This window comes from Stegostoma tigrinum, chromosome 21, assembly GCF_030684315.1.
Source record: "Stegostoma tigrinum isolate sSteTig4 chromosome 21, sSteTig4.hap1, whole genome shotgun sequence".
Taxonomy (NCBI): domain Eukaryota; kingdom Metazoa; phylum Chordata; class Chondrichthyes; order Orectolobiformes; family Stegostomatidae; genus Stegostoma; species Stegostoma tigrinum.
This window is the reverse complement of record NC_081374.1, coordinates 11,833,437-12,093,611: the sequence shown is the minus strand read 5'-3', so window position 1 is coordinate 12,093,611 and position 260,175 is coordinate 11,833,437. Positions and strand designations below refer to the sequence as shown.

Genomic DNA, 260,175 nt, shown 5'->3' with positions numbered 1-260,175 from the left:
GGCTACAGGAGCAGGTCAGAGGTTAGGAATATTCTGGTGAGTAACTCAACTCCTGGCTCCCCAAAGCCTGTCCACCAACAACAAGGCACAAGTCAGGAATGTTACGGAACACTCCTTACCTGCCTGCAGCTACGACAGCACTCGAGAAGCTTAACAACATCCAAGGCAAGTTGACCAGCTTGATTGCTCCACATGTACAAGCCTCTACCACTGACGTGCAGTAGCAGCAGGGTGTACTATCTACAAGATCAACTGCAGAAATTCACCAAAAATCCTATACAGCAACATCCACGCTAATGATTCTAAGCAGTTCCTCCCAAACCAACAATCACTTGCAATTAGAAAGGCAAAGCAGCAGATACAGGGAACAATACCATCTGCAAGTTCCCCTCCAAGCAACTCGCCATCCTGGCTTAGAAATACATCGCTGTTCCTTCACTGTCACTGGGTTAAATCCTGGAATTCCCTCCCTAATGGCATTGTGGGTCAGCCTGCAGCACGTGGACTACAGCGGTTTAAGAAGGCAACTGAGCACCACCTTCACAAGGGGGAAACTAGGAACGGGCAATAAATGCTGGCCCAGCGAGCCACACCCATGTGCCATAAGTGAATAAAAAATAGGCCCTCTTTCACCCGATGATTTGTCCAAAGTCGTCAGCGTTTAACAGTCATTTTTGTTTCCTCAGTGATTTTGTTTTGGTAACTGTGTGCAACAAATTATTTCCTTTATGTGCAGGAGCTTTGAAACCACAATGTCACAGATGGCTCTGTGGAATCTAATTTAACTTGTTTCAAAAGGTGGAAGTACTTTCTGAAATCCGTTAAGTGGCTTGTATTACTTCATATGAGATTAATATACTCTATTAACACATTTAGAATTATTGTTATGACAATAACAACTCCCATCAAAACTGCTGACAAAATCATGTGTATTACAGTGATCTGCACTGAAAAACAGTTTACCTTGTAAAATAGTTCACTCAAGGTCTAGCAATATGTTAAATTTAGCATTCACATGTTGTCACCAAGTACCATTGTATCCCTTGTCTGTCCTTAGCCTTCCTTTCTCTATAATCTCATCCGATCCTACAGCTCTCTGTGAATTCTCTGTTCCTTTTATTCATCTCCCTTTATTGTAACATCAGTGGTAGTATCCTCAGCGTTTTAGGTCCTCAGCTCCAGATTTCCTTCCTAAATCTGTTCACTCCCTCTTCTGTCCCCTGTCACGAATCTCCACAATACCTCAGCTTTAATCATGCTTTCAGATTGCCAGTGCTAATATCTCTTTGTGTGGTCCAGCATCAGGCTTTGCCTTCCTGTACTTCTATCAAACATCTGGGAAGGCTTTGCAATATCAAAGAAGTTACAGGAATCCAACTTGTTGCTGCCAGAAATATGACAAATAATGAAAGTTAACACTTCACTATTTCTTTCTTTTCTGGTAATAAGTTACAGCTTTTGCTGACACTGATTTCTCCCTGGGATCACAACAAACTTTAGCTGCTATTACGCTGCGATCAACTATTTTGACAAAATAACCCAGCAATTTGTTCAGATTAAATAAATTTAAATAGAAACCTTAATTGTATTCAATGAAAAACAAGTTCAACAGCTTTTTCTCAAGGAATTTTTGCCCTTGATTTTTTTCTTTGTTAACCATTCATGGATATGATCAGAGCTGACTTGGCCAATATTTATAGCCCAACTCTTATTGCCCAGGAGCAGCTGGTGTTTGATGTGATTTGATATCCAGCAGGTTATTTTACCTGATACTCACATTATCCCTTACTACACAAGACACTGGAGATGGATGTTGTGGTAATGAAAGATCAAACAGATATTAATTGCAGTAACTATTATGTACAGATACTCAAGAGCATGACCTTGAAGCATTAGTTTGGGTTGCTCTATAATCTAGCTCAGAGTGAGTGAGGTTGTGTATTATAGATTGAAGTTTAAAGTATCCAAATGTGACAACTTTTTGTTGAAAATACAGTTAATATCTGAATGGTTACACCTATTGTCCATCCCTACTTCTTCTGAACAGATGCCAGACTCCTTTCAAAAAACTGATATGTGTGTGTGTGTGTGTGTGTGTGTGTGTGTGTGTGTGTGTGTGTGTGTGTGTGTGTGTGTGTGTGTGCGCGCGCGCACGTGTATCATTCAGGGTCCCAGTGTCCCTAAATCATAAGGTTCCAGTTAAAATGTTATGAAGCTGCTGCACTGCTGGAGGTGACAACTTTTACATAAAATGAAGCACCCAACTGCCTACTTTGGTGAGTGAAAAAGAAGGTTCCAATACCCTCTTGTGTGGAAGAATAGGGTCTATCTCTGTGCTCCATCATCTCTCGCAGGGTACCCATGTCATTCTATGGCCCTCCATATACTGCCAGAGCCAGTCACTCTGTACGTACCAGGTCAGATGTCACACGACACTGTTATAGTCCAACAGATTTACTTGAAATCACAAGCTGTCTGAGTGCAGCCCCTTCGTCAGGTGCAGTTGGGGTGTAGAGCACACAGACACAGAGTTGATAGACAGAGAGATCAAAAGATCATACAGCTGGTGTGAGTGGAGTGTCAGACAACAAGTCTCTGCAGGTGACTAAGAGAGTTAGACAGTGAGGAAAGTGTCAACAGCTGAATAACCAGCGAGGGGATGACCTATAATCGGATTAAATGAGGCAGAGAGATAATGACAAAAACTTGAAACAAGGTGGTGCTGGACACAAACTAAATGGCTGGGATAACACAACAGGAATAAGAGTCACACACCAAGGGTCTAAGCAAAATAATAAGTAATTTAAAACTGTACAAGCTAATTAAGGTATAGAGATCATAATGATTTATCAAGACGACACTGTCAAATCAGGAAGTGAGGAAGATTCTACAGATACAGAAGTGTAGTGGGGTCACGCGGAACGTGACATGAACCCAATGTCATGGGAACCCTGACCAACACTGGCACCTCCACACCACTGTATATGCTGGGTACTCTCCCCAGATTCCTGCAATTCAGCCAAATGAGAAAACACTTCACAATAATACTGTATAATTTTGTTAGATTATGTTCACAAGCCAGAAATTTCATCAAGTAATAATCTGGGGTACCCACTGTGCAGAAATTTATTAAGACTTGAAACTTATTTAGGCATCAATAATGGTTTCAGCTGCCCAAATAACAGACTGCTCTCTGGTAAAGAAACAGAAAGTGCTCAGTTCAGTTGCAAAATAGTGATCCTGTCGATCAGTGTAAGGTAATCAATGATATCAGAGATAACTCTCTGATGAAGGGTCTAGGCCCGAAACGTCAGCTTTTGTGCTCCTGAGATGATGCTGGGCCTGCTGTGTTCATCCAGCTCCACACTTTGTTAACAAGGTAATCGATGGTCAGCTTTCTCTCAAGTGAGAACACCACTTTTTGTTTTAGATCACAGAGCGATTTATGTCCCAGCAGAAAGAATGACAGCATCGGCTGACGGGAAGTTATGTAACATTTTGCAATGCATCATGGTGCTTTCTCCATTGGAAAAACATTGCAATGTCTGCAACAAATGCACAAGTTGGAAGGTTCAATTCACCTTTAAAGGAGAGATTCTTATGGTGATTTACTCCATGAAAAACACATTCATATTACAATACTCACTTTATCCTTACATTTTGGAAAATTCCTGACTTCTCACCAGATTTTCCAGTTTCTACACAAATCCCTGTGCCTGGTGTGCTTTGAATATATTTTCAAACTCCTGGGCCTCCAGACAAAGCAGTGTGGAGGAGGAAATCTGATTTTCATCCTTGATTTAAAATGGGAAAACCAGTCTCATCACAATTTGCATACTAAACATTCCTGATCTGTAGAAATGCTAAAGAAAAATGGCATGGGTCAGAAATGCTGCAGAAAACAATCGGATCTCTCAAACTTGAGAATTCCAACTTCTAGAGGGTAAAATTCATAGGAATGCTCTGTCTTTATGTTCCACTCCAGGTCACATAATGAGTACATGAGTTGTTGTCCCTTCATTGGCCCTTGGTCAATGATCTGGAAACTCCCTCCCTTCAGGAATAAGGTCAACTGTGGACTTGTCAAATACAACTAAGATGATTAATAAGTGCTGTCCTGGCTAGTAACAACAGTATGCAGAGAATTAGTTAATGTAAGGAATATTAAACTTCTTAAAACAATTGTTCTTAATTGCTATGAAAGTGGGATTGGTTAGCTCAGTTGGCTGGAAGGCTGGTTTAAGATTTAGTGTGATACCCAGCAGGATGAGCTCAATTCCTGCACAATGAGGTAACCATGAAAGACTCTCCTTCTCAACTTCTCTCCTTGCCTGAGGAATTGTGGCCTCTGGTTAACCCATCGGCAGCTATCAGTCTTCAGTGAGCAAACAGCCCTGTGATCTGGTTAGTCTGTGCCATCTTTATCTTTTCAGTATGAAGGCAATCATGTTGCAAATACATCAGTAATAATTTGAGAAGACACACCATCTGTTCTTGCTGTAAAAAGGAATGATAAAAATGTCAGTTTTTAGAATTTAGAAAAAAAAAGTTGCTTGATCCAACATGATAGGAAGGTTTTAAATCAAATGAGAAGTTAATGAAAAGTAAAGATTGTGAAACTTGTAAAATAAAAGAGACACTGTATTCGAGGACTAAGCAATAAAGTGTTTGCAGAAGTTTAATTATCAACCAGTGCTTTATGCAACTGATGTTTCATAATACAATGGGTAATGGACACACAACAGATCCGAAGGAAAATCAACCCAAATATGGAAGACCAAACATGGTTAAAATAATGGAAATAGTCCGAGTGTATCAGTGAGCTTCTGTGATTACTTACATGACCTGCCTTATTCAGGAAGAAGTGTGGGAAGAAAGGATGGGCACTTGAGGTCCCTTCAGGAAAGCAAAATCAGAGATGTCCAACATAAAACAAATTCTACAGGGTCGCAAAAGGTGATTCAGCCCATCTAGTTTCTGCTAGTTCCAGTGGATTTCACATCTCTGATTTTTCACCTAGCCCCACAATTATTTTCCTCCTTCAAACATTTTCTAGATTAGATTCCCTACAGTGTAGAGATAGGCCCTTTGGCCCAACAAGTCCACACTGCCCCTTGAAGCATCCCACCCAGACCCATCCCACTATAACCCACACACCCCTGAACACTACGGGCAATTTAGCATGGCCAATCCACCTAACCTGCACATCTTTGGACTGTGGGAGGAAACTGGAGCACCCGGAGGAAACCCACACAGACACAGGGAGAATGTGCAAACTCCACACAGGCAGCCGCCGGAGGCTGGAATTGAACCCGGGTCCCTGGTGCTGTGAGGCTGCAGTGCTAACCACTGAGCCACCGTGCCGCCCCATTTATTGAATTCTCTTTTGAAAACTACTTTTGTATTGTACCCATTAGCTCAATAGGCAGTGCATTTCAAAATCTGGCCATTTTTAGCAACTGACGCCATTACATTACAGTATAATCTATGTTTATTGCAACATTACTGATGTTCTTTACTTTTGTCTTTACTATTATTTTTGGAAATGTCTGCTTACTACTTGTTTAAATCAATCTTGTGCATATTGCTCCTCATCCTAAATTGGTTAGGAGAGGAGAAAACAATTTTGCTTAAAGCAAATGGTTAAATACATGAAGAATGGTATTGTTAAATAATAATACAAATGGGGAGAAAGTGGCAGAGGAAATTTTAAGGAATCTTCCAAATGGAAAGTTTCTATTTATTAACTTTTGGATGTACCAAAGCCCTTTTATAGACAGTGGAGTGTAGTCACTGTTGGAAAGTAAGGGAAATGGAATTACTATGTAATTTGAAAACTGCTATGAAAAACAAAGCTATGAAATAATCACCAGTTAATTTGTATTATTTCTGTGTGATGCTGAGGGACAAATATTGACAAGGATTCTGGAGATAACTCCCCTAAGTTTCTGCCAACAAGACCTTTCCCACACACCTGACTGGGAAGATGGGGCTTTGGTTTAATGTCTCAGTGGAAAGATGGGGCCTCGAACAGTGCAGCTCACCCTCAGCACTGCACTGGGGTGTCAGGCCTGACTTCTGTCCTGAAGCCCTGAAGTGGAACTTGGAGCCCTGAACGGGGTTGTAAAATCAAAATATTTAAAGTTTTTTTTAGATTAGATTCCCTACAGTGTGGGAACAGGCCCTTTGGCCCAACGAGCCCACACTGCCCCTTGAAGCATCCCACCCAGACCCATCTCCCTATAACCCACACACCCCTAAACACTACAGGCAATTTAACATGGCCTATCCACCTAGTCTGCACATCTTTGGACTGTGGGAGGAAACCGGAACACCCGGAGGAAACCCACGCAGACACGGGGAGATTGTGCAAACTCCACACAGACAACCACGCGAGGCTGGATTCGAACCCGGGTCCCTGGTGCTGTGAGGCTGAAGTGCTCACCACTGAGCCACCGTGCCTCCCTATAAATGGGTTCTTTATGCATTCCAAAGTGGGAGTTCCGTTATGGGCTTGGGGACATCCTCTTGATGATACTAGTTGGCACTTTCTCCAGGGTAGTGATAGCTCGCAATGAAATCTGATCAGGGCATGGGCAAATGTTGGTCTGAATTGTGTCCTTGCAGTCTATGAAATGGACAAATTGTGCCAACTTTCCTGCTCAGATCAAGAATGCAAGTTACAGCTAATTTCCTCTCTCAGCTTTGAAGGAAGCAATTGACTAGATATCCAATCTTGGCATCACATGATCGCCTCCTCCTGTGTGTTATAAAGTAAAAGTTGACTCCCCTCCTCGAGAACGAAAACTGAAACACATAAAGAGGAGCACCATGTCCTATAATGTGTAAAAGAAGTGTGAAAAGTGGTGTAATTTGCTTTACAGTAACATCTAGTGGTTAAAGAAAACAGATCCCTGACACTCAACTCACATTCAAACAAGTAACAATTTATTTATCTAACTTGAACAGTGCACAAATTAAATTAACAATTAACAACCAAATAAACCCCTTCTAACTATTAACTGTTCCTGAATAAAACAAGATTCTGATGGTATACTGTTCTAATAAATACAAGTTCCACTTATATAGAATAAAAAGAGCAGAATTTAGTCTGTCAAAATTACAGCCAGGTGAAGGGTCTTCTGGAAAGTTCTATGCCTTCTCCGTTGGTTCTTCTGTCAGGAATATTACCTTGTTGTGTCGTAGGTACCTTCGTTGATTAGATGGTACTTTCTCTAAGACAGAGAGGAGGCTGGGAGATCCAGCGATTTTCTCTTGAAAACTGAGGGCTGTTAGCTCTGGTGGATGGCAGTTAGTTCCCTGGGGTTTTGTCCAACTGCCCCCTTCTTTTATACACTTCATGACATATAAATATTTCTTTCACTGGGATTGTTCCAATGCTGTCAAAATGTCAAATTTAAATTCAATTGGTTTCTGGGATCTAAGTGCCTAGTTCAAATTTATTGGCTAAATTCAAAAATTGTTGTCTTGGTAAAAACTACTTCTTGGCCTGCTAAATGTGCAGGCCTTTGAGAAAAAATGTTTCAATTCAGGTGCTCTCTGTAACTTGCAAATCTTCAAGCTGCTGCTCACAGACATCCATTTTAAATCTCGAAGCATAGAAAAAGCACATCATCTTTTAAATGGACTACACCATGGTTTCCCCAGCATTTTACAAGTAACAAATTTTAATTACCTGACTCCCAATCCACAAGTACTCTTCCCAAATTTGCAACACTGTGATACAAAAACTGTTATTGTAAGAAAATGCTAGCAGTAAATTTTTCACTAACCGATAATAAATAGTGAAAGAAGTAACTAGCCTAATAATCCAGAGACCCATGCAATATCCTAAGGTTCCCAGTTTCGAATACCACCATAGCAGGTGGTGGAACTTGAAATTAATTAAAAAACCTGGAATTTGGAGTCTAATGATGATGATGAATCCATTGCCGATTGTTGGGAAAATCCATTTGGCTCATTAATGTCCTTAAGGACGTAAATTGCTGTCCTTACCTAATCTGGCCTACATGTGACTTCAGACCCACAGCAATGTGGTAGACTCTTAACCTGTCCTTGGGAAAAATAGGGATGGACAGTAAATGCTGCCTAGCCAGTGATTCCCTCATAGGCTGTTACAGCACAGAAATAGACCCTTTGGTCTAACCAGTCCATGCTGATCATAATCCCAAACTAAACCAGTCCTACCTGCCTGCTCCACTCATATTCCCTCCTAACCTTTCCTATTCATGTACTTATCCAAGTATCTTTTAAACATTTTAATAGCACCCACATCTACCATTTCTTCAGGAAGTTCACTCCACACGTGAACCATCCTTTATGTGAAACATTTGCCTCCCATGTCTTTTTTAAATCGATCTCCTCTCACCTGAGAAATATGCCCCCTAGTTTTGGAATCTCCCATTCTAGGGAAAATAATTAACCCTATCTATACCCCTCATGATTTTATCAACCTCTATCATACTTTTCCACCCTCTCACAGGTAGCAGTTCATCAATTATATTGGCCTGGTAAATTAAGTGGCATGTCATCGGACTGGGACAGTGCAGTGCATTCTGATGGATGTAAGTGTCCTCGACCTGGTGCACATGGGGAGCTCCATTTTGAAACTGTGACAATAGATGGTTGGGAGTGGAATGTTGACCCTGTGATGTTTATTTTAACATCACAGTTTCGAATACCATCTGAGCAGATGGTGGAACTTGAATTCAATTCAAAATTGCAACCATTTCCTGTTGACCTGTAAATGGATCTTTAACTTCTCTCATTGCTTCAGGCGACACACAGAAAAATAAAACCAAAGAAAATATACAAAATAATTTCAAAACTTCCTTTCCACTAAACTATATTTCATCCTTATAGATTATAGGCAGTTTCATATGAACTGATTGCATTTGACAGAAAAGGAAAGATTGCAATAATTTCTACTTAAAATATTATTATCTTTGATTTAACAGCTAATCAGTTTTATTTTGGAAAATGCCATAAATCTCCTTGGGCCTTTCTATTCTACAGTAAGCACAATGTGTTATCCATGTCCTTTTGAGAGCCTGAGCCATACTCGATCTCATGATCTTCCATCAGTGTGTTTAAAGACCTTCTGCCTATTACAAAAATAATGAGCAATAGGAAACACAAATAGACGTAATAGAAGATACAAATACCACATAAACATCCGATCATAAGAACAAAGAGCAGGAATCGGCAATTCAGTCCCTCGAACCTGCTCCACCATTTGACTGTGGTTAATGGTTGATCTCACCTCAGCCTGTGCTTCATAACCTTGTTGGCCATTACTAATGAAAGATTAGTTTCTCTTCCTTAAATTTGTTCAGTGTCCCAGTATCCATCGCTCTCTGTGGTAGTGAATTCAACAAATTCATGACCCTTTGAGGGAAGTAATTCTTCTTTGTCTCTGTTTTATATAAATCACCCCTCAGCCTAAAACTGTTCCAGATCGCCCCACAAGGGAGAAAATCCGTTTTTAGTCCACTTTGTCAATTTCCTTTTGCATCCTATGTACCTCAATTAGACCTCCTCTCATTCCTCTCAACTTTAGCAAGGATAGGCTAACACTGCTCAATCTCTCTTCATAAGAAATGCCTACCATTTCCTGGATTAATTAAATGAACCTTCCCTGAATTGACTCCAATGCAATTACTTCCTTCCACAAGCCAATGGGACAAAACCTGCATGTGGTCTCATTAATGCATTGTGAAACTTTGCAAGCAACACTTTCCTGCTCATATGCTCCATTCTTTCAGCAATAAATACCGAAGCACTATTGATGTACCTGAATAATATCTTTCTCTGATTCATGCTTGCCAATACCCATCCCTCTGCACTGAGGCATTTTGAAGGAAAGATTTCTCATTTTAACTGTACAGTGGTGCAGAATTTCAATGTATTGGAAATTCTGTCCCCTTAGGCCTGACCTGGTGTGAATGCTATCCGCCCCATCTCCCTGCAGCTTGGTTGTCCTCCTCACTCAGATGGTCAGGAAAGGGTGAGTAGGTGGTTCCTAATGGTGGTATAGAGAGGCCATGGATTATGTAAAGCAATTCTCTTTTCATTTTCTGACTTTTAGATTTCTTTCTCCATCATCAAATATAGTTGTTGAAGCGACGGGTCACAAGTCAAAGCCTCTTGTGCAATTATATTGGGGCACATGTGTTGTACGTCTGTAACTGCTTTGGACAGGAGATATCTGGGTTTGGATGAATTAAAGGGAGGCGGAGGGTACATGCTGAAGTTCCATCAGAAATGTTCTTTCCCTGCTTGCACATCTTTCGCTAAATTATAGCAGAAGAAATTTGCCAATCAAATGTTTCAAGTTGAGTGAAAGTTGTGGCTAGTTAAGATAGAAGCTGCTTTTACTTTTGAGGGATTATAGGATTCCTGTTTGCTTTCTGATTCATTTAGCAGTAAGTTAACAGATTGCATATTATACCAGCGGCTGGATCAAGCGGCCAAATTTGGGAAATCATTCAAAGAACAGGCAAGACCTCAATATTCACTTGAAACAGGAACACAGGCCATGGGCTTCCTTATAAATAATACCACAGAAGATCTGCAGGTCATTTTAACAAAATGGAAATAATTAGGAGCAATGATGTTGAGGTAACTTTAGAAATGGAGGTTCTGTTTATTATGTTTGACATTTCCTTCCTGAGACAGCAGGTCCGTGAGGAGGAATGGAGGGATAAATGTACAGTTCAGTCTGATTCATGCCAATAATGAGGAAATTTAAATAAAACTGCCTGGGATGAAGTTACTTGACATTTGAGAGGAAAGATGTGGATTAATAAATAAAGACTAGCATGTGTTTGTTAAGGGGAAATCATATTTGATTAGCTTGATTGAATTCTGTTGGTGAATTAACAGAAATGGGAGACTGGAGTTAATGCTGTGCCTGTGGTCATTCAAAAGACTTTTGGTAAATCGTAGAATCCCTACAGTGTGGAAACAGGCCGTTCAGCCCAACAAGCCCACACCAATCCTCGGAGCATTCCACCCAGACCCATCCCCCTATAACCCATTGAATCTACACATCCCTGAATGCTACAAGCAATTTAGCATGGCCAATCCACCTAGCCTGCACATCTTTGGACTGTGGGAGGAAACCAGAGTACCTGTGGGAAACCCACGCAGACACAGGGAGAATGTGCAAACTCCACACAGACAGTTGCCTGAGGGTGGAATCAAACCCGGGTCCCTGGCGCTGTGAGGCGCCAGTGCTAACCACTGAGCCACCGTGCCTCCCCAAAGTACCACAGAACTGACTTACTTGAATATTCGGAGCAAATGGAAATAAAGGAACAATGGCAACATGGATGTAAATTAGTACAAAGGAAAGGGAGAGTAATGGTGAATGAAAAAAGACACATTTTGTCGAAGATTTTTAGTGTTGCACTTATCTGGACAATTTGCAAGAAATACCGATTTAAAGGGAAATAGCATTTTATACTCTCTATTCTAGCCACTCTCTACTATTGAGTAAAAATGCTTCTCCCTGTTAAATCAGAAATTTTTGCAAATTGCCCAGGTGAATGTAAATGAAAATCTTGAACAAATTACGCCTCCTTTCAGCGGCACTCAAGTAATGGAGCTTGGTCAATTTTTAGACTGACGAGAAGTATTTGATAATATTCTTTATAAATGACCTTGACATGGGTACGTAGGACAAAACCTCAAAATTTGCAGATGGTAACATGTTACAAAATACATATAATGAGGAATTGGGACGTCATGTTGAGGTTGTATAAGACATTGGTGAGATCTCTTCTGAAGTACTGTGTGCAGTTCTGGCCGTCCTGACATAGGGAAGATATTATTAAACTGGAGAGGGCTCGGAAAAGATTGACCAGGATGTTGCTGCGAACGGAGAGTTTGTAATATCAAAATAGACCGGAAAGTCTGGGACTTTTTACAGCCTCTAGAGGGCACATTTGTTTCACTAAAGGTTTCGGACCTTTCCATCCTGCTCACAGCACTCAGAGACCGTAAGAAGTGCTGTTGCTGGAGGCTGGGATATCAGAGTGTGGAGCTGGAGGAACACAACAGGCCAGGCACCATCAGAGGAGCAGGAAAACTGATCTTTTGGGTTGGGACCCTTGTTTACTCACAGTACTGCTTTCTTTACTAATTCTACACTATTTTCCCTCAAAATCATTCAACTGTGAGCACTTGTGCAAAATAGAAATTGTTCGACAAATGTGTTTGCAAGTAGAAAACACTGCAGTACATGCTGCAGCACGGAGGGTATGGGGAAGAAATCCCCCATTGGATGTGTAGTGCGAAAATTAACATATAAAATTAAAACGCATGGGATTGGGAGTAGTGTATTGAGACACATGCAACATTAGTTAACAGATAGGAAACAAAGGGTAGGAATAAGTGAGTCTCTTTCGAAGTGTCAGGCAGGACTAGTGGATGCTGTAGGGATTCGTATTCGGACCCCAGCTACTCACAATAGATGTTAACGATTTTGTTAAAGAAGTTGAATGTAATATCTCAAAATTTGCAGATGACAAAAGCTTGGTCGAAGGGAGGATGCAGCAGTTTTGCAGAGTTATTTGGGCAGATAGAGTGAATGGGCAATTTTTTTTGATTCACTTGTGGGTCATGGATGTCGTTCGCTTGGCCAGCGTTTATGTTCTGGCCCTAGTAGCCCTTGAGAAAGTGGTTGCCAGCTGCCAACGTGAACCACTGCAGCCCATGTGCCATGGGTTGACCCGCAATGCCCTTAGGGACGGAATTGCAGGGCTTTTCCCCAGCGATAGTGATTGAATGGTGATATATTTCCAAGTCAGGATGGTGAGTGGCTTGGAGGGGAACTTGCAGGTGGCGGTGTTCCCAGGTATCTGCTGCCTTTGTCCTTCGAGATGGAAGTGGTCTTGGGTTTGGAAGGTGCTATCGAAGCAATTTTGGTGAATTTCCACACGCATCTTGGGGATAGGTCACTGCTGCAACACTGTGTCAGTGATGGAGGGAGTGGAGTTTTGTGGATGTGGTGCCAATCAACTGAGCTGCTTTGTTCTGGGTGGTGTTAAGTTCTTGGCCATTATTGGAGCTACACTCATCCAGGCAAATGGGGAGTATTTCATCACACTCCTGACTTGTGCCTTGTTGATGGTGGATAGGCTCTGGGGAGTCAGGAGGTGAATTACTCCCTGCGGCATTGCTAGTCTCTGACCTGTTCCTGAAGCTATTGTGTTTGTGTGGCAAGTCCACTTGAATTACTGGTGGATGGTAATGGATGGCAGATGCAGTATAATGTGGATAAATGTGAGATTATCCACTTTGCTAGCTAAAACAGATTATTCTGAGGGGTCTTTTAATGACCATAGGTTCCCCAGCAATCTTTGAGGTATCACGTAGCTTAAACACTTATTGGGGACATTTTGACAAAATCCCTTACTTATGTTCATCCCCATCCTACACATTTCCAGGGTCATAAGCTGCCATTTCTGCCACCTCCAGTGGGATGCCACCACCAGGCACATATTCCCACCCCCTCCCTTGTCTGCATTTCATGACGGTTATTCCCTCCAGGACACCCTTGTCCATCCTTCCTCCACTTCCAACATGTCCCCACACCTCCACGGCAACTTCCGCTGCAATCATAGAAGGTGTAATACCGACCCATATACTTGCTCCCTCCTCACCAACCAAGTGCCGAAATGGTCTTTTGAATGAATCAGTGATACACATGCACTTCACACAATCCAGTCTACTGCATTTGCTGCTCACAAAGTGGTCTCCTCTGGGAGACAAAATGCGGAGGGAGAGACCGCTTTGCATAGTGGCGTACTTAGTATACATTAAGTGGCCTTGAGTTGCCTGCCACTTCAACATTCCACCATGTTCTCCAGCCAATATGTCTCTCTTAAGCTTGCCTCAGTGCTCCACTAAAGCTCAGTGCAAGATTGAAGAATCTTATCTCATTTTCCACTGGCTAACGATGCAGCCTTCAGGATTCAGTAGTGAGTTTCAATAATTTTAGAGCCTGAATACCTTCTCTCATGCCCTTTACCCAAACCCCACCCTACACCAGGCCCTGGCATGACACAGTCAGCTTTCAACACAGCCAGCAAATTTTCACTGACTTGTGGTTCCATATATCAGTTTTTCTTTCTCCCTGGCATATTACCATGCATCCCCCTGTCTCCCTAAATACCATTTTCTCTCTCTCTCTCTGCCACTCTCTGAGCACCATCTTCACCTATCGCACTCACTCCTTTCCCCACCCATCTCTCCCATCTTTAGCATACAGATGACATCTTCCCAGCTGCTGTCAATTTCGAAGAAGGGTCACTGGGCTCAAAACATTAATTCTGCTTTCTCTCTGCAGATGCTGGCAGACCTACTGAGTCTCTCCACTAATTTCTGTTTTTGTTTCTAATTCCTAGGGCTGTTGTGCCTATCTCTGTGTTTTTATCTTCCTTTCAATGTGATACAGAGGTTGCAGACAGCTAAATATACATTGTGGCTGTCCTCATTTGCTTATTCGTCATTCAGGAGAGAACGGGCTATAATTGTTACAGCTGCAATTTTGAGGAAAGCTTCCCTTTGACTCAACTGTAAGCTTATGTAGGCCAGTTAGCACAAGGGTGATGGTTAAATGAAACTTTGTGCAAATTAGGACAAGGCCAGAACCTTGGAGATTGGCTGCATTGGAATAGTCAAGCCTGGAAATAAAAAAAGCTTGAATGAGCTCGTCACACTTTTATAAAATACAGTTGTCACTTGTGTTTCACAAAAGCCATTGGAGATATTTAAATTGATTCAAAAATAACCGCAAAGGCGCAGGAATTGAGGTTGGCCTTTCAGCTTCTTAGTTCTGCAAAGTGATGCAGGAATTTCTGCTTTTCCTGTGCAAATGTATGTTTCTTCCTATTTTAGCTAAAAATAAGCAAGCAGTAAAACAACTGTACATAACTTCTTCTATGTGGAGCAGGGTATCAGAAACTTTTGTTGTACTTTACTAAGCTCTTGAGGTCGCTCATGTCTCTAAGCAATTTGGAGGTTGATCCACACAAGTGTCTGGGGACCCTGTAAGTGGAATTATTTCAATTTTTTCTAGATATAACAATCTCAGAGCTCCAGAGTTACTGCAAAGTTCAGCATCAGCCAGTGCAGAATAAAATTCAAAATTTCTGCTCGCAGACAAGAGAATAAATGAAGGATTTCATTTGCAAAATACCGAATTGGGAGAAAAATTCACATTGGAAGTACAGGGCAATGTACATTCACCTTGGAAGGTTCTTGTAGCATTTAAAAAGTCGCGAGGAAGGGCCATTTCGGTCCCTTGATTCTACACTGGTGGTGGTACCCGCCTGGAAACTGTTTCTGGTGACAACTGCTGTGTACACTCAGAGCAGCCACCAACCTCCCTTCCCATCATTTAAATAAATAAAACAATTGGCCCAAATTACATTGAAACAACTCAAACTCAAATGGACAAGTCCAAATCCTCTTTTCTAAAAAGGAAAGCACTTCTTAACAACTTGTCCAGGCACATGTCTGAAGATGAACTTTCTATCCCAGAGGTAGGGACACTACCAAAAGAGCCTTTAAACTTGATGCCCATGACAGACCTGTCCTGTTACCAGTGATGGAGGATGAGCCACCAGCTCCAATGAGGATTTATCAAAGGAGGCATTACAGTCACGCCTAACGGTCAAATGAAACAAAGAAGCTGATGATGGTGATCTGAAACTTAAACAGAAATTGCTGCTGAATCTCAGCAGATCTGGAAGTTTCTTTGGGAAAAAAGCAGACTGAATATTTCACATCCAGTGACTCTTCAGCTGAACTGAGAGCAGATTGGAAAAAGTGGTAGCTATGCTGTAGGCAAGGTGGGGAGGTGGCGGAGCTGGGTGGAGGTAGAAGTCTGTGACAAAAATGTTGGCCAGAGAACACGGAAATGTGTTGAAGTGGTGGGCAACGGAAGCTTGGAGTCATTGTCAGACATAGCATAGACATTCTGAAAAGTGTTTGCCCAGTACGTGTTTCATCTCCCCAGTATAAAGGAGACCAAGTTATGAGCAGCGAACACAGTAAACCAGACTGTGTGAAGTGCAGGTACATCGCTGCTTCACCTAGATTAGTGAGGAGGGAGGAAATAAACGGGCAGGTATTACACCTTCTGTGATTACATGGGAAGGTGCTGTGGGGGTGTTGGGAGTGGAGGAGGAGTGGACCAGGCTGCCCTGGAGGGAATGGTCCCTGTGAAAAGCTGACAATGGAGTGGAGGGGAATATGTGTCTGGTGGTGGCATCCCATTGCAGATGAAAGAAATGGTGACTTATGATCCTTTGGATGTGGATGCTGGAGGGATGGTTGGTGAGGATGAGGGGGACGCTACTGTTGCTGTAGGAGGAAAGAGAATGAGCGAGGGCAGAAGTGTGGAAGTTGGGTAGGACATGGGTTGGGGGCGTTATCAACCATGGTGCTGGGAAATCCTTGGGCTGATGAAAGAATGTGGGTATTTCTTGCATCCTGTTCTAGAACAGGCATCGTTGAGACAGAGACGGAGACAGAAATACAGGGAGAAGGGAATAAAGTCTGTACAGGAAGCAGTGTGTGAGAATGCATAGTTGAGGTAACTGTGGGAGTCAGTGAGTTTATAAAGGATATTGGTGACCAGGTTATCCACAGAAACAGAAAGAGAGATGTTGAGGAAGGGGAGGGAGGAGTCCTAAGTAGATCAGATGAAGATGAGAGCAGGATGAAAATTGGAAATGAAATTGATCAAGTTGTCAAATTCTGGATGAGAGAGAGAAGCAACACCAATGATATCATTGACATACCGGGGAAAGGGCTGTGATGGGAGTAGGATTGTACAAGGAATGTTCCACGTTCCCCACAAAGAGACCAACATACCTGCTGCCTGTGTGAGTAGCCATATCCACACCTTTGACCTGAAGAGTCAGACAGTCACAGAGTCGTAGAGGTCTACAGCACAGAAACAGGCTCCTTGGTCCAAGTTGTCCATGCCACCCAGTTTTCACAATTAATTTAGTCCCATTTGCCTGCATTGGTTCTCCATACCTAACCCATCCAAGTACCTGTCCAAACGTTTGTTAAAATTGTACTTGCCTCTGGCAGCAAGTAAATGAGAGGAGTTGAAGGAGAAGTTGTTCAAAGTGAGGATTAGCTCAACCAGGTGGAGGAGGTTGATGGTGGAATGGGGATGCTCTGCCTCTCCTCTTTCATATCTCTGTCTCAAGGCTCCATCTCCACCTATCCCCTCCCCTCTCCCTGCCCCACCAACCACGCCCTCAGCAGAAATACAACTTATTCCCAGCTGTTATCTAACGATATCATACTCCTTTCTGAAATCTTTCAATGTTTTGAACTCAGCTGCTTTCTGTCGCAGAGAATTCCAAAAGTTCAGCATTTTCTGAGTGAAGTCATTTCTCCTCATCTGCCTACAAAATGGCGTAGTCTTATCCTTCGGCTGCTGCCTGTTTGCGGATGCTCTGATCATTGGGAACATCTTTTTTGCATTTACCATGTCTAGTCCTGACACAGAATAAATTTTCTTTTATTAAAAGCCATGTTAAAGTCGACATTAAAAATCTCTAATATTTGACAATGAATGGATTAATTTCCTGAGTTAATTCTGCTCCCATGTGACTCCTTGAGACAAAGTTCAGAATTTTTTAAAGAAACTGCTTCATTGACACCCCACAAAGACAAGTTTCAAATCTAATTGTAGAAAATAACAGAACCTACTGTAACCATGAAAGTTGGGAAATATGTGGTAAAGAGGCAGGAAAGTCTCAGTTTCAAATTAAGTTCATGTTTAATAGGAGCATTTACAGGAGAGAATGCTACATTCTGTAAGAGTGCGAAATCCTTTTGAGTTATCTAGTTTTTAGAGGGCTGATTGGCTCCTGGTGGGCTTTCTGCTGAAATTCGGAACCAGGGTAAGAATGTCCCAGCTGTGGAGAGCTCCTGGCCAATCAGAAGCTGGCAGTGTCATGGGGAAGGTCAAGTCTGTTGACAGGACAATGACACACCCCAGGCCTCCCAGAATGAAGGATCATCCAGGGAGAGGTCGGCTCTTTCAGGTTGAAGGTAATGGAGAGAGGGAGTACGGAGCACTGGGAATGTGATGTGTGCTATAATTCTCAGTGGATCAAGAGACCTTACCCATTATCAGTAAAACTAACAGCTTTCCTCAATAGTTAATCTTGTATTTGGGCCTGAATGGGGTTGAAGGGCTCAGTACTTGATTGAACACAATGTGCACCACACACCTTGATGGTGCCTTGAGGTGAGAGAGTTGAGTGTCTCAGACCTCAGGTTTGTTCGTCCCAACAGTGTTTGTTGTAATGTTGAGCTTATTTATGAAATCTGTAAATAATTGCAGGAATGAAAGAAACGACAACTCGTTTCCTCCTTAGACCAGTAGTAGGCTATGTTCACACACACACACACGCACACACACGCACTCACACGCACACGCACATGTGCACACTCATACGCACACACACGCACTCACACGCACACGCACGCACTCACGCACTCACACGCACACACACACACTCACACGCACACACGCACACACACACACACGCACACACACACTCACACGCACATACACGCACACACACACACACACACTCACACGCACATGCACGCACTCACACACACGCACACGCGCACACACAGACGCGCGCACACACACACACACACACACACACACTCACAGGCACACGCACGCACACGCACACACATGCACTCACACGTGCACACACACGCACACACACGTGCACACATACGCACACACTCACACGCACACACACATGCACACACACACGCGCACACACACACACTCACTCGCACACACACATGCACACACACGCACACTCACACACACACACTCACACACACTCACACGCACACACACACGCGCGCACACACACATACACACACATACACTCACACACACTACCACACATACACAAACACGCACACACACAAACACACACATACTCACACACACACACACTCACATACAGACACACACACACACACACATGCACACACACACACACACACACATGCACACACGCACACATGCACACACACAAACACACACTCACACACACATACACTCACACACACAAACACTCACACACACACTCACACACACAAACACACACTCACACACACACGCACACACAACACACACACACACACACAAGACGATATAAATCTCGGTAGAACCCACACATATATGAGATATGATGTCCACAGCTGGAGTATTTTGTGCAGTTCTGGAATCCACATTTTTGGAGGAATGAGGCAGTACTGGAAAGGGGATTTACCAGCATGCCTGGGTTGGAGAGTTTCAGTTACAAAGAGAGATTGCCTAGACTGGCGATAACAAAGTGTGGAGCTGGATAAACACAGTAGGCCAAGCAGCATCTCAGGAGCACAAAAGCTGATGTTTCGGGCCTAGACCCTTCATCAGAAAATGTTATCTTTGTTATCTTTGTTATTTGTATCTTTGTTATCTCGGATTCTCCAGCATTTGGAGTTCCCATTATCTTTGAATAGACTGGTGCTGTCTTCCTTTCTTTTTCAGAAGTTGCTTCATGCTTATGAATAGCAAATAACAACCTCAAAAGCAACTGAATTTGAGAAATCAAACATTCTGGAGGGAGCTGGGTAGTGATAAATGTAATTACAAACAAATATATAACAATAATACACAAAAAATAACTTGCAGGAGATGTTGGACACATGCATGTAAGGGCATGAAAGGGTTAATATTTAGTTGAATGCCGTTAGCATCACTGGCTGAAATAATGTTATAATGACTCAGTGTGAAGGTAAATTAGGAACTAAGGCTGTGTTATCTCCCAGCAGGCTTTAAAGAAATGTGGACCCCATTGTTATAACCTTTAAACAGCTGCAGAAATGCAATAAATTACATTTTGCTTATTCTATAAGATACATCTCATTGGAGTGCACACACACACTCACATGTGCACACACACGTGCACACACACACACACACACACACACACACACACACACACATATGTAGGTGGCAGATGACAGAAGAGATAACCCCAGTCTGTTAGGCTGGTTCTTTCTTGCCCTGCCTGGAGCTGAAAGAGCTCGTGAAGCTTGAATGAGCACTTAGGGGTCTCAACGGGCAGTGGACAATTGGAGTTGGAGCTTGGACTTTCCTGCTGAGATCCAAATCCAAACAAGGGTGGGGAAGGCACTGGCTTAGGGGCACCACCATCTTGTCTAATAAAGTTCACTTCCCATCTCCAGCCCTACTGCCTCTGGGCAGAGAATACTGTACCTCTCGGTTTCAGAACACTCCTCCTTTGTCAGGTGCCTTCACCTGATGAAGGAGCAATGCTCTGAAAGCTTGTGATTTGGAATAAACCAGTCCAGTCCATCACTAGAACATGCCCATCATGACCCATGTGCCGGGCAGTGGAGCCTCTTACCTCAGCAACTTTTGTTACAATTCTGATGGGAAAATGTACAGTTAATAAAATCCCACTGTGCCACAAACAATACCAGAAGGTTTAAATATTTCATATAGTCACCAAAATGGTTTAGGCGTTCCTATTTATTATAGTTATTATAAACAAAAGAGACTTCCCCTTAATTTCTTCGACATACAAATAAATTGTTTATTAAAACAAATCTTTTCTTTTATCAATTGGCAGAGCAGCGAGCAACTAAACTGCATCCTCCTAATCTCAAACACAAATTCACACACAGAGAGCATAAGATACCACAGCTGAGCAGAGGTTTTTTGGATAGGATGAATCAGGACAACAGCATAGGCCTGAGGATTTCTCTTTAAGTTTGTTAAATCATTTAGGCCATAAGTACAATATTTTACCTCTTTTAAAAGCTTTTGCCTACTTCGCAAAATTATTAACTTTTCCAGTACACAGTAAAAAAAAGTTTGGCTTGATTTTTGACATTTTTCAAGAAATCACGTTAGATCCTTCTTCAGTCCAATAATGCCCAAACAGTTCAATCTCACAATTCTCATAATCCAGTAATATTGTGGAATGTTACCTTCCAGTTCGGTGTGATGCCAAGTGTATGGGTTGTACATCTGAGCATTTGGCTGACGATATCAGAAAACACTGCGGGTCAGTAGTGAGCCAGGCACATTAACTGGCCCATACCATATTCCCAGACTGCCACATCCAACATTAGACATGATTCTGCTACTGAACCATTGTTACAGAAGAGTTCCATTTGTGCTAAGAAACACACTGGGAACCAATTTCAGATCATCCATTGGGTTTGCAGTGTGATTAATTTGTGCATGCAAGAAGTCACACACATTCCCACACTGGGCCCTTTCTGGGCAAAATGAATATATCCTGATATCTCACATTTGTAACTGAGAGAGGATCATGCAAATTGGTCTTCAATGTAGCCTTAATTAGCCAGAGCATGCTTGCCAGGTCTGAGTTTAATCAGCTAAGATTGATGGTTAAAAGTTGCTGTTGCCTCTCCATGTCAAACACACTCGAAACAATTAGCACACTCTTCTTATGCTGTAAAAATTGATATTCCCTTTTCAAGTTTGTTTTTTTTGTGGCTCAGTCCAAATGAAGTGAAAGAAAAACTTTGACATTCTGCCTCTTTTTAGCAATGCACAAGTTCTGTATCACACCATTATTAATATCCCACAGAACCATGTTGGGTCTGAAGCTTGATTTTTGAACTTAGTCCCAGGAGCGGGGTTTGAACCTGGAATCTGTGATCCAGAAGGTGGAGTTAGGGGAAAAGGGGAAATGGGGACTGATTGTGTTGCCAAACACCTTGGTATTCTACTCTTCCTAATTTATGCAAATGGCCTGGACTCAGGAACTGAAGGTAAATTGATTCCATTTGCTGAGGAAAACAAACTGGAAGGAGTATGGAATTGTACGGAGCAAATCTGAAGGAGCTGGACAAACTAAATTTGCGGGAAGCTGACAATAGATGAAATTTAAAATAACTGCATTGCAAAGTAAGAAGAAACAATGAGCAGTACAAACATCTCATCATGTTTTTCCTAAATTCCAATATCAGCATAAACTACCGTTTCAGATCCCTGAGCAGGAATGAGTCGTGGGGCTTTCTTATTCCCCTTTAGTGGCTGGTTTGGTAAATTGAGGTCACTGTAGATGATACCTGATCTGGCTGACATGTGACTTCAGACCCACAGCAATGTGGTTGACTCTTAACTGCCCTCTGGGCAATTAGGGATGGGCAATAATTGCTGTCTAGACAGCGATGCCTTCATCCTGTGAATGAATAAAAATGAACATTCAATTTTCCAGGGAATTCCTTCAGTATCTGCTACAATGGAGAATCTTCAGAGTCTCCACATACAGCTCCTGACTGAACTGGAATGTCAGCTGTCTAGGCATCAGAATGTCCAATCCTGATACACTCTTTATATCCAACTGCAAGTTTTTGAGATATAATGAAAAGATTGAAGGGAAATCAAAACTCACCCTTGTCCATTTGCCTCAGGTACAAAAGTAGAGACACAGCAAAAACAACCAGAATGGCCCCCAGCACACCGAGTACAATGTAAATCAGACTGTGATAGAGAGAATAGAAAAGGGACAGTGTTTGTTCACAATTCTTGGCCATTTGATGCAAGAAACATATGAAGAAAGACTTTTATGACCTCAGGGCATCCAAAAGTACTGCAGGGAGTGTAATACTTATATTAAATGTCGCAATAGCAAGCATGGTATTCAATTTGCTCACAGCGTGCTTCAATAAACGGCAATGAGATGCATGAAGACGTAATTTGGAATTGGTAAAGGAAAGGCATTGCCCAGGTCTCCACGGAGAATGGCCCAGCTCTTCTATGAATTTCGCCAAGAGATCTGCCAGATTCCCCTGAGAGGGGCAGCTGGGGCCTGGATTGATCACAGAGGGAAGGCAGTGCCACCACATTGTGGCACTCTCTCAGTACTGCACTGGAGGCTCAGCATTGATAACGTGCCCAAGTCTCTGAAGGAGAAGTGACCTCACAACCGTTGGTGTAGAAGATAAATGTACCAACACTTAAACTTTTTTTAAATGTGGTAAATTTGACTGAGTAAAAATGGAATAAAACAGCATCAGATTGCCACTGAAAATCAGTAACAATAGTTTCAACAATGGATATTAGATTCAGATGATCCTCATTTACATAAATTTACACAAGTGACATACAGATCATAGAATAACAGAATCTCAAATGTTGAGAAACAGGCCATTTGGCTGATAAATTCACCACTCGAATAATTTTAGAGCCTGAATACCTTCTCCCATGCCCTTTAACAAACCCCACTCTACACTTTCCATTTCTCAGCTTTTCTTTCTCCCTGGCATATTACCATGCGTTCCTCTGTCTCCCTAAATGCCATTTCTCTTTCTCTCTCTCTCTCTCTGAGCACCATCACCAGCTATCGACTCATTCCTTTCCCCACCCATCTCTCCCATCTTCAGCATATAGATGACATCTTCCCAGCTGCTTTCAGTTTCGAAGAAGGGTCACTGGACTCAAAACATTAATTCTGCTTTCTCTCCACAGATGTTGCCAGACCTACTGGACTAATTCTTGTTTTTGTTTCCTATTTCTAGGGCTGTTGTGCCTTTGTGTTTTTATCTTCCTTTGAATGTGTTACAGACAGCTAAATATACATTGTGGGTGTCCTCATTTGCTTGTTCATCATTCAGGAAAGAACAGGTTATAATTGTTCCATTGCAATTTTTAGGAAAGCGTCCCCTTGACTCAACGGTCTGGGGTTTTATTGTGAACTCTGGTGTCATGTCAGGAATGAAAGTTAATGGTTGAAGAATGTGATCCAATTTATTGCTTCATTGTGATGCCGAACCACTCAGATTTGTTTTTTTTTGTTCAAATTCATTTGCAGACTACTTAGTCTGCACAATAATTTAGAAATTGATGTTTTAATCGTCAGTTTTCCATTAAATATCTAATTAGATCAGTGATATAGTTCAAAGCTAATTAGAGGGCTGTTGTTTGATTTTAATAGCTAAAAAAAACTTCCTCCCAGTCCCAAATGCTTTGCAGCCAATGAGCTAACGTGGGAAATACTGCAACCATTTGTGAACAGTAATCTCTCCCCAACATTTAAATGATCAGATCACCTGCTGTTTTTTAGCTGTTGATTTAGGGAGAACTCCTGCCAGTTTTTTGAAAAGCATCACGGGGCATTTTCATGTTCCATTGAGATTCTCAGTCGGGGCTTCATCCTGTTTTAATTAGTTCATTGGAAACGTGCTGTGCTGCCTGGGTCAGCATTTATTGCTCATCCTTAGTTGTATTTGAGAAGGTATTGGTGAGCTGCCTTCTTGAAATGCTGCAGTCCATGTGGTGTAAGTAGACCCAGACTCTTGTTGGGGAGGGTGTTCCAGGACTTTGTCCCAGCCATTGAATGTCAAAGGGTCCAATTTCTGGATGATAACTTGAATTGATAAACTTCTTGATTCAGAGGTGAAACTGCTACCTACTGAGCCAAGATGATAGATTTTAGTTTTCACTGTCAACGTTTCTATTCTGCACATGGCAAATGCGATAGATTGTGCCTTTATGACCCAGAGTGAAATTACCAGCTGTTGAACTGTCAGGAATTGTTTACTTACAGATGGACCGCTCTGAGCATTATTTTACCCATTTGTTCAAAGTGTGAAGGATGGCAGCCTGGGCCTCACTAACGACTGCTTTCATTCGGTAGTAAGTTGTCGCAGTTTACTTGTGACACGTGCAGTGTCTTTGTACATATGTGGCTGGCACGTGCTGCGGGGGTAACATTGATGTAACACAGTGCCAGAGAACAACATTCCCTCCCCAACCCCCTTGGGTAATGACTGCTGACAACCAGTTGCGTGTTTGTACCGAAGTACAACGCAAGCCGGAAGTGAGCCCAAAGGACTTAAAAGCTGATGGACCAAAGTGCAAAAAGGCATCGCAAAGCAAGGATGCTGTGCGCATTGAGGTAGGAGCAACGTGAGAGAGTGATGAAGGAGGGAGTGAGCAATCAGCCTTGAGATGCAGCATTGTCCAATCACAGGGTACCTTTCCCTGTGCACAAAGTGTCCTCACAGCAGCTTTGTGATGAGAGACACTGGTGCACTCCAAAGGGCAGCACTGAAGTGCAGAAGTGCCCTTAAGTGGATTGGAGATGTGCCATGAAGATGCAGAGAGGTTGGTAGGTGTGATATGTCAACATCCTTTGCTGCTCACTGCCCGAGGAGAATGCCCTGAGATACTGACAACTGTATATCCGAGACAGAGGTCTGGAGGAGTAAGTGGCAATCAGATTAGCACACTGACAGTCATGTGAGAAATTCTCAGGGTCTAGTTTCTATCCTGCAAGTGGGAGAATTGGAGACGATATTTTGTGAAGCAAGATTAAGTCATAATAAGGAGATAATATATCTCTCACCAAGTCACTACTGGGAATCTCTTGTCACCATCCTACACTTATTTAGGAAATGCAGCTTTTTGGTCTTGATGTTGAGAAGGGCCTCATTGGACATCTCACCCAAATTTCCCAAAATTTTAGCCATAGCCTGGGACATTCAGGCCCTGGGATGATTCAGCGCTATTGTTTCCAATTAGAAAATCATCTCATGCCCTGGCTGTCTCAGTTGAACATTCCACCAACACACAACTAGGCAGTGCATTCCACACCCCATCTTCGAGCTGAGTGAAAAACTTCCTTCTTACATGGCAATTGCTTCTTTTGGAAACTTTTCAAAAGTGGGCCCTCTGGTTTTCAATCCATTTATGAGCACTGACAATTTCTCCTTGGCTTTTCTGTCCTGACTCCACCTTGACAATTTTAGAAACCTCTACCAAATTTCTCTTCAGATCAAAGGTGTTGACTTGGGTCCCTGTATAAGCCCCAGTTGTGCCAGTCTCTTTGTGGGATACCTAGAATATTCCTTGTTCTAGTCCTACCCTGGACTCCAGCCACAACTCTTTCCCTGGTTCATCAATGACATCATCAGTGCACTCTCACTATCTCATTCAAAATTGGGAAACTTGGCCAATTTTGCTCCTAATTTCCAGCCTGCTCTCAACTTACCTGGTACACTTCAGGCTCCTCTCTTCCCTCCCTTGACATCTTTGTTTCCATTTCTGGGAATAGGTTGACCACCAATATCTCCATCAACCCACTGACTCCCACAGTTACCTGCCAATACATCCTCAAACCTTGCTTCCAGTAAAGACACAAACCTGTTCTCTCAGTTTCTCCATCTCTCTCATATCTATCCTGAGGAGGCCAACTTTGTCAAATGGTGCCTCTGAAATGTTCACTTTCTTCCTCAACACAGGGAAATGTTCACTTTCTTCCTCAACACAGGATTCCCCATCATTGTAGTGACAGGGTCCTCAGCTGAATCCAAACCATCTCCTGCATTTCAGCCCTCAGCCCCTATCTTCCCTCCCACAGCAGCGATAGTGTCCCAATTTTCCTCACCTACCATCCCACCAACATCCAGAGGATCATGAGTCATCATTTCTGCCACCTCCTATGGAATGCCATCACCAGACACATATTCCCCTCCCCTCACTTGTCAGCATTCTGCACGACACTCTGGTCCACTTCTTCCATTCCTACCACTCCCACGCACTCACTTACCGCTGCAATCACAGAAGGTGTAACACCTGCCTGTTTACTTCCTCCATCCTCATTATCCAACGCCCCAGACACACCTTCCAGGTAAAGCAGAAATTTAGCTGCACTCCACTCAATCTAGTTTCAGTATTCCCTGCTCATTTCCTCAACGTTGGTGAAATGGAGTGCAGACTGGGTGATCACTTTGCAGAACACCTACATTCAAAAATGGCTCTGCGCTACTGGTTGCCTGACACTTCAACACACCAATGGTCAACATGTCTGCCTAAGGCCTGCTCCAGTGAGGGTCAGTGCAAATTGGGAGAGCAGCATCTCATTTTCCACTTGGGAATCCTGTAGCCTTTAGGATTAAATATCAAATTCAGTAATTTTAGGCCCTGAGCACCTTCTTCCATGTCCTTTACCCATCTCCTCAGCACTCAGCACATGGTCTGCCCTCAATACAGACACCCCATGTTCACCCATTAATAGCTCCTATTGGCAGCTTTTCTTTCTACCTGACTCGCCTTTATCCATTCCTTTGTCTGCCCAGCTGTTTCTCTCTCTGGGTTCCATATGCATCGATTGTTTACTCTTCTCCCCTGTCTTCATATATATTAACCCTTTCTTAGCCATTAATTCTGAAGATAGGACACTGAACCCAAAATGCTAACTCTGCTTCTCTCCACAGATGTTGCCAGACCCATTGAGTTTCCCCAGCTTTTTTCTGTTTCTCCTCCATTTATTCTTCCCTCGTCCAAGCCCTCCTTATCCAAACTATCTCCATTTCTCAAGCATCTCATCCCTGGAAAAATTCTCAGAAACCTCTTCTGCATTCTTTAAAATACATTGACATACTTCCTAAGGTACAGGGCCCTGAACAGTACACAATGCTCCAGCTGAGGTTCAAATCGTGTTCTATATCAATTCAATATAACTGTGCAACATTTTGCACATCAGTGTGACACACTGATATGGTTGTCATTTGTGTTTCACAAAAGCCATTGGAGATATTTAATTTGATTCAAAAATAGCCTCATAGATGCAAGAATTGAGGTTGGCCTTTCAGCTTCTTAGTTCTGCAAAATGATGCAGTAATTTCTGCTTTTCCTCGACAAATATAAATTCCTTCCTATTTTAGCTAAAAATAAGCAAGCAGTAAACCAACTTCTTCTATGTGGAGCAGGGTATCAGAAACTTTTGTTGTACTTTAGTAAGCTGTTGAGGTCGCTCATGCCTCTAAGCAATTTGGAGGTTGATCCACACAAGTGTCTGGGGACCCCGTAAGTGGAATTATTTCAATTTTTTCTAGATATAACAATCTCAGAGCTCCAGAGTTACTGCGAAGTTCAGCATCAGCCAGTGCAAAATAAAATTCAAAATTTCTGCTCGCAGACAAGAGAATAAATGAAGGATTTCATTTGCAAAATACCGAATTGGGAGAAAATTTCACATTGGAAGGACAGGGCAATGTACATTCACCTTGGAAGGATCTTGTGGAATTTAAAAAGTCGTGAGGAAGGGCCATTTCGGTCCCTTGATCCTACACTGGTGGTGGTACCTGCCTGGAAGCTGTTTCTGGAGACAACTGCTGTGTACACTCAGAGCAGCCACCAACGCTCCTTTCTATCATTTAAATAAATAAAACAATTGATCCAAATTAGATGGAACCAACTCAAACTCGAATTGACAGGCCCAAATCCTCTTTTCTAAAAAGGAAAATATTTCTTAACAACTTATCTAGATACATCGCTGAAGATGAACTTTCTATCCCAGAGGTAGGGGCACCAGCAAAAAAGCCTTTAAACTTGATGCCCATGACAGACCAGTGCTGTTATCAGTGATAGAGGACGAGCCACCAGCTGCCAAAATTGCTGCCGAATCGAGGCGGGTCTGGAAGTTTCTTTGGGAAAAAAGCAGACTGAATATTTCACATCCAGTGACTCTTCAGCTGAACTGATAGCAGCTTGGAAAAAGTGGTAGCTATGCTGTAGGCAAGGTGGGGAGGGTGGCGGAGGTGGGTGGAGGTAGAAGTCTATGACGGAAATGTTGGCCAGAGAACACGGAAATGTGTTGAAGTGGTGGGCAACGGAAGCTTGGAGTCATTGTCAGACATAGCATAGACATTGTGAAAAGTGCTTGCCCAGTATGCGTTTCATCTCCCCAGTGTAAAGGAGTCCACATAGTGAGCAGAGAACACAGTAAACTAGTTTGTGTGAAGTGCAGGTACATTGCTGCTTCACCTTGAGTAGTGAGGAGGGAGGAAATAAACGGGCAGGTATTACATCTTCTGTGATTACGTAGGAAGGTGCTGTGGGGGTGTTGGAAGTGGAGGAGGAGTGGACCAGGCTGCCCTGGAGGGAATGGTCCCTGTGAAAAGCTGACAATGGAGTGGAGGGGAATATGTGTCTGGTGGTGGTATCCCATTGGAGATGAAAGAAATGGTGACTTATGATCCTTTGGATGTGGATGCTGGAGGGATGGTTGGTTAGGATGAGGGGGACGCTATTGTTGCTGTAGGAGGGAAGAGAATGAGCGAGGGCAGAAGTGTGGAAGTTGGGTAGGACATGGGTTGGCGGGCATTATCAACCATGGTGCTGGGAAATCCTTGGGCTGATGAAAGAATGTGGATATTTCTTGCATCCTGTTCTAGAACAGGCATCGTTGAGACAGAGACGGAGACAGAAATACAGGGAGAAGGGAATAAAGTCTGTACAAGAAGCAGTGTGTGAGAATGCATAGTTGAGATAACTGTGGGAGTCAGTGAGTTTATAAAGGATATTGGTGACCAGGCTATCCACAGAAACAGAAAGAGAGATGTTGAGGAAGGGAAGGGAGGAGTCCTAAGTAGATCAGATGAAGGTGAGAGCAGGATGAAAATTGGAAATGAAATTGATCAAGTTGTCAAATTCTGGATGAGAGAGGGAAGCAACACTGATGATATCATTGACATAACGGGGAAAGGGCTGTGATGGGAGTAGGATTGTACAAGGAATGTTCCACGTACCCCACAAAGAGACCAACATACCTGCTGCCTATGTGAGTAGCCATATCCACACCTTTGACCTGAAGAGTCAGACAGTCACAGAGTCGTAGAGGTCTACAGCACAGAAACAGGCTCCTTGGTCCAAGTTGTCCATGCCACCCAGATTTCACAATTAATTTAGTCCCATTTGCCTGAATTGAGTCTCTATACCTAACCCATTCATGTACCTGTCCAAATGTTTGTTAAAACTGTACTTGCCTCCGGCAGCAAGTAACTGAGAGGAGTTGAAGGAGAAGTTGTTCAAAGTGAGGATTATCTCAACCAGGTGGAGGAGGTTGATGGTGGAATGGGGATGCTCTGCCTCTCCTCTTTCATATCTCTGTCTCAAGGCTCCATCTCCACCTATCCCCTCCCCTCTCCCTGCCCCACCAACCACGTCCTCAGCAGAAATACAACTTATTCCCAGCTGTTATCAGTTCTGATGAAGAGTCACTGGACTTGAACCTTTGACTCTGCTTTCTTTCCACAGATGTTGCCAGACCTGCTGAAATTTGCCAGCAACTTCTGTTTGCAACCCAAACAGTTAATGCCAAGCCACATCCACGCACCTGATGGGCTTGGCATTCAGGGTTCTTGGACCGCTGCCAAGATCATCCTCTCACCTAAATTGCCACCTTCCCAGCCTTTGTACCTTTCTGTCCCCAAATGAGAATGTTATGTTATTTTTAATTTCACCTTCAAATGAAATATCTGTTTAGAAATGTAGAATATAGGGGTGGGAATAGGCCATTAAGCCCCTCAAGCCTGCTCCTTCATTCAATGCAATCGTGGCCGATTATCCAACTCAGTCCCCGTTCCTACTTTCTCGTCATGCCCTTCGATCCCTTTAACCATTAGAACGATACCTAACTCCTTCCTGAAATCTTCAATGTTTTGATCTGAGCTGCTTTCTGTAGCAGAAAATTCCAAAAGTTCGGCATTGTCTGAGTGAAGTCATTTCTCCTCATCTCCCTACAAAATGGCCTAGTCCTATCCTTAGGCTGCAGCCTGTTTGTGGATGCTCTGATCGTTGGGAACATCTTTTTTGCGCTTACCCTGTCTAGTCCTGACACAGAATGAAGTTTCTTTTGTTCAGAACCATGTTAAAATCAACATAAAAAACCTCTAATATTTGACAATGAATGGATTAATTTTCTGAGTTAATTCTGCTCCCATGTGACTCACTGAGACAGAGTTCAGATTTTTTTTAAGAAACTGCTTCATTGACTCTCCACAAACACAAGTTTCAAATCTAATCATAGAAAATAACAGAACCCATTGGAATAATTAAAGTTGAGAAATATGTGGTAAAGAGGCAGGAAAGTCTCAGTTTCAAATTAAGTTCATGTTTAATAGGAGCATTTACAGGAGAGAATGCCACATTCTGTAAGAGTGCGAAATCCTTTTGAGTTATCTGGTTTTCAGACGGCTGATTGGCTCCTGGTGGGCTTTCTGCTGGAATTCGGAACCAGGGTAAGAATGTCCCAGCTGTTGAGAGCTCCTGGCCAATCAGAAGCTGGCAGTGTCATGGGGAAGGTCTTGTCTGTTGACAGGACAATGACACCCCCCAGCCCTCTCAGTACAAAGGATCATCCAGGGAGAGGTCGGGTCTTTTAGGTTGAAGGTAATGGAGAGAGGGAGTACGGAGCACTGGGAATGTGATGTGTGCTATAATTCTCAGTGGATCAAGAGACCTTACCCATTATCAGTAAAACTAACAGCTTTCCTCAATAGTTAATCTTGTATTTGGGCCTGAATGGGGTTGAAGGGCTCAGTACTTGATTGAATACAATAAGCACCACACACCTTGATGGTGCCTTGAGCTGAGAGAGTAAAGCAGGATCTAGTGTGTCTCAGACCTCAGGTTTTTCCATCCCAACAATGTTTGTTATAATGTTGAGCCTATTAATCGAATCTGTAAATAATTGCAGGAATGAAATAAACTACAACTTGTTTACTCCTTAGACCAGAAATAGGTTATGCTCACACACACACACACACACACACACACACACACACACATGCAGGTGGCAGATGACAGAAGAGATAACCCCAGTCTGATAGGCTGGTTCTTTCTTGTCCTGCCTGGAGCTGAAAGAGCACTTGAAACTTGAATGAGCACTTAGGGGTCTCAATGGGCGGTGGACTGTTGGAGTTGGACGTTGGACTTTCCTGCTGAGATCCAAATCCAAACAAGGGTGGGGAAGGCACTGGGTTAGGGGCACCACCATCCTTTCTAATAAAGTTCACTTCCCATCTCCAGCCCTACTGCCTCTGGGCAGTGAAGACTGTACCTCTCGGTTTCAGAACACTCCTCCTTTGTCAGGTGCCTTCACCTGATGAAGGAGCAGTACTGTGAAAGCTTGTGATTTGGAATAAACCAGTTGGACTATTATCTGGTGTCATGTGCCTTCTGATTTTGACCACTCCAGTCCATCACTAGAACCTGTCCATCATGACCCATGTGCCTGGCAGTGGGGCCTCTTACCTCAGCAACATTTGTTACAATTCTGATGGGAAAATGTACAGTTAATAAAATCCCACTGTGCCACAAACAATACCAGAAGGTTTAAATATTTCATATAGTCACCAAAATGGTTTAGGCGTTCCTATTTATAAAAGTTATTATAAACAAAACAGACTTCCCCTTAATTTCTTCAACATACAAATAAATTGTTTATTAAAACAAATCTTTTCTTTTATCAGTTGCCAGAACAGTGAGCAACTAAACTACATCCTCCTAATCTCAAACACAAATTCACACACAGAGAGCATAAGATACCACAGCTGAGCAGAGGTTTTTTGGATAGGATGAATCAGGACAACAGCATAGGCCTGAGGATTTCTCTTTAAGTTTGTTAAATCATTTAGGCCATAAGTACAATATTTTACCTCTTTTAAAAGCTTTAAGTTGTATATTTCGCAAAATTATTAACTTTTCCAGTACACAGTAAAAAAAAGTTTGCCTTGACTTTTCATATTTTTCAAGAAATCACTTCTAAGATCCCTCTTCACTCCAATAATGTCCAAACAGTTCAATTTCCCAATTCTCATAATCCTGTAATACTGTGGAATATTATCTTTAATGTCGGTGTGATGCCGAGTGTATGGACTGTACATCTGAACATTTGGCTGATGATATCAGACAACACTGCAGGTCAGGAGTGAGCCAATCACGTTAACTGGCCCATACTGTAATCCCAGACTGCCACATCCAACATCAGACATGATTCTGCTATTGAACAATGTTTATTGAAGAGTTCTGTTTGTGCTCAGAAACCAATGTCAGATGATCCATTGGGCTTGCAGGGTAATTCATTTGTGCATGCTAGAAGCCACACACATTCCCACACTGGGCCCCTTCTGCATTAAATGAATATATCCTGACATCTCAGAGAGAGGATCTTGCAAACTGCTATTCATTAATTAATTCACTTAATTAGTCAGAGCATGCTTGCCTGGTCTGAGTTTAATCAGCTAAATTGATGGTTAACAGTCCCTGCTGCATCTCCATGTCAGCCACGATCCAAACAAATTGGCACCCCCTTCTTGTGCTGTAAAAATTGATGTTCCCTTTTCAAGTTTGGTTTTTTACACACGATTATTAGTATCCAACCGAACCATGTTGGGTCTGAAGCTTGGTTTTTGAACTGAGCTCTAGGAGCGGGGTTTGAACCTGGAATCTGTGATCAGAAGGTGGAGTTAGGGGAAAAGGGGAAATGGGGACTGATTGTGTTGCCAAACACCTTGGTATTCTACTCTTCCTAATTTATATGAGTGACCTGGACTCAGGAACTGAAGGTAAATTGATTCCATTTGCTGAGGAAAACAAACTGGAAGGAGTATGGAATTGTAGGGAACAAATCTGAAGGAGCTGGACAAACTAAATTTGCGGGAAGCTGACAATAGATGAAATTTAAAATAACTGCATTGCAAAGTAAGAAGAAACAATGAGCAGTACAAACATCTCATCATGTTTTTCCTAAATTCCAATATCAGCATAAACTGCCGTTTCAGATCCCTGAGCAGGAATGAGTCGTGGGGCTTTCTTATTCCCCTTTAGTGGCTGGTTTGGTAAATTGAGGTCACTGTAGATGACACTGTTTGAGTTGTCAACTGTGTGCCTTGCCAGCCCACCTCTCACTGATGAAGATTTCTTTTGAAATTCCAATGCTGAATACATGATTTCATCATTTTTCAGATTGTCCCTTCTCTCTCTCTGTCTGTTTGCTGTGTTCGTTTGAATGTGGTTTATGTTTGCGTATACCATGTTCTTTTCCACTGATGCCAATTCCTAAAATTGAAAAAAAATGTATTTTTGATTCACTTCAATCATGATTTGTGCTTTTACAAAGAGAAAGTGATTTCATGATTATTACTAATCTATATACAGTGTCAGAAGATATTAAAAATTATTTACAGTGCAAAATAGACAATTCAAACCTGTACTGTAGTAATTCTCCTACTGAGCCTCCTCCTCCCATTTTCATCCAATCTCATCAACAAATGGTATTCATTTCACACTCATGTGCTTATCCAGCTGCCCTTCTACATGGAATTATTCTATTTGCCTCATGGACCCCTCATGGTAATAGGTTCCACATTTTGACACTTTTCAGATAACAAGCTTTCTCCTGAATTCTCTACTTCTTTCCAATGGAAGAGTTGAGTCAAGTTGTATTGTTTTATTTAAGAGATAACTTAATAAACATGTAAAGAAGACTGGAGTTGGACGTTGATGAAGAGGAGTGGGAGAAGTCTTGTGTGGAGCATAAGAGCAACAGCTGGACTGAATTACTAATTTCTGTGCTGTAAATCCCTTTTCTGCAACTTTCTAACCTGTATTCAGCAAGTTAATATTCATTATCCTTACCAGGTCATCATTAAAAGTCTTATCTCTTTGTTGATGCATGATGCAGAATATACCTGAAACATCAAAATACAATCATTCAAGCAAATTTAACAAGAGTGTTCAATGTTTAAAATCTTTAAGCTGAACATGAATTGCAGTGTGTATGAATATGTACTGGAATACATTCATCACCATTGCACCCATGATTCCCAACAAGGGAGTGAGGGCTGTAAGGAGTCTTGCGAAAGTATAGTTCAGACCATATGATGTAAGTCCGGGGTCAGCTGAATAGTTACTCAGAAGTTAGGCCATGTACTTATTCACTTTACTTTCACTGAATAACAATTTTACTTAATTTCATTGGCATTCTCTGAAATAAATGGATGGCCCAAGTGTTGAGGAATTGTCTATTGGGAAGGTGATGGCCTAGTGGTATGGCCACTGGACTGTAAACCTAGAGACCCACATAATATTCTGGATATCCCAGGTTCAAATCCTGCCGTAGCAGATGGTGGAATTTGAATTCAATAAATATCTGGAATTATGAATCTAATAATGATCATGAATCGATTGTCAGGAAAAACCCATCAGATTTACCAATGTCCTTCAGGGAATGAAACTGCTATCCTTACCTGGTCTGGCCTACATGTGACTCCAGTCCCACAGCAATGTGGTTGACTCTTAACTGCTCTCTGGGAAATTAGGGATGGGCAATAAATGCCAGTGATGCCCTCATCCCGTGAATGAATAAAAATAAACATTCAATCTTCTGGGGAATTCCTTCAGTATCTGCTACAATGGAGAATCTTCAGAGTCTCCACATGCAGCTCCTGACTGTACTGGAATGTCAGCTGTCTAGCCATCAGAAGATCTAATTCTGATACACTATTTATATCCAATTGCAAGCTATTGGGATACAATGAAATGATTGAAGAGAAATCAAAACTCACCCTTGTCCATTTGCCTCAGGTACAAAAATAGAGACACAGCAAAAACAACCAGAATGGCCCCCAGCACACCGAGTACAATGTAAATCAGACTGTGATAGAGAGAATAGAAAAGTGTTTGTTCACAATTGATTCTTGGCCATTTAATGCAAGAAATATATTAAGAAAGACTTTCATCACCTCAGGACGTCTGAAAGTACTGCAGGGAGTGTAATACTTATATTAAATGTTGCAATGGCAAACATGGTATTCAATTTGCTCATAGCATGCTCCCAGAAACAATAATTAGATGTATGAAGATGTAATTTGGAATTGGTAAAGGGAACACATTGCCCAGGTCTCCACGGAGAATGGCCCTGCTCTTCTATGAATTTCGCCAAGAGATCTACCACATTCCCCTGAGAGGGGCAGCTGGGGCCTGGATTGATCACAGAGGGAAGGCAGTGCCACCACATTGTGGCACTCTCTCAGTACTGCACTGGGGGCTCAGCATTGATAACGTGCCCAAGTCTCTGAAGGAGAAGTGAGCTCACAACCGTTGGGAAAGAAGGTAAACGTACCACCACTGAACCTTTTTAAAGTTAGTAAATTTGACTGAGTAAAAATGGAATAAAACAGCACCAGATGCCCATTGAAACTCAGCAACAACAGTTTCAAAAATGGATATTAGATTCTGATGATCTTTATTTACATAAATTTTCACAACTGACATATAGATCATAGAATCACAGAATCTCTACAGTGTGGAAACAGACCATTCGGCCCATCAAGACTTCATGGACCGTCCAAAGAGCATCCAAAGAGACGCAACACTCCTCCCCAATGTCCCATGGCTAATCCAAATAGCCGACAAATACATGTACAATCAGAAGTATTTGCCAAGGCCAATCCACCTAAAGTGCACATCTTTGGACTGTGGAATGAAAACCCGAGCACACAGAGGAAACACACACGCGCAAGGGGAGAATGTGCAAACTACATACACACAATTACGCAGGTGTAAAATTGAACCCGGGTCCCTGGCGCTGTGGGCCACCACGCGAAATTGGAGTTGATGCGAAAGACTTACACTGAAAGCTCCCTGTCACTGTGCAGATATATCACCTCAAATCTTTCTTTTCACCAGCAGGAATGAACCTGCCCTGATATCACACTCCAGGACACACAGCAGCAAGGTAGGTTTGGCAAGCACAGTGCATCACACTCCATGTGGTTTAATGGTGAAGTAATGAAGATGAGCAATGCAGTCTGAACGTCAGCAAAATAGAAAGTATGTTCTCCAATTGTACTTTTCAAAAACAATTGGACCTTCAATGAAAACTAACATAGCAGCCTGATATAAACCCAGCACCATTTTCATTTCCAAAATAACAGATGACTTTCACTCGTTTGGCCAAAATTGTTGAACAAGTTGTTAATTTCGAACATGGATTCAAAACAAAGAACATCATACCTTTCAGACAGATTGTCTGCTGAGGTTGGAGTTTGACTGGGAGAAGAAATTCGATTTGCATTTGGGGAATATGTAGTCGTTGGTGGTATTGTTGAAGAAATGTTACAAATATATCTCTGTTCTGTTGAAAGAAGGGAATGATGTTCAAATTCACCTCATTTTCACTTGTAATTATCCAAGAGAACATCATGAACAAATGGAAGCTCATTACTTGTACAAAAAGCCTGTGTGATATCATTATTTCCCCTTCTCTGATCACAATGACACCTGTAAATGACCTAATTCTACCGATAATTTTACAGAGTCATTGAGTCATACAGCACGGAAACAGACCCTTTGGTTCAACACGTCAATGTTGCCTAAGTTTCTCAAATTGAACTAGTCCCACTCGTCTGCATTTGGCCCATTTCCTACCAAACCTTTCCTTTTCATCTTTTAATTGTTGTAACTGTCCATTCATTAGTTGTGCCCCTGTCCCCACATGAAATAACCCCTGTGTGAATAGTTGTCCCTCAGGTCCCTTTTAAATCTTTCTTCTCTCATCTTAAAAACATTCCCTCTCAATTGAACTCCCCCATCCTCGGGAAAAAGACCTTTGCTATTCATCTCATGTATGCCCCTCATGACTTTATAAGCCTTTATAAATTTACAACTCAACCTACACTCTGGGAGAGGCAATTCCCTTGTGGTATTATTGCTGGATTGTTAATCCAGGGACCCAGATTATGATCTAGGGACGAGGCTTCAAATCCTGCCATTGCAAATGGTGGAATTTGAATTGAATAAATATCTGGAATTAAGAGTCTAATGATGACTCTGAATCCATTGTCGATTGTCAGGAAAAACCCATCTGGTTCAGTAACGTCCTTTAGGGAAGCAAACTGCCATCCTTATCTGTTCAGGCCGACATGTGACTCCAGACCCACAGCAACGTGGTTGACTCTGAACTGCCCTCGGAGCATTTAGAGATGGGTAATAAATGCTTCCTGGTCAGCGACACCCTCATCCAATAAATGAATTATAAAAAAGCCTTGTGGAAAAAGCCCCAGCCTTTCTCATCTATTCTTATAACTGAAACCATCCAGTTCTAGTAACATTCTGTTAAATCTCTTCTGAAGCTGCTTCAACATAACATTTACCTTCCTACAGCAGGGTGACTAGAACTGTACACAGGACACCAAAAGTAACCTCACCAAAATCCTGTACAAGCTCAACACGATGTTCCAAATCCTGTACTCAATGGTCTGAGCAATGAAGGCAAAACAGTTAAATACCATCTCAACCACCATGTCTACTTGTGATGCAAATTTTAAAGAATTATCAAACGGAACTTCTAGATCTCTCATTTCGACAACACTACCCAGGCCACTATCAAGAATTACGTAAGTCCTGCCCTTATTTGTTTTACCAAAATGTAATATCGTACATTTTTCAAAATTAAAAACTGTGTGCCACTCCTCAGCTCATTGGCCCAATTGATCAAGATCCCTTTGTAATCTTAGATGTTCTTCTTAATGGTCGACTTTACCACCAATTTTGGTGTCACCTGAAAATTTTCTAACCCTGCCTCCTAAATTCTCATCCAAATCGTTGACCTAAATTATACTGATGCATGTGCAACTTCGCTGGTCACAGGCCTCCCGTCCAAAATAAACCCTCCAGCACCACACCCTGTCTCCTGCTGTCAAACCAATTTTGTTCCATTTGGCAAGATCACCCTCAATCCAATGAGATCTAACTTTACTAATTAGTTGACCATGAGGAACCTTGTTACTAAAGCCCATGTAGACAACATCTACTACTCTGTCCTCATCAATCTTGTTGGTTTCATTCTCAAAAATCTCAAACAAGTTTGTAAGGTACACTTCACACACACAAAGTGATACTGATTCACCCTAAACAGCCCTTCCCGCTTCAATTGCATATAAATCCTATCTCTCAGAATCCGCTCCAGCAACTTACCCGTCACTGATGCCAGGCTCACAGGCCTATAGTTCCCACGCTTCCCATTATAGCCTTGCTTAAATAAAGGCTCATCATTAGCCAGCCTCCAGTCCTCAGGCACTGCACCTGTGACTGTGGATGAGACACATATCTCCACAAGGGATCCCTCAATTTCTTCACTAACTTCCCACAATATCCTGGGACATGCTTAATCAGGGACCACCAATTTATTCACCTTTGTGTTTTTTAAGACCTTCAGCACTTCCTCTTTTGTAATGTGGACAGTTATCAAGCCATCAATATTTATATCCCCAAGTTCCCCAACAACCGTGTGTTTCGAGAACATAGTACATAGAACTGTACAGCACAGTACAGGGCCATTGGCCCACAGTGCTGTGTCTAACTTTTACCCTAAACCTCAGGCCCATCTAACCTCGACCCCTGCCTTATACTATCATACATATGCCTATCCAATTGCCGCTTAAATGCTCCAAATGAGGCTGACTCCACTACCCTCTCCAGCAATGCATTGTAGGCCCCCACCACACTCTGAGTAAAGGGCCTTCCTCTGTCGTCTCCCCTATATCTACCTCCACTCACTTTAAAAAAATGGCCCCTCGTAATAGCTGCCTTCACCCGAGGAAAAAGTCTCTGGCTGTTCACTCTTTCTATACCTCTGATCATTTCATACACTTTCATCAAGTCACCTCTCATTCTTCGTCTTTTGAAAGAGAAAAGCCCTAGCTCTCTCAACTTTTCCTCATAAGACCTTCCCTTCATTCCAGGTCACATCCTGGTAAATCTCCTCTGCACCTTTTCCAAATCTTCCACATCTTTCCTGTAATGAGGCGACCAGAACTGGACACAATACTCCAAATGTAGCTGAAAGAGGGTTTTGTACAGGTGGAGCCCAGCTTAATGGCTCTTGAACTCTTGAATCCCTCTATGAATGAAAGCGAACATACCATACGCCTTCTTAACAACTCTACCCACCTGGGTGGCAGCTTTACGGGAACTGTGGACCTGAAGCCTGAGATCTCTCTGCTCCTCCACATTGCCAAGAATCTTTCCGTTAACCCTGTATTCTGATTTCAAATTTGTCCTTTCAAAATGAATCACCTCACACTTGTCAGGGTTAAAATCCATCTGCCACTTCTCAGCCCAGCTCTGCATCCTATCAAAGTCCCTTTGGAACCTGGAAGATCCCTCCACATTATCTACAACCCAAACCACCATTACATCGTTCGTGAATTTACTCATCCACCCTTCCACTCCAACATCCAAATCATTTACCAAAATCACAAATAGAAGAGGACTCAGAACAGATTGTTGAAGTACACCTCTTGTAACTGAGCACTACTTTGAATATCATGATCAGACATAATGGGAACTGCAGATGCTGGAGAATCCAAGACACCAAAGTGTGGAGCTGGATGAACACAGCAGGCCAAGCAGCATCTCAGGAGCTTAAAAACTGACGTTTCGGGCCTAGACCCTTCATCAGAGAGGAGGATGGGGTGAGGGTTCTGAAATAAATAGGGAGAGAGGGGGAGGCAGACCGAAGATGGAGAGAAAAGAAGATAGGTGGAGAGGAGAGTATATGTGGGGAGATAGGGAGGGTATAGGTCAGTCCAGGGAAGATGGACAGGTCAAGGGGGGCGGGGTGAGGTTCGTAGGTAGGAAATGGTGGTGCGGCTTGAGGTGGGAGGAGGGGATAGGTGAGAGGAAGAACAGGTTAGGCAGGCGGGGATGAGCTGGGCTGGTTTTGGGATGCAGTGGGGGGGCAGGGGACGAGCTGGGCTTTGGAATGCAGTGGGGGGGAGGGCACGAGCTGGGCTTCGGGATGCAGTCGGGGGAGGGGAAGTCCCCTGAGGCTGCTCACTGCTCTCCCCTACAGTTAGGTCCCTCTCAGTTGTGAATACCAAAGAAATGTATTCATTAAGTACCTCTCCTGTCTCTTCAGGCTCCGCACACAAATTCCCTTTACAATCCTTGATCGGCCTGATCTTACTCTGGTCATTCTCTTATTCCTCACATACGTGTAAAAATCTTTGGAGTTTGTTTGATCCTAACTGCTGAGGTTTCCTCATGCCCCCTTATAGCTCTCCCGTGCTCTTTCTTCAGCTCCTTCCTGGATAACTTGTATCCCTCCTGAGCCTTTTTCGTTCCTCTTTTCCTAAACCTTACATAAGCATCCTTCTTCCTCTTAACCAGTCATTCGACCTCTCTTGAGAACCAAGGCTCCCTCACTCACCGCAGCTTCCCTGCCTGAGAGGGACAAACATATTGAGTGCACACAGTCTGCATTTCTTGACCAATCTCCACATTTCAGTCGTGTTCTTCCCTCACAACATCTGTTCCCATTTTATGTTACCCAGCTCTGCTTTATGTGCCTATCCTTTTTCATGACTACTATAAAAGTAACAGAGTTATGTTCGCTTATGCCAAAATGCCCCGACCAACAGGTCTGACACTTGGCCCGGTTCATTGCCAAGCACTCCACAGTAAAAACTGATGTGAAAGCTTTGGATCAGTATCTCTCCCATGTTCTGTGGTTGCACACACAGACAATCTTGTTGACTTTCTTTCTCAAATCTGAGAGTTGATGTGTTAGAAATGGGTTTGTTAAAGGGTTTGGGCTGGAAACTACAACACAGGTATCGGAATTGTTTAAAACCATGAGTTTCACATGGAGCTGCCATTTGCTGATGTTGGCTTTGGTTAATTCCACTCTCTTAGTGTCAGTTTTCTGAACTGTCAGGAATAAAGTGAACCCCCCACAGACACATAACCTGCCAGTGATTTCCCATTGGCTGAAGTATTAGGGTCCATGAGGCAGACAAATGAGGTTCCCCATCTCCCTGGAGTACAGACACAACATGGCTTAAGTGTATTTTAAGTGAGCCATTTCTGCAAGAGCTAAATTGTTAAATTTTTTATTGTTTATACTTTATTGGAAAGTGTTTGCTGCCCATTCTGAATTACCCCTGACTGATTGGCTGTCAGGCCTTTTAAAGAGGGCAGTTAAGAAGCAAGCACATTGCTGGAGTCACATGCAGACCAGAGCTGGAAAGAGCAGCATGTTTCCTTCCTGAAAGGACATTAATGAACTAAATAGTGCCTTACAGGATCTGAGGAGACCCCAAAACAATTCACATTTGATGAAGTGCTTTGTTGAAACAAGCATACCATTGTAATGCAGCAATGTGTCGAAGTTAATTTAAATGCAGCGAAAAGCTTTGAAGTAATTCTGACAAAAATCTGGCTGTTTTTAGCAATATTGTTTGAGGAATGAATGCTTGCTTCGACATCAGGAAAACCCCCATTCTGCAAACAGTTTACAAATGATGCCATACCCAAAGGGTGAACAGGTTCTCAGTTTATTAGCTCATGGACACTGTCTCAGCTGCAAGAGCACAGCATTCCCTCTCTCTGCTGGGCAGTGGTATCCACTTGCATTTTAGCCCCGAAGGGGAACATGAACACACAGCATGTTTGAGACCAATGTTAGAGAGCAGCCACATGAGCCGCTGCTGATAGTTACAAATACAGTTTATGTGTATCATTGCTACTTGATGCTGACCTGCTCCTTCTCTGACAGCTCAAACACGAGAGTATATCAGGAAATGCCTGCAGTCAATACTTTCATATATTTCATTTGTACAACTCATCTCCAATCCATACCCGAAGTGTGTCCAAAATCTGGACACAACTGTCATGCACTGAGTTTGATAATTGCATCTGATAGAAAAATTCAAATTGTTCATCAATCTAAAACTATTTTAATTTTTGTGGATTACTGGAGATTGCACAGTGTTTATGCATGATGTGGGGAATATTTTATGTACCTGCTCATTTTTGAAGGACAATGCGGATCGATGGTTTTGTTCAGAACTGGCAATGAAAAAAAATAGTGTGAGTTTTAATAATTACAGCCTTAGAGAGTGAGACAAAAAGACTCTAGTTTGAACGGACATTCAGCAAAAAAAATCACATTGTTTGCTTCACACTTACCGGTGCTCTTGATTTTCACAGTGTAACTGCAGTTCTTCTCTGTTACATTGTTGACTGACACATGAACAATTTCACTGGATTTTGTTCCCTGAGTATTTGAGGCTGTGCAGTAATACTGATGATGTTGCTGTGTGAAGGATTGACAATGTAGATCCAGTTTATTGGTGCCAGAGATCTTTGAGTTTTGAGATGAGCTCTCATACCATGTGTAATGAATGGGGAGGGATCCCCGGGCAGATTCACAGGAGATGGTGACCGAGCCCCCAGAACATGAGACATTTGGTTGTGACAAAAACTGAAGTTTAGGAGTAGAGACAGCTTCTGTGGGAAAGAAACAATTGTTGAGAAATCGGCTGCCATCAAAAAATCAAATACCCTCCAACACTATGTTATCTTGTCTCCTGGATAAAGATTTGATCAGAGATATCAGCAGAATTAAAAATTGAAATAATATCAGTGAGACATATGTACCTTCTGAGATGTGCAGCTGTACATAAAACATTGGGTCAAGTCCTGGAGCGTCAATCCCACAGCTGTACCATCCTGCATCTCCCCATTGAAGGTTCTTCATTGTAACAAGAAATATTCCTTGTGCTTTGTTATCAGTGATTGATATTCTCCCATTTGCCCAGTTTGTTGCTGCTATAACATTACACTGACGAGTCCATCCGTGACACCAATATTTAATGTGTGACTGGTACCACTGTGCTTCATAGTGGCAATGTATTGTGATCGCTCTTCCCAAAATTCCCGTCAAGGATCTCTCTGCCCATAAAGCATCTGAAACTGAGGAGAAAATATTTCAGAGATTTGGAAATTTCTAAAGAAGTGCTTTTCATTTTCAGTTACATTGTAATCAGTTCCATTCTATCCAATTTATGATGAAGGTAATCATTAATATAAACCTTTATCAGGCCCTCAGGGTTTTCCAGATTCACAGGGAATAATTTAAACAGCGTTTCCCCATTGGTCGAGTTTTGGATCAATCTTGAAATTGGCCTTCTGTTACACGCTGTGGGCTTGAACTCTATTGTGTGTGGCATCATCGAGATCTTGCCGTCCTGGAGAGCAGTCTGAGTGACAGGCCTGGATTGGAGTCAGCTGGGGATGAGTGTGAAGGAAGCTACAGGGTCTGGAGTGTCCTTGTTCTGACCAGAGAGTGAGGCTTTCAGCCAGGGAGGGATGGGGGGGCTGGTGTGTCGGCTCATGGTGGGCACAGGGGCTGAATTTTCAGGTTGTGAGGGGCAGATCCAACAGGTGACACAGGAAGGTTATGAAAGCCCTCAAGGACATAATGAAGAGATTTGAAGTTGCGCAACAAACGGTTCACCAGTGTGAAGCTTGATCACTGGTGACACAGTGGCTCAGTGGTTTGCACTGATGCCTCACAGCGCCAGGGACTCTGTTCCTTTTCCAATCTTGGATGATCACGAATGTGTGTGAAGCTTGCACATTCCCTCCATGTCTGCATGGGTTTCCATTGGTCCCTCCTGTTTCAACCACCAGTCCAAAAAGGTGCAAGTTCAGCGGATTAGTCATGTTAATGTGTCCATAATATTCAAGGATGAGGAGGTTAGATGCATGAGCCATGGGAAACACCGGCCTACAGTAATAGGGTCAGGTAATGGGTCTGGGTGGGATGGTCTTCAGAGGATTGTAGTGACTTCTTGTTGGGCTGAATGGCCAGTTTCCGCACTGTATGAGGAACGTGCAGAAACTTGAGGGCAGGAAAGTCAGGATTATCTGTAATGAAACATTGTTGTCATTTTAAAGCAGAGTGAAATAACAGAAGCAATTTACTGATTGTCCCGGAGAGATACTTCATGAGAAAATGTTTGAATTGCTGTCACATTGTGTCCTGGAGTGGAACGGGAACAGCCTGTTGATGACTGGGTAGAGTTTACTTCAAAAGACACGAGGCGATCAGTCTTTTTGGGAGATAGGTTCTTTCTGTGGGGAACAGTTCTCGACTGAAATGATAGAAAAGATTTTAAAATAAATGAGGCAGTTGAAAGGAAATGCAAAAGGTAGAAAATGCATAAATGGTTAAAGCTGATGGAAGTCATGGATTAGAGTTCTTATTGGAAAGAGGAAGCCTCGAAACAAAGAGGATTTCTGAACACACAGAGGCACGCTTCAGTTTACTGTCCGTCAGGTATTCTGCATGAAATTGATGAGGTTGAGTCTCAAACTGTTGCAGAAGGTTTTCCTCTAACACTTCATTGAGCTCCATCCCTTGGAATTTTAATATTTTGTGTTTCAAATTTGCTTGATCATCAATGAAGGGGAAGTGGCAATACTGAACAATAATTTTATTGCAGTGATAGATTTTAAAGTTGTAAGTGAAGGGCAAAATATACCATCAGCAACTCAGTTAAAGTTAATGACTGAAAGGAAAAAAGCTTTTTATGGGAAGATATATAATCCAACCACCTACTTTTGTGACAGCACCTTGCAAAACAGTATTTAATGAATTGTCATAAGAGTAAAAAAAGAATGAAATCAAAACCCAAGATCTTTTGTTTGAAGGCTGACTTCCACACCAGTTTTCAGTGTATATTGAAAATGAAAAATTTTGGATGAGTTCAATTGTTTATGCTGTTTGAATCACGATAAAAAAATGTTCTGCTCTCCTTTTTCATTTTATTGATAATGACTAATGCAGCTGTAAAGTATTTGTTAACTATGTCCCATGACATTATCATATATTCAGAAGAAGATATAATATTTCCTGACGTTGTTCATGTATTTTTACATTTTTCATTTGAACTTCAAAGGCTTTCGTAAAGCACATGGTGCATCAGATTTCTGCAGTTTGTTCTTCCTGGAAAAGGTTACTGTCCTGAGACAGTATTTGAGAGGAAACACACTGCGCTGGATAAATCTGACCTGGAATTTCATCCACACTTGCTCCCCGCCATGAGCACATTGAAAGAATTTGCAGGTTGATGATGAACCTGTTTGGGTTTGTGAGAATGTGCTGGAGAATGAATCAAATTCTCAGGCATTTGTCACAGCAATAAAGATGTTACCTGCTGTGTCAACATGATGTTCCTTTGTTTTTTTACATGTCTCCAAATATGTAAACACCTCTATACTGTATAAACCAGACGGGAGACTTTAATAAGTATTAGTTATTGAAATTAACAACTCAGATGGTCACTCACCGGGAATGGAACAAATCAGAAGAATCAAAGTCCACATTGTTTTATTCACAAAGATCAGCTCTTGATGTCAGTCACACAGCTCTTGTTTCTCACACTGAAGTAAATGAGTAATACAATGTCTACAAGAATGTAAATGAGGAAGAGGATATAGGAAGCCAACTTCTGAAACTACAGTCTGTCACTTGATGCAAATTAACCCTGAAGAAATTTTTGTGCTGTCAGCTATGCTTAACAGAAGAACTCAACTAATTTTCAATGAATGAATAAAAAATTTCTGAAATCACGACATTTCAAGAGTCAGTTGTACAGATAGCAGTGACTGAAGCTCAGTATTTAGACTGAATTCTCAGGTGAATGAAAACTGTCTAATTCTCCCATGTTAGAAAATTCCAACAAACAGTTTATGACAAATGCAGATTTATGTGTGAAAATTCATCGTGCAGTTAAACATTGATTTGTTTTGAATTTTTGTTTGCAGAATGTGCCTCCTATTGAGAGTGCAGAATAATTATTGTGTCAATTATTGTGAACTCCTGGATTGCAAGAGATCGGCACTCTCTGCTCCATTTCTATAAGAGTCAAGTAAGCAAGTAATGAGGCTGATTTCAGGCAGAAAAAGGTCTCTGCTGACAGAGAGACAATTCTGGGAGAAGTGAGCTGTGATTGAGTAACTGGGGGGTGAGTTCAATTCCAAGGTGAGGTTCCCTCTGGTGAACTGCCTGACATGGGGCTTTGTGGTTCCCAGGACGTGGTTGATGATGAGTGAGCCTGGTGAATCATATTGGGTTTCACCTTTGAGAAGGTCAAAGGGGCTGACACCCTGCACCAACTCTGCTAACCCCCACCCACAATGCTGAAGGCAGTGCTCCCACCTTAATGTTTAATATAGAAGGAGAGTCACTGGAGTTGTTACCCAGAGACTGAACCAGTGAGGACCATCGCAATGCTCTGTCTGGGAAACAGAAACAGTACATCGGGTAATCTCCTGTAGAACAGTTGGAAACATTTGGGGGTTATTACATCATTGTGGATGAAACCCTCTGACATTAGGTTGTCAGTGTCTGAGGGTCAGAAATAGAGAGCAGGGAACTGCCAGACCCTGAATGACATGGGCATTGTAGAAACAACTGGAAAAATATAATGAGACTTATCATTAGACTGTGATGAAACAGGGAATGCAGCTCTTTTTAACAAAGTGTAGAATGTCTGACCAAATTGCCAGAGATCCTCTGAAGTGACTTGCTCAGTGTTAATGCCACGCTCTGGTCGATGGGCAGCCGGCACTTTTTAAAAGCCACTCAGTATTAAAACATGCTCAGATTCAAAGCCATATCCCGTGAGATGGGCACTTGGCAGTTGACAAAAGCCTGCTTTTCTGAGACAAACCATTGTATGAACTGAACCTGCCTCAAAACCCCTCCGTCATCAGTACACACATTCCATTTGCTCTGGAATTGTGCAGTGATACACCACAATGTGTGCACGAACCTGTCCCAGGAGGTTACCCTCTCAGAGACGGTGAGCAAAGGGCTCGTTCTGAAAACTCTCAGAACAGCCTTGAATGACACAAGAGTGCTCCACCCACAATGTCCAGCTTATTAACAGTGATGTGGGCTCTAAGAAAACTGTCCCCTCCCTGTCTTTCCAGAATGTGTCTCCACGGAACATTTTTGTCAGTAGCTGCAGACATATTGCTGCAGGTGACCCAGTTCTATCTCTTTAATGAGCTGTAGGCAATGGCTGCCCGCACAGCGTTACAATGCCTGTAGGTATGGTTTGTGGTTTGCCAAAGGGCTTTCTCCACAGGCTCGGGGCTTTTACCAGTGATAGAGGAGGCCAATCCCAGGTGTCTAGCAGGCCCTGATTAAAACCGGTGGATTGGTTTTCGGGTCGGGGAGGATGTTGAGATGAGGCCTGAAATGTGTGGAAAATTCTTAACCCAGAAGCATTGAGCGGATACAATACTCTGTCATAGACATGTTCTGAGCTGTAAGACCTATGGCTCCAGTTGAGAGCACAGTTTAAACGATAATTCCTCTTCCAGCCCTTGAGAATAAAGTTCTATATTCATAGACGAAGGCAGCATGGAAACTGGCCCTTCAGCACAAACTGGTCCATACTGACCATGGTGCATCCCCAGCTCGTTCCAATTCCTGGCATTTCGTCCATATCCCTCTAAACCTCTCCCATCCATGTATCTATCGGAATGATTTTTAAATGTTACTGTTCAACCTGCCTGAATCATTTCTCTCTGTCATTCCATTGACACACCAAACTCCAATGTGCAGATGGAAATAATTAACACTTTGTCTCTTTGTACATTCATGGATTTCTGTCACACGTCCCCCTTGAAAATATTCACATATTTTTCTTACAGTGTCAATTCACAATGAACATCAAAGCATGCAACAAATGTAGAAGCATTTTTTTCACATCTCAACTTCACAAGTATGGACAGCCCAGTGTCTCAATGGTTAACACTGTTGCCTCACAGACTCAGTGACCTGGGTTCAACTGAAGCCTTGTCAGACACTGTGCAGTTTGCACATTCTGCCCGTGTCTGCATGGGTTTCCAGAAGGTGCTTCAGGTTCCTCTGATGCTGCATTGATGTGCAGGTTTGTGAATTGATCATGCCAAATTTCCGAGAGCTCAGAGGCTGTGTAGTGCAGGTGGGTTAGTCATTAGATATGTAGGGTTAAGGGAATAGAGCGGAATTCTACCACCTCCCTCATGCTCATCCCAGGCCCCAAGATGACATTCCACATCAAGCATATGTTCACATGCACATCCGCCAATATAGTATACTGGATCTGCTGTGCCCGGTGTGGCTTCTTCTACATTGGGGAAACCAAGTGGAGGCTTGGGGACCGCTTTGCAGAACACCCTCGCTCGGTTCGCAGTAAACAACTGCACCTCCCAGTCGCGAACCGTTTTAACTCCCCCTCCCATTCCTTCGACGACATGTCCATCCTGGGCCTCCTGCAGTGCCATAATGATGCCACCCGGAGGTTGCAGGAACAGCAACTCATATTCCACTTGGGAACCCTGCAGCCCAATGGTATCAATGTCGACTTCACCAGCTTCAAAATCTCCCCTCCTCCCACTGCATCTCAAAACCAGCACAGCTCGCCCCTGTCTGCCTGACCTGTTCTTCCTCTCACTTATCCCCTACTGCCACCTCAAGCCACACCTCCATTTCCCACCTACTAACCTCATTCCGTCCCCTTGACCTGTCCGTTCTCCGTGTACTGACCTATCCCCTCCCTACCTCCCGACCCATACTCTCCTCTCCACCTATCTTCTCCTCAGTCCATCTTAGATCTGCCTCCCTCTCTCTCCCTATTTATTTCAGAATCCTCTCCCCATCCCCCTTTTCTGATGAAGGGTCTAGGCCCGAAATGTCAGCTTTGGTGCTCCTGAGGTGCTGCTTGGCCTGCTGTGTTCATCCAGCTCCACACTTTGTTATCTTGAGTGGAATTCTCAGTCTGGTGGGATGCTCTTGACAGAGATAGTGAAGCCCTGATGGGCCCAATGGCCTCTTTCTGCACTGTAGGAATTGTGTAATTCTCATTCACACTTCTCAATGACCATGATTCTAGTTGAGGATTTAATGGACTGGGCCCAAACTGAATGCGGTTTCAATGAGAATGAGCCATTTACACGTAGCTTGCTGTAGACAGAAGCATTTTTATAAATAATGTAATGTTGGAATGAAAGCTATTTTAAAAATGTCAGGTTTTAATTTGAATTTCAATCTGTTCATTTCAATTCAAATTAATTTGAATTTTAATGTCTGGGACAATATTTCAATTTGTTCTTCCGCGCAGTATGGATTCACATCTTTCTAGATCCAGTAGGCTGGTTTGCACATTAAAAAAAATCTTGCCCTATCAATGTTTGCAAACAAGGTAACTTGCATTTCTATCGTACCTTTAAAGATGTAAAGTTGGAGGAAAGATTTGGATGAGATTAAGTTGATGTATGGTGGAAGGTTTAAGTCCAGCTTGGATGGTATGGGAATGACTGAGTGTGGAACTCAAAACATGTCGGATGAGGGCTCTGTTGAACAGGGAGATGGATGGAGTCAGTGGCTAAGGAAAGGTGATTGAATACAGAGGCATGGGATTGAGGGTGATTTAGCGGTTTGAATCAGAAATTGGCTAGCTGCAAGAAGACATGGAAAAGGAAAGGAGCAGTTACCAGGGGAAGATATTTAACTGGGGAAAAGGAAATTATGACGCTATCAGGCAGGAGTTGGGAAGTACAGATTGGGAGCAGTTGTTCCACAGAAGGGGCACAACAGACATGCGGAGACTGTTTAAGGAGCAGTTGTTGCGAGTGATGTATAAATTTGTTCTTCTGAGACAGGTAAGAAGGGGTAAGATTAAGGAGCCTTGGATGACGGGTACAGAAGTGCTTCTCGTCAAAAAGTAAAAGGCAGTTTACATAAGGTGGAGGAAGTAAGGGTCTAGCACAGCTTTGGAGGATTACAGGCTTGCTCGGAAGGAGCTCAAAAGTGGAATGAGGAGGGCCAGGAGGGGACACGAAAAAGGCTTGGCAGGAAGGATGAGGGAGAACCCGAAGGCATTTTACTCATACGTGAGGAATAAGAGAATGATCAGGGAGAAGGTAGGGCCAATCAGGGATAGCATAGGGAACTTGAGCATGGAGTCTGAGCAGATAGGGGAAGCCCTAAATGAATTATTTTCTTTGGTTTTCACGAAGGAAAGGGACCTTGTTGTGAATGAGAACTTTGAGGAGCAGGAAGACAGGCTTGAACAGATCATGACTGAGGAAGGTGATGTGCTGGAAATTTTAGTGAACATTAAGATTGATGAGTCCCCAGGGCTAGACCAGATTTATCCTAGGTTTCTCCAGGAAGCAAGAAAAGAGTTTGCTCAGCCACTGCCAAAGATCTTTGCTTCCTCACTCTCCACGGGAGTCATACCAGAAGATTGGAGGGAGGCAAACGTTGTTCCTCTTTTCAAGAGAGGGAATAGGGAAATCCCTGGAAATTACAGACCAGTCAGCCTAGTTGCCACCCAGGTGGATAAGGTTGTTAAGAAAGCAGACGGTGTTTTGAATTTCATTGACAAGGGGATCAAGTTTAAGAGCCGCGTGTTTATGCTGCAGCTCTACAAAATCTGTTGAGACCACACTTGGAATATTGTGTCCAGTTCTGGTCGCCCTATTACAGGAAAGATGTGGAGGCTATGGAGAGGGTGCAAAAGAGGTTTACCAGGAGGCTGCCTGGACTGGAGGGCTTGTCTTACGAGGAGAGGTTGACTGAGCTCGGACTTTTCTCTCTGCAGAGAAGGAGGAAGAGAGGTGACCTGATCGAGGTGTACGAGGTAATGAGAGGCATGGATAGAGTTGATAGCCAGAGACTTTTCCCCGGGGCAGGATTGACTGCCATGAGGGGTCATAGTGTTAAGGTATTAGTTGGAAGGTATAGAAGAGATGTCAGAGGGAGGTTCTTCACCCAGAGTGTTGTGAGCGCATGGAATAGTTTGCCAGTGGTAGTCATGGAAGCGGAGTCATTAGTGACATTTCAGCGACTGCTGGACATGCACATGGACTGCAGTGAATTGAGGGGAATGTAGGTGAGGTTATTTTACTTTTGGATTAGGATTATTCCACGGCACAACATCGTGGGCCAAAGGGCCTGTACTGTGCTGTACTTTTCTATGTTCTATGTTCTAAGTCAGAGGGTAGTGGTTGATGGGAAATGTTCATCCTGGAGTTCAGTTTCTGGTATACCACAAGGATCTGTTTTGGGGCCACTGCTGTTTGTCATTTTTATAAATGACCTGGATGAGGGTGTAGAAGGATGGGTTAGTAAATTTGCGGATGATACTAAAGTCAGTGGAGTTGTGGATAGTGTGGAAGGACGTTGCAGATGACAGAGAGATGTAGATAAGCTGCAGAGCTGGGCTGAGAGGTGGCAAATGGAGTTGAATGCAGAAAAGTGTGAGGTGATTCACTTTGGAAGGAGTAACAGGAATACAGAGTCCTGGGCTAATGGTAAGATTCTTGGTAGTGCAGATGAGCAGAGAGATCTTGGTGTCCATGTGCATAGATCCCTGAAAGTTGCCACCCTGGTTGATCGGGTGGTTAGGAAGGTGTATGATGTACTAAGTTTTATTGGTAGAGGGATTGAGTTTCTGAGCCATGAGGTAATGTTGCAGCTGCATAAAACTCTGATGCGGCTACACTGGAATATTGCTTACAGTTCTGGTCGCCGCATTATAGGAAGGATGTGGAAGCATTGGAAAGGGTGCAGAGGATGTTGCTTGGTATGGAGTGAATGTCCTATGAGGAAAGGTTGAGGGGCTTGAGGTTGTTTTCATTGGAGAGAAGAAGGTTAAGCGGAGACTTAATAGAGATATATAAGATGATCAGAGGATTAGATAGGGGGACAGTGAGTGGCTTTTTCCTCTGATGGTGATGTCTAGCACAAGGGGACATAGCTTTGAATTGAGGGGTGGTAGCTACAGGACTGATGTCAGAGGTAGGTTCTTTGCTCAGAAAGAAGTAAGGGCGTGTAATGCCCAGCCTGCAACTGTAATAGACTCGCCAACTTTAAGGGCATCTAAATGGTCATTGGATAAATATATGGATAATAATGGAATAGTGTAGGCTAGTTCGGCTTCAGATTGGTTTCATAGGCCGGTGAAACATTGAGAGCCGAATGACCTGTACTGCGCTGTTACGTTCTATGTTCTATGTGGTGTGACCAAAGACAATGGTTTCAATCTTCAGAATTGTCAGCTTTAATCTTACTGACTTTGTGAACATGCACTGACGGGCACAAGCACAGCAGGTAGGTATGTCAGGGGCAGCTGTTAAACTGGAACAAAGAATGGAGGAATAAGCCAACACTATCAGTCCCAGGCGATGTGTCTGACCATCCCCTTGGAGAGGTGGGCGGGTGTCTCTCAGACTCAGGTCCAGTCCACTCAGTGTCTGCTGGATATGAACACGGACCGACACTCCATTGCTGAGGCCGTGGGTGTTCAGCGTCACTGAGGAGGTGAGAGTGTGACGTGGCTATTGACATCACTCCAGGTTCCCCTTCCTCTCAAAGTGACAGGATGGTGTCAGGAGGCACCCATAGAGAGGAGGACCCTCACAGAAAATCCCTCGATGTTTCTCCTCAGGACACTCCAGTGATGTCTGGTCTCTCCATTTCCTTCCTGCCTGGGATGCAGAGCCACTGCAGAAGTTCCAGTCAGTGACAGTGAGCCCGAATATGACCCCCACCCCATTTCACCTGGATGTGGGACATCCCACTGCCCCCCTCCAACAATCTTTGTCAGCTCCATCTGTGAGGGCCCCAGCAGCCATACTGATGGGGGAGACATTCTGGGCAAAGCTGCAAGGTCACGCTGAAGAATTCTAGGCATCAAAACCCCATCTTAACGAGCCCTATGGTCTGTTCCACAGTGGCCCTGGTGGAAGCAGGAGCAGCATTATATCTTCATACTGTATCAGTCTATGGGTTTGATAAAAATGCCATCAGCCAAGTTTCAGGAGGGCTCTTCCTGTCTCCCAGCAGCCATTCCTGTATGTCCTGAGAATATTGGGAAGAAGCAGGACCCAGTGACCGCTCGACTATCTGCACATTGTGGGAGCCCCCAGGATATCAATGACCCACCTCCAAAACCTGGCATCGATGGTTACACCCAACGTGTGCCTTGATGGAGGTGGAGTCTTTCCTGTTGTTGAGATTTGCAAGTTAGTGCTGGGGACATTCTGAAAGCAGTGTGGGTGCAGCTTATAGTATCCTGTCCCTGGGGGAAGCCAGTGGTGGTGGAATATTCCCCTTCCTGGACGGAGATACTATCTGTGTCACAGCTCGGGGAAACATATGAGCAGATGTGATCTGGAGAAAACGGCAGCAGAGACAGCTGGTCTGCATTTGTGTGTCAGAGTTGGAGGTGCCATACAGCTGTCCAGTTGGTCCTTGAAAATTGGCAAGAAAATTCAGGGCAACTGTTGTCGCTGTCATAACACCGTGAGAATGTCCGAGCTGTATAACCTCATCCAAATGTAATCTGCACAACCAAAGACATTGAGATTTATTGGGGGTGTAGAATTCTGGCAGTAAGTCACTATGATAGGCATCTCCTTCGCAATGAAGAGGATCCCTTGCACATTGCAGACTATCCCCTCTCAGGCCTACAATTCAGTGTCCTTATTGGCCCTGAACCCACACCAAGTACAGGCTAAAGTGACAGTGACCTGGGAAAACCTCACCTCCTGCTGCTCTCTGGCACTTCCGATGTTCTATGAGAGCCCCCCAAAAGGGTGATCTTATGTGGAATTTCCTCTTTGGACAGGAGCAGAGTCAGGTTTCTTTGTTTAAATATTTACTAATGCAGGCATTGAAGCTGTATATATGAAAAAATGACAAGCAGATCACATCTTTCAAATGGCAACAAGACTTTATCTGATTCATACAACTAACGAGCTTCCGTACAATGCTTTCTGTAAATAATAATATCCAAAACAAACTGTTAGATATGAGCTCACCCGTACCGGTACCCAACAGTATTCACATTGTCTACATTCCACATTATTACACATGTCTATCGGAAATAAACTAATTGAAATGAGGGCTTGGACAGGCTGAATAGCCCGGGTCTTTTTCCCTGATGTGGGAGTCCACAAACAAAGGGCAGCGGTCAAAGGTGAATGGGAAAAGATTTAACAAAATAACTGAGGAGTAACCTTTTCACACAGTGGGTAGTGCATTTAAGCAATGAGCTGCCAGACAAAGTGGTGAATGCTGATACAATTACAGCATATAAAAGGCATCTGGATGGGTATGTGAGTAGGAGAGGTTTGGAGGTATGTGGGGCCAAAGCTGACAAATGGGACCAGGTCAGATTGGGATGTGTGTTTGAGGGGGACGAGTTGGACTGGAGGATCTAACTTTGCATTTTATGACTATATGACTTGATGGACATGATTTTATTACCCAAACATACAATGTACATCCTGTCTAATACTGTAAGATTTTCATGTCTTCAAGCTGGAAGAACATCTTCTGACTGTAGGCATGTAATTGTGATGACCGGAAATCCTACTCTGTCTATTTTACACTTGTAATACTCTTTTAACTTGAACTGCCTTTACTCACTGTCATCATTCTCTCAATGACACAGTCCAATCGAGCCTAGCCCAGACTTGATTTGATCATTTCCCTCTGGCTTCCATAGACTTGGCCCTGATAAATCCATTCCCAATTAAGTCATCGCCTACTCCCACAACAATGTGGACTGACTCGGCAGGAGAGTTCCAATAAAAGTGGCCCAGTACAGTAACTTATATCTCCAAGCTCCCAAACTGAGCCCTCTGTAATCCCTGGGCTGGATACACTTGCATTAGTGAGGCCCAGTGCCTGGAACACAAGGCCCTAGATCCCCAGAGTCTGGCCAGAGCTGGCACAGACTGATCATGGACTGGAATTGAATGAGCATCTGGACTGATTGTGGCGTCAGCCCCAGATTCCCCATAGTCCCCAATCACCCCACTCGGCACTACTCCACTTTCACTTTAAGACATGGCAATTTCATTGAAACACATCACTGTCTTTGCCACATGACGTACTGACCAGTATTGTCAGAGTGACACTGACTTGGCATTGTGCCATAGAGTGAGATGCCCACTCCCTTCCTGCTCAGTGCCTCCCACCGTGACAAGTTGCCAACTTTGAACTCTGTGGTACAATGCAATGCAGCTCCCAGAGTCTGGCAGGCCGCGGCTTCCAATGACAGGGCTCTGTGTTTAAAAGCAATGTAAAGCACTGAGGCTGGCAGCCTGCAAACAATTGTCCGTGAGCTCCAAATTCAAGTGGTGGGAGCGCTGGAGCGAGGGGAGTTCTGATGCTGCAAGGAAGGCTGATGCTGTGCTCATGATGACTTGAGTGGATATAGAGTGGAGGAGGATTGTCTCCAGGGAGTGTGCAGGGACGTTGTGGTGAAGACAGAAGAAGTCTTGGCGAGGTTTGGGACAAGCAATCAGTGAGTAGTACCTGCCAGTAAGCTGCTGTGAATAACATATTGGGAATTTGCACTGTGTATTTCCCGGGTGGAAGAGAACAATTGGAAATGGTGAAAACGTGGTGAGGGTTGGGCTCATAACGAAGCACAAATACATGGAAATAAGATGGTCTCAACTCAGTAGCGAGATTCTGAAGACGCCATTCATACACCTGAGGAGAAAATTGTAAAATATTTTCTTGATGAGAAGTTCTGATTCTTTCATGATTGGCATATTTTCCCAACTTCTAGTAATTTCCCTGATTGTTCCAGGGAGGTTTAAATTCCACCCACTTTCCTCTTTCTTTGTGATAGTCTCCCATTCTCAAAAATATACATTGATCTATCCTGTATAAAAGTGAAACACATCATGTGAAATAACAAGGATGAACACAGCAGGCCAAGCAGCATCTCAGGAGTAGGAAAGCTGATGGTTCGGGGCTCGACCTCGCTTTCCTGCTCCTAAGATGCTGCTTGTCCTGCAGTGCTCATTCAGCTCTGCACCTTGTTATCTTGGAGTCTCCAGTGTCTGCAGTTCTCATCTCTGATTACAATTTGTGATTACAGCGATCATTTCAGGTTTTTGTTCTTTTTCAACTACATTAATCCAAAATCATCTTATGACAAGATTTCTTTTCTCATACAGGATTGACGAAACAAATATCCGATGTGAGATAGTTAGTCAATATTTTCTCAAGATGTAAACTTCCAGCCAGTGGCACAGGTGCAGAAAATCTTTACTTTCCCAATTGGTCGAGCTGAGAGTATCACATTCAATGAGGAACTGGAAAGAAACATCAGAAACACTGAGACAGAGTCTGATGCCTTCGTTTTCTCGTTAGTTTTGAATTGAATTCTGGACATGGCAATGAACTGAAGATAACTTGAAATGAACTGGAGCTATGTCCAGATCACACTCCTCCTTCCCCATTGGCTGTTACACATGTTCTGGAAAACTAATACATATCAATGCTGCTTGTACACATCGAAGATCATTGGATCACAGAGAGTTAATGTATCCCTGTAGTTGTGCTGGTGATCAGGTGACAGCAGAAATAGGTGAAGACATAAGACATTGGAACAAATCTGCGCCATTCAATAAATGAGGCAGTTGAAAGGAAATGCAAAAGGTAGAAAATGCATAAATGGTTAAAGCTGATGGAAGTCATGGATTAGAGTTCTTATTGGAAAGAGGAAGCCTCGAAACAAAGAGGATTTCTGAACACACAGAGGCACGCTTCAGTTTACTGTCCGTCAGGTATTCTGCATGAAATTGATGAGGTTGAGTCTCAAACTGTTGCAGAAGGTTCTCCTCTAACACTTCATTGAGCTCCATCCCTTGGAATTTTAATATTTTGTGTTTCAAATTTGCTTGATCATCAATGAAGGGGAAGTGACAATACTGAACAATAATTTTATTGCAGTGATAGATTTTAAAGTTATAAGTGAAGGGCAAAAAACACCATCAGCAACTCAGTTAAAGTTAATGACTGAAAGGAAAAAAGCTTTTTATGGGAAGATATATAATCCAACCACCTACTTTTGTGACAGCACCTTGCAAAACAGTATTTAATGAATTGTCATAAGAGTAAAAAAAGAATGAAATCAAAACCCAAGATCTTTTGTTTGAAGGCTGACTTCCACACCAGCTTTCAGTGTACATTGAAAATGAAAAATTTTGGACGAGTTCAATTGTTTATGCTGTTTGAATCACTATAAAAAAATGTTCTGCTCTCCTTTTTCATTTTATTGATAATGACTAATGCAGCTGTAAAGTATTTGGTAACTATGTCCCATGACATTATCATATATTCAGAAGAAGATATAATATTTCCTGACGTTGTTCATGTATTTTTACATTTTTCATTTGAACTTCAAAGGCTTTCGTAAAGCACATGGTGCATCAGATTTCTGCAGTTTGTTCTTCCTGGAAAAGATTACTGTCCTGAGACAGTATTTGAGAGGAAACACACTGCGCTGGATAAATCTGACCTGGAATTTCATCCACACTTGCTCCCCGCCATGAGCACATTGAAAGAATTTGCAGGTTGATGATGAACCTGTTTGGGTTTGTGAGAATGTGCTGGAGAATGAATCAAATTCTCAGGCATTTGTCACAGCAATAAAGATGTTACCTGCTGTGTCAACATGATGTTCCTTTGTTTTTTTACATATCTCCAAATATGTAAACACCTCTATACTGTATAAACCAGACGGGAGACTTTAATAAGTATTAGTTATTGAAATTAACAACTCAGATGGTCACTCACCGGGAATGGAACAAATCAGAAGAATCAAAGTCCACATTGTTTTATTCACAAAGATCAGCTCTTGATGTCAGTCACACAGCTCTTGTTTCTCACACTGAAATAAACGAGTAATACAATGTCTACAAGAATGTAAATGAGGAAGAGGATATAGGAAGCCAACTTCTGAAACTACAGTCTGCCACTTGATGCAAATTAACCCTGAAGAAATGTTTGTCCTGTCAGCTATGCTTAACAGAAGTACTCAACTAATTTTCAATGAATGAATAAAAAATTTCTGAAATCACGACATTTCAAGAGTCAGTTGTACAGATAGCAGTGACTGAAGCTCAGTATTTAGACTGAATTCTCAGGTGAATGAAAACTGTCTAATTCTCCCATGTTAGAAAATTCCAACAAACAGTTCATGACAAATGCAGATTTATGTGTGAAAATTCATCGTGCAGTTAAACATTGATTTGTTTTGAATTTTTGTTTGCAGAATGTGCCTCCTATTGAGAGTGCAGAATAATTATTGTGTCAATTATTGTGAACTCCTGGATTGCAGGAGATCGGCACTCTCTGCTCCATTTCTATAAGAGTCAAGTAAGCAAGTAATGATGCTGATTTCAGGCAGAAAAAGGTCTCTGCTGACAGAGAGACAATTCTGGGAGAAGTGAGCTGTGATTGAGTAACTGGGGGGTGAGTTCAATTCCAAGGTGAGGTTCCCTCTGGTGAACTGCCTGACATGGGGCTTTGTGGTTCCCAGGACGTGGTTGATGATGAGTGAGCCTGGTGAATCATACTGGGTTTCACCTTTGAGAAGGTCAAAGGGGCTGACACCCTGCACCAACTCTGCTAACCCCCACCCACAATGCTGAAGGCAGTGTTCCCACCTTAATGCTTAATATAGAAGGAGAGTCACTGGAGTTGTTACCCAGAGACTGAACCAGTGAGGACCATCGCAATGCTCTGTCTGGGAAACAGAAACAGTACGTTGGGTAAAGTCCTGTAGAACAGTTGGATACATTTGGGGTTTATTACATCAATGTGGATGAAACCCTCTGACATTAGGTTGTCAGTGTCTGAGGGTCAGAAATAGAGAGCAGGGAACTGCCAGACCCTGAATGACATGGGCATTGTAGAAACAGCTGGAAAAATATAATGAGACTTATCATTAGACTGTGATGAAACAGGGAATGCAGTTCTTTTTAACAAAGTGTAGAATGTCTGACCAAATTGCCAGAGATCCTCTGAAGTGACTTGCTTAGTGTTAATGCCACGCTCTGGTTGATGGGCAGCCAGCACTTTTTAAAAGCCACTCAGTATTAAAACATGCTCAGATTCAAAGCCATATCCCGTGAGATGGGCACTTGGCAGTTGACAAAAGCCTGCTTTTCTGAGACAAACCATTGTATGAACTGAACCTGCCTCAAAACCCCTCCGTCATCAGTACACACATTCCATTTGCTCTGGAATTGTGCAGTGATACACCACAATGTGTACACGAACCTGTCCCAGGAGGTTACCCTCTCAGAGACGGTGAGCAAAGGGCTCGTTCTGAAAACTCTCAGAACAGCCTTGAATGACACAAGAGTTCTCCACCCACAATGTCCAGTTTATTAACAGTGATGTGGGCTCTAAGAAAACTGTCCCCTCCCTGTCTTTCCAGAATGTGTCTCCACGGAACATTTCTGTCAGTAGCTGCAGACATATTGCTGCAGGTGACCCAGTTCTATCTCTTTAATGAGCTGTAGGCAATGGCTGCCCGCACAGCGTTACAATGCCTGTAGGTATGGTTTGTGGTTTGCCAAAGGGCTTTCTCCACAGGCTCGGGGCTTTTACCAGTGATAGAGGAGGCCAATCCCAGGTGTCTAGCAGGCCCTGATTAAAACCGGTGGATTGGTTTTCGGGTCGGGGAGGATGTTGAGATGAGGCCTGAGATGTGCGGATAATTCTTAACCCAGAAGCTTTGAGCGGATACAATACTCTGTCATAGACATGTTCTGAGCTGTAAGAGCTATGGCTCCAGTTGAGAGCACAGTTTAAACGATAATTCCTCTTCCAGCCCTTGAGAATAAAGTAATATATTCATAGACTAAGGCAGCATGGAAACTGGCCCTTCAGCACAAACTGGTCCATACTGACCATGGTGCATCCCCAGCTCGTTCCAATTCCTGGCATTTCGTCCATATCCCTCTAAACCTCTCCCATCCATGTATCTATCGGAATGATTTTGAAATGTTACTGTTCAACCTGCCTGAATCATTTCTATCTGTCATTCCATTGACACACCAAACTCCAATGTGCAGATGGAAATAATTAACACTTTGTCTCTTTGTACATTCATGGATTTCTGTCACACGTCCCCCTTGAAAATATTCACATATTTTTCTTACAGTGTCAATTCACAATGAACATCAAAGCGTGCAACAAATGTAGAAGCATTTTTTTCACATCTCAACTTCACAAGTATGGACAGCCCAGTGTCTCAGTGGTTAACACTGTTGCCTCACAGACTCAGCGACCTGGGTTCAACTGAAGCCTTGTCAGACACTGTGCAGTTTGCACATTCTGCCCGTGTCTGCATGGGTTTCCAGAAGGTGCTTCAGGTTCCTCTGATGCTGCATTGATGTGCAGGTTTGTGAATTGATCATGCCAAATTTCCGAGAGCTCAGAGGCTATGTAGTGCAGGTGGGTTAGTCATTAGATATGTAGGGTTAAGGGAATAGAGTGGAATTCTACCACCTCCCTCATGCTCATCCCAGGCCCCAAGATGACATTCCACATCAAGCATATGTTCACCTGCACATCCGCCAATATAGTATACTGGATCTGCTGTGCCCGGTGTGGCTTCTTCTGCATTGGGGAAACCAAGTGGAGGCTTGGGGACTGCTTTGCAGAACACCCTCGTTCGGTTCGCAGTAAACAACTGCACCTCCCAGTCGCGAACCGTTTTAACTCCCCCTCCCATTCCTTCGACGACATGCCCATCCTGGGCCTCCTGCAGTGCCATAATGATGCCACCCGTAGGTTGCAGGAACAGCAACTCATATTCCACTTGGGAACCCTGCAGCCCAATGTTATCAATGTGGACTTCACCAGCTTCAAAATCTCCCCTCCTCCCACTGCATCTCAAAACCAGCACAGCTCGCCCCTGTCTGCCTGACCTGTTCTTCCTCTCACTTATCCCCTACTGCCACCTCAAGCCACACCTCCATTTCCCACCTACTAACCTCATTCCGTCACCTTGACCTGTCCGTTCTCCGTGTACTGACCTATCCCTTCCCTACCTCCCGACCCATACTCTCCTCTCCACCTATCTTCTCCTCAGTCCATCTTAGATCTGCCTCCCTCTCTCTCCCTATTTATTTCAGAATCCTCTCCCCATCCCCCTTTTCTGATGAAGGGTCTAGGCCCGAAATGTCAGCTTTGGTGCTCCTGAGGTGCTGCTTGGCCTGCTGTGTTCATCCAGCTCCACACTTTGTTATCTTGAGTGGAATTTCCAGTCTGGTGGGATGTTCTTGACAGAGATAGTGTAACCCTGATGGGCCCAATGGCCTCTTTCTGCACTGTAGGAATTGTGTAATTCTCATTCACACTTCTCAATGACCATGATTCTAGTTGAGGATTTAATGGACTGGGCCCAAACTGAATGCGGTTTCATTGAGAATGAGCCATTTACACGTAGCTTGCTGTAGACAGAAGCATTTTTATAAATAATGTAATGTTGGAATGAAAGCTATTTTAAAAATGTCAGGTTTTAATTTGAATTTCATTCTGTTCATTTCAATTCAAATTAATTTGAATTTTAATGTCTGGGACAATATTTCAATTTGTTCTTCCGCGCAGTATGGATTCACATCTTTCTAGATCCAGTAGGCTGGTTTGCACATTTAAAAAAAAATCTTGCCCTATCAATGTTTGCAAACAAGGTAACTTGCATTTCTATCGTACCTTTAAAGATGTAAAGTTGGAGCAAAGATTTGGATGAGATTAAGTTGATGTATGGTGGAAGGTTCAAGTCCAATTGGGATGGTTTGGGAATGGCTGAGTGTGGAACTCAAAACATGTTGGATGAGGGCTCTGTTGAACAGGGTGATGGATGGAGTCAGTGGCTAAGGAAAGGTGATTGAATACGGAGGCATGGGATTGAGGGTGATTTAGCGGTTTGGATCAGAAATTGGCTAGCTGCAAGAAGACATGGAAAAGGAAAGGAGCAGTTACCAGGGGAAGATATTTAACTGGGGAAAAGGAAATTATGACGCTATCAGGCAGGAGTTGGGAAGTACAGATTGGGAGCAGTTGTTCCACAGAAGGGGCACAACAGACATGCGGAGACTGTTTAAGGAGCAGTTGTTGCGAGTGATGTGTAAATTTGTTCTTCTGAGACAGGTAAGAAGGGGTAAGATTAAGGAGCCTTGGATGACGGGTACAGAAGTGCTTCTTGTCAAAAAGAAAAAGGCAGTTTACGTAAGGTGGAGGAAGCAAGGGTCTAGCACAGCTTTAGAGGATTACAGGCTTGCTCGGAAGGAGCTCAAAAGTGGACTGAGGAGGGCCAGGAGGGTGCACGAAAAAGGCTTGGCAGGAAGGATGAGGGAGAACCCGAAGGCATTTTACTCATACGTGAGGAATAAGAGAATGATCAGGGAGAAGGTAGGGCCAATCAGGGATAGCATAGGGAACTTGTGCATGGAGTCTGAGCAGATAGGGGAAGCACTAAATGAGTTATTTTCTTTGGTTTTCACTAAGGAAAGGGACCTTGTTGTGAATGAGAACTTTGAGGAGCAGGAAGGCAGGCTTGAACAGATCATGACTGAGGAAGGTGATGTGCTGGAAATTTTAGTGAACAGTAAGATTGATGAGTCCCCAGGGCTAGACCAGATTTATCCTAGGTTTCTCCGGGAAGCAAGAAAAGAGTTTGCTAAGACATTGCCAAAGATCTTTGCTTCCTCACTCTCCACGGGAGTCATACCGGAAGATTGGAGGGAGGCAAACGTTGTTCCTCTTTTCAAGAGAGGGAATAGGGAAATCCCTGGAAATTACAGACCAGTCAGCCTAGTTGCCACCCAGGTGGATAAGGTTGTTAAGAAAGCAGACGGTGTTTTGAATTTCATTGACAAGGGGATCAAGTTTAAGAGCCGCGTGTTTATGCTGCAGCTCTACAAAATCTGTTGAGACCACACTTGGAATATTGTGTCCAGTTCTGGTCGCCCTATTACAGGAAAGATGTGGAGGCTATGGAGAGGGTGCAAAAGAGGTTTACCAGGAGGCTGCCTGGACTGGAGGGCTTGTCTTACGAGGAGAGGTTGACTGAGCTCGGACTTTTCTCTCTGGAGAGAAGGAGGAAGAGAGGTGACCTGATCGAGGTGTACGAGGTAATGAGAGGCATGGATAGAGTTGATAGCCAGAGACTTTTCCCCGGGGCAGGATTGACTGCCATGAGGGGTCATAGTGTTAAGGTATTAGTTGGAAGGTATAGAAGAGATGTCAGAGGGAGGTTCTTCACCCAGAGTGTTGTGAGCGCATGGAATAGTTTGCCAGTGGTAGTCATGGAAGCGGAGTCATTAGTGACATTTCAGCGACTGCTGGACATGCACATGGACTGCAGTGAATTGAGGGGAATGTAGGTGAGGTTATTTTACTTTTGGATTAGGATTATTCCACGGCACAACATCGTGGGCCAAAGGGCCTGTACTGTGCTGTACTTTTCTATGTTCTATGTTCTAAGTCAGAGGGTAGTGGTTGATGGGAAATGTTCATCCTGGAGTTCAGTTTCTGGTATACCACAAGGATCTGTTTTGGGGCCACTGCTGTTTGTCATTTTTATAAATGACCTGGATGAGGGTGTAGAAGGATGGGTTAGTAAATTTGCGGATGATACTAAAGTCAGTGGAGTTGTGGATAGTGTGGAAGGACGTTGCAGATGACAGAGAGATGTAGATAAGCTGCAGAGCTGGGCTGAGAGGTGGCAAATGGAGTTGAATGCAGAAAAGTGTGAGGTGATTCACTTTGGAAGGAGTAACAGGAATACAGAGTCCTGGGCTAATGGTAAGATTCTTGGTAGTGCAGATGAGCAGAGAGATCTTGGTGTCCATGTGCATAGATCCCTGAAAGTTGCCACCCTGGTTGATAGGGTGGTTAGGAAGGTGTATGATGTACTAAGTTTTATTGGTAGAGGGATTGAGTTTCTGAGCCATGAGGTAATGTTGCAGCTGCATAAAACTCTGATGCGGCTACACTGGAATATTGCTTACAGTTCTGGTCGCCGCATTCTCGGAAGGATGTGGAAGCATTGGAAAGGGTGCAGAGGATGTTGCTTGGTATGGAGTGAATGTCCTATGAGGAAAGGTTGAGGGGCTTGAGGTTGTTTTCATTGGAGAGAAGAAGGTTAAGCGGCGACTTAATAGAGATATATAAGATGATCAGAGGATTAGATAGGGGGACAGTGAGAGGCTTTTTCCTCTGATGGTGATGGCTAGCGCAAGGGGACATAGCTTTAAATTGAGGGGTGGTAGCTACAGGACTGATGTCAGAGGTAGGTTCTTTACTCAGAAAGAAGTAAGGGCGTGTAATGCCCAGCCTGCAACTGTAATAGACTCGCCAACTTTAAGGGCATCTAAATGGTCATTGGATAAATATATGGATAATAATGGAATAGTGTAGGCTAGTTCGGCTTCAGATTGGTTTCATAGGCCGGTGAAACATTGAGAGCTGAATGACCTGTACTGTGCTGTTACGTTCTATGTTCTATGTGGTGTGACCAAAGACAATGGTTTCAATCTTCAGAATTGTCAGCTTTAATCTTACTGACTTTGTGAACATGCACTGACGGGCACAAGCACAGCAGGTAGGTATGTCAGGGGCAGCTGTTAAACTGGATCAAAGAATGGAGGAATAAGCCAACACTATCAGTCCCAGGCGATGTGTCTGACCATCCCCTTGGAGAGGTGGGCGGGTGTCTCTCAGACTCAGGTCCAGTCCACTCAGTGTCTGCTGGATATGAACACGGACCGACACTCCATTGCTGAGGCCGTGGGTGTTCAGCGTCACTGAGGAGGTGAGAGTGTGACGTGGCTATTGACATCACTCCAGGTTCCCCTTCCTCTCAAAGTGACAGGATGGTGTCAGGAGGCACCCATAGAGAGGAGGACCCTCACAGAAAATCCCTCAATGTTTCCCCTCAGGACACTCCAGTGATGTCTGGTCTCTCCATTTCCTTCCTGCCTGGGATGCAGAGCCACTGCAGAAGTTCCAGTCAGTGACAGTGAGCCCGAATATGACCCCCACCCCATTTCACCTGGATGTGGGACATCCCACTGCCCCCCTCCAACAATCTTTGTCAGCTCCATCTGTGAGGGCCCCAGCAGCCATACTGATGGGGGAGACATTCTGGGCAAAGCTGCAAGGTCACGCTGAAGAATTCTAGGCATCAAAACCCCATCTTAATGAGCCCTATGGTCTGTTCCACAGTGGCCCTGGTGGAAGCAGGAGCAGCATTGTATCTTCATACTGTATCAGTCTATGGGTTTGATAAAAATGCCATCAGCCAAGTTTCAGGAGGGCTCTTCCTGTCTCCCAGCAGCCATTCCTGTATGTCCTGAGAATATTGGGAAGAAGCAGGACCCAGTGACCGCTCGACTATCTGCACATTGTGGGAGCCCCCAGGATATCAATGACCCACCTCCAAAACCTGGCATCGATGGTTACACCCAACGTGTGCCTTGATGGAGGTGGAGTCTTTCCTGTTGTTGAGATTTGCAAGTTAGTGCGGGGGACATTCTGAAAGCAGTGTGGGTGCAGCTTATAGCATCCTGTCCCTGGGGGAAGCCAGTGGTGGTGGAATATTCCCCTTCCTGGACGGAGATACTATCTGTGTCACAGCTCGGGGAAACATATGAACAGATGCGATCTGGAGAAAACGGCAGCAGAGACAGCTGGTCTGCATTTGTGTGTCAGAGTTGGAGGTGCCATACAGCTGTCCAGTTGGTCCTTGAAAATTGGCAAGAAAATTCAGGGCAACTGTGGTCGCTGTCATAACACCGTGAGAATGTCCGAGCTGTATAACCTCATCCAAATGTAATCTGCACAACCAAAGACATTGAGATTTATTGGGGGTGTAGAATTCTGGCAGTAAGTCACTATGATAGGCATCTCCTTCGCAATGAAGAGGATCCCTTGCACATTGCAGACTATCCCCTCTCAGGCCTACAATTCAGTGTCCTTATTGGCCCTGAACCCACACCAAGTACAGGCTAAAGTGACAGTGACCTGGGAAAACCTCACCTCCTGCTGCTCTCTGGCACTTCCGATGTTCTATGAGAGCCCCCCAAAAGGGTGATCTTATGTGGTATTTCCTCTTTGGACAGGAGCAGAGTCAGGTTTCTTTGTTTAAATATTTACTAATGCAGGCATTGAAGCTGTATATATGAAAAAATGACAAGCAGATCACATCTTTCAAATGGCAACAAGACTTTATCTGATTCATACAACTAACGAGCTTCCGTACAATGCTTTCTGTAAATAATAATATCCAAAACAAACTGTTAGATATGAGCTCACCCATACCGGTACCCAACAGTATTCACATTGTCTACATTCCACATTATTACACATGTCTATCGGAAATAAACTAATTGAAATGAGGGCTTGGACAGGCTGAATAGCCCGGGTCTTTTTCCCTGGTGTGGGAGTCCACAAACAAAGGGCAGCGGTCAAAGGTGAATGGGAAAAGATTTAACAAAATAACTGAGGAGTAACCTTTTCACACAGAGGGTAGTGCATTTAAGCAATGAGCTGCCAGACAAAGTGGTGAATGCTGATACAATTACAGCATATAAAAGGCATCTGGATGGGTATATGAGTAGGAGAGGTTTGGAGGTATGTGGGGCCAAAGCTGACAAATGGGACCAGGTCAGATTGGGATGTGTGTTTGAGGGGGACGAGTTGGACTGGAGGATCTAACTTTGCATTTTATGACTATATGACTTGATGGACATGATTTTATTACCCAAACATACAATGTACATCCTGTCTAATACTGTAAGATTTTCATGTCTTCAAGCTGGAAGAACATCTTCTGACTGTAGGCATGTAATTGTGATGACCGGAAATCCTACTCTGTCTATTTTACACTTGTAATACTCTTTTAACTTGAATTGCCTTTACTCACTGTCATCATTCTCTCAGTGACACAGTCCAATCGAGCCTAGCCCAGACTTGATTTGATCATTTCCCTCTGGCTTCCATAGACTTGGCCCTGATAAATCCATTCCCAATTAAGTCATCGCCTACTCCCACAACAATGTGGACTGACTCGGCAGCAGAGTTCCAATAAAAGTGGCCCAGTACAGTAACTGATATCTCCAAGCTCCCAAACTGAGCCCTCTATAATCCCTGGGCTGGATACACTTGCATTAGTGAGGCCCAGTGCCTGGAACACAAGGCCCTAGATCCCCAGAGTCTGGTCAGAGCTGGCACAGACTGATCATGGACTGGAATTGAATGAGCATCTGGACTGATTGTGGAGTCAGCCCCAGATTCCCCACAGTCCCCAATCACCCCACTCGGCACTACTCCACTTTCACTTTAAGACATGGCAATTTCATTGAAACACATCACTGTATTTGCCACATGACGTACTGACCAGTATTGTCAGAGTGACACTGACTAGGCATTGTGCCATAGAGTGAGATGCCCACTCCCTTCCTGCTCAGTGCCTCCCACCGTGACAAGTTGCCAACTTTGAACTCTGTGGTACAATGCAATGCAGCTCCCAGAGTCTGGCAGGCTGCGGCTTACAATGACAGGGCTCTGTGTTTAAAAGCAATGTAAAGCACTGAGGCTGGCAGCCTGCAAACAATTGTCCGTGAGCTCCAAATTCAAGTGGTGGTAGCGCTGGAGCGAGGGGAGTTCTGATGCTGCAAGGAAGGCTGATGCTGTGCTCATGATGACTTGAGTGGATATAGAGTGGAGGAGGATTGTCTCCAGGGAGTGTGCAGGGACGTTGTGGTGAAGACAGAAGAAGTCTTGGCGAGGTTTGGGACAAGCAATCAGTGAGTAGTACCTGCCAGTAAGCTGCTGTGAATAACATATTGGGAATTTGCACTGTGTATTTCCCGGGTGGAAGAGAACAATTGGAAATGGTGAAAACGTGGTGAGAGTTGGGCTCATAACGAAGCACAAATACATGGAAATAAGATGGTCTCAACTCAGTAGCGAGATTCTGAAGATGCCATTCATACACCTGAGGAGAAAATTGTAAAATATTTTCTTGATGAGAAGTTCTGATTCTTTCATGATTGGCATATTTTCCCAACTTCTTGTAATTTCCCTGATTGTTCCAGGGAGGGAAAAATTCCACCAATTTCCTCTTTCTTTGTGATATTCTCCCATTCTCAAAAATATACATTGATCTATCCCGTATAAAAGTGAAACACATCATGTGAAATAACAAGGATGAACACAGCAGGCCAAGCAGCATCTCAGGAGTAGGAAAGCTGATGGTTCGGGGCTCGACCTCGCTTTCCTGCTCCTAAGATGCTGCTTGTCCTGCAGTGCTCATTCAGCTCTGCACCTTGTGTTCTTGGAATCTCCAGTGTCTGCAGTTCTCATCTCTGATTACAATTTGTGATTACAGCGATCATTTCAGGTTTTTGTTCTTTTTCAACTACATTAATCCAAAATCATCTTATGACAAGATTTCTTTTCTCATACAGGATTGACGAAACAAATATCCGATGTGAGATAGTTAGTCAATATTTTCTCAAGATGTAAACTTCCAGCCAGTGGCACAGGTGCAGAAAATCTTTACTTTCCCAATTGGTCGAGCTGAGAGTATCACATTCAATGAGGAACTGGAAAGAAACATCAGAAACACTGAGACAGAGTCTGATGCCTTCGTTTTCTCGTTAGTTTTGAATTGAATTCTGGACATGGCAATGAACTGAAGATAACTTGAAATGAACTGGAGCTATGTCCAGATCACACTCCTCCTTCCCCATTGGCTGTTACACATGTTCTGGAAAACTAATACATATCAATGCTGCTTGTACACATCGAAGATCATTGGATCACAGAGAGTTAATGTATCCCTGTAGTTGTGCTGGTGATCAGGTGACAGCAGAAATAGGTGAAGACATAAGACATTGGAACAAATCTGCGCCATTCAATAAATGAGGCAGTTGAAAGGAAATGCAAAAGGTAGAAAATGCATAAATGGTTAAAGCTGATGGAAGTCATGGATTAGAGTTCTTATTGGAAAGAGGAAGCCTCGAAACAAAGAGGATTTCTGAACACACAGAGGCACGCTTCAGTTTACTGTCCGTCAGGTATTCTGCATGAAATTGATGAGGTTGAGTCTCAAACTGTTGCAGAAGGTTCTCCTCTAACACTTCATTGAGCTCCATCCCTTGGAATTTTAATATTTTGTGTTTCAAATTTGCTTGATCATCAATGAAGGGGAAGTGACAATACTGAACAATAATTTTATTGCAGTGATAGATTTTAAAGTTATAAGTGAAGGGCAAAAAACACCATCAGCAACTCAGTTAAAGTTAATGACTGAAAGGAAAAAAGCTTTTTATGGGAAGATATATAATCCAACCACCTACTTTTGTGACAGCACCTTGCAAAACAGTATTTAATGAATTGTCATAAGAGTAAAAAAAGAATGAAATCAAAACCCAAGATCTTTTGTTTGAAGGCTGACTTCCACACCAGCTTTCAGTGTACATTGAAAATGAAAAATTTTGGACGAGTTCAATTGTTTATGCTGTTTGAATCACTATAAAAAAATGTTCTGCTCTCCTTTTTCATTTTATTGATAATGACTAATGCAGCTGTAAAGTATTTGGTAACTATGTCCCATGACATTATCATATATTCAGAAGAAGATATAATATTTCCTGACGTTGTTCATGTATTTTTACATTTTTCATTTGAACTTCAAAGGCTTTCGTAAAGCACATGGTGCATCAGATTTCTGCAGTTTGTTCTTCCTGGAAAAGATTACTGTCCTGAGACAGTATTTGAGAGGAAACACACTGCGCTGGATAAATCTGACCTGGAATTTCATCCACACTTGCTCCCCGCCATGAGCACATTGAAAGAATTTGCAGGTTGATGATGAACCTGTTTGGGTTTGTGAGAATGTGCTGGAGAATGAATCAAATTCTCAGGCATTTGTCACAGCAATAAAGATGTTACCTGCTGTGTCAACATGATGTTCCTTTGTTTTTTTACATATCTCCAAATATGTAAACACCTCTATACTGTATAAACCAGACGGGAGACTTTAATAAGTATTAGTTATTGAAATTAACAACTCAGATGGTCACTCACCGGGAATGGAACAAATCAGAAGAATCAAAGTCCACATTGTTTTATTCACAAAGATCAGCTCTTGATGTCAGTCACACAGCTCTTGTTTCTCACACTGAAATAAACGAGTAATACAATGTCTACAAGAATGTAAATGAGGAAGAGGATATAGGAAGCCAACTTCTGAAACTACAGTCTGCCACTTGATGCAAATTAACCCTGAAGAAATGTTTGTCCTGTCAGCTATGCTTAACAGAAGTACTCAACTAATTTTCAATGAATGAATAAAAAATTTCTGAAATCACGACATTTCAAGAGTCAGTTGTACAGATAGCAGTGACTGAAGCTCAGTATTTAGACTGAATTCTCAGGTGAATGAAAACTGTCTAATTCTCCCATGTTAGAAAATTCCAACAAACAGTTCATGACAAATGCAGATTTATGTGTGAAAATTCATCGTGCAGTTAAACATTGATTTGTTTTGAATTTTTGTTTGCAGAATGTGCCTCCTATTGAGAGTGCAGAATAATTATTGTGTCAATTATTGTGAACTCCTGGATTGCAGGAGATCGGCACTCTCTGCTCCATTTCTATAAGAGTCAAGTAAGCAAGTAATGATGCTGATTTCAGGCAGAAAAAGGTCTCTGCTGACAGAGAGACAATTCTGGGAGAAGTGAGCTGTGATTGAGTAACTGGGGGGTGAGTTCAATTCCAAGGTGAGGTTCCCTCTGGTGAACTGCCTGACATGGGGCTTTGTGGTTCCCAGGACGTGGTTGATGATGAGTGAGCCTGGTGAATCATACTGGGTTTCACCTTTGAGAAGGTCAAAGGGGCTGACACCCTGCACCAACTCTGCTAACCCCCACCCACAATGCTGAAGGCAGTGTTCCCACCTTAATGCTTAATATAGAAGGAGAGTCACTGGAGTTGTTACCCAGAGACTGAACCAGTGAGGACCATCGCAATGCTCTGTCTGGGAAACAGAAACAGTACGTTGGGTAAAGTCCTGTAGAACAGTTGGATACATTTGGGGTTTATTACATCAATGTGGATGAAACCCTCTGACATTAGGTTGTCAGTGTCTGAGGGTCAGAAATAGAGAGCAGGGAACTGCCAGACCCTGAATGACATGGGCATTGTAGAAACAGCTGGAAAAATATAATGAGACTTATCATTAGACTGTGATGAAACAGGGAATGCAGTTCTTTTTAACAAAGTGTAGAATGTCTGACCAAATTGCCAGAGATCCTCTGAAGTGACTTGCTTAGTGTTAATGCCACGCTCTGGTCGATGGGCAGCCAGCACTTTTTAAAAGCCACTCAGTATTAAAACATGCTCAGATTCAAAGCCATATCCCGTGAGATGGGCACTTGGCAGTTGACAAAAGCCTGCTTTTCTGAGACAAACCATTGTATGAACTGAACCTGCCTCAAAACCCCTCCGTCATCAGTACACACATTCCATTTGCTCTGGAATTGTGCAGTGATACACCACAATGTGTACACGAACCTGTCCCAGGAGGTTACCCTCTCAGAGACGGTGAGCAAAGGGCTCGTTCTGAAAACTCTCAGAACAGCCTTGAATGACACAAGAGTTCTCCACCCACAATGTCCAGTTTATTAACAGTGATGTGGGCTCTAAGAAAACTGTCCCCTCCCTGTCTTTCCAGAATGTGTCTCCACGGAACATTTCTGTCAGTAGCTGCAGACATATTGCTGCAGGTGACCCAGTTCTATCTCTTTAATGAGCTGTAGGCAATGGCTGCCCGCACAGCGTTACAATGCCTGTAGGTATGGTTTGTGGTTTGCCAAAGGGCTTTCTCCACAGGCTCGGGGCTTTTACCAGTGATAGAGGAGGCCAATCCCAGGTGTCTAGCAGGCCCTGATTAAAACCGGTGGATTGGTTTTCGGGTCGGGGAGGATGTTGAGATGAGGCCTGAGATGTGCGGATAATTCTTAACCCAGAAGCTTTGAGCGGATACAATACTCTGTCATAGACATGTTCTGAGCTGTAAGAGCTATGGCTCCAGTTGAGAGCACAGTTTAAACGATAATTCCTCTTCCAGCCCTTGAGAATAAAGTAATATATTCATAGACTAAGGCAGCATGGAAACTGGCCCTTCAGCACAAACTGGTCCATACTGACCATGGTGCATCCCCAGCTCGTTCCAATTCCTGGCATTTCGTCCATATCCCTCTAAACCTCTCCCATCCATGTATCTATCGGAATGATTTTGAAATGTTACTGTTCAACCTGCCTGAATCATTTCTATCTGTCATTCCATTGACACACCAAACTCCAATGTGCAGATGGAAATAATTAACACTTTGTCTCTTTGTACATTCATGGATTTCTGTCACACGTCCCCCTTGAAAATATTCACATATTTTTCTTACAGTGTCAATTCACAATGAACATCAAAGCGTGCAACAAATGTAGAAGCATTTTTTTCACATCTCAACTTCACAAGTATGGACAGCCCAGTGTCTCAGTGGTTAACACTGTTGCCTCACAGACTCAGCGACCTGGGTTCAACTGAAGCCTTGTCAGACACTGTGCAGTTTGCACATTCTGCCCGTGTCTGCATGGGTTTCCAGAAGGTGCTTCAGGTTCCTCTGATGCTGCATTGATGTGCAGGTTTGTGAATTGATCATGCCAAATTTCCGAGAGCTCAGAGGCTATGTAGTGCAGGTGGGTTAGTCATTAGATATGTAGGGTTAAGGGAATAGAGTGGAATTCTACCACCTCCCTCATGCTCATCCCAGGCCCCAAGATGACATTCCACATCAAGCATATGTTCACCTGCACATCCGCCAATATAGTATACTGGATCTGCTGTGCCCGGTGTGGCTTCTTCTGCATTGGGGAAACCAAGTGGAGGCTTGGGGACTGCTTTGCAGAACACCCTCGTTCGGTTCGCAGTAAACAACTGCACCTCCCAGTCGCGAACCGTTTTAACTCCCCCTCCCATTCCTTCGACGACATGCCCATCCTGGGCCTCCTGCAGTGCCATAATGATGCCACCCGTAGGTTGCAGGAACAGCAACTCATATTCCACTTGGGAACCCTGCAGCCCAATGTTATCAATGTGGACTTCACCAGCTTCAAAATCTCCCCTCCTCCCACTGCATCTCAAAACCAGCACAGCTCGCCCCTGTCTGCCTGACCTGTTCTTCCTCTCACTTATCCCCTACTGCCACCTCAAGCCACACCTCCATTTCCCACCTACTAACCTCATTCCGTCACCTTGACCTGTCCGTTCTCCGTGTACTGACCTATCCCTTCCCTACCTCCCGACCCATACTCTCCTCTCCACCTATCTTCTCCTCAGTCCATCTTAGATCTGCCTCCCTCTCTCTCCCTATTTATTTCAGAATCCTCTCCCCATCCCCCTTTTCTGATGAAGGGTCTAGGCCCGAAATGTCAGCTTTGGTGCTCCTGAGGTGCTGCTTGGCCTGCTGTGTTCATCCAGCTCCACACTTTGTTATCTTGAGTGGAATTTCCAGTCTGGTGGGATGTTCTTGACAGAGATAGTGTAACCCTGATGGGCCCAATGGCCTCTTTCTGCACTGTAGGAATTGTGTAATTCTCATTCACACTTCTCAATGACCATGATTCTAGTTGAGGATTTAATGGACTGGGCCCAAACTGAATGCGGTTTCATTGAGAATGAGCCATTTACACGTAGCTTGCTGTAGACAGAAGCATTTTTATAAATAATGTAATGTTGGAATGAAAGCTATTTTAAAAATGTCAGGTTTTAATTTGAATTTCATTCTGTTCATTTCAATTCAAATTAATTTGAATTTTAATGTCTGGGACAATATTTCAATTTGTTCTTCCGCGCAGTATGGATTCACATCTTTCTAGATCCAGTAGGCTGGTTTGCACATTTAAAAAAAAATCTTGCCCTATCAATGTTTGCAAACAAGGTAACTTGCATTTCTATCGTACCTTTAAAGATGTAAAGTTGGAGCAAAGATTTGGATGAGATTAAGTTGATGTATGGTGGAAGGTTCAAGTCCAATTGGGATGGTTTGGGAATGGCTGAGTGTGGAACTCAAAACATGTTGGATGAGGGCTCTGTTGAACAGGGTGATGGATGGAGTCAGTGGCTAAGGAAAGGTGATTGAATACGGAGGCATGGGATTGAGGGTGATTTAGCGGTTTGGATCAGAAATTGGCTAGCTGCAAGAAGACATGGAAAAGGAAAGGAGCAGTTACCAGGGGAAGATATTTAACTGGGGAAAAGGAAATTATGACGCTATCAGGCAGGAGTTGGGAAGTACAGATTGGGAGCAGTTGTTCCACAGAAGGGGCACAACAGACATGCGGAGACTGTTTAAGGAGCAGTTGTTGCGAGTGATGTGTAAATTTGTTCTTCTGAGACAGGTAAGAAGGGGTAAGATTAAGGAGCCTTGGATGACGGGTACAGAAGTGCTTCTTGTCAAAAAGAAAAAGGCAGTTTACGTAAGGTGGAGGAAGCAAGGGTCTAGCACAGCTTTAGAGGATTACAGGCTTGCTCGGAAGGAGCTCAAAAGTGGACTGAGGAGGGCCAGGAGGGTGCACGAAAAAGGCTTGGCAGGAAGGATGAGGGAGAACCCGAAGGCATTTTACTCATACGTGAGGAATAAGAGAATGATCAGGGAGAAGGTAGGGCCAATCAGGGATAGCATAGGGAACTTGTGCATGGAGTCTGAGCAGATAGGGGAAGCACTAAATGAGTTATTTTCTTTGGTTTTCACTAAGGAAAGGGACCTTGTTGTGAATGAGAACTTTGAGGAGCAGGAAGGCAGGCTTGAACAGATCATGACTGAGGAAGGTGATGTGCTGGAAATTTTAGTGAACAGTAAGATTGATGAGTCCCCAGGGCTAGACCAGATTTATCCTAGGTTTCTCCGGGAAGCAAGAAAAGAGTTTGCTAAGACATTGCCAAAGATCTTTGCTTCCTCACTCTCCACGGGAGTCATACCGGAAGATTGGAGGGAGGCAAACGTTGTTCCTCTTTTCAAGAGAGGGAATAGGGAAATCCCTGGAAATTACAGACCAGTCAGCCTAGTTGCCACCCAGGTGGATAAGGTTGTTAAGAAAGCAGACGGTGTTTTGAATTTCATTGACAAGGGGATCAAGTTTAAGAGCCGCGTGTTTATGCTGCAGCTCTACAAAATCTGTTGAGACCACACTTGGAATATTGTGTCCAGTTCTGGTCGCCCTATTACAGGAAAGATGTGGAGGCTATGGAGAGGGTGCAAAAGAGGTTTACCAGGAGGCTGCCTGGACTGGAGGGCTTGTCTTACGAGGAGAGGTTGACTGAGCTCGGACTTTTCTCTCTGGAGAGAAGGAGGAAGAGAGGTGACCTGATCGAGGTGTACGAGGTAATGAGAGGCATGGATAGAGTTGATAGCCAGAGACTTTTCCCCGGGGCAGGATTGACTGCCATGAGGGGTCATAGTGTTAAGGTATTAGTTGGAAGGTATAGAAGAGATGTCAGAGGGAGGTTCTTCACCCAGAGTGTTGTGAGCGCATGGAATAGTTTGCCAGTGGTAGTCATGGAAGCGGAGTCATTAGTGACATTTCAGCGACTGCTGGACATGCACATGGACTGCAGTGAATTGAGGGGAATGTAGGTGAGGTTATTTTACTTTTGGATTAGGATTATTCCACGGCACAACATCGTGGGCCAAAGGGCCTGTACTGTGCTGTACTTTTCTATGTTCTATGTTCTAAGTCAGAGGGTAGTGGTTGATGGGAAATGTTCATCCTGGAGTTCAGTTTCTGGTATACCACAAGGATCTGTTTTGGGGCCACTGCTGTTTGTCATTTTTATAAATGACCTGGATGAGGGTGTAGAAGGATGGGTTAGTAAATTTGCGGATGATACTAAAGTCAGTGGAGTTGTGGATAGTGTGGAAGGACGTTGCAGATGACAGAGAGATGTAGATAAGCTGCAGAGCTGGGCTGAGAGGTGGCAAATGGAGTTGAATGCAGAAAAGTGTGAGGTGATTCACTTTGGAAGGAGTAACAGGAATACAGAGTCCTGGGCTAATGGTAAGATTCTTGGTAGTGCAGATGAGCAGAGAGATCTTGGTGTCCATGTGCATAGATCCCTGAAAGTTGCCACCCTGGTTGATAGGGTGGTTAGGAAGGTGTATGATGTACTAAGTTTTATTGGTAGAGGGATTGAGTTTCTGAGCCATGAGGTAATGTTGCAGCTGCATAAAACTCTGATGCGGCTACACTGGAATATTGCTTACAGTTCTGGTCGCCGCATTCTCGGAAGGATGTGGAAGCATTGGAAAGGGTGCAGAGGATGTTGCTTGGTATGGAGTGAATGTCCTATGAGGAAAGGTTGAGGGGCTTGAGGTTGTTTTCATTGGAGAGAAGAAGGTTAAGCGGCGACTTAATAGAGATATATAAGATGATCAGAGGATTAGATAGGGGGACAGTGAGAGGCTTTTTCCTCTGATGGTGATGGCTAGCGCAAGGGGACATAGCTTTAAATTGAGGGGTGGTAGCTACAGGACTGATGTCAGAGGTAGGTTCTTTACTCAGAAAGAAGTAAGGGCGTGTAATGCCCAGCCTGCAACTGTAATAGACTCGCCAACTTTAAGGGCATCTAAATGGTCATTGGATAAATATATGGATAATAATGGAATAGTGTAGGCTAGTTCGGCTTCAGATTGGTTTCATAGGCCGGTGAAACATTGAGAGCTGAATGACCTGTACTGTGCTGTTACGTTCTATGTTCTATGTGGTGTGACCAAAGACAATGGTTTCAATCTTCAGAATTGTCAGCTTTAATCTTACTGACTTTGTGAACATGCACTGACGGGCACAAGCACAGCAGGTAGGTATGTCAGGGGCAGCTGTTAAACTGGATCAAAGAATGGAGGAATAAGCCAACACTATCAGTCCCAGGCGATGTGTCTGACCATCCCCTTGGAGAGGTGGGCGGGTGTCTCTCAGACTCAGGTCCAGTCCACTCAGTGTCTGCTGGATATGAACACGGACCGACACTCCATTGCTGAGGCCGTGGGTGTTCAGCGTCACTGAGGAGGTGAGAGTGTGACGTGGCTATTGACATCACTCCAGGTTCCCCTTCCTCTCAAAGTGACAGGATGGTGTCAGGAGGCACCCATAGAGAGGAGGACCCTCACAGAAAATCCCTCAATGTTTCCCCTCAGGACACTCCAGTGATGTCTGGTCTCTCCATTTCCTTCCTGCCTGGGATGCAGAGCCACTGCAGAAGTTCCAGTCAGTGACAGTGAGCCCGAATATGACCCCCACCCCATTTCACCTGGATGTGGGACATCCCACTGCCCCCCTCCAACAATCTTTGTCAGCTCCATCTGTGAGGGCCCCAGCAGCCATACTGATGGGGGAGACATTCTGGGCAAAGCTGCAAGGTCACGCTGAAGAATTCTAGGCATCAAAACCCCATCTTAATGAGCCCTATGGTCTGTTCCACAGTGGCCCTGGTGGAAGCAGGAGCAGCATTGTATCTTCATACTGTATCAGTCTATGGGTTTGATAAAAATGCCATCAGCCAAGTTTCAGGAGGGCTCTTCCTGTCTCCCAGCAGCCATTCCTGTATGTCCTGAGAATATTGGGAAGAAGCAGGACCCAGTGACCGCTCGACTATCTGCACATTGTGGGAGCCCCCAGGATATCAATGACCCACCTCCAAAACCTGGCATCGATGGTTACACCCAACGTGTGCCTTGATGGAGGTGGAGTCTTTCCTGTTGTTGAGATTTGCAAGTTAGTGCGGGGGACATTCTGAAAGCAGTGTGGGTGCAGCTTATAGCATCCTGTCCCTGGGGGAAGCCAGTGGTGGTGGAATATTCCCCTTCCTGGACGGAGATACTATCTGTGTCACAGCTCGGGGAAACATATGAACAGATGCGATCTGGAGAAAACGGCAGCAGAGACAGCTGGTCTGCATTTGTGTGTCAGAGTTGGAGGTGCCATACAGCTGTCCAGTTGGTCCTTGAAAATTGGCAAGAAAATTCAGGGCAACTGTGGTCGCTGTCATAACACCGTGAGAATGTCCGAGCTGTATAACCTCATCCAAATGTAATCTGCACAACCAAAGACATTGAGATTTATTGGGGGTGTAGAATTCTGGCAGTAAGTCACTATGATAGGCATCTCCTTCGCAATGAAGAGGATCCCTTGCACATTGCAGACTATCCCCTCTCAGGCCTACAATTCAGTGTCCTTATTGGCCCTGAACCCACACCAAGTACAGGCTAAAGTGACAGTGACCTGGGAAAACCTCACCTCCTGCTGCTCTCTGGCACTTCCGATGTTCTATGAGAGCCCCCCAAAAGGGTGATCTTATGTGGTATTTCCTCTTTGGACAGGAGCAGAGTCAGGTTTCTTTGTTTAAATATTTACTAATGCAGGCATTGAAGCTGTATATATGAAAAAATGACAAGCAGATCACATCTTTCAAATGGCAACAAGACTTTATCTGATTCATACAACTAACGAGCTTCCGTACAATGCTTTCTGTAAATAATAATATCCAAAACAAACTGTTAGATATGAGCTCACCCATACCGGTACCCAACAGTATTCACATTGTCTACATTCCACATTATTACACATGTCTATCGGAAATAAACTAATTGAAATGAGGGCTTGGACAGGCTGAATAGCCCGGGTCTTTTTCCCTGGTGTGGGAGTCCACAAACAAAGGGCAGCGGTCAAAGGTGAATGGGAAAAGATTTAACAAAATAACTGAGGAGTAACCTTTTCACACAGAGGGTAGTGCATTTAAGCAATGAGCTGCCAGACAAAGTGGTGAATGCTGATACAATTACAGCATATAAAAGGCATCTGGATGGGTATATGAGTAGGAGAGGTTTGGAGGTATGTGGGGCCAAAGCTGACAAATGGGACCAGGTCAGATTGGGATGTGTGTTTGAGGGGGACGAGTTGGACTGGAGGATCTAACTTTGCATTTTATGACTATATGACTTGATGGACATGATTTTATTACCCAAACATACAATGTACATCCTGTCTAATACTGTAAGATTTTCATGTCTTCAAGCTGGAAGAACATCTTCTGACTGTAGGCATGTAATTGTGATGACCGGAAATCCTACTCTGTCTATTTTACACTTGTAATACTCTTTTAACTTGAATTGCCTTTACTCACTGTCATCATTCTCTCAGTGACACAGTCCAATCGAGCCTAGCCCAGACTTGATTTGATCATTTCCCTCTGGCTTCCATAGACTTGGCCCTGATAAATCCATTCCCAATTAAGTCATCGCCTACTCCCACAACAATGTGGACTGACTCGGCAGCAGAGTTCCAATAAAAGTGGCCCAGTACAGTAACTGATATCTCCAAGCTCCCAAACTGAGCCCTCTATAATCCCTGGGCTGGATACACTTGCATTAGTGAGGCCCAGTGCCTGGAACACAAGGCCCTAGATCCCCAGAGTCTGGTCAGAGCTGGCACAGACTGATCATGGACTGGAATTGAATGAGCATCTGGACTGATTGTGGAGTCAGCCCCAGATTCCCCACAGTCCCCAATCACCCCACTCGGCACTACTCCACTTTCACTTTAAGACATGGCAATTTCATTGAAACACATCACTGTATTTGCCACATGACGTACTGACCAGTATTGTCAGAGTGACACTGACTTGGCATTGTGCCATAGAGTGAGATGCCCACTCCCTTCCTGCTCAGTGCCTCCCACCGTGACAAGTTGCCAACTTTGAACTCTGTGGTACAATGCAATGCAGCTCCCAGAGTCTGGCAGGCTGCGGCTTACAATGACAGGGCTCTGTGTTTAAAAGCAATGTAAAGCACTGAGGCTGGCAGCCTGCAAACAATTGTCCGTGAGCTCCAAATTCAAGTGGTGGTAGCGCTGGAGCGAGGGGAGTTCTGATGCTGCAAGGAAGGCTGATGCTGTGCTCATGATGACTTGAGTGGATATAGAGTGGAGGAGGATTGTCTCCAGGGAGTGTGCAGGGACGTTGTGGTGAAGACAGAAGAAGTCTTGGCGAGGTTTGGGACAAGCAATCAGTGAGTAGTACCTGCCAGTAAGCTGCTGTGAATAACATATTGGGAATTTGCACTGTGTATTTCCCGGGTGGAAGAGAACAATTGGAAATGGTGAAAACGTGGTGAGAGTTGGGCTCATAACGAAGCACAAATACATGGAAATAAGATGGTCTCAACTCAGTAGCGAGATTCTGAAGATGCCATTCATACACCTGAGGAGAAAATTGTAAAATATTTTCTTGATGAGAAGTTCTGATTCTTTCATGATTGGCATATTTTCCCAACTTCTTGTAATTTCCCTGATTGTTCCAGGGAGGGAAAAATTCCACCAATTTCCTCTTTCTTTGTGATATTCTCCCATTCTCAAAAATATACATTGATCTATCCCGTATAAAAGTGAAACACATCATGTGAAATAACAAGGATGAACACAGCAGGCCAAGCAGCATCTCAGGAGTAGGAAAGCTGATGGTTCGGGGCTCGACCTCGCTTTCCTGCTCCTAAGATGCTGCTTGTCCTGCAGTGCTCATTCAGCTCTGCACCTTGTGTTCTTGGAATCTCCAGTGTCTGCAGTTCTCATCTCTGATTACAATTTGTGATTACAGCGATCATTTCAGGTTTTTGTTCTTTTTCAACTACATTAATCCAAAATCATCTTATGACAAGATCTCTTTTCCCACACAGGATTGACGAAACAAATATCCGATGTGAGATAGTTAGTCAATATTTTCTCAAGATGTAAACTTCCAGCCAGTGGCACAGGTGCAGAAAATCTTTACTTTCCCAATTGGTCGAGCTGAGAGTGTCAGATTCAATGAGGAACTGGAAAGAAACATCAGAAAAACTGAGACAGAGTCTGATGCCTTCGTTTTCACGTTAGTTTTGAATTGAATTCTGGACATGGCAATGAACTGAAGATAACTTGAAATGAACTGGAGCTATGTCCAGATCACACTCCTCCTTCCCCATTGGCTGTTACACATGTTCTGGAAAACTAATACATATCAATGCTGCTTGTACACATCGAAGATCATTGGATCACAGAGAGTTAATGTATCCCTGTAGTTGTGCTGGTGATCAGGTGACAGCAGAAATAGGTGAAGACATAAGACATTGGAACAAAACTGCGCCATTCAGCCCATTGTGTCTGCTCTGCCATTCAACTGGATCATGGCTGATCTCATCATCCTCAACCCCACTTTCCGACCTTTTCCCGTAACTCTTGATTCACTGACTGATTAAAAACCTGTCTATCCCAGCCTTGAGTGTAGAGCACTCATGGCAGAGCCTCATCAATCCTCCTTGTCAACTAATTCTACAGGTTCACAGCCACCTCAGAGATAAAAACAAATTCTCCTCATCTGCAATTTAAACATATGTACCATCTGTGATGATATGCTGTGATCTACATCTCCACCACAAGTGGAAACATACAACCTGCATTTACCGCATCATGTCCTGGAAGTAGCTAGAATGTTTCTAGAAGCCAACTTCTCATTCTTCTAGATTCGAATGAGGACAGCACCAATCCTATGCAAACTCTCCTCATAAGATAATCCCTCCATACCTGGGACCAGCCTAATGTTTAGCCTTGGTTCTACCTGAAGGCATGAATGGATTTAGCATGGTTGTGCAATAGCATTATACAATTCCTTTGGAATATGGATACGGAGACTTCTGAGGAACGAGCAGAGGACACCATTCAGCCCCTGAAGGCTCCTTCAGCATTCACCTGGATCATGTCAGATCTTCTCCCTGAAAGCCATTTTTGTGTTGCATTATTCCCATGACCCTTGATATCTCTATTACCCAGAAATTTATTGATCTCTGTTTAGACTATACTCAAAGCTGGAGCCTCCAGAGCTCTCTGGGGAAGAGAATTCCAAATATTCCTCTCCTCTGAGTAAAAATTCCTGTTTATCTCAGTCTCAAATGGCCAACCCATTCTTCTCAAACAGTGTCTCGTGCTTCAGAAACATCTCCAACCAGGAACATCTCATTGATGGAGAGCTTAGAGCGCACAGAATTATTTTTGTAAAGTCCATGATACCCACCTAATGTTTTCTCACATTCTTTGTGACAGAAACAGAACAAATCACCAGGAGAGCGAAGACCATCCAGCGTATCACATTCCAGACAACGTAACTGAGCAAAATGTAAGAAATACAAAATCATTTGACAAAAGTGAGTCCGCTTCAGGTTTCAAACATTTATCCACTATTTAACCTGCAATCTTAATATATTGTAGCAAATTAAAGTAGCACAGCTCAGGGGCGGCAGCGGGAAAACTGAACTACATCTTAATTCTTGAATGACATGAACAAATAGGTAACCGTCAAATTCAACAAGTTTCAGTAGCATGTCCTGTAATGCTCAGGACAAAGTTATACATGAGGATTAAAAGTTTAAATGGTTGGACATTTGCAGGAGGCACTGCAGTCTGGTATAATATTACAACAGTGAGGTGTCTGATCACTGAGTGAGAAACTCACAATAGCATTAACCCACACAACCAGCCCAGCTCTTCCCCCCCACCCACTGCATCCCAAAACCAGTCCAACCTGTCCCTGCCTCCCTAACCGGTTAGTCCTCTCACCCATCCCTTCCTCCCACCCCAAGCCGCACCCCCAGCTACCTATTAACCTCATCCCACCTCCTTGACCTGTCCGTCTTCCCTGGACTGACCTATCCCCTCCCTACCTCCCCACCTACACTCTCTCCACCTATCTTCTTTACTCTCCATCTTTGGTCCGCCTCCCCCTCTCTCCCTATTTATTCCAGTTCCCTCTCCCCATCCCCCTCTCTGATGAAGGTTCTAGGCCTGAAACGTCAGCTTTTGTGCTCCTGAGATGCTGCTTGGCCTGCTGTGTTCATCCAGCCTCACAGTTTGTTATCATGGCATTAACCCACATTGCTCCTTGCACTTTCTAACAGGCAAGTCTTAACCATCTGGAACCAGACAGTCTTTCACCCTATCAGTTTGTACCTCTGCGGATCTGAGGAAGAGAAGATGGTGGAGAATGTAATGACCCTGTTGATGATACCGCTGAATGCCCTGAGTTTTCAAAAGCTGCCATTTCTTTACTTTGAAAACTACAACACCCTGAGCTGAGATGAGTAATAACACATTTTATTTTATCTAATTTGATGTGTTCAGCCTCTAATGGACAAAGTCATCATTTCAGGGTGCGTGCTAAAACTGAGCTCTTCTATTACATACAGTGGAACACTTCCATCAGCATGTTATGCTTGAAGTGACCCAAACTGAGATGGAGCCTGCCACCATTATCCCCTTAGGTCACATGCTCTGATACAGTGATGAATTTGTCTATTCAAGGCATAACACCTGCAAGCTGGGAGATGTAAAACAAAACTGGAGTGCAACATTCGTGCATTTTCTGGAGATATCTTACACTTGCATTCATTTTCAAAAATGATTCATCGAATTTTTCAAATTTGTTCAAATATCAAAGTGATGAAATGTAATGAGGTGCAGTTGTTCATGTGACTGAAGAAACTAAACGAATGAACATCTTGAATTGTCATGAAATGAATGAATCAACATCAGAGTCCGTTTCAAAATTATAGATGCTGCTGATTTATGTCATCTCACTGCAGCTTCTCTCTGCTCCCCTGGCAACTGACACAGCATAGATCCAGTTTATTGATGTCAAAGTTCTCTCTGAATCTTGAGGTGGGGTCGTAAAAGAATTATTGCAAAACTCACTAGAAGTGAAAAATTGAAAATCCCCGAATACTTTGACCTTCAGTCTCCCATTTCGTGAAGTAAGGTGATGGAACACGGAAATAGGCAATTTGGCATGGCCAATCCACCGAACCTACACATCTTTGGGCTGTGGGATTAAAACCAGAGCACACAGAGGAATCCCACACCCACAAGGGGAGAATATGCAAACTACAGACATGCAATTCCCCAAGTGCGGAATCGAACCCGGGTCGCTGGCGCTGTGAGCCACCACGCGATTGGAGTTGATGCGAAAGACTTACACTGAAAGCTCCCAGTCACTGTGCAGATATATCACCTCAAATCTTTCTTTTCACCAGCAGGAATGAACCTGCCCTGATATCACACTCCAGGACACACAGCAGCAAGGTAGGTTTGGCAAGCACAGTGCATCACACTCCATGTGGTTTAATGGTGAAGTAATGAAGATGAGCAATGCAGTCTGAAGGTCAGCAAAATAGAAAGTATGTTCTCCAATTGTACTTTTCAAAAACAATTGGACCTTCAATGTGAAACTGACACAGCAGCCTGATATCAACCCAGCACCATTTTCATTTCCAAAATAATAAGCGGCTTTCACTCGTTTGGCCAAAATTGTTGAACAAGTTGTTAATTTCGAACATGGATACAAAACAAAGAGTATCATACCTTTCAGACAGATTGTCTGCTGAGTTTGGAGTTTGACTGGGAGAAGAAATTCGATTTGTATTTGGGGAATATGTAGTCGTTGGTGGTATTGTTGAAGAACTGTTACAAATATATCTCTGTCCTGTTGAAAGAAGGGAATGATGTTCAGATTCACCTCATTTTCACTTGTAATTATCCAAGAGAACATCATGAACAAATGGAAGCTCATTACTTGCACAAAAAGTCTGTGTGATATCATTATTTCCCCTTCTCTGATCACAATGACACCTGTAAATGACCTAATTCTACCGATAATTTTACAGAGTCAATGAGTCATACAGCACGGAAACAGACCCTTTGGTTCAACACGTCAATGTTGCCTAAGTTTCTCAAATTGAACTAGTCCCACTCGTCTGCATTTGGCCCATTTCCCACCAAACCTTTCCTTTTCATCTTTTATTTGTTGTAACTGTCCATTCATTAGTTGTGCCCCTGTCCCCACATGAAATAACCCCTGTGTGAATAGTTGTCCCTCAGGTCCCTTTTAAATCTTTCTTCTCTCATCTTAAAAACATTCCCTCTCAATTGAACTCCCCCATCCTCGGGAAAAAGACCTTTGCTATTCATCTCATGTCTGCCCCTCATGACTTTATAAGCCTTTATAAATTTACAACTCAACCTACACTCTGGGAGAGGCAATTCCCTTGTGGTATTATTGCTGGATTGTTAATCCAGGGACCCAGATTATGATCTAGGGACGAGGCTTCAAATCCTGCCATTGCAAATGGTGGAATTTGAATTGAATAAATATCTGGAATTAAGAGTCTAATGATGACTCTGAATCCATTGTCGATTGTCAGGAAAAACCCATCTGGTTCAGTAACGTCCTTCAGGGAAGCAAACTGCCATCCTTATCTGTTCAGGCCGACATGTGACTCCAGACCCACAGCAACGTGGTTGACTCTGAACTGCCCTCGGAGCATTTAGAGATGGGTAATAAATGCTGCCTGGTCAGCGACACCCTCATCCAATAAATGAATTATAAAAAAGCCTTGTGGAAAAAGCCCCAGCCTTTCTCACCTATTCTTATAACTGAAACCATCCAGTTCCAGTAACATTCCGTTAAATCTCTTCTGAAGCTGCTTCAATATAACATTTACCTTCCTACAGCAGGGTGACTAGAACTGTACACAGGACAACAAAAGTAACCTCACCAAAATCCTGTACAAGCTCAACACGACGTTCCAAATCCTGTACTCAATGGTCTGAGCAATGAAGGAAAAAATGTTGAACAGCATCTCAACCACCATGTCGACTTGTGATGCAAATTTTAAAGAATTATCAAACTGAACTTCTAGATCTCTCATTTCGACAACACTCCCCAGGCCACTATCAAGAATTATGTAAGTCCTGCCCTTATTTGTTTTACCAAAATGTAATATCGTACATTTTTCCAAATTAAAAACTATGTGCTCATTGGCCCAATTGATCAAGATCCCTTTGTCATCTTAGATGTTCTTCTTAATGGTCGACTTTACCACCAATTTTGGTGTCACCTGAAAATTTTCTAACCCTGCCTCCTAAATTCTCATCCAAATCGTTGACATAAATTATACTGATGCATGTGCAACTTCGCTGGTCACAGGCCTCCCATCCAAAATAAACCCTCCAGCACCACACCCTGTCTCCTGCTGTCAAAACAATTTTGTTCCATTTGGCAAGATGACCTTCAATCCAATGAGATCTAACTTTACTAATCAGTTGACCATGAGGAACCTTGTTACTAAAGCCCATGTAGACAACATCTACTACTCTGTCCTCATCAATCTTGTTGGTTTCATTCTCAAAAATCTCAAACAAGTTTGTAAGGTACACTTCACACACACAAAGTGATACTGATTCACCCTAAACAGTCCTTCCCGCTTCAATTGCATATAAATCCTATCTCTCAGAATCCGCTCCAGCAACTTACCCGTCACTGATGCCAGGCTCACAGGCCTATAGTTCCCACGCTTCCCATTATAGCCTTGCTTAAATAAAGGCTCATCATTAGCCAGCCTCCAGTCCTCAGGCACTGCACCTGTGACTGTGGATGAGACACATATCTCCACAAGGGATCCCTCAATTTCTTCACTAACTTCCCACAATATCCTGGGACATGCTTAATCAGGGACCACCAATTTATTCACCTTTGTGTTTTTTAAGACCTTCAGCACTTCCTCTTTTGTAATGTGGACAGTTATCAAGCCATCAATATTTATATCCCCAAGTTCCCCAACAACCGTGTGTTTCGAGAACATAGTACATAGAACTGTAGAGCACAGTACAGGGCCATGGGCCCACAGTGCTGTGTCTAACTTTTACCTTAAACCTCAGGCCCATCTAACCTCGACCCCTGCCTTATACTATCATACATATGCCTATCCAATTGCCGCTTAAATGCTCCAAATGAGGCTGACTCCACTACCCTCTCCAGCAATGCATTGTAGGCCCCCACCACACTCTGAGTAAAGGACCTTCCTCTGTCGTCTCCCCTATATCTACCTCCACTCACTTTAAAAAAATGGCCCCTCGTAATAGGTGCCTTCACCCGAGGAAAAAGTCTCTGGCTGTTCACTCTTTCTATACCTCTGATCATTTCATACACTTTCATCAAGTCACCTCTCATTCTTCGTCTTTTGAAAGAGAAAAGCCCTAGCTCTCTCAACGTTTCCTCATAAGACCTTCCCTTCATTCCAGGTCACATCCTGGTAAATCTCCTCTGCACCTTTTCCAAATCTTCCACATCTTTCCTGTAATGAGGCGACCAGAACTGGACACAATACTCCAAATGTAGCTGAAAGAGGGTTTTGTACAGGTGGAGCCCAGCTTAATGGCTCTTGAACTCTTGAATCCCTCTATGAATGAAAGCGAACATACCATACGCCTTCTTAACAACTCTACCCACCTGGGTGGCAGCTTTACGGGAACTGTGGACCTGAAGCCTGAGATCTCTCTGCTCCTCCACATTGCCAAGAATCTTTCCGTTAACCCTGTATTCTGATTTCAAATTTGTCCTTTCAAAATGAATCACCTCACACTTTTCAGGGTTAAAATCCATCTGCCACTTCTCAGCCCAGCTCTGCATCCTATCAAAGTCCCTTTGGAACCTGGAAGATCCCTCCACATTATCTACAACCCAAACCACCATTACATCGTTCGTGAACTTACTCATCCACCCTTCCACTCCAACATCCAAATCATTTACCAAAATCACAAATAGAAGAGGACTCAGAACAGATTGTTGAAGTACACCTCTTGTAACTGAGCACTACTTTGAATATCATGATCAGACATAATGGGAACTGCAGATGCTGGAGAATCCAAGACACCAAAGTGTGGAGCTGGATGAACACAACAGGCCAAGCAGCATCTCAGGAGCACAAAAGCTGACGTTTCGGGCCTAGACCCTTCATCAGAGAGGAGGATGGGGTGAGGGTTCTGAAATAAATAGGGAGAGAGGGGGAGGCAGACCGAAGATGGAGAGAAAAGAAGATAGGTGGAGAGGAGAGTATATGTGGGGAGATAGGGAGGGTATAGGTCAGTCCAGGGAAGATGGACAGGTCAAGGGGGGCGGGGTGAGGTTCGTAGGTAGGAAATGGTGGTGCGGCTTGAGGTGGGAGGAGGGGATAGGTGAGAGGAAGAACAGGTTAGGCAGGCGGGGATGAGCTGGGCTGGTTTTGGGATGCAGTGGGGGTGCAGGGGACGAGCAGGGCTTCGGGATGCAGTCGGGGGAGGGGAAGTCCCCTGAGGCTGCTTACTGCTCTCCCCTACAGTTAGGTCCCTCTCAGTTGTGAATACCAAAGAAATGTATTCATTAAGTACCTCTCCTGTCTCTTCAGGCTCCGCACACAAATTCCCTTTATAATCCTTGATCGGCCTGATCTTACTCTGGTCATTCTCTTATTCCTCACATACGTGTAAAAAGGTTTGGAGTTTGTTTGATCCTAACTGCTGAGGTTTCCTCATGCCCCCTTATAGCTCTCCTGTGCTCTTTCTTCAGCTCCTTCCTGGATAACTTGTATCCCTCTTGAGCCTTTTTCGTTCCTCTTTTCCTCAGCCTTACATAAGCATCCTTCTTCCTCTTAACCAGTCATTCGACCTCTCTTGAGAACCAAGGCTCCCTCACTCACCGCAGCTTCCCTGCCTGAGAGGGACAAACATATTGAGTGCACACAGTCTGCATTTCTTGACCAATCTCCACATTTCAGTCGTGTTCTTCCCTCACAGCATCTGTTCCCATTTTATGTTACCCAGCTCTGCTGTATGTGCCTATCCTTTTTCATGACTACTATAAAAGTAACAGAGTTATGCTCGCTTATGCCAAAATGCCCCGACCAACAGGTCTGACACTTGGCCCGGTTCATTGCCAAGCACTCCACAGTAAAAACTGATGTGAAAGCTTTGGATCAGTATCTCTCCCATGTTCTGTGGTTGCACACACAGACAATCTTGTTGACTTTCTTTCTCAAATCTGAGAGTTGATGTGTTAGAAATGGGTTTGTTAAAGGGTTTGGGCTGGAAACTACAACACAGGTATCGGACTTGTTTAAAACCATGAGTTTCACATGGAGCTGCCATTTGCTGATGTTGGCTTTGGTTAATTCCACTCTCTTAGTGTCAGTTTTCTGAACTGTCAGGAATAAAGTGAACCCCCAACAGACACATAACCTGCCAGTGATTTCCCATTGGCTGAGGTATTAGGGTCCATGAGGCAGACAAATGAGGTTCCCCATCTCCCTGGAGTACAGACACAACATGGCTTAAGTGTATTTTAAGTGAGTCATTTCTGCAAGAGCTAAATTGTTAAATTTTTTATTGTTTATACTTTATTGGAAAGTGTTTGCTGCCCATTCTGAATTACCCCTGACTGATTGGCTGTCAGGCCTTTTAAAGAGGGCAGTTAAGAATCAAGCACATTGCTGGAGTCACATGCAGACCAGAGCTGGAAAGAGCAGCATGTTTCCTTCCTGAAAGGACATTAATGAACTAAATAGTGCCTTACAGGATCTGAGGAGACCCCAAAACAATTCACATTTGATGAAGTGCTTTGTTGAAACAAGCATACTATTGTAATGCAGCAATGTGTCGAAGTTAATTTAAATGCAGCGAAAAGCTTTGAAGTAATTCTGACAAAAATCTGGCTGTTTTTAGCAATATTGTTTGAGGAATGAATGCTTGCTTCGACATCAGGAAAACCCCCATTCTGCAAACAGTTTACAAATGATGCCATACCCAAAGGGTGAACAGGTTCTCAGTTTATTAGCTCATGGACACTGTCTCAGCTGCAAGAGCACAGCAGTCCCTAAATCTGCTGGGCAGTGGTATCCACTTGCGTTTTAGCCCTGAAGGGGAATATGAACACACAGCATGTTTGAGACCAATGTTAGAGAGCAGCCACATGAGCCGCTGCTGATAGTTACAAATACAGTTTATGTGTATCATTGCTACTTGATGCTGACCTGCTCCTTCTCTGACAGCTCAAACACGAGAGTATATCAGGAAATGCCTGCAGTCAATACTTTCATACATTTCATTTGTACAACTCATCTCCAATCCATACCCGAAGTGTGTCCAAAATCTGGACACAACTGTCATGCACTGAGTTTGATAATTGCATCTGATAGAAAAATTCAAATTGTTCATCAATCTAAAACTATTTTAATTTTTGGGGATTACTGGAGATTGCACAGTGTTTATGCATGATGTGGGGAATATTTTATGTACCTGCTCATTTTTGAAGGACAATGCAGATCGATGGTTTTGTTCAGAACTGGCAATGAAAAAAAATAGTGTGAGTTTTAATAATTACAGCCTTAGAGAGTGACACAAAAAGACTCTAGTTTGAACGGACATTCAGCAAAAAAAATCACATTGTTTGCTCCACACTTACCGGTGCTCTTGATTTTCACAGTGTAACTGCAGTTCTTCTCTGTTACATTGTTGACTGACACACGAACAATTTCACTGGATTTTGTTCCCTGAGTATTTGAGGCTGTGCAGTAATACTGATGATGTTGCTGTGTGAAGGATTGACAATGTAGATCCAGTTTATTGGTGCCAGAGATCTTTGAGTTTTGAGATGAGCTCTCATACCATGTGTAATGAATGGGGAGGGATCCCCGGGCAGATTCACAGGAGATGGTGACCGAGCCCTCAGAACATGAGACATTTGGTTGTGACAAAAACTGAAGTTTGGGAGTAGAGACAGCTTCTGTGGGAAAGAAACAATTGTTGAGAAATCGACTGCCATCAAAAAATCAAATACCCTCCAACACTATGTTATCTTGTCTCCTGGATAAAGATTTGATCAGAGATATCAGCAGAATTAAAAATTGAAATAATATCAGTGAGACATATGTACCTTCTGAGATGTGCAGCTGTACATAAAACATTGGGTCAAGTCCTGGAGCGTCAATCCCACAGCTGTACCATCCTGCATCTCCCCATTGAAGGTTCTTCATTGTAACAAGAAATATTCCTTGTGCTTTGTTATCAGTGATTGATATTCTCCCATTTGCCCAGTTTGTTGCTGCTATAACATTACACTGACGAGTCCATCCGTGACACCAATATTTAATGTGTGACTGGTACCACTGTGCTTCATAGTGGCAATGTATTGTGATCGCTCTTCCCAAAATTCCCGTCAAGGATCTCTCTGCCCATAAAGCATCTGAAACTGAGGAGAAAATATTTCAGAGATTTGGAAATTTCTAAAGAAGTCCATTTCATTTTCAGTTACATTGTAATCAGTTCCATTCTATCCAATTTATGATGAAGGTAGTCATTAATATAAACCTTTATCAGGCCCTCAGGGTTTTCCAGATTCACAGGGAATAATTTGAACAGCGTTTCCCCATTGGTCGAGTTTTGGATCAATCTTGAAATTGGCCTTCTGTTACACGCTGTGGGCTCGAACTCTATTGTGTGTGGCATCATCGAGATCTTGCCGTCCTGGAGAGCAACCTGAGTGACAGGCCTGGATTGGAGTCAGCTGGGGATGAGTGTGAAGGAAGCTACAGGGTCTGGAGTGTCTTTGTTCTGACCAGAGAGTGAGGCTTTCAGCCAGGGAGGGATGGAGGTGCTGGTGTGTCGGCTCATGGTGGGCACAGGGGCTGAATTTTCAGGTTGTGAGGGGCAGATCCAACAGGTGACACAGGATGGTTATGAAAGCCCTCAAGGACATAATGAAGAGATTTGAAGTTGCGCAACAAACGGTTCACCAGTGTGAAGCTTGATCACTGGTGGCACAGTGGCTCAGTGGTTTGCACTGATGCCTCACAGCGCCAGGGACTCTGTTCCTTTTCCAATCTTGGATGATCACGAATGTGTGTGAAGCTTGCACATTCCCTCCATGTCTGCATGGGTTTCCATTGGTCCCTCCTGTTTCAACCACCAGTCCAAAAAGGTGCAAGTTCATCGGATTAGTCATGTTAATGTGTCCATAATATTCAAGGATGAGGAGGTTAGATGCATGAGCCATGGGAAACACCGGCCTACAGTAATAGGGTCAGGTAATGGGTCTGGGTGGGATGGTCTTCAGAGGATTGTAGTGACTTCTTGTTGGGCTGAATGGCCAGTTTCCGCACTGTTTGAGGAATGTGCAGAAACTTGAGGGCAGGAAAGTCAGGATTATCTGTAATGAAACATTGTTGTCATTTTAAAGCAGAGTGAAATAACAGAAGTAATTTACTGATTGTTCCAGAGGGATACTTCATGAGAAAATGTTTGAATTGCTGTCACATTGTGTCCTGGAGTGGAACGGGAACAGCCTGTTGATGACTGGGTAGTGTTTACTACAAAAGACACGAGGCGATCAGTCTTTTTGGGAGATAGGCTCTTTCTGTGGGGAACAGTTCTCGACTGAAATGATAGAAAAGATTTAAAAATAAATGAGGCAGTTGAAAGGAAATGCAAAAGGTAGAAAATGCATAAATGGTTAAAGCTGATGGAAGTCATGGATTAGAGTTCTTATTGGAAAGAGGAAGCCTCGAAACGAAGAGGATTTCTGAACACACAGAGGCACGCTTCAGTTTACTGTCCGTCAGGTATTCTGCATGAAATTGATGAGGTTGAGTCTCAAACTGTTGCAGAAGGTTTTCCTCTAACACATCATTGAGCTCCATCCCTTGGAATTTTAATATTTTGTGTTTCAAATTTGCTTGATCATCAATGAAGGGGAAGTGGCAATACTGAACAATAATTTTATTGCAGTGATAGATTTTAATGTTATAAGTGAAGGGCAAAAAATACCATCAGCAACTCAGTTAAAGTTAATGACTGAAAGGAAAAAAGCTTTTTATGGGAAGATATATAATCCAACCACCTACTTTTGTGACAGCACCTTGCAAAACAGTATTTAATGAATTGTCATAAGAGTAAAAAAAGAATGAAATCAAAACCCAAGATCTTTTGTTTGAAGGCTGACTTCCACACCAGTTTTCAGTGTATATTGAAAATGGAAAATTTTGGACGAGTTCAATTGTTTATGCTGTTTGAATCACTATAAAAAAATGTTCTGCTCTCCTTTTTCATTTTATTGATAATGACTAATGCAGCTGTAAAGTATTTGTTAACTGTGTCCCATGACATTATCATATATTCAGAAGAAGATATAATATTTCCTGATGTTGTTCATGTATTTTTACATTTTTCATTTGATCTTCAAAGGCTTTCGTAAAGCAGATGGTGCATCAGATTTCTGCAGTTTGTTCTTCCTGGAAAAGATTACTGTCCTGAGACAGTATTTGAGAGGAAACACACTGCGCTGGATAAATCTGACGTGGAATTTCATCCACACTTGCTCCCCGCCATGAGCACATTGAAAGAATTTGCAGGTTGATGATGAACCTGTTTGGGTTTGTGAGAATGTGCTGGAGAATGAATCAAATTCTCAGGCATTTGTCACAGCAATAAAGATGTTACCTGCTGTGTCAACATGATGTTCCTTTGTTTTTTTACATATCTCCAAATATGTAAACACCTCTATACTGTATAAACCAGACGGTAGACTTTAATAAGTATTAGTTATTGAAATTAACAACTCAGATGGTCACTCACCGGGAATGGAACAAATCAGAAGAATCAAAGTCCACATTGTTTTATTCACAAAGATCAGCTCTTGATGTCAGTCACACAGCTCTTGTTTCTCACACTGAAATAAACGAGTAATACAATGTCTACAAGAATGTAAATGAGGAAGAGGATATAGGAAGCCAACTTCTGAAACTACAGTCTGCCACTTGATGCAAATTAACCCTGAAGAAATGTTTGTCCTGTCAGCTATGCTTAACAGAAGTACTCAACTAATTTTCAATGAATGAATAAAAAATTTCTGAAATCACGACATTTCAAGAGTCAGTTGTACAGATAGCAGTGACTGAAGCTCAGTATTTAGACTGAATTCTCAGGTGAATGAAAACTGTCTAATTCTCCCATGTTAGAAAATTCCAACAAACAGTTCATGACAAATGCAGATTTATGTGTGAAAATTCATCGTGCAGTTAAACATTGATTTGTTTTGAATTTTTGTTTGCAGAATGTGCCTCCTATTGAGAGTGCAGAATAATTATTGTGTCAATTATTGTGAACTCCTGGATTGCAGGAGATCGGCACTCTCTGCTCCATTTCTATAAGAGTCAAGTAAGCAAGTAATGATGCTGATTTCAGGCAGAAAAAGGTCTCTGCTGACAGAGAGACAATTCTGGGAGACGTGAGCTGTGATTGAGTAACTGGGGGGTGAGTTCAATTCCAAGGTGAGGTTCCCTCTGGTGAACTGCCTGACATGGGGCTTTGTGGTTCCCAGGACGTGGTTGATGATGAGTGAGCCTGGTGAATCATATTGGGTTTCACCTTTGAGAAGGTCAAAGGGGCTGACACCCTGCACCAACTCTGCTAACCCCCACCCACAATGCTGAAGGCAGTGTTCCCACCTTAATGCTTAATATAGAAGGAGAGTCACTGGAGTTGTTACCCAGAGACTGAACCAGTGAGGACCATCGCAATGCTCTGTCTGGGAAATAGAAACAATACATCGGGTAATCTCCTGTAGAACAGTTGGATACATTTGGGGTTTATTACATCAATGTGGATGAAACCCTCTGACATTAGGTTGTCAGTGTCTGAGGGTCAGAAATAGAGAGCAGGGAACTGCCAGACCCTGAATGACATGGGCATTGTAGAAACAGCTGGAAAAATATAATGAGACTTATCATTAGACTGTGATGAAACAGGGAATGCAGTTCTTTTTAACAAAGTGTAGAATGTCTGACCAAATTGCCAGAGATCCTCTGAAGTGACTTGCTCAGTGTTAATGCCACGCTCTGGTCGATGGGCAGCCAGCACTTTTTAAAAGCCACTCAGTATTAAAACATGCTCAGATTCAAAGCCATATCCCGTGAGATGGGCACTTGGCAGTTGACAAAAGCCTGCTTTTCTGAGACAAACCATTGTATGAACTGAACCTGCCACAAAACCCCTCCGTCATCAGTACACACATTCCATTTGCTCTGGAATTGTGCAGTGATACACCACAATGTGTACACAAACCTGTCCCAGGAGGTTACCCTCTCAGAGACGGTAAGCAAAGGGCTCGTTCTGAAAACTCTCAGAACAGCCTTGAATGGCACAAGAGTTCTCCACCCACAATATCCAGTTTATTAACAGTGATGTGGGCTCTAAGAAAACTGTCCCCTCCCTGTCTTTCCAGAATGTGTCTCCACTGAACATTTCTGTCAGTAGCTGCAGACATATTGCTGCAGGTGACCCAGTTCTATCTCTTGAATGAGCTGTAGGCAATGGCTGCCCGCACAGCGTTACAATGCCTGTAGGTATGGTTTGTGGTTTGCCAAAGGGCTTTCTCCACAGGCTCGAGGCTTTTACCAGTGATAGAGGAGGCCAATCCCAGGTGTCTAGCAGGCCCTGATTAAAACCGGTGGATTGGTTTTCGGGTCGGTGAGGATGTTGAGATGAGGCCTGAGATGTGCGGATAATTCTTAACCCAGAAGCTTTGAGCGGATACAATACTCTGTCATAGACATGTTCTGAGCTGTAAGAGCTATGGCTCCAGTTGAGAGCACAGTTTAAACGATAATTCCTCTTCCAGCCCTTGAGAATAAAGTAATATATTCATAGACTAAGGCAGCATGGAAACTGGCCCTTCAGCACAAACTGGTCCATACTGACCATGGTGCATCCCCAGCTCGTTCCAATTCCTGGCATTTGGCCCATATCCCTCTAAACCTCTCCCATCCATATATCTATCGGAATGATTTTTAAATGTTACTGTTCAACCTGCCTGAATCATTTCTCTCTGTCATTCCATTGACACACCAAACTCCAATGTGCAGATGGAAATAATTAACACTTTGTCTCTTTGTACATTCATGGATTTCTGTCACACGTCCCCCTTGAAAATATTCACATATTTTTCTTACAGTGTCAATTCACAATGAACATCAAAGCGTGCAACAAATGTAGAAGCATTTTTTTCACATCTCAACTTCACAAGTATGGACAGCCCAGTGTCTCAGTGGTTAACACTGTTGCCTCACAGACTCAGCGACCTGGGTTCAACTGAAGCCTTGTCAGACACTGTGCAGTTTGCACATTCTGCCCGTGTCTGCATGGGTTTCCAGAAGGTGCTTCAGGTTCCTCTGATGCTGCATTGATGTGCAGGTTTGTGAATTGATCATGCCAAATTTCCGAGAGCTCAGAGGCTGTGTAGTGCAGGTGGGTTAGTCATTAGATATGTAGGGTTAAGGGAATAGAGCGGAATTCTACCACCTCCCTCATGCTCATCCCAGGCCCCAAGATGACATTCCACATCAAGCATATGTTCACATGCACATCCGCCAATATAGTATACTGGATCTGCTGTGCCCGGTGTGGCTTCTTCTACATTGGGGAAACCAAGTGGAGGCTTGGGGACTGCTTTGCAGAACACCCTCGCTCGGTTCGCAGTAAACAACTGCACCTCCCAGTCGCGAACCGTTTTAACTCCCCCTCCCATTCCTTCGACGACATGCCCATCCTGGGCCTCCTGCAGTGCCATAATGATGCCACCCGTAGGTTGCAGGAACAGCAACTCATATTCCACTTGGGAACCCTGCAGCCCAATGGTATCAATGTGGACTTCACCAGCTTCAAAATCTCCCCTCCTCCCACTGCGTCTCAAAACCAGCACAGCTTGCCCCTGTCTGCCTGACCTGTTCTTCCTCTCACTTATCCCCTACTGCCACCTCAAGCCACACCTCCATTTCCCACCTACTAACCTCATTCCGTCACCTTGACCTGTTCGTTCTCCGTGTACTGACCTATCCCCTCCCTACCTCCCGACCCATACTCTCCTCTCCACCTATCTTCTCCTCAGTCCATCTTAGATCTGCCTCCCTCTCTCTCCCTATTTATTTCAGAATCCTCTCCCCATTCCCCTTTTCTGATGAAGGGTCAAGGCCCGAAATGTCAGCTTTGGTGCTCCTGTGGTGCTGCTTGGCCTGCTGTGTTCATCCAGCTCCACACTTTGTTATCTTGAGTGGAATTTCCAGTCTGGTGGGATGTTCTTGACAGAGATAGTGTAACCCTGATGGGCCCAATGGCCTCTTTCTGCACTGTAGGAATTGTGTAATTCTCATTCACACTTCTCAATGACCATGATTCTAGTTGAGGATTTAATGGACTGGGCCCAAACTGAATGCGGTTTCATTGAGAATGAGCCATTTACACGTAGCTTGCTGTAGACAGAAGCATTTTTATAAATAATGTAATGTTGGAATGAAAGCTATTTTAAAAATGTCAGGTTTTAATTTGAATTTCATTCTGTTCATTTCAATTCAAATTAATTTGAATTTTAATGTCTGGGACAATATTTCAATTTGTTCTTCCGCGCAGTATGGATTCACATCTTTCTAGATCCAGTAGGCTGGTTTGCACATTTAAAAAAAATCTTGCCCTATCAATGTTTGCAAACAAGGTAACTTGCATTTCTATCGTACCTTTAAAGATGTAAAGTTGGAGGAAAGATTTGGATGAGATTAAGTTGATGTATGGTGGAAGGTTCAAGTCCAGCTGGGATGGTATGGGAATGGCTGAATGTGGAACTCAAAACATGTTGGATGAGGGCTCTGTTGAACAGGGAGATGGATGGAGTCAGTGGCTAAGGAAAGGTGATTGAATACGGAGGCATGGGATTGAGGGTGATTTAGCGGTTTGGATCAGAAATTGGCTAGCTGCAAGAAGACATGGAAAAGGAAAGGAGCAGTTACCAGGGGAAGATATTTAACTGGGGAAAAGGAAATTATGACGCTATCAGGCAGGAGTTGGGAAGTACAGATTGGGAGCAGTTGTTCCACAGAAGGGGCACAACAGACATGCGGAGACTGTTTAAGGAGCAGTTGTTGCGAATGATGTGTAAATTTGTTCTTCTGAGACAGGTAAGAAGGGGTAAGATTAAGGAGCCTTGGATGACGGGTACAGAAGTGCTTCTTGTCAAAATGTAAAAGGCAGTTTACGTAAGGTGGAGGAAGCAAGGGTCTAGCACAGCTTTAGAGGATTACAGGCTTGCTCGGAAGGAGCTCAAAAGTGGACTGAGGAGGGCCAGGAGGGTGCACGAAAAAGGCTTGGCAGGAAGGATGAGGGAGAACCCGAAGGCATTTTACTCATACGTGAGGAATAAGAGAATGATCAGGGAGAAGGTAGGGCCAATCAGGGATAGCATAGGGAACTTGTGCATGGATTCTGAGCAGATAGGGGAAGCCCTAAATGAGTTATTTTCTTTGGTTTTCACAAAGGAAAGGGACCTTGTTGTGAATGAGAACTTTGAGGAGCAGGAAGACAGGCTTGAACAGATCATGACTGAGGAAGGTGATGTGCTGGAAATTTTAGTGAACATTAAGATTGATGAGTCCCCAGGGCTAGACCAGATTTATCCTAGGTTTCTTCGGGAAGCAAGAAAAGAGTTTGCTCAGCCACTGCCAAAGATCTTTGCTTCCTCACTCTCCACGGGAGTCATACCAGAAGATTGGAGGGAGGCAAACGTTGTTTCTCTTTTCAAGAGAGGGAATAGGGAAATCCCTGGAAATTACAGACCAGTCAGCCTAGTTGCCACCCAGGTGGATAAGGTTGTTAAGAAAGCAGATGGTGTTTTGAATTTCATTGACAAGGGGATCAAGTTTAAGAGCCGCGTGTTTATGCTGCAGCTCTACAAAATCTGTTGAGACCACACTTGGAATATTGTGTCCAGTTCTGTTCGCCCTATTACAGGAAAGATGTGGAGGCTATGGAGAGGGTGCAAAAGAGGTTTACCAGGAGGCTGCCTGGACTGGAGGGCTTGTCTTACGAGGAGAGGTTGACTGAGCTCGAACTTTTCTCTCTGGAGAGAAGGAGGAAGAGAGGTGACCTGATCGAGGTGTACGAGGTAATGAGAGGCATGGATAGAGTTGATAGCCAGAGACTTTTCCCCGGGGCAGGATTGACTGCCATGTGGGGTCATAGTGTTAAGGTATTAGTTGGAAGGTATAGAAGAGATGTCAGAGGGAGGTTCTTCACCCAGAGAGTTGTGAGCGCATGGAATAGTTTGTCAGTGGTAGTCATGGAAGCGGAGTCATTAGTGACATTTCAGCGACTGCTGGACATGCACATGGACTGCAGTGAATTGAGGGGAATGTAGGTGAGGTTATTTTACTTTTGGATTAGGATTATTCCACGGCACAACATCGTGGGCCAAAGGGCCTGTACTGTGCTGTACTTTTCTATGTTCTATGTTCTAAGTCAGAGGGTAGTGGTTGATGGGAAATGTTCATCCTGGAGTCCAGTTTCTGGTATAACACAAGGATCTGTTTTGGGGCCACTGCTGTTTGTCATTTTTATAAATGACCTGGATGAGCGTGTAGAAGGATGGGTTAGTAAATTTGCGGATGATACTAAAGTCAGTGGAGTTGTGGATCGTGTGGAAGGACGTTGCAGATGACAGAGAGATGTAGATAAGCTGCAGAGCTGGGCTGAGAGGTGGCAAATGGAGTTGAATGCAGAAAAGTGTGAGGTGATTCACTTTGGAAGGAGTAACAGGAATACAGAGTCCTGGGCTAATGGTAAGATTCTTGGTAGTGCAGATGAGCAGAGAGATCTTGGTGTCCATGTGCATAGATCCCTGAAAGTTGCCACCCTGGTTGATAGGGTGGTTAGGAAGGTGTATGATGTACTAAGTTTTATTGGTAGAGGGATTGAGTTTCTGAGCCATGAGGTAATGTTGCAGCTGCATAAAACTCTGATGCGGCTACACTGGAATATTGCTTACAGTTCTGGTCGCCGCATTATAGGAAGGATGTGGAAGCATTGGAAAGGGTGCAGAGGATGTTGCTTGGTATGGAGTGAATGTCCTATGAGGAAAGGTTGAGGGGCTTGAGGTTGTTTTCATTGGAGAGAAGAAGGTTAAGCGGCGACTTAATAGAGATATATAAGATGATCAGAGGATTAGATAGGGGGACAGTGAGAGGCTTTTTCCTCTGATGGTGATGGCTAGCGCAAGGGGACATAGCTTTAAATTGAGGGGTGGTAGCTACAGGACTGATGTCAGAGGTAGGTTCTTTGCTCAGAAAGAAGTAAGGGCGTGTAATGCCCAGCCTGCAACTGTAATAGACTCGCCAACTTTAAGGGCATCTAAATGGTCATTGGATAAATAGATGGATAATAATGGGATAGTGTAGGCTAGTTCGGCTTCAGATTGGTTTCATAGGCCGGTGAAACATTGAGAGCTGAATGACCTGTACTGCGCTGTTACGTTCTATGTTCTATGTGGTGTGACCAAAGACAATGGTTTCAATCTTCAGAATTGTCAGCTGTAATCTTACTGACTTTGTGAACATGCACTGACGGGCACAAGCACAGCAGGTAGGTATGTCAGGGGCAGCTGTTAAACTGGATCAAAGAATGGAGGAATAAGCCAACACTATCAGTCCCAGGCGATGTGTCTGACCATCCCCTTGGAGAGGTGGGCGGGTGTCTCTCAGACTCAGGTCCAGTCCACTCAGTGTCTGCTGGATATGAACACGGACCGACACTCCATTGCTGAGGCCGTGGGTGTTCAGCGTCACTGAGGAGGTGAGAGTGTGACGTGGCTATTGACATCACTCCAGGTTCCCCTTCCTCTCAAAGTGACAGGATGGTGTCAGGAGGCACCCATAGAGAGGAGGACCCTCACAGAAAATCCCTCAATGTTTCCCCTCATGACACTCCAGTGATGTCTGGTCTCTCCATTTCCTTCCTGCCTGGGATGCAGAGCCACTGCAGAAGTTCCAGTCAGTGACAGTGAGCCCGAATATGACCCCCACCCCATTTCACCTGGATGTGGGACATCCCACTGCCCCCCTCCAACAATCTTTGTCAGCTCCATCTGTGAGGGCCCCAGCAGCCATACTGATGGGGGAGACATTCTGGGCAAAGCTGCAAGGTCACGCTGAAGAATTCTAGGCATCAAAACCCCATCTTAACGAGCCCTATGGTCTGTTCCACAGTGGCCCTGGTGGAAGCAGGAGCAGCATTGTATCTTCATACTGTATCAGTCTATGGGTTTGATAAAAATGCCATCAGCCAAGTTTCAGGAGGGCTCTTCCTGTCTCCCAGCAGCCATTCCTGTATGTCCTGAGAATATTGGGAAGAAGCGGGACCCAGTGACCGCTCGACTATCTGCACATTGTGGGAGCCCCCAGGATATCAATGACCCACCTCCAAAACCTGGCATCGATGGTTACACCCAACGTGTGCCTTGATGGAGGTGGAGTCTTTCCTGTTGTTGAGATTTCCAAGTTAGTGCTGGGGACATTCTGAAAGCAGTGTGGGTGCAGCTTATAGCATCCTGTCCCTGGGGGAAGCCAGTGGTGGTGGAATATTCCCCTTCCTGGACGGAGATACTATCTGTGTCACAGCTCGGGGAAACATATGAACAGATGCGATCTGGAGAAAACGGCAGCAGAGACAGCTGGTCTGCATTTGTGTGTCAGAGTTGGAGGTGCCATACAGCTGTCCAGTTGGTCCTTGAAAATTGGCAAGAAAATTCAGGGCAACTGTTGTCGCTGTCATAACACCGTGAGAATGTCCGAGCTGTATAACCTCATCCAAATGTAATCTGCACAACCAAAGACATTGAGATTTATTGGGGGTGTAGAATTCTGGCAGTAAGTCACTATGATAGGCATCTCCTTCGCAATGAAGAGGATCCCTTGCACATTGCAGACTATCCCCTCTCAGGCCTACAATTCAGTGTCCTTATTGGCCCTGAACCCACACCAAGTACAGGCTAAAGTGACAGTGACCTGGGAAAACCTCACCTCCTGCTGCTCTCTGGCACTTCCGATGTTCTATGAGAGCCCCCCAAAAGGGTGATCTTATGTGGTATTTCCTCTTTGGACAGGAGCAGAGTCAGGTTTCTTTGTTTAAATATTTACTAATGCAGGCATTGAAGCTGTATATATGAAAAAATGACAAGCAGATCACATCTTTCAAATGGCAACAAGACTTTATCTGATTCATACAACTAACGAGCTTCCGTACAATGCTTTCTGTAAATAATAATATCCAAAACAAACTGTTAGATATGAGCTCACCCATACCGGTACCCAACAGTATTCACATTGTCTACATTCCACATTATTACACATGTCTATAGGAAATAAACTAATTGAAATGAGGGCTTGGACAGGCTGAATAGCCCGGGTCTTTTTCCCTGGTGTGGGAGTCCACAAACAAAGGGCAGCGGTCAAAGGTGAATGGGAAAAGATTTAACAAAATAACTGAGGAGTAACCTTTTCACACAGAGGGTAGTGCATTTAAGCAATGAGCTGCCAGACAAAGTGGTGAATGCTGATACAATTACAGCATATAAAAGGCATCTGGATGGGTATGTGAGTAGGAGAGGTTTGGAGGTATGTGGGGCCAAAGCTGACAAATGGGACCAGGTCAGATTGGGATGTGTGTTTGAGGGGGACGAGTTGGACTGGAGTATCTAACTTTGCATTTTGTGACTATATGACTTGATGGACATGATTTTATTACCCAAACATACAATGTACATCCTGTCTAATACTGTAAGATTTTCATGTCTTCAAGCTGGAAGAAAATCTTCTGACTGTAGGTATGTAATTGTGATGACCGGAAATCCTACTCTGTCTATTTTACACTTGTAATACTCTTTTAACTTGAACTGCCTTTACTCACTGTCATCATTCTCTCAGTGACACAGTCCAATCGAGCCTAGCCCAGACTTGATTTGATCATTTCCCTCTGGCTTCCATGGACTTGGCCCTGATAAATCCATTCCCAATTAAGTCATCGCCTACTCCCACAACAATGTGGACTGACTCGGCAGCAGAGTTCCAATAAAAGTGGCCCAGTACAGTAACTTATATCTCCAAGCTCCCAAACTGAGCCCTCTGTAATCCCTGGGCTGGATACACTTGCATTAGTGAGGCCCAGTGCCTGGAACACAAGGCCCTAGATCCCCAGAGTCTGGTCAGAGCTGGCACAGACTGATCATGGACTGGAATTGAATGAGCATCTGGACTGATTGTGACGTCAGCCCCAGATTCCCCATAGTCCCCAATCACCCCACTCGGCACTACTCCACTTTCACTTTAAGACATGGCAATTTCATTGAAACACATCACTGTATTTGCCACATGACGTACTGACCAGTATTGTCAGAGTGACACTGACTTGGCATTGTGCCATAGAGTGAGATGCCCACTCCCTTCCTGCTCAGTGCCTCCCACCGTGACAAGTTGCCAACTTTGAACTCTGTGGTACAATGCAATGCAGCTCCCAGAGTCCGGCAGGCCGCGGCTTCCAATGACAGGGCTCTGTGTTTAAAAGCAATGTAAAGCACTGAGGCTGGCAGCCTGCAAACAATTGTCCGTGAGCTCCAAATTCAAGTGGTGGGAGCGCTGGAGCGAGGGGAGTTCTGATGCTGCAAGGAAGGCTGATGCTGTGCTCATGATGACTTGAGTGGATATAGAGTGGAGGAGGATTGTCTCCAGGGAGTGTGCAGGGACGTTGTGGTGAAGACAGAAGAAGTCTTGGCGAGGTTTGGGACAAGCAATCAGTGAGTAGTACCTGCCAGTAAGCTGCTGTGAATAACATATTGGGAATTTGCACTGTGTATTTCCCGGGTGGAAGAGAACAATTGGAAATGGTGAAAACGTGGTGAGGGTTGGGCTCATAACGAAGCACAAATACATGGAAATAAGATGGTCTCAACTCAGTAGCGAGATTCTGAAGACGCCATTCATACACCTGAGGAGAAAATTGGAAAATATTTTCTTGATGAGAAGTTCTGATTCTTTCATGATTGGCATATTTTCCCAACTTCTTGTAATTTCCCTGATTGTTCCAGGGAGGTTTAAATTCCACCCACTTTCCTCTTTCTTTGTGATATTCTCCCATTCTCAAAAATATACATTGATCTATCCCGTATAAAAGTGAAACACATCATGTGAAATAACAAGGATGAACACAGCAGGCCAAGCAGCATCTCAGGAGTAGGAAAGCTGATGGTTCGGGGCTCGACCTCGCTTTCCTGCTCCTAAGATGCTGCTTGTCCTGCAGTGCTCATTCAGCTCTGCACCTTGTTATCTTGGAGTCTCCAGTGTCTGCAGTTCTCATCTCTGATTACAATTTGTGATTACAGCGATCATTTCAGGTTTTTGTTCTTTTTCAACTACATTAATCCAAAATCATCTTATGACAAGATCTCTTTTCTCATACAGGATTGATGAAACAAATATCCGATGTGAGATAGTTAGTCAATATTTTCTCAAGATGTAAACTTCCAGCCAGTGGCACAGGTGCAGAAAATCTTTACTTTCCCAATTGGTCGAGCTGAGAGTATCACATTCAATGAGGAACTGGAAAGAAACATCAGAAACACTGAGACAGAGTCTGATGCCTTCGTTTTCACGTTAGTTTTGAATTGAATTCTGGACATGGCAATGAACTGAAGATAACTTGAAATGAACTGGAGCTATGTCCAGATCACACTCCTCCTTCCCCATTGGCTGTTACACATGTTCTGGAAAACTAATACATATCAATGCTGCTTGTACACATCGAAGATCATTGGATCACAGAGAGTTAATGTGTCCCTGTAGTTGTGCTGGTGATCAGGTGACAGCAGAAATAGGTGAAGACATAAGACATTGGAACAAATCTGCGCCATTCAGCCCATTGTGTCTGCTCTGCCATTCAACTGGATCATGGCTGATCTCATCATCCTCAACCCCACTTTCCAACCTTTTCCCGTAACTCTTGATTCACTGACTGATTAAAAACCTGTCTATCCCAGCCTTGAGTGTAGAGCACTCATGGCAGAGCCTCATCAATCCTCCTTGTCAACTAATTCTACAGGTTCACAGCCACCTCAGAGATAAAAACAAATTCTCCTCATCTGCAATTTAAACATATGTACCATCTGTGATGATATGCTGTCATCTACATCTCCACCACAAGTGGAAACATACAACCTGCATTTACCGCATCATGTCCTGGAAGTAGCTAGAATGTTTCTAGAAGCCAACTTCTCATTCTTCTAGATTCGAATGAGGACAGCACCAATCCTATGCAAACTCTCCTCATAAGATAATCCCTCCATACCTGGGACCAGCCTAATGTTTAGCCTTGATTCTACCTGAAGACATGAATGGATTTAGCATGGTTGTGCAATAGCATTATACAATTCCTTTGGAATATGGATACGGAGACTTCTGAGGCACGAGCAGAGGACACCATTCAGCCCCTGAAGGCTCCTTCAGCATTCACCTGGATCATGTCAGATCTTCTCCCTGAAAGCCATTTTTGTGTTGCATTATTCCCATGTCCCTCGATATCTCTATTACCCAGAAATTTATTGATCTCTGTTTAGACTATACTCAAAGCTGGAGCCTCCAGAGCTCTCTGGGGAAGAGAATTCCAAATATTCCTCTCCTCTGAGTAAAAATTCCTGTTTATCTCAGTCTCAAATGGCCAACCCATTCTTCTCAAACAGTGTCTCCTGCTTCAGAAACATCTCCAAACAGGAACATCTCATTGATGGAGAGCTTAGAGCGCACAGAATTATTTTTGTAAAGTCCATGATACTCACCTAATGTTTTCTCACATTCTTTGTGACAGAAACAGAACAAATCACCAGGAGAGCGAAGACCATCCAGCGTATCACATTCCAGACAACGTAACTGAGCAAAATGTAAGAAATACAAAATCATTTGACAAAAGTGAGTCCGCTTCAGGTTTCAAACATTTATCCACTATTTAACCTGCAATCTTAATATATTGTAGCAAATTAAAGTAGCACAGCTCATGGGCGGCAGCGGGAAAACTGAACTACATCTTAATTCTTGAATGACATGAACAAATAGGTAACCGTCAAATTCAACAAGTTTCAGTAGCATGTCCTGTAATGCTCAGGACAAAGTTATACATGAGGATTAAAAGTTTAAATGGTTGGACATTTGCAGGAGGCACTGCAGTCTGGTATAATATTACAACAGTGAGGTGTCTGATCACTGAGTGAGAAACTCACAATAGCATTAACCCACACAACCAGCCCAGCTCTTCCCCCCCACCCACTGCATCCCAAAACCAGTCCAACCTGTCCCTGCCTCCCTAACCGGTTCTTCCTCTCACCCATCCCTTCCTCCCACCCCAAGCCGCACCCCCAGCTACCTACTAACCTCATCCCACCTCCTTGACCTGTCCGTCTTCCCTGGACTGACCTATCCCCTCCCTACCTCCCCACCTACACTCTCTCCACCTATCTTCTTTACTCTCCATCTTTGGTCCGCCTCCCCCTCTCTCCCTATTTATTCCAGTTCCCTCTCCCCATCCCCCTCTCTGATGAAGGTTCTAGGCCCGAAACGTCAGCTTTTGTGCTCCTGAGATGCTGCTTGGCCTGCTGTGTTCATCCAGCCTCACAGTTTGTTATCATAGCATTAACCCACATTGCTCCTTGCACTTTCTAACAGGCAAGTCTTAACCATCTGGAACCAGACAGTCTTTCACCCTCTCAGTTTGTACCTCTGCGGATCTGAGGAAGAGAAGATGGTGGAGAATGTAATGACCCTGTTGATGATACCGCTGAATGCCCTGAGTTTTCAAAAGCTGCCATTTCTTTACTTTGAAAACTACAACACCCTGAGCTGAGATGAGTAATAACACATTTTATTTTATCTAATTTGATGTGTTCAGCCTCTAATGGACAAAGTCATCATTTCAGGGTGCGTGCTAAAACTGAGCTCTTCTATTACATACAGTGGAACACTTCCATCAGCATGTTATGCTTGAAGTGACCCAAACTGAGATGGAGTCTGCCACCATTATCCCCTTAGGTCACATGCTCTGATACAGTGATGAATTTGTCTATTCAAGGCATAACACCTGCAAGCTGGGAGATGTAAAACAAAACTGGAGTGCAACATTCGTGCATTTTCTGGAGATATCTTACACTTGCATTCATTTTCAAAAATGATTCATTGAATTTTTCAAATTTGTTCAAATATCAAAGTGATGAAATGTGATGAGGTGCAGTTGTTCATGTGACTGAAGAAACTAAACGAATGAACATCTTGAATTGTCATGAAATGAATGAATCAACATCAGAGTCCATTTCAAAATTATAGATGCTGCTGATTTTTGTCATCTCACTACAGCTTCTCTCTGCTCCCCTGGCAACTGACAAAGCATAGATCCAGTTTATTGATGTCAAAGTTCTCTCTGAATCTTGAGGTGGGGTCGTAAAAGAATTACTGCAAAACTCACTAGAAGTGAAAAATTGAAAATCCCCGAATACTTTGGCCTTCAGTCTCCCATTTCGTGAAGTAAGGTGATGGAACACGGATATAGGCAATTTGGCATGGCCAATCCACCAAACCTACACATCTTTGGGCTGTGGGATTAAAACCAGAGCACACAGAGGAATCCCACACCCACAAGGGGAGAATATACAAACTACAGACATGCAATTCCCCAAGTGCGGAATCGAACCCGGGTCCCTGGCGCTGTGTGAGCCACCAGGCCGCTGATTAAATGTGGCCTAAAATAAAATTTATAGTCTGACAATGCTTTTTCTATCACAGAACACTATCTGGCTAAAAACAAATGAAATGCACCTGCTGGAGACCTGAATAAGAAACAGAATTTGTGAGGAAGATATGATCAGACTGACTTTTTCGATCAACTTCTGCACAGATGTGGACTAAACCGCTGTGCGTTTCCGATATTCTCTGTTTGTCACTGGCACTTAATTCGCATTTTCTCTTCATCATCTTTGTAACTTCAAAGAATTATTTACTCAGTGTTTATATCACACTCTCAGTTCCTGCTGCTTATTTCCGACAGCTCAGGCGAGTAAGGTGATGCGAAAGGCTAACGCTGAAAGCTCCCTGTCACTGTGCAGATATATCACCTCAAATATTCCTTTTCACCAGCAGGAATGAAACTGCCCTGAAAAGTCACTCCAGAACACACAGCAGCAAGGTAGGTTTGGCAAGCACAGTGCATCACACTCCATGCGGTTTAATTGTGAAGTAATGAAGAAGAGCAATGCAGCCTGAAGGTCAGCAAAGTAGAAACATTGCTCTCCATTTGTACTTTTCAAAAACAATTGGACCTTCAATGTGAAACTGACACAGCAGCCTGATATAAAGCCAGCACCATTTTCATTTCCAAAATAATAAGCGGCTTTCACTCATTTGGTCAAAATTGTTAAACAATATTGTTAATCTCGCACATGGAATCAAAACAATGAAGATCATACCTTTCAGAGTTTTTGTCATAGGAATGTGCAGTAGTCGGTGATATTGTAGATGAAATGTCACAAATATATCTTTGACCTGTTAAAACAAGGGAATGATGCTCAGATTCACTTCATTTTCACTTGTAATTATCCAAGAGGACATCATGAACAAATGGAGGTTCATTACTCGTAGAAAAGCCTGTGTAATATTGTTACTTCCCCTTTCCTGGTCACAGTGAGACCTATAAATGACCTCGCTCTACCGATAATTTTATAGAGTCATTGAGTCATACAGCACAGAAACAGACCCTTCCGTTCAACATGTCAATGTTGACCAAGTTTCTCAAACTAAACCAGTTCAACTCATCTGCATTTGGCCCATATCCTTCCAAACCTTTCCTTTTTATCACCTTATTCAAATATCTTTTAAACATTGTAACTGCCCACTTGTTAGATGTGCCCCTGTCCACATACAAAATAACCTCTGTGTGAACAGTTGTCCCTCAGGTCCCTTTTAAATCTTTCTTCTCTCATCTTAAAAATATTCCCTCGCATTTGAACACTCCCATCCTACGGAAAAAGATGTTTTCTATTCATCTCATCTATGCCCCTCAGGAGTTTGCAAGCCATTATAAGTTTACACCTCAACTTCCAACACTCCAGGAGAGGCAATGGCCTCATGATATTATTGCTGGATTGTTAATCCAGGGACCCAGATTGTGATCTGTGGAACAGGATTCAAATCCTGCCATGGCAGTTGGTGGAATTTGAATTTGATAAATATCTGGAATTACGAGTCTAATGATGACCCAGAATCCATTGTCGATTGTCAGGAAAACCCAATTGTTCGCTAATGTCCTTCATGGAAGGAAATATCCATCCTTACCAGTTCTGGCCTGCATGTGGCTCCAGACCCACAGCAATGTGGTTGATACTTCCCTGCCCTCTGAACAGTTAGGAATGGGCAATAAATGCCGCCTGGCCAGCGACACCCACATCCTGTGAATGAATTATAAAAAACTCCAGTGGAAAAGGTCCCGGCTTTTCTCGCCTGTTGTTATAACCCTCCAGTTCTGGCAACATCCTGGTAAATCAGTTCTGTGATGTGAGTGGTGATCTGATACAATACTTTAACATCGACATGTTCTGAGCTGTAGGAACTATGGCTCCAGTTCGGAGCACAGTTTAAACGATAATTCCTCTTCCAGCCCTCGAGAATGAAGTAATATTCTCTAAGAGTGAGGCAGCATGGAAACTGGCCCTTCAGCGCAAACTGGTCCATACTGACCATAGTACACCGTCGGCTAGTTCCAATTGCTGGCATTTGGTCCATATCCCTCTAAACCTCTCCCATCCATGTACCTATCCGAATGATTTTTAAATGTTGCTGTTCAACCTGCCTGAACCTTTTCTCTGCCATCCCACTTACACACCAAACTCCAATGTGCAGATGGGAATATTTAGCACTTTGTCTCTTTGTACATTCATGGGTTTCTGTCGCACGTCCCCCTTGAAAATACTCACACATTTTTCATACAGTGTCAAACCACAATAAACACCAAAGCGTGCAACAAATATAGAAGCATTTTTTTCAGATCTCAACTTCACAAGTATGGACAGCCCAGTGTCTCAGTGGTTAACACTGCTGTCTGACAGACTCAGTGACCTGGGTTCAACTGAAGCCTTGTCAGACATTGTGCAGTTTGTACATTCTCCCCGTGTCTGCATGGGTTTCCAGAAGGTGCTTCAAGCTCCTCTGATTGTGCATTTATGTGCACGTTAGGTGAATTGATCATGCTCAGTTTCCGAGAGCTCACAGGCTGTGCAGTCCAGGTGGGCTAGACATTAGATGTGTGGCTTAACGGAATAGAATGGAATTCTCAGTCTGATGGGATGCTCTTGACAGAGATGGTGAGCCCTGATGGGCCAAATGGCCTCTTTTTGCACTGTAGGGATTCTATGATTCTTATTCATGTTCCTCATTGACCATGGTTCAAGTTGAGGATTTAAGGGACTGGGCCCAAACTGAATGTGTGTTCATTGAGAATAAGCCATTCACACGTAGCTTGCTGCAGACAGAAACATTTTTATGAAGAAAGTAATTTTGGAATGAAAGTTATTCTGAAAACTTTAAATTTTAATTTGAAAAAAATTTCATTGTGCTCATTGCAATTCAAAGTAATTTGAATTTTAATGTTTGGGACAAAATTTCAATTTGCTCTTCAGTGCAGTATGGATCTACAGCTTTGTAGACAGAGTGAGCTGAGTTGCATATTATATTTTTTTAAAATCTTGCCCCATCACTGTTTGCAAACAAGGTAACTTGCATTTCTATCATACCTTTAAAGGTGTAAAGTTGGAGCAAAGATTTGGATGAGATTTAGTTGATGTATGGTGGAAAGTTCAAGTCCGGCTGGGATGGTATGGGAATGGCTGAGTGTGGAACTCACAACATGGTGGTTGAGGGCTGTGTTAGACAGGGAGATGGATGGAGACAATGGCTAAGGAAACGTGACTGTGTGGCATCAAAGACAATGGTTTCAATCTTCAGAATTGTCAGCTGTAATTTTACTGACATTGTGAAAATGCACTGACAGGCACAAGCACAGCAGGTAGGTATGTCAGAGGAGGTCATTAAACCAGATCAAAGGCTGGAGGAATCAACCAACACTATCAGTCCCAGGCGATGTGTTTGGCCCTCCCCTTGGAGGGGTGGGCAGCTGTCACTCAGACTCAGGTCCAGCCCACTCAGTGACCAGAGAGTTTTGAGAAGATTTGTAGCTCATGTTGAGGTTCTGGACGAGCGAGAAAGCGAACTCACTGCTTGCAGATACCAATACTTACCAACAGGTGGCGATAGACCCGACCCCACAAACGAATCACAACCTTACTCAAAAAACAAAAATCTGGAGAATTAGACAAGAGAGACTTCCAAAAAATGAAACCAGATGGATCCAACACACCACGCTTCTACGGATTGCCAAAAATTAACAAACCAGGAGCCCCCACTCAGACCCATAGTGTCGCTACCTGGAACACCAACCTACAGGTTAGCCAAGGAACTACACCAAAGACTAAAACACCTAGTAGAAGACTCCCACCACTCCATTTGCTCCACCCAAGAATTCCTGAACACCATCAAAGACACCAAGATAGAAGAGGATGAAATAAGGGTCTCCTTTGACGTAACAGCCCTGTTCACATCCATCAACATCAACCTGGCCAAAGAAACACTGACTACACCATTAGAAGAACCGAAGACACATACACCAGACGCCACCAACCTCATCAGCAAGGACAACATCATCAAGCTAGTGGACCTATGCCTCACCACCCACTTCACTTTCAATAACAAAACCTACAGACAAACCATGGTAGACCCATGGGATCTCCGATAACAGGGTTCTTAGCAGAGGCAGTAATGCAGAGACTCGAACAAACAGCTCTGCCAATCATCCAACCCAAACTTTGGGTCTGGTACGTGGATGACACCTTAGTCATCACTAAACAAAACAAACGAGAGGAAACCTTCAAGATCATCAATAATACCCTTTACTGGCATAACATTCACAAAAGAGGAGGAAAATAACAACAAACTGCCATTCCTAGATGTCACAGTAGAGCGAACAGTCAATGGGGAACTTCAAACCAGCGTCTACAGGACATCCAGAACCACTCAGTGACCGCTGGACATGAACATGGGCCGACATTCCATCGCTGAGGCCGTTGGTGCTCAGTGTCACTGAGGAGGTGAGAGTGGGATGTGGCTATTGACATCACTCCAGGTTCCCCTCCATCTCAGGGAGACAGGATGGTGTCAGGAGGCACCCATAGAGAGGAGGAGCATCAAAGAAAATCCCTCGATGTTTCCCCTCAGGACACTCCAGTGATGTCTGGTCTCTCCATTTCCTTCCTGCCTGGGATGCAGAGCCACTGCAGTAGTTCCTGTTGGTGACAGTGAGCCCGAATATGACACCCACCACATTTCATCTGTATGTGGGACATCCCACTGCCGCCCTCCAAAATCCTTTGTCAGCTCCAGCTGTGTGGGCCCCAGCAGCCATACTGACGGCAAAGATATTCTGGGCAAAGCTGCAAGATCACACTGAAGCATTCTCGGCATCAAAACCTCATCTTAACACGGTCTATGGCCTGTTCCACAATGGCCCTGGCGGAAGCAGGAGCAGCAATGTATCTTCATTCTGTATCAGTCTATGGGTTTGATAAAAATGCCATTGGCCATGTTTCAGGAGCGCTCTCCTTGTTTCCCAGCAGCCATTCCTGTATGTCCTGAGAACATTGGGAAGAAGCAGGGCCCAGTGACTTCTCGACTATCTGAGCATTGTGGGAGCTCCCAGGATATCAATGAGCCACCTCCAAAAGCTGGCATCAACGGACATTCTGAAAGCAATGTGGGTGCAGCTTATAGCATCCTGTCCCTGGCGGAAGCCAGTGATGGTGGAATATTTCCCTTCCTGGACTGAGAGGGTCTCTGTGTCACAGCTCAGGGAAACATATGAACAGCTGTGATCTGGAGAAAACGGCAACAGAGACAGCTGGTCTGCATTTGTGTGTCAGAGAGTCGGGGGTGCCATACAGCTGTCCAGTTGGTCCTTGAAACTTGGTAAGAAAATTCAGGGCAACTGTTGTCTATGTGATAACACCATGAGAATGTCCGAGGTGTATAACCTCATCCAAATGTAATCTGCACAACCAAAGACATCGAGATTTATTGGGGGTGTAGAATTCTGGCAGTAAGTCACTGTGATAGACATTTCCCTCCCAATGAAGAGGCTTCCTTGCACATTGCAGACGATCTCCTCTCTGGTGTACAATTCAGTGTCTTTATTGGCCCTGAACCCACACCATGTACAGGCTAAAGCGATTGTGACCTGGGAAAACCTTTCTCTCTGGCACTTCCGATGTTCAATGAGAGCCCCCCAAAAGGGTGATCTTATGTGGTGTTTCCTCTTTTGACCAGAACAGAGTCAGTTTTCTTTGTTTAAATATTTATTAATGCATGCATTGAAGCTGTATATATGAAAATGTGGCAAACAGATCACATCATTCAAATGACAACAAGGCTTTTATCTGATTCATACAGCTAACAAGCTTCCGTACAATGCCTTCTGTAAGTAATAATATCCAAAACAAACTGTTAGATATGAACTCACCCGTACCTGTACCCAACAGTATTCACATTGTCTACATTCCACATTATTACACATGTCTATAGGAAATAAACTAATTGAAATGAGGGCTTGGACAGGCTGAATAGCCCTGGTCTTTTTCCCTGGTGTGGGAGTTCACAACCAAAGGGCAGCGGTCAAAGGTGAAAGGGAAAAGATTTGACAAACTAACTGAGGAGCAACTTTCTTATGCAGAGGGCAGTGCAGGTATGCAATGAGTTGCCAGAGGAAGTGGTGAATGCTGGTACAGTTACTGCATATAAAAGGCATCTGGATGGGTATGTGAATAGGAGAGGTTTAGTGGGGCCAAAACTGACAAATGGACCACGTCAGATTGGGATGTGTGTTCGAGGGGGACGAACTGGACTGAAGGATTTAATTCTGCATTTTATGACTATATGACTTGATGAATATGATTTTATTACCCAAAAATATAATGTACATCCTGTCAAATACTGTAAGATTTTCACGTCTTCAAGCTGGAAGTACATCTTCTGACTGTAGGTGTGTAATTGTGATGACCGGAAATCCTACTCTGTTTATTTTCCTCTTTTAATACTCTTTCATCTTGAACTGTCTTTACTCACTGTCAGCATTCTCAGTCCAATCGAGCCTATTCCAGATTTGATTTGATCATTTCCCTCTGGCTTCCAGAGACTCGGCCTTGACGAACCCACAAAACATTCCTGATCAAACCATCTCCTACACCAACCCGAATGTGGACTGACTCGGCAGGGGAGCTCCAATGAAAGTGGCCCAGTGCACGAGCTAATTTCTCTAAGCTTCCAGACTGCGCTCTCGGTAATCCCTGGACTGGATACACTTCAATTATGGGACTGAATGAGGCCCAGGAAAGACAAGGAACCAGATCCCCAAAGTCTGGTTAGATCAGGCACTGAGTGACCATGGACTGGAATTGAATGAGCATCTGAACTGATTGAGGTGTCAGCCTCAGGGTCCCGATAATCCCCAGTCACCCCGTGAGGCAATGGTCTCCATCAATTCACTTTCAGACATGGCAATTTCACTGAAGTAGATCACTATATTTGCCACATGCGGTATTGGCCAGTAATATCAGAGTGACATTGACATGGTATGGTGCCATACAATGACATGCTCACTCCCTTTTCTGCTCAGTGCCTCCCACTGTGACAAGTTGCCAACTTTGAACTCTGTGGTACAATGCAATGCAGCTCACAGAGTCTGGCAGGCTGCAGTTCACAATGACAATGCTCTGTGTTTAAAAACAATGTAAAGCACTGAGGCTGGCAGCCTGCAAACAAGTGTCCCCGAGCTGCAAATTCAAGTGGTGTGAGAGCTGGAGCGAGGGGAGTTCTGATGCTGCAGGGAAAGCTGATGGTTTGCTCACGATGACTTGAGCGGATAAAGAGTGGGTGGAGGATTGTCTGCAGGGTGGGTGCAGGGATGTCGTGGTGAAGACAGATGAAGCCTTGGTGAGGTTTGGGACAAGCAATCAGTGAGTAGTGTTCACAATTGGAAATGGTGAAAAAGAGGTGAGAGTTGGGCTCATAACGAGGCACAAATATACATGGAAATAAGATAGTCACAACTCAGTAGTGAGATTCTGAAGATGCCATTCATTCACCTGAGGAGAAAATTGGAAAATCTTTCCTTGATGAGAAGTTCTGATTCTTTCATGATTGGCATATTTTCCCAACTTCTTGTAATTTCTGTGATTGTTCCAGGGAGGGAAATATTCCACCCACTTTCCTCTTTCGCTATGATAGTCTCCCTCTCTCCTTAAAAATATACATTGATCTATCCCGTATCAAAGTGAAACACATCACGGGAGATAACAAGGTGTAGATCTGGATGATCTCAGCAGGCCAAGCCCATCTTAGGAGCAGGAAAGCTCATGTTTCGGGCCTAAACCTTTCATCAGAAATGGCCATTGTTGTCGTAAATTTACAACGCATACTACACTCCGGGAGAGGCAATGGCTTCATGGTATTATCGCTGGATTGTTAATCCAGGGACCCAGATTATGATCTGAGGACCAGGGTTCAAATCCCGCCATGGCAGATGGTGGAATTTGAATTCAATAAATATTTGGAAATACAAGTCAAATGATGAGTCTGAATCCATTGTGGGTTGTCCATAAATGCCCATCTGGTTCATGAACGTTCTTTTGGGAAGCAAACTGCTGTCCCTTCCTGTTCTGGACTACATGTGACTCCAGACCAACAGCAATGTGGTTGACTCTGAACTGCCCTCTGGGTATTTAGGGATGGGCAATAAATGCTGCGTAGCCAGCAACACTCTCATCCAATAAATGAATTATAAAAACGTCTTGTGGAAAACTTTCCAGCCTTTCTCGCCTGTTCCCATAACTGAAACCCTCCAGTTCCGGTAACATCCTGGTAAATCATTGTCGATTGTCAGGAAAAACCCATCTGGTTCACTAATGTCCTTGAGGGAGGGAAACTGCCATCCTTTCCTGTTCTGGCCTACATGTGGCTCCAGACCCACAGCAATGTGGTTGACTCTGAACTGCCCTCAACTTTACCACCAATTTTGGTGTCATCTGAAAACTTTCGAACCATGTCTCCAAAGTTCTTATCCAGATTGTTTACATAAATTATACTGATTCATGAGCAACTTCACTGGTCACAGGCCTCTCGTCCAAAAAACAGTCCTCCAGCACCACACCCTGTCTCCTGCTGTCAAGCCAATTTTGTTCCATTTTGCAAGATCACCCTCAATCCCAGGAGACCTAACTTTACTAATTAATCTACCATGAGGAACCGTATTACTAAAGCCTGTGCAGACACTATCTACTTCTCTGTCCGCAAAAATCCTTTTGGTTTCATTCTCAAAAAACTCAAACAAGTTTGTAAGGTACACTTCACACACACAAAGCGATACTGATTCACCCTAAACTGTCCTTCCCGCTTCAATTGCATATAAATCCAATCTTTCAGAATCCCCTCTGTCAACTTACCCATCACTGATATCAGGCTCACAGGCCTATAGTTCCCAGGCTTCCCATTATAGCCTTGCTTAAATAAAGGCTTATCATTAGCCAGCCTCCAGCCCTCAAGCATGTCACAAGTGACTATGGATGACACAAATATCTCCACTTGGGATCCCTCAATTTCTTCACTAACTTCCCACAATGTCCCGGGACATGCTTAATCAGGTCCCACCGATTTATCCACCTTTGTGTTTTTTAAGACTTTCAGCATTTCTTCTTCTGTAATATGGACTGTAATCCGGCCATCAATATTTATATTCCCGAGTTCCCCAGCTTCCGTGTGTTTCAAGAACATAGAACCTAGAACTGTACAGGACAGTACAGGGCCTTTGGCCCACAATGTTATGTTGAACTTTGACCCTAAACCTAAAGTCTATCTAATCTCCACCCCAACCTTAAACAAGTATCCATTTGCCTATCTAATTGTCACATAAATGATTCAAATGAGGCTGACTCCACTACCCACTCCTGCAATGTATTCCAGGCCCTTAACATACTCTGAGTAAAGTACCTGCCTCTGTCGCCTCCCCTTTATCTACCTCAACTCACTTTACAAAAATGGCCCCTCATGATAGCTACCTCTACTCGAGGAAAACGTCCCTGGCAGTTCACTCTTTCTATACCTCTGATCGTTTCATACACCTCCATCAAGGCATCTCTCATCCTTCAAAAGAGAAAAGAGCTAACTCTCTCAACCTTTCCTCATAAGACCTTCCCTCCATTCCAGGCAACATACTACGAAATCTTCTCTGCACCTTTTCCAAATCTTCCACATCTTTTCTGTAATGAGGCGACCAGAACTGGATACAATACGCCAGATGTGGCTGAACCAGGGTTTTGTACAGCTGGAGCACAGCCTTATGGCTCTTGAACTCAATCCCTCTATGAATGAAAGCAAACAGACCATACGCCTTCTTAACAACTCTACCCACCTGGGTGGCAGCGTTAAGCGAACTGTGGACCTGAAGTGTGAGATCCCTCTGCTCTTCCACACTGTCAAGAATCTTTCCGTTAACCCTGTATTCTGCTTTTAAATTTGTCCTTCCAAGATGAATCACCTCACACTTTTCAGGGTTAAAATCCATCTGCGACTTCTCAGCCCAGCTCTGCATCCCATCAAAGTCCCTTTGGAACCTGGAAGAGCCCTTTGCACTATCGACAACCCGAACCACCACCATATCATTCATGAACTTACTAATCCACCCTTCCACTCCTACATCCAAATCATTTACCAAAATCACAAATAGAGGAGGATCCAGGACAGATCCTTGTGTTATGCCACTCGTAACTGAGCACTACTTTGAATATCATGATCAGAGATAATGGGAGCTGCAGATGCTGGAGAATGCGAGATAACAAAGTGTGGAGCTGGGTGAACACAGTCGGCCAAGCAGCATCTCAGGAGCACAGAAGCTGACGTTTCAGGCCTAGACCCTTCATCAGAGAGGGGGATGGGGAGAGGGTACTGGAATAAATAGGGAGAGAGGGGGAGGCGGACCGAAGATGGAGAGAAAAGAAGATAGGTGGAGAGGAGAGTATAGGTGGGGAGGTAGGGAGGGGATAGGTCAGCCCAGGGAAGATGGACAGGTCAAGGAGGTGGGATGAGGTGGTAGGTAGGAAATGGAGGTGCGGCTTGGGGTGGGAGGGAGGGATGGGTGAGAGGAAGAACTGGTTAGGGAAGCAGAGACAGGCTGGGCTACTTTTGGGATGCAGTGGGGGGAGGGGACGAACTGGGCTGGTTTTAGGATGCGGTGGGGGAAGGGAAGATTTTGAAGCTGGTTTAGTTCACATTGATATCATTGGGCTGCAGGGTTCCCAAGCGGAATATGAGTTGCGGTTACTGCAACCTTCGGGTGGCATCATTGTGGCACTGCAGGAGAGAGTGGTCTCTCTGGAGAGCAGACAAGAGTGGGGACGGAAAAATGTCTTGGGTAGTGGTGTCGGATTGTAGATGGCGGAAGCGTTGGAGGATGATGCGTTGTATCTGGAGGTTGGTGGGGTGGTGTGTGAGAAGGAGGGGGATCCTCTTTGGGCGGTTGTGGCGGGGGCGGGGTGTGAGGGATGTGTTGTGGGAAATGTGGGAGACGCGGTCAAGGGCATTCTCGACCACTGAAGGGGGAAAGTTGCGGTCCTTGAAGAACTTGGACATCTGGGATGTGCGGTAGTGGAATGCCTCATCCTGGGAGCAGATTCGGTGGAGGCGGAGGAATTGGGAATAGGGGACAGAATTTTTGCAGGAGGGTGGGTGGGAGGAGGTGTATTCTAGGTAGCTGTGGGAGTCGGTGGGCTTGAAATGGACATCAGTTACAAGCTGGTTGCCTGAGATGGAGACTGAGAGGTCCAGGAAGGTGAGGGATGTGTTGGAGATGGCCCAGGTGAACTTGATGTTGGGGTGGAAGGTGTTGGTGAAGTGGATGAACTGTTCGAGCTCCTCTGGGGAGCAAGAGGCGGCGCCGATACAGTCATCAATGTAATGGAGGAAGAGGTGGGGTTTGGGGCCTGTGTAGGTGCGGACGAGGGACTGTTCCATGTAACCTGCAAAGAGGCAGGCATAGCTGGGGCCCATGTGGGTGCCCATGGCCACCCACTTTGTCTGTAGGAAGTGGGAGGATTCGAAAGAGAAGTTGTTGAGGGTGAGGACGAGTTCGGATTGGCGGATGAGGGTGTCGGTGGAGGGGGACTGGTCAGGCCTGCGGGACAGGAAGAAGCGGAGGGCCTTGAGGCCATCTGCATGCGGAATACAGGTGTATAGGCACTGGACGTCCATGGTGAAAATGAGGTTTTGGGGACCAGGGAATTGGAGGTTCTGGAGGAGGTGGAGGGTGTGGGTGGTGTCACGGATGTAGGTAGGGAGATCCTGGACCAAAGGGGAGAAAATGGAGTCCAGATAGGTGGAGATGAGTTCGGTGGGGCAGGAGCAGGCTGAGACAATGGGTCAACCAGGGCAGGCAGGTTTGTGGATTTTGGGAAGGAGTTAGAAACGGGCCGTGCGGGGTTGGGGAATAATAAGGTTGGAGGCTGTGGGTGGGAGGTCTCCTGAGGTGATGAGGTCATGAATGGTCCTCCGGCACTTCCGCCATCTACAATTCGACCCCACCACCCAAGACATTTTTCCATCCCCACCCTTGTCTGCTTTCCGGAGAGACCAATCTCTCCGTGACTCCCTTGTTCACTCCACACTGCCCTCCAATGACACCACACCTGGCACCTTCCCCTGCAACTGCAGGAAGTGCTACACTTGCCCCCACACCTCCTCCCTCACCCCTATCCCAGGCCCCAAGATGACTTTCCATATTAAGCAGAGGTTCACCTGCACATCTGCCAATGTGATATACTGTATCAATTGTATCCGGTGTGGCTTCCGCTACATTGGGGAAACCAAGCGAAGGCTTGGGGACCGCTTTGCAGAACACCCTCGCTTGGTTCGCAATAAACAACTGCACCTCCCAGTCGCGAATCATTTCAACTCCCTCTCCCATTCTTTAGATCACATGTCCATCATGGGCCTCCTGCAGTGCCACAATGACGCCACCCGAAGGTTGAAGGAACAGCAACTCATATTCCGCTTGGGAACCCTGCAGCCCAATGGTATCAATGTGGACTTCACCAGCTTCAAAATCTCTCCTTCCCCTACTGCATCCCAAAACCAGCCCAGTTCGCCCCCTCCCCCCACTGCATCCCAAAAGTAGCCCAGTCTGTCTCTGCCTCCCTAACCTGTTCTTCCTCTCACCCATCCCTTCCTCCCACCCCAAGCCGCACCTCCATTTCCTACCTACTAACCTCATCCCACGTCCTTGACCTGTCCGTCTTCACTGGACTGACCTATCCCCTCCCTACCTCCCCACTTAAACTCTCCTCTCCACCTATCTTCTTTTCTCTCCATCTTCGTTCCGGCTCCCCCTCTGTCCCTGTTTATTCCAGAACCCTCACCCCATCCCCCTCTCTGATGAAGGGTCTAGGCATGAAACGTCAGCTTCTGTGCTCCTGAGATGCTGCTGGGCCTGCTGTGTTCATCCAGCTTCACACTTTATTACCACTTTGAATATCATGATCTGAGATAATGGGAACTGCAGATGCTGGAGAATCCGAGATAACAAAGTGTGGAGCTGGATGTACACAGCTGGCCAAGCAGCACCTTAGGAGCAGAAAAGCTGACGTTTCGGGCCTAGGCCCTTCATCAGAAAAGGGGTATGGGGTGAGGGCTCTGAAATAAATGAGGAGAGAGTGGGAGGTGGACCGAAGATGGATAGAGGAGAAGACAGGTGGAGAGGAGAGTATAGGTGGGGATGTAGGGAGGGAATAGGTCAATCCGGTGAGGGCGGACAGGTCAAGGAGGCAGGATGAGGTTAGTAGGTAGGAAATGGAGATGCGGCTTGAGGTGGGAGGAGCGGTTAGGTGAGAAGAAGAACAGGTTAGGGAGGAGGGGACAAGCTGGGCTGGTTTTAGGATTCAGTTGGGGCTGCAGGGGATGAGCTGGGCTTTGTGACACAGTGGTGGGGGAGGGGACGAGCTGAGTTTTGGAATGCAGTGGGGGCGAGCTGGGCTTTGGGATGCACTGGGTGGGGGGAGAATTACCCCTGATTGGTTGGCTGTCTGGCCTTTTAAAGAGAGCACTTAAGAATCAAGCTCATTGCTGGAGTCACATGTAGCCCAGAGCTGGAAAGGACTGCATGTTTCCTTCCCAAAAGGGCATTAATGAATCAAATAATGCCTTACAGGATCTCAGGAGTCCCTAAAATACCTCACATTTGAAGAAGTGCTTCTATGAAACAAGCAAACCGTTGTAATGCAGCAATATGTAGAAGTTAATTTAAATGCAGCAAAAAGCTTTGATATAATTCTGACAAAAATCTCGCTGTTTTTAGCAATATTGTTTGAGGAATGAATGCTTGCTTTTAAGCAGGAATTCTCCATTCTGCAAACAGTTTACAAATGATGCCATACCCAAAGGGTGAACACGTTCTCAGTTTATTACCTCATGGACACTGTCTCAGCTGCAAGACCACAGCATTCCCTCTCTCTGCTGGGCAGTGATATCCAGCTGCATTTTAACCACAAAGGGGAACTTGAACACACAGCATATTTGTGACCAATGATAGAGAGCAGCCACATGAGCCGCTGCTGATAGTTCCAAATACAGTTTATGTGTATCACCGCTACTTGTTGCTGAGCTGCTCCTTCTCTGACAGCTCAAACACAAGAGTATATCAGGAAATGCCTGCAGTCAATACTTTCATATATTTCATTTGTACAACTCATCTCCAATCCATACCCAACATCTGTCTAAAATCTGGACAGAACTGTCATGCACTGAGTTTGATAATTCCATCTGATAGAAAAATTCAAATTGTTCATCAATCTAAAACTATTTTAATTTTTGTGGATTACTGGAGATTGTACAGTGTTTATGCATGCTGTGGGGAATATTTTATGTACCTGCTCATTTTTGAAGGACAATGCAGACCGATGGTTTTGTTCAGAACTGGCAATGAAACAAATGGTGTGAGTTTTATCAATTACAGCCTTAGAGAGTGAGACAAAAAGCATCTAGTTTGAACGGACATTCAGCAAAAAAAATCACATTGTTTGCTTCACACTTACCAATCCTGCTGATTTTCACTGTGTAACTGCAGTTCTTCTCTGTTACATTGTTGACTGACACACGAACAATTTCACTGGATTTTGTTCCCTGAGTATTTGAGGCTGTGCAGTAATACTGATGATGTTGCTGTGTGAAGGATTGACAATGTAGATCCAGTTTATTGGTGCCAGAGATCTTTGAGTTTTGAGATGAGCTCTCATACCATGTGTAAAGAATGGGGAGGGATCCCCGGGCAGATTCACAGGAGATGGTGACCGAGCCCCCAGAACATGAGACATTTGGTTGTGACAAAAACTGAAGTTTGGGAGTAGAGACAGCTTCTGTGGGAAAGAAACAATTGTTGAGAAATCGACTGCCATCAAAAAATCAAATATCCTCCAACACTATGTTATCTTGTTTCCTGGATAAAGATTTGATCAGAGATATCAGCAGAATTGAAAATTGAAATAATATCAGTGAGACATATGTACCTTCTGAGATGTGCAGCTGTACATTAAACAGTGGGTCAAGTCCTGGAGCGTCAATCCCACAGCTGTACCATCCTGCATCTCCCCATTGAAGGTTCTTCATTGTAACAAGAAATAATCCTTGTGCTTTGTTATCAGTGATTGATATTCTCCCATTTGCCCAGTTTGTTGCTGCTATAACATTACACTGACGAGTCCATCCGTGACACCAATATTTAATGTGTGACTGGTACCGCTGTGCTTCGTAGCGGCAATGTATTATGATCGCTCTTCCCAAAATTCCCGTCAAGGATCTCTCTGCCCATAAAGCACCTGAAACTGAGCAGAAAATATTTCAGAGACTTGGAAATTTCCAAAGAAGTGCTTTTCATTTTCAGTTACATTGTAATCAGTTCCATTCTATCCAATTTATGATGAAGGTAATCATTAATATAAACCCTTATCAGGTCCTCAGAGTGTTCCAGATTCACGGGGAATAACTTAAACAGTGTTACCTCACTGGTCGGGTTTTGGCCAAACTTGAAATTGTGCTTGTGCTACACGCTGTGGTCTCGAACTCCACTGTGTGCGGCATCATCGAGATCTTGCCGTCCTGGAGAGCAACCTGAGTGACAGGCCTGGATTGGAGTCAGCTGGGGATGAGTGTGAAGGAAGCTACAGGGGCTGGAGTGTCCTTGTTCTGACCAGAGAGTGAGGCTTTCAGCCAGGGAGGGATAGGGGGCTTGTGTGTCAGCTCAAGGTGGGCACAGGGGCTGAATTTTCTGATTGTGAGGTGGAGATCCAATAGGTGACACAGGAAGATTATGAGATTCCTCAGGGACATAATGAAGTGATTTGAAGTTTAGCAAGGGACAGTTCACAAATGTGAAGCCTAATCACGGGTGGTAAAGTGGCTCAGAGGTTTGCATCGATGCCTCACAGCACAAGGGACCCTGTTCCTTTTCCAATTATGGACGACCACGACAAGCTTCAGTTTTCCGTCTGTAAGATATTCCACATGAAATTGATGAGCTTGATTCTCAAACTGTTGCAGAAAGGTTCCTTGAGCTCCGAGCCTTGGAATTTTAATATTTTGTTTCAAATTTGCTTGATCATCAATGAAGGAGAAGAGACAATACTGAACAATCATTTTACTGCAGTGTTAGATTTTAATGTTATAATTGATGGGCAAAAAAAACCATAAGCAGCTTAGTTAAAGTTAATGACTGAAAGGAAAATACCACCTTATGGGAAGAAATAGCTTCCAACCATTTACTTTTGTGACAGCACCTTGCAAAACGATATTTAATGAATTGTTCCATAAGAGTTAAAAATATGAAAGCAAACCCCAAGATCTTTTGTTTGAGGGATGTCTTGCACACCAGTTTTCAGTGCATATTAAACATTAAAAACTTTGGACGAGCTCAATTGCTTATCCTGTTTGAATCACTATAAAAAAATGTTCTGCTGTCCTTTTTCATTGTACTGATAATTACTAATGCAGGTGTAAAGTATTTGGTAATTATGTCCCATGACATTATCATATATTCAGAAGAAGATGTAACATTTCCTGATGTTGTTCATGTATTTTTACATTTTTCATTTGAACTTCAAAGGCTTCCTTAAAGCACATGGAGCATCAGATAACAAAGTGTGAAACTGGATGAACACAGCAGGCCAAGCAGCATCTTAGCAGCACAAAAGCTGGCGTTTCAGAGTGCATCAGATTTCTGGAGTTTGTTCTTCCTGGAAAAGTTTACCCTCCTGAGACCAGTTTGTGTAATTTGAGGGATATCACACTGCGCTGGATAAATCTGACCTGGAATCTCATTCACGCTTGCTCCCTGCCATGAGCACATTGGACGAATTTACAGGATGATGATGAACCTGTTTGGGTTTGTGAGAATGCGCATTCCTTTGCAAAATGTGCTCAAGAATGAATCAAACTCTCAGGCATTTGCCACAGCAATAAAGATATTACCTGCTGTGTCAACATGATGTTCCTTTGTGTTTTTGCATGTCTCCAAATCTGTAAACACCTCTATACAGTATAAACCAGATGGGAGGCTTTAATAAGTATTAATTAGTGAAATAAACATCTCGGACGGTCACTCATTGAGAAAGGAACAAATGAGGAGAATCACAATCCACATCGTTTTATTCACAAAGATCAGTTCTTGATGTCAGTCTCACAGCTCTTGTTGCTCACACTGAAATAAATGAGTAATACAAAGTTTACAAGAATGTAAATGAGGAAGAGGATACAGGAAGCCAACTTCTGAAACTACAGTCTGCCAGATGACGCAAATTAACCCTGAAGAAATTTTTGTCCTATCAGCTATGCTTAACAGAAAAACTAAACTAATTTTCATCAAATGAAAAAATAATTTCTGAAATCAAGACAGTTCAAAAGTCAGGTGTAAGGATAGCAGTGACTGAAGCTCAGTATTTAGACTGAATTCTCAGATGAATGAAAACTGTCTCATTCTCCCATGTAGGAAAATTCCTGCAAACAGTTCATGACAAATGCAGATTTATTGTGTGAAAATTCATCCTGCAGTTAAAAATTGATTTGTTTTGAATATTTTATCTTTTTCTGCACAATGTGCCTCCTGTTGTGAGTGCTGAATAATTATTATGCCAGGATCTAAACTCTTGGATGTGCAGGATAATTACACTCTCTGCTCTGCCTCCAAAAGATCCAAGTAAACAAGTACTGAGGCTTATTTCAGGCAGAAAAAGGAGCTCAACTGACGGAGGGACAATTCTGGGAGAAGTGAGCTGTGATTGAGGAACTGGGAGTGAGTTTCAATGCCAAGGCGAGGGTCCCTCTGGTGAACTGCCTGACATGGGGCTTTGTATTTGCCAGGACATGGTTGATGAAGAGTGAGCCTGGTGAATCATGTTGGGTTTTACCTTTGAGAAAGTCAAAGGGGTTGACACCCTTCATCAACCCTGCTAACCCCCACCCACAATGCTGAAGGCAGTGCTCCCACCTTATTGCTTAATATAGAAGGAGAGTCACTGGAATTGTTACCCAGAGACTGAACCAGTGAGGACCATCGCATTGCTCTGTCTGGGAAACAGAAACAGTACATCGGGTAATCTCTTGTAGAACACTTGGAAACATTTGTGGGTTATTACCGCAATGTGGATGAAACCCCTCTGACAATAGGTCATCAGTGTCTGAGGGCCAGAAATAGAGAGCAGGGAACTGCCAGGCACTGAATGACATGGGCACTGCAGAAACAGCTGGAAAAATATAACGAGATTGTACAATTAGACTGGAATGAAGCAGGAAATGCAGCTCTTTTTAACAAAGTGTAGAATATCTGATCAAATTATCAGCGATCTTCTGAAGTGACTTACTCAGTGTTAATGCCACGTTCAGGTCGATGGGCAGCCAGCACTTCTAAAAATCTGTTGAGTTTTAAAACATGCTCAGTTTCAAAGCCATGGCCCTTTAGATGGGCACTTGGCAGTTGGCAAAAGACTGTTTTTCTGAGACAAGTCATTGCATGAACTGGATCTGCCGCAAAACCCCTCCCTCATCGGGATAGACGTCCCATTTGATCTGGAATGGTGCAGTGATCCACCACAACGTGTACATGAGCCTGTCCCAGGAGGTTACCTTCACAGAGACGGTAATCAAAGGGCTCGCTCTGAAAACTCTCAGAACAGCCTTGAATGACACATAGTGCCCTACCCACAATGTCCAGTTTATTAACAGTGATGTGGGCTCTAAGAAAACTGTCCCCTCCCTGTCTTTCAAGAATGTGTCTCCACTGAACATTTCTGTCAGTAGCTGCAGACATATTGCTGCAGGTGACCCAGTTCTATCTCTTTAATGAGCTGTAGACAATGGCTGCCCGCACAGCGTTACAATGCCTGTAGGTATGGTTTGTGGTTTGCCAAAGGGCTTTCTCCACAGGCTCGGGGCTTTTACCAGTGATAGAGGAGGCCAATCCCAGGTGTCTAGCAGGCCCTGATTAAAACCGGTGGATTGGTTTTCGGGTCGGTGAGGACGTTGAGATGAGGCCTGAGATGTGAGTGGTGATCTGATATAATACTTTAACATCGACATGTTCTGAGCTGTAGGAACTATGGCTCCAGTTGGGAGCACAGTTTAGACGATAATTCCTCTTCCAGCCCTCGAGAATGAAGTAATATTCTCTTAGAGTGAGGCAGCATGGAAACTGGCCCTTCAGCGCAAACTGGTCCATACTGACCATAGTACACCGTCGGCTAGTTCCAATTGCTGGCATTTGGCCCATATCCCTCTAAACCTCTCCCATCCATGTACCTATCTGAATGATTTTTAAATGTTGCTGTTCAACCTGCCTGAACCTTTTCTCTGCCATCCCACTTACACACCAAACTCCAATGTGCAGATGGGAATATTTAGCACTTTGTCTCTTTGTACATTCATGGGTTTCTGTCACACGTCCCCCTTGAAATTATTCACACATTTTTCTTACAGTGTCAAACCACAATAAACACCAAAGCGTGCAACAAATGTAGAAGCATTTTTTTCAGATCTCAACTTCACAAGTATGGACAGCCCAGTGTCTCAGTGTTGAACACTGCTGTCTCACAGCCTCAGTGACCTGGGTTCAACTGAAGCCTTGTCAGACACTGTGCAGTTTGTACATTCTCCCCGTGTCTGCATGGGTTTCCAGAAGGTGCTTCAAGCTCCTCTGATTGTGCATTTATGTGCACGTTAGGTGAATTGATCATGCTCAGTTTCCGAGAGCTCACAGGCTGTGCAGTCCAGGTGGGCTAGACATTAGATGTGTGGCTTAACGGAATAGAATGGAATTCTCAGTCTGGTGGGATGCTCTTGACAGAGATGGTGAGCCCTGATGGGCCAAATGGCCTCTTTTTGCACTGTAGGGATTCTATGATTCTTATTCATGTTCCTCATTGACCATGGTTCAAGTTGAGGATTTAAGGGACTGGGCCCAAACTGAATGTGTGTTCATTGAGAATAAGTCATTCACACGTAGCTTGCTGCAGACAGAAACATTTTTATGAAGAAAGTAATTTTGGAATGAAAGTTATTCTGAAAACTTTAAATTTTAATTTGAAAAAAATTTCATTGTGCTCATTGCAATTCAAAGTAATTTGAATTTTAATGTTTGGGACAAAATTTCAATTTGCTCTTCAGTGCAGTATGGATCTACAGCTTTGTAGACAGAGTGAGCTGAGTTGCATATTATATTTTTTTAAAATCTTGCCCCATCACTGTTTGCAAACAAGGTAACTTGCATTTCTATCGTACCTTTAAAGGTGTAAAGTTGGAGCAAAGATTTGGATGAGATTTAGTTGATGTATGGTGGAAAGTTCAAGTCCGGCTGGGATGGTATGGGAATGGCTGAGTGTGGAACTCACAACATGGTGGTTGAGGGCTGTGTTAGACAGGGAGATGGATGGAGACAATGGCTAAGGAAACGTGACTGTGTGGCATCAAAGACAATGGTTTCAATCTTCAGAATTGTCAGCTGTAATTTTACTGACATTGTGAAAATGCACTGACAGGCACAAGCACAGCAGGTAGGTATGTCAGAGGAGGTTATCAGGCCAGATCAAAGGCTGGAGGAATCAACCAACACTATCAGTCCCAGGCGATGTGTCTGGACCTCCCCTTGGAGGGGTGGGCAGCTGTCACTCAGACTCAGGTCCAGCCCACTCAGTGACCAGAGAGTTTTGAGAAGATTTGTAGCTCATGTTGAGGTTCTGGACGAGCGAGAAAGCGAACTCACTGCTTGCAGATACCAATACTTACCAACAGGTGGCGATAGACCCGACCCCACAAACGAATCACAACCTTACTCAAAAAACAAAAATCTGGAGAATTAGACAAGAGAGACTTCCAAAAAATGAAACCAGATGGATCCAACACACCACGCTTCTACGGACTACCAAAAATTCACAAACCAGGAGCACCCCCCCTCAGACCCATAGTGTCGCTACCTGGAACACCAACCTACAGATTAGCCAAGGAACTACACCAAAGACTAAAACACCTAGTAGAAGACTCCCGCCACTCTATTCGCTCCACCCAAGAATTCCTGAACACCATCAAAGACACCAAGATAGAAGAGGATGAAATAATGATCTCCTTTGACGTAACAGCCCTGTTCACATCCATCAACATCAACCTGGCCAAAGAAACACTGACTACACCATTAGAAGAACCGAAGACACATACACCAGACACCACCAACCTCATCAGCAAGGACAACATCATCAAGCTAGTGGACCTATGCCTCACCACCCACTTCACTTTCAATAACAAAACCTACAGACAAACCAACGGTAGACCCATGGGATCTCCGATATCAGGGTTCTTAGCAGAGGCAGTAATGCAGAGACTGGAACAAACAGCTCTGCCAATCATCCAACCCAAACTTTGGGTCCGCTACGTGGATGACACCTTTGTCATCACTAAACAAAACAAATGAGAGGAAACCTTCAAGACCATCAATAATACCCTTTACTGGCATAACATTCACAAAAGAGGAGGAAAACAACAACAAACTGCCATTCCTAGATGTCACAGGAGAGCGAACAGTCAATGGGGAACTTCAAACCAGCGTCTACAGGACATCCAGAACCACTCAGTGTCTGCTGGACATGAACATGGGCCGACATTCCATCGCTGAGGCCGTTGGTGCTCAGTGTCACTGAGGAGGTGAGAGTGGGATGTGGCTATTGACATCACTCCAGGTTCCCCTCCATCTCAGGGAGACAGGATGGTGTCAGGAGGCACCCATAGAGAGGAGGAGCATCAAAGAAAATCCCTCGATGTTTCCCCTCAGGACACTCCAGTGATGTCTGGTCTCTCCATTTCCTTCCTGCCTGGGATGCAGAGCCACTGCAGTAGTTCCTGTTGGTGACAGTGAGCCTGAATATGACCCCCACCACATTTCATCTGTATGTGGGACATCCCACTGCCCCCCACCAAAATCCTTTGTCAACTCCAGCTGTGTGGGCCCCAGCAGCCATACTGACGGCAAAGATATTCTGGGCAAAGCTGCAAGATCACACTGAAGCATCAAAATCTCATTTTAACAAGGTCTGTGGCCTGTTCCACAGTGGCCCTGGTGGAAGCAGGAGCAGCAATGTATCTTCATTCTGTATCAGTCTATGGGTTTGATAAAAATGCCATTGGCCATGTTTCAGGAGCGCTCTCCTTGTTTCCCAGCAGCCATTCCTGTATGTCCTGAGAACATTGGGAAGAAGCAGGACCCAGTGACCTCTCGACTATCTGAGCATTGTGAGAGCTCCCAGGATATCAATGAGCCACCTCCAAAAGCTGGCATCAACGGACATTCTGAAAGCAATGTGGGTGCAGCTTATAGCATCCTGTCCCTGGCGGAAGCCAGTGATGGTGGAATATTTCCCTTCCTGGACTGAGAGGGTCTCTGTGTCACAGCTCAGGGAAACATATGAATAGCTGTGATCTGGAGAAAACGGCAACAGAGACAGCTAGTCTGCATTTGTGTGTCAGAGAGTCGGGGGTGCCATACAGCTGTCCAGTTGGTCCTTGAAAATTGGCAAGAAAATTCAGGGCAACTGTTGTCTATGTGATAACACCATGAGAATGTCCGAGGTGTATAACGTCATGCAAATGTAATCTGCACAACCAAAGACATCGAGATTTATTGGGGGTGTAGAATTCTGGCAGTAAGTCACTGTGATAGACATTTCCCTCCCAATGAAGAGGCTCCCTTGCACATTGCAGACTATCTCCTCTCTGATATACAATTCAGTGTCTTTATTGGCCCTGAACCCACACCATGTACAGGCTAAAGTGATTGTGACCTGGGAAAACCTTTCTCTCTGGCACTTCCGATGTTCGATGAGAGCCCCCCAAAAGCGTGATCTTTTGTGGTGTTTCCTCTTTTGACCAGAACAGAGTCAGTTTTCTTTGTTTAAATATTTATTAATGCATGCATTGAAGCTGTATATATGAAAATGTGGCAAACAGATCACATCTTTCAAATGACAACAAGGCTTTTATCTGATTCATACAGCTAACAAGCTTCCGTACAATGCCTTCTGTAAGTAATAATATCCAAAACAAACTGTTAGATATGAACTCACCCATACCTGTACCCAACAGTATTCACATTGTCTACATTCCACATTATTACACATGTCTATAGGAAATAAACTAATTGAAATGAGGGCTTGGACAGGCTGAATAGCCCTGGTCTTTTTCCCTGGTGTGGGAGTTCACAACCAAAGGGCAGCGGTCAAAGGTGAAAGGGAAAAGATTTGACAAACTAACTGAGGAGCAACTTTCTTATGCAGAGGGCAGTGCAGGTATGCAATGAGTTGCCAGAGGAAGTGGTGAATGCTGGTACAGTTACTGCATATAAAAGGCATCTGGATGGGTATGTGAATAGGAGAGGTTTAGTGGGGCCAAAACTGACAAATGGACCACGTCAGATTGGGATGTGTGTTCGAGGGGGACGAACTGGACTGAAGGATTTAATTCTGCATTTTATGACCATATGACTTGATGAATATGATTTTATTACCCAAAAATATAATGTACATCCTGTCAAATACTGTAAGATTTTCACGTCTTCAAGCTGGAAGTACATCTTCTGACTGTAGGTGTGTAATTGTGATGACCAGAAATCCTACTCTGTTTATTTTCCTCTTTTAATACTCTTTCATCTTGAACTGTCTTTACTCACTGTCATCATTCTCAGTCCAATCGAGCCTATTCCAGATTTGATTTGATCATTTCCCTCTGGCTTCCATAGACTTCGCCCTGACAAACCCACAAAACATTCCTGATCAAACCATCACCTACTCCAACCCGAATGTGGACTGACTCGGCAGGAGAGCTCCAATGAAAGTGGCCCAGTGCACGAGCTAATTTCTCTAAGCTTCCAGACTGCGCTCTCGGTAATCCCTGGACTGGATACACTTCAATTATGGGACTGAATGAGGCCCAGGAAAGACAAGGAACCAGATCCCCAAAGTCTGGTTAGATCAGGCACTGAGTGACCATGGACTGGAATTGAATGAGCATCTGAACTGATTGAGGTGTCAGCCTCAGGGTCCCGATAGTCCCCAGTCACCCCGTGAGGCAATGGTCTCCATCAATTCACTTTCAGACATGGCAATTTCACTGAAGTAGATCACTATATTTGCCACATGCGGTATTGGCCAGTAATATCAGAGTGACATTGACATGGTATGGTGCCATACAATGACATGCTCACTCCCTTTTCTGCTCAGTGCCTCCCACTGTGACAAGTTGCCAACTTTGAACTCTGTGGTACAATGCAATGCAGCTCACAGAGTCTGGCAGGCTGCAGTTCACAATGACAATGCTCTGTGTTTAAAAACAATGTAAAGCACTGAGGCTGGCAGCCTGCAAACAAGTGTCCCCGAGCTGCAAATTCAAATGGTGTGAGAGCTGGAGCGAGGGGAGTTCTGATGCTGCAGGGAAGGCTGATGGTTTGCTCATGATGACTTGAGCGGATAAAAAGTGGTTTAGGATTGTCTGCACGGTGGGTGCAGGGATGTCGTGGTGAAGACAGATGAAGCCTTGGTGAGGTTTGGGACAAGCAATCAGTGAGTAGTGTTCACAATTGGAAATGGTGAAAAAGAGGTGAGAGTTGGGCTCATAACGAGGCACAAATATACATGGAAATAAGATAGTCACAACTCAGTAGTGAGATTCTGAAGATGCCATTCATACACCTGAGGAGAAAATTGGAAAATCTTTCCTTGATGAGAAGTTCTGATTCTTTCATGATTGGCATATTTTCCCAACTTCTTGTAATTTCCCTGATTGTTCCAGGGAGGGAAATATTCCACCCACTTTCCTCTTTCGCTATGATAGTCTCCCTCTCTCCTTAAAAATATACATTGATCTATCCCGTATCAAAGTGAAACACATCACGGGAGATAACAAGGTGTAGATCTGGATGATCTCAGCAGGCCAAGCCCATCTTAGGAGCAGGAAAGCTCATGTTTCGGGCCTAAACCTTTCATCAGAAATGGCCATTGTTGTCGTAAATTTACAACGCATACTACACTCCGGGAGAGGCAATGGCTTCATGGTATTATCGCTGGATTGTTAATCCAGGGACCCAGATTATGATCTGAGGACCAGGGTTCAAATCCCGCCATGGCAGATGGTGGAATTGGAATTCAATAAATATCTGGAATTGCCAGTCAAATGATGACTCTGAATCCATTGTTGATTGTCAATAAAAGCCCATCTGGTTCATGAACGTTCTTTTAGGAAGCAAACTGCTGTCCTTTCCTGTTCTGGCCTACATGTGGCTCCAGACCAACAGCAATGTGGTTGACTCTGAACTGCCCTCTGGGCATTTAGGGATGGGCAATAAATGCTGCGTAGCCAGCAACACTCTCATCCAATAAATGAATTATAAAAACGTCTTGTGGAAAACTTCCCAGCCTTTCTCGCCTGTTCTCATAACTGAAACTCTCCAGTTCCGGTAACATCCTGGTAAATCATTGTCGATTTTCAGGAAAAACCCATCTGGTTCACTAATGTCCTTGAGGGAGGGAAACTGCCATCCTTTCCTGTTCTGGCCTACATGTGGCTCCAGACCCACAGCAATGTGGTTGACTCTGAACTGCCCTCAACTTTACCACCAATTTTGGTGTCAGCTGAAAACTTTCCAACCATGCTTCCAAAATTCTTATCCAGATTGTTTACATAAATTATACTGACTCATGAGAAACTTCACTGGTCACAGGGCTCCCGTCCAAAAAACAGTCCTCTATCACCACACCCTGTCTCCTGCTGTCAAGCCAATTTTGTTCCATTTGGCAAGATCATCCTCAATCCCAGGAGAGCTAACTTTACTAATTAGCCTACCATGAGGAACCTTATTACTAAAGCCTATGTAGACACTACCTACTTCTCTGTCCGCATCAATCCTTTTGGTTTCATTTTCAAAAAACTCAAACAAGTTTGAGAGGAAGGGTGAGAGGAAGAACAGGTTATGGAAGCAGAGACAGGCTGGGCTGGTTTTGGGATATGGTGGGGGGAGGGGATGAACTGGGCTGGTTTTGGGATGCGGTGGGGGAAGGGAAGATTTTGAAGCTGGTGAAGTTCACATTGATACCATTGGGCGGCAGGGTTCCCAAGCGGAATATGAGTTGCGGTTACTGCAACCTTCGGGTGGCATCATTGTGGCACTGCAGGAGAGAGTGGTCTCTCTGGAGAGCAGGCAAGGGTGGGGATGGAAAAATGTCTTGGGTGGTGGGGTCGCATTGTAGATGGCGGAAGCGTTGGAGGATGATGCGTTGTATCCGGAGGTTGGTGGGGTGGTGTGTGAGAAGGAGGGGGATCCTCTTTGGGCGGTTGTGGCGGGGGCGGGGTGTGAGGGATGTGTTGTGGGAAATGCGGGAGACGCGGTCAAGGGCATTCTCGACCACTGAAGGGGGAAAGTTGCGGTCCTAGAAGAACTTGGACATCTGGGATGTGCGGTAGTGGAATGCCTCATCCTGGGAGCAGATTCGATGGATGCGGAGGTATTGGGAATAGGGGATAGAATTTTTGCAGGAAGGTGGGTGGGAGGAGGTGTATTCTAGGTAGCTGTGGGAGTCGGTGGGCTTGAAATGGACATCAGTTACAAGCTGGTTGCCTGAGATGGAGACTGAGAGGTCCAGGAAGGTGAGGGATGTGTTGGAGATAGCCCAGGTGAACTTGAGGTTGGGGTGGAAGGTGTTGGTGAAGTGGATGAACTATTCGAGCTCCTCTGGGGAGAAAGAGGCGGCGCCGATACAGTAATCAATGTAATGGAGGAGGAGGTGGGGTTTGGGGCCTGTGTAGGTGCGGAAGAGGGACTGTTCCATGTAACCTACAAAGAGGCAGGCATAGCTGGATCCCATGTGGGTGCCCATGGCCACCCTCTTTGTCTGTAGGAAGTGGGAGGATTCGAAAGAGAAGTTGTTGAGGGTGAGTACGAGTTCGGATTGGCGGATGAGGGTGTCGGTGGAGGGGGACTGGTCAGGCCTGCGGGACAGGAAGAAGCAGAGGGCCTTGAGGCCATCTGCATGCGGAATACAGGTGTATAGGGACTGGACGTCCATGGTGAAAATGTGGTTTTGGAGGCCAGGGAATTGGAAGTCCTGGAGGAGGTGGAGGGTGTGGGTGGTGTCACGGACGTAAGTGCGGAGTTCCTGGACCAAAGGGGAGAAAATGGAGTCCAGATAGGTGGAGATGAGTTCGGTGGGGCAGGAACAGGCTGAGACAATGGGTCGACCAGGGCAGGCAGGTTTGTGGATTTTGGGAAAGAGATAGAAATGGGCCGTGCGGGGTTGGGGAATAATAAGGTTGGAGGCTGTGGGTGGGAGGTCTCCTGAGGTGATGAGGTCATGAATGGTCCTCCGACACTTCCGCCATCTACAATCCGACCTCACCACCCAAGACATTTTTCCATCCCCACCCTTGTATGCTTTCCGGAGAGACCACTCTCTCCGTGACTCCGTTGTTCACTCCACACTGCCCTCCAACCCCACCACACCCGGCACCTTCCCCTGCAACTGCAGGAAGTGCTACACTTGCCCCCACACATCCTCCCTCACCCCTATCCCAGGCCTCAAGATGACATTCCATATTAAGCAGAGGTTCACCTGCACATCTGCCAATGTGATATACTGCATCAATTGTATCCGGTGTGGCTTCCGCTACATTGGAGAAACCAAGCGGAGGCTTGGGGACCACTTTGCAGAACACCTCTGCTCGGTTCGCAATAAACAACTGCACCTCCCAGTCGCGAATCATTTCAACTCCCCCTCCCATTCTTTAGATGACATGTCCATCATGGGCCTCCTGCAGTGCCACAATGATGCCACCAGAAGGTTGAAGGAACAGCAACTCATATTCCACTTGGGAACCCTGCAGCCCAATGGTATCAATGTGGACTTCACCAGCTTCAAAATCTCCCCTTCCCCCACCGCATCCCAAAACCAGCCCAGCCTGTCTCTGCCTCCCTAACCTGTTCTTCCTCTCACCCATCCCTTCCTCCCACCCCAAGCCGCACCTCCATGTCCTACCTAATAACCTCATCCCACGTCCTTGACCTGTCCGTCTTCCCTGGTCTGATCTATCCCCTCCCTACCTCCCCACCTATACTCTCCTCTCCACCTATCTTCTTTTCGCTCCATCTTCGGTCCGGCTCCCCCTCTGTCCCTGTTTATTCCAGAACCCTCACCACATCCCCCTCTCTGATGAAGGGTCTAGGCCTGAAACGTCAGTTTCTGTGCTCCTGAGATGCTGCTGGGCGTGCTGTCTTCATCCAGCTTCACACTTTATTCCCACTTTGAATATCATGATCTGAGATAATGGGAACTGCAGATGCTGGAGAATCCGAGATAAGAAAGTGTGGAGCTGGATGTACACAGCTGGCCAAGCAGCATCTTAGGAGCAGAAAAGCTGACGCTTCTGGCCTAGACCCTTCATCAGAAAAGGGGTATGGGGTGAGGGCTCTGAAATAAATAAGGAGAGAGTGGGAGGTGGACCGAAGATGGATAGAGGAGAAGACAGGTGGAGAGGAGAGTATAGGTGGGGATGTAGGGAGGGAATAGGTCAATCCGGTGAGGGCGGACAGGTCAAGGAGGCAGGATGAGGTTAGTAGGTAGGAAATGGAGATGCGGCTTGAGGTGGGAGGAGCGGTTAGGTGAGAAGAAGAACAGGTTAGGGAGGAGGGGACAAGCTGGGCTGGTTTTAGGATTCAGTTGGGGCTGCAGGGGATGAGCTGGGCTTTGTGACACAGTGGTGGGGGAGGGGACGAGCTGAATTTTGGGATGCAGTGGGGGCGAGCTGGGCTTTGGGATGCACTGGGTGGGGGGAGAATTACCTCAGCCTGCTCCTGCCCCACCGAACTCATCTCCACCTATCTGGACTCCATTTTCTCCCCTTTGGTCCAGGAACTCCCCACCTACGTCCGTGACACCACCCACGCCCTCCACCTCCTCCAGGACTTCCAATTCCCTGGCCCCCAACACCTCATATTCACCATGGACGTCCAGTCCCTGTACACCTGCATTCCGCATGGAGATGGCCTCAAGGCCCTCCGCTTCTTCCTGTCCCGCAGGCCCGACCAGGCCCCCTCCACCGACACTCTCATCCGCCTAGCTGAACTCGTCCTCACACTCAACAACTTCTCTTTTGACTCCTCCCACTTCCTACAGACTAAGAGGGTGGCCATGGGCACCTGCATGGGCCCCAGCTATGCCTGCCTCTTTGTAGGTTACGTGGAACAGTCCCTCTTCCGCACCTACACAGGCCCCAAACCGCACCTCTTCCTCCGGTACATTGATGACTGTATCGGCGCCGCCTCTTGCTCCCCAGAGGAGCTCGAACAGTTCATCCACTTCACCAACACCTTCCACCCCAACCTTCAGTTCACCTGGGCCATCTCCAGCACATCCCTCACCTTCCTGGACCTCTCAGTCTCCATCTCAGGCAACCAGGTTGTAACTGATGTCCATTTCAAGCCCACCGACTCCCACAGCTACCTAGAATACACCTCCTCCCACCCACCCTCCTGCAAAAATTCCATCCCCTATTCCCAATTCCCCCGCCTCCGCCGCATCTGCTCCCACGACAAGACATTCCACTCCCGCACATCCCAGATGTCCAAGTTCTTTAAGGACCGCAACTTTCCCCCCACGGTGATCGAGAACGCCCTTGACCGCGTCTCCCGCATTTCCCGCGACACATCCCTCACACCCCGCCCCCGCCACAACCGCCCCAAGAGGATCCCCCTCGTTCTCACACACCACCCTACCAACCTCCGGATACAACGCATTATCCTCCGACACTTCCGCCATTTACAATCCGACCCCACCACCCAAGACATTTTTCCATCCCCTCCCCTGTCTGCTTTCCGGAGAGACCACTCTCTCCGTGACTCCTTTGTTCGCTCCACACTGCCCTCCAACCCTACCACACCCGGCACCTTCCCCTGCAACCGCAGGAAATGCTACACTTGTCCCCACACCTCCTCCCTCACCCCCATCCCAGGCCCCAAGATGACATTCCACATCAAGCAGAGGTTCACCTGCACATCTGCCAATGTGGTATACTGCATCCACTGTACCCGGTGCGGCTTCCTCTACATTGGGGAAACCAAGCGGAGGCTTGGGGACCGCTTTGCAGAACACCTCCGCTCAGTTCGCAAAAAACAACTGCACCTCCCAGTCGCAAACCATTTCCACTCCCCCTCCCATTCTCTTGATGACATGTCCATCATGGGCCTCCTGCACTGCCACAATGATGCCACCCGAAGGTTGCAGGAACAGCAACTCATATTCCGCCTGGGAACCCTGCAGCCATATGGTATCAATGTGGACTTCACCAGTTTCAAAATCTCCCCTTCCCCTACTGCATCCCTCAACCAGCCCAGTTCACCCCCTCCCCCCACTGCACCACACAACCAGCCCAGCTCTTCCCCCCCACCCACTGCATCCCAAAACCAGTCCAACCTGTCTCTGCCTCCCTAACCGGTTCTTCCTCTCACCCATCCCTTCCACCCACCCCAAGCCGCACCCCCCGCTACCTACTAACCTCATCCCACCTCCTTGACCTGTCCGTCTTCCCTGGACTGACCTATCCCCTCCCTACCTCCCCACCTACACTCTCTCCACCTATCTTCTTTACTCTCCATCTTCGGTCCGCCTCCCCCTCTCTCCCTATTTATTCCAGTTCCCTCCCCCCATCCCCCTCTCTGATGAAGGGTCTAGGCCCGAAACGTCAGCTTTTGTGCTCCTGAGATGCTGCTTGGCCTGCTGTGTTCGTCCAGCCTCACATTTTATTATCGGAGAATTACCCCTGATTGGTTGGCTGTCTGGCCTTTTAAAGAGGGCACTTAAGAATCAAGCTCATTGCTGGAGTCACGTGTAGCCCAGAGCTGGAAAGGACTGCATGTTTCCTTCCCAAAAGGGCATTAATGAATCAAATAATGCCTTACAGGATCTCAGGAGACCCCAAAAAACCTCACATTTGAAGAAGTGCTTCGTTGAAACAAGCAAACCGTTGTAATGCAGCAATATGTAGAAGTTAATTTAAATGCAACAAAAAGCTTTGATATAATTCTGACCAAAATCTGGCTGTTTTTAGCAATATTGTTTGAGGAATGAATGCTTGCTTTTAAGCAGGAAAACCTCCATTCTGCAAATAGTTTACAAATGATGCCATACCCAAAGGGTGAACAGGTTCTCAGTTTATTACCTCATGGACACTGTCTCAACTGCAAGAGTACAGCATTCCCTCTCTGTGCTGGGCAGTGATAGCCAGCTGCATTTTAACCACAAAGGGGAACTTGAACACACAGCATATTTGTGATAAATGTTAGAGAGCAGCCACATGAGCTGCTGATAGTTACAAATACAGTTTATGTGTATCATCGCTACTTGTTGCTGAGCTGCTCCTTCTCTGACAGCTCTAACACGACAGTATATCAGGAAATGCCTGCAGTCAATACTTTCATATATTTCATTTGTACAACTCATCTCCAATCCATACCCAACATCTGTCTAAAATCTGGACAGGACTGTCATGCACTGAGTTTGATAATTCCATCTGATAGAAAAATTCAAATTGTTCATCAATCTAAAACTATTTTAACTTTTGGAGATTACTGGAGATTGTACAGTGTTTATGCATGATGTGGGGAATATTTCATGTACCTGCTCATTTTTGAAGGACAATGCAGACCGATGGTTTTGTTCAGAACTGGCAATGAAAAAAATAGTGTGAGTTTTATCAATTACAGCCTTAGAGAGTGAGACAAAAAGCATCTAGTTTGAATGGACATTCAGCAAAAAAAAATCACATTGTTTGCTTCACACTTACCAATCCTGTTGATTTTCACTGTGTAACTGCAGTTCTTCTCTGTTACATTGTTGACTGACACACGAACAATTTCACTGGATTTTGTTCCCTGAGTATTTGAGGCTGTGCAGTAATACTGATGATGTTGCTGTGTGAAAGATTGACAATGTAGATCCAGTTTATTGGTGCCAGAGATCTTTGAGTTTTGAGATGAGCTCTCATACCATGTGTAATGAATGGGGAGGGATCCCCGGGCAGATTCACAGGAGATGGTGACCGAGCCCCCAGAACATGAGACATTTGGTTGTGACAAAAACTGAAGTTTGGGAGTAGAGACAGCTTCTGTGGGAAAGAAACAATTGTTGAGAAATCGACTGCCATCAAAAAATCAAATACCCTCCAACACTATGTTATCTTGTTTCCTGGATAAAGATTTGATCAGAGATATCAGCAGAATTGAAAATTGAAATAATATCAGTGAGACATATGTACCTTCTGAGATGTGCAGCTGTACATTAAACAGTGGGTCAAGTCCTGGAGCGTCAATCCCACAGCTGTACCATCCTGCTTCACCCCATTGAAGGTTCTTCATTGTAACAAGAAATATTCCTTGTGCTTTGTTATCAGTGATTGATATTCTCCCATTTGCCCAGTTTGTTGCTGCTAAAACATTACACTGACGAGTCCATCCATGACACCAATATTTAATGTGTGACTGGTACCACTGTGCTTCATAGTGGCAATGTATTATGATCGCTCTTCCCAAAATTCCCGTCAAGGATGTCTCTGCCCATAAAGCACCTGAAACTGAGCAGAAAATATTTCAGAGATTTGGAAATTTCTAAAGAAGTGCTTTTCATTTTCAGTTACATTGTAATCAGTTCCATTCTATCCAATTTATGATGAAGGTAATCATTAATATAAACCCTTATCAGGCCCTCAGAGTTTTCCAGATTCACAGGGAATAATTTAAACAGCGTTTCCCCATTGATCGAGTTTTGGATCAATCTTGAAATTGGCCTTCTGTTACACGCTGTGGGCTCGAACTCCACTGCGTGTGGCATCATCGAGATCTTGCCGTCCTGGAGAGCAGTCTGAGTGACAGGCCTGGATTGGAGTCAGCTGGGGATGAGTGTGAAGGAAGCTACAGGGGGTGGAGGGTCCTTGTTCTGACCAGAGAGTGAGGCTTTCAGCCAGGGAGTGATGGGGGGCTGGTGTGTCGGCTCATTGCTGTCACATTGTGTCCTGGAGTGGAGCGGGAACAGCCTGTTGATGAATGGGTAGAGTTTACTTCAAAAGACACGAGACGATCAGTCTTTTTGGGAGATAGGCTCTTTCTGTGGGGAACAGTTCTCGACTGAAATGATAGAAAGATTTTAAAATAAATGAGGCTGTTGAAAGGAAATGCAAAAGGTAGAAAATGCATAAATGGTTAAAGCTGATGGAAGTCATGGATTAGAGTTCTTATTGGAAAGAGGAAGCCTCGAAACGAAGAGGATTTCTGAACACACAGAAGCACGCTTCAGTTAACTGTCCGTAAGGTATTCTGCATGAAATTGATGAGGTTGAGTCTCAAACTGTTGTAGAAGGTTCTCCTCGAACACTTCATTGAGCTCCACCCCTTGGAATTTTAATATTTTGTGTTTCAAATTTGCTTGATCATCAATGAAGGGGAAGTGGCAATACTGAACAATAAGTTTATTGCAGTGATAGATTTTAAAGTTATAAGTGAAGGGCAAAAAATACCATCAGCAACTCAGTTAAACTTAATGACTGAAAGGAAAAAAGCTTTTTATGGGAAGATATATAATCTAACCACCTACTTTTGTGACAGCACCTTGCAAAACAGTATTTAATGAATTGTCATAAGAGTTAAAAAAGAATGAAATCAAAACACAAGATCTTTTGTTTGAAGGCTGACTTCCACTCCAGTTTTCAGTGTATATTGAAAATGAAAAATTTTGGACGAGTTCAATTGTTTATGCTGTTTGAATCACTATAAAAATGTCTCCTTTTTCATTTTATTGATAATTACTAATGCAGCAGTAAAGTATTTTGTAACTATGTCCCATGACATTATCATATATTCAGAAGAAGATATAATATTTCCTGATGTTGTTCATGTATTTTTACATTTTTCATTTGAACTTCAAAGGCTTTCGTAAAGCACATGGTGCATCAGATTTCTGCAGTTTGTTCTTCCTGGAAAAGGTTACTGTCCTGAGACAGTATTTGAGAGGAAACACACTGCGCTGGATAAATCTGACCTGGAATTTCATCCACACTTGCTCCCCGCCATGAGCACATTGAAAGAATTTGCAGGTTGATGGTGAACCTGTTTGGGTTTGTGAGAATGCGCTGGAGAATGAATCAAATTCTCAGGCATTTGTCACAGCAATAAAGATGTTACCTGCTGTGTCAACATGATGTTCCTTTGTTTTTTTACGTGTCTCCAAATATGTAAACACCTCTAGACTGTATAAACCAGACGGGAGACTTTAATAAGTATTAGTTATTGAAATAAACACCTCAGATGGTCACTCACCGGGAATGGAACAAATCAGAAGAATCAAAGTCCACATTGTTTTATTCACAAAGATCAGCTCTTGATGTCAGTCACACAGCTCTTGTTTCTCACGCTGAAATAAATGAGTAATACAACGTCTACAAGAATGTAAATGAGGAAGAGGATATAGGAAGCCAACTTCTGAAACTACAGTCTGCCACATGATGCGAATTAACCCTGAAGAAATGTTTGTCCTGTCAGCTATGCTTAACAGAAGAACTCAACTAAATTTCAATGAATGAATAAAAAATTTCTGAAATCACAACATTTCAAGAGTCAGTTGTACAGATAGCAGTGACTGAAGCTCAGTATTTAGACTGAATTCTCAAGTGAATGAAAACTGTCTAATTCTCCCATGTCAGAAAATTCCAAACACCAGTTTATGACAAATGCAGATTTATGTGTGAAAATTCATCGTGCAGTTAAACATTGATTTGTTTTGAATTTTTGTTTGCAGAATGTGCCTCCTGTTGAGAGTGCAGAATAATTATTGTGTCAATTATTGTGAACTCCTGGATTGCAGGAGAAGGACACTCTCTGCTCCATTTTTATAAGAGTCAAGTTAAGCAAGTAATGAGGCTGATTTCAGGCAGAAAAAGGTCTCTGCTGACAGAGAGACAATTCTGGGAGACGTGAGCTGTGATTGAGTAACTGGGGGGTGAGTTCAATTCCAAGGTGAGGGTCCCTCTGGTGAACTGCCTGACATGGGGCTTTGTGGTTCCCAGGACGTGGTTGATGATGAGTGAGCCTGGTGAATCAAATTGGGTTTCACCTTTGAGAAGGTCAAAGGGGCTGACACCCTGCACCAACTCTGCTAACCCCCACCCACAATGCTGAAGGCAGTGTTCCCACCTTAATGCTTAATATAGAAGGAGAGTCACTGGAGTTGTTACCCAGAGACTGAACCAGTGAGGACCATCGCAATGCTCTGTCTGGGAAACAGAAACAGTACATCGGGTAATCTCCTGTAGAACAGTTGGATACATTTGGGGTTTATTACATCAATGTGGATGAAACCCTCTGACATTAGGGTGTCAGTGTCTGAGGGTCAGAAATAGAGAGCAGGGAACTGCCAGACCCTGAATGACATGGGCATTGTAGAAACAGCTGGAAAAATATAATGAGACTTATCATTAGACTGTGATGAAACAGGGAATGCAGTTCTTTTTAACAAAGTGTAGAATGTCTGACCAAATTGCCAGAGATCCTCTGAAGTGTCTTGCTTAGTGTTAATGCCACGCTCTGGTCGATGGGCAGCCAGCACTTTTTAAAAGCCACTCAGTTTTAAAACATGCTCAGTTTCAAAACCATATCCCGTGAGATGGGCACTTGGCAGTTGACAAAAGCCTGCTTTTCTGAGACAAACCATTGTATGAACTGAACCTGCCACAAAACCCCTCTGTCATCAGGACAGACATCCCATTTGCTCTGGAATTGTGCAGTGATACACCACAATGTGCACACGAACCTGTCCCAGGAGGTTACCCTCTTAGAGACGGTAAGCAAAGGGCTCGTTCTGAAAACTCTCAGAACAGCCTTGAATGACACAAGAGTGCTCCACCCACAATGTCCAGTTTATTGACAGTGATGTGGGCTCTAAGAAAACTGTCCCCTCCCTGTCTTTCCAGAATGTGTCTTCACTGAACATTTCTGTCAGTAGCTGCAGACATATTGCTGCAGGTGACCCAGTTCTATCTCTTTAATGAGCTGTAGACAATGGCTGCCCGCACAGTGTTACAATGCCTGTAGGTATGGTTTGTGGTTTGCCAAAGGGCTTTCTCCACAGGCTCGGGGCTTTTACCAGTGATAGAGGAGGCCAATCCCAGGTGTCTAGCAGGCCCTCATTAAAACCGGTGGATTTGTTTTCGGGTCGGTGAGGACGTTGAGATGAGGCCTGAGATGTGTGGATAATTCTTCACCCCGAAGCTTTGAGCGGATACAATACTCTGTCATAGACATGTTCTGAGCTGTAAGAGCTATGGCTCCAGTTGAGAGCACAGTTTAAATGATACTATTATTCCAGCCCTTGAGAATAAAGTAATATACTCATAGAGGAAGGCAGCGTGGAAACTGGCCCTTCAGCACAAACTGGTCCATACTGACCATGGTGCATCCCCAGCTCGTTCCAATTCCTGGCATTTGGCCCATATCCCTCTAAACCTCTCCCATCCATGTATCTATCGGAATGATTTTTAAATGTTACTGTTCAACCTGCCTGAATCATTTCTCTCTGTCATTCCATTGACACACCAAACTCCAATGTGCAGATGGAAATAGTTAACACTTTGTCTCTTTGTACATTCATGGATTTCTGTCACACGTCCCCCTTGAAAAAATTCACATATTTTTCATACAGTGTCAATTCACAACGAACATCAAAGCATGCAACAAATGTAGAAGCATTTTTTTCACATCTCAACTTCACAAGTATGGACAGCCCAGTGTCTCAGTGGTTAACACTGTTGCCTCACAGACTCAGTGACCTGGGTTCAACTGAAGCCTTGTCAGACACTGTGCAGTTTGCACATTATGCGCGTGTCTGAATGGGTTTCCAGAAGGTGCTTCAGGTTCCTCTGATGCTGCATTGATGTGCAGGTTTGTGAATTGATCATGCCAAATTTCCAAGAGCTCGCAGGCTGTGTAGTGCAGGTGGGTTAGTCATTAGATATGTAGGGTTTAGGGAATAGAGCGGAATTCTACCACCTCCCTCATGCTCATCCCAGGCCCCAAGATGACATTCCACATCAAGCATATGTTCACCTGCACATCCGCCAATATAGTATACTGTATCTGCTGTACCCGGTGTGGCTTCCTCTACATTGGGGAAACCAACTGGAGGCTTGTGGACCGCTTTGCAGAACACCCTCGCTCGGTTCGCAGTAAACAACTGCACCTCCCAGTCGCGAACCGTTTTAACTCCCCCTCCCATTCCTTCGACGACATGTCCATCCTGGGCCTCCTGCAGTGCCATAATGATGTCACCCGTAGGTTGCAGGAACAGCAACTCATATTCCACTTGGGAACCCTGCAGCCCAATGGTATCAATGTGGACTTCACCAGCTTCAAAATCTCCCCTCCCCCCACTGCAGCCCAAATCCAGCACAGCTCGTCCCTGTTTGCCTGACCTGTACTTCCTCTCACTTATCCCCTACTGCCACCTCAAGCCACACCTCCATTTCCCACCTACTAACCCCATTCCATCCCCTTGACCTGTCCGTTCTCCGTGTACTGACCTATCTCCTCCCTACCTCCCGACCCATACTCTCCTCTCCACCTATCTTCTCCTCTGTCCATCTTCGATCCGCCTCCCTCTCTCTCCCTATTTATTTCAGAATCCTCTCCCCATCCCCCTTTTCTGATGAAGGGTCTAGGCCCGAAACGTCAACTTTGGTCCTCCTGAGGTGCTGCTTGGCCTGCTGTGTTCATCCAGCTCCACGCTTTGTTATCTTGAGCGGAATTCTCAGTCTGGTGGGATGCTCTTGACAGAGATAGTGAAGCCCTGATAGGCCCAATGGCCTCTTTCTGCACTGTAGGGATTGTGTAATTCTCATTCACACTTCTCAATGACCATGATTCTAGTTGAGGATTTAATGGACTGGGCCCAAACTGAATGCGGCTTCATTGAGAATGAGCCATTTACACGTAGCTTGCTGTAGACAGAAGCATTTTTATAAATAATGTAATGTTGGAATGAAAGCTATTTTAAAAATGTTAGGTTTTAATTTGAATTTCATTCTGTTCATTTCAATTGAAATTAATTTGAATTTTAATGCTTGGGACAATATTTCAATTTGTTCTTCCGCGCAGTATGGATTCACATCTTTCTAGATCCAGTAGGCTGGTTTGCACATTTTTAAAAAAATCTTGCCCTATCAATGTTTGCAAACAAGGTAACTTGCATTTCTATCGTACCTTTAAAGATGTAAAGTTGGAGCAAAGATTTGGATGAGATTAAGTTGATGTATGGTGGAAGGTTCAAGTCCAGCTGGGATGGTATGGGAATGGCTGAGTGTGGAACTCAAAACATGTTGGATGAGGGCTCTGTTGAACAGGGAGATGGATGGAGTCAGTGGCTAAGGAAAGGTGATTGAATACGGAGGCATGGGATTGAGGGTGATTTAGCGGTTTGGATCAGAAATTGGCTAGCTGCAAGAAGGCATGGAAAGGGAAAGGGGCAGTTACCAGGGGAAGATATTTAACTGGGGAAAAGGAAATTATGATGCTATTAGGCAGGAGTTGGGAAGTACAGATTGGGAGCAATTGTTCCACAGAAGGGGCACAACAGACATGCAGAGACTGTTTAAGGAGCAGTTGTTGCGAGTGATGTATAAATTTGTTCCTCTGAGACAGGTAAGAAGGGGTAAGATTAAGGAGCCTTGGATGACGGGTACAGAAGTGCTTCTCGTCAAAAAGAAAAAGGCAGTTTACGTAAGGTGGAGGAAGCAAGGGTCTAGCACAGCTTTAGAGGAATACAGGCTTGCTCGGAAGGAGCTCAGAAGTGGACTGAGGAGGGCCAGGAGGGTGCACAAAAAAGGCTTGGCAGGAAGGATGAGGGAGAACCCGAAGGCATTTTACTCATACGTGAGGAATAAGAGAATGATCAGGGAGAAGATAGGGCCAATCAGGGATAGCGTAGGGAACTTGTGCATGGAGTCTGAGCAGATAGGATGAAGCCCTAAATGAGTTATTTTCTTCGGTTTTCTCTAAGGAATCTACAGGCATCACACTTACCAATGTTATTGGTTTGAACCGTGCAACTGCAGTTCTTCTCTGTTACATTATTGACTGGCACATGAACAATTTCACTGGATTTTTTCCCTGAGTATTTGGGGCTGTGCAATAATATTGCTGATGTTGCTGTGTGAAGGAATGAAAATGTAGATCCAGTTTATTTGTGTGAAGCGTTTAACTCTTGAGATGGGATTTTCTTAGGCCATGTGTAGTGAATTGGGAGGGATCCCTGGGCAGATTCACAAGAGACTGTCACTGAGCCTGGAGAGCATGAGACATTTTGTTGTGATGTCAATCTAACTGAAGGAACACAGATGGAAAGAAACAATTGTTCTGAAGTTCATTGCAATTGAATAATCAAATATCCTCAAAACCTTTGTCACCAAACTTCCAGGATTAAACATCGATCAGATCTATCAGTGGAGAGTATAAGAAAATCACTGAGACGCATTCCATTAGAAATGCTGAGATTTACATTAAACGTTGGATAAAGGCCAAGAGCCTCAATCCCACAGCTGTACCATCCTGCTTCTGCCCTTTGAAGATTCTTCATTGTAACAAGAAATATTCCTTGTGCTTTGTTATCAGTGATTGATATTCTCCCATTTGCCCAGTTTGTTGTTGCTATAACATTACACTGACGAGACCATCCGTGACACCAATATTTCACGTGTGACTGATACCACCGTGCTTAGCAGTGGCAATGTATTGTGATCACTCTTCCCAAAATTCCTGTTACATGGTTCTCTGTCCATAAAGCACCTGAAACTGAAGAGAAAACATCTCAGAAATTTGACTGGAAAGTTCAGCTTGATACAAACAGATGCATTTTAATCGGACACATTCTATTAAGTTTGTGATGAGGATAATCATGAATAAAAACCCTGATCAGAGCCTCAGGGTGTTCAAAATTCACAGGAAATCATTTATACAGTTGGGATATTTTCTTACTCTACTGCTCAAGCTCTGGAGTAATCTTGAAACTGGAACTGTGCTGTACGCTTTGGGCTCTAACTCCACTGTGTGTGGCATCATTGAAATGTTGCCCTCCTGGAGACCAGACTGAGTGACAGGTCTGGATTGGAGTCGACTGGGGATTAGTGCGAAGGTGGCTATGGACGCTGAAGGTGTTTTCTCCAAAAAAAAGGAAGGTTTCATCCAGGGAAGAGAGAGGATGTGTAGATACATAATGGGCTCAGGGGTTGAATTTTCAGGTCTTGAGGGCCATATACAAGAGCTGACCCAGCAGAATGATGAGAAGCCTCAAGTAGGAAAAGATGACAATTGAAGTTCAGCAAGCGACAGTTCACAAAATTGGAGATAGATTGACGTGCAGAACATTGAGGCAGGATTATTTGTTATCACACATTGTTGTCAGTGTAAAATATTGTAAAATAACAGAAGTAATTTACTGATTACTTCTGGAGAGATGCTTCAAGAGAAAATATTGGAATTGCTGTGGCATTGTGCAGGTGTGGAAGAGGATCAGCCTGTTGATGACTGGGTAGACTTTACTTCAATAAATATGAGACTTGGTGTCTTTGGAAGATTAGCCCTTTGTGTGGGGAACAATTCTTGACTAAAATAGTAGGAAGGAATTTGAGTGTAAGACGTGCAAGATGAGCTGGCTATGTGGATTTGCCATGGTAAATGCCCCAAAGTGTGCAGGCTAGGAGGATTGGTCATGGTGAGTACAAGGTTATATGGATAGGGTGGGTGGCTAGGCCTGGTTGGGATGCTCTTCGGAGTGCCAGTGAAGATCTGATAAGCCAAACGGCCCATTTTCACACTGTAGGGATTCTATGAATCTAAAATTGATGAGAATGAAAGTGCAGAAGCAACTTTGTGAAAGTTTGGCATGAGAAGACTTCACAGGGGAGAGAATTTTTTCCCCTAGGGGAGGGTTTTTAGAGACAAGGGGCCATATTTTTAAGGTGAGAGGTAAAAAGACATGAGAGTCAATTTTTTTGTTTACACACAGAGTGATTTGTGTGTTGAATGAACTCCAGAGGAAATGCTGGGTACTTGTCAGGTAAGTTATGGTGGTGGGTAGAGCATTTATGAATTGGAAGTCAAAATGTTAGAATTTGTTTGTAAAAATGATAGGGGTAAAAGTGCATGGTCCCTTTAAAAAGGGGATGTGCTTTTCTCAACTTGGATATAAAGCAAACTTCTTGCGAGCAGCTAGAGATGCACAGATAGTTCTGAAACTGAAACATATGTAGCAATTGACTGCGTCATTGGCAAGCTGGTCTTGTTTTCAAGTTAAGGCAACCAACTTGAATATCAGCCAATCAATTTAAGCCAGGTACTTTGTGACTGATAACCAATTGAATTTAAATCTGATTGGTGTTGACCAATCATTTTGTAAGAAATTAACAGGTCATCAAGGGTATAAAAGAACAGATCGTTTGAAAATTGGTGTGAGAGTCAACTGCTATCAGAAGAGTGAAACTCTGGCTTTCGCAGAAATAGGCAAACTGCCTGATTAAACACTGTCTAAAAGGTACCACAGCACTCTTAGCTTGTATTCCTCACACAAAGATTCAATGAAAGAAGAATTGCTGACTGAAGAATAGTGGAAGAGGCACAGAACATTCCAGAAGATGCATTCTGACTGTAGTTTTGAGAGTCTAAGTTTTAATTGATTTTTCTTCTATTTTGGTTTATATAAGTAGGAGTTATAATTTATTGGCACAGTATAACATCAGAATTTTGTTTTATTCACAAATAGCTAATAGTTTGGGGGGAGGTGAGGAATTGTCCAGTTTGTTAGTTCTGTTAATTTGATTACTATTAGAGCTAGATAAACAAATCATTGCTTGTTACTTTTTGCTTCTAAAGTGAGTATCAGGGAGTTCATTTCACTTAATCATCTCCTCTGAAATAGTTGCAACACTTAAAAGGCATTTAGATAAGTATGTAAATAGGAAATGTTTGAAAAAATGTTGACCAGGTATGGGCAGGTTGAACTAGTTTAGTTTGGGATTATGTTCAGCATAGACTGGTTGGACTGAAGAGTCTATTTCTGTGCTGTATGATGCTATGACTTTATAACTGTGGGTGCTGGAAAGGTGAAATGAAATCAGAAAGTGGTGGAGAAACAGCAGGTCAAGCAACATCTGTAGAGAGAAATCAGAGTTCATATTTTAGATCCAGTGACCCTTCTTCAGAAACTAGATGTAGCTAGGAAAAGGTTGGTATGTATATTTGAGGAAGGGTTGGGGTGTTGCTGAATAATATATGGAGATGGATCCCTGACAGAAGTCATTAAAACAGTCGGGCAGACAAAGGAATGGGTAAAACTCAGCCTGGGCAAATCAATAACTGATAGTAGGGATTGTTGGTGGTTGACAATGGCCTGTGTTGGTCACAGCCTGGAGTTTGGGGATTGGGGTAAGGACATGGGGGAAGGTACTAAGTGGTAAAAATGATTGAACTCAATATTGAGTCTTGAAGACTGCAGGATCCCCAAGCAGAAAATGAGGTGCAGTTTTTTCAGCTTGAACTTTGCTTCACTGGAGCACTGTAGCAAGTATGAGACAGAGATGTTGCCCAGGGAGTGTGGTTGTGTTGAAATGGCAGACAACAGGAAACTCGGGGTAATTTGCACAGACAAAATGTACGTGTTCTGCAAAGCAGTCACCCAGTCTGCGTTTCATCTCCCCAGTTGTGAGGAGATCATACTGTGGACAGGGATTGAGTGCAGCACAGGTCAAGTGCTGCTTCACCTGAAAGGTGTGCCTGGGACCTTTTATAGTGAGGTGGAAGCAAATTGTTTGGTGTTCCACCTTCTGTGATTGCATGGGAAGGCATTGTGGGTTTGTGGGAACATACTGGGAGTGAAGGAGAAGTGGACCAGTATTCTTAGAGGGAGTGGGCCCTTTGGAAGTGTGACAAGTGGAAGGAGGTGAATGAGTGTAATGGAAGCTTCCTGCTAAAGGTAGTGTATAAGGTGTCTAAAGATCCTCTGGATGTGGATGCTGGTGGAATGGTAGGTGAGGACATGGGGACCCTATTGCTGTTGTGGGAGGGAAGAAAGGTGGTGAGGGGTGAAGTGTGGGAGATGGGGCAGAAACAGATGAGGGCCTAGTCAACCATGGGGGATCCACCCTGGGGAATCCTCAGTTAGTGTGAAGGTGGATATTTGGGACGTCTCCTTCTTGAATCTGCCATCATTGGAACACATATGTTGGAGAGAGAGGAACTGGGAGAATGGAACAGAATCTTTTCGGAAAGCAGGGGGTGAGGATGTATAGTCAAGGTAACTATGGGTTTGTAGTGGATAATAGAGGCTAGCCTCTCCCTGGAAATGGGAACAGAAAACAAACCAACTGTCAGCTTTTGTTTTGGAGCCTCTCAGAAAATAATATTTAATGAACGGCATTTTAGAAATAAAGTAAATAATTACAAAATCAAGGTGATTTCTTTGAAGGCTTATTACTACTCTGGTATATTGAACAACTGACTACATAAAAAAACTTCCAATTGACGAAAATGAGCTCTTGTTTTGATGATGCTGCTTGTGTCACTATTTTAAAAAAAAATCATATTGTCACTTGCATTTCATTCTGAATTAATACTGCTGCTCTGAACTATTTGGTAACTACACCCCATTTTGTGATATTATACTTTCTTTTGAAAATATTATTTCCTGACATTGTTCATGTACTTTTACAATTTTGTTCCTTTAAAACTTCAAATACTACAATATTCAGAGATGCATGGGGCAGACAAAGCATTTGTGTTCTGCAGCTTGTTCTTCCTGGAATAGGTCACTAGCCTGAAGATAGTTTCTGCAATGTAAGAGTTGTCACTCATGTTATGAACCAGACCAGACCCCTCAAAACATTTTAAGAAGGTAGCCTCAACCCTAACTTGTTCTTATTTTAAAAGTAGATGTGAAATGCTATGCTGCAGATACAATGTAACTGGTCATTTATTTAAACACTATTGTCAAAATACAAGTGAAGAAAGAGGAAGCAGAATAATTTAACTATTGGAAAACTTAACCGAATAATAGATACAGGAGCTGTTACTAATCAACCGTTCAAATATAGTAACATCTCATAAACACACTACTTGGCAGAAGGGAAAATTCAGACACAAATTCTCACATGTAGTTCTCCAATCCAGGAGGAAAAATCATCAAGTAAAGACACAGAGGGTGGACCAGTTGGGAGACATTCACTGATCCCCAATTCTGTTGAGACCCTCATGGCTTCTGCTTGAAACTGAACCTTAAAAAGTACAAAAATAGAGAGCCTGGACTGTGAGACGTGGCCACACCCATACTCCTTCAGTTGTTCCAAATTTGGAAGAAAAACGAGGCCTCACAAATTTGACACACATGCTTCTGTTTTATAATCTCCCTTCAAAACAAAACCAGGACAAAATAACCTTTGAAAGTGACAGCATCATCTCACCCTGCCTTGGATAAGGCTGACCTGGAATCTCACCCACCCTTGCTCCCTGCCATGGGCACGTTCAGAGGATTTGCAGGTCAATAATGAACCTGTTTATCAGAATACACATTCCATTGCAAAATATGCTGGGGCGTGAATCGAACATTCAGCATCTGTAAAAGCAATAAATATGTTCCCCACTGTGTCACAAGATATTCATTTGTGCCTTTACATATCTCCAAATATTTACATCTCTACTGGACAATCAGGCAGCAGACGTCAACAAACATTGATTATCTGAATAAGCAGCTTGAATGGTCACTCACTGGGAATGAAATGGATGAGGAGAATCAAACACCGCAACATTTTATTCAAGAAGATCATTTCAATTCTTGATGTCAGTCCTACAGCTCTTGTTTTTCATAGTGCAGTGCATAATGCAATGTTTACAAGCACTGAAATAAGGAAGAGGATATGAGAAGAAAAGATTACAAAACCACAGTAAACTACATGATAAAAATCTCACACTGAAGGCATTAGTCTCCTGTGAGCTAAGTTTCAGTAGAACACCTGAATTAATTTTCTCTCCAAGGAAAGAAAGTTATGAAATCAAGTATACTGAATTTTCAAGTGAGTGACAATTGGCTTATTCTCCCATGTTCAAAAATATCAACATTTAATGAAATTAATAGACTCGTTTTGTGAAAATTTGTTCTGCCATAAGCATCAAAGTTCTACCAATAATTTTGCTTTTTACGTAATGTGACTCTTGTTTATGCTAAATAATTATTCTGTAGGATCTGAACACGTAGGTGTACCGGAGAAGGAGAAGATGCACATCAACAAATAATGAGGACAATTTTGGGCAAAAATAAACACACCTGGCAGAGAAACAATTCTGGGAGAAGCGAACTGTGATTGAGGAACTGGGAGTGAGCTTCAATTCCAAGATTAGGGTCCCTCTGGTGAACTGCCTGACATGGGGCTTTGTATTTCCTAAGATATGGTTGATGATGAGTGAGCCTGGTGAATCATGCTGGGTTTCATCGTTGAGAAGATCAAAGGGGCTGACACCCTGTACCACCCCTGCTAACCCCCACCCACAATGCTGAAGGCAATGCTCCCACCTTAATGCTTAATATAGAAGGAGAGTCACTGGAGTTGTTACCCAGAGACTGAACCAGTGAGGACCATCGCAATGCTCTGTCTGGGAAACAGAAACAGTACATTGGGTAATCTCCTGTAGAACACTTAGAAACATTTGGGCGTTATTACCCCAGTGTGGATGAAATCCCTCTGCCGTGAGGTCATCAGTATCTGAGGCTCAGAAATAGAGAGCAGAAATAGAGAGCAGAGATCTCCCAGACCCTGAAAGACATGGGCACTGTAGAATCAGTTGGAAAATGTGCCAAGATTAAAACATTAAATCTTCGACAGCAAGAAAATATAAGTCTGATTTTGAATGAATGCTGAAGAGCTGGTGAGGATTTAATGAATACAGGATTCAGATGGAACTCATTTGAGGGGTGATCATCTATTGAGTGTAAATTTGTTGCTGCTTGAAAGGCAAATGGCTCCTGTTCACTGCCAGGCACAGATGCAACTTCTTTTTGCATTACTTTCCTGTTGTTTGAACCTGCATCCATTTCCAACAATTTGAAGGTTTTGCCTCATGTGCAGCCTTCACACTGTACAATGACAAGTTGTGTGCTATGTGGATGTGAGGGAAAGAATTGCACTGCCTCCTAGAGGACTGTAATTTGGAATCATGCTCAGGGCAACAACCGTGTGTTGCTAGTTTGTTACAGTTTGTAGTGGCATGTGGCAAATCATTTATGAATTTGAGATTGGATTCTCACGAAAGGTTCACAGCGCACCGGCAATGCGCACTCAGAAACGCTTCTTTCTTCTTTCCCAGCCCCAGCCCGTATGCTGCGAAGGGCTATTCTTGGCTGGCAGTGATTGACCTGTTACACTGCTGGGCTTTAAACATGGAGCCAGAGGTGGAAACCTTCATCTTACTGAGAGGGCTGTGTGTGTCAATTTGACTCTGTGAGGAAACAGTGAATGCAGCACTTTGTAACAAAGTGAGGAGTATTTGTTCAAATTGTCAGGAATCCTGTTATGTGACTTTTTCAGTGTCAAAGCCATACCCTGGTTGGCAGGCATTCAGCCATTTTTAAAAGACCATTCTTCTGAGACCAACAATTGCAGGGCCTAGGCCTGCCACAAAAACCCTCCCTCATCAGGATGGACATCCCAGTTGCTCTGGAATTGTGCAGTGATCCACCACAACATGTACACGAACCTGTCCCAGGAGGTTACCTTCACAGAGACAGTAATCAAAGGGCTCATTGTGAAAACATTCAGTACAGCCTTGAATGACACAGAGTGCCCCACCCACAATGTCCAGTTTATTAACAGTGATGTGGGCTCTAAGAAAACTGTCCCCTCCCTGTCTTTCCAGAATGCCTCTCCACTGAACATTTCTGTCAGTAGCTGCAGACATATTGCTGCAGGTGACCCAGTTCTATCTCTTTAATGAGCTGTAGGCAATGGCTGCCCGCACAGCGTTACAATGCCTGTAGGTATGGTTTGTGGTTTGCCAAAGGGCTTTCTCCACAGGCTCGGGGCTTTTACCAGTGATAGAGGAGGACAATCCCAGGTGTCTAGCAGACCCTGATTAAAACCGGTGGATTGGTTTTCGGGTCGGGGAGGATGTTGAGATGAGGCCTGAGATGTGTGGATAATTCTTAACCCAGACAGTGGTGAGCTGATACAGTTCTCTGCCACACAAAGTAGCTGAGGGTAAGGCATTGAATATTTATAAGGAGAAGTTAAATCTAGTTTGTTTGGGCTAAAGAGATCATTTTTGATTGACAAATATTATTTTGTTGCTTGAAGGCCTTTGGAAGATTGGAGCGACTGGGCTTGTATACACTTGAGTTTAGAAGGATGAGAGGGGATCTGATTGAGATGTATAAGATTATTAAGGGATTGGACACTCTGGAGGCAGGAAGCATGTTTCCGCTGATGGGTTAGTCCAGGACCAGAGGACACAGTTTAAAAATAAGGGGTAGGCCATTTAGACCAGGGTCGTGGAAAAACCTCTTCACCCAGAGAGTGGTGGATATATGGAATGCTCTGCCCCAGAAGGCCGTGGAGGCCAAGTCTCTGGATAGTTTCAAGAAAGAGATGGATAGAGCTCTTAAAGAGAGTGGAATCCAGGGTTATGTGGATAAGGCAAGAACAGGATACTGATTGTGGATGATCAGCCATGATCATAATGAACAGTGGTGCTGGCTCAAAGGGCCGAATGGCCTACTCCAGCACCTATTGTCTATAGTCTATTGGAAGAGTAGTGTAATGTCCCTGCTATAACATTTGGTGGCACGTTCCTTGACTCCTGCACTATTTGTTGGACAGTTCCTGGACAATATGTAAATGTTCTGAGATTAGGAACTTTAGCTCCAATTTACGGCACGATTAAATTGATAGCTCTGCTTCTTGCGCTTTAGAATCTACCCTGCAAATTAGTCGATAAAGCTTCTCTCATCTTTCCACTATCATTTTTGTCGTTCATAAACCGCATAAAGCTCAGGCAGGACTCCTAAGCATCTGTCCGCTGCTTGTTCCATCTGCATCAAATGATGTTCTTTAAATGGACCAGGAACCATGATGTCAGCCTCCAGCAGGTCCTGCACCAAGTCAGCACCTCTCCAATGTGCACAGAAAAGGAGCTAACACTGAGGCTCATTGTACATTCGTGTGTTTCTATCATACATTTTCCTTGGGCATATTCACACATTTTCTTACAGTGTCAATCTGTGATGAATATCAAAATGTGCAATAAATGTGGAAACATTTTCTTCCGATCTCAAAATTTTGAATAAAAACAAAGATGCTGGAAAAGGTCAACATGTCATGCAGCATCTGTGAAGCAAAAAACAGAGTTAACGTTTTGGGTCCAGTAGCCCTTCTTCGTTCTGAGGAACAGTCAACACATGCAAAACGTTAACTCTGCGGTTTTATCAATTCCCAGCATCAGGCACCTATAACTGATGCTCGCTGTTCTGCCATCATGGCTTGAGATGAGGTTGACCATGGATGGAGATCTGCACCTTGGTCCTGTGTGTCCTTCCTTTAATACACAGTTTGGCCCTGTACCTGTGGTATTCAGTCAGTTGTGTTGTGAAGTTGTAAAGTACTTGTGATTCGGAAGGCAGGAAGCTAGAATTTGTCGGTAAAAATGATAGTGGGGGAAGGAGTGATGACGCTTTTTTGTGCTTAGAGATTTTTTTTTAAAGTGTGTTTGTGAGCAGCATCTGGAGGTTGCTCGGACAGAGAGCCTCAAAAAATAGAATAAGTGTATCGACAAAAAAGCCTTACAGATGGCAGACAAAACAGCAGTCATGTTTGGATGTTGTTACAATGAGTATAAATTTGGCCAATTAATTTAAAACAAGCACTTAGATACAGAAAGCCAATTGAATTTAAATCTGATGGTGTTGACAATTTTGAACTATTCATACATAAATCATGTTATTATGTCATTACTGGTATAAAGATGAAGGCATTTTTGACAATCGGAAGACAGCCAACTGTGATTGGAAGAGTGAGCTACAGCGAAACGAAGTTTAAGCCCAGCTCTCACAAATTCCATCAGCTCCCTGAAAAGACACATCAAAAGTCCCACAGCAAATTATGTTAAAGACCGTATTGACAAAGTTGCAGAGAAGCCCTTTTAACAGCAGATTTGGCAGAAGAAAGACATTTGCAGCAGAGTTCCAGAAAGAACACAGTCTCTGTGAGTTTGGAGAGATAAAGTTTTATTTACTGTTTTCTTATTAATTGAGTTTATATAAATGGGAATATGTTCATTCAAATAGCATTCCATTAGAATTTAGTTCAGTTCAGGAATAATTAGTACTTAGGGGAAATTGTTCAGTTTGTGAGTAATTCTGTTAATTTGTTCGTTGTTCGGGTTAAACAAATAAATTGTTTCTTGTTATTTGTAAAGTGGAGAACATAACAGACTGGGGCTTGTGTTTCTGTTTAATTGTTAGAAGTTTTGGGTGATTACCCCTCTGTAACAGGCTGGATGTCCTTATCTACTCTAATAGGAATCTGGAGATAGTCACAGTAAAGCAATTCCAACTCTCTAGTCACACTCTATGTACGACAGCAGTCTAATACGGAGGGCTAGTTCTCCATGTCAGGTGAATGGGGAAAGAGTTGAAGGGCTGAATGGCCTACACCTGCTCCTATTTTTGATTTTTCTGCAGAAATTGGTGCTCTCCTGCCAAGCAATTTACATTCTAAAATGGGTGATCTACTCCTGCCTTTGTTGTGAAGTTGATAAGTGTCTCCAATGGCCCCAATTTGAAAGAAAAGCCACACAGATCTCTGTAACCGGGTTGGAACCTTTCACCAGGGACAATACATAATCTAGGCTGAATTCAACACTGTAGAGATCTACCCTTCTGTCAGACAAAACACTAGCTGTGAGTCCCAACTGTATGATCAGATAGATGTATAAAAGACTATTTAAAGAGGAGCCAGAGAGTTTGTTCAGTTTACCAGCCGGAGCAGGTATTATCTGGGAATCCATTTCCCTCCCTTTTTTAAGACTTTCCCATCTGCAAAATGTCTGCTACTTCTGCTGCATAATGACAGTAACGGTGCAAATAAACTCAATTAATTTAAGGCATTTGGTATGTCTTGAGATCTGTACAATTCATTGAAAATATCTTCAATGACGAAGTAAAACTTTGACTTATCAGTCAGAGTCATTTTAAATTAAGAAAGCTGATCATTTCTTAATGGGGCAGCTATTGACAAGGATCGAGAAGCCTGATGCTATTCTGACCAGGTATTCACTTGATGTTTCCTTGGCAACATCAGCAATATTTCAAAAATTGCTCACATGATCGGTTAAATGGTTTGTTGCATCCTGAGGACATGGAAGGATTGAAATAAATACAAGTTTTCTTCTTTACAATATCTGTGAGCGACCTATTTGAAATAGTTGGAGTACTTACAAGGTGCTCAGAATAATTATATATTAATATAATTATAAATGAATTATAATCCTCACCTGATATTGCCTTGTCGACTACACTGTGACAGAAACAGCACAAATCACCAAAAGAATGATATCCATCCAACATATCACATTCCAGAGAGTGGAAAACAATAACCTCTTCCTCCAATGCTATTCTTGTTTCAGAGATCGTAGGAACTGCCGATGCTGGAGAATCTGAGATAACAAGGTGTAGAGGTGGATGAACACAGCAGGCCAAGCAGCATCAGAGGAGCAGGAAAGCTCCTCTCTGACGCTGCTTGGCCTGCTGCATTCATCCAGCTCTATTCTTATTTCATTCTTTTGTTTCTCAAATGGCCTTTTGTCATAATGTCCTGCTTCAATTTTCTTTTTAAATTTCAGAAACGTGCAGCTTGGACAATCCACCTTAAAATCATCACTCTCTGAAACATTACTCATTTGTTTGCAAGGAGAAGAATGTTAGGACTTTTATATATTGATTGATTTACTGTTGGTACATATACTGAGACACAGTGAAAAGTGTTGTTTTGTGTGCTATACATGAAGATCGTAGCATTCAAAGTGCATCAGGGCAGCAGAACACAACGCAGCACGCAGTGTTACAGCCACAGAGAAGGTGCAGAGAGAGAGATCATCATTAATTTTTGAGAGTTTGTTCAACATAATTACAACTTAATTACAGAGGGAAAGTAGATGTTCTAGAAAATTTCCATACATGTATGCTAATTTTTAGATCTTTTGCCTGATGGAAGAGTGCAGAAGAGTGTATAACCCGGTTTGGGAGGGGTCTTTAATTATGTTGGCTGCTTTGCTGAGGCAGTGGGAAGTATAGATTGACTCAATGGATGGGAGGCTGGTTTGTGTGATAGACTGGTCTCTGGTCACAACTCTCTGTAGTTCCTTGCGGTCTCGGGAAGAGCAGTTGCCAAACCATGATGTGCTGCATCTAAACAAGATGACACTTTCTATGACACTTTCTATTGCAATCTCCTGTTCCTCCCTCAGGACCCAAAGCACACTGTACAGTGTGAGATCCTCTTTAACCGCGAAGAGATTTCCCAATTCACTTCCCGTAGGCTTAGTTGTTGCCATCGTCCATGTGACCGCACATACCAACTGTGTTTTGTTCCAAGAGGCAGCTGAGTCAGTGAAGGTTTGCTTTCAACTGCATCGTCCCATTAATATTGGTATGAATATAGGCAATCTCATTACGTTACGATCTGCCTGTAGGAAATGCAAAACAACACTGCTCGCATGTACTGAGATACAGTGATAACAATAATAATAAATAGGTTTAAAGAAATTAAAGAAATCAAATAAATAAAGCCTGAAATCAGCGCAGAACTGGCTCTTATAGCATGTGTAAAAACGATTTTGCTCAGTAGGAGAGCTTGCAGCTGTCGTGGGTTGCTATGGCTAATTTATGTCTGGAGATGTCGAATGTTGGTTACAGAAGGGGTGTGATCTGCTTCATAGGATGTAATACTTTGATGTTGAATTAATTGTCCCAAAGCAGCCATTGCATCTTCAAATTGCAACTTCATAACTTGTTTCTTTGACCCTTTGTAGATTTATTGAGCTCTAAGGTATGCAGCAAAGTGCCTGAGGGTAGCTCATTCTGGATTGTTTTTCGCTTAATCTTATCACTCTGAACTTCCTCAGAGGCTCCTCCACAATGTTTCTCACATTCCACCAATATCCTCAATATATCTTTTGCTCCATCTTTGGCAACCAGACTCCACCACAAAGTCAGAGATGGGGATACTCACGAATGCTTGCATAATGTTCAGCATTAGTCACAACTTCTCAGATACTGAAACAGTCCGTGCTCAAATGCAACCAGATCTGGAGAAGGTCCAAACCTGGGCTTACAAACGGCAAGAAATATTGACACCACACAATGCCCAGCTCTAAAAAGAGACAATCTGACCACTGTCTCTTGACATTCAATGGTTCTTCCTTCACTGAATCCCTATTATTAACATCCTAGGCATTACCGTGGACCAGATACTGAAATGGGCTAACCATATAAAGTCAGTGGTTAATGACAGATGCAAGGAGTACTGCAGTGGGTAACTCACCTGTTGATTCCTTGAAGACTGTTCATTATCTTCAGGGCACAAGTCAGGAGTTTGATGGACTACTTCCCACTTGCTTGGATGGGGACAGCTCCAACAACACCCAACAGGTTTGACACCATTAAGGACAAAAAAGCCTGCTTAATTGACATCACATAGATAAGCATTCACTCCCTCCACCATCAATGCTCAATACCAGTAGTGTGTATTATATACAAGGTACACTGCTGAAATTCACCTAAGACCCTGAGACAGCAACTTCCAAACATATAGCCACTTCCATCTCAAAGAATAAGGGCAGTAGATACATAGGAACACCAAAAGCAACAAGTGCCCCTCCAAGCTGCTCACCATCCTGACTTTGAAATTACACACTGTTTCTTCAGTGTCACTGCATCAAAATCCTTCAGTTCCTTCTGTAAGGGCACCGTAGGTTTGCGTACAGCACATTGACTCTAAGAGTCTCCAATATCTAAGTAAATACATGTTTCTTGATGTCACATGGAGTGAACTGAATTAGCTGAAGACTTGTATCTGTAATGTTGGGAACCTTTGGATGAGGCCGACATGAATCAGCATTTCTGGCTGAAGATAGCTGCAAAATGTTCAGCTATATCTGTTGTACTGATGTGTTGGGCTCTACCATCATTGAAGATGGGTGTATTTGTGGAATGTCCTTCTCCACTGTGTATATAATTGCCCACTGCCATTTATGACTGGCTCTGGCAGAGCTTAAATCTGACCCATTGTTTGTGGGATTGCTAAGGTCTGTCTATCACATGTTGCTTGTGCTATTCGGTACAAATTCCTGCTTGGGAGCTTCATGAGGTGACACCGCATTTTTCGGTATGCCTGGTCTGCTCCTGGCATTCCCTCATGCTCTCTCCATTGAGCCAGGGTTGACCTCTGCCTTGATGGTAATGGTTAAGTGGAGGATATGGTGGGCCAAGAGGTTGCAGATTGCAGTGGAGTACAATTCTGTGACCATTGATGGCCCACAGTGCCTGATGGATGACCAGCCTTGATTTGCTAGATCTGTTCAATGTCTGTCCTATTTAGCATGGTAATAGTGCCACCCATGATAGAGGTTATTCTTGAGGCAGGAAGGTGGGACTTTGCTGCACAAGGGAGTGCTGTGCTCACTCCTACTGAAGCTATCATGGATAAATGCATCTGCAGCCAGTAGGTTGGTAAGAAGGAAGGAAAGTATGTTATTTTGCTTCTTGCCAGTTCCCTCAGCATTTGCCCAGATCAAATCGAGCAGGCATGACTTTTAGGACCTGACCAACTCAATCAATAGTGTTGCTTCTCAGCGTCTCTCGGTGATGGAGATTGGAATTCCCCACCAAGAGTATAGTTTGCACCCTTGGCAAGCTCAGTGTTTCCTCCACTTGCTGTTCAACATGGAAGAATACTGGTTCATCTGCCGAGGGAGGACGGTATGTGGCAATCAGCAGGAGCTGTCCTTTCCTATCTTTAATTTGAAGCCATGAGACTTCCTGGCATCCAGACTCAGTGTTGAGGACATTCAGGGCAACTCCCTCCTGACTGTACAACAAGTTTTTAAATAGATTTTAATAGATTTTTAAATTCCAGCTTTATTTTATTAAATTCACATTCCACCAAACCTGGGTCGCCAAAATATTTGCTGAATTTCTGGATTAATTATCAAGAAATAAATACTGCCTGGTCATTGCCTACTCTAATACCTGATACCATCTTTTAGATTTTGGTGCTTTATTGTAATAGCGACTTAACACAGAATATCAGGCATTTGTGAGTAAATTTCAGAAAGTTTATTGTATTCATTAAGAAACAGCAGTTGAGATATGACACATTGACTAATTGGATTTTTAAAAAAAGGATACAACACTTCACCAAGAAAATTGACAATGACTGGTCCATGCATTGTCCTGACAAACTAATAAAATAACAGCTGTCACATCTTCTTTAAAGGAAAATAAGATGCAATGCACTTGCATTTTCTTTCTGTCAGCAAATAGGGCATTGTATATTTATGTATGTCATTTCTCATCCACACAACTGCACCACACTGTGTGTGGAACTGAACAATTTAAAATTAGCTGCCAGAGAAATTCTTTGCACATTCAGATTTGTTCAGGAAATGTTGTGCAATTATGGAATCATATCTGATGTTGAATGTAGTTTTTGACGTTTATCCTTACTGGCACAGACTCCCACCCAGTATATTGCCTGTTGCAAACAGCTGAAGGGATATGCTGTTCATATGATCTGCCATATGTTCTACACACTTAGTAACGCACCAACATTGTACTTCATATTCCACATTACTCTTTGGTGTACAAACATTATTGAAGGAATATTTTTTCACTTGATGGTAGCGTCCTGCTGGTGATACTCGTCATGAAGTCAGCTCTTTGCTCTTGAGAGGAACCATTCTCTTGTTGGGTGGCCTCATCAGCAAGTTCAACAATTTCCAAGGCCAGTGTAATTACAGAAGTTAGCTTCAAATAGTCTGAACAAAAATTCAGGATTTGTCTTCACGGATGAAAAGATAAATTAATTCTCCTTTCAAAATGCCCTGGGTGCATTTAACTTTGGAATTACTTACCCTCAGAGGAAGGCATTAACTGAGTTCAAGAGAAATGAAAATTGCATGCACAGTGGTACTAGCCACTGCCTGGTTATAGTCAGGGTAATCCTTGATGCACCATTCACCTTTATTGACAGTGGGAGGAGGAATCCACAAGTGAGTTTTAATGGAAAGAGGATCATGTCATCAGAAATGTGTAATCTACCTCATGTTAGAATCATGCACATGTTGTGTTTGTAAAATAGACATAGTTATTAAGTGATTGAGGAGACCTACCACCTATGTAAAGTCTTCACCTAACAAAATCTTAAGCTGCTTTCCCTTTCACAATTAAGTTCATACCTTTGAATGTAGCAAACATTTTGCAACCCATTCAGATGTCAGACGGAGATGTGGGTTAACCTAAGAGGTGGCATTCCCTCAGGGGAATTGAAATGCTAGTTTGAGTTATTTGACAAAGCCCGGAAGTAAATCCATAACATTCTGCCTTAGAGACGAGCGTTTGATAAACAGCCACATCTGACTACTGAGAGCTGTTATATTATGGGGGGTGTGTACATGGTATGATGAGTATGTGCTGAATGTGGTGCCACAACTCTCAACGTTGGAAGCACTGTGACACTTTCATTCATCTAAAAGAGTAGGACTACAGAAACGGATACATTTATTGATGACTGCCTGTTGAGAATAGGAGTGGAATTAGAGGTAACAACTGAGATGAAAGAAAAATTAGACAAAGTAGGTTGTGGTTCATGGAGGATGGAATTAAATTGCAAACTAAGAAGAAGCAATGGTCATCACTTATCCACATGAATAGATGTCACAGCACTTACCTTCAGTATAAGTTGCCATTTCAGATTCTGGCAAATTCTCTCCTTTTGGAGTTACGACCTTGTTCTCTGGGAGCTGGCTTTGAACCTTGGCATTGCCCCTGGTAACAGAGTAACTTGTCTCACCACTCCGTGCTGATGACTTCTTTTGAAACTGCAGCTCTGCATACATGACTCCATTTGTATTATTCTTAAAATGGGCAGTTCCTTCACTATGTATTCCTCTTGATCTACTTTGCTTGTGTTTCATAGCTGAATATACCATGTTCTCTTCACTCCTTCACATTTACTAAAACGAAAACATGAAATTTGAATTAACTTTTAATCAATCTTTACAGTGATTTGATTTGCAAAGAGTGGAAAACTGCTTTCAGATTGTTATACATGAATTGACAAACTGTTGCAAAGTTTTGTATGTTATCTCAGGCTGGAACGAACAACTCGGTTTGATAAGTTCATCCACACAAACCAGTTCACATTGGTCTTCATTTAACTCCAACAATATATTCATCTAATCCTTTCTAGCTCAGGTACTGACCGAACTTGCATGTGAAGTGGCAGTTCGGCGGGTATTGCAGTCAGTGTAGATGGCAGCATATATTTACAAAGGGATACATTGATAGACTGAGTGATAGGGTATCATTGTGGCAAATGGAGTTCAATGTAAACAAGTGTGAGGCTATCCATTTTGGGGTGTAAACGGATTGGTCAGGATACTTTCTGGATGATGTGAAGTCAGAAATAGTGGATGTCCAAGGAAACTTGAGACTTCAAATGCATAGATCTTTAAAATGTCAGGAACAGGGACAGAAAATAATCAAGGAAGCTAATGCAATGCTGACCTTTATCTCCAGAGGACTGGATGATAACGATGCAGAAGTTGTGCTGCAGTTTTACAAAACACTAGTTAGATCCTGCTGGGAATACAGTGAGCAGATCAGGCACGACACCTTAGGGAGGATATATTGGCTTTTGGAGGGAGCACAATGTAGGTTTACAGGAATGCTACCTGGGCTTCTGCGGTTAGGTTCGGAGGAGACACTCGACAAACTATGCCTGTTTCCTCTCGAATTTAAAAGGGTCAGGAGAGATCTGATTGAAATCTTCAGGGTATTAAAAGAACAAAACAGGACAGATAAGGATTAATTGTTTCCACCAGTTGGGGATTTTTAAACTTGGGCCATTGTCTGAGAATTAGGGCCAGACCATTGAGGTGAGCAATTAGAAATCACTCTGTATACAAAGGGTGGGAGATATTTGGAACTCTGTGATTGACGAAGCCCGAGTGAAGGATGACAACATACAATTCATACAAAAGGTGTGCACCCTAGTGGTGACCAGTGGAAGTTCATTTTGAGGGACAGTAGGATTTGTGTTGATAGTCTTTTGTTATTTTTAATGTTTTTGCGTCAATACATTGAACTCTTCAGGAATGGATGGAAATGCAGGTTGGGAAGTGTCAGCAAAGCTGAAGTCACGATTAAGCACTGAACAAAGTCTCATTTTTAATCATAAAAACAACTCATCCTCTCTTTATGCCGATCAATTAGAATATTCAGAATTAGACCAAACCAAGAGCTAGTTCAGTCAAGTGGTACAGATATACTTAAGAAGAACCTCGAGAAAAACAAGAGGACAAAAGAAACAGGAGCTTCTGTTGATCGGAGATAATAAAATGTGAGGCTGGATGAACACAGCAGGCCCAGCAGCATCTCAGGAGCACAAAAGCTGACGTTTTGGGCCTAGACCCTTCATCAGAAAGGGGGATGGGGTGAGGGTTCTGGAATAAATAGGGAGAGAGGGGGAGGCAGACCGAAGATGGAGAGAAAAGAAGATAGGTGGAGAGGAGAGTACAGGTGGGGAGGTAGGGAGGGGATAGGTCAGTCCAGGGAAGACGGACAGGTCAAGGAGGTGGGATGAGGTTAGTAGGTAGGAGATGGAGGTGCAGCTTGGGGTGGGAGGAAGGGATGGCTGAGAGGAAGAACAGGTTAGGGAGGCAGAGACAGGCTTGGCTGGTTTTGGGATGCAGTGGGTGGAGGGGAAGAGCTGGGCTGGTTGTGTGGTGCAGTGGGGGGAGGGGACGAATTGGGCTGGTTTTGGGATGCGGTGGGGGAAGGGGAGATTTTGAAGCTGGTGAAATCCACATTGATACCATTGGGCTCCAGGGTTCCCAAGCGGAATATGAGTTGCTGTTCCTGCAACCTTCGGGTGGTATTATTGTGGCACTGCAGGAGGCCCATGATGGACATGTCATCTGAGGAATGGGAGGGGGAGTTGAAATGGTTTGCGACTGGGAGGTGCACCTCTGCTCGGTTTCCCCAATGTAGAGGAAGCCGCACCGGGTACAGTGGATGCAGTATACCACATTGGCAGATGTGCAGGTGAACCTCTGCTTAATATGGAAAGTCATCTTGGGGCCTGGGATAGGGGTGAGGGAGGAGGTGTGGGGGCAAGTGTAGCATTTCCTGCGGTTGCAGGGGAAGGTGCTGGGTGTGGTGGGGTTGGAGGGCAGTGTGGAGCAGTGTTCATCCAGCCTCACATTTTATTATTTTGGATTCTCCAGCATCTGCAGTTCCCATTATCACTTCTGTTGATCGGGTTGGTTAGAGAGGTCGTGGGAGGAACCAGTTGTTGTGATTGGCATGTTTCTGTCCTATTCGTTCAATATGTAAAATTACAACATTGCAATTGAAATATCTGTGATCAGAATGGAGGATGTTTTCTCAATGGCTAAATTGATCACATATTGCAGCCTTACATTGATTTGGTCCCTCCGCCTTCTTAAATTCTGTGCATGAAGGCAGGTCTAAACCACGGCATGATGGTTTTCACCCAATGTGCAAAGCTAGAACAAATGTCCTGAATGCACCCTGAGCCAGGACAGGGATTGAAGCCCAAAACATTGGAACCAACCAGTGCCAGGGATCAATTCAATCTGGTCCTGCCAACTGCTTCCCTGCCCCCTCCTTGTGCCATCCAGTGGGTCTCAGTTGCTGTGGCAACATAAACATTTGCACATACGCTGCAGCCATGGGTCATGATTTCGTCAAGAACTGTGGATGCTGGAGAAACTCAGCAGGTCTGGCAGATGAAGATAAAGAGACGCTGGACTCGAATTGTTTACTCTGCTTTCTTCCCCCGGATGCTGGCAGGGCTGCTGAGTTTCATGTTAGATTTGAACCTGACAAGATCCATTCCTACAGAGAATCTGGGAACTATTTGGGGTAATCAGTCAATATTTCAAAATTGGTCATCTGATTCTCAAACTAACTCACTTGAAGATGAGGTTCTGGACCTGAATTTGCCTGCAACTGACAACAATTGGATCAAATGCAAGATGTTTGGCTCATTAAGTCCTCAGCTTGCAATTGTAATGTACTTGTTCCAAAAATGTGAAAAATCAAGGTCTCTAAAGGTCTTTAAATTTGACCTAATTCTTTCCTGTTATTCATTTCCGTCACGCTAAGCCAATGTTGACTTTTACTTCCTCCAGACTCCACGGTTACTAGCTAGAGACAACAATCATACTTCTATTATTAATGCACCTGAACCAAAATGTGCAACAAGTTACGATAGTTTGTTAAGTATTGTCTGCTAACTACGATGAACTGCAATCTCTTTTTAATCTGCAGCAAGCTATTGACAGACTATGAAATGACTGAGGAGAAATTGAAACTCACCCTTGCTGGCTTGCTTCAGGTACAAAAGCAGCAAAACAGCAAAAACAATGAGCATGGCCCCATGTACAGCGACCACAATGTAAACCGGACTGCGATATAGAGAATAGCAAAGCGTCAGTTCACTGTTCACTGTTGGCTCTTGGGCACGTGTTTAAAGAAAGGAAGCTTAAACATTTATAGAATATCTTTCATGATCTTTGAATGGCCTCAAGGAAATGCCTTTGAATGTTTGTCAGTGTCTGAAACGGGAAATCATGCACCTGATTTCTATAGAGAAAAGTCTTTGAAGCAGCAATGAGATATGACCAAACAAGAATTGTTAACATCTTTATTAGACTGCTTCATCTGTTTTCTCCAAATGTTAAGGTCTGACTTGCTTCGTGCTTCCTACTCTCTCTATTCCTGTTTCTAATTTCACTTCTCATTTCCATTTTGTTTGATGTTTTGTTTCTTTCTATTCTGCTACTGCCACGTAGATTCAAAGGCTCAGTTCTGCAGTGTTAATTCCAGCCTACAATTTCTGAGGGTTATTGCCAGCAGCTTGGGCAAAGAGTATGGAAATGAGAAGTATATTATACAAAATGAGTAAGTGCATCACAAATGAAAATGGAAAGGTCACCTCCAAGCATTGACTTAACGTGACACAAAGTCCAGCTGCCACCAATGAATACCCAGTTGCTCCACCACTGGCTGACAGTGTAAACAGGACACACCATCTCAGGGACATCGAGTCATAGGTAAAGTCATCGAGTTGTACAGCATGGAAACACACCCTTTCGTCCGACTCACCCGTGCTGACCAGCTATATCAATCTGGCATAGTTCCATTTGACCCATCTCCCTGTAAACTCTTCCCATGCATATACCCATCCAGATTCCTTTCAAATGTTGTAATTGTATGCAACTCCATCACTTTGGCAGCTCACTCCATACATGCACCACAACGTGTGTGAAAAAGTTAGCCCTCGGGTCTTTTTTAAATCTTTCCTCTCTCACCTTAAACCTATGCCCTCTTGTTCTGGAGCCATAATCCTGGGATAAAGACCTTGGCTATTCACCTGATCAACACCCCTCATGATATTCTCAACCTTTATAAAGTCAACACTCAGCCTCTGATGCTCCAGGGGAAAAAAAGCCCCATTTTATTCAGTCTCTCCCGATAACTCAAAGCCTCTGGTCCCAGCAACATCCACGTAAATCTTTTTTGCACCCTCTCAACTTTAACACCGTTTGTCCTGTAGACATACTGTGCAATGCTGATCTGTGGATGATCTTTGTAGAAAATCTTGACTCATTAATCACAATCACCTAATGACTTACAGCAGTGAAAAGGTCACATCAAATAACATCATGTGAACAGACTCCAGTAAACAGTATTTCATTCTGTCTTTGAAATTTTTTTAAAATTTCCTTGGGTGAGGTGGTGCATTACAGCATTTAAAAAGGATCTGGATGAGTATATGAATAGATAGGGTTTAGTAGGGATATGGGCCAAATGATGGCAACTGGGACTGGGTCATATTGGGCTGCCTGGTCAGTGTGGATGAGTGGGACCTAAGAATCTGTTTCTATGCTGTATGATTCTATGAACCTATCTGTGACCCTGCAGTGTGCTGTGTCTGATATTTCTTCATACCACAGTGGGAATACCATCAAGAAGGAGGCCTCCTCACTGCAAACTTGACCAAAGCTGCAAGATGTTCATAGAACATAGAACATAGAAAAGTACAGCGCAGTACAGGCCCTTCAGCCCATGATGTTGTGCCATGGAATATTCCTAATCCAAATATAAAATAACCTAACCTACATTCCCCTCAATTCACTGCTGTCCATGTGCATGTTCAGCAGTTGCTTAAATGTCACTAATGACTCCACTTCCACGACTACCACTGGTAAACTATTCCATGCGCTCACAACTCTCTGGGTGAAGAACCTCCCTCTGATGTTTCCTCTATACCTTCCACCTAACACCTTAAAACTAAGACCCCTCGTGGCAGTCAATCCTGCCCTGGGGAAAAGTCCCTGGCTATCGACTCTATCCATGCCTCTCATTACTTTGTACACCTCGATCAGGTCACCTCTCTTCCTCCTTCTCTCCAAAGAGAAAAGTCCAAGCTCAGTCAACCTCTCCTTGTAAGACAAGCCCTCCATTCCAGGCAGCATCCTGGTGAACCTCCTTTGCACCCTCTCCAAAGCCTCCACATCTTTCCTATAAAAGGGCAACCAGAACTGGACACAATATTCCAAGTGTGGTCTCACCAGGGTTTTGTAGAGCTGCAGCATAACCTTGCAGCTCTTAAACTCAATCCCCCTGTTAATGAAAGCCAAAACACCATATGCTTTCTTAACAACCTTATCCACTTGGGTGGCAACTTTGAGGGAGCTATGCACTTGAACACCAAGATCCCGCTGTTCCTCCACCCTGCCGAGAATCCTGCCTTTAATCCTATATTCAGCATTTAAGTTTGAGCTTCCAAAATGCATCACTTCGCATTTATCCAGGTTGAACTCCATCTGCCATTTCTCAGCCCAGCTCTGCATTCTGTCAATGTCTCACTGAAGCCTGCAATAGCCCTCGATACTATCAACGGCACCTCTAACCTTTGTGTCATCAGCAAACATACTAACCCACCCCTCAACCTCCTCATCCAAGTCATTTATAAAAACTACAAAGAGCAGAGGCCCAAGAACAGAGCCCTGTGGGACACCACTCAGCACTGACCTCCAGGCAGAATACTTACCATCTACAACCACTCTCTGCCTCCTGTCAGCCAACCAATTCTGAATCAAGGCAGCCAGATCACTCTGTATCCCATACCTCCTGACTTTATGAATGAGCCTGCCATGGGGAACCTTATCAAATGCCTTGCTGAAGTCCATGTACACCACATCCACTGCTCGACCCTTGTCAACCTGTCTCGTGACTTCCTCAAAGAACTCAATAAGATTTGTAAGGCATGACCTGCCCCTCACAAAGCCATGCTGACTCCCTTTAATCATGCTATGCTTTTCCAAATAGTCATAAATCCTATCCCTGAGAATTCTTTCTAAAACCTTGCTGACCACAGACGTAAGACTGGCTGGTCTGTAATTTCCAGGGTTTTCACAAGTGATACTAGAGCAGAGCAGATTTATTGATGTAATTTATCATTTTCATCCGCAGAAGAGCAGCTTTTCCATCAGCCCCACACCGAAATGATAAGAACACATAGCACACTTTGTTAAGAAGCTAGTGCAACTGCCTGATGTCAGTCCAGCCCATTTCCATTCTGGGATCTACATTGTGAAATAGGAAATATTTTCCTTCATGAATAACAAAATGTTGTTCATGAGGATTTAATCTCTCACGTGGAAGCTGTCAAACATTAACGATGTGGTAAATGTACCTTATATCAGGTTGACATATGACTATCAAATTTGCAGTTGTCAACAGGACTGATGAAAGTTCAGAACAGTAATCACCTCCTGTTGAAACAAATGAAGATTTGCTTCAGATTAACCTCATTCTTACCCTATTTAACCAAAAGAGCAACATTACCAAATGAAACCTTTGGGAGAAGCACCTGGCTGATATAATGGTTTTCGAAGGTTTAATCTCAGTATAATCCCCATATCCCTACTGCCAGGACAATCCCACTCTGAACTGTCAGTGACGAGTCTTTCATGGCCATTTCTTATTGTTTCCCATATCTCAGTGATGGATGTCCAGCATTACCTATTGAACAGGTCAATAAATTCCAATGCTGACACCCTTGACAAGTATTTACATCAGGGCAAGGGCTTGAGCATAAAAGTTAACGCTGTCACTCCAGTGCATTGCTGATGGAGTTCTGCTGTGTTGTCACTGCTACCTTTGTCGATGAGATGTTAAACTGAGACTACATTTTTAGATTAGATTACCTACAGAGTGGAAACAGGCCCTTCGGCCCAACAAATCCACACCGCCCCTTGAAGCATCCCACCCAGACCCATCCCCCTATAACCCACACACCCCTGAACACACGGGCAATTTAGCATGGCCAATCCACCTAGCCTGCACATCTTTGGACTGTGGGAGGAAACCGGAGCACCCGGAGGAAACTCACGCAGACACAGGGAGAATGTGCAAACTCCACACAGACAGTTACCCGAGGCTGGAATTGAACCCGGGTCCCAGGTGCTGTGAGGCTGCAGGGCTAACCACTGAGCCACCGTGACGCCAGCTATGCTTGACCCGTGGAATTGTTTTGAAGAAAGAGTGTAGTTAGAGTGCATTTTAGATAAACTCTCTGACACTCTCTCCTGACGCCCTTCATAAATGAGAACACCAGAGATGGAGGTCACAATTTCATCTGCTAAAAATAGCTATTTCATCTGTTGAAAACTGAGTCAATGCGAGCACATTTTACCATTCAGGGTTTCTTTAACCATGTAGTTGTGATATTTTACTATCTTTTCCATGTTCCACTAATTGATCTTGCTCAGATCTACTGAAAGACCAGATGGAGTAAATTTGGCTAGTTGCAATTTTTCAAACTGACTGCAGGAATATAACCTGCAACTAGTTTGCTAGAAATTTTTATTTTGACAAATCAGCAATTATATTGTTTATTTACAGTATAAATTACCACTGCTGCTGATTTATGCCACAGAACTGCAGCTCTCCCCTGACCTGTGGCTGGCTGACACATGAACCTCTTCACTGGAATTTTCGCCCTGAGTATTTGAGGCTGTGCAGTAATATCGATGATGTTGCTGTGTGAAGAATAGACAAAGTAGATCCAGTTTATTGGTGTCAGAGATCTTTGAATCTTCAGATGGGGTCTTTTCAGACCATGTGTACTGAACGGGGAGGGATCTGTGGACAGATTCACAAGAGATTGTCACTGAGCTCCCAGAACATGAGGCATTTGGTGGAGATGATAAAAATCTAAGTATAGGAACAGAGACGGGTTCTATGGAAAAGAATCAAACATTCAGATACTGCCTGAACAACATTCAAACACTGTTCCTATTTCCAACATTTCTACCCCTCATCCAGGGCCCCTATGTTGGAGAATCCCCAACACGTCTCCCTCCCCATGTCTCTCCAACCTCCCAGTAATGTGAAATCCCATGTCTACTAGTGTAACAGAACAGAGGAAGGCTCTAAATCAGAACAAATGCAATGATACTGGGCTTTTGTCAATGTGGAAATCAGAGCTGATATTTTCCCTCAGTAGCAGGTAGCCAGATTCCAAGCCTTTAGATGACTGAATGTTTCATTCCCAAATGGAAAGCTGTTGGAGAGGGCCTTACATTAAAATGGAACAGTAAAAGAGAAGAAATTATCAGATATCTGTTGCAACTTTTCATGCCTGAAACAGGGAGTATAAATGTACTTTGTCCCACTTGATTACAATTGAAAAGGATATTTTAACTCAAAAATTCAGACGGTGATGAGCATTTGGGGCGGCACGGTGGCTCAGTGGTTAGCACTGCAGCCTCATAGCGCCAGGGACCCATGTTCAATTCCCGCCTCAGGCGACTGTCTGTGTGGTTTCCACATTCTCCCCTTGTCTGCGTGGGGTTCCTCTGGGTGCTCCGGTTTCTTTCCACAGTCCAAAGATGTGCAGGTTAGGTGGATTAGCCATGGTAAATTGACCGTAGTGTTCAGGGGAGTGTGGGTTATAGGGGGATGGGTCTGGGTGGGATGCTTCAAGGGGTGTAGTGGACTTGTTGGGCTGAAGGGCCTGTTTCCACTCTGTAGGGAATCTAAACTAATCTAATCTAATCAGATTAGTGTTTCTGGGGCTTTGAAACCTAGCAATGCTGCATAAATTGATGTTATGTCAGGTTTACTGGCTACTTCAATGCACCCAGGTTCAATATGTTGAAGCCATAATAGGTTGATTTTCAGGTTTTCACTGAATTGAATCCTGCCCAAGATTAGGGTTAGGGTCAGGGTTAAGGTTAGTGTTGGGTTTGGGATTGGGATTTGGGTTCGGGACGGGGTTGGGATTAGGGTTAGGGTTAGGGATAGGATTAGAGCTGTTCTTAGGGTGAGGGTTCACTTTACAGCAACCTGTTTTAGATTTAAAGAAGTTCGATGCCTGTGAGATGATCAGATGTGCTTATTTCACTGAGATGAGCACGTTAGTGCAATTCAGCATCAGTTTAAGAAGTTTGATGACTGTTCCATTTGAGTGAATTGGTGTGGAGCCACATTTTCCCTTTTATCTGTAAAGAGAGTAATTGCAACACATCTGCGACCAGATACATTCTAAGGATAGCTCGTGGGAGGAGCTAGCCATGTTCTGCTTGAGTCCTACAAATTCTCATATGTTCACCACAGAATGTGCAGTGTATCAGTGATTGTCCTTCATGTTAGCTGAAGGTATAATGTACTTAATCTAAGTTGATCCAGATAGTTTTACACAAGGCAATCATATGCCTTATATGTAATGCAATGTGCTATGAAGTAATGTGTAATAATCCAATCTGCTGCTTGATCAAGGCCAAAGTGATATTCTACAAAAGACAGTGCATGGACATTCTTCAAAAGTGATATCAATGAGCTAGACTAATACCAGCAAAGAGATTGGTGGCAGGAAATCTGCTGAAAACATCTCAGAAAAATTTATTAAAACACATCCCAGAGCCCTATTCCTCTGTCTCGGGACTGAAATTGTCCCAGACTGGAACCTGACTCTTGCTCTTCAGGGGACTTGCTCAGGTCCGTGAAGTTATAATTAATGTAGGGCCTTGGGTAGCGTTTGAACAGAGGGACCTGGGACAGAGGTACGGAATTGTTTGATGTTTGTGTCACATAGAGACAGGGTCATTAAAAATGCATTTGGCATCTTTGTCTTCATTGCTCAGTTCTTTGAGTACAGGATGGGGAAGTCATGTTGAGGTTGTACAGGACATTGGTGAGGTCTTTTCTGGAATTCTGTGTCCAGCTCTGATTGCCCAGTTATAGGAAGGATATTGCCAAGCTGGAGAGGGTTCAGAAGAGATTTACCAGGGTGTTGCCGGATTAGGAAGGTTTGAGTTGTGAGGAAAGGCTGGAGAGGCTGGGACATTTTTCCCTGAAGTGTAGCAGATTGAGGGGCGACCTGATTGAAGTTCATAAAATGATGAGGCTCAGACAAATTCATGGTAGTTGTCTGTTCCCTAGGGTGAGGAATTTCAAGACTGGGGGCACATTTTTAAGGTGAGCGGGGAGAGAGTTAAAAAACACAGGTGAGGCAAATTTTTTACACAGAGCGTGGTTTGCACCTGAAGTGAACATCCTGAGGAAGTGGTGGATGTGGGTACAATTACAATGTTTAAAAGGCATTTGGTTAGACACATTGACAGGAATGATCTGGAGGGATATGGGCCAGGCGCAGGTGGGACTAGTTTGGGATTATGTTCAGGATGGACTGGTTCGACCGAAGTGTCTGTTTCTGTGCTGTATGGCGCTATGACTCTATGGTGCCCCCTGCTGCTAAAGGGACAAAAATCACCCTCCATCCTCTTAACTCTGGACTCAGTGTTAAATGGGGAACGGAGGTATAAACCCTCATAACTTTTTACCTGGAGGAGGGCAAGGAGAACAAGAACAACAGCACTCCAGTTAATCGAATCTGATATTTTTAGATCACTCGTCTTAGCCTTAAATTTCCAATTCTTTTAACAAAGCTTTGGGATACCTGCCCTCCCATTGCAAAACCCCTTCACTGCTGCAGGGCATCAGGATAGTGAAGTTGTTATGATCTCTCACAGATAAAACAAAGAACAAAGAAAATTACAGCACAGGAACAGGCCCTTCGGCCCTTGAAGCCTGTGCCGAACCAGACCCTCTGTCTAAACCTGTCTCATATTTTCCAAGGATCTGTATCCCTCAGTTCCCTGCCCATTCGTGCATCTGTCTAGATACATTTTAAATGACGCTTTTGTGCCCGCCACTACCACTTCCAATGGCAACGCATTCTGGGCACCCAGTACCCTCTGTATAAAGAACTTTCCACGCATATCTCCCTTAAACTTATCCCCTCTCACCTTAAAATCGTGACCCCCTAGTAATTGAGTCCCCCACTCTGGGAAAAACATCTTACTATCCACCTGTGGAGCTGGATGAATATGACAGGCCAAGCAGCATCAGAGGAGCAGGAAAGTTGACGTTTCGGGCCGCATCCCTTCTCCACAGTTTATTATCTCTGACTCCAGCATCTGCAGTTCTTGCTATGTCAGTAACGGTGGATGGTTGCTTTTCAGACTGTAGGCCTGTGAACAGTGGAATTCCATCGGGATCAGTTCTAGGTCCTCTTTTGTTTGTCACTTGTGCAAATGATTTGGATGAGAATATGGAAGGCATGATTAGTAAATTTATAGATGATGCCAAAATTGTTGGCTCAGAATGGGAGTCAATGGCTCTATGGTATTATTGCTGGACATTTTTAAAATTCATTGATGGGATGAGGATGTTATTCCCTAGGCAGTATTTATGGTCCGTACCTCATTGCCCAGAGGGCAGTTCAGAGACAACCAGAATGCTCTGAGTCTGGAGTCACATGTAGGCCAGTCAGGTAAGGATGGCAGTTTCCATCCCTGAAGGAGATTTGTAAACCAGGTGCGTTTTTCCTGACAATCAACAATGGATTCATGGTTATTATTAGATTCTTAATTCCAGATATTTTATTGAATTTGAATTTCACCATCTTCCCTGCCAGGATTTTGAACCCGGATCCCCTGAACGTTATTCAGTCTCAGGACTAACAGTCTAGTGATAATACCACTCGGTCATTGCCTCCCACCCTGTGCTATTGCTAATCTAGAGACCAAGGTAATGTTCAATGGCACCCGGGATCAAATCCTTCCATGGCAGATGGTAGAATTTGAATTCAGTAAGTGTCTAGAATTAAGCCTCTAATGATGCCCACAAACCCATTATCAATTTTCAGAAATCTTCATCTGGTTTGCAAATGTCTTTTAGGGAAGGAAGCTGCTGTCCATACCTGGTCTGGTCTACATGTGACTCCAGATCCAAAGCATTGTCATTGACTCTGAGCAAACCTGTGGGCAATGGGGGACGGGCAATAACTGCTGGCCCAGCCCCTGGCACCCACATGCCATGAATGAATTAATAAAAAGACAGTGAAGAAGGTTTTCTGAGAATGCAAAGGAATCTTGATAAATTGTGCCACTGGGCTGAAAAATGGCAGATGGAGTTCAATCTGAATAAATGCAAGGCATTGCATCTTGGTGCAACAAAAAGTGTGGGCCTTACACAATTAATGGTAAGTCCTTGGGTACAATTGTAGAACAGGAGGGACCTACAGGTGCAGGTACGTAATTCTTTGAAGTTTGCGTCACATATAGACAGGGTGGTTAGAAAGGCGTTTGGCATGCTTGCCTTCATTACTCAGTCCTTTGAGCACAGGAGTTGGGAGGGGAGGTCATGTTGAGGTTGTACAGGACATTGGTGAGGACTCTTCTGGAGGTTGTGTCCAGCTCTGCTCGCCTATTATAATTAGGATATTATCAAGCTGGAGAGGGTTCAGAAGAGATTTACCAGTTTGCTGCTGGGTGTGGAAGGTTTGCGTTATAAAGACTGGACTGGAGGAGTTTGAGGAGATTGAGGAAGTTCATAAACTAACAAGAGGTATCGATAGAGTTAATGCATCTTTGCCTGCAGAGTATGAGATAGACCACATTGGTTAAGTTACAGGAGTATCTGCCATGCTTGTGGTAGGTGTTCAAGGCATGGTGTATCAGCAAAACCATGCAGAAGCTACGGTGATGGATTAACGGACACCGGACAACAATCGCCGACAGAGATGAACTCTCCCAGTGGATAACACTTCAGCGGTCAAGGCATTCATCCTCAGAACTTTTTTTTATTCACTTGTGGGATGTGGGTATCACTGCATTATTGTCGGTCCCTAGTTGCCATTGAGAAGGTGATAGTGAGTTGCCTTCTTGAACTGCTCCAGTCCTCCTGCTGTGTGTTGACTCACAATGCTATCTGGGAGGGAATTCAAGAATTTTGACCCAGTGACAGTGAAGGAACGGCAATATATTTCCAAGTCAGGAGTGACTTGGAGGGGAACTTGGAAGTGGTGCGTTCCCATATGTCTGATGCCCTTGCCCTTCTAGATAGAAGTGGTCGTGGGTTTGGTGGGTTTGAGGATTTTCAGGTAAACATCCTCCAAGGCAAACTTTGGGATACACAACAAGGCAGAGTCACCAAGCAGAGGTTGATCACCAAGTTCGGTACCTATGAGGACAGACTCAACCGAGATCTTGGGTTCATGTCACACTACAGGTAACACCAACCCACTACACACAAGCACACACACACACACACATGCACACACACACACACACACACACACACACACACACACACACACACACACACACTCTGCGGTGAATTTCTATTTGCAGATACATGATATTTTGTTCAAAAACACACAATTTATACACAATCAATCAGTCATTGAGGCATTTTATAAATTCCTACTTTTGAAAGAAAACTAGCCTGTCTCCAAACCAAAACACAAATACATTCTAAACAAGGCCTCACACTTAGCGTGCATTGTCTGACCGAAAATGTCACCTCTTTACACTGATAAAACTTACCGATCTTTCAGGGCAGTGAATGAAATAAATTCAGTGATGTACAAATACTTAGTAATCAATTAAAAACTTCTAAATGATTAAAAATTTAACAGCATCTTAGTTTTGTTTAATATATTCTCATCAGTTGTGCGAACCTTTGATCTTTTACTGAAAAATTGTGTTCTGTGTGCTTTTTTCTCACTTCATCTGATGAACGGACAACACACTGAAAGCTTGTGTTTTTGAATAAACCTGTCGGACTATAGCTTGGTGTCATGTGACTGCAGACAAGGCAATAGAACTACGTGGGTTGCACAGAGGGAACTTTGAATGAAGTTCAAGGATAGTTGGATACAGCTACACTGTGTGAATTAAGGCCATAAGTGATTGGGAGTCACTGTGATGGACTCACAAGGCTGAGATCTTCGTGGATAGTAGAGACAGAGATATCACCACATCACAGATAAAGAGTGCACTGGCCTCACTCCTAAAATGTGGTCTGACCTGAGATGCCAACTCTGTTACCTGATAAAACCTTTAGTTATCTCGGGACAGTGACTTGAAAGAAATTCTGGGATTTGCATATTAATCCTTTCTAACTGATTGATGATTTAGCAGCCATTTTACATTTATTCAACACATTTATACCAGTTCTATGGCCTTTTGATCTTATGCTTCTAAATTCTGTGTCTGATATTACGTCTCTCAGTGACACCTGAAGAAGGAGCAAGCCTCCAGAAGCTCGTGTCTTCAAATAAATCTGTCGACTGTAACCTTGCGTCATGTGATTTTTTCTTTCCTGGTTCAACCCAGTCCAACATGGGCACCTCCACATCATTCAATACACTAGACATTTTAGAATTATAGCAGCGATGTTTTAAAAAAGCATTGTCAAAATGTATGCTGGCAATTGTTTTTTTTGAAATGGATGCCTCTAACATTTGCTCACGAAACATCATTCATGTGAGGAAGTAAACATGCTCCTGTCCATCTCTGCTGTGTGTGAATTTATGTGATATGTTCGAGTAACAGGATGATTCCATGTGAAAGGAGAGCAGAGACAGTGGAGGAACGGGTGATGAGGGGATATGGACTGAGGCTTGTATGTGTCTGTTAAAACCAAAAACATGAGAGCCGTAAGCACTGTTTCCACTTATTAGCCTTTTGAGTTTAGCAAAATCTGCACTTTCCCTGTAAATTTATTGGTATTGCAACTGCATGTATAGGAAGAGCACCCTCTGCAGTTACAGCATCACCAACATAGCCTTTCAGATTATATCTCCCCATGCTAGAATTCCAATCAGTTTCTCTACAATCTATATGCATCCGTGTGATTCCCTAAAGAGTTAGAAATAGCTCAATCAGTCCAGCTGTCATCTTTGCAAACTCAAGGGAACACAAGCCAAGTTGATGCAATCTGTCCTCCTGATTGAACTCTTTAATCACAGGTACATTAGTTTGTGGCTGGTTGGCTTGCCGACCTGGTTCATTGTTGTTCCGGAGACGTTCCATTACCCTGCTGGGTAACATCACCAGTACAGTTTCCAATGACGCGCTGTTGTGTTTTCCCGCCTGGCATTTAAAGTCTGGAGCCTGTTGAGCTGGATGAGCTCACTTCTGGTTTTCCTTCGCAATGGAGTGTATATGAGGTTGAGTTCTATGTGTTTGTTGATGGCTTTCTTCATGGAGTACCAGGCTTCTAGAAACTCATGTGCTTCTCTCTGCTTTGCATGTCCCAGGATCTTGGTATTGTCCCAATCAAATTGGTGGCTCTCCTCATCCATGTGGATAGAGATGATTGAGTATTGGTTCTGTCTGTTTGTAGCCAATTGGTGTTCATGTATCCTTATTGTTAATTTCCATCCTGTTTATCCAAAGCAGTGTTTGTCACAGTCTCTGCAGGGAATCTTATATATGACATTGGTCTGGTCCATAGTGGGTAGTAGGTCTTTGGTTAGGGTGAGCAGTAGTCGTAGGGTTAATGTGGGTTTGTGGGCCACTCTGATGACCAGCGGCCGTAGGAGTCTTGTGGTTAATCCCAATGTGTTCCTGATACAGGGTAGTGTGATGAGTGTGTCTGGGCGTGTAGTATCTTGTTGATGTTGTTCATGTCGGCGTCTTCTGACCCAGTTTTTGGGATATCCATTATCCCTGAAAACCTGGAAGAGGTATTCTTCTTCTTCTTGGTGTAGTTCCATGTTGCTGCAGTGTGTTGTTGCCTGTTTAAATAGTGCTTGCACACATCTTCGTTTGTGTGTGCTGGGATGGTTACTGTTGAAGCTCAGTACCTGGTAAGTGAGTGTGGCCTTCCATGTAATTTTGTTTGGAGTTTCCCATTGGTGCTGTGCTCTACCATGACGTCCAGGAATGGGAGCTGTTTGCTCTTCTCCTCCTCTCTGTGAATTTGATTCCGGTGAGATTGTTGTTTATTAGCTGGTGTGTCTTCTCTAGTTTGGCCGGTTTAATGATGACAAAGGTGTCATCCACACAGTGTATCCATAGTTTTGGTTGGATTAGCGGAAGGGCCGTACTTTTCAGTCTTTGCATCACCACCTCAACTATTAGTCCGGAGATAGGTGAGCCCACGGGAGTCCCATTGATCTGTTCATATACTTGGCTGTTGAAAGTGAAGGGGGTGATGAGGCATAGGTCCAGTAGCTTCAACATGTTGTCAGTGGAGATGGTTTCACCTACAACAACTGCTCACCCGAACCAAAGACCCACTATGGACAGGACCAATGTCATATATAAGATTCCCCGCAGAGACTGTGGCAAACACTGCTTTGGATAAACAGGATGGAAATTAACAACAAGGACACATGAACACCAATTGGCTACAAAAAGACAGAACCAATACTCAATCATCTCTATCCACATGGATGAGGAGAGCCACCAGTTCGACTGGGACAACACGAATATCGTGGGACAAGGTAAGCAGAGACAGGCACGGGAATTCCTCGAAGCCTGGTTCTCCGCGAAGAAAGCCATCAACAAACACATGTACACTCCACTGCGAAGGAAAACCCCAAGTGAGGTAATCCAGCCCAATGGACTCCAGAGTTTTAATAACAGGCAGGAAAACACAACAGCACTTCATCGGAGGCTGCACTGATGATGTTACCCAGCAGGGTAATGAAACGTCTGTGGAACAACAATGAACCAGCTCGGCGAGCCAACCAACCTCAACACCCACAACCCGAGCTACAAATCTACATGAATTTACATTGCACCCTCACAATGCCAGTGTTTCTCTTCCGGGTTTTAGTGACAAAGCTAAATGCAGAATTACACAGTGGATCACACCACGATTCTATAGAACTCAAACATCGCTTTCTGACTTTTTAAATTCCAATTCCTTTAAAGGCCAACATTAGCTGATCCTCAAATTGTTTTCTGCATTTATACACTCCTTTTTGTGAAGTTTGGTGTACAGCATACTTATTACGCCTGTGCACATATTCTATTCTCTCAACGTTAAGAAATCATTTTGAACTAAAAACAAAGAAACTGTGTATGCTGAAAATCTGAAGCATAAACAGAAATTACTGAAGAAACTCTACAGGTTTGGCAGCATCAGTGCAGAGAGAAGCTGAGTTAGCATTTCGAGTCAAATAACAATCCTGAAGAAGAAGCTTGTGCTCCTGAGATGCTGCTGGGCCTGCTGTGTTCATCCAGCCTCACATTTTATTATCTAAGAACCTGAAGAGTTGACTCTGCTTTCTCTTCACAGATCCTGCTCGACCTGCTGAGTTTCTTTGGCAGTTTCTGTTTTTGTTAAATAAATTATTCTGACTTGTCTTTATCAAATCCAAAGAGGATGAACTCTCACTTCCTCACATTGAGCTCCATCTGGATAAATTTGCCCTTTCTCTCAGTTTTGAGATGTTCTGCTCCCATCCCAAGGAAAATTCTAGACTTGGAGCATTATCCTTGCTGCGGTGAGATTGGTATTTCTATGTCACATGGAGTTTTTTTTTACCTGGGACTGAGGCTGTTTGGCCTGATAGTCTATCACACCTCAGACTTGAAAAGAGTTAGTTCTCTGCGGTGAAACTGATTGTCATATGTTTGTCCCAGTACCAACAGCTGTCACGACATTATATTGAAGGAAGGGCAGAGGAATTTGTCTTGATCTAAGTCACTTATTTGTTCACTTCTTTGCTGATTTTTTTTCTCTGCATGTATCACTTGTCACCTTTAGAACATAGAACATAGAACAGTACAGCACAGAACAGGCCCTTCAGCCCACAATGTTGTGCCGACCATTGATCCTCATGGATGCACCCTCAAATTTCTGTGACCATATGCATGTCCAGCAGTCTCTTAAATGACCCCAATGACCTTGCTTCCACAACTGCTGCTGGCAACGCATTCCATGCTCTCACAACTCTCTGCGTAAAGAACCTGCCTCTGACATCCCCTCTATACTTTCCACCAACCAGCTTAAAACTATGACCCCTCGTGCTAGCCATTTCTGCCCTGGGAAATAGTCTCTGGCTATCGACTCTATCTATGCCTCTCATTATCTTGTATACCTCAATTAGGTCCCCTCTCCTCCTCCTTTTCTCCAATGAAAAGAGACCGAGCTCAGTCAACCTCTCTTCATAAGATAAGCCCTCCAGTCCAGGCAGCATCCTGGTAAACCTCCTCTGAACCCTCTCCAAAGCATCCACATCTTTCCTATAATAGGGCGCCCAGAACTGGACGCAGTATTCCAAGTGCGGTCTAACCAAAGTTTTATAGAGCTGCAACAAGATCTCACGACTCTTAAACTCAATCCCCCTGTTAATGAAAGCCAAAACACCATATGCTTTCTTAACAACCCTGTCCACTTGGGTGGCCATTTTAAGGGATCTATGTATCTGCACACCAAGATCCCTCTGTTCCTCCACGCTGCCAAGAATCCTATCCTTAATCCTGTACTCAGCTTTCAAATTCGACCTTCCAAAATGCATCACCTCGCATTTATCCAGGTTGAACTCCATCTGCCACCTCTCAGCCCATCTCTGCATCCTGTCAATGTCCCGCTGCAGCCTACAACAGCCCTCTACACTGTCAACGACACCTCCGACCTTTGTGTCGTCTGCAAACTTGCTGACCCATCCTTCAATTCCCTCGTCCAAGTCATTAATAAAAATTACAAACAGTAGAGGCCCAAGGACAGAGCCCTGTGGAACCCCACTCACCACTGACTTCCAGGCAGAATATTTTCCTTCTACTACCACACGCTGTCTTCTGTTGGCCAGCCAATTCTGTATCCAAGCAGCTAAGTTCCCCTGTATCCCATTCCTCCTGACCTTCTGAATGAGCCTTCCATGGGGAACCTTATCAAATGCCTTACTGAAGTCCATATACACCACATCCACAGCTCGACCCTCATCAACCTTACTAGTCACATCCTCAAAAAACTCGATAAGGTTTGTAAGGCATGACCTACCCCTCACAAAGCCGTGTTGACTGTATTTGATCAAGCCATGCTCTTCCAGATGGTCATAAATCTTATCCCTCAGAATCCTTTCTAACACCTTGCAGACGACAGACGTGAGACTTACCGGTCTATAATTGCCGGGGATTTCCCTATTTCCTTTCTTGAAGAGAGGAATTACATTTGCCTCTCTCCAGTCCTCAGGTACGACTCCAGTGGAGAGCGAGGATGCAAAGATCTTCGCAAGTGGCGAAGCAATTGCATTTCTCGCTTCCCAAAGCAGCCGAGGACAAATCTGATCCGGGCCTGGCGACTTGTCAATCTTAATGTTTGACAAAATTTTCAGTACATCAGCTTCCTCTATCTCTATCCATTCCAGCATGCACACCTGCTCTTCAAAGGTTTCATTCACTACACAGTTCGATTCTTTCGTAAAGACAGAAGCAAAAAACTCATTTAGGGCTTCCCCTACCTCCTCAGGCTCCACACACAAGTTCCCTATGCTATCCCTGATCGGCCCTACTCTTTCTTTGACCATTCTCTTATTCCTCACGTAAGTGTAAAATGCCTTTGTGTTTTCCCGGATTCCTTCTGCCAAGCCTTTCTCGTGCCCCCTCCTGGCTCTCCTCAGACCATTTTTGAGCTCCTTCCTTGCCTGCATGTAATCCTCTCTAGCTGAACTTGACCCTAGCTTCCTCCACCTTATGTAAGCTACCTTCTTCCTTTTCACTAGAAGCTCCACCGCTCTCTCTTTGTTGAAAAATTGATGCTAATATTTGAAAGATAACTTTTTTAAGTTTGGCTGGGATGTCGTAAAGACAAAGTCATTAAGTTATAAAAACATCCACCAAACACACTGTGAAACTTTCATACATCAGAGATTAGACTAGACTGATGTAACACTGATCCCTTCTGGGTGGATGAAGCAACAAAGTTTAAAAATTATAATTCCATCCAGAATGAGGATCAACTTGATTTTCCTGCTTGACAACAGTAACACGCTTACAGTGTTGGCTGTAACACATTTTGTTTCATCCTGGGGCCATGAAAGGATTTCTATCAATGAATGTTCTGATTCACATTATCTGTGATCAGTATTGTTAAAAGCAGTGGAGGAATGTGTCAAAGTGCATTACCTGTACCTTAGATTGTCTTGTATACACCGTGACTGAAACAGCCCAAATCACCAGGACAGCAATTTTAGCATATTTTAACAAGAAAAGCATCAGAAAGAAGGGACCTTATCTGAAGGATTAAGCGCAGATTATGCACAAAAGACAATGGTGTGATTATCAAATAAAGATACAGTAATAAAAATCAAAAGAACTGTAGATGCTGTAAATCAGGAACAAAAACAGAAGTTGCTGGAAAAGCTCAGCAGGTCTTGCAACATCTGTCAAGAAAGAAACCATTGTTAACATTAACTGATTTTTTTTCTTCACAGATGCTGCCAGGCCTGTTGAGCTTTTCCAGTAAAATAAAGCAATGTTCACTGACATGTCCACAATTAATTGTAACATTGGGCATAATTTTATATGTTAAGAACATTACAAACTGGTCACCTAAGGGAAGCAATGCTCTTGGGGTCAGGTAGCAATTGTGAGATGCCCCTCAGGACTTAAGAATACTCAAACTATCATAGAACGTAGAACATAGAACATAGAACAGTTCAGCACAATACAGGCCCTTCACCCCAATCTGCTCTGGCGCACCAGCTGGCAACTAATTGGCAACCAGCTCGAAGCAGAGAGCACTCCCCAACTCTCAGTTTGGAATCTCTCTGTAATATAAAGATAAATGAGATGGACAAAATGAAAAAGAATGCAACTTTTCTTTCAGAGCCATTCCCAGAACAGGCAAGGTTAATGAAAGATGGCAATGCGGGAGTGTGACAATGACCATTCCATGTGATAGGGTTAAAGTGAAGTAATTAAGGTGAAGACTAAAACCAGCAGTATGTGAGGATCAACAAATTGGAAATATTTATCATGGTATCATACAGTACAGAAGAGGGCCTTTGGCCCATTGATTCTGTATTGCCAAAAACACATTGCTATCTACACTAATCCCAATTTCGCACACCATAAGCCCATAGTTCTGTCTGCTATGACACTTCAAATGCTCATCCAAATGCTTTTATGTCCCACTCTTACCTCACCACCCTCACAGCAGTTATACCACTGGCAATGAGCTCATAAAATAACATGGTGCAAATTCAGCCATCTTAACCATTCTGATAAATTAGACACTGGGGTAGGAAGCTAGCTTTTGCAAACAGTTGTGACAAGATACTTAATCATTTATTCTCACTTGATAGCAATACCGATGGAAACATTGGCAATTGTACCTTTCACTGGCATTCACAGGCCTTGAAAATATGGTTGAATCTGTAGTTGAAATAGTTGGTGCAATCGTTGTATTTGTCAGTGTTGTTCTTGAATTTGTTGGTGATGTTCTTGAAGTTTTTGATGATGTTGTTGAAGTTGCTGGTGACATTGTCGGAGAAGCTTCACAGTTAAATTCAATTCCTATGGAGAAATGGGGAAAATGTTCAATTTATTCTGATTCTCAGTTGCAGTCAACCAAGAGGCCTCTCTTCGCAAATGGGCCCCAAGGACTTTTTTGGCAGACTGGGGAGGGGATTAATGGTTTAATCTTTATGTCATTTCCATTGTCATGTGATATATAATGTTGAATATTGATCTTTTGATTTCCTTTGGTCATGGGTTCATACCCGAGGGTTTCGTGGACTGATTCTTTCTATAAATGGGTCAAAATGCTGATTTAACTATGGCTACAATGCAACTATACAAAAGTCACAGCTTTGAGAACAGTCTTTAAACAATCCTGCACTGTACATACAGAGGGGCATAAAACTCTTTCTTACTTAGAGTGAAGCGCGCCTGCCTCTGTCAAAAGGGACTAGGAAAAAATAATTTCAAACAATCTACAAAGCCAAGAATGTCAATCAACTGTTCAGTCCAACAAGTAATGTTCACGAAAATGGCTGTAATGTTCTACTACCCACTCTTTAGAAACAACTCAGAGGCTGAACTGTACATCTTTAACGAACTACTATTCTTTGGTTTCACTTCATATTCTAAATCTCTATGTATGTGTGTTGCAGTATTAATATTCTGGTTTATTAACAAACAAACTCACTCTTTATTAACTCAAGGAAACCCGGTTAAATTGACTGCTTTTAGAACATAAGCTCATTTGGTCTGGGAGAGATGTATTCACAAGGGAGAAGATATATTATATCTGACTAATGCAGATATTCTTTGAAAAACACAACGACACTTGAAGAATCTAAAAATAATATTTACCACAGCTCCCAATTTGTGCCACAAAAGTGCAGTTCTTCTCTGGTTTGTAGATGACTGATACATTCACCATTTCACTGGAGTTTTCTCCCTGAGTATTTGATGCTGTGCAGTAAAATCAATGAAGTTACAGTTTAAATAATTGACATTTTAGATGCAGCTTATTGATCTCAAAAATCTTTGTATCTTCAGATGATATCTGTTCATGCCATTTGTACCGAATGGGAAGGGATCCCTGGGCAGACTCACAGGAGGTAGAATCTGAGTTCTCAAAACACGAGATATTTGATGGTGATAAAAACTGAATTATCAGAACAGACACAGGTTCATTGAGAAAGAAGCAAATGATGAGATACTGACTGAGGATCTAAATATCAAATATTCTGCTAATTTCATCATTTCTATCTTTTATCCAATTTTTTTTCATTTTGGAATCTCCACAGTTGCTATCCAAATATCATCTTAATGTTGCATGACTTCAGAGTTAACAGTCTTTAATTAAATCACCCTCTCATGGGATTACCTCACTCACAGACTGCAATCCTGTAGAAAACTTAGAATCTTTTCAAGTGATCACTTGAAGTGCCAGACCCCACAAGACTTACAGGTGAAGTGCTGGTACATGGGACCAGCATGGGCATGATGGGACAAAGGGCCACATTGCTTGCTGGAGTATTCTATGCCTCCAAAATGGATGTCAGTGGGTTTGGCTGGCTTCCACAAATCCTGAGAACTGCTGTGTTGCTCCCAAAACTTGTGATACTCTAAGCTACCATGACCATGATTGGTTTTGTGGAGCAGCATGTTGACGACCTGACGAGAGCACAGGTTATTTTGAATGTACTATAATGTTATGGGAAACAGCTAATTAATGACCTTGCTGTAAAAGAACCTTCAGGGATGAATGTTCAGAATATGACAGAATTGTACATTATGCCTGGAAATGAGGTATTTCAAACTGAAGGACGGTTGAATTGGGAAAGTTATGAATGAGACAGGCACACATTGGCAGAATTAAAAAGGCAGGATAGTATAAAGGCAACGGACAGTCATAAAGACCCATTTCATGGCTTACAGAAACAAAATATTCCGCTCAAAATAAACCAGATGAACTGTAGTTGAGAACAGAAAGTTAAATACTAATGAGATTAAAACAATAGGCTTATACCTAACAAAGAAAACATTAAATTGAAAGCTTCTGCAGGAGAAATTCATAGAATTGATAAATCCCCATCAGCTGATAGTCTATATTCTAAAGTGTTGCCAGATGTGTCAGTGGAGATAGATGATGCATTGCTAATTATATTCCCAAATATTGTAGAATGATTTCTTCAGACTGGAAGCTTGCAAATGTCACCTGTTTACTAATGGAAAGAGAAAGGGGAGAAATAGTTAAGGAAGAAAGAACTGTGGAAGCTGTAAATCAGGAACGAAAAATAAGTTGTTGGAAAAGCTCAGCAGGTCTAGCATCATCTGTGAAGGCAAAAAACAGAGGTGGCTATTCATGTCCAATAAACCTTCCTCAGAACTGATCTGTCAGCCTACATCAGTTGTAAGTTAAATGCCAGAATCTATCATAAAGAATGTGACAAATGGACACTTCAGATAAAAATGATTTGATGGTGTATAGTCTCCATGAATTTGTGAATGGAGAAATGAGTTTTATCAACTTGTTTGAGTTTTCAGGATGTTACTCACAAAATTGACAAATGGACATTCATGGATGGAGTACATTTGAATTTTGAAAAGGGTTTTGAGGAGGACCCCACAGGAGTTTGATTTGCAATGTTGAAGCACATAGTAGAAGACATAAAGTAATGGCATGGATTGATGATTGGTGAACGGACAGAAAACAGACTGTAGCAATAAATGAAGCATTCCCATGTTGGCAGGCCATGGCTAGTATGGTTAGGGAAGGATCAGTACTTGATCCCGAGTTTGTTTCAGTGTATAGCAATGATTTGGAGACAGGGACTAAACTTAACATTTCCAAATTTGCAGATACTACAAGAAAATGCGGATTATATGTTGTAAGATGCAAAACATCTTCATGAGAACTTGGACAGGCTTAATGATTAGGCAAGAATTTGGCTGATGGAATGTAATGTGAACAAATGTGAGGTTATCCACTTTGGTAGGAAGAACAGATGAGCAGAGTATTTTTTAAATGATGAGAAGTTGGAAAGTAAGGATGAATAATGAGACTTGGGTGCCTTTGTTAATAAGATACTGAAGGCTAACATGCAGGTGCAGCAAGTTATTTGGAAGGCTGCAGGAATGGTAGCTTTTATTACAAGAGGATTTGAGTATCAAAAATTCTTGCTTCACTTATTGTGTAGGATCTTGGTTAGACCGCACCTGGAGTACTTGTGCGGTTTCGATCAGCTTACCTCAGGAAAGATATTTTTGACATGGAAGGAGTGTATCATAGGCTCACTAGATTTTATGCCATATATTTAAAATAAATCTTGATAAATGTTTGATTATTATTTGTATCAAGAATCAAGAGGATAGTGTGCCTTACAGATACTGAAGTGTTTGATCAGCCATGGTTGTGTTATATAGCGGGACAGGCCCAATAGGTTGAATGGTCTCCCCCTCTACATATCTTCCTACCAACAAATATGAGCTCTGCTGCAACACCTTGGGGTATTAAAGGCTTCATGGTTCCTCCCAGATAAAACATACGTCAGATATTTCAGTCGAGATTAATAAAAAAAGACGTAAAATGTACCGTGCGATACTTTGAGGTTCACAGCACGTAATTCATCACCAGCTGTTCGATCAATACCACAGGCTGTACCATCCTGCATCTTCCATGTGAAGACCCTCCATGGTAACAACAAATACTCCTTGTGTCTTGTTATCTTTGATTGACGTTCTCCATCACTGCCCACCTGGATCAGTCATTCTCACCAAATATGAGCAGTGCGTGGTCCTGCTATGACACCAGTATTTCATGTTGTCCTTGTGCCTTGTGTTGTAGTTACAATCTATTGTGATTGATCTTCCCACAATTCCTGTTACCTTCTCCTTTGTCCACAGAGAAATTGAAGCTGACAAGTGAACTTTTCAGAAATTGAGCAAGAATTAAGCTGTTAATAGAAATAAATGCATTCTAATAAGTTTTACCGCTGCACACACAGGAAACTCTGCACTCTATTTGAAACAAGCATATGAACATATAAATTTGGAACTGTAATCTGCAATGACAAAGCAGAAGTAGAATATTCATCCCTTGAAGCTTGCTATGCCATTCAGAAGATCATGGCCGAGACACTTAAGTTTCAATCCGACGTTTTCGTTTACCCTGATAATCTTTGACACTTGTCTCACAAATATCTACCCACCTACACCTCCTCCTGTGACAGACAGTTCTCTGGAGAAAAAATTTTTCCATCTCGATATTAAAAAAAGTGATATCTAATTTTAAAATAGTGATCCCTCAGGGACAATGTCTTTCATCATTGAAGCACAATGTCCTCACTTTTATATTCAATTCCTCTTGTAATAAAGAATAGCATTGTATTAGCCTGCTTAATCATGTGTTGGTACCTGCGTTCTAACTCCATGTAACTCATGCAAAACAACTTGATCCCTCTTGGATTTTTGCATTGGTCAAAATTTAAATAATATTCAGCAGTTCTGGGATTTTGACTTATCAGCAGTGAAGGAATGGTAATATAGTTCCATGTCAGGATGGTATGTGATATTACCATCAGCTTTGAAGTACAAATTTCAAAATAGTTGCATGATATCAGAATCAGTTTTGTCTGATTCTTATTGGTACTTCTATGAAGAGTTTTCTTTCAAATAAAATGAAAGTAAGAATCCCTGTGAAACATTGACCAGTAGTGGTCAGCAAGCAAATGCCTCTAAGCTGTTCATTGCATTGTATTAGAAAATTGTTTATACTGTGCCGCTTAATGACAGATTTATCACCACTGAAGAAAATTAGCTTGCTTTCAGTTCACATTAAACACAAGGTTTAGAAAGAAGTATATTTTCTCTCTGAGACTGTATTTTTCTGAGCAGTTACTGAATACGTCGAGGTGACCATGGAAATGTAGATCCTCCACTTGGAACTTTTCATGTGCATCTCTTCATTCTGAGCATTCTGAAATATCCCTTGTAGTGTGTGTCACAGCTTCTTCTGATTTAGTTGCTAACCTTACATCCCAGTTCACTTCAGAAAGCTGAGCTATCATGTCCATACAGTTGCCCATATTGAAAGTTTAAAATAACAATCTTAGAACAAAACCTCAACGTTTCAAATGGGATATAAAATTCAGTCAGATTGTACTCACTGCTTGGCCTGCTGTGTTGATCCAGCTTCACACTTTCTTACCAAAGACTAACTATCTGGATGGTGCCAGAATGTGTCGCTGTAAGAGACTGTCTCAAAAATGCTGGACAAACCCCTCATTGAACAGATGGCAATTACTCTCAGTTATTGCCATCTATTTATCACAAGCACCCATTTATCCTTAAATACACCTTACATCAGAGTTACTCTTCAGGGATTTGTAAGTCATTCCCACAAGTGAATTCTTTACCCAAATTATTCCTCATCTCCATCCAAACGATCCTACATCTTCATTTCCCAAACGAAGGTTATCTCTATCTTTTGCACCAATAGTTAGACTATAGACTGTACATCTCCTTTGGTTTGAATTTAAACTTGAGATTTAGTGATGACAAGAGATTGGATAAACTAGGTTTGTTTGCTTGGTACAATGGTGATTGAGAAGGGACAGGAGTGAAATGTATCAAATTATGGAGGAGCAAACAAGGCAGAAAGGAAGAATGTTTTCCCCTTGATGGAGGGCCTCTTGACCAGAGATATTGAAGTAAGAACAGGAAGTCTGGAGGGAATTGAAGGAAAATTATTTCTAAACTAGTGCAGGATCCAAGGAATAAAGGACTTTTTTCTTTGGTCTGGACTTCCATGACTTTATTCTTCTCTGGCCATATCAATTTTCCCTGGGATTTAAAGGAATGATGGTGATCTCATTGAAATATATAAAGACCCCAGGGTTAGGGGGTTTGATTGGGCCCACGTTAGACATACATTTCCCTGTGGAACACAGAATCACAGTCTCAAAAATGGGAGTCAGGCATTTGGAAGAAGATGAGGAGAAACGCTGTCACTCGAAGGTTGGGAACCTTTCAAATTCTCGAACCAAGAGAACTGTAGACAATGAGCTTTAAATATATTCAGTGTACTGGCGAGTGAATCTTTTTTGATCAGAGAAATGGGTCTTGCTCAGGCAAGTGGTGTTGAGGGAGCCTTAATGTTGCTCAATGATGGAGCATTCTTGAAGAGGTCAAATAGCAAAGTCTTCAGCTATTTCTGAAGTTGGCCCATGAAAGTTATCCATCAAAAACTTCACTGCAGCTAAACTCATTAGAATAATTTGGAGTGGATGCAAAAGTGACAAATTTATTTCTTTGGGACGAAAGACTGGTATGAAAAGATTCCTTATTGATGGAGCGCTGTGCATAAAATGTGTGTCATTGAGGAGCAGTGACATTGTCTGAGCATCAATATTTCACCAGCTGCACTTTAAAGATCAGAAACATCTGCAAACTCAGGGAATGTTCTCTTACAGACATTGTTATCGCTGCAGCATTCAGTCTCCATTGGATAGCACTTTTCACAGATGAAATATTTTATTTGTGGTTCTTGTGAGAAACAAAATGAGGACCTATATTTTGACAGTCACCATAAATAGCACACATATTGTTAAATATTTCTGAGATGTAGTAGTATAGATAAAATAAGGACAAGACTTGACCCAAACATTTTCCTGACTGTTCTGTGCATGTATGTGTCCCTGAGTATTTAAACATCATGGCTGAATCGCAGGTATGCAAAGTGTAAACCAATATAGACTTTCCAAATAGCCAGCTCGGGCTGTCACTCACCGAGCACCAAACAAATGAATAGAACCAGCCTCTGCATTTTCTTTTCCTTGCAATGTTCAGATTGGCGCTTGTTATCACTCACCCATCTCTGAGTGATCTCAAGGAAGGAAGATTCCAATAAAAGTCGTGAGGAATTCCTGTGAGGTAGATGATAACAGCAAGTCAGTCCTTTGAAAATTCCTCTCTTCAAATCCCTGCTGAAGAGGGATAAGATCGGACCATTTCTTCACTGGTTGTGCCAGTGCTCCTTGTTAGCTGCAGATATTCTTACAACAGAAAGCGCAGCTCAACACCTGCCCGTTTGTTTTGTTGTGGAGAATTGCTGCCAGGAGGGTCTTCCAGGGTCTGCAGATGTGATTATTGAGATTGTGCGAGGTGTTAGTCACCCTGAGAGGTCTTATTTCCTGTCTGTTACTAAAAGCATAAGCTCCTAATTCTGCTGAAAAACATGTCATCATCAATAAACAAGCCAAGGCAGCCTGCGCTGATAGTGGAAATGCAGGACAAATGCGAGTGTGCACTCACTCAGGAATGTGCATGCACACAGTTCCAGATCCTCTGCTTGTTCCATCATGTGCAAAGTCCACACTATGCACGTACAGAGGACAGGTGTGACTTCGGAATGGGAATTGGACGGTGCTAGTGTGGGTGGGGTAGGGTGTGGGAGCAGAGAGAATGAACAGGTCTGCGCACCACTGGGCTGATTTAGCCCCATACCCGCAGGCCCAGTCCCATTCCCCCAAAACCCCAACGCAACCTGCTTTTTCTTTCTGCTGGTCATCTATCCCCACCCTGTCTCTAGAGCCTCAGGCAGCAGAGGGAACCATCTCTCTATACGGCTATCCGCAATACTGATAGTGTCATGGATGCTCCACGGTGTCCTCAGGCATCACTCCAGCTTCAAAACACAGACATCCAGCAGTTGCAGTGAGAGATACTTCCTCCACATGTATTGATCCTAGGAGATAACTCTCCTCCTGACACCCCAGAGCCTGTCCACATTATGGAAGGCCCATGTCAGGTGTATAATGGAATATTTCCCACTTCCCTGGATGGGTGCAGCTCCCGCAACAAAGAAGCAACTTGGTGTCATCCATTTCTCAGTTAAACGGCACCATTTCCACCATCTTCAACATTCAATCCTCAATGCATAGTGCCCCCAATATCTATCGTCTACCAGGTTACAAGATGTATTGCAGGAACTCACCAAGTGGTGGTGCATGTGACAGTACCTTCCAAACCTGTGACCTTTAGTACATTGAAATACGGGAAAGCAAATGCGTACAACAAATGGAAGAGACCCAACAACTCATCAACAACAGAAGGGAAAAAACAACAATCAACGTCCATTACTGGATGTTAGAGATGAGTATCTGACCAAATGGGAGTTCCCAACTTCAGTATACAAAGAAGCAACCCACACTGATCAAATCCTGAACTTCCGCAGCAACCACCCCAACATCCACAAACAAAGCTGCGTTAGGGCACTATTTAAATGGACCACGACGCACTGCAACACTCCGGCACTACACAGGAAAGGGGAAGAGCACCTAGTCAAAATCTTCGCATCTCCACAACTTCACCCGCAGATGCCTACTAAACAGATAACAACAGGAGGATACAGTATGCCACAACACGCTGGCCACATTGCCCTACATCAGGAACATACCAGAACTGAAAACAAGATTCCTAAGGCCAGTAGAAATCATGGTGGCCCACAAACCCATAGTCAATCTATAACATACACTCACAAGGATTAAAGATCCCATTCCCACAGCATGCAGAACCAATGTGGTTTACAAAATACCATGCAACGACTGCTACAAACATTACATCGGGAAGGAAACTAGCCATCAGAATACACAAACATCAGCTGACAGCAAAACGGCACAACAAATTCTCCTTAATATTGGTGCACTCAGACAATGAAGGTCATCAGTTTAACTGGGACAATGTAACCATAGTAGTCCAAGCCAAACATAGACATGCAAAGGAATTCCTAGAGGCATGGTTCTCAACTCATACTTCAATCAACAAAAACACAGATTTGGACCACATATACAAACCATGGATGTGAGTTTGCTCGCTGAGCTGAAGGTTAGTTTTCAGACGTTTCGTCACCATTCTAGGTAACATCATCAGTGAGCCTCCGACGAAGCGCTGGTGTTATGTCCCGCTTTCTATTTATCTGTTTAGGATAATATCCTATAATATCCTATGATATCCTAAACAGATAAATAGAAAGCAGGACATAACACCAGCGCTTCATCAGAGGCTGACTGATGATGTTACCTAGAATGGTGACAAAACGAAGAAAACTAACCTTCCCGCTCAGCGAGCAAACTCACATCCAGAACCTCAACCTGAGCTACAAATCTTCTCAAAACTCGATATACAAACCCATACAGATCAAAGCTGGAAATTATATTACTCGCCATAACAGACCAAACAGTATAAATTCCAAGCGGAGTAGAATAACATCGCTTCATTGGAGGCTTCACTGATGATGTCACCTAACATTGTAATGAAATGTCTGAACAAAAGCAAGCCAGCTCAGCGAGCGAGTCAACAACTTCAATAATAGATGTAATTTACTGATTCTTTGTGGAGACACACTTCAGAAAAAATGTTTAAATTGCTGCCACATTGTGTACTGATGTGGAATAGGAGAAGCTTGTTGATGACCAAGTAAATGCCATTAAATGTCATTAAATACCAAACCAGTGGTCTTTTTGGACGAATAGCTCTTTGTGTGGGTAACAATTCTTGACTAAAATGATAGAAAGGGTTTTAACCACAAGGTGAAGAGCTCCATTAGTTGCCCAACACTACTTCTTTTGTTAAAATGATCATGTCTAGGTCCTCACCTACCTTCGTCTCTTTGTCATGAATTACTGGCATGTGATTTGTGCCCTCCATTGTGAAAACAGACACAAAGTACCTGTTCAAAATCTCAGCTAATTCCTCATTTCCCACTGTTAAATCCCCCTTTTCATCCTGTAAAGGACCATTGTCTACCTTAGCTACTCTATTTTGTTTTGTTGAATGACAGAAACCGCTGCTATCTGTCTTTCTATTCTGAGCTGGTTTAATCTTGTAATTTATCTTACTATTCTTTAAGGCCTTTCTTTCTGGCTTTCTGTTGACGTTTAAAGTTTTCCCAGTCTTCCAGTTTCCCACTGATCTTTGCCATTTTGTATGCCTTGTCTTTCAATTTGATAAACCCCCTCGCTCCGTGGCTGATTGTACTTTTTCCTACAGTCCTTCCTTTTTGCTGGTATATACTTTTTCGGAGAACTTTGAAAGTCGTCCACTGTTCCTCAACTGTCCCCCCACCCCCCATGGAGACATTGCTTTGAGTCTACTTTAGCCAACTCCTCCCTCATTTTATCGTGTTCTCCTTTGTTTAAGCACAGGAGTGTGTAGTGCAATGCCTATGAGAACGTAAATGAGGAAGAGGATATAGAAGGCAGCTTTTGAAACTGCAGTAAGCCAGACGGTGAAAACTGACCCTGAACGAATTAATCTCCTGTTAGTTATGTTCAACAGAGGCTCAAAATTAATTTTCATTGAAGGAACAGAAAATTCTGAACTCAAGATTGTGAATGAATGAGGTGCTATGGGTAATGGTGATCCAAGCTTATGATTTATGCTGAATTAGAATTAGAATTTCGTTTCATTGTTACATGTACTTAAGTACAAAAGCACAGGAGTACAGTGAAAAATGTATAATGTCACCAAGCATGCAGTCATCTTAAGTACAAAGTACATGGTTGCAAATCTTAGGCACAAAAACAGGCCAGTTACAAAAATAGAGAAGTAAAGAAAAAGGTGATAAGTTGTTCATTACAATTCTTTGTAGAATATATGAGGGAAATAAAGAAATAAAGTTAAAAAGAAAGATGACAGTCCTTCTGTAGCCGGTAGTCACTCCACACTGGGGGCTTCCCGCGTGCGGCCTCCCCCCATCACCTCTCAATGTTGGGCCGTCCCCACAATGGGCTCACAATCCGTTGACGACCATCTGTGACAGGCTGGCTCTAACAGGCCCCAGTCTGTCCGCCATTGACTCCCTGCTCCAGCTTCCAGCCCACAGACCACTCTGCTCTACTCACGGTCCACTCTGCAGTGGCCGCCCGACCGCTGTCCGTCCAGCTCCGGTCCGCGCCCTCATCTGTTCCAATGCTCTGATGTCATCACCACCATTCTCTATGTAAGCAGGATAAATACAACTTTAACAATTTAACAACAGAACATCACGAAACGGAAAACAAATGAGCAATGGACCGAAAGGGCAAACCCTGAGCTGCATCTGGAATCTGCCAATTCCGCTGCTGCCTTCTCTTTCCATTCTCAGGTGAAACACAATTGGCCCATTCTCCAAAGATAGACAATGTCAACAAACAGTTTTTGACAGAAATTGATTTCTTTTGTAAAAATTACTTCTGCATTTCAATGTAGGATATTCATTAATATTTTGTTTTTTATTTGCAAATTGCCCTCCTGTTGTGAGTGCTGAATAATTACGGAGCCAGGATATGAATTCCTGGATGTGCAGGAGAAGGACACCCTCTGCTCTGTTTCCAAAAGACCCAAATAAACAAGTAATGTGGCCAATTTCAAGCAGAAAAGGGAACTCAACTGACAGAGAGACAAGTCTGGGAGACATGAGCTGTGATTGAGTAACTGGGAGCGAGTTTCAATTCCAAGGTGAGGGTCACTCTGGTGAACTGCCTGGCATGGGGCTTTGTACTTCCCAGGATGTGGTTGATGATGAGTGAGCCTGGTGAATCATGCTGGGTTTCATCGTTGAGAAGATCAAAGGGGCTGACACCCTGCACCAACTCTGCTAACCCCCACCCACAATGCTGAAGGCAATGCTCCCACCTTAATGCTTAATATGGAAGGAGAGTCACTGGAGTTGTTACCCAGAGACTGAACCAGTGAGGACCATCGCAATGCTCTGTCTGGGAAACAGAAACAGTACGTTGGGTAATCTCCTGTAGAACAGTTGGAAACTTTGGGGGTTATTCCCCCAATGTGGATGAAACCCCTCTGCCATGACGACACCAGTGTCTGGGTGTTAGAAATAGAGAACAGAGACCTGCCAGTCCCTGAATGACATTGGCACTGTAGAATCAGCTGGAAAAATATGATGAGATTGAAACATTACATCCTCAATATCAATGAAATGTAAGTCTGATTTTGAATGGATACTGAAGAGTTGGTGAGGATTTTATGAATGCAGGATTCCAATGGATCTCATTTGAGAGGTGACCATTTGTTGAGTGTAAATTTGTTGCTGCTTGAAAGGCAAGCCGGCCCGATTCACTGCCAGGCACAAATTCAGCTTCTTTTTGTTGGGTTTTGCTTCACTTTTCTTGTTGTGTAATCCAAAATGGACATTTGCAACAATTGGAAGGTTTTGCACCATGTGATGCTCTCCCATTGTACAACGACAAGTTGTGTGATATGCTGGACATGAAGGAAAGAGGAGCACTGCCTTTGAGCAGGCTGTAAGATGGGATGATGCTCAGGGCACCAAGCCTGTGTTGCTTGGTCATTATAGCTTGCGTTGAAGCAGACAGGTGAGGATGTAATGTGGCAAATCATTTATGAATTTGTGATTGGATTCTCACTGAAGGTTCACAGTGCACCAACAATGTGCACTCAGAAACGCTTCTTTCTTCTTTCCCAGCCCCAGCCCGTGTGCTGCGAAGGGCTATTCTTGGCTGGCAGTGATTGACCTGTTACACTTCTGGGCTTTAAACATGGAGCCAGAGGTAGAAACACTCATTCCCCTGAGAGGGCTGTGTGTGTCAATTTGATTCTGTGAGGAAACGGTGAATGCAGCACTTCGTCACAAAGTGAGGAGTATTTGATCAAATTGTCAGGGACCCTGTAAGGTGACTATTTCAGCGTCAAAGCCATATCCTGGTGGGCAGGCACTCAGCCATTTTTAAAAGACCATGCTTCTCAGACAAACAAAAACCCCTCTCTCAGTAGAATTGACGTCTCATTTGCTCTAGGATGGTGCAGTGATCCACCACAACGTGTATCTGAGCCTGTCCCAGGAGGGTACCTTCACAGAGACGGTAATCAAAGGGCTCGCTCTGAAAACTCTCAGTACAGCCTTGAATGACACATAGTGCCCTACCCACAATGTCCAGTTTATTAACAGTGATGTGGGCTCTAAGAAAACTGTCCCGTCCCTGTCTTTCCAGAATGTGTCTCCACTGAACATTTCTGTCAGTAGCTGCAGACATATTGCTGCAGGTGACCCAGTTCTATCTCTTTAATGAGCTGTAGGCAATGGCTGCCCGCACAGCGTTACAATGCCTGTAGGTATGGTTTGTGGTTTCCCAATGGGCTTTCTCCACAGGCTCGGGGCTTTTACCAGTGATAGAGGAAGCCAATCCCAAATGTCTAGCAGGCCCAGGGTAAAGCTGGTGGATTTGCTGTCAGTTCAGTGAAGCAGGCTATTCAGCCCTTCGAGTTAACACTGACCCAGAGAGTGATGTGCTGATGCAATTATTTGCCACAGAAAGTGATTGATTGCAAGGAATTGGATTGTTGACAAGGAGAATCTAGTTCATTTGGGCTAAATGGATCATTTTGGATTGGCATTTGTTATTTAGCTCTTTGAAGGCTTTTGGAAGAGGAGTGCAATGTCCCTGCTGTAACACTTGGTGGCTCATCCCTTGACTCCTGCACTATTTGTCACACAGTTGCTGGTCAGTGTATGAATGTTCTGAGCTGTAGGAACTTTAGCTCCAGCATACAGCTCAGTTTAATTGATAACTCTTTTTCAGGTCCTTTGGAATCTACCCTGTTGATGAATTGATAAAGATTCTCTCACCTTTCAATTATACTCTCTGTGGCTGATAAACCACATGAAGCTCCGGCAAGACCTCGATATATCTATTCACAGTTTCTTCCCGCTGCATCAAATGATGTCATTCACATTGACATGGACCCATAATATTCACCTCCAGCAGGCCCTGCACCAGGGCAGCTCTTCTCCAATGTGCAACCAAAAGCAGGTAGCACGTAGCTTCTTTGTACATCAGCGGGTTTCTGATATACATCACCCTTGAGAATATTTACACATTTTTGTCATTTTATCAAACCACGATGAACAATGAAAAGCATGCAACAAGTGTGTAAACATGGTAATAAAATGTGAGGCTGGATGAACACAGCAGGCCAAGCAGCATCACATCTCAACTTCTCAAAAATGGACGACACCATGAGTCAGTGGTTAGCACTGCTGCCTCACAATCGCAGTGACCTGGGTTCAATTCAAACCTCCGGTTACAGTCTGTGTGGATTTTGCACATTCTGCCTGTTTCTGCGTGGGTTTGTGCCAGGTGCTCCAGTTTCCTCCCACAACCCAAAGATAGAACATAGAGCATTACAGCACAGTACAGGCCCTTCAGCCCTTGATGTTGTGCCGACCTGTCATACCAATCTCAAGCCCATCTAACCTACACTATTCCATGTACGTCCATATGCTTGTCCAATGATGACTTAAATGTACCTAAAGTTGGCGAATCTACTACCGTTGCAGGCAAAGCATTCCATTCCCTTACTACTCTGAGTAAAGAAACTACCTCTGACATCTGTCCTATATCTTTCACCCCTCAATTTAAAGCTATGCCCCCTCATGCTCGCCATCACCATCCTAGGAAAAAGGCTCTCCCTATCCACCATATCTAACCCTCTGATTATTTTATATGTTTCAATTAAGTCACCTCTCAACCTTCTTCTCTCTAATGAAAACAGCCTCAAGTCACTCAGCCTTTCCTCATAAGACCTTCCCTCCATACCAGGCAACATCCTAGTAAATCTCCTCTGCACCCTTTCCAAAGCTTCCACATCCTCCTTATAATGCGGTGACCAGAACTGTACACAATACTCCAAGTGCGGCTGCACCAGAGTTTTGTAGAGCTTCACCATAACCTCTTCGTTCCAGGACTTGATCCCTCTATTAATAAAAGCTAAAACACTGTATGCCTTCTTAACAGCCCTGTCAACCTGGGTGGCAACTTTCAAGGATCTGTGTACATGGACACCGAGATCTCTCTGCTCATCTACACTACTAAGAATCTTACCATTAGCCCTGTACTTTGCCTTCCGGTTACTCCTACCAAAGTGCATCACTTCACACTTGTCTGCATTAAACTCCATTTTCCACCTCTCAGCCCAGCTCTGCAGCTTATCTATGTCTCTCTGCAACCTATAGCATCCTTCATCACTATCCACAACTCTACCGACCTTAGTGTCGTCTGCAAATTTACTAACCCATCCTTCTATGCCCTCATCCAGGTCATTTATAAAAATGACAAACAACAGTGGACCCAACACCGACCCTTGCAGTACACTACTAGTAACTGGTCTCCAGGATGAACATTTCCCATCAACTACCACCCTCTGTCTTCTTTCAGCAAGCCAATTTCCGATCCAAACTGCTATATCTCCCACAATCCCATTCCTCCGCATTTTGTACAATAGCCTATTGTGGGGAACCTTATCGAACGCCTTGCTGAAATCCATATACACCACATCAACCGGTTTACTCTCATCTACCTGTTTGGTCATCTTCTCAAAGAACTCAATGAAGTTTGTGAGGCACGACCTTCCCTTCACAAAACCGTGCTGACTATCCCTAATCAATTTATTCTTTTCTAAATGATTATAAATCCTATCCCTTATAAACTTTTCCAACACTTTACCAACAACTGAGGTAAGGCTCACTGGTCTATAATTACCAGGGTTGTCTCTACTCCCCTTCTTGAACAGGGGAACCACATTTGCTATCCTCCAATCATCTGGCACTATTCCTGTATACAATGATGAGTTAAAGATCAATGCCAAAGGCTCGGCAATCTCCTCCCTGGCTTCCCAGAGGATCCTAGGATAAATCCCATCCGGCCCAGGGGACTTATCTATCTTCAACTTCTGAAGGATTTCTAATACCTCTTCCGTGTGAACCTCAATCTCACCTAGTCTAGTAGCCTGTATCTCAGCATTCTCCTTGACAACATTGTCGTTTTCTAGAGTGAATACTGTTGAAAAATATTCATTTAGCGCTTCCCCTATCTCACCTGACTCCACACACAACTTCCCACTACTATCCTTGATTGGCCCTAATCTTACTTCCGTCATTCTTTTATTCCTTAAATACCTATAGAAATCCTTAGGGTTTACCCTGATCCTATCTGCCAACAACTTCTCATGTCTCCTCCTGGCTCTTCTGAGCTCTCTCTTTCGGTCTTTCTGGGCTACCTCGTAGCCCTCAAGAGCCCTAACTGAGCCTTCACATCTCATCCTAACATAAACCTCCTTTTTCCTCTTGACCAGAGATTCCACCTCTTTTGTAAACCACGGCTCCCGCACTCTACAGGTTCCTCCCTACCTGACAGGTACATATTTATCTCGGACACACAGGAGCTTTTCCTTGAATAAGCTCCACATTTCTAATGTGCCCATCCCCTGCAGTTTCCTTCCCCATTCTATGCTCCCAAATCTTCCCTAATCTCATCGTAATTGCCTTTCCCCCAGCTATAACTCTTGCCCAGTGGTATACACCTATCCCTTTCCATCATTAAAGTAAACATAACAGAATTGTGATCGCTATCACCAAAGTGCTCACCTACTTCCAAATCTAACACCTGGCCGGGCTCGTTACCCAGTACCAAATCTAATGTGGCTTCGCCCCTTGTTGGCCTATCTACATACTGTGTCAGGAAGCCCTCCTGCTCACTCTGGACAAAAACTGACCTATCTATAGTACTCGAACTATAGTGTTCCCAGTCAATATCTAGAAAGTTGAAGTCCCCCATGACAACTACCCTGTCTCTCTCACTCCTATCGAGAATCATCTTTGCTATCCTTTCCTCTACATCTCTGGAACTATTCGAGGCCTATAGAAAACTCCCAACAGGGTGACCTCTCCTTTCCTGTTTCTAACCTCAGCCCATACTACCTCAGTTGACGAGTCCCCAAACATCCTTTCTGCAACTGTAATACTGTCCTTGACCAACAATGCCACACCTCCGCACTTTTACCATCTTCTCTGTTCTTACTGAAACATCTAAATCCCGGAACCTGCAACAACCATTCCTGTCCCTGCTCTATCCATGTCTCCGAAATGGCCATAACATCGAAGTCCCAGGTACTAACCCATGCTGCAAGTTCACCCACCTTATTCCGGACGCTCTGGGCATTGAAGTAGACACACTTCAATCCAACTTCTTGCTTGCCGGTGCCATCTTGCTTCCCTGAAACTTTATTTCAGACCACCCTACTCTCAACCTTTCCTATAGTCGAACTACAATTTTGGTGCCCATCCCCTTGCTGAATTAGTTTAAACCCACCCGGACAGCCTTAGCAAATTTCCCCCCCAGGATATTGGTACCCCTCTGGCTCAGGTGAAGACCATCTTGCTTGTAGAGGTCCCACCTACCCCAGAAAGAGCCCCAATTGTCCAAGAATCCAAAACCCTCCCTCCTGCACCATCCCTATAGCCACGTGTTCAACTCCTCTCACTCCCTATTCCTCGCCTCACTAGCACGTGGCACGGGCAACAAACCAGAGACAGCAACTCTGTTCGTCCTAGCTCTCAGCTTCCATCCTAGCTCCCTGAATTTCTGCCTTAAATCCCCGTCTCTCTTCCTACCTATGTCGTTGGTGCCAATGTGGACCGCGAGTTGAGGCTGCTCCCCCTCCCCCTTAAGGATCCCAAAAACACGATCAGAGACATCACAAGCCCTGGCACCTGGGAGGCAACGCACCAACCGTGAGTCTCTCTCGCCCCCACAGAACCTCCTATCTGTCCCCTTAACTATGAGTCCCCAATGACTAGTGCTCTGTTCCTCTTCCCCCTTCCCTTCTGACCAGCAGGGACAGACTCTGTGCCAGAGACCTGTGCCCCACTGCTTTCCCCTGGTAACCACTCAAATACATTACCTCACTCACTCACCAGTCCTGTGCCGGCTCCTGCTCAGCGTACCTCCGCCTATTCACGAGGTAAGCTTTTTATAGATTCAAAAACAGTGACTCACCGGCTTCCCGACAGGACCCTGCTCCAAGCTCCTGCTCGCGCTGCTGCTGCAACCAGAAATACAAGTTATGTAAGATGTGCAAGTTAGTGGGATTGGTCATGTTAAATTGCACATAGCGTCCAGGGAAGTGCGGGCTATGTGGGTTATGGGAAATGTGGGGTTATCAGAATAGGGTGGGGTTCTGGGTCTGGGTGGGTTGCTCTTCAGAAAGATAATGCAGACCTGGGGGGCAAATGGTCCCGTTCTGCACTGTAGAATTTCTATGATGCTCATTTACGTTCCTCATTGACAATTATTGAAAATTGAGGATTTATTGGAATGGCCTCAAACTGAATGTGTGTCCATTTAGAATCAGCCATTGACACATTGCATGCTACAGACAGAAACTATCCAGGAATCAAGTAATATTTGAATGAAAACTGTTTTAAATGATTTAAAGTATCTCCCTGTATGGCACTATACCACATCAAGGTCACTCTGACAATACTGTTATCTGGACAATAGCATAAAACCTTTGTTACTGTCCTAACAATGTGTATTTTTTAACCTGTGCAGCTTCTCATGCATTCATTAATAAATATTAAAACAATGAAACCTGGATCTCATCTGGTCTAAAGAGGAAATAGTGCATCAAGTCACGCTTTCTGGGGCTCTACAAAACAAAGGAAGTGCAAGAGAGCAACAGGACGTAGGGGTTTTCCTGGATCATTATCACTTTGGCTTCTCCATGGAGACAGTTCAGGGCCAATAAGGCCTCTGCAAGTTCTCAAACACATGTGCTCTGATAGTAAATTAGGGACATAATAGCGACAGACAGCGAAGAAAAAGAGAGGAGGAAGGATCATTCTGGATCACAGGTAGACTCTGCTGGTAACTCACACAAACACCTTACTCCCCGTGTCTGCAGCATATAGACCACCCTTTCCCAGCTACTGATAGTTCTGATGAAGGGTCACTGGACTTCAAACATTAACTTCATTTTTTCTTCACAGGCGTTGCCAGACCTGCTCAGTTTCTCCAGCAATTTCTGTTCTTGTTACCAAAGCATTTGGTTGACCCTCGATCAGTTCTGACCTAATCACTGCGCAATATCTGTACAAAATAGCTGACATCACTTGCAGAGTGGGTGTGAAGTCAATTATTCATATTTTGGGAGCAGGTTAGAGAAAAATTCTATGCATTTGAAACCCAGTCGGGGCAATTGCATCCACCCTGCGTCCACTGATTCAGTCATACCACTGCCATCCAATTCCGCTCCAACAGCAGGTCAGTCATTGCCCAGAAATAAACATTTCATGTTCTGGCCTAAGCAGTCGTTGACCACAACATTGTTCACATTCAGTGCCTTCTTAACAAGGTGAACAGAATCAGACAAGTTCATTTTAAAGTGCCACTTGGGTTTGGCATTTCTGTAAAGAACTGCTTAGCTATCAGCGACAAACAGCAATTCTCAGCTGCCACATTCACACACCGTATTGTAGGTCTGAGAGGAGATAGACTGCAATGTGCAAGGGAGCTTTTTCTTTAAGAGTGAGCATATCTATCATCGTGACTCCCTGCCAGAATTCTACACCCCCAATGAAGCTCAAACACTGTGCTGCTGCAGAGTAAATATAGATGAGATTGCACACCTCAGACATTCTCATGGTCTTATGGCATTGACAACAGTTGCCCTGAATTTTCTTGCTGGTGACTTATTTTAAGTAGTAACTCGGCAGATGGGACATGAAGGAATCAGGCATCACTGGAGTGTCCTGAGCGGAAACATAGAGGGATCTTCTGTGAGGCTCCTTTTATCTTTTTTTTTAGGTGCCTCCTGACACCATCCTGCTTCCATGAGAGAAAGGGGAACCTGGAGTGATGTCAATAGCCACGTCACACTCTCACCTCCTCAGTGACACTGAGCACCAATGGCTACAGCGATGGAGTGTCAGTCTGTGCTCATATCCAGCAGACACTGAGTGGGCTGGGCTTGAGTCTGAGTGACACCTGCCCACCTCTCCAAGGGGATGGTCAGACACACTGGGACTGATAGTGTTGGTTGATTCCTCCATCCTTTGATCCAGTTTAACGACTGCCTCTGACATACCTACCTGCTGTGCTTGTGCCTGTCTGTGCATTTTCACAATGTCAGTAAAATTAAAGCTGACAATTCTGAAGATTGAAACCATTGTCTTTGATCTCACCACAATCACGTTTCCTTAGCCACTGTCTCCATCCATCTCCCTGTTCAACAGAACCTTCAACCACCATGTTGTGAGCTCCACACTCAACCATCCCCATACCATCCCAGCCGGACTTGAACTTTCCACCATACATCAACTTCATCTCATCCAAATCTCTGCTCCAGCTTTACATCTTTAAAGGTACGATAGAAATGCAACGTGCCTTATTTACAAACACAATGATCAGGCAAAGTTTTGAAAGAAATGAATGTGCTTCTCAGATCACTGTATTTAGAAAGCTGTAAATCCACGCTTCATTCTGAAACAAATTGAACTTTTGCCCCAGAAATTACAATGCAAATTGATTTGAATTGAATTGAATAATTTCAACGTTTTATCAAATTAAAATATAAATCTTGTAAAATAATTTTGATTCCAAAGATACTTTATTTCTAAATATATTTCTGCCTGTAGCATGCTACAATTTAGCATCCGCAATCCATCTAGTTTGCACATCTTTGGACTCTGGGAGCAAATTGGAGCACAGGGTGAAAAACCACACAGACACAAGGACAATGTGCAAACTGCTCAGTGTTACCCAAGACTTGAACTGAACCCAGATTACTGGAGCTTTGTAGGTAGCAGTGTAAGCACTGAGCCTCTGTGCCAACCATTATTGAGAAGTTGAAGTGTGAAAAAATGTTTAAATGTCTGTTGAATGCTTTGATGTTCGTCATAGATTGACACTGTAAGAAAATGTGTGAATATTCTCAAGGGGGTTGTGTGATAGAAACCCATGAATGTACAATGAGCCTAAGTGTTAGTTTCTTTGCTATGCACATTGGAGAGGAGCTGTCCTGGTGCAGGACTTGCTAGAGGCTGACATCGTGGTTCCTGGCCCATTTAAAGGACATCATTTGATGCAGACAGAAGAAACAGCTGACAGAGGTATAGGAGTCCTGCCTGAGCTTTATGTGGTTTATGAATGACAAAGTTGACAATGGAAGGATGAGAGAATCTTTATCGACTAATTTACAGGGTAGATTCTAAAGGGCAAGAAGACGAGTTATCAAGTAAACTGTGCAGTAAACTAGAGCTGGAGTTCCTACAGCTTGGAACATTTCTACATTCTCTAGGAACTGTGTGACATATAGCTCACGAGTCAAGGAATATTCCACCAAGGGTTACAACAGGACATTACACTACTCTTCCAAAGGCCTTCAGCAAACTAAATAACATATGTCAGTCCTAAATGATCCCTTTGCCCCAAGTAAACTACGTATAACTGCAGCCAAGTTGGCACAGCAGCTGACAGAAATGTTCACTGGAGAGACATTCTGGAAAGACAGGGACGGGATAGTTTACTTAGAGACCACGTCACTGTTAATAAACAGGATATTGTGAGTGGGCACGCTGTGTCATTCAAGGCTGTACTGAGAGTTTTCAGAGCGAGCCCCTTGATTACCGTCTATGGGATGGTAGTCTCCTGGGACAGGCTCATGTACACGTTGTGGTGGATCACTGCACCATTCCAGGGCAAATGGGACGTCTATCCTGATGAGGGAGGGGTCTTGTTGCAGGTCCAGTTCATGCAATGGTTTGTCTCAGAAGAAAGGCCCTTTAAAAATTGCTCATTGACCAGAACGTGGCTTTGACCATGAGCAAGTCACTTTAGAGGATCCCTGACAATTTGATCAGATATTCTTCAATTTGTTTACTATGAGGTGGATTCACTGTTTCATCACAGAGTCTACTTTTTCAATCTCATCATATTTTTCCAGCTGATTCTACAGTGCCCATGTCATTCAAGGGCTGGCACCATTCCAGAGCAAATGGGATATCCAGGCCCTGCAACTGTTTGTCTCAGAAGAATGATCTTTTAAGAAAACTGCTGCGTCTATCTCCCTAGACATGGCTTTGATACTAAGCAAGTCACTTTCCAGGATCCCTGACAATTTGATCAGATATTATTCACTTTGTTAATCAGTCCTCCATTCATTGTTTCATGCCTTAAGCATTGTGGGTGGGGTGAGCAGGGTTGATGAAAGGTATCAGCCCCTTTGACCTTCTCAAAGGAGAAACCCAGTATGATTCACCAGGGTCACTCATCGTCATCCACGTCCTGGGAAATACAAAGCCCCATGTCAGGCAGTTCACCAGAGGGACCCTCACCTTGGAATTGAAGCTCATTCCCAGTTACTCAATCACCGCTCACTTCTCCCAGAATTGTCTCTCTGTCAGTTGAGCTCTTTTTTCTGCCTGAAATCAGCCTCATTACTTGTTTACTTGGGTCTTTTGGAAATGGAGCGGACGGGCTCAAAACCTGACACAATAGTTGTTCAACACTAACAAAAGGAATCATTTTACAAGTAACCAAAATACTAATGAATATCAAACAGTAAATTACAGGAGTAATTTTCACAAGAGAAATCAATTTTTGTCAATAACATTTAGTTGACATTGTCTACCATTGGAGAATGGGCCAATTGCCATTCCCCTGAGAAAGACAAGACGGCGGCGACAGAGTTGGCAGATTCCAGACAGAGCCTGGGGCCAACCCTTTCCTTCTGCTTCTTGCTTATTTTTATTGTCTTCATCTTCTGTTCTCAAAGTTTTTTTCAGTTTTTGAGAAATCATTTTTGGGAGAGCGCAGCCTTTTTGGCATTGCTGCGTTACAGTGCTGAGGGCCCAGAGCAGATCAGAGCTACACCAGTGATCAGCAGGATCGGAACAGAACAGCCAGCGGGCAGCAGGGATGGAGCAGAGCAGCCAGTGGTCAGCAAGAATACAGCCGAACAGCCAGTGGTCAGCAGAATGGAACAGAGCAGCCAGTGGTCAGCAGGAACAGAGTGGAACAGCCAGTGGGCAGCAGGAACGGAGCGGAGCAGAGCAGCCAGTGGTCAGCAGGAACAGAGAAGAACAGAGCAGTCAGTGGACAGCAGGAACGGAGTGGAACAGCCAGTGGACAGCAAGAACGGAGCGGAGCAGAGCAGCCAGTGGTCAGCAGGAATGGAGAGGAACAGAGCAGCCAGTGGACAGCAGGAATGGAGTGGAACAGAGCAGCCAGTGGCCAGCAGGAACAGAGAGGAACAGAGCAGCCAGTGATCAGCTGGAACGGAGCGGAACAGAGCAGCCAGTGGACAGCAGGAATGAAGCAGAACAGAGCAGCCAGTGTCAGCAGGGACAAAGCAGAGTGAAACAGCCAGTTGTCAGCAGGAACAGAACATAACAGAGCTGCCAGTGATCAGCAGGAATGGAGCAAAACAGAGCAGCCAGTGGTCAGCAGGAACGGAGAGGAACAGAGCAGCCAGTGGATCAGCAGAAACGGAGCAGAACAGAGCAGCCAGTGGTCAGCAGGAACAGAGCAGAATATAGCAGCCAGTGGTCAGCAGGAACGGAGCAGAACAGAGCAGCCAGTGGACAGCAGGAGCGGAATGGAACAGCCAGTGGCCGGCAGGGTTGGAGTAGAACGGCCAGTGGACAGTGGCTGAGGCCATGAAGTGGAGCTGGCCTGGAGTAGATCGGAGCGGTCAGCAGGCTGAGGGGCTAGAGCAGGACTGACAATGATGGGCAGGCTGGGACCTGATGTGGTCAGCCTGTCACACACAGAGGTCAGCAGCTTGTAAACCCAGTTAGTGTTGGCCCAGTGTGGAGGAGAGCAAGACGACATGTGGAATGCTCCCAGCATGGAGTGACTGCTGGCTGTAGAAGGACTGTAATGTTTATCTTTTAACTCTATTTCCTTTAATAATGAGATGAAGAATTATAATGTAGAACTTATAGCTTTGTTCTTTACTTCTCTATTTTTGTTACTCTTCTATTTCAGTACCTAAGATTTGTAACAATCTACTTTGTACCTAAAAGTGACACTGTCCTTGGTGACATTGTACACGTCTCACTGTACTCCTGTACTTTTGTATTTCAGTGTATGTTACAATAAGACTGAATTTGAATGGTAATTCAGTATAAGTAATGAGCTTGGGTCAGCATTAGCCATAGCACCTGAATCTTTAACCATTTTGATTTCCAAATATTCTATTAATTTAATGAAAGTTAATTTCATTCTTCTGCTAATCATAACTGACAGGAAGCTGATTCCTTCAGGGTCAGTTTTCACCATCTGGCTTACTGTGGTTTCAGAAGCTGCCTTCCTAAATCCTCTTCCTCATTTCATTTCGTGTAGAAATTGCATTGCACACTTATTTCAATGCCAGAATAAAACACTGAGAGACTGTGTCAAGAACTGAACTGATCTTCAAGAATAAAATGATGTGGACTTTGATTGTTCTTATTTGTTCCATTCCAGGTGAGTGACCATCGAGATGTATATTCAGATAATCCTTGTTTGTTTAAGTCCACTCTCTGGTTTGTACAGTGGAGATGTTTAAATAATTGGAGGCACAAAGGAAGATTTTGTGACACAGGGACAAAATCTTCGGTTTGCAACTATTTCTTTTATTTTTTTCATACAGTTTATTAAATCTTGTTTTGTGAGACTCTGTGGCAAAACTAGGTGGTTGGTTTGTATTTCTCCTCAATGAGATCAGCTCTCATTTCTCTAAGCTCCACAAAATACAGGCTCAAACTTGTACATTGTATTGCAAGTATGGAATCGACATAACCCTGTACAAATATGGTAAGACTTTGTTATTCTTGCTATCTATCCCCTTTCAAGAAAGATTAACAGACCATTTGCTTTCCTCTTTGCTTGTTATACCAGCATTCTCATCAGTTATCTTCCCTGCACAAACACACCCAGGTCTCACGAAACGTTGACATTTTCAAGCTTCATGCCTTTTGAAAACATGTCTCAGTTTTCTAACCCTATGACCTCATACACCCCCACATTAGGCTTTAATTCTACCTTGTTGCTCACTCACTGAAGCGTATATCCGTTACACTTTATATCGTTGGCACAATCTACTGGCTCAGAATACTCATCAGAAATTTGCCAGGCACTCTTCAGTCACTCTTACCACCCTCTATCCTGCATACTTTAATTCTTCCAGTCATGTTCGGGTAATTAAATTTTATAACAGGTCCTACAGGAAGAGTATTAACTAGCTAGATGGAAAAAAAACTGGCTAGGCAACAGGAGATAGAGGGTAGTAGTAGAAGGGAGTTTCTCTAATTGGAGAGCTGTGATCAGTGATGTTCCACAGGGATCTGTGCTGGGACCACTGTTGTTTGTGATATATGTAAATGATCTGGAGGAAGGTGTAGGTAGCAAGTTTACTAATGACACTAAGATTGGTGGAGTAGCTGATAGTGAAGGAGACTGTCAGAGATTACAGCAGAATATAGACAGACTGGAGAGTTGGGCAGATAAACGGCAGATGGAGTTCAATCCGGGAAAATTCAAGGTGATACATTTTGGAAGATCAAATTCAAGGGCGAACTATACAGTAAATGGAAAAGTCCCATGGAAAATTGATGAACAGAGAGATCTGGGTGTTCAGGTCCATTGTTCCCTGAAGGTGACAACACAGGTCAATAGGGTGGTCAAGAAGGCATATGGCACGCTTTCCCTCATTGGGCGGGGTATTGAGTACAAGAGTTGGCAGGTCATGTTGCAGTTGTATAGGACTTTGGTTCGGCTACATTTAGAGTACTGTGTACAGTTCTGGTCACCACATTACCAAAAGGATGTGGATGCTTTGGAGAGGATGCAGAGGACATTCACCAGGATGTTGCCTGGTACGGAGGGTGCTAGCTATGAAGAAAGGTTGAGTAGATTAGGATTATTTTCATTAGCAAGACGGAGATTGAGGGGGGACCTGACTGAGGTGTACAAAATCATGAGGGGTATAGACAGGGTGGATAGCAAAAAGCTTTTTCCCAGAGTGGGGGACTCAATTACTAGGGGTCATGAGTTCAAAGTGAGAGGAGGAAAGTTTAAGGGAGATATACTGGAAAGTTCTTTACACAGAGGGTCGTAGGTGCCTGGAATGCGTTGTCAGCGGAGGTGGTAGACGCAGACACGTTAGCGTCTTTTAAGATATATTTGGACAGGTACATGGATGGGCAGGGAGCAAATGGACACAGACCGTTAGAAAATAGATGACTGGTTAGACAGAGGATCTTGATCGGCGCAGGCTTGGAGGGCCGAAGGGCCTGTTCCTGTGCTGTAGGCTTCTTTGTTTCTTTGTTTATTACTTTGTAGTTTTCACCATGAAATTCACAAAATCCCCTCAGTCTTGAACAGAGCCCACATTACAGAAGAAGAGATTCCTGAAGTCATTCATTAAAGGTAGGTAAATCTGGGACCTAAAAAGTGCACCCCTGGTCTTTGTTGCTGACTATGGAGGAAACCGCAGGCCCCTACAGGAGATATTTGTATCATCAGCAGCCACAGATGAAGTACCTGAAGGTTGGAGTGTGGCTAATCTTGAGCCATTATTTAAAAAAGGCTCCAGGGAAACGGTTGGGAAATACAGACTCAAGTCCCTAACACCTTAGTGGGTAAATTATTCCAGAGGATTCTGAGAGACAGGATCTACAGGCATTTGGAGAGGCAAGGACTCTGTGCCTCATGAATTTGATTGAGTTTTTTGAAGGGCATTAGCAAGGCCTTTGACAAGGTACTGCATGGTGGGTTATTCGGTAAGTTCAATCTCAAAGGATCCAGGGAGAGCTGGCCAACTGGATACAAAATTGCCTTGAAAGGTAGTACTGCAGGGTTATTTCTCAAACTGGAGACCTGTAACCAATGGTGTGCCACAGGGGTCAGAGCTGTGTCCACTGCCATTTATATAAATGATTTGGATAAGAATGTGGGAGGCATGGTTAGTAAGTTTGCTGACAACACCAAGATCGAAGAAGATTATTTGGGAATACAGTGAGATCTTGATCAACTGGGCCAGTGGGCTGAGGAATGGTAAATATAGTTTAATTTGGAGAAATACAAGTTTTTGGTAGATCAAACTAGGACAGGACTTACACAGTCAATGGTAAGGCCCTGGGGAGTGTTGAGATCTAGAACAAAGAGATCTAGGGGTACATGGGATGAGGCCAGGGGTGGGGAGATTTTGAAGTGAGTAAAATCCACATTGAGACCATTGGGTTGTCAGCTCCCAAGGTGGAATATGACGTGTTAGTCATCCTGATATTCGCCTCATACTACTATCTCTGATACAGGATCTAGAATGATGTGCATGCATGTTCCTGAATGAGTACGCACTTACATTTGTTCTGCGTTTCCAGTGTCATCAGAGACTGCCTTAATTTGTTACTTATTTACACACTCATGTTTTCAGCAATATTAGGCATTTATGCTTTTAGCAATGGACAGGAAATAAGACCTTTCAGTGTGACTAACACCTCGCACAATCTCAATAACCACATCTGCAGACCCTGGAACATGCTCCTGGTAGCAATTCTCCACAAGAAAGCAAACAGGAAGGTGTCGAGCTGTGCTTTCTGTTGTAAGAATATCTGCAGCTAACAAGGAGCACTGGCACAACCAGTGAAGAAATGGCCAGATCTGACCCCTCTTCAGCAGGGATTTGAAGAGAGGAATTTTCAAAAGTCTGGCTTGCTGTCATCATCTACCTCACGGGAATTCCTCACTTGACTTTTATTGGAAGCTCCTTTCCTTGAGATCACTCAGAGCTGGTTGAGAGATAACAAGCGCCGATGTGAACATTGCAAGGAAAAGAAAATGTGCAGCATGATTCTATTCATTTATTCAGTGCTCAGTGAGTGACAGCACAAGCTGGATATTTGGCAAAGTGATAATGGGAACTGCAGCTGCTGGAGAATCCAAGATAACAAAGTGTGGAGCTGGATGAACACAGCAGGCCAAGCAGCAAATCAAGTGCACAAAAGCTGACGTTTTAGGCCTAGACCTTCATCTCTGATTGAAGGGTCTCGGCACGAAATGTCAGCTTTTGTGCTCCTGAGATGCTGCTTGGCCTGCTGTGTTCATCCAGCTCCACACTTTGTTATCTTGGATATTTGGCAAAGTCTGTTTTGGGTTATATTTCATGTACCTGCTACTCAGTCGTGATGTTTAAATACCCAGAGACACATACAGGCACAGAATACACAGGAGAAATGTTTGGGTGAAGTCCTATACTTATTTTATCTGTATAGTAGTATTTCAAAAATATTTACCAATATATATTTAAGCACATTATTCGTGGTGAATATCAAATATACACTACTATTTTTGTTTTGCAAGTGTTATGAATAATGTAAAAGAATTACAAAAGTAACATATTCAGTCCATTAAAAGTGAACTTCTGCATGCAATTTGTTGTCCAGTAGAAACTCAAGTCTGCAATGGTAAATCTAGGAGAACGTGCCCTGAGTTTGCAATTGTTTCTGTTCTTTAAGTGCATCTGTTGAAATATCGAGGCTGTCAATGTCACTGCACCTCAATGACACACATTTTATACACAGTGCTCCATCAGTAAGGAATCATTTTCACAACATTACTCAGCTCCAAAGTGGTAAATGGTGTTTTTGCATCCACTCCAAATTAATAGTATGTTTTTAGTTTCAGTCAAATTTTTAAGGATACCTTTCATAGAAGCACCTCAGAAATAGCAGGAGCCAGCTATCTGATGCTTCAAGTTTGCTAAATCATTGAACAATGTGATGGCTGACCCCCCCACAACTCCACTTGCATGCACAAGCACCGTATTGATCATGCAAAAAGGTTCATTCACCCGTATGCTGAATATTTGATTGCCTGTAGCTCTCTTGGGTAGAGAGCTTGAAAGATTCACAACTTTTGTGATAAATTTTCTCCTCATCTTGTTCTAAACGCCTGATTCCTATTTTAGAGAATGTGATCCTGTGTTGTAGAATCTCTGGGCCAGGGAAATATATTTCCAACATTGGCCCTGACAAGTCCCTCGAGCTCTTTATATCTTCTAACTGGATCACCACTCATTCCATTAAATCCCAGTGAATATAGAACTGATCAGTGAATAATGGAGGCATACACATCCACAGCACAGAAAAAAGAACATTCTGTCCCTCAATTCTGCACTAGCGAATAAAGAAAATTCCTCCTATCCCCTCTAAACCTCCAACCCCAACATTACTATGCCCCTGGTCAATGAATCCTCTATCAAGGGGAAATGTTTCTTCCTGTCTTCCTGAAATATTCCCACATAATATTATCATGTCCCAGTCAAGACCCTTCTCAATTGACTTTGTACCAATAAAAGAAATCAAATCTATCCAATCTCTTGCAGTATCTAGACTCACTTTTAGCTTCAGACCTAAGGTGATGTATTTCCTACTGTTTAACAATTGGTGCAATAGGTAGATATAACTTTGGTTCAGGAGATCAAGGTGTAGCATCAGTCTGGTTGGCGATATGGAATAATTTGGGTGAAGAGGTCACTTATGGGAATGATTTACAAATCCCTGAACAGTAATCATGTTATAGGGTATATTTACGGAGAAATTTTTGAGTCCTTGTGACTTAGGGGATTGTAATAACCTTGAGAAATTTTAATCAGGGATAATGGGAACTGCAGATGCTGGAGAATCCAAGGTAACAAAGTGTAGAGCTGGATGAACACAGCAGGCCAAGCAGCATCTTAGGAGTGTGCTCCTAAGATGCTGCTTGGCCTGCTGTGTTCATGCAGCTCTACACTTAGTTATCTCATGAGAAATTTTAATCTGTTTGTTGAGGGGTTTTTGGTTAATCTTTGAGTTAGCTTCTTACAGTGATAACCAGAGAGAAGGTATTTGATATTGTATAATGTGACAGGATTAATTAATGACCTCAGAATTACAGCAACTCTGAATAGCAGTGACTGATTTTATATCCAGTTTGAAAAGGAGAAGTGTTATTCTAAGGTTGTTATTTTACACTTAGATATGGGCAACTTTGGAGACATGATAGCTGAGCTAATTGACGTGAACTGGGATATAAGGTTAGCAAGTAAATCAGTAACGAAGCTGTGGTAGACACTGTAAGGGATTTTTCAGAATACTCATTTTAAGGAGATGTCTACTACAAAAAAATTCCAAGTGGAATTGTAAAATTCCAAGACCTACGTTCCATGGCTAACTGAAGAAGTTAAGCAAAGCATCGACCTTAAGGAAAAAGAATATTGTTACATTAACTTGAATGGCAAGTCAGATGACCTGTCAGAATACCAAGAACATCAAGAATGACAAAAAGATTAATCAGGACAAATAAATAAACATGAGACCAAGCTGGTACAAACAGATAGCAAAAGTTTCCAAAACTATTTTGAAAGGAAAAGATAAACAAATTGAGCATTGGTCCTCTACAGAGTGAGACTGCAGAGTTAATACTACATTGGTGCCCTGAGCTCACCTTTTGAAACTATCAGCAAAGTCAAATCTCAGAAAGAAATCGGATTCCAAACTGCGAGAGACAGGCTAGAAAATTAGAAAAAAATTTAAGCTGTCAGCTTTGTGAATATTCATGTAAAACTGTCAAACTGTTCACAGGAAAGAAAGAAGGAGTAATCATTGAAGAAAGATGAAAGAACATCAATGTTTTATGCAAAGGGATAATTTCTCTGAATTTGAATAATTGTAAATTGATATTGTTGGGAAACAGTTGGAAACTTTGTTTTGTTGTGTGTTTTAAAATTCTTCTAAACTGTTTACCTGTATAGATTGCCGTGTTTTTTAATTTCGTTTTTTTGAACCTTCTGCGACTACCTTTCAACGACTAAACACTGCATGAACGAAATTAAAAGACACGGCAATCTATACAGGTAAACAGTTTAGAAGAATTTTAAAACACACAACAAAACAAAGTTTCCAACTGTTTCCCAACAATATCAATTTACAATTATTCAAATTCAGAGAAATTATCCCTTTGCATAAAATATTGATGTTCTTTCATCTTTCTTCAATGATTACTCCTTCTTTCTTTCCTGTGAACAGTTTGACAGTTTTACATGAATATTCACAAAGCTGACAGCTTAAATTTTTTTCTAATTTTCTAGCCTGTCTCTCGCAATTTGGAATGTTTACAATCTACCATTCTGCTGAGGTAAATTGTTTAGCGACTGCTCTGAAAAATAACGTTCCAGGAGAGAAAATATACTTGCATCTAAACCCAGCAATGACATCACAGAACTGAGCAAAGACTTTTCAGTCTGAGTTTTGCAAACTAAAATCAACGTTAATCTGAACTGAAAGCAAGTGAATTATCAAAGGAACTGTGGATGCTGTAAATCAGGAACAAAAACAAAGTTGCTGGAAAAGCTCAGCAGGCCTGGCAGCATCTATGAAAGAAAAAAAGCTGAGTTAACCTTCTGGACCCTGAAACTTTAACTCTGTTTCTTTCTTTCATAGATTCTGCCAGACCTGCAGGGCTTTTCCAGCAGCTTTGTTTTAGTCGCCAGCTAATTATCGTCAATGTTTATAAACCTGTCATGAAGCAGCACAGGATAAACACTTTTCTAATGACATACAACTTAGGGTTTGAATGCACTTGCTATCTAACTAAGGCCAGTGTAAGGTCAGAGTTTCACAGGGATTCCTACTTTCATTTTATTTTAAAGACAAACTTTCACAGAAGTATCCAAAAGGAATATATAACTATTTTGAAATTAATAATCCAAAACTGATGTCAATTTCATGGGACTGTTTTGATTTCTGACCTCCAAAACTGATGTTCATATCACATAGCGTCCTGGCATGGAACTACATCATTGTTCCTTTCCTGTCACCAAGTCAAACTCCTGGAGCAGCTGAGTATTATTTAAGTTTATACACATGCAGAAATCTGAGGTGCAGAGGGATCGAGGTGTTCTAGTGCATGAGTCACATGAAGTTAGAATGCAAGTATCAACATGTGATGAAGAAAGCTATTACAATGCTATCCTATATTATAAGAGGAACTGAATATAACAGTGAGGACATTGTGCTTCAGCGTTGCAGGACATTGGGGAGGTTAGATCTCAAAACCATTTCCTGGTAAGTCCCTCAGGGGACACTATTTTACAACTAGGCGTCATCTTTTAAAGACAGAGATGGGAAGAAATGGGAACAGTCTGCCATGGATGGTGGTGCAGGGTGGTAGATATTTGTGAGACAAAAATCAAAGGTTATCAGTATAAATGGGGAATGTGAATTTCGGAACACAAACAGATCGACCATGAACTTCTGCATGGCAAATAGCTTCAAGGGCTGGATGTCCCACTGCTGCTTTACTGTTCCAGATTGTAATTCCTAATTTATATGGTCATAAGTTTGTAACAGATACAGCGCAGAGTTTCTCTGTGTAGAGGGGTAAAACTTATTAGGATGTATTTATTTGTAATAAGAACCTAATTCTAATTCAATTTCTGAAACATCACCTCCCCCGTTTCATTACCAGCTGTGTGGTCAAAGGAGAAAGTAACAGGAATTGTGGGAAGATCAATCACAATAGATTGTAACTACAACACAAGGCTCAAGGACAACATGAAATACTGGTGTCAAGGCAGGACCATGCACTGCTCATATTTGGTGAGAACGACTGATCCTGGTGGACAGCAAGGAAGAATGTCAATCAAAGATAACAAGACACAAGGAGTATTTGTTGTTACCATGGAGGGTCTTCGCATGGAAGATGCAGGATGGTACAGCTGTGGTATTGGTAGATGGCTTAGAGATGAATTAACTGCTGTGAAGCTCGAAGTATTTTACGGTATAGTTTTGATCGATTGCCTTTATTAATCTCTAATGAAGTGACCAATTGGTGCTTTGCCTGAGAGAAACCATGAATTCTCCAATATCCCAAGGTGCTACAGCAATGCTTATTTGTAAAAACATAGGACCAGGAGGAGGCCATTCGACTTATTGAACATGCCTCATTATTTAATAGAATCATGGCTGATCAAACACTGCAATTTGGTTAAACCAAATTATCCTCTCAACTCTTCACACAATTAATAATCAAAAATTTATCAACTTCCACGTTAAATTTCCAAAAAATGTCTGGTAAATCATTGATGTACTCTTCTATGGTAATAATAACTTTCCTGAGATAAGTTTATTGAAACTGCAGAAAATACTCCAGGTGCAGTATATCCATGATCCAACACAACAAGCAAAGCAAGGTTTCTCAATTCCTGCACTGAAATTCTCTTGTAATAAAGGTTAATATTCCATTAGCCTTCCTAACATCTTAATGCACCTGCATGATTGCCTCAGTATCTTACTGACAAGGACACCCAAAACTTTTTGCACATCTACATTTTCCAACATCTCAACATTTACAAACTATTCTGCTCATTTGTTCTTCCCACAAAGTGGTAGCCTCACATTTATCCACATTATATTCCATTGACCGAACTCTTGCCCAATCATTAAACCTGTCGAAATTCTCCTGGAGATGTTCAGCACCTTCCTCATAACACATAATTCTCATTTGTTTGCATTGTCTGAAAGTTAGGAAATGTTAAATTTAGTCTCCATGTCAAAATCATTGATATATATTGAAAAAAGCTGGGACTCAAATACAGATCCTTATAGTACCCCATCAGTCACAACCTGCGAGTATGAGAATGCTCAATTTATTCATAATTTCTATTTTCTGACTACTCACCAATCATCAATCCATTTCATTGTATTACTTCTGATACCATGTCCTTCAACTTTGCAAACCAAACTCCTTTGGGATCATCTTTAAAAGCCTTCTCAAAATCCAAATGCACTCCATCCATTAACTTCCCTTTGTCAAGTTTATGGTAATAACCTGATGAAGCTCCAACAAGTTGGTAAAACACAATTGTCCATTCACAAATCCATGCTGACTGTACACCATCAAACTGTTTTTTATTCAAATTACTGTTTGTCACATGTTTTATGATAAAGTCTACTATTTCCCTTCCTGCTGAAGTAAGGTTGATGGATCAATAGTTCCCTATTTTCCTCCTTTCCCCTTCCATAAGTAGTGGGGTGACATTTGCAAGCTTCTCCTCTGCAGAAATAATTCCAGATTATCTGGAGATTTGGACGATAATTACTGATGCACCATCTATCTCTATTGACAAGTTTGTTGACATTTTAGAGTGCAGCCTGTCAGGTCTTGGGGATTTATCACCTTCCATTAATTTCTCCAGCACAATGTTCTCAGTGCTAACTTGCTTCAATTCCTCATTCTCCCTTCACACTTGGATCTCTATTTTAAGTTATTTTCTTGCATTTTCCTCAGCAAAAATCATCACAAATTACTCATTTAGCTCCATTGCTATTTCTCCATTTCCTCATATACATTCCCCCAATGCTGCTTTTCACAGATCCATGTTTGTCATTGTCAAGTTATTTATTTATATATTCCTAAAGAAGCTTAAAATTTTATTTTTTTTGTTAGGTTGCATTTGTATTCTATTCTGGTCTCTTCAGTTTTAAGGTCCTGCTTTCTTGTATGACTAAAAAAAAACAGTCCTCAGATTTCTATCAATTTTGGCCACTTTATGAGCCTTGTGTTCTGATCCCGGAAGTGCTTCACATCCTTTTATCAGCTGTGGTTAATTTATATCGTTTTTGAGTAAAATATGTTGTTGCTGCAAGCCATGAAATAGACTTTAAAGACTCTCCATGAGTAATATACTGACCTGCCCTTCAATGTATTTTCCCAATCCAGCTCAACCAATTTGTGCCTCTCTCCTTCATAATTTTCCCAATTCCATCTTGCTTCAGATGGAAATACCTTATTCCCAGACATAATGTATAATTCAGTCATATTCTGATCATTCATCCCTAAAAGTTCTTTACAACAAGGTCATTAAATAGCTCTTTTACATTACATTACAGTATATCCAAAATCCTCTAGTCAGATCTTCAACATGCTGATCTTCAAAACCAATATGGTCACAGTAGCCTGCAGAATGTCACAAGTTTTGGGATCAACACAGCAGTTCTCAGAATTTCTGGAAGCCAGCCAGTCTTGCCAACATCTATTTTAGAGCAATATAGTGTTACGCATGCGAAGAGGACATTTGTCCCATCATGTCCATGCTGGTCAACAAGCATCTAAATATGATGGCCCCATGTTCCAGCACCTTACCCATCTTCCTATATGGTCTGGCATTTCAAGAGATCACCTCAAACAGATTCTGAAAGTATTTTGCAACATCACAATCTGTGTGTGAGGGAGTCCCATGGGAGGGGAAGTGTCTTAATCACTCAATTAATGCAACACTTAGCTGAAACTGGAATGCAACTGTAGAGATTCCAACATGAAAAGACTTGGATGAAAGATAGAAATGCTAAAATTTGCAGAATATTTAGCTTTTGAATTCTCAGTCAGTGTCTGATAATTTGCTTCTTTCCCCACAGATCCCGTTTCTCTTCCTGTCATTCGGTTTTTATCACCATCAAATATCTCATGTTTTGAACACTCAGTTTGTATCTCCTGTGAGTCTGCCCAGGGATCCCTTCCCATTCGATACACATGGTATGAAAAGACCACTTCTGAAGATTCAATGATTTCTGAGAACAATAAAGTGGATCTACATTGTCAATTATTCAAACTGCAACATCATCAATATTACTGCACAGCATCTAATACTCAGGGAGAAAAATACAGTGAAATGGTTAATGTGTCAGTCATCCATAGATCAGAGAGCAACTGCAGTTATTTGGCACAAATTGGGAGCCATGGTAAGCATTACTTGGAGCTTCAAGAACCTCAGCTTTTTTTTCATTCATATCTGCATTAATTTACTACTACTTCTCCTTTCCCTTGTGGATCCCTTTTTGCCAGATCAAATGTGTTTATGTTGTCAAAGGAGTCCATTTAAAGGAGCTTTCTTGAGCTAACAAGAGGTGAGTTTGTTACTTACTGAACACAAGAAATATTAATAATGGAAGGGAGAGACATTGGGAGTGAAGTTCTCTTTTGACTCCTATCTATATGTATAAACAAAAGTGGTAGCCTTAAAAAAATCATTTCTGTGAGTCATGATCATAGTCTGAGATAACTTCTAAGGCAAACACATTTCACTTTATTGCTTATTTCTCCCTTTAGGTCAACCTGTTGAAGTTTCCTTAACAAACACTAGGTACAACATTCTAATCTCTCTCTCCAAATGTCCACTGAATTCACATCTGTGATAATTTTGGCTTGATCAATTCCCTTTCAAAAAACACACATAGTAAGTAAAATCTGATGTGCCCATAGGTGACATGAGATTATGATTCATGGTCATGGTGCCCTGCCACTTTAACCTCTCATCAAGGAACTTGCAAAAGCCTGTCAGAGGCCATTGGTCCTGGGTCTGCTGGTTTGTGACCCGTCCAGCTTGTACAGATTCCATCTTCATAGAATTGTACCCAATGCCTCCAGAGTCTAAATCCCTCTCTCCCCACAGTCAGGTGCTGAGCCACTCCTGGTGCCATGGATTTGGCTGTCTCTGCATTCCCCTGAGAACACATCTCCCCACAGCAGTATCCAAAAAGAGAAAATCTATTAGAAAGGGAGACAACTTTCTATATTTCAGTCCTCCCTGCCTAGAGTTTTCTCTCTCAGTCTCTCATTCCCTCTCCATGAGTGCACTCTTTACCTGCTGAGTGATGACATCACTGGATGTGCTATCCATGAGGATCTCTCCCTTTGGGTCCTTCACAATGATTCCAGATCACTGATGGCTACATCCAACGCTGCACCAACATATCTAACTGCCCTCGAACTTCACTCAAAGCTCCCTCTGCAGTACACAAGCAGCTCTGTTACTTTGTCTTTACTACTGCATTACTAAACATCAGTACTTTGAAGGAGTCTAGTCTCTGTCTCCTTCAAAATTCAGTGATCTTCAGTACCCAATTTGTATTCTTTGAAAATGCTCTTCAGTGACCCTAAAACTGTACTAAGTGAAAATCCTACAAAAAGCCCCACTTTGGGCCTATTTTACACAAATCCTGTGGTTGGCCCAAATGGAATGTCACCACAAAGCTACTCTTCAACTGAGTATACACTGAACGTTACATGTCTCAGGGAATGCTGGTCTCCTTGTTCAAATGAGATGGACAAGAAGTTGATTTCATCACAAGCCGTATGATGCAATGGACAGATTCCTCTGTGTTCAGTGGCAACTCACATTAAATGTATCTGATCATATTGAGAAGTTCATTTCTGTTTGATTAATTAATTGTCTTTTCAGGTTCAACTGTAGTGCCAGCAAAAAATAAAGTAACAGGCGTTTTGGGAAGAGCTATCACAATCGATTGTCACTATGACAAATGGTCACAATTATATGTGAAATTTTGGAGTCGCCAGTGCTCTGTTTTAGTAAAATCAAATGACCATCATGGACAGCGAGGAAGGATATCTATCATCGATAACAAGACACAAAATATGTTTTCTGTTACAATGGAGGATCTTCACTCAGAAGATGCAGGATGGTACAGCTGTGGTATTGAACAATCTGGCCACATTTCAGTGTCTACTGAAATTGAGCTACAAGTATCTCACGGTACATGCCTCAGTGGTATCATTAATTATTCTCTTTTAAGATGTTTTATTGATGTTTTATCCATGAGAGAACATGACAGTTCCATTATCCTAGATAACAAAGTGTGAAGCTGGATGAACACAGCAGGCCAAGCAACATCTCAGGAGCACAAAAGCTGACGTTTCGGGCCTAGACACTTCATCAGAGAGGGGGATGGAGTGAGGGTTCTGGAATAAATAGGGAGAGAGGGGGAGGCGGACCGAAGATGGAGAGAAAAGAAGAGATTCCCTGAGGTTGGTCCGGAGGAAGGAGGGTAACTTCTTCAGGTTATCCCTCGAAGAGGCTTCGCAGTGGGGTTAAAATTGTATCAGTGATAATGGGAACTATAGATGCTGGAGAATCCAAGATAATAAAGTGTGAAGCTGGATGGACACAGCAGGCCAAGCAGCATCTCAGGAGCACAAAAGCTGACGTTTCGGGCCTAGACCCTTCATCAGAGAGGGGGATGGGGTGAGGGTTCTGGAATAAATAGGGAGAGAGGGGGAGGCGGGGTCTAGGCCCGAAACGTCAGCTTTTGTGCTCCTGAGATGCTGCTTGGCCTGCTGTGTTCATCCAGCTTCACACTTTATTATCTTGGATTCTACAGCATCTGCAGTTCCCATTATCACAGTTCCATTATCCTGATGGCTGATTGCAATGAAGGGGTTTCCAATGGGAGGGCAAGTTAACACTTTGTTAAAAGAATTGGAACTTTGAGACCAAAACAAATGATCTAAAAACATTAGATTTGATTAATTGGAATGCTGTCATTCTTATCCTCCTTGCCTTTCACCTGCTAAATTCCAGTTTCTTATTTTTTATTGAATTCAAATTCCACCATCTGCATTTCAGGTTTCAAACCCAGGCCCCCAGTTGCTGGGTCTCTAGAATAATAGTCTAGTGATAATGCCACGTGGTCGTTGCCTGCCCAAGTGATGAGTAGGGCCAGTTCTCTGGCTAGAATTATATGTTTGCACAGGACACAAAAGGAATGTAAGGATTGGAGTCGATTAACAAGATCAATTGGTAATGCTGTGCTACCATCTGTGAGATATGGAATACAATTAGAAACTACCATGAAAGATTAGTCACTGACAATTCGGAGTGGGATTGCCCTGCTAGTGGGGGCATGGGGATTTCACACAGATTATGCCTTCTAAACCCATTTGTTCAGCCAGATATTTTCCCCCAAAGGTTCTATTTGACAGTGGTCCTCTTATGGTTAGCTACAGTCAAAATGAGGTTAATCTGAAAGTTATTTATTTGTTTCAACAGGAGCTGATTACTGTTGTGGAATTTCAACAGTACCGGTGACAACTTCAAGTTCAAAAGATGAGTCTCAACTTGGTATAAGGTGCAATTATCTCATCATTAGTGTTAGGCAGCTTCCATGCAAGGGATTAAATCCTCTTGAACAATGTTTTGACTTTTTTTCATTCATTTTGTGGGATGCGGGTGTTGCTGGCTGGCCAGATTTATTGCCCGTCCTTAGTTGCCATTGAGAAGGTGGTGGTGAGCTGCTTTCTTGAGCTGAAGGAGCCCACCTGCTGTGAGTTCACGCACAATTCCATTGTGGACAGAATTCCAGGACTTGGACCCAATGAGAGTGGGGAAACGGTGATGTACTTCCAAGTCAGGATGGTGAGTGGCTTGGAGGGGAACTTGAAGGTGGTGGTGTTCCCATATGGGTTTGGAAGGTGCTGTCTGAGGATCTTTGGGGAATTTCTGCATTGCATCTTGCAGATAGTGCACACTGCTGCTACTGAGCATCAGTGGTGGAGGGAGCGGATACTCGTGGACACATTGCCAATCAAGTGGAATCAATTCAGGATAGAAACCATTCACTATATCATGACATAGCTCTTGGAATGGAAATGGAGCTGGATTGACATCAGGTTGTAACATTAGCTGTTTTAACAAAATATGCTGTTTTTGTTAGATGGAAATAAGAACAAGGGTTAATACACTCTCAATTTGCTGGCCCTCAAATCCATTATCTATCACAATTGCTTCACAACTACATTCATCCCATTTCATGACATTTGTGAATGTCACATTTACCTTGCACTTTTCTGTCCTGGCGTGGCACCATTGAAAAAGTTGTTTCTCTATGAGTGAAAATAGAGAATTGCATTAACAAATCGTTTCAGTTTAAAATCACTTGGGAGGAACATCTTGCGACTTTGGTTAAGTTTGCAGAGAAGAGGCCTTCTTCTTAATGCTGGTCCCAATGTGATGTTAAATACTGGGTACAGTGCAGTGTAGAATCATAGATGGAGTCAGAGAGTCACACAACACAGAAACAGACATTTCTGTCCAATTTGGACAAAACATCCCAATCTGACCTAGTTCCATTTGCCTGCATTTGGCCCATATTCCCTTCCTATTCTTTACCTATCCAATGCCTTTTCAATGTTGTAATAGTGCCCTCCTCCACCAAAGAGGTCAAAATATATTATCAATGCAGAATGGTGTATTGTTGAGAGAAGGTGTGTTCATTTAATGTTATTTGTTATGTCGTTTTGGCTGGTGCAAGACATTAGGTAATTATGAAGTAATGGTGTCAAGATTTTCTACATAGATCCTCCAGGTATTGACGTTGTCATAGTATGTCTACAGGCAGGGCGTTGTTAAAGGCGAGACGGTTCAGAAAAGATTTCCAAGGATGTTGCTGGGACTGGAGGGCTTGAGCTATAGGGACAGGCTGAATAGGCTGGGGCTATTTTCCCTACAGCGTCAGAGGCTGAGGAGTGACCTTGTAGAGGTTTATAAAATTATGTGGGGCATGGGCAGGTTGAATAGCTGAGATCTATTTCCTTGAGTGGGTGAATCCAAAGCTAGAGGGCAAAGGTTTAAGGTGAGAGAGGGAAAATTTAAGAAGGGCTTAAGAGGCAACCTTTTTGAGCAGAGGGTGGTGTGTTTGTGGAATGAACTGCATAAGGAACTGATGGAGGCTGGTACAATTCCAAAATTTAAAAAGTATCTGGACAGATATATGAATAAGAAGATTTTAAAGCGAGATGGGCCAAATGCTGGCAAATGGAATTAGGTCAGATTGAAAAGTCTGGTCAGCCCAGATCTGTTGACTGAAGGATCTGTTTCTGTGCCCTAGACCTCAATGACTTTATCTGTGACGTTATACCCCTGAGATGGTGTGTCCTATATTCAGTCAGCCAGTGGTGGAACAACTGGGTGTTCATCTGATGACAGCTGGACATTGTGTCATGTTAAGTCAATTCTTGAAAGATATCTTATTTGCAATGTACACGCTCATTTTGCACACTACACTCCCCATCTCCATGCTCATTGCCCAGGCTGCTGGCAATAAGCCTCAGAAATTGTAGTCTGACATAAACATTGGAATTGAACCAGTGAATTTACAGTGGTGGTAACAGAGTTAAAAGAAACAAAATATCAAACAAAACTAGAATAAGAAGAGAAATAGAGAGTGTTGGACGCACACAGCAAGTCAGGCCTTACTTTTGGAGAAAACAGACGAGGGTCTCCCCCAGATGTGTGGCCAATATTTATTTGGTCATGTCTCATTGCTGCTTCTGAGATTTTTCTCCACAGAAATCAGGTGCTTAATTTCCTGTTTCTGACACTGACAAATATTCAACAGTACTTTCTTGACTGTAAAGTGCTTAGAGCCACTCAAAGATCATGGGAGGCGCTATATAAATGTTAAAACTTCCTTCCTTTAAACAAGTGCCCAAGAGCCAACAGTGAACAGTGAACTGACCCTTTGCTATTCTCTATATCGCAGTCCAGTTTACATTGTGGTCGCTGTACTGGGGACCATGCTCATTGTTTTTGCTGTTTTGCTGCTTTTGTACCTGAAGCAAGTCAACAAGGGTGAGTTTCAATTTCTCCTCAATCATTTCATAGTCTGTCAATAGCTTGCTGCAGATTAAAAAGAGATTGCAGTTCATTGTAATTACCAAATGTTAGTTAACAAACCATCATAACTTGTTGAATATTCTGATCCACATGGATTAAACATAATACTAATGTATCAGAGATAATGGGAACTGCAGATGCTGGAGAATCCGAGATAACAAAGTATGGAGCTGGATGAACACAGCAGGTCAAGCAGCACCTTAGGAGCACAAAAACTGATGTTTCGGACCTAGACACTTCATCAGAAAAGGGGGACAGGGTGAGGGTTCTGAAAAGAATAGGGAGAGAGGGGGAGGCGGATTGAAGATGGATAGAGGAGAAGATAGGCGGAGAGGAGACAGACAAGTTAAAGAGGTGGGGATGGAGCCTGTAAAGGTGAGTGTAGATGGGGAGATAGGGAGGGGATAGGTCAGTCTGGGGAGGACAGACAGATGAAGGGGGTGGGATGGGGTTAGTAGGTAGGAAATGGAGGTGTGGCTTGAGGTGGGAGGAGGGGATGGGTGAGAGGAAGAACAGGTTAGGGAGGCGGGGATGAGCTGGACTGGTTTTGGAGCGCAGTGGGGAGAATGCTTTGAGCTGACTACAGGTGGATTCTGGTGGAAGTAGCAATCAACGTTGGTTTAGAATGTCAGAAGTGAATGGGGGAAGGGTTGAGGTCATACTGACATTTAGATAGATCTTTATTTTTCATATTTTTTAACAAATGAACATTGCAATTGCAAGTACTGAGGACTTAGTAAGTTGAATTTCTTCCAGTTGATCCAATGGTAATCAGTTGCAGTCAAATTCAGGAGCAGTACTTCCACTTTTAGGGATTTAGCTTCAGAGTCAGTTGATCAATATTGAAATCCTGACTGACTGCCGAATTTGGTTCTAGATTCTCTTTAGGATCTTGTCAGGTTAAAACATCCGTGGGAAGAAAGCAGAGTTTACATTTTGAACTCAGTGTCTCGGGCCTGCTGAGTTTCTCCAGTAACATCTTTTTTTTTCCAGATCTCCAGCATTCACAGTTCTTCGTTTTCTAAAATCTAATGAGGTCTAGTTTTCTGCAAGGTAGATGTCTGCTAAAACCAAGTTGATTCTTTATCTATTATTTTTGTTTATTTAAGGGGAAATCTTTCAGCAAGTGGTCTCTTTTCTATGACTGCCTAAATTCCCTGACTTCCCAAAAATCTATTCGTCTCCGCTTTCAATATATCTAGTGTTCAAGGCTGCCTGGGTAGAAGCTTCTGAAATTTCAGTGACTTTTATGTGAACACATTTCTTCCAATCTCAGTCCCAATTTGGCCCACCCTTTTTGCTGATTCTGTGACATTGGATCCAGAATCCCCAGCCGAAGAAAACATTTTCCCGACATGTTTCCTGTCAAGTGTGATACAATGGCTCAGTTTTTAGCACAGCTCCCTCACAGCAGTAGGGACCCAGGATCAATTCCACTCTCGGGTTACTGTGTAGAATTTGCATGTTCTGGTCATCTGCATGGGTTTTTTTTTCGGGTGCTCCAGTTTCCTCCTACAGTCCAAAGATGTTGGACATGTTCAACTGACCATGCTAAATTGACCAGGAATGTGCAGGTTAAATGGGTTAGCCATGGGAAATTCAGGGTTACAGCGATACAGTAGGGTGTGTGGGTCTGGGTGGGGTGATGTTCAGAGGGTCAGTGTGGTCTCAATAGACTGAATGGCCTGCTTTCACACTGCAGGAATTCTATTATTCAAAGTGCCTTCAGAATTTTAGACATTTTCATGGCATTACTCGTCAATCAACTAAACTCTGGAGAATACGCACTTATTCTACTCAAGCCCTCCTTGTAAAACAATTTCCATCCAGTGTAGTGAATGCGAGAACAAGTGGGTCCTTTGAGGAGACCAATGCTACAATCAGCACTGCCTCTATGTAAACACTACTTCCTTATTTTTACATTAATCACTCTGTAACAAAATATAGAGTATTACTTGCCTTGACGTGGCTGTGAATTGGAGGACATGTAGTGCAATAATAGCATTGCTGCCTCTGTACCAGTATTCTTGGGTTCAAGTCTCAATCTAAGACTTGATAGAAGGGAAGTGTGTTCATAATGCAGCAGCCAAACAGGTGAAGTGTCAGCTTGTAAACCCTTCCAACATTTCCAACACGTGCTAACTCTGGGGGCGATTCCTATTGAGTAACGTGAAGGAAAGAAATTGGAGCATCTACCATCATGACCCACAGCTGCCGCATACGTGTAAATGTTTATGTTGCCACAGCAACTGAGACCCACTGGATGGGACAGGGAGGGGGCGGGGAAGCAGTTGGCAGGACCAGATTGAGTTGATCCCTGTCACTGGTTGGTACCAACAACATGGGGTTCAATCCCTGTCCTGGCTCAGGGCGCATTCAGAGTGTTTGCTCTTGCCCTACACATTGGGTGCAAACCATAATGCCGTGGGTCAGACCTGCCTTCGTGTGCAGAATTCAAGAACAAGAGACCAAATCAATGTAAGGCTGCAATATGTGATCAATTTAGCCATTGAGAAAACATCCTCCGTTCTGATCACAGGTATTTCAAATGCAGTGTTGTAATTTTTCAGGTAAAGATGGTGAAGGTAATAGAACAGATAATGCTTTTGAGAATCAGGTAAGGAGATCAAATAGCAATTTATTGAATAATAATTAGAAATTTACATATTGAATGAATAGCACAGAAACATTCCAATCACAACAACTGGTTCCCCCCATGACCTCTCTAACTAACCCGATCAACAGAAGCTTCTTTTTTTTTGTCCTCTTGTGTTTCTCGAGATTCTCCTTAAATATGTCTGATAGACTGAACTCGCTTCTGGCTTGGTCTAACTCTGAATATTCTAATTGATCAGTATAAAGAGCGGATGAGTTGTCTTTACAATTAAAAATGAGACTTTGTTCAGCGTTTAATCGTGACTTCAGCTTTGCTGACACCTCCCAACCTGCATTTCCATCCATTTCTGAAGAGTTCAATGTATTGACGCAAAAACATTAAAAATAACAAAAGACTATCAACACAAATCCTACTGTCCCTCAAAATGAATTTCCACTGGTCACCACTAGGGTGCACACCTTTTGTATGAATTGTATGTTGTCATCCTTCACTCGGGCTTCGTCAATCACAGAGTTCCAAATATCTCCCACCCTTTGTATACAGAGTGATTTCTAATCGCTCACCTCAATGGTCTGGCCCTAATTCTCAGACAATGGCCCAAGTTTAAAAATCCCCAACTGGTGGAAACAATTAATCCTTATCTGCCCTGTTTTGTTCTTTTAATATCCTGAAGATTTCAATCAGATCTCTCCTGACCCTTTTAAATTCGAGAGGAAACAGGCATAGTTTGTTGAGTGTATCCTCCGAATCTAACCCCAGAGGCCCAGGTAGCATTCCTGTAAACCTACATTGAGCTCCCTCCAAAGCCAATATATCCTCCCTAAGGTGTCGTGCCAGATCTGCTCACTGTATTCCCAGCAGGATCTAACTAGTGTTTTGTAAAACTGCAGCACAACTTCTGCATCGTTATCATCCAGTCCTCTGGAGATAAAGGTCAGCATTGCATTAGCTTCCTTGATTATTTTCTGTCCCTGTTCCTGACATTTTAAAGATCTATGCATTTGAAGTCTCAAGTTTCTTTGGATATCCACTATTTCTGACTTCACATCATCCAGAAAGTATCCTGACCAATCCGTTTACACCCCAAAATGGATAACCTCACACTTGATTATATTGAACTCCATTTGCCACAATGATGCCCTATCACTCAGTTTATCAATGTATCCCTTTGTAAATATATGCTGCCATCTACACTGACTGCAATACCCGCCGAACTGCCACTTCACATGCAAGTTTGGTAAGTACCTGAGCTAGAAAGGACTAGATGAATATATTGTTGGGGTTAAATGAAGACCAATGTGAACTGGTTCATGTGGATGTTAGACCAAGTTGCTTGTTCCAGCCTGAGATAACATACAAAACTTTGCAACAGTTTGTCAATTAATGAATGACAATCTGAGAGTAGATTTCCCAACTTTGCAAATCAAATCACTGTTAAGATTAATTAAAAATGAATTCAACTTTGTGTTTTTGTTTTAGCAAATGGTAGGAGCTGAAGAGAACATTGTATATGCAACTATAATGCACAGTGAAACTAGGTCAAGAGGAATACATAGTGAAGGAACTGCCCATTTTAAGAATAATGCAAATGGAGTCATGTATGCAGAACCGCAGTTTCAAAAGAAGTCGTCAGCACGGAGTGGTGAGACAAGTTACTCTGTTACCAGGGGCAATGCCAAGGTTCAAAGCCAGCTCCCAGAGAACAAGGTCGTAACTCCAAAAGGAGAGAATTTGCCAGAATCTGAAATGCCAATTTATGCAGAAGTTAAGCTCTAGGAAATCTTTCCATGTGGATTTGTGATGACCATTATTTCATTTTACTTTGGAATCTATTTCCATCCTCCATGAACCACAACCAATTTTGTCTATTTCTTCTTTCGTCTCAGTTGTTACCTCTAATTCCACTCCTATTCTCAACAGGCAGTCATCAATAAATGTATCCGTTTCTGAATTCCTTTTTTTTGGATATATGAAAGTGTCAAAGTGGTTCCAACGTTGAGAGTTGTGGTACCGTGTTCAGTTATATACCTATCATACCATGTACACAGCCCCCCATAATATAACAGCTCTCAGTAGTCAGCTTTGGCTTTTTATCAAACTCTAGCCCTTAAGATAGAATGTTATGGATTTACTTCAGGACTTTTCCGAATAACTCAGGCTAGCATTTCAATTCCCCTGAGGGAATGTCACCTCTTAGGTGAACTCGGATCTCTGTCTGAGTTCCAAAATGTTCAATATATTCAAAAGTATGAACAGTGGTGGGAAAGGGAAAGTAGCTTAAAATCTTGTTGGATTAAGACTTTGGTAGGTCTCCTCACTCTCTTAGTAACTATGTCTATTTTACGAACACAACGTGTGCATGATTGTAACATGAGGTAGATTACATGTTTCTGATGACATGAGCCTCTTTCCATTAAAACTCACTTGTGGGTTTCGCTTCTCACTGTCAACTCGGTTAATACCTTCCTCTGAGGGCAGATACTTCCAAAGTAAAATGCACCTGGGGCATTTTGAAAGGAGAATTAATTTATCTTTTTACTTGTGAAGACAAATCCAGAATTTTTGTTCAGACCATTTGAAGCTAACTTCTGTAATTACACTGGCCTTGGAAATTGTTGGACTTGCTGATGAGGCCACCCAACAAGAGAATGGTTCCTCACAAGAGCAAAGAGCTGACTTCATGACGAGTATCACCAGCAGGACGCTACCATCAAGTGAAAAAATGTTCCTTCAATAATGTTTGTACACCAAAAAGTAATGTGGAATATGAAGTACAATGTTGGTGCATTACTAAGTGTGTAGAACATATGGCAGATCATATGAACAGCGTATTCCTTCAGCTGTTTGCAACAGGCAATATACTGGGTGGGAGTCTGTGCCAGTAAGGATAAACGTCAAAAACTAAATTCAACATCAGATATGATTCCATAATTGCACAACATTTCCTGAACAAATCTGAATGTGCAAAGAATTTCTCTGACAGCTAATTTTAAATTGTTCAGTTCCACACACAGTGTGGTGCAGTTGTGTGGATGAGAAATGACATACATAAATATACAATGCCCTATTTGCTGACAGAAAGAAAATGCAAGTGCATTGCATCTTATTTTCCTTTAAAGAAGATGTGACAGCTGTTATTTTATTAGTTTGTCAGGACAATGCATGGACCAGTCATTGTCAATTTTCTTGGTGAAGTGTTGTATCCTTTTTTTAAAAATCCAATTAGTCAATGTGTCATATCTCAACTGCTGTTTCTTAATAAATACAATAAACTTTCTGAAATTTACACACAAATGCCTGATATTCTGTGTTAAGTCGCTATTACAATAAAGCACCAAAATCTAAAAGATGGTATCAGGTATTAGAGTAGGCAATGACCAGGCAGTATTTATTTCTTGATAATTAATCCAGAAATTCAGCAAATATTTTGGCGACCCAGGTTTGGTGGAATGTGAATTTAATAAAATAAAGCTGGAATTTAAAAATCTATTAAAATCTATTTAAAAACTTGTTGTACAGTCAGGAGGGAGTTGCCCTGAATGTCCTCAACACTGAGTCTGGATGCCAGGAAGTCTCATGGCTTCAAATTAAAGATAGGAAAGGACAGCTCCTGCTGATTGCCACATACCGTCCTCCCTCGGCAGATGAACCAGTACTCTTCCATGTTGAACAGCAAGTGGAGGAAACACTGAGCTTGCCAAGGGTGCAAACTATACTCTTGGTGGGGAATTCCAATCTCCATCACCGAGAGACGCTCAGCCGCAACACTATTGATTGAGTTGGTCAGGTCCTAAAAGTCATGCCTGCTCGATTTGATCTGGGCAAATGCTGAGGGAACTGGCAAGAAGCAAAATAACATACTTTCCTTCCTTCTTACCAACCTACTGGCTGCAGATGCATTTATCCATGATAGCTTCAGTAGGAGTGAGCACAGCACTCCCTTGTGCAGCAAAGTCCCACCTTCCTGCCTCAAGAATAACCTCTATCATGGGTGGCACTATTACCATGCTAAATAGGACAGACATTGAACAGATCTAGCAAATCAAGGCTGGTCATCCATCAGGCACTGTGGGCCATCAATGGTCGCAGAATTGTATTCCAGCACAATCTGCAACCTCTTGGCCCACCATATCCTCCACTTAACCATTACCATCAAGGCAGAGGTCAACCCTGGCTCAATGGAGAGAGCATGAGGGCATGCCAGGAGCAGACCAGGCATACCGAAAAATGCGGTGTCACCTCATGAAGCTACCAAGCAGGAATTTGTACCGAATAGCACAAGCAACATGTGATAAACAGAGCTTAGCAATCTCACAAACAATGGATCAGATTTAAGCTCTGCCAGAGCCAGTCATAAATGGCAGTGGGCAATTATATACACAGTGGAGAAGGACACTCCACAAATACACCCATCTTCAATGATGGTAGAGACCAACATATCAGTGTAAAAGATATAGCTGAAAAGTTTGCAGCTATCTTCAGCCAGAAATGTTAAGCAAACGATCCATCTCAGCCTCCTACAAGGGTCCCCAACATTACAGATACAAGTCTTTAGTGAATTCAGTGCACTCAACATGACATCAAGAAACATGTATTTCCCTCGATATTGAGGAATCCTGCAGTCAATGTGCTGTAGACCCACAATGCCCTTGCGGAGAGAACTGAAGGATTTTGATGCAGTGACACTGAAGAAACAGCAATATATTTCCAAGTCAGGATGGTGAGTGGCTTGGAAGTGAACTTGTAGGTCTTGGTGTTCCTATGTATCTACAGCCCTTATTCTTTGAAATGGAAGTGATTATATGTTTGGAAGTTGCTGTCTCAGGGTCTTAGGTGAATTTCAGCAGTGTATCTTGTATATAGTACACATTACTGGTACTGAGCATTGATGGTGGAGGGAGTAAATGCTTGGATATGTGATGCCAATTAAACAGGCTTCTTTGTCCTTAATGGTGTCAAACATGCTGAGTGTTGTTACAGCTGGTGGCTGGAGGGGACTGTGGAGCGGACAGGGAGTCCCCTTGCCTGGCAATCACCTAGAAACCGATATCCATTTCAAGACAACTGACTCCCACAGCTACCTAGAATGCACCTCCTCTCACCCACCTTCCTGCAAAAATGCCACCCCCTATTCCCAATTCCTTCGCCTCCACCGCATCTGCTCCCAGGATGAGACATTCCACTCCCGAACATCTCAGATGTCCTCATTTTTCAAGGACCGCTATATCCCCCACCCGCAGTGGTCGAGAATGCCCTCGACCGTGTCTCCCGCATTTCCCGCAACTCATCCCTCACATACAGTCCCCGCAATAATAACAAAAACGGAATCCCCCTCATCCTCATGCACCACCCCACAAACCTCCGGATCCAACATATCATCCTCCGACCCTTCCGCCATCTGCAATCTGAACCCACCACCAAAGACATTTTTCCCTCCCCACCCTTATCTGCTTTCCAGAGGGACCACTCTCCCCAGGACTCCCTTGTCCGCTCCAGACTGGCCTCCAGCCCCACCACACCCGGCACTTTTTTCTGCAACTGGAGGAAGTGTTGCACCTGCCCCACACCTCCCCACTCACCCACATCCCAAGACACAAGACGACTTTCCATATCAAGCAGATGCTCACCTGTATATCTGCCAATGTGTTATACTGCATCCACTATTCCTGTTGTTGCCTCCTCTACGTCAGGGAGACCAAGCAGAGGTTTGGGGACCGCTTTGCAGAAAACCTACACTCGGTTCGCACTGAACAATTGCACCTCCTGGTCGCGATCCATTTCAACTCCCCCTCCCATTCCTTAAGCGACATGTCCATCCTGGGCCTCCTGCAGTGCCACAACGATGCTACCCGAAGGTTACAGGAACAGCAACTCATATTCCACTTGGGAACCCTGCATCCCAATGGTATCATTGTGGACTTCACAAGCTTCAAAATCTCCCCTCCCCCCACTGCATCCCAAAACCAGCCCAGTTCATCCCCTCCCCCCACTGCATCACAAAACCAGCCCAGCTTGTCCCCTCCCCACACTGCATCCCAAAACCAGCCCAGCCTGTCTCTGCTTCCCTAACCTGTTCTTCCTCTCACCCATCCCTTCCTCCCACCTCAAACCGCACCTCCATTTCCTACTTACCACCTCATCCTGCCTCCTTGACCTGTCTGTCTTCTCTGGACTGACCTATCCCCTCCCTACCTCCTCACCTATACTCTCCTCTCCGCCTATCTTCTTTTCTCTCCATCTTCGGTCCGCCTCCCCCTCTCTCCCTATTTATTCCAGTTCCTTCTCCCCATTCCCCTCTCTGATGAAGGATCTAGGCCCGAAACGTCAGCTTTTGTGCTCCTGAGATGCTGCTTGGCCTGCTGTGTTCATCCAGCTCCACACTTTGTTGTCTTGAAGACTTGCTTGGTAGAAGGTGCAAGGAGCAGTGTGTGATGATGCTGTTCTGAGTTCCTCACTCACTGAGGAGACATCTCATCATTGTAATATTGCACCAGGCTGCAGTGCCCCCCACTAATGTCCAACCAATCAAACTTGGAATCTGCAATTGTAACAACATGCGGAGTGTTACAGGACATGCTATTGAAGCTTGTTTCATCTGACATTTACCTATTGCTGTCAATCAAAAATTAAACTTTAGTTCAGTTTTGCCACTGAACTCCCTGAGCTGTGCTACTTCACTTTGCTACAATCTACTCAGATCGAAGTATAAACAGTGGGTAAAAGTTTGAAGTATGAAGCAGACCTCTTTCCTTCAAATTATGTTGTCTTTTTTCCGTCTTGCTCAGACACCGAAGTGTGAAGCAAACAATGCGATTTTTTTTGCTGAATGTCCATTCAAACTAGATGCTTTTTATCTCACTCTGTAAGACTGCAATTGATAAAACTCACACCACTTGTTTCATTGCCAGTTCTGAACAAAACCAACTGTTAGCATTGTACTTCAAATATGAGCAGCACATAAAATATTCCCCACATCATGCATAAACATTGTACAATTTCCAGTAATTCACAAAAATTAAATTAGTTTTAGATTGATGAATAATTTGAATTTTTCTATCAGATGGAATTATCAAACTCAGTGCATGACAGTTCTGTCCAGATTTTGGGCAGATGTTGGGTATGGATTGGAGATGAGTTGTACAAATGAAATATATGAAAGTATTGACTGCAGGCATTTCCTGATATACTCTCGTGTTTGAGCTGTCAGAGAAGGAGCAGCTCAGCATCAAGTAGCAATAAACTCATAAACTGCTGGTATACAATACAAATCAACAGCATCGGGAAGTGTGAAGCAAACAATATGATTCATTTTTACTGAATGTCAATTCAAATTAGTTGCTTTCGATCTCACTCAGTGAGACTGTAATTGATAAAACACATTTCATTTGTTTCATCACCAGTTCTGAACAAAGCCAACAGTTTGCATTGTACCTCAAAAATGAGAAGGCACATAAAATATTACCCACAGCATGCGCTTCAATTATCCCTGAACTTAAAAAGAGTGTTTAATTGATGTGCAATTTGAACTTTTCTCACAGAAATAATTTTCAATTTCCGTACATGAATTCTGTGTATAGATCTTCAACAGATATTGGGTATAGACTGGAGATGAAGTGTACAAATGAAACATACAACTATTGACTGCAGGCATTTCCTGATATAATCTCCTGTTTGAGTTGTCAGAGAAGAAGCAAGTCACCAAGAAAAGCAATGATACACATAAACTGTATTTGTAACTCACAGCAGCACCTCATGTGGCTGCTCTCTAACATTTGATGCCAACATGCAGTGTGTTCAAGCTCCCCTTCAGGGTTAAAATTCAACTGGTTCCCACTACCCAGTAAAGAGGGATAATGCCGTACTCTTACAGCTGAGACAGTGTCGATGAGGTGATAAATTGAGAACCTGTTTGTCCTTTGGATACATCATCATTTGTAAATGATTTTCAGATTGGAGGTTCTCCTGGTGTCCCAGCATTCGTTCCTAAATCAATGTTGCTAAGAACAATCAGATTTCTGACAGAATTACTTCAATGCTGTTGGCTGCATGCAAATTAACTTCAATATATTGCCGCATTACAACTATTTGCTTCCTTCAGCTAAGTACTTCATCGGATGTGGGGTATTTTGAGGTCTCCGAAGATCCTGTAAAGCTCTATTTGGTTCGTTAATGTCCTTTAGAGAAGGAAACATGCAGCCCTTTCCAGCTCTGGTCTACATGTGACTCCAGCAATGTGCTTGATTCTTAACTGCTCTCTTCAAAAGATCTAGAAAGCCAATCAATCAGGGGTAATTCATAATGGGCAACAAAAACTGGCTAAAAAAGAATAAACAACAAAGAATTAACAGTTTAATTATTGCACAAATGGTTCACGTAAAACCAAGCCATGTTGCCTGTGTACTCTGTGGAGATGGGGAACCTCATTTGTCTGCCTCGTGGATCCTTACAGCTCAGCCAATGGGAAATCACTGGCAGGTTATGTCTGTCGGGAGTTTTACATTATTCCTGAAAGCTCAGAAAACTGACATGTGAAACTCATGGGATATCTGGTTTGTTGTTACCAGCCCAAATCTTTCACAAAATCCGGATGTAACACGTCAACTCTCAGATTCGGGAGATAAAGTAAATGAGATCATCTATGTGTGGACCCACACGAGATTGGAGAGATATTAAATGTATATTTAGTGTTAACTTTTACTGTGGAGAAACACAAGAAGGTTAGGGAACTCGAGAAAACAAATATTGATGTCTTGCAAACGGTTCACATCGCAGAAGGGGAAGTGCTGGAGGTTGAAAAACATAAAGGCAGATAAATCTCTGGGAACTAATCAGTTCTCGGGACATTGTGGGAAGTTTAGGAAGAAATTGTGAGACCCCTAACAGAGATATTCATGTTATCGTCAGCCACAGCTGAGGTGCTACAGGACTGGAGGCTGGCTAATGTTGTGTCTTAATTTGAGAAAAGATGTATGAAGACTGGGAACTATAGACCTGTGAGTCTGGCATCAGTGGTGGGTAAGTTGTTGGAGAAGATTCTGAGCGATAGAATTTACGTGCATTTGGAGAGGGAAGGTTTAGGGATAGCACATAGGAAATCGTGCCTTACAAACTTGCTGGTGTTTTTTGGAGGACGTAAGCAAAACATAGATGGGGACAGAGCAATAATCATTGTCTACATTGACAATTTTCCCCATGTAGACAAATGAGTAAAGTTCGAATACATGGGATTCAGGATGATCCTGTCAACTGGCTGAAAATTTGGCTGACAGTGGGAGGCAGAAGGTGGTGCTGGGGGGTTGTGTTTCAGACTTGTGGCTAGTGGCCAGTGGCGTTTCACAGTGATTGGGGTAATCGATATGATTGACTTGGACGAGAGTCGAAGAGGAATGGTTTGTAAGTTTATGGATGACACCAAAATTGAGGGCATGGTCAACAATGGAGAAGGTTACCTAAGATTACGACGGGATCTTAGAACATGGAATGTAGAACATAGAACAGTACATCACAGACAGGTCCTTTGGCCCACGATGTTGAGCTGATCTTTTACCCTAAACTTAAGATCTATCTAACCTCCACCCCTAACTTATACTGTCATCAATAAGCCTTTCTAATAGCTGCTTAAATGCCCCTAATGAGGCTGACTCCCCTACCATCTCCGGCAATGCATTCCACATCCCGACCACTCTCTGAGTAAAGAACCTACCTCTGATGTCTCCCCTCTCTCTACCTCCACTCACTTTAAAACTATGCCCACTTGTGATAGCTACCCCCACCTTAGGAAAAATTCTCTGGCTGTCCATTCAATCTATAGCTTTGATCATTTTATATACCTATATCAAGTCACCTCTCATCATTTGTCATTCTTAAGAGAAAAAAACTCGCTCTCTCAACCTTTCCTCGTACGACCTCCCCTCAATTCCAGGCAACATCCTGGCAAATCTCCTCTGTACCTTTTCCAAAGCATCCACATCTTTCGTGAAATGAGGCAACCAGAGCTGGACATAATAGTCCAGATGTGGCTGAACCAGGGTTTTGTATAGCTGGAGGATAATTTCACAGCTCTTGAACTCAATCCTTCTGTTAATAAAAACTAACACACCATACGCCTTCTTAACAACTCTATCCACCTGGGTGGCAGCTTTCAGGGAACTGTGGACATGAACCCCAAGATACCTCTGCTCCTCCGCACTGCCAAGAATCTTTCCATTAACCCTATATCCTGCTTTCAAGTTTGTCCTTCCAAAATGAATCACCTCACACTTTTCAGGATTAAACTCCATCTGCCACTTCTCAGCCCAGCTCTGCATTCTATCAATGTTCCTTTGTAACCGAGAACAGCCCTCCACACCATCCACAGCTCAACCTACCTTCGTATCGTCTGCGAGCACATTAATCCATCCTTCCACTCTTGCTTTCAAATCATTTACAAAAGTCACAAATAGGAGAGGACACAGAATAGATTCTTGTGGTACATCACTCGTAACTGAGCACCATGCTGAATATTTTCCATCCACTACCACCATTTGGTCAGCCAAATCTAAATCCAATCTGCCAAATTTCCCCTGTCCCACGCTTCCTTACTTTCTGCATGAGCCTACCATGGAGAACCTTATCAAATGCCTTACACAAATCCATGTATATCACATCCTCTGCTCTATCTCATCCACATGTTTGGTCACCTCTTCAAAAATTTCAATAAGGTTTAGAGGTCATGAGTTACCCCTTACAAATCCATGCTGACTATCACGAATCAAACTGACCCTGTCCAAGAGCTCTTTCCAATAATTTGCCCACCACTGAAGTAAGAATATCTGGCCTGCAATTTCTGGGGCTATCTCTATTCCCTTTTTTGAATGACGGGAATGGGAATGACGGTTGCCTCTCTCCAAGCTTCCAGCACTGGACCCAAGGACAGTGAGGATGAAAAGATCATCGCCAAAGGCCCTGCGATCTCTTCCCTCGCTTCCCAAGGTATCCTTGGATAAATCCCAACAGGACCGGGGGACTTACCTATCTTCAACTTCCTCAAAATTTCTAGTATATCTTCCTTACTAACATCTACCTCGTCTAGCATACCAGCTTGTTTCACACTGTCCTCCCTTACAACTAGGTCCCTCTCAGTTGTGAATACTGAAGAAAAGTATTCATTAAGGACCTCTCCTATCACTTTAGGCTCTGTGCACAATCTCCCTTTACAACCTTTGAATAGCCCTACCCTTTCTCTGGTCATTCTCTTATTCCTCACGTATGTGTAAAAAGCCTTGGAGTTTTCCTTGATCCTATCTGCCAAGGTTTTCTCATGCTATACCTCTCCTAAGCCCCTTCTTCAGCTCCTTCTTGGCTAACTTGTATCCCTCTAGAGCTTTTACCGTTTCTTGATTCCTAAACCTTACAGAAGCCTCCTTCTTCCTCTTAACTAGTCGTTTGACATCTCTCGAGAACCAAGCCTCCCTCACCCGACCGCATCTTCCCTGCCTGTCAGGGACAAGCATATCGATCACACGCATTATGCATTCCTCAAACAAGCTGCACATTTCTATAGTGCTCTCCCTGCCAGCATCTGTTTCCAATTTATGCTGCCCAGTTCTTGCCCAACAGAATTATAATTATCCTTACCCCAGTTATAAACCTTACCCTGCTGTATGTTCCTATCCTTTTCCATGACTATTGTAAAAGTAACAGAGTTATGATCATTACCGCAAAAATGCTCCCAACAACAGGTCTAACGCTTGGCGCGGTTCATTGCCAAGCATCAAATCCAAAGTGGCCTCTCCTCATGTTGGTCTATCTACATACTGTGTCAGGAATTCTTCCTGAATGCACTGGACAAAATCTGCTCCATCAAAACAATTACAACTGAAAAGCTTCCATTCAATATTTGTAAAGTCGAAGTCGCCCATGACTACAATGCTGCAACTTCTGCACCTTTCCAGTATCAGCCTCCCAATCTGCTCCTCCACTTCTCTGCAACTACTAGAGAGTCTGATAAAAAAACCCCAGCAAAGTGACTGCTCCTTTCTTGTTCCTCACCTCAACCCAAACTGTCTCTGTAGACATATCATTCTCGAACTGCCTTTCAGTAGCTGCTACATTAGCCCTGACTAGCAATGCCACTCTGCTGCCTAAGTTACTATCCTCCCTCTTTCTTTTAAAGCAACTAAATCCCGGAACTTCCAACAACCATTCCTGTCCCTGAGCTACCCAAGTTTCTGTAGTGGCCACAACACTGGTAGCTGGGGCTAGTTTATTTTGAGGAATTTGTTTAGCATGAATGTATTAAACAGAAGGATCTATTTCTGTGCTCTCTGACCTTGTGACGCTGGATGTGAAAGTGAAGGTCATCTTATTTGGGTTTTCAATTTTTCACTTCCAGTCAGTTTTGTAATAGTTGCTTCTTCGCAAAGAATATGTCTCTGTTCCTGATCTTTGATTTCAATCACGACCAATTATCTCATGTTCTGGGGGCTCAGTGACAATCTCCTGTGAGTCTGCCTGGGAATCCCTCCCCATTCACTACACATGGTCTGAGAAGGCCCCATCTCACGATTCAAAGATCTCTGACACCAACAAACTGGATCTACATTGTCAATCCTTTACACAGCAACATCATCAATATTACTGCACAGCCTTAAATAGTCAGGGAACAAAATCCAGTGAAATTGTTCATGTGACATTTGCCAGGGGAGCAGAGAGAAGCTGCAGTTAGACGATATAAATCAGTAGCAGCAGTAAGTTTCTTTTACAGACCCTGGAGTTGATGAACGCATTTCATGGCTATTCAAACTGTTCATTTGTTAAGCTTCTTTTGTCACACAATTAACTGCACCTCATCACATTATGTTACTTTCATTTTTTAACAATTTTGAACAAAGCAATGATTCATTTTTGAAAATAGATGCAAGATGCAAGATGCAAGATGCAAGATGCAACTCGGAAACTAGAGGAGCAGCCCCTCATATTCCAACTCAGAAGCCTCCAACCCAATGACTTAAATATGGATTTTACCAATCTCCCCACCCTCAGCCTCATCTCATGACCAATTCTCCTTCTCATCCCCACCTCCTTGTCCTGACATAACCAGTCTATCTTCTCTCCCACCTAAAAGCTCCTCCCACATCACCGACCAATCCCCACCCCGCTCTATCTGAACTCAACTATCACCATCCCACCTACCTTTGTCAGCCCCACCCTTCCTCTCTCTATTTATTTCCCAGCTCCCTTCCCACCACCCCCAACCACTTCTGAAGAAGGGTTGCAACCCGATACGTCAACTTTCCTGCTCTTCTGATGCTGCCTGACCTGCTGTGTTCCTGCAGCTCCACACTGTGTTATCTTTAAATTATGTTGAAGTTATGTCTCTACGACATCTCTCCAGAAAGCAGGAGTTGTCAACAAATGAATTCAACAAAATCTATTCTTTACGAAAAATCCTGAGGTTCCATTTGTGAGGAGTGCTTTCTTGGTTCTCTGCAAGTGAGACTCAGATGAAGCTGAATATTATCTGATCGCTCAATAGGAAGTGACTATATCTGTGAAGTCTCTTCAGCAGCAACAACAATAAGAGACCAACAATAACACAAACATCTTTATGATCTAAGTCTGTTGGTAAAAGGTAGTCATTGGATGGATGGAGAACTTAGAGCACTCAGAATTATTCTTGTAAAGGCCATGACACCCACGTAATGTTTTCTCATGTACGTTGTGACCGAAACAGAACAAATCACCAGGACACTGAAGAGCACCCAGCGTATCACATTCCAGACACTGAAACTGGGCTAACTCGACAAAATACAAAATCATTTGTAGGAAACAAGTCTGCTTTATGTTTCAAACATTTATCCACTGTTTACAGGACAATCTTCGTTTATTGTGGCAGAGTAAAGCTGCCCAGCTCAGAGAGATAAGTGGGGAAACTGAACGACTGTTTAATTTCTGAATGACATTAACAATAGACAAAGGTGAATTGAAACGAGGTTCAGTAGCTTGTCCTGTATTGCACATCACAACGTGATACTTGATCATTATATGTTAAATAGTCGGATATTTCTGGTACAATACTACAACAGCGAGGGCCTAGTCAGTGAGTAAGAAACTCAGAATAGCATCATCCCGCAGTGCTCCTTGCACTTTCTAACAGGCAAGTTTTAACCAGCTGGAACCAGACAGATAGCCTTTCACCATCTCAGTTTGAGAACAAGGTGCAACTCCACAGATCTGAGGAAGAGAAGCTGACAGAGAATGTAATGTCCCTGTCAGTGCTACTGCAGAATACCCCGAGTTTTCAAAAACTGCCATTTCTTTGCTTTGAAAACTACACCACCATGAGCAGAGATCAATGATAAAGCATTTAACTTTAATGCTGAAAACTGCACTTGAATCAGTGAGATGGCAAACAGAAAATTGTGACTTTCTATTATAGATTTCCAATTTCATGAACAGCAACATTGTCAGGAAGGTAACAGGATGGCATTGTATAAAATCAGCCACCATTTCCATTCTAATAAATTATAGCCTGAAATTGGAAATTATTGAAAACTCTTATGCAAAATGATATATTATTACTTGGAATCAATGCTAATGGGAATACTGACAATGACCACCTTTTTGTCGAGTTAGCCCAGTTTCAGTGTCTGGAATGTGATACGCTGGGTGCTCTTCAGTGTCCTGGTGATTTGTTCTGTTTCGGTCACAACGTACATGAGAAAACATTACGTGGGTGTCATGGCCTTTACAAGAATAATTCCGAGTGCTCTAAGTTCTCCATCCATGAAATGCCACTGGATGGAGATCTTTCCGAAGCAGAAGACAAAGTTTGAGAAGAATGGGTTGACCATTTGAGACTGAGATGAGAAGGAATTTCATTGCTTAGAGGGCGATGATCTGTTGGAATCCTGTGCCCCAGAGAGCCCTGGGGGCTCCAGCTTTGAATATACTCAAAACAGAGGTCAATACATTTCTAGCTAATAAAGATATAGAGGGACATGGGAACAGGTTTGTGAGAAGATTTTGAATAGGACTGGCCGTGTATCCATTGGAATCGAGAAGACTGAGAGGTTAGCTTATTGAAACTTGCAAGGCATGATGGGAAAAGTGCAGAACGCATGATCCCCCTTGTGGGTGAGACTTGGATCAGAGGCCATCATCTCAGCCGATGCATACATTTGAGTTCGAGACGAGGAGAATTTGTTTTTATCTCTGAGATGCTGTGAACCTGTAGTATTAGTTGCCAAAGAGGATTGACGAGGCTCTGCCATTAATTGCACTCAAGACTGAGATAGACAGGTTTTTAATCAGTCAGTGAATCAAGAGTTACGGGAAAAGGTAGGAAAGTGGGATTGAGGGTGAGGAGATCAGCCATGATCCAGTTGAATGGCAGAGCAGACTCGATGGTTTGAATGGCGCAGTTTTGTTCCAATGTCTTATGTCTTCACCTATTTCCTCAGTCACCTGATCACCAGCACAACTACAGGGACACATTAACTCTCTGTAATACAATGGTCTTCGATGTGTACAAGCAGCATTGATATGTATTAGTTTTCCAGAACATGTGCAATGGGGGATGAGGAAGGAGAAGTTCATCACAAGCTTTCATCATTTAACTGCCATATCCACAATTCGAATCAAAATTAACATGAAAAATAAGGCATTATGGATGTGAGTTTGCTCGCTGAGCTGGAAGGTTAGTTTTCAGATGTTTCGTCACCATTCTAGGTAACACCATCAGTGAGCCTCCGACAAAGTCATCATCAGTGATCCTTCGTCGGAGGCTCACTGATGATGTTACCTAGTATGGTGACGAAACGTCTGAAAACTAACCTTCCAGTTCAGCGAGCAAACTCACATACAGAACCTCAACCTGAGCTACAAATCTTCTCAAAACTTGCTATAAGGCATTATACTCTGTTTAAGTGTTTCCGATGTTTCTTTCCAGTTCCTCATTGAATCTGATGCTCTCAGCTTGACCAAAGTGGGAAAGTGCAGATTCCCAGCTCCTGTGACATTTGCTGAAAATTTGCTTCTTGTTTGAATATTCATGTTCTATCTCACATTGGACATTTCTGTGTGAGAAAAGAGATCTTGCCATAAAATGATTTTGGGTTTATGTAATGGGAAAAGAACAAAAAACTGAAATGGTAACTATCACCACCAAGTTGAATAATTGCCTTTGATTAATATTTGTTTGTGAAATGTAACACTGTAGCAATGTAAAATTGCACACGTTCAGGTTGTGAAATGGTTTTAAGCCAGAACAGTCACTTGCAAACTGCTGAGTGCCCGTCCAACAGGATGTGGCTTTGACACTGAGCAAGTCACTTTACAGGATTCCTGACAATTTGATCGGATATTCGTCACTTTGATAATAAGAGCTGCATTCACTGTTGCATCACAGAGTCTGATTTTTGAATCTTGTCATATTTTTCCAACTGATTCTAAGGTGCCCATATCATAAGGGGCTGGGAGGTCCCTGCTCTCTATTTCTGGCCCTCAGGCACTGATGACCTAATGTCAGAGGGATTTCATCCACGCTGAGGGAATAACCCCCAAATGTTTCCAACTGTTCTACAGGAGATTACCCGATGTACTGTTTCTGTTTCCCAGACAGAACATTGCGATGGTCCTCACTGGTTCAGTCTCTGGGTAACAACTCCAGTGACTCTCCTTCTATATTAAGCATTAAGGTGGGAGCATTGCCTTCAGCATTGTGGGTGGGGGTTAGCAGAGTTGGTGCAGGGTGTCAGCCCCTTTGACCTTCTCAAAGGTGAAACCCAGCATGATTCACCAGGCTCAGTCTTCATCAACCATGTCCTGGGAAATACAAAGCCCCATATTAGGCAGTTCACCAGAGGGACCCTCACCTTGGAATTGAAGCTCACTCCCAGTTATTGAAACACAGATCACTTCTCCCAGAACTGTCTCTCTGTCAGTTGAGTTCCTTTATCTGCCTGAAATCAGCCTCATTACTTGTTTACTTGGGTCTTGTACAAGTGGAGCAGAGAGTGCCCTTCTCTTGCATATCCAGGAGCTCAGATCATGACACAATAATTATTCAGCACTCACAACAGGAGGCACAATTTGCAAAAAAAGACTAAATATTCAAATCAATTCTATTTTTTAACTGCAGGATGAATTTTTACAAAAGAAATCTGGATTTCAAAAACTGTTGGAATTTCTACCATGGGAGAGTAAGCCCCAGTTTTCATTCACCTGAGAATTCAGTCTAAACACTGAGCTTCAGTCACTGCTATCCTCACACCTGACTCTTGAAATGTCTTGATTTCAGAATTTTTTATTCAGTTGATGAAAATTAGTTTAGTTTTTCTGTTAAGCATAGCTGACAGGACAAAAATTTCTTCAGGGTTAAATTGCATAATCTGATATACAGTAGTTTCAAAAGTTGGCTTTCTATATCCTCTTCCTCATTTACATTCTTGTAGACATTGTATTACTCACTTATTTCAGTGAGAAACAAGAGCTGTGAGGCTGACATCAAGAACTGATCTTTGTGAATAAAACGATGTGGACTGTGATTCTCCTCATTTGTTCCATTCCTGGTGAGTGACCATCTGAGACGTTTATTTCAATAATTAATACTTATTAAAGTCTACCGCATGGTTTATACGGTATAGAGATGTTTAGATATTTGGAGACACATAAACGCACAAAGGAACAGCATGTTGACACAGCAGGTCGCATCTTTATTGCTTTGATAAATGCTGAGAGTTTGGGTCATTCTCCAGCACATTTTCCAAAGGAATGTGCATTCTCACAAAGCCGAACAGGTTCATCGTCAGCCTGCAAATTCTTCCAATGTGCTCATGGCAGGCAGCAAGAGTGGATGAGATTCCAGGTCAGCTTTATCCAGTGCAGTGTGATACCCCTCAAATCACACAAACTGGTCTGATGCTACGAACTGTTCCAGGAAGAACAAACTGCAGAAAACAGAAGTGCCATGTGCTTTGACTGGGGTTCAAATGAAAAAAAATGTGAAAATACATGAACAGCATCAGGAAATGTTATATCTTCTTCTGAAAATATAATAATATCACAAGACAATACCAAATACTTTACTGCTGCATCATTAATTATGAATAAACTTAAAAAAGGACAGTATAATGTTTTTTAAAGTGATTCAAATAGCATAATAATTTGAACTAGTCCAAAGTTTTTAATGTTCAACATACACTGAAAACTGGTGTGATAGTTAGCTACTAATCAAAATATCTTGGGTTTGCTTTCATTTCTTTTGCTGTTGTAGAATAATTCATTCAATATTGTTTTGCAAGGTTTTGTCAGAAAGGAAGATGGTTTGTTTATATTTCTCTTACCTTAAGAAGCCTTCTTCCTTTCTGTCTTTAACTTGAACGAAGTTTGTTTTCATGTCCATCAATTATAACAATTGTAATTGTAGCACTGCAATAAAATTATAGTTCAATATTGGCACTTCCCCTTTGTTTATAATGAAGCAAAGATGAACATGCAAAATATTAAAGTTCCCAGGGCTGCAGCTCAGTGAAATGTTACAGGAAAACTTTCTGCAACAGGTTGTGGCTCAAGCTCACCAATTTCATGTAGAATACTTTACAGACAAAAAACCGAAGCGTGCCTCTGTGTTCAGCAATCCCCTTCAAGACTTCCTTTTACAATAAGAACTCTAATTTGTGACATCCATCAGCTTTAATTGTTCATGCATTTTCTCCCTTTCTCCTTTCATCTCAACCACTTCATAGGATTTTAAAATCCTATCTATAATTTCAGTTGAGAATTGTTTCCCTCACAATCACACATCTCTTGAGGTAAAATCTACCCAGACATAAACAGGCTGCTCCTTTTCCACACCAGGACACAATGTGGCAGCAATCTAAACATTTTCTGATGAAGTGTCTCTCCAGAACAATCAGTAGATTACTTCTGTTATTTTACTCTCCTTACAGTGACAACAATGTTTGATTACAAATAATTCTGCCTTTACTGCCCTCAGGTTTCTGCACATTGCCCATAGATCACAGAATTCCCACAGTGCAGAAACTTGCCATTCGGTCAAACAACTACACAACAGTCTGAGCAGCATCCCAGTCCCATTCCGCTCCCCTATCCCTGTAGCCCTGCATTACCCAAGGTTAATGCATCTAACCTACTCATCCCTGAACATTATGGGCAAATTAGCATGGCCAATCCACTGAATTTGCACAGCTTTGAACTGTGGGCAGAAACAGCAGCATCCAATGGAAACCCATGCAGGCACAGGAAGAACATGCAAACTTCACACACGGTCACTCAAGATTGGAAAAGGAACAGGGTCCCTGGTGCCATGAAGCATCAGTGCAAACCACTGAGCCACTGTGACATCTGTGATCTAGCTTCACATTTGTGAACTGTCCCTTGCTGAACTTCAAATCCCTCCTTTAACTCCTTGAGGGGTCGCATAATCTTCCTGAGTCACTTATTCTACCTGCCCTTTCAAAACCTGGCAATTCAGCCCCTGAACACACCATGATTCTACACACTCCCCTCTCCTCCCTGGATGAAACCCTCCTTCTCCGGTCAGAACAAGGACCCTCCAGCCCCTGTAGCCTCCTTCACACTAATCCCCAGCTGACTCCAATCCAGGCCTGTCACTCAGGTTGCTCTTCAGGAGTTACACTGCAATGATGTCACACACAGTGGACTTAGAGCCAACATCATTCAGCACAAACCCAATTTCAAGGCTGCCTCTAAGCTTGGCGCAATGGGTACGACTGTTTAAATTATCCCCTGTGAATGTGGAACACCCTGACATTTTGATAAGGGTTTATATTAATTATTATCTTCATCATAAACCAGATAGACTGCAATGTTAAGCACTTCTTTAGAAATTTCCAAATCTCTGAAATATTTTCTCCTCAGTTTCAGATGCTTTATGGGCAAAGAGATCCATGACAGGAATTTTGGGAAGAGAGATCACAATACATTGCCGCTACGAAGCACAGCGGTACCAGTCACACATTAAATATTGGTGTCACGGATGGTCTCGTCAGTGTAATGTTATAGCAGCAACAAACTGGGCAAATGGGAGAATATCAATCACTGATAACAAAGCACATGGAATATTTCTTGTTACAATGAAGAACCTTCAATGGGGAGATGCAGGATGGTACAGCTGTGGGATTGAGGCTCCAGGACTTGACCCAATGTTTTATGTACAGCTGCACATCTCAGAAGGTACATATGTCTCACTGATATTATTTCAATTTTTAATTCTGCTGATATGTCTGATCAAAGCTTTATCCAGGAAACAAGATAACAAAGTGATGGAGGATATTTGATTTTTCGATGGCAGTCAATTCCTCAACAATTGTTTCTTTCCCACAGAAGATGTCTCTGCTCCTGAACTTCGATTTTTGTCACAACCAAATTCCTCATGTTTTGGGGGCTCAGTGACAATCTCCTGTGAGTCTGCCCGTGGATCCCTCCCCATTCACTACACGTGGTCTGAGAAGACTCCATCTCAAGATTCAAAGATCTCTGACACCAATAAACTGGATCTATGTTGTCAATCCTTCACACAGCAACATCAGTATTACTGCACAGCCTCAAATACTCAGGGAACAAAATCCAGTGAAATTGTTCATGTGTCAGTCAACAATTTAGCAGAGAAGAGCAGCAGGTATATAATACTCATCGACAGCATCAGTAAGTGTGAAGCAAACAAGATGATTTATTTTTTACTGAATGTCTGTTGAAACCAGAGATAATGGGAACTGCAGATGCTGGAAAATCCAAGATAACAGAGTGTGAAGCTGGATGAACACAGCAGGCCAAGCAGCATCTCAGGAGCACACTCCTTGCCTGCTGTGTTCATTCAGCTTCACACTTTGTTATCTTGTCTGTGTTTTATCTCACTCAGTAAGACGGCAATTGATAAAACTCACACCATTTGTTTCATTACCAGTCTGAACAAAACCAACTGTTAGCATTGTACTTCAAAAATGAGCAGGTATATAAAATATTCCCCACAGCATGGATAAACATTGTACAATTTCCAATAATCCACAAAAATTAAAATAGTTTTAGATTGATGAACAATTTAAATGTTCCTACCAGATGGAATTATCAAACTCAGTGCATGACAGTTCTGTCCAGATTTTGGACAGATGTTGGATATGGATTGGAGGTGAGTTGTACAAATGAAATATATGAAAGTATTGACTGCAGGCATTTCCTGATATACTCTCGTGTTTGAGCTGTCAGAGAAGGAGCAGCTCAGCATCAAGTAGCGATGATACACATAAACTGTATTTGTAACTATCAGCAGCGGCTTAGGTGGCTGCTCTCTAACATTTATCACAAACATGCTGTGTGTTCAAGTTCCCCTTTGGGGTTAAAATGCAGCTGGATATCACTGCCCAGCAGAGAGAGGGAATGCTGTGCTCTTGCAGCTGAGACAGTGTCAATGAGGTAATAAACTGAGAACGTGTTCACCCTTTGGGTATGGCATCATTTGTAAACTATTTGCAGAATGGAGGTTTTCCTGCTTAAAAGCAAGCATTCATTCCTCAATCAATGTAGATAAAAAAAGTCAGATTTTTGTCAGAATTACTTCAATTTTGTTCGCTGCATGCAAATTAACTTCTACATATTTGCTGCATTACAACTGTTTGCTTCCTTCAACTAAGCACTTCATCGAATGTGAGGTATTTTAGTGTCTCCTAAGATCCTGTAAGGCACTATTTGGATCGTTAATGTCCTTTCGGGGAGGAAACATGCAGCCTTTCCCAGCTCTAGTCTACATGTGACTCCGGCAATGTGCTTGATTCTTAGATGCCCTCTTCAAAGGCCTATAGAGCCAATCAGACAGAGATAATTCAGCACGGGCAGCAAAAGCTGGTCAACAAAGAATAAACAATAAAAAATTACCAATGTAGTTGTTACAATGCAACCCTCCCAAGCCATGTTGTCTGTGAACTCCATGGAGATGTGGAACCTCATTTGGCTGTCTCATGGATTGTCACAGATCAGCCAATGGGAAATCACTGGCAGGTTATGTGTCTGTGGCTGGGGTTTCATATTATTCCTGAAAGCGTGGAAAATTGACCGCAAGAGGGTGGAATTGACCGCAGCCAACATCAATAAGCAACAGCTTCATTTGAAACTCATGGTTTTATAAAGTGAGATATCTGTGTTGTCGTTTCCAGCCCAAAGCCCTTAACAGAACCCAGATATAAAGACATCAAATCTCAGATTTGGAAAAGATAGTAAAAAAATTGTGTGGGTGGAACCACTGAACGTGGGAGAGATACTAAACCAAACTTTCACATCAGTTTTTACTGTGGATAAAAACACAGATGCTGGGGATGTCAGCGATATAAATAACAGTCCAAGATAATAAAGTGTGAAGCTGGATGAACACAGCAGGCCAAGCAGCATCTCAGGAGCACAAAAGCTGACGTTTCGGGCCTAGACCATTCATCAGAGAGGGGGATGGGGTGAGGGTTCTGGAATAAATAGGGAGAGGGGGAGGGGGACCGAAGATGGAGAGAAAAGAAGATAGGTGGAGAGGAGAGTATAGATGGGGAGGTAGGGAGGGGATAGGTCAGTCCAGGGAACAACTACACCTCCCAGTCGCAAACCATTTCAACGCCCCCTCCCATTCTTTAGATGACATGTCCATCATGGGCCTCCTGCAGTGCCACAATGATGCCACCCGAAGGTTGCAGGAACTGCAACTCATATTCCACTTGGGAACCCTGCAGCCCAATGGTATCAATGTGGACTTCACCAGCTTCAAAATCTCCCCTTCCCCCACCGCATCCCAAAACCAGCCCAGTTCATCCCCTCCCCCCACTGCATCACACAACCAGCCCAGCTCTTCCCCTCCACCCACTGCATCCCAAAACCAGCCCAGCCTGTCTCTGCTTCCCTAACCTGTTCTTCCTCTTACCCATCCCTTCCTCCCACCTCAAGCCGCACCTCCATTTCCTACCCACTAACCTCATCCCACCTCCTTGACCTGTCCATCTTCCCTGGACTGACCTATCCCCTCCCTACCTCCCCACCTATACTCTCCTCTCCACCTATCTTCTTTTCTCTCCATCTTCGGTCCGCCTCCCCCTCTCTCCCTATTTATTCCAGAACCCTCACCCCATTCCCCTCTCTGATGAAGCGTCTATGCCCTAAACATCAGCTTTTGTGCTCCTGAGATGCTGCTGGGCCTGCTGTGTTCATCGAGCTTCACACTTTATTATCTTGGATTCTCCAGCATCTGCAGTTCCCATTATCTCTAAATAACAGTCCACGTGACAGAAGAGGAAGTGCTGAAGGTCTTAAAAAACACAGAGATAAGAAAATCACTGGGATCTGATCAAACATATCCTGGGACATTGTGGGATGTTAGAGATGAAATTGTGGGACTCTGAGCAAAGATATTTGCATCATCCACAGTCACGGTTGAGGTGCCTGCGGACTGGAGGCTGGCTAATATTGTGCCTTTATTTCAGCAAGACTGTGATGAGAAGCCTGGGGACTACAGGCCTGTGAGCCTGACATGAGTGTTGGATAAGTTATTGGAGGAGATTCTGAGAGATAGGATTCATAAGCAATTGGAGAGTGGAGGACTGTTTAGGGTTAATCAGCGTGGCTTTGTGTGCGGAAAGTTGTGCCTTACAAACTTGTTTTGAGCTTTTTGAGGATATAACAAAAAAGATTGATGAGGACAGAGCAGTAGGCTTTGTCGACATAGACTTCAGTCACAAGGCTCCTCAAGGTAGCCAAATTTGTAAAGTTAGATCACATAGGATTGAGGGTGATCTTGCCAATTGGATACGAAATTGGCTTGACAGCAGGAGACAGAGCAGAAACTTTATTATTGTGCTGAAGAGGCTTCAGAAGAGATTTACCAGGATGTTGCCAGGATTGTGGGTTTGTGTTATAAGGAAGGCCTGGATAGGCTGGGACTTTTTCCCTTGGAGCTTAGGAGGTTGAGCTGTAAAATTATAAAGGCTTATGCAATCATGAGGGGCGTAGATAAGGTGAACAGCAATGGTCTTTTCCGAGGGTGGGAGAGTTCAAATGAGAGGGAATATTTTTAAAGTGAGAGAAAAAAGATTTAAAAGGGACCAAAGGGGCAATTATTCACAAAGTGGTTACTTCATGTGTGGATGGGGACATTGTTAATGAAGGCATAGTTACAACATTTAAAGATATTTGAATTTGTAGATGAATAGAAGAGGTTTGAAGGGATAAGGGCCTAATGCAGACTAGTGGGACGAGTTTAATTTGAAAAACTGAGTCAGCATGGTCTTGTTGAACTGAAGGGTCTGTTCCTGCACTGTATGACTCAATGACTCTATAAAATTATCAGTAGAACGAGGTCACTTGTAGGTGTTACTGTGATCAGAGAAGGGGAAATAATGTTTCACACAGGCTTTTATATAAGTAATGAACCTCCATTTGTTCATTATGTCCTCTTAGATAATTACAAGTGAAAATGAGGTGTATCTGAATATCATTTCCTTGTTTCAACAGAACAAAGATATATTTGTAACATTTCTCCAACAATATCACTGACTACTACACATTCCCAAAATACAAATACAAGTTCTTCTCTCAGTCAAAAGCAAACCTCAGAAGATAAACACTCTGAAAGGTATGATATTCTTTGTTTTGAATTCTTGTGCGAGATTAATAATGTTGTTTAACAACATTGGCCAAACGAGTGAAAGTCATTTGTTATTTTGGAAATGAAAATGGTGCTGGGTTTATATCAGGCTGCTGTGTTAGTTTCACATTGAAGGTCCAATTGTTTTTGAAAAGTACAATTGGAGAACATTGTTTCTATTTTGCTGACCTTCAGGCTGCATTGCTCTTCTTCATTACTTCACAATTAAACCACATGGAGTGTGATTCACTGTGCTTGCCAAACCTACCTTGCTGCTGTGTGTTCTGGAGTGACATTTCAGGGTAGTTTCATTCCTGCTAGTGAAAAGGAATATTTGAAGTGATATATCTGCACAGTGACAGGGAGCTTTCAGCGTTAGCCTTTCGCAGCAACTTATCCACCAGAGCTGTTGGAAATAAGCAGCAGGAACTGTGAGTGTGATATAAACAGAGTAAATAATTCTTTGAAGTTACAAAGGTGATGAAGAGAAAATGTCAAATAAGCGCCAGTGACAAACAGAGAATATCGGAAACGCACAGTGATTCAGTCCACATTTGTGCAGAAGTAGATCAGTGCAGAATTCTTCACAATTCTAGACCACGTCCGAAATTAAACAAACCTGTCTGATCATATTTTTCTCATAACTTCTGATTTTCACTCCGGTCTCGAGCATGTTTAGTCCATTTGTTTTTAACCAGATAATATTCTGTGGTACAAAAAGCATTGTAAGTCTACAAATTTTATTTTAGGCCATAATTTGTCAGTGTCCTGGTAAGTCACAGCGCCAGGGACCTGGGTTCAATTCCACACTCGGGTAATTGTGTGTGTGCAGTTTCCATATTTTCCCCGTGTCTGTGTGGCTTTCCTCTGTGTGCTCTGGTTTTAATCCCACAGACCAAAGATGTGCAGGTTCGGTGGATTGGCCTTGCCAAACTGACCATTGGGTCCAGGGATTTGTAGGCTACTTGGATGAGCCATGGGAAAGAGGGTAAGGGGATTGCATCTGGGTGAGATGCTCTTTGGACGGTTTGTGGGACTTGATGGGCTGAATAGCCTGTTTCAACACTAGAAATTCTGTGATTCTATGATCTATATGTCACTAGCGTAAATGTATGTAAATGAAGATCATCTGAATCTAATATCCATTCTTGAAGCTGTTGTTGCCGATTTTCAGTGGCTAGCTGGTGCACTTTTATTCCATTTTTACTCAGTGAAATTTACCACATTTTTAAAAAGGTTCAGTGGTGGTACATTTACCTTCTACACCAACGGTTGTGAGGTCACTTCTCCTTCAGAGACTTGGGCACGTTATCAATGCTGAGCCTCCAGAGCAGTACTGAGAGAGTGCCACAATGTGGTGGCACTGCCTTCCCTCTGTGATCAATCCAGGCCCCAGCTGCCCCTCTCAGGGGAATGTGGCAGATCTCTTGGCGAAATTCATAGAAGAGCAGGGCCATTCTCCGTGGAGACCTGGGCAATGTGTTCCCTTTACCAATTCCAAATTACATCTTCATACATCTAATTATTGTTTTGGGAGCATGTTGTGAGCAAATTGAATACCATGTTTGCCATTGCAACATTTAATATAACGATTACATTCCCTGCAGTACTTTTGGATGTCGTGAGGTGATGAAAATCTTTCTTAATTTATTTTTTTGCGTCAAATGGCCAAGAATCAATTGTGAACAAACACTTTTCTATTCTCTCTATCACAGTCTGATTTACATTGTACTCGGTGTGCTGGGGGCCATTCTGGTTGTTTTTGCTGTGTCTCTAATTTTGTACCTGAGGCAAATGGACAAGGGTGAGTTTTGATTTCTCTTCAATCATTTCATTGTATCCCAATAGCTTGCAATTGGATATAAATAGTGTATCAGAATTAGATCTTCTGATGGCTAGACAGCTGACATTCCAGTACAGTCAGGAGCAGCATGTGGAGACTCTGAAGATTCCCCATTGTAGCAGATACTGAAGAAATTCCCCGGAAAATTGAATTTTTATTTTTATTCATTCACGGGATGAGGGCATCACTGGCTAGACAGCATTTATTGCCCATCCCTAATTGCCCAGAGGGCAGTTAAGAGTCAATCACATTGCTGTGGGTCTGAAGTCACATGTCGGCCAGACCAGGAAAGGATAGCAGTTTCATTCCCGAGAGGACATGAGTTAATTAGATGGGTTTTTCCTGACAATCGAGTCATGGTCATTATTAGCTTCTTAATTCCAGATATTTAGGGAATTCAAATTCCACATCTGCCATGGCAGGATTAGAACCTGGGACCCCAGAATATTATGTGGGTCTCTAGGTTAACAGTCCAGTGGCCATACCACTAGGCCATCACCTCCCCACTAGACAATTCCTCAACACTTGGGACCATCCATTTATTTCAGAGGTATCCAATGAAATTAAGTAAAATTGTTATTCAGTGAAAGTGAGATGAATAAAAACATGGTCTAACTTCTGAGTAACTATTCAGCTGACCCCAGACTTACTGCACGTGGCCCCAAGTACAACTTCCCAAGACTCCTTACAGCCCTCACCCTCATGTTGGGAATCATGGGTGCAATGGTGATGAATGTAGTCCAGTACATATTTATGCACACTGCAATACATGTTCAGCTTAAAGATTTTAAACATTAAACATTCCTGTTAAATTTGCTTGAATGATTGTATTTTAATATTTCAGGTATATTCTGCATCATGCATCAACAAAGAGATAAGACTTTTAATGATGACCTGGTAAGGATAATAAATATTAACTTGCTGAATACGGGTTAGAAAGTTGCAGAAAAGGGATTTACAGCACAGAAATTAGTAATTCAGTCCAGCTGTTGCTCTTATGCTCCACGCAAGACTTCTCCCACTCCTCTTCATCAACGTCCAACTCCAGTCTTCTTTACATGTTTATTAAGTTATCTCTTAAATAAAACAATACAACTTGACTCAACTCTTCCATTGGAAAGAAGCAGAGAATTCAGGAGAAAGCTTGTTATCTGAAAAGTGTCAAAATGTGGAACCTATTGCCATGAGGGGTCCATGAGGCAAATAGAATAATTCCATGTAGAAGGGCAGCTGGATAAGCACATGAGTGTGAAATGAATACCATTTGTTGATGAGATTGGATGAAAATGGGAGGAGGAGGCTCAGTAGGAGAATTACTACAGTACAGGTTTGAATTGTCTATTTTGCACTGTAAATAATTTTTATTATCTTCTGACACTGTATATAGATTAGTAATAATCATGAAATCACTTTCTCTTTGTAAAAGCACAAATCATGATTGAAGTGAATCAAAAATACGTTTTTTTTTTCAATTTTAGGAATTGGCATCAGTGGAAAAGAACATGGTATACGCAAACATAAACCACATTCAAACGAACACAGCAAACAGACAGAGAGAGAGAAGGGACAATCTGAAAAATGATGAAATCATGTATTCAGCATTGGAATTTCAAAAGAAATCTTCATCAGTGAGAGGTGGGCTGGCAAGGCACACAGTTGACAACTCAAACAGTGTCATCTACAGTGACCTCAATTTACCAAACCAGCCACTAAAGGGGAATAAGAAAGCCCCACGACTCATTCCTGCTCAGGGATCTGAAACGGTAGTTTATGCTGATATTGGAATTTAGGAAAAAACATGATGAGATGTTTGTACTGCTCATTGTTTCTTCTTACTTTGCAATGCAGTTATTTTAAATTTCATCTATTGTCAGCTTCCCGCAAATTTAGTTTGTCCAGCTCCTGCAGATTTGCTCCGTACAATTCCATACTCCTTCCAATTTGTTTTCCTCAGCAAATGGAATCAATTTACCTTCAGTTCCTGAGTCCAGGCCATTTGCATAAATTAGGAAGAGTAGAATACCAAGGTGTTTGGCAACACAATCAGTCCCCATTTCCCCTTTTCCCCTAACTCCACCTTCTGATCACAGATTCCAGGTTCAAACCCCGCTCCTAGAGCTCAGTTCAAAAATCAAGCTTCACACCCAACATGGTTCGGTTGGATACTAATAATCGTGTGTAAAAAAACCAAACTTGAAAAGGGAACATCAATTTTTACAGCACAAGAAGGGGGTGCCAATTTGTTTGGATCGTGGCTGACATGGAGATGCAGCAGGGACTGTTAACCATCAATTTAGCTGATTAAACTCAGACCAGGCAAGCATGCTCTGACTAATTAAGTGAATTAATTAATGAATAGCAGTTTGCACGATCCTCTCTCTGAGATGTCAGGATATATTCATTTAATGCAGAAGGGGCCCAGTGTGGGAATGTGTGTGGCTTCTAGCATGCACAAATGAATTACCCTGCAAGCCCAATGGATCATCTGACATTGGTTTCTGAGCACAAACAGAACTCTTCAGTAAACATTGTTCAATAGCAGAATCATGTCTAATGTTGGATGTGGCAGTCTGGGATTACAGTATGGGCCAGTTAACGTGATTGTCTCACTCCTGACCTGCAGTGTTGTCTGATATCATCAGCCAAATGTTCGGATGTACAGTCCATACATTTGGCATCACACCGACATTAAAGATAATATTCCACAGTATTACAGGATTATGAGAATTGGGAAATTGAACTGTTTGGACATTATTGGAGTGAAGAGGGATCTTAGAAGTGATTTCTTGAAAAATATGAAAAGTCAAGGCAAACCTTTTTTTTACTGTATACTGGAAAAGTTAATAATTTTGCGAAATAGACAACTTAAAGGGAGGTAAAATATTGTACTTATGGCCTAAATGATTTAACAAACTTAAAGAGAAATCCTCAGGCCTATGCTATCAGAGATAATGGGAACTGCAGATGCTGGAGAATCCAAGACAACAAAATGTGACGCTGGATGAACACAGCAGGCCAAGCAGCATCTCAGGAGCACAAAAGCTGACGTTTCGGGCCTAGACCCTTCATCAGAGAGGGGGATGGGGTGAGGGTTCTGGAATAAATAGGGAGAGAGGGGGAGGTGGACCGAAGATGGAGAGAAAAGAAGATTGGTGGAGAGGAGAGTATAGGTGGGGAGGTAGGGAGGGGATAGGTCAGTCCAGGGAAGACGGACAGGTCATGGAGGTGGGATGAGGTTAGTAGGTAGATGGGGGTGCGGCTTGGGGTGGGAGGAAGGGATGGGTGAGAGGAAGAACAGGTTAGGGAGGCAGAGACAGGTTGGACTGGTTTTGGGTGGAGGGGAAGAGCTGGGCTGGTTGTGTGGTGCAGTGGG

The 260,175-nt window shown here is 43.2% G+C and overlaps 2 protein-coding genes and 1 pseudogene across 2 annotated transcripts; 1 reads left to right on the top strand and 2 right to left on the bottom strand.

Moving 5' to 3' along the window:
- Nucleotides 1-32,462: 32,462 nt before the first annotated feature.
- LOC132210796 (uncharacterized) lies at nucleotides 32,463-142,612 on the bottom strand. The gene is made up of 19 exons (XM_059653210.1): nucleotides 142,521-142,612; nucleotides 140,468-140,782; nucleotides 139,997-140,317; nucleotides 123,154-123,468; nucleotides 122,683-123,003; nucleotides 108,919-108,994; nucleotides 106,252-106,339; nucleotides 104,226-104,405; nucleotides 103,830-103,972; nucleotides 102,030-102,243; nucleotides 94,185-94,242; nucleotides 91,489-91,803; nucleotides 91,018-91,338; nucleotides 43,373-43,687; nucleotides 42,902-43,222; nucleotides 36,944-37,064; nucleotides 35,494-35,582; nucleotides 34,565-34,617; nucleotides 32,463-33,985 (listed from the first exon to the last, which is right to left on the bottom strand). The coding sequence occupies exons 1-19, from the start codon at nucleotides 142,555-142,557 to the stop codon at nucleotides 33,674-33,676; spliced, it is 3,915 nt and encodes a 1,304-aa protein (XP_059509193.1). The 5' UTR covers nucleotides 142,558-142,612; the 3' UTR covers nucleotides 32,463-33,673.
- Nucleotides 142,613-147,651: 5,039 nt separating this feature from the next.
- Nucleotides 147,652-198,102, bottom strand: LOC125462656 (polymeric immunoglobulin receptor-like; annotated as a pseudogene).
- A 12,482-nt stretch (nucleotides 198,103-210,584) lies between these two features.
- Nucleotides 210,585-259,792, top strand: LOC125462655 (uncharacterized). Its single transcript, XM_059653209.1, has 16 exons — nucleotides 210,585-210,685; nucleotides 218,708-219,019; nucleotides 221,656-221,979; nucleotides 223,479-223,790; nucleotides 225,084-225,162; nucleotides 227,575-227,663; nucleotides 230,279-230,325; nucleotides 231,805-232,089; nucleotides 247,448-247,508; nucleotides 247,818-247,877; nucleotides 250,210-250,524; nucleotides 250,675-250,995; nucleotides 254,827-254,947; nucleotides 256,675-256,763; nucleotides 257,647-257,699; nucleotides 258,281-259,792. Exons 1-16 carry the CDS (start codon nucleotides 210,646-210,648, stop codon nucleotides 258,590-258,592), a joined length of 2,820 nt encoding a protein of 939 aa, XP_059509192.1. The 5' UTR covers nucleotides 210,585-210,645; the 3' UTR covers nucleotides 258,593-259,792.
- The last annotated feature ends 383 nt before the right edge of the window (nucleotides 259,793-260,175 follow it).

Bases quoted from the DNA above. Each gene is read 5' to 3' on its own strand.
- LOC132210796 (XM_059653210.1), bottom strand. From the start codon at position 142,557: ATGTGGACTTTGATTCTTCTGATTTGTTCCATTCCCG. The intron at 94,243-102,029 runs GTATCTCCGTCC...TGACATCAAGAG, and splicing joins CCCGAGCTGTGACACAGATA to CTGATCTTTGTGAATAAAAC. The intron at 43,688-91,017 runs GTAAGTGTGGAG...TTTTCTCCTCAG, and splicing joins TGTGAAAATCAAGAGCACCG to TTTCAGATGCTTTATGGGCA.
- LOC125462655 (XM_059653209.1), top strand. From the start codon at position 210,646: ATGATGTGGACTTTGATTGTTCTTATTTGTTCCATTCCAG. The intron at 250,996-254,826 runs GTAAGTGTGAAG...TTGTTTCAACAG, and splicing joins AATACTCATCGACAGCATCA to AACAAAGATATATTTGTAAC. The intron at 254,948-256,674 runs GTATGATATTCT...TCTCTATCACAG, and splicing joins GAAGATAAACACTCTGAAAG to TCTGATTTACATTGTACTCG.